This window comes from Calypte anna, chromosome 2 (genome assembly GCF_003957555.1).
Source record: "Calypte anna isolate BGI_N300 chromosome 2, bCalAnn1_v1.p, whole genome shotgun sequence".
In the NCBI taxonomy this organism is placed as follows: Eukaryota; Metazoa; Chordata; class Aves; order Apodiformes; family Trochilidae; genus Calypte; species Calypte anna.
The window spans coordinates 32,792,756-33,054,013 of record NC_044245.1 but is presented as its reverse complement, the minus strand read 5'-3'; the positions used below and the strand labels follow the sequence as shown (position 1 = coordinate 33,054,013).

The 261,258-nt window shown below is 39.3% G+C and overlaps 3 protein-coding genes across 4 annotated transcripts; 2 read left to right on the top strand and 1 right to left on the bottom strand.

The window, feature by feature from the left end:
• The first annotated feature begins 32,946 nt into the window (after window positions 1–32,946).
• OSBPL3 (oxysterol binding protein like 3) lies at window positions 32,947–111,837 on the top strand. The gene is made up of 24 exons (XM_030445112.1): window positions 32,947–33,167; window positions 52,652–52,773; window positions 70,430–70,668; window positions 79,539–79,655; window positions 79,873–79,926; window positions 80,137–80,250; window positions 80,852–81,022; window positions 84,277–84,403; window positions 85,220–85,323; window positions 85,470–85,562; window positions 86,438–86,594; window positions 89,442–89,572; window positions 92,180–92,287; window positions 94,532–94,666; window positions 95,332–95,425; window positions 98,260–98,510; window positions 100,360–100,497; window positions 103,095–103,158; window positions 106,007–106,085; window positions 107,031–107,175; window positions 108,491–108,635; window positions 109,336–109,462; window positions 110,112–110,234; window positions 111,694–111,837. The coding sequence occupies exons 3-24, from the start codon at window positions 70,576–70,578 to the stop codon at window positions 111,788–111,790; spliced, it is 2,667 nt and encodes an 888-aa protein (XP_030300972.1). The 5' UTR covers window positions 32,947–33,167; window positions 52,652–52,773; window positions 70,430–70,575; the 3' UTR covers window positions 111,791–111,837.
• Window positions 111,838–128,004: 16,167 nt separating this feature from the next.
• On the top strand, window positions 128,005–153,541 carry GSDME (gasdermin E). The gene is made up of 12 exons (XM_030445244.1): window positions 128,005–128,249; window positions 130,015–130,129; window positions 131,806–131,923; window positions 132,352–132,582; window positions 133,633–133,825; window positions 142,399–142,570; window positions 143,524–143,644; window positions 148,020–148,208; window positions 150,133–150,260; window positions 150,395–150,581; window positions 152,161–152,234; window positions 153,056–153,541. Exons 4-12 carry the CDS (start codon window positions 132,372–132,374, stop codon window positions 153,296–153,298), a joined length of 1,518 nt encoding a protein of 505 aa, XP_030301104.1. The 5' UTR covers window positions 128,005–128,249; window positions 130,015–130,129; window positions 131,806–131,923; window positions 132,352–132,371; the 3' UTR covers window positions 153,299–153,541.
• A 2,748-nt stretch (window positions 153,542–156,289) lies between these two features.
• MPP6 (membrane palmitoylated protein 6) lies at window positions 156,290–216,081 on the bottom strand. Of its 2 annotated transcripts, none has more exons than XM_030445391.1 (12): window positions 215,848–216,081; window positions 185,865–185,986; window positions 181,495–181,647; window positions 174,490–174,642; window positions 173,688–173,915; window positions 172,849–172,980; window positions 170,864–170,963; window positions 170,259–170,327; window positions 169,116–169,277; window positions 166,668–166,870; window positions 165,189–165,317; window positions 156,290–163,027 (listed from the first exon to the last, which is right to left on the bottom strand). In XM_030445391.1, the coding sequence occupies exons 2-12, from the start codon at window positions 185,979–185,981 to the stop codon at window positions 162,851–162,853; spliced, it is 1,623 nt and encodes a 540-aa protein (XP_030301251.1). In that variant the 5' UTR covers window positions 185,982–185,986; window positions 215,848–216,081; the 3' UTR covers window positions 156,290–162,850. The 2 variants fall into 2 exon arrangements, with proteins under 2 accessions (XP_030301251.1, XP_030301250.1); XM_030445390.1 differs by having other exon boundaries at window positions 185,865–185,983; window positions 215,848–216,048.
• Window positions 216,082–261,258: the final 45,177 nt, after the last annotated feature.

The window sequence follows — 261,258 nt, the reverse complement described above, 5'->3', positions numbered from 1 at the left end:
AGTACTGACACCATTTAATCTGCTTATTGCTTACAACACATGAACAGGAGAGGGAGCCAATGTCCCAAAAAGCTGGAAAAGAAAGTAACATTAACTCGAAGGTAGTTTTGAACAAACCTTGATTAAAAAAGTTCATTTGTACAAAAAGCAGTTTTACTGCAAGTGCTTAGCCAAAGGTGCTGGAAATTATTAGTACAGCTGATTGCACTGAAATATGCTTAGGGTCTTCTGACATCTTAAACTGAATCATGGTTTGGGTTTCATCATGCTAGCTCAAGTTTGAAAGAGCCTGTATTAAATTTCAGCCTGTTCAAATGGTAGAAGATTCGGTTCGAAAGCGTAATGTTTCTTTCTGACTGTTCAAATAATCTTAATGAAAAGTGGCAATCTCTAATGCATGCTCTGGCTTTGTTCCTGCCAGAAATGGGAATACAGATTGTAATACAGTTCCTCCACTAGTAGTTAGGTAGGCACATGATGGCCTTTGTTAGTAAAAATGCACTTTAATTCAATAATTCAATACAGTTTTATGGATGAAGTTTGATGATAGACTCAAATTACTCTGAAAAACATGATAAATTTTATAATAGTATAGCTAAATACTAGCACTGTTACAACTTAAGGTCCCAGGAAAACTAACACTTGTAACATTGAGTCAGAAATTTACTTAACTGGATATTTCTCAGTTATTTGGGATATTATTATTAATTTCATTGTCAGTATCTATTTTCTGGCACGTGTCCTAACATGAAGCCTTTCTTCCTATTAGCCCACAGTCTATGCATGTGTCATAAGCTAGGCTTGTTTTCAGTGCTCAACTCAACCAGGAGCAGTGTGATCAGACCTTACATATTTAGCTCACCTCTGTGTTTGCTGTCACTCTGATTTCTCAGAAAGATGACATCTCTCTATACCAGCATGCAATGACACATCAGAAACAACTCGCCACAGAAAGGAAGCAATCCAGAGGGAGAGCTTTGCAGATGAAAGATACTTCCACGTCAGAAAATCTATCAACATTGAGTCTTCTTCTACAAGTAAACGGGGTCAGAGGATAGAGATGAGGATGACACATAGGAAACAAAGAAAGAGGAAAAAGTAGAGATGAAACAAGGATAGTACAGGGTGAAAATATTACATACTCTCATTACACATTCAGCAGTTCCAAAGACTGTGCCTGTGCTTTCACCTATTGAGTCAGTATTGCAATATGAAAGGAAAAGCAGTGGAAACCCAGAAGCAATAAAAACTAAGCTTGCCTACCTTCAGCAAAAGGTTTGGCAACTCTGTGAAAGTTTGGTGAATATCCCTTTGGTTGGATGACTTGATGACTTTAATTTTGCTTCAGTTGTGTGAAGTCACCCAGCTGAGGCTACCTGGCTCCAGCAGTCTGTACTTTGCTTCCACTGATTTCAGTGATATATGTTCTGTGTTAGCAAACCAACCAGCTGAGAAATGGTGTGATCTTTATTCAGTGCACGTATCAGACAATGTTTTGCAGGGCTGTAAGTTCTGATCCTTCTGTAACACAAGATAGAGCCTCATGTCCCCACTTAAACAACATACCTGGGTTACACTACAGTTGATGGCATAGCTTTAAATTTTGCTCCAGCTCCATACCTTACCTGAATAGTATAGGCCAGTGATCTTCAGGAACTACAGTGAACATAATATAGATAAAAGGGCAAGAAGAATGGCTCTGGCACAGGTGAGAGTAGTCACATCACAGAGTCAGCATGAAAAACAACCTATTCTGTAGCCAGAATATATAAAAAGCATTGATGGGGAGCATGGCCTAAATTACATTTACATTGCAGATTATTTTTCTTAATTTAAGGATGCTATTTCTCTGAGCTGCTCTGTGCCAATCCAGAACTCAGCTGAAAGTCAAATCATCAAGAAAGTAATCAACAAGTGATTATAAAAAGACCCAAAGCCCAGTGAAACCACTTATACTACAGTGCCATCTGTTTGGCTGTAACTACCTTTTTATCACCAGTTTTCAGATAGTGCAGCCTGATGCTCTGGCTGATCAGATTAGCTAAATTTATGTTTCTCTCTCAGAAAATGGTTTTCAATAACCTTTTTTCTTTATGTCAAGATTTAAATATATATTTTTTTCTTTAGCAAAGCATTTGGTTTTATTTTGCTCATATCATCAAATCAGCACTGAGTACAGCACTGACACTATCATGAGGAGAGCAGAACAGGGAAAAATTACACCAAAGACTTTTCCCACTGCCCACAGTGAGCTGGGATATTTTTCTCCAAGAGTTTCACACCATGGCCTGGAGACAGCACTGTCATGAGTTGTGCACCCACAACATTTCATTGCCTAGCAGTAGGAGTGTCTTTTCTACGGCTCTGGGGAGCCTTTCCCAGGCCTTTTTTGTGATTCTGATCGCATCAGATTTATGCCCACTTTACAGCGGTGAAAAAAGAGGATGAAGGAAGAGACAGAAACTGTTACAAGTTTGTGCACTGTGAGCTCAGCCTGGGAGAAATTCCAGTTCGAGTTTTTAAGCTGAAGGGTGTTTTGCCACCCAGAATGATCTTTAATCTTGATCTTCCCACTGCCTGTTACCATTAACATCTCTTCTACCCCTCACCTCCCCTCACTGCAACTCCTTTGCTTGCACAGCTGCAGCAATAACTCCTGGTTACTGCTCCACCAGGTCTTGGGCACATTTGACTTTTTAAAAAAAGAGGACAGTCTCCACTGATCTTTCAGGTGGGTGTGATTTTCTTTCAACTGTGTTGCAGTTTCCAAACATCCTTTCTTTCTAACTGTAGGGTTACCGATTTGGGTTTTTGCTTTAAAGATCAGCACAGGATGCTCTCCAGAACAGTGATTTCTTAGTTCATCTTCTGATTTCTCTGGGTCTTTTTTTGGACAATGAAATCACTCTTCTTTGTTTTACTGAAAGAGTTAGGTTCCTCATTTTCTGTAAGATCTTCTAAGTTTGGGGGTGGTGAGAGTTCTGTATTGGCTTTGCTTATTTGTTTGTTGGTTGTTTCTCTGTTTGTTTGCTTTGCAACCACTGAAAGGGTGTCTGAATGGCCCCAGCCAGCCCTTCCTCATGAGAGAATACTATAATAATATAATCACAAGGGATTTACTTTTTTTACTGTTTCTCTCTGCTTGAAGGTGAATCTGAGGAACTTCAAATACTGGGTAATTACTTGGCAATAATTTCTTATTACTTCATCTGCAGAAGCTCACTTTATTTGCGTTCATCATATACTCACTTTCTCTTCATCTATGGACCTAATGTCATTTGAGAGCTTGTAACTTCACTGAAAATAGTACTAAATATCAAATGTATATTTTATGACAGCGTTCATCATCAAGAGCTTCCAAAGGCAGTTTTATTATCTTAGTAGAACAGGTCCATTAACCCAAACAAAGGCTTTATACTAGCATGATGACAATCTTTAACTTGGGAGCTTTATATTAGGACAAGAAAATATTAATGAAATTCTGGAATGGCTGTCCCTCTGGTGACCCATCCTACTTTCTTTGCTGTTTTCAGCTATTTAGAGCCACACATCTCCTGAGAATCAGATACACGGCTGTAGTGATTGCTGAAACATTCAGCCAGCCAGCAGTTTCTTGCTTTGAATGACTTTTAAAGGAGTTCCTGCATGAACACAATAGTGTGTTCATTTTTCTTTTATTTTTATTTAGCTGAAACCCTTGTCTCACAAATAGAGGGTGGGAGAGGAAAGAGAGGGGTTAGTGAATTCTCACCACCTTGTAGAGCTCTTTTTCCCAGCATATGATTGGGACCTCCTGTTTTTCCTGTGACTTGCTCGTGTGTATCACTTCTTTCCAGTGACAGAGGAGACCTTCTACCATTTGGAAAGCCACCTTTTGAAGGATAGCCTGTTATTTTGTTGCCTAAACCCATCTTTTCCAGTAAAAGTGTGTTTCACTGGGTGGAAGCAGTCTCTATTTGTATTTCTCTCTGAAACAGTTTCAATTTTTAAGAGGTGCAGGGGGTCTACTTGATTAACAGCAGCAGAGTTTTTCTGCTTTCAGGAGTGATACCCACTTACATTTAAAATAAGTTCTTCAAACTTTCAGGCTCAGGGAAAACAAGAATTTGTTTAAAAATTTTAAGTAGCTGAAATTCTTATGTCTGGCCAAGTTCTGCAGCAATTACATAGTGCTACAAGCAATTTCAAAGTACTGAATAGACTTTGGCTAGTTCAAAAATGCTACATTTTTTTTCTCTTCTGCTTTTCTCTATGACTATGAGACTGTAAACCTGCCAATATTGCTTAATCACAGAAAATAAAAGTGCCAGTAAGTCCATGCAGTGCCTACAAAGTGTGCCAGGCGGTGCGAACTGTTATGTTACTGTTATTAAATTAACCCTTTATTTCTTGTCTGTTCCTTCAGTCTCAGCAAATTCAAGGTCTTAAAAACTAAAGAGGTTTTTGGTCTGTTTGGAAAGAGCTTGTCTACAGTGAGTGGACAGTTAATCTCCCCCTTGTGGCTCCTTCTGAGAACAATGTGGGTTTTCTGTTCTCTCTGAACGAAGGCAGCAGGCCCAAGGAAGTGATTCTGCCCCTGTACTCAGCGCTGGTGAGGCCACACCTCGAGTACTGTGTCCAGTTCTGGGCCCCCCAGTTTAGGAAGGCGACTGAGGTCCTGGAGTGGGTACAAAGGAGGGCAACCAGGCTGGTGAAGGGACTCGAGCACAGACCCTATGAGGAGAGGCTGAGGGAGCTGGGGCTGTTCAGCCTGGAGAAGAGGAGGCTCAGGGGAGACCTCATCACTCTCTACAACTCCCTGAAAGGAGGTTGTAGCCAGGTGGGGTTGGTCTCTTTTCCCAGGCAACTCTCAGCAAGACAAGAGGGCACGGTCTTAAGTTGTGCCAGGGGAAGTTTAGGTTAGACATTAGAAAGAATTTCTTTACGGAGAGAGTGATCAGACATTGGAATGGGCTGCCCAGGGAAGTAGTGGATTCTCCGTCCCTGGAGATATTTAAAAAGAGACTGGATGTGGCACTCAGTGCCATGGTCTGGTAACTGCAGCAGTAGTGGATCAAGGGCTGGACTTGATGATCTCTGAGGTCCCTTCCAACCCAGCCAATTCTATGATTCTATGAATCCTCTGCTATTTGTCCATTGATTACTGTCCTAAATATATATTTGTTCTATATTCTCTTACTGCTTCACACTGTACGTACAGATAACTACAGATTAAATGTCTGCACCATATAAGTTACTACAGAACTAATTACAGGCTCAGAGCACTTTTTTTTTTTTTTTTAAACTCAAGTAATGGTCCCTAGCAGCTCAGAACTGATAAATAGGATGTTGTAGAAAGATATCTAGCCCAGAGCAATGTTTTCAGCAATCACATTTTTGCAGCTCCTTTGTTACTGTGCATACACATTTTCTCGATCCGTGTCTGAAGCTCAGGAGAAAAATAATCAGCTTTTGTGGGATTTAGACATTACAGTGCTTCTCTGTTTCTAAGCACTCAAGTAATAAAGATTTTGGTAATCATCTCCAGTATTACTCTCTTTCCAAAGATGTCATTGCTGTTAAGTTTAATGGCTACTCTGCAACTTAGAAGCAGCTGCAAAAATCAGAAAGGATGGCACCTCAGCTATAGACTGAAATCCAGAAAGCTGTGGTTCTTTCTCCAAGAAGAATATTGAATGCATTAGCAGAACATTACTTCATTAACAGCCCTGGGAGTTATCATTTATGAGAAAGCAAGCTCTACTTTGGCACATCTTTCAGTGACTGACAAGAACTTTTTGAATATTTCAACTAGGATGCATTGACAACTAGTATAGGGCAATAGGTCTAAAAGCATTTAAGATTATGGCAGTGTTCTTTAGAAAAATAGAATAATTGTTATTACACTAATTTGTTTTAATTTTAAAATTTCATTTAAAATCTAAAATATATTTTTACATTAATTTTGCAGAATGTTTAATGTATACTAATGTTCATACATAATTAAAACAACAGACATGTCTCCTAGCTAACTATGTGGCCCAGTTTCTCTCTAAAAATATTGGGTTTTATACTTTTCTTTTTTATACATATAGTAGAAAAAGAAACATATTCTAAATTTGGCTCCTTCATGGTTTTTATAGTTTTGTGTAGGACTGATTCAGTTCTGGGACTGGGGGATTGGATTGCTTTCTTCTGCTTCTCCTCCATCCTCACCTCTAAACATAAAATCTCTTTCTTACCAGCCCTTTCTGCAGCCCTGGATGGATTTGTTGGTGATGATCTCTTATTTCTTTCTAGTCAGCAATGAGTCCTCTCTCCTACGTTGCTGTCACTGCTACTGCCATGCTGAGATTAAGCTTTGGTGACATGAACTGTTCTGAGAATAGCAGGACAGATTTCTTGGATTTTTGCACACCACCTGTCTGAATAAGAATATACCACTCTGCAGTGTAAAAACTGCCTTTTTTTCCTGAGTCAGCAAAACAATATTGATAATATTTCTTACCTGTTTTGACAATTCACTTTTTTTTTTTTTTTTTTTTTTTAAACAGTCTCATGTTTGTTATATGAATCATTGCTGTCAGTTTGATTTAGGACAGCGTCATTCAATATTTCAGGAAATCAAGATCAATTTCAATTAGGCTTTTCCAATTGTCTTTTACTTATAGGAAAAAAAATTCAAAGTAGGGTAGGAACTCTGTTGTGTCTCTGGGGATGTCTTGCTTACAATTGTAAGGCTTTGTTCTCTCCTATTTTACAGTGATACAAATCAAGTGTAAATGTAAGGCACAATGTAGATGTATGCTGATGTAAAAGCAGGGTGAAGAGAGGGAAAAGTTTGGGCCTAACATGGGCAAAATGGAGAGTACCTAGAAATGGGTAGAGTGCATGATTTTCAAAGCACAGGGGGCAAAGTCAAAGGTCTAGGAATCTGAAGTGGACCAGGAATCTGAACTCAGGTACTGCAGGAAAGCATGAGAGGCTGCTGGTTTGCTGTCCCTGCCCAGCCTTGCCACAATTAAATATTTTCCTATATCCCTCTTCATGCAGGAGGACATGCAGGTAAGACACCTGACCGACAGAACAAGGCCACGTGCTACAAACCTTCCCTGCATTTCCAGGAACCTGGAAAGCAGGGGAAAAGCAGACAGGCTGTTGCCATGTCCTAAGTGGTTCTGAGTGACTGCAGAGACCAAGCATCTTCCAGCATAGCTTAGAGTACCTGAGGGGTTTCTTGAAACCAGGAGAGCATCTCAGCAGCTGAGGTACCTCAGAGCCACCAGGATCTGCTTTTGTCTGTGCTTGGACCTGGGAGCAGCTGGCACAAGGCAGACTTCTCTCCCCAGCAATCAAAGAAGTCACACAAAGCCTCATTTGCTGTCACCACAGCCTGGCAGAGCCAATAGCCCCTTCTGCAACAGAGCCGGGCACAGTTGCTGTCATTCTAAAAGGCATGAAAAATGGATTTTAAAGAAATGTGAGGGGAAAGCAGGAAAATAAATCAAGTCAAGCTAAAAGCAAGCCTGCTCTTCAGCTCATTGCAGTGAAAAGAGCAGCAACAAGAAATCAGCAAGTCCTTGACGGAAGGAGCACTACCTCAGTTAGCAGTGGGAACTGGAAGTGTATGATTTTTGTGCCTCGAATGTTCACTTGTTGCTCACATCTAATTTTTTACCAGTGTTTTCAACACTAAGGGCCATTAAACAACACCACATATACACACAAAACTTCTATTCTGAAAATTATATTCTCTTCCTCATTCACTACAAATCACCCTGTGACATTACAAAACTGCACATGTAATACAAGAAGCTGTTCCCTCTTGCCACATGCAGGCACTGGATGCACGTATCTGTCCTGGCTGCCAGTTACTGAACACCCTGCTTTGACACCCCTGACTGAGCTGCAACATCAACAAAAAAGCAAAGTTTCCTCAAGTCACTGAAAAATCATTTACATAATTCACATTTGGCAAAGCTGTGAATAGGAAAGAAAGAACAAATCATGAGAGCAGGTGGTGGTCTCCATGTCCAGCATTTAGATGGCAAAATACACCAGTACTGTGGAGGTAAAAACATAAAAATTCAGTATCAGAAAGGAGTGAGAGAAACATGGAAGGGTGGAAGGAGCTGAGGGGAAGGTAAAGAGACTTCATGGGGGAAAGAAGGTGCTCATGACTCCTTTCTTAGAAAGGAAAGAACAAAAGGACTGGAGATTGTTAAGAGGAAGGAAAGCTGGTGAAGTGATCATGTGGAAATTAGAAAGCAGACCTGGTAGTATTTACTGGAGAAACAGCACTGAAGGAAGAAAAAGTTGTAAGGAAAGCACATGACTTTAGGAAGAAAAATAAACGCAATTAAAAAAAACATACTGTATTTTAATTCCAGATGACAACTAAGCACCATGTAACTGCTCATCATTCCCCCCGCCCCAGGCTGAGCTAAAGACAGTGTAATAGGTAAGGTAAGAACCATCCACACATGAAAAGCAAAACAAGGAATTTGTTCACTACCTCCCCTCAGCAGAGAAGGATTAAGCTGTCTCCAGGACAGCAGAGCTCCACCACTTTATAATGGTTACTTGGGAAGACAAGTGCCATCACTCCAAATATATTGTGTCTCCCTTTCATTCATCTTCCTTCAGCTTTATGTACTGAGCTTTATATACTTTCCATGGTAGAGTGTGGAATATCCCTTTGGCCAGCTGGGGTCAGCTGCCCTATGCTCCCTCCCATCTTCTTGTGCCTGAGCACACTAGCAAAGCATGGGAAGTTGAAAAGTCCTGAATTTCCTAGCAACAACTGAAAACATCAGTGTATTATCAACATTCTTCTCATACCACATCCCACACTGCATCCAAAACACAGTGCTATCAAGGCGACTAAGAAGAAAATAAGCTTTGTTCCAGACAAAATCAGGTCAGGACTGAGGAATTTCTGTGTGAGAAACTAAAAATACTACAAAAAATTCACCCTCCAAATAATTGCATGTTTGGCTCTTACAGCATTCTGCCCTTTGTGTGGCTTGTTTCCTTACCTGGATTCTGTTCCTCTGAATACAGTCCATGCAGTAGAATAGTCTGTGCAGGAATACAGTCCCTCTTTTTCTCATTCTGAAAAGCTGACCTTGCACTCATACAGCTGAAAGTCCATAGAAATTCAAAAGAGCAATCTTACAGCAAAAAGCTGTAATTTTGAAATAGCAAAGCACTGTACTTCCACAGGCAGCAGTTACAGGAATGGGATCTGACTTTCATATTGATCAGGTCCTCAGCTGAGCATATGCCTGTGGTCTCATTCTGTAAAATAACAGAAAAGTAACAACTGGAAACTATGGAAAAGCTTCATATTATTAATTATGTTGTTACTTCATTAATAATTAGAATATATATAACAGGAGGACATATTAACACACTGAAACAAGTATACTCAGTTGAAATCACACTTTCAAAAATGCCCATGCAAACTATGCTCTCTTTCTTACCATTTTGAGCTCTATATTTCATTTGTCCATAAAGATGTGGATCCTTTAATTTCTTTAATTTGCTCTCACATAGAAGAATGACAGAAACCCATGATTCCATTTTCTTTGGAGGAATTGCAGAGCCAAGAATATCTCTGGTAGTACTAAACAACTAATTGAGCTGAGTCTTAGTTTCAAACTCATAAAATTATAGCAGTTCGTAGAATCATAGAATCATAGAATCATAGAATTGGCTGGGTTGGAAGGGACCTCAGAGATCATTGAGTCTAACCCCTGAACCACCGTTGCAGTTGCTAGACTATGGCACTGAGTGCCACATCCAGTCTCTCAGTTCTTGGAAGCATCCTTCATTGCCGATATTGGTAGTCCTGTAGGGTCACCCTCTGATTACAGTTGCTTTGGAAATATGGAGTGTGGAAAATTACCACCGGTTTTTATTTGTTTTAATAATACTGACAAACTGTTCAGTTTTAATAACCAAAATATTGTTTACATGTAAGTATATAGAAAGCTCCTATCCTCCGATAAGTATGTATCTAGGAACATCAGAAACACAGGTTTAATTTCAACTAGAAATTATATTTAAAGAAGTTCTTGTGCCTTACAGAGTAGGCACAGCATAAGGTTTTGAGGGTAGCTATTAATTTCTGATCAGCTGTCTCTAGTTCTTGAATTTCTGTTTAGGAGACAGGCTGAGTAAAAGGATATTTCATCAACCAAGTGAAAACTGCTTTAAGTAGAAATGTTTCCATACTTCAAAATGGGAACAGAAATGTGAACTTCTGCTATTCTGTTATGCTCTAGGCTTGCTCTGAATTTTCACTCTAAGAGTTAGGTATACCTGTGCTATACAGTGCAGCACAAGCTAAAGGTTTCCCGGCTACTTCTTACTGGGGTAGCATTGCTATCAAAGAGGTAAGAGCTGCATTAGCAAACACTGCATGACAGCCAAGTTCCCCTGCCAAGACACTAACTTGGGTGCCTCTTCTCATTTGGCACTTGGTCAGGCATCACAGCCAGGTACCACGTTCTGCTGTGGAGACGTGGGCAATATTTCTGAGGGGAAGAGCACTGGCACTGATTGCTTCCCCAGGTGATACAGCTGGGGGTGAGCCTGCCTCTTAGCAAGCCCTGCACAGTGGCTCTGTGGCTTTTCAAAGGACATGGTTGTTCATGAGTTACCCAGAGAGGCCAAGAGACCTTTGCATCTCTGGCTCCTGATCAAACTCCTCTGTGAAAGAAGAGGCAGGCAGATGGCAGCAGCTGGCTGGGAACATGGATCTGGGTATTGATATGTTTCTTTCTGCAGCCTGAGCATGGCAGAATCTCCCCTCTTCTTTTGAAGGAAACGGGCTGCGCAGGGGTCTGAAGCAGAACAGAGTGTATCAAGTGATGGTGGAAATGCCTGGGGAGGCTCTGCAGTCATCACAGCCAATGCTTCACCCAGCACCAAGAGCAGTGCTATTGATTTTGCTCCATTCCCTTGACATCGCAAGATTCAGTTCTTGTAAAAGCTGCATTAGCAAAATGTCAACAGGAGATCCCCCGCACCTCCACTTACCGTTCAGAAAGCTTATGGGATTTTCTAGGCCTAATACAGTAGGACAGTGTATAATCTTTCACTTCAATTGCTGGGAATCTGTTGTTATGCCAGGCTCTGCCTGTCCTGAGAGAAGTATTGTGCCAAATTTTATACGGAATGAGTGAAGTTCTATAAATCAGCATTAATGCTTATTAGAACTACAGGCAAATGAGTGAAGGCTAAATGAGCAATCCAGTGCATTTAACTATGTATGAGGTACGAATCAGACAGCATAAGGGCTGTGTGTTGGATGGATGGTCAGGGGAGTCGGTAATGAAGGTGTTTACTGGCGAGCACTTAGTTTCTTTTAGCCAAATGACAAGAAATCCTTTTTGGCATTGTGCGACTGTGATGCTGCAAGATTTGCAGTGCAGAAATAAATTTGAACATCTAATTTAACACTGAGCAATAGCTTGGTGATCACAGAGCATAACAGTTATCTTAAGGTAAATCACTTTCCTGCAGACAACAGCAATTAATGATTAGACATAGAGGTATAACAAGCAGTTCAAAAAGAGAGTAATATCTTCATCCCTATGTCTCATTGTCTGGACTGTACATAACTCTTCTTAACCTTCATCAAGGCCCTCTGCAGAACTCACTGCAGAACATTTGCTCCTTAAAGGACTATCAAAAATATAATGAGATGAAAATTGTTGTCATTTATTCTTGAAGTTGTTTGTTGCAAGAATCTGACCCAGATTCAGCCTTCCTTAGGGCGGTTTTGCACTGCACTCTGGGCAGAGCGCCCTTGAAAAGGGCAGAGCTGGTGCTGTGTTTGTGGACTACAGTTCAAGGTGTCTTAAGCAGCAGAAGTCGGACTCTGCTCGAATTCTGTTTGCTCTGTGAATTTTTTATGTCAGAAAATATTAGGGGCAAAGAAAGAAAATTATTTAGTCTGTTAAGAATACACTGTCTAAAATGTGTTTTGCAATCATGTTTGGTAAACTGTGCACTAACAAAAAATCAAAGTGATTTCTCCAATAAATCTGAAATCAGCGTCTACTGTCAGAATATAGCAGCTCTACCTAGTACCCTTTGGGTTTGCATTTTGGTACTGATCCTCAAAGTGCCAAGCTGGCACTCAGAGTTCAGCTTTACAACATGACCCTGCTTTTACCTTTTGCTGAAATGCTCTGTCACATAACAGGGCTTTCAATTCCTTTTTCCTGAGATGGATTTTTGTCATCCTGTGAAAAATAAAGAGTCCTAGGAAACATAATAATCTTCGCTGGCTTTTTTAGCATATAACTGAAACCTAATGATTTTTTGTCCAGCCTGTCCTTTCTGCATTCTCCTCCCTCACATCCCATTTTTGTTTTTCTTCTTCACCCTTCTCCCTCTCCTTGAACCGGTAAGACTGCACACCTCCATGGCACATGGATTAGAAAGCTATGCCTTAAAGAAGCTGAATGCTAATGCCAGCTCACCAGATTTCACAGGCTATGGATTTAATCTAGCTTCAAGGGTGCCAGGAGTGCTGCAGCAGCACAAGCCTCATCTGCATCTCCCACACTTTCACTCTGCTCTGTCCACATCGTTTTGTCTTTGCAGAAGCACAGACGGTTTCTCCACAACTCCCCAAGGAAAGACCATGTTGTCTGTTCTTCTTTTCTAGAGACTCTTTTCAGACATATCTCAGCCTCGGGGATGATAAGAGAAGTCCATCAATAAGGATTCCTGCCTCAGTGTTGCCAGACCAGACAGATTTCTCTTGATACAGAGAAAATCAAGTTTATTTTCTTCCCCTCTGTGTTTCTTAAATTCAGACATGCACGCATAGTTTCCTACCTGTTGTTTCTCATTCCTCTGGACTTGATTGTCACACTGTCAGGCTATATCATGGTGGAAGGAAGTTTCCTTTCCTGTATGTTTAGATTTGTCCAGTGACATCCCACATCACGAAAGAGATTCAGGATCTAGAGCATCCCCGACAGTCTGCCATTTGTAGCTGTTAAGACACACTCTGTATTGGGAATATCAAGAATATGTTGTACTCTGCTACCAACAATGAACCTGTTCTTCAATGTTTGACCTGCAATGTCTCACTGTCTGTTCTAGGACTGAACAGGTAGTGGCAGCTGCAATTTACATTTACCTGTTTTTTATTGCACTAGCCCTGCTCATGCACCTGGCCTGTTTCACCACCAGTATTAACCCAGCACTTGCCATGCAGATATCTTGCACTTAGAGGCTATTATATGGAGATATTAGAGCACTGTTGGGACTATTCTGCGTGTATATACCAGAGGAGGTTACTACAACCAATCTACCGAGCCTAATTCTCCAACAGGAGTGAAGCTGAGATGGAAATATCTCCCCACACTTCAGACCATGCAGAAGTCAGAATGGAAAAACCACTTGCTGTAATTGATAGCAGGAGACTGTAGACAATCCCAAACTGCAGGTAACAGCATGTTACAAGATTTTCAAAGACTGATGCAATCTGTATGGATTCTAAGTTTCAAAGTTTGGGCTTTCTTCATTGCAAAATAAATGTGTTTTGTATCTTCCTCAATGGAAGACCTTAAAATGAGAGTGAAGAGGGTGTGCAAGCTTCAGAAATATACCCCATACTCTGCCTGCTGACAGTGTCCTTGGGAGCCAAGATGGGATTGACATTTTCCTCCTTTAATTATGTCAATTTCCATTTTTTGGCTCTTGACAGGGAAGACACTACCCTGGAACAGCTGCTAGGGCTGTGTAAAATTAACCTGAGTCTTGTCCAAGCTGCAGCAGCCGGGTGCTGCTCTGTGCAAGCTGACACATTTGGTGCTAACATTCTGTCTTAAAGCTGAGTGCAGAGGGCTGAAAGGCTGGATATGCCCTGGAGATCAGTATGTCCTGCTTTCATCTGTGCTTATCTTCTTAGAATTTGCAGAGATGGATTTACAGAAGGAAATCAGGGGGAGAGTAATTCTCCTCATCTGTAAGTACCGAAGTGTATTTTCTCTCATGAGATGAGGAACTGGCCATGGCAGACATCACTTTCTCCCCCAAGACTCCATCAAAACTGCTTTATAACTAACCCTGACCTGTGGACACATAGACTAGATAAAAACCCAACCTACCTACTACCTTCCTACTTTACATCTGAAAGAACATGGCAGAGGTTTTTTTAACTAAGGCAAATCTGCTCTGGATGGAAATTTTTACCCCAGATAAACCACAGGGTGATTTCTTTGTTAACAAATGTGGTTTACCTTGGCAACAGCAACTTGTGTGCTGTTGGTCTAGGGAGGCTACCTCTGGGCTTTTGCCTAGCAATTTTTATCTCAGGCCAGGCTTGCTTAGTGCTTTTACCCTGGTTTTACCTGCTCTCTGAATGATACTAAGCAATCTCCAGTGCTCCAAATGCAGAGCTTTGCTGTAGTTTGCCCAAGACTTGTTCAGTTCTGTTATTCTGAATGCCCTTATTTCAAATTAAGGCTGTGTTACGTGAGCAATGTTACAGTGAGTCAAGATGTATGAACTCAGTTGGTGTGACTTAATAAAGGAAAACTTGCATGTTGAAGATTTCCTCCTATAAAATGCCTTAGAATCAATTTGCAGCTCTCTTTCACTGAGGACTAAATACCTAAGGATTAAGGACCACTTTAGTCACATTAGGAGCACTTTAATCCTAAATGAGGACATCCATTTGGGGCTTTAATTCTTCTCGATTTCCCATGGTCAGATGAATTGGCTTAGCTTACTGAGTGTTCCCTTGCAGACAAACTCTGTCTCCTTTGTTTTGCACACTTGCAGTGTCCTACAGCAAAGGATGCTGTGTCACGCCTGCTACCCCGCGTGTCTAAAATCCTCTTTCCTTCTCTAAGTCACTGACTCATCCCATTTGTCAACTCTTGACTCTTTGTAAAGTTTTTACACTGCAAGCTATATAAAGAAACAAATTGCATTAAACTGTATTAGCAAGCAGCCTGGAAGGGGTTTTTTAAATTTTTTTATTTTATTTTATTTTTTTTACAGTGGCAGAAATTAATTTTCCCAAATCTTCAAAGTTTCCGAACCACTTAACTCATGCTTCCAAGTTATCAGGACTGCTTCATGCCTTGAAATTACTGCATATGGTAATTCTCCCTCATTCACTGCGCTCTTTATTCAGACCTGATAATTTTTTCAAAATTATTTAGCATATTTCACATAGAAATTAGAAAGCCCATTTACTCTCTCACTGTAATTAGAGCGAGATGTAACAATTTAAAAATAAATGGCCCAGGCATGAGGTGCTTTTGTGAAACAATACAGAACAAGTGGGTGGACAGGAATGTGGAAGTCATGAGTGGTAAAAATTGGCTCATCTCCCTAAGCTCACTAGAGATACAATAGCCTGAGCTCTCACATTTGGCTATGGGCTATAAAATGATAAAAAAACATAGTATAAGGAGAAACGTGTCCTTCTAAGTTCTTATGATGGAGTTCTGCTGGCAGTAGCACAGCTTCAGAAGCAGTCTAAACTTAGGTTTCTGTAGTTCACTCTTGTCTGTAACCCACATGGAGTTATAGCAGGGGAACTGTGCAGAATGAGGGGAACTCTGTGACAGCTACAATGGCTGGATATGGACAGGAGGTAAATGGAGACTATTCCCCATATTGTAATTATCTGAGTGGCCAGAATATATGATAACTCTGACTGACACTTTAAGATTTGTAATTTTATTGAGAGAAATATTCTAAGATTGCTTCAATTTTTTTCCCTTCTTTTGAGCACAGCAGCTTTTTTCCCTGGTAAAATTCAGGAGTGCTGTTTTTCAAAATGCCAGCATATCTTTTGAAAAATCAAGATACAGGCTCCAAATTCAAGGTGCTGTTGGAAGCTGTAATCCCATCCTGGCAGTCATCTCTCACTTCATATCACCAGTCTCCTACACCACAGCTTCTCTTTATAGTTTCTCTCAGGCAGATTTCTGGTTTGTGTAAATTGATTGGGCTCCCTTGCCATCTTTCCAGGAGATCATGGGCAGTGCTCAATTAAAAGTGAAGTGCCTAAAATCTGCTTTAGCCATCATTTTGTTAGCACTAAGAGGAGAAAATCAGGTCTTCGTGGCCTATCTTCCTGGTGTAGTATCTACTTATAGTGCCTGGAAGCAAGAGCTTACCTACTTGTTTGCTCTAGTTAAGGGAGTCAGGTCATTACATCCAGATATTCATATCAATCTTTACTAGAGAATTTTCTTTGTCTTTTCTATTTTTCAATAAGTCACAAAGATTTTATGACAGCATTGAAAGATCTCATCATAGCTGTGCTATATTTATTAGTCAGAAGTCTGATAAGACATGGCCTTTCCTCCTCATGACTCTCCAAATATATTCTTCCAGTCTCATTTATTTGCTGCTTCTGGCTGACAGCAGTTCTTCAGATGCCTTAATATAGCATGTAAATATCATGAATTTGCAAAACATAGAGCATCAACAAAGAGAATCACGTTATACTGTGTCCTTCCTGATTTCTCATGCTAATATAAAATGTCATATGCTTCTGTTATTGAAATGGAAACAAGTTGTTGCTTTCCTTTACATTTAGGTTATGGTAAAAGGGTAGGAGTACTCCCACATAGTTACATGGAAAAGTTACAAGTATGAATCATATTAATTGTATTTTCTTCCTCTCTGATGCTAGCAGTAGGACTAGTGATCTCTGCCAGCAAGGAGGGAGTCAGCTGTTTCACACTTACATTACTCTCATCCTGAAATTTGCAGGACAAAAGTGTTGGTGCAGAGCTGTTAGCATAAGGGCTGTTATTAGGGTAGTGTTGGGAAGTAAGACTCATTTTTCATTTATTAATGAATTAAGTATCCTGACAAGATTATTCTGTGTAGCTAACTCAGGCTCCCTACAATGAATGATCCAACAGCCGCCTGTATTGGCACTGGTTGTGCAGGGGTAGACCACAAGGATATATTGGTGTACAAGAATTTTGCTCAGAACTGTTAATATTGTCACAGTTGAGATGTCTGTGGCCTTTCAGACAAGATCTGCAGCTCAGGGGATGCTGCATAGGGAAGAGTCAGAGTTACAGTCCAAGAACTTGCATGGTGCCTCCCCTCTCAGACACGATGGGCCTTCTGGGCTCAGTGCCTAGGCAGAGCTGCCAGGAACTGCCATCATCACTTATCTGCAGACAGAAGGACATGAGTAATGCTTTGGATGTCACCCCACACCTCTCTCAGTGTGGAGTGGTGGTGGTGTTGCTGCGGAAGAGCCACAAACACCCCTCGGCATCCAGGGTGGCAGCAGGAATGCTGTCCCACTCACACTTTGCATCTCAGCCAAACCTGTGGTCCTAAGTGACACTTCAGCCTTGGTTAAGAAGAAATATGGAGCTGAACATGAGCATCTTTTCCCTAGGATTCTGGTGGTTCTTCTGTTATTTGAACCACCATGCACCTCCAATCCTTCGCCAGGTTCTCATTTCTGTAGGTTCTTGCTGTTCAGGGTACAAGGATGTGTACAGAGCCTTCTTAGAGGGCTATTCCCCTTGGAGGATGAAAGGGCAGGTTTGTTTGGGTCCCTAACTTTTGTATCTTATGGGAACCTAGTACTTGTCCAAGAGTTTTGAACATATTGGCCAATTTCTGCAAAAGGGATGGCTGAGGAGAAGTTCTGACAGGTGAACGGATGGGGGCAAGAAAGAGGGAGTAGCAGGGGGAACTCAGCTGACATTTCTCTCTGACAGCAGCTGGTTAACCAGTGACTGTGCCTGTGCTCTTCATACTGTGTGCTCACTTGTGCTCTGTGGGAAGCCTAAGTATGTAAACCAGGGACACAAGTAGAACTTTGGATGTTATATGAATAGATCAAGGGACTGCAAGAGGAGCTTGATGGGGAGAAGGATTCAGGAGAAAAAAAAAATTGGGGCATAGTAATGGTAATATGGCAAGAAACATAGGTGGGAGTTGGATTACATATATGGATTAGTGCTCAGGACACAGAAAATACATTTGTAAGATGTCAGGCTTAATTTGCTTTACTGCTGTCCTGGTTTGAGCCAGAACAGAACCAAGTTTCTTTTTAATAATTTTAATTTTTTTGTTAAGTCCCTTTTAAATAATGCACTTTCTGAACTTAACAGCATGTTTTTCAGTCCATGATAATGCTTGATTTTGATAGCTGTTGCTGGAGAATGGTATGCAGAAAGGCTTTTCTTTATAATTATTCCTAGAGAAAACAAGGTCACTTCATGGTTCTACTAAACTTCTTATCTGCTGGAAACAAAAGGGAGGAAAAAATGTCACACCTACAACCCTCCTGTGGGGAGAAGCAGACCAGACAATTGACCCAAAATAGACCAAACTAAATATTCCATCCCATACTCAGTATAAATCTCAGGGATCATGAGCATCAAGCCCTCTTTGTCTTTGGCCAGTGTCCTGGAAAGACACTGCCTATTCTTCTGCCTTTGATCCCAGTCTGTGCATTCCTGAATCCAGCTCCCATCTGCCACTCAGTCCAGGATCCGAGTCCTGGACTTTCCAAGGGCTGCCCTGCAGCTCACACTGCTCAGTGTGAGCATTACTGGGGAGAGCATGATAGTGGTTTTGTATAGATGTGTATATGTTTGTACATATTTCATTACTTTATATTTTTATCTTTATTGTTTTATTAAAGCTGTGTAATTTAGTTTCCAACCCATAAATCTCTCTCCCTTATTTTTTCTCTTTTCTTTTTCTGGGAAGGGAGAAGGGTTAATAGAGAACATTTGTCATTCTTATTATTGGCAGCCCAGCACTAAACCCTGACACCTCCTGACGCAGTGAGATTTTCCCCTGTTCAGTCCTAATTGCCCTAATACCTTTGTATGCATGGGATTTCTCATCAGCAAAAACTAGAAAAGCAGATGCAAACTTCCACAGCAGCTTGAAATTTTAGCATGGCAAAAAATAGTGCTGCCTGGCCAGGGAACAGCTTCTTGATAACCACTGTAAGCAAACAGAAGAGCTCTAAAGCGAGTGTGTGCATCTGTCAGGAGTGGTTTTCTCTTTCAGTGCAGTGATCTGTGTGAATTAGAGGCAGAAGTCACTACAGAGCCAGCTCATGTAAGTAGAGCTTACCCAAAGTGTAGCGTTTAGCACCTTCTCCTACTCTTGGCTTTCTGATGTGTTTAGTGTGGGTGTTCTGCAAAAGTGAATAGGCCTTATCAAACTGTGACCTTGAAGGAGCTGCTGTTATGCAAGAAACCAGGCTCCTCTTGTGTAAAAGTCACTAGCAGCCCACCAGGCTGTTATTTACCACTTAGGAAGTGAATGGAGGTTTTTTTCACTTGGCTGTGTGCCTGGTTCAGAGTTCATGCTAACCAGAGACTGAATCTACATCTGATACATACTTCCAGAAATAGCATTTGCAATAAATCTGATTGCTGTTCTCTCTGTCTAGGTAACACACTTGCAGTTCAGTGTTATGTTCATATGTGCCTTGAGCTGTACTGAAGTTAGAAGGCAAATGGCAACAGCACTATTATTTCTGTGAGCCTCCATGAAAGTGGCAGGATATGACAAAGTCAAAAGACTCAGGATAATTGCCCCCAGACTTCCAGGATCCGTATTATTTATCATGTATGTGATCTGATGTAAAGTATTGTGGAATTTCACAAGGACCTGGAAAAAGAAGTGCTCTGCTTTCTCAGGGAACAAATGGCAGCTGGAAAGCCTGGTTTTACTGAGCAAACCAGAGGCTTTGATGGTAATAATTTCACCAAGCTGAAAGATGCTTCAGTAATATTATTTGCAGACAGGGAATGTACACAGTCTACAAAAATGTTCCAAACCACCCAAAAACCACAAGTTCACTCCACAGAAAATTAAAACCGTTACTTATTGTTGTCCTAAGAAGAAATAGCAGTAAAAAATGAAATGTAAATTACTTTCCAAACCTCCTTTTCTTTCCAAGAGTTACACTGGAGCCAGAGTCCTTGCTACATCATCTTGCTCTCTTCACCAGTGAGCTTCAGAAATTCTCTGAGACAATAAAATTATTTGCAGCTTTTGTGATAACAAATCACTGTCATGTTGTCAGAAGAAAATACTTGCCCTGAGCTGCCACAAGTTATTGGGCTGCCAAAGAAAGTGATTCTTTGTAACCAAGAAACTAGATATCTCTGATGTTTCTCAGTGATATTTAAATGATTTGTTGAAAACAGTGACAAGGCTACATCCATATAGGCAGCCTAACATGCTTATGAAGCACATACTTGACCACCAAAAAGAGTTGCCAATAATTTACTGTGGAGAGAGAAGAGAAAGGAGAAACAGATTGCTAATTCTAGACTAGTGTTTATTATCTAGATGAGCTTAATGCACAATAAGGTGTAAAATGTCATTGCAAATCTTAACACCACAAAAAGAACTTGGGCTTAGTCACTCAAAGGCATGTCACTGTTAGATGTGGGCAATTTGTTTGAAAACAAACATTACTATGACTCAGCTACACACTAATCAATTTTATGGCATCGTAAATCAGTTGTGTACCTGATATATTGGTTTTAATTGCACACATTTTAACAGTTTGCAAACTTCTTAATATCAATGAGTTTCTGTATTAGGTCTTTCTATTACAGAATCACACAATTTTAGGTTGGAAGAGACCTCCAAGATCATCCAGTTCAACCTTTGGCCAACACCATAAACTAACTATAAAAGTCCCTCCCCATGCACAAATATTTAGAATAATAGCAGGTTTGAACCAGACCAATGTTTACCTTTTATACCACCATACTCTGGTTTGGGTGCCTATTTTCAGGGTTAAAAGTGTTAGTGTTCCTCTCCCACTTAAATGTGTGGTCTGCACTGCTTTTATGTCAGCTGAGAAATCTTTGGAGGAAAACTGTATTTATATGGCAATGGTTTTTTAAACCTTTTGTATCACAACAGCAAAGAAATGCACAAAAGTCACACAAGCTGATATTATCTCTTTAAATAGGGCAGTGTTGTGGGTAAGATAGAATAAATTATAACCCCTGGTGTATCTAGGAATGGAGTTTTACTTAAAAACCAGCAAGATTGGAACTCATATCCTTAATTATTTCACACATTCACTCACTCCTGCCACCATCTCAATTGTATGTCCACTAGGTCTTACAGTCCCTTCCCAGAAGGGACATCACTGTCTATCCAGGAAGGCTGTACAGAAACTTGTGTTGGTTCATTCTGCTCAGAGTCACTGGTCTCAGCTGATAGTGTCCAAGGTCCCTGGTCATTCCCTGTCATTCAGCTACGCAGACCCCTCTGGTATCTGTGGTGTCCTCCACTTTCAGGACCTTTCCTCCATCCAAGAGTTTCACCTTCATTTTTCCAGGCCAACTTCTTTTTATTGAGGCCACATCTTTTCTGGAACCCTCTATTTTATCACCAGCTCCTCTTTCCAGAATTCCAGCACTCCGTTTTTCTCAGTCTAAACTGTGCAGAATGCACATGATGAGCCTCGAAATTGGTGTTTCTCTATCATTTCTCTTCATTAATTGCAGGATTCAGGATATGCCACTTCTGTTTAGTCCAGGTATTGCCAAAATTTACTGCCAGCTAGTACCAACTGCAGTTTGCAAGTAGCAGGCTTCTGCCTGGCAGTTCATAAGTTCAGCTCCAGATATTCACCCACATAAAGACAGCTATCTGCCCTGTTAACTTTCACAATTTTATACATTATTTTTGACCTAGGACAGAAGCTTTCCACATTCTTCACCCACTCCATTAGCTGGAACTGGAATTAAAGGTCTTGGGGTGAATACGTGAGGACAACTAGACTTTAAAGTGTATCTGGCTGGAGAAACAGTGCTGAATCTTACCCAGGCTCTATTGGAAGAAAGAATCTAGCTGGGAAAAACTTAGTCATTTCCATCTTCCCTGTCAGAGTCCACAAATAACACTCTTGGTTTGCTGATCCAGAGTCAAGAGCACAGCCCTGCTAAGACAGTTGTGAGGGAGCTGTGAGGATAAACTAAACAAGACAAAAGCATCAAAGCAAAACACGAGTAAAACTTGGCATTAGCATTTACAAAGAGATTTAATACCAGGCAACCCGTCAGTATAAGGCTCTGAAAACTAGCATGAGCTCAATCCAGTAAATCCCTAGAGAACATCTCCATGAGAATATGGGTACATTGCTTCCAGATCCATCCTGGCTCCTATGGAGCCTGTGTGGCTGTCTCAGTACTGGGCACACAGTTACTATGCACAGTTACGTGCTTAAGTCTCCCCCAGATAAACAGATAAACAGATAATTATTTTGGTCTTGGGTTGGGCCAACTAAAACCCACTCGTCTGTATGTCATACAAGCTAAAAAAGGCAAGAATGAGTCGATCTGGTGGCTAGGATGGTAATATTTTACCAGAGGTCTGCTTCATACTTGCAATGCCTCAACCCAGATTTCATTAGAGACTTTTTTTCCTTTTTATTCCTTTCTATTTCCAGGATGTAATTTCCATTTACAAAGCTATTTCAGCTCAATCAAATAGATAGGTTTGACTTCTTTTAAAATTACTGAAAGTTATTTAAAACTGTGAAAAGGCCCCCAGAGTGTTGGGCATTCACAACAGAAAACTATTTTTAGTCTGTTTTCTTAACGAAACAATGCCTGCACAACCAAGCTGTTTCTTCACCCATCTATCAATTTAATGCTAATAACTAGGAACCTGGAAACTGATTTCAGCCAGATTTGGCAAATTTGCAAAGTTCCTGCAAATCATGTAAAAAAGGCTGTGGTTAGATGGAAGAAGCCTATTGTTTCCTCTAGGATGCAGGAAAAGAAGGAAAAATTCAGGCATTGTTCTGGGTGAGAAAAGGCTGGCCCATTAGTCTGTGCTACTAATTGACCAGGTGCAGAGCTTTAATTTAGCTCCTGCACATCTGGCCTCTTCCTGGTAATTAGAGGATCCAGAGTAAGGTGAGACTATTGTAGGAGAGCTTAGGGATATGGAGGCAAACTGGAAAAAATGGGGGGAAAACTGGGGTTATTGTGTGGAGCTTTGTAGAAAACATGTAGAGAAAGAGATCTGTAGGTCAGACTTCATTATTTCTTTTCCCTTTCCCTCTAGAATTTCTTACTCTACCTTTTTTTTTTTTTTTTGGCCATTTCTAGTCAGAAATCTCACCTGAATGACTGAATATCTTTTCAGCCAGCAGTTTGAAGATGTCACTGCCACTCAAACCACATTTGCTGGATAAAAATGACAGTCACCTTTCTGGGTGTCACCCCCCCTGAGCTACTTTGAGAGCACAGAGGCCCAAGTATGACACTCTATTTCCAACACCCCCTCCTCCATTGTCACTGTCACTTTGCTTCTTTTTCTTATTTTTGGAAGTGAATATTGAGTATACACCTCACATTGACATTGGGGAACTTTTATGATAATAATCATAATGTGTGGAAGAGCCAGCTGGTTATGTCTGGACCATTTTCTTTTAAGTGTGAGATTTCAAGAACTGAAAGCATAGAAATTTTTGGCATGTACCTGCTAAACAAGGTGCTCTTGAAATTCAAGTTATTCTCAGTCCCAGATACACAGCAAAGTGACAGGTTGTCAACCTGCGAAGGTGGCAGGAATAGGGGGAAAAAAGGAAAAATAGAGGAATAATAGTAGAGGAAATGTTTGGCTTTGTACTTACGGTACATGTGAGTCTGGTGAACAAATGAAGGAGGAAAATCTAGATTAAACAAAGGAGTGGAAGTGCAAAAAGCTGTACAAAAAAAAGCAATGTGGGGTGTCTTTCGTGTTTCAAACCTTCTCTGTAGCAGCCTTTTGCTTCTGGCAAAGTCAAGACCAGAAGAACACTGCTTGGTGTAATATTTTATTACCTTTCATTTTCTTCTTACAAATGTTAATGCTTTGCTCACTTTTTGACATCTGCTGAGCACTTCGTAAATGTTTTGGATGAGCTGTCAACATACACTTGCCTTTTGAAAAGACAAATTTATTTGACAGCTAAACTAGGCAATTTAAACAAAAACTGGTTACAGTCAAGACTAAAGTCTATCTTCTCCTTGCCAAAACAGATCTCTGAAAAACCCTAGTTCATTTGACACAAGTATTCCATTCAGCCTCAGAGAAAGGCTTTGCTTAGAAGAAACATGGAGGAAAATATTATTTAACCACCCAGCATTACTGTTCCTGTTTCTTCAGTAAGTGCTCACCCATGATGTGGAAGCCCTAAGCATCTGCCTAAAGCATTTTCTGGAAGAGCTGAAAGGAATCAAGGCTTACAAGGCATACGGCTAATTATAAACACTAAATTGGGTGAGGGCATTGAAGCACTGCATCTTCTTGGAAATAGTTTACTCTCAGGGATTCATTCTCTTTTTTCTCTGAGTCAATGAAACCCCTCAACCCACACCCTTTGGCACAGTTTGTGCTCTGACATTCCCCTGTGAGATATGTGCCTTCCTCATAGGGGAGGAAGGGAAACTGGTTCTCCTGAATCTTTGCCAAGTGCTTCAGTTACTACTTCATTTTTTTTTCTTTTTTTTCTTTTTTTTTTAAAATTTGGGCCTCAAAAATGTCTGGGTCTTTTCTGTATGGGTCTTTTCTTGCTGAAATGCTCTGGCAAAGTCAGTTCGTATTTGGAAACAGTCTCAAGATGACAGCAATCACAGTGGCAGTTTTACTGGTGGTTTTTTAATGGTTGCCTTGCCAGTTCTACTTAAAGCTGTCCTTGGAGGTTGCAGTTCATTCAGAGCCCAATGTATACAAGTAGGCTCCAGCCTATGTTCCTCACAGCAAGCTTTATCTTGAACTTCTTTTGCTGATATTTTTGTTTACAATTATATTGCTTCCAAACATTTACAGTAGCTTTATTAGATCCATCTGGTATTCTTCATAATGCTCCCAAACTGCCAAAACCGAATAATCTGTATCACAAGCAAATTATACATCCAGACCATTCATCCTCCCAGACTCTGAACAATATACAGAACACTGGCTCCAGCCAGGGTCCTTCGGGCATCCTGCTATTAACCTTTTTCCATTTTAAGAGGTAGTAATTTATTCTAGCTCTAGAGAGAGCATAAGCTCTCTCTCTCAGCTAGTTTTTAATTCATGACAGAACTTTCACCTCTGATTCTCAAGTTCCTTTACAGCCTCTTTGAAAAAAGACTTCATTGACAGTGTTTCCAAGGTTCTAAATTTATTGCATCCCCTCATTCTTCATTAGCCAATAATTTATTATGTAAATAAATTAATGTCTTAGAAAAGAAATTCTTACCCCACCATTAGGATGTGACTTTATTTTGGATAATCCAAGCCAGTGCATGGGAGGCATAGTTGCTTGGTTTTCTCCCCCTGCTGTTATGATTGTTTCTAGTATGTAATAATCCTGCAGTTACCTCTGAAATGCACCTTCAATTCTTTACTTCAACACTGAGCTTGAACTCTAGAACCTAAAGTCAACCTGAGTTACACTTCAAAGAATAAATATTGTGCTTCTCATTTTCTCCTTGCAAAGTATATGTTCACCATAACACCTTGCCTGAGCTCTTTGAGGTCAGATAAACATCCCATTTAATTCAAAGTATGTTTTTCATTTTGTGGGGTGGGTTTTTCTGAATTCAGATGCTTCTTATTTTAGTTCTCACAAGGTGTTCTTGTATTACCTGCTCCAAGTTATGTAACATGATTTAATTTCATCTTTTCGAAGATGTCTCCAGGAGTCTTTTGCTTTTATTACTTCTAAAACCCAAGAGGAACTCCTGAATTCCTCAGAAGCAGTTACTTACCACCCTTCTAACCTATATACTTTTACTATAAGTATCACTTATAGTGTATATACTATATATAGATATATAGAGATATGTAGTATCACCCTTATACTAACTAGTGTGATAATGAATGTATATAGACAGCTTCATATTTCTGCCCAGTATTTTTCCTCTTTGGTTATGAATGGAGGAGTTTCCCTTTTTAAAGGCTTTAAAATACATTTGTTCACTTGTGATTCCTACAAATTAGCAGGAATCTTCTTCAACATTTTTGCTGTAGTATTTGTGTAACTTTTTTTGTTCCATTTAAAAATAGCAGTTTATTAAAATAAAAATCTTTACAGCTGGTAAATCCATGTCTGTTTGTATTCAAAAGGTGACTTTAAAACTTTATATCCCTTTTCAACACCACTTCTGAAGGGAGGAAGGTGGAACAGCATCTGCACATCTCTGCCATAGTTGAGGGCACTGTTAATAGAATTTGTGCCAAGTGACTACCTGCATGATCAGCAACTGACTGGATTAAGATGATGGTGATGGACTGGCTATATCTGGGCTGCAGGTGAGTAAACTTCCCTTCATGCCTTTTGCTAGTGACCTCTATATTTGTGTTTGCCCAAGGCAGGCTGTGTGGGAGTTTACTTATTCTCTATTTTACTTTGTCAGTTGTGTCAAGCTGTGGCACTAATACCATAAATAGTTTTATTCTTCTCTTTCTCAGCAAACACCTTTGGCTTCAATTGAAGGATTTCATCGCTTTATCATTGTCAAAACTTTCTTAACCACAGAGACAAAATCCTCAGCAGCAAACCTTTAGAAAAAACATGGATGAAAGGATGTATTGAACAATAGACTGGGTAGCCTGTTCTGCCCCACCTACCGTGGGGCAATAGCAAGGGGTAGTGGTTGTCTTCCCAACAGCTTCCCCGATTCTCATCAATGTCTTGAGATGCAAGGAAAAATCCCATCCACCATGCATTTTGATCTGTTAGGCCAGACTTCTGACCCAAAGCTTGTTGAACTTGAAGGATGTTTTTTCCATTGATTTCAACAGCTCTAGATCTTGTCTGACACAGCTGTCTGGAACCGTAATGCTACTTCAAACAAAGGTGAAGGATTAATTTCTTGGACATTCCTTCTGCCTGGAACCATTGCTAGCCTCTGGGGGAAAAAAAAATGTAAATCTATCTGGACTTACTGACTTGTTTTGTGTGGAGTCAGGATTATGATGTCTGGGAAGATGCACTTTTCTGTCAAATAAGGTCTGTTGGCAGCACTGAAAATGGGAAGTAAGCCATACTAGTATGCTTCTGAATTGTTTTAAAGTTTGGACCATGACACTAATGGCTGTGGTACAGAAAGGGCAGAGGCTTCTACTGTGTATCAGCAGAACTCAACCCACCCATCTTAGCTTTTCCCCAGTGCAACTTGGCAGCCACATTGAAATGCTGGAAATCTCCTGATGTGAAATGAAGTTGTTAATTGGCACCAGCAACAAGCATGCTTTCTGTCTCCTCTACTGAAATTCATCTATTTGTACATATATCTAAGAGCTGTGGCAGTGAATACATCTGGTACCTTAACTTTTTACTGACATACAGGTCCGGGGGTTTGAAATATCAGTAGGCACAAACAGGCTGTAACCATGCCCAGTCTGAGAATAGGGAGACTGTCTGATCACTGGAGCAGAAAGGCTCCAGAACAGCTCTTTGGTTGGAGGCCAGGAGCCTAACTTTCAAGTGGGTGTAAAGACAGCTGATTCCCTGCTCTTTCATTCTGATGCCAGTCAGTAATAACTTTTTGCTAACGAGTTTAATGTCTGTAGCTGGACTTGCACACATTGTCAGGGTTGTGCAAATTATTGCCACTATTGACCTTTCCTGAGTATCACATGCACTCAAACGAAGCAACTTTAAGGAGTTCATACAATAGAAAAGATTTCCCATGCTGGTAGGAAATGCACCTTGTAGGTACGAATCACAAGGTTTGAACATTTATTTTTACTTTGAAGTGAAATGCAAAGGCACCTAACCCATGGCCCTCCAGAAAATGCTTTCCAGGTATAAATTCAGTGCCTTAGCTTACCTTTTGCTTTCATGGTCCCAAAAGAATGCAATAACTTGACATCAGCAATTTTTGTTGTCTGTATTCTGAAAGGAATAGCAAAGCTAGCCCTAACAAGAGAAATCCAGACTCTATTCTCACTGGAGAAAATATGACAGTCTTCAAAGATTAAATCTGTGTACTATTCCTCTCAGAAAAGGAGAGAAGGGACCTAACCTCCAAACTTAAAGTGTACCATGCTATGTGCAATAGTCACAGAAAAAGAATAGCACAAGAGGTATGCCTGAGCCTCACCCAGAGCCCAGTGAAGCAAATGTAAACTTTGGTTGCAATGGACAATACATTAAGTCTTCCATCTGCAACTACATAAGACTTTAGAAAGGCAAGAGACCCATGGGTGTGGAGTGTCTCTGCAAATCCTTCGTGCCCCACGGCAGGTTTCTGTTTCTCCTACTCCAGAGAGAACCCCTCACTAGCAGCCCAAATAACCAGGCTTGCATCAGTAGGGAAGGGTAATCTGGCCCACAGCACACTGAATTACACTGTTTCCTAAGAGCTGTATTACCTCTGCCAGCTAAACAGCATTGGGATGCCAGATTCTGCAGAGACCTGGGTCACATCTCTGTTAACATGCTTTCTGAATACAGTAAACTTCCATGTACTCTGACACTTTCTGCCTTAATATGGACAAAATAGGACTATTTTTCCATCTGACTGCATTTTAGAATACTAAATCCCAGCACTTACATACTAAAACCCCATAATACTTGGAAGAATTAGTAATAGTCACCATTGAGGGGGAGGAAGATAAATGTTATAAAACAGCGTCTGTCTTGTATAAAACCAGCACAAGACTGACAAATCCAGAATTTTCAGCTGCTGGTTTGTTTAGCTTTTCTTCATATAGGAAAAAGTCCCATTTTAAACAAATCAGAGTAATTTTCTCTTTAAAACCCTGGAGTTGCCTCTCATTTCCCAGTCCGTATTAAAGTTATTGCTTGAAATATGTCCTTATCTGTGTGAAGCAGAAGCTTAGTGATTCTCAGCTCCCTGTTTTTCCAGTGGTTTGGATATTAGATTTGCTTATTCACCATGTGGTGACCACTTGGCATTCACTAGTTGGCTCTTAGGTGGAGTAGGCCTGGGAGCTCGACCAAATAAAACTGTGCCCTCCCAGCTCCCCTGGAGCTAAATGGGACAGACAAATGCAAGTCAAATCAACAGCAAGAAAAGTACTTTTAGTACCAGCGATGAATGTTACTGTTTGGAATTCAGTTATTTCCAAGTCAACAGATCCTATTGTGGCTGCACAAATGCCCAGACAAATGCACACCCAAAAAAAGACTGTTCTCCAGAGTCTGCATTTTTTGCTTTTTTTGGTTTTTTTTAAAGAACTTACGCTGCATGTCTTCTCTATTTCTTTGGTGTGCACCTTTTGGGATGGATCAATAGTGCTGTGAAAAGAGACTGTAAAGCCATCATGTATCATGTTGCCCAGCAGATATACACTATGCATGGTCATGGCAGCCACAGTAAACCTGTGCATCTTATTAATGTCTGCTGCCTGGTTCATCCTACTACAGCTTTGTAAGATGTGGGCCAGAATGAACTTCTTTCTACTATTTGGTGTGGGGAGTCTCTTGAAGAGCAATGGATTTTGAAACATTTAATGATTTTTGCAACATATGTGAAATGCTTTCACATGGGCATTACAGCATCAGGCACTTCAGAGGTAAACTTGGTACCTCAGAGGTATTCAGAAGGGTTCCAAAGGGAATTTAACAAAGCTAATTATAGCTGGGAAGCTGGACAAGCCATGGAAAAAGACCTAGTGACTATGGGCATGTGAAAAGAGGCCCAGGCAGGTTAGGGAGATAGACAAACATTTAGAATTAACAGTAAAAAGACACGGGAAAGGTAGTGCCAGTACATAATAGCAGCTTGTTGTTACAACAGGACAACAACAACTTTTGCCAAAGCATTGTCAGTGGGATAGAAGGCTTCTCAGAGGTGACTGAGAATAAAATAAATTGTACTGGCATAAGGACAGAAATTACATGATGCAAAGGGCTGGTGGAAAGAGGAAAGCTACCAAGGACAGATTTATTTCGGTGCACAAGGGAAGATGTTGCTGAATTTCAAGACAGATAACTCCTGCTGAGAACTGAAGATATATGTCCATAGTTATCAGAAAAGAGAGATACATAACTTTGTAATGTACACAACTTTGCTGCTGCTGCTCATACTTTCTGAGCCACAGGGATACTGATAAATATATTCCCCTGCTATAAATGTAGAAGCTCTTCATAAATCCTATTTGTCTTAGTTGTTCACCTGAAACCAGAGGACTTTTCTCTGTCTGGTCCATATACATATATGGAAGCTTGTTCACTCAGAGAAGACTAAAATTGCTTAAACATAAAACATTGCATGTTTTTGAGTTCAATAGAGATGTAGCAATTATTTTTACCTAATAATTAAGAAAAAAAAACAATGCTGGAAATCAAAACACAAACCCTTTCGTTGTACCACTGAAAGCAACGTTGTGATTTGTCTTTACAAAACCACAGGAAGGAGCAAGCTAAAAGGACACACATAGTAGTAGAGTTTAATTCGGGCCATGTAATTAAATTCTGAATTATATTAGATCAAAGAGAAACTGAATAAAAAAATAATAAAAAAATAAAATTGAAACAACAACCTGTTGGATTATGAAGAATGGAGTTCATCTTCTTAATAGATCTGGAAAGATTACAGTGTCATAGGGCTCCATTAATCAGAACAGAAAAGCCAAAGAGCAAGAATGAATTGAAGGTTAAGTGCATGGCATAGAGGAACTCCCTAACCACCTTCCTTTTACTATTATAAAGCGGATGGGTTTGTGTAGATGGATCTATTAAGGAGGAAAACCATTAATCTATATTCAGGCAGATATGCTTTCTGTATATACATGTCCCCTGATGTATACAACCATCTTGTATTTTGCCATCACAGAACATCACTGTTTCTCTGAGTGTTGACTTTCTAACAGAAAGAATGATCTTATTCCCAAAGAGCAGCTGCCTATTAATTTAATTCTAAATGTTTTTTTAGTCCAGGAAGAGGAAGCACTCCAATATTTTTTCCTTGTTTCTGTTCAACAGAGGGTAAAACAAAAGGACAGGGAACAAAGCCCTAAATCCAGAGTAAGATCAGTCTCCTCCCTGATGCAATTCCAGTGACAGAGGTGTGCTCAGAACACGTCCTAAATGTTTCAGCAGCCTCAAACAGTGCAATGTGTACATGGCAGAACTCGGGATGGAAATTTTGGACTGGAAGAGATTTTCATGTTTTGCTTTGTTAGTTTCCCATTCATTGTAAGGCCTGGAGACTGTACATCTTCAGGGAGCCACTTAGGTCATTTCTAAATCAAGAGATTGTCTAAATTTGGATTCAGTGGGAGCTGGAACAGCCATACATTGCATAGGAAACATACTGTTAGCTTACAGTATGTTATTATATCATGTGATCCCTGGAAGGGTGTACCTTCAACACATTCCAGTTGCCTATTTTTTCCTTCACTGATTTTCTTCTGCAGGGTATTTGGTGCCATTAGTTCAACAGCTGTGTTCACGATGGTGCTAATTTTGTCCTAAAAGTTGTATTTATAAAACCAAATTTTTATTAAACCTGGAATCTAAGGAATTGCTGTACTTTCTTTTTAAATTTCAGTTGTTTGCAAGTTGGTAAATACCCTCTGGCAATACCTGAATTCCCACACAGGAGCAATTGGAACTTATGTTTAACAACATAATTAAAACTAAAACTGCTTCTGTTTCTTTTCATGGACTTTGTTGCTCAGTGCTGACCAAACCATCATTGTTTGGGTTTTCATTGTGTAGGCAGCATCAACTTGAGGTCATCAGGCTGTATGGCTACAGTCAGCAGTAGAGGCTTGACATGTAGGCCAGCTCTGAAAGTGGCATTCAAAGCATTTGGTCACTTTGGCATCCATGGCTTGGGAAGTTTCTCTTGGACAGTGTTCTTAATAAATGTGATACTCTGTGGTCCCTCTCACACCCTTATAATATTTCATTCAAAGTGCAAGGTTTGTGCAAAGCTCTTCTCCCTGGTTATGCTACTACAGCTCCCCATCCAGGAATACCCCCTCTGCCTTTTGGGAGAGATTGCTTTTCCAAGTGCTTCTGTTCTTTTCTAGTGCAGTATGAACGGCATAAATGAGGAAAAGAGTTTCTGTTTCTTATGACCACTTCAGTTGAGAAAAACAACTTTTGAACGGAATCGAAAAGCAGCTGACCGGTTTGGGGCACATACGGCTGAGGAGGGATATCAGGGTGGTTCTTCCCATTCCCCTCCCCGTCTCCTAAGTGTGGATTAAATCACACTTGGTAAATAAAAAATGCGAATTGTGCCCGTGGTCACATCCCATCTACATCCTCGCAAGCGCTAGTAATTTTGTAACGATTTAGCGCACACACCAGGGGGTTCGTGGAAGCGGTCCAGAGCGCTTCTAACGGCTCGGATCTAATTAGTCATTCGAGTTGTTTCTTTTTAAATAAGACTCAGAGGAACACGCTAATTTTAGGATGCCGGGGTGTGGCGGGGGGAGGCGGAGCGGAGCGTTTCTCTCCCATCGGAGGAGCCCTTCCCGAGGCTGCGGGCACACCCGGGCACGGCGAGGGCTCTCTCCCCCATCCCTGCTGATCCCCTCAGCGTTGTGGATGCGCCGGCCCCCGGAGGAGCCGTCCATGGCGGCGCTCGCACTTGGCCCCGAGGGCGCCCTCGGAACGGGGCAGCTGAGACAGCCATCGCTCCCCCCTCCCCGGCCTCCGAGGCCCCCGCAAGGCCCCTGGGGGATTATCTTCGCGCCTCGCCCCCTCTCCCGGGGACTGCCTGCCCTGCCCTAGATGCTTAAGGGCGGCTTAGCCCGCGGCTCCCGTCCCCGCGTCCCCGGAGGGATCGGATCGGGCCGGGCACCGCCGCGCCCCACCTGTCCGCCGGGAGCCGCCCGTGACGTCATGGAAACACCCCCTTGCCCCGCCCCAACGGCCGAACAACGCCTCCTGGTCACGGCGGGGTGGGGGGGGGGAGGGAACGGATGCTTCCCATTGGTCAGCAGCGCTGCCGATCGAGCGCGGTGGTCCCGCCCCCGCTGCCTCTCCTGGACGTCCCCCAGAAGCGGAGCCGGCGGAGGTGTCGCTCCGCCCGCCCTCACCCTCCCCGCCGGGACCGGCGCAGGTAGAGACGCTCTTTATAGTTAAGGTTGTCGCTCCCCTCCGACTCCTTCTCCTCTCTTTCTTGCTGGCTGCGGGGCGACGCTCCCCGAGGGCCATGGCGGGAGCGGCCGGAGAGCGGTAGCCCGGCCGGCGGCAGGTGAGGAGCTAAGGGGGGCTTGAGCTGCGGCCGCTTGCCTGGTCGCGCCGTAGGGACGGGGCAGCGAGGGGAGGGTGGGGGGAGGTGTGGTGAGGCGCGGCGCCCCGGTAGCCAGACGGGGGTTGCGGCCCCCTTTGCTGGTGGCCCGCGGGGCGGCCGTCGCCGCGTGGTAAAAGTGGCTTTTTTTACCACGCAAAAAAGCCTCTTTCTCGCCCGGCTCACGGCGAGAGCCCCGCGGGCTGTCGGCCGGGGCGCGGGGGGGGCGGTTGCTGGCGCAGCGCCTTAAGCCCCGCGCCTCCCGCCTGCCCCGCCGAGCCCCTCTGCGGTCACCTCCTGCGGCCCTCGGGGCTCCCGGTGCCGCTCTCACAACCTTGCGCGGCTGTTCCCCGGTGTCCGCCAACTCCCAACACCTTTCCCTGCTTCGGGGGGAGCGCCGCGGAGCGCTGCTTTGAGTGCGTTTGACTCCTCCCGCTGTGCTCCCTGTGGCACCCCAGATGGGGCGAATTCCAGAGGAGCTGCGGGTACCCCCTCCCAGGCGGCTGCTTCCCGGCGGAGAGGTGGCAATCGCCGAGGGGTGGGCAGGGGTAGGTGTCCCCGCTCGTTGTGTGCTCTGGGAGCCGGAGCTGGGATATGCAACTTCAGAAATTTCGGGCGTGTTTGCAAAGCCCCCGCTCTTGTCTAGCTCCGTGCTTCTCTGTGCTCGTGTAAAAATAATAATAATAGTAGTGATGATGAGGATGCCACCATTTTTTTACTTCTTCCTTCTTGCCCACATGTTCAAGAAAACAGGTTAATTAAATCCAACCACTTCAGTTTCTAGGCTCATTTAACTTCCATTTGATGACAAATTAGGCAATATGACCATTTAAATACTCCATTACTTGAAAAGTGTTTGGTACAGTTCACTGACAGTGAAGTACTCTTCACTGACATGTGATTTATTTTTACTAGGAGGCTAGATACGGAACGGCTGGAGAAAAGGGCAGTTAAGAAATTGACTTTTTCCTTGAAAGGTAATTTGTCTGCCTTACACCTTTGTTCTGGGCCTGTAATGATGGTAACTATTTTTTTCCTGCTCTGCTTTCTTGAGAAGAGACACAGGGAACAGCTGGTTGTTTCTTCATCCCTCAACTTTAATCGATTAATCATAGAGTTCAAAATGTTCCACTCTACTTAATTTCAGCAGAGCTTGTAAGTCTGGTTTGGGTATTAAAAGCAAGTTTTTTCATGGTCATTTTCTGTAAAGCTCTGGGTAACAACAGTTTTCATTTCCACGAGCTTTGTTTCTTATTGAAAATGTTAAAATAGAGAAATAAATCTGTAGTAATAGTCCCTAGTCTGTACTCCCAATTGATTAAACTAAATGTTTCCCCTGTGTTTCCTAGTTCATTTTCAAAGCGATAGCATTCACAGTTCTTTATTCTGATTCTTTCTTTACTCTGTTATCTCCCTTCCCACACACTCTGTTAGGCCCATTTTTGCCCTCCTTTATTTTGTATGATATCTGCATTTGCATGCTGGAAAGGTGGGAGGGGGATTTTGGGGACTGGAGATGCTCTCTGCGTATGAGTGTGCATGTGTGTGCATGGAACAGTTGTGGCTGGGCTGAAATTACCAGTATGTTCACCAAGGACAGGAAACGATGGTGAGGCTTGTCTGGAGTCTGCTTATTGCAACACTGCATGTGTGGCTAGCTCATTCACTTCTGCAAATGAAAGTATACTGCATTTGAGACAGAAATTTGTGTCTGGGGTTTGTATATTTTTTTTTTTTTTTTGTAGCCGTGTGTGTAATTGTAAAAAATTGGGTCTAGTTCAAACCACAGCTGTGGAAAACAGATGCATGTCAGACTAACAGCCTTTCTTCATGTGTTGCGTTCTGTAGGTTTTGTTACATGCTGTGTAGAAAGGTAGGGTGGAATAATACAACAAAATGAAAGAAAAAAAGCTGTTCTCTTGAAAAGGCAATTCATATATAAATTGCTAATGTGTTTTAGGCTTCACTTTGATTCAATGTAATGTGCATTTAAAATAAAAACACAGTGATGAACAAGGCAGCAGAATGAATATGTGACTGCAGTTATGTTGTACTTTTATATGTCAGAAGCAGCACAGTATCTGTATCCGCATAATTTGATTTTATTGAAGTTGATCTCAATCGCTTTCAGTTTTGTTAAGAATTGACTTGCTAAAGGCACAAAGTTCTGCTGGTTAAAGGGTAGGAGATAGGTACTGTGATACAATGTTACTAATGTAGTAAAGAAACTTCTAGGAGAATCTAATTGCCTTTTCCTGTACCAAGTTCAGAGAATAAGGTGCAGACATTGTGAGATCTGGCTAACAGCTCTCCAAACTGGGACTAATGTATTTCTCCTACCAAGTTTGCCCAGCTCTGCTCTATGACGTGCTGGTTTTCTGTGTCTATCTTTGGCAATTGTGATTGTGTTCAAGCAGTATACTTTATGGGACAAGTATTGTTTTCAGTCTCCTGCAGCTGTCACTTGCAGTACAAATATGTAAATACTTAGAAATTGTGCCTCAGAACACATTTTTTTAATTGCTTTAGCTTCTGATTTATCTGAAGGACAAGGTTTTGTGTATGTAACATTCTGTCCTGTTGTGGGTATTTGTCCTTATTCTGCTAACAAAATATTTCCTTTAGTTAATGGTTGGATTCAATGGTCTTAAGTGTGCTTTCCAACATAAATGATTCTCTGATGTTAATTTCTAATTACCTCAGAGTTTTCTGTCTGCCTTCAAGGCTGAGTGATGTGGGTGTTGATGCTAATGAATATGACAATCTAGGTAAAGTTGGAAACATAATCACTAAGAAAAGCACAGCTGTGGGTCTGATCCTGGGAGGCAGGATATCCATTAACTCCTCCTTTCAATCTGTTTTAGCTTGTTGCTCATGCAAAGTTCTTGAAGCTGCTTGTGACTTTCATGTAGTACATATGTTAAAAAAGAACTGATTTTATTATACAGAGTTATGACATGGATTAACACAGTCTTGGAGTAGTGGTTTTGGAGCTCGGTTAACATGAATCTCATGGCACATTGCTGCAAATTGTTTGAAAGGATTTTTAAAAAATAGTTGACAACAACCTCAGTAGAAGAAAAAATCTGCACTTATTTTTCTGATTTTATGTATTTAGGTGTCTGAACTGAGAATTTTAAGTGATCAGGGTTTTTTCTCTCTGGGTTTGTTGTAGGGCTTTAATTTATTTTTTTTAAAATATGAGTTCAGTGGCAATGTTTGCCTTGTTGGTAAAAGCAGTAAGTGACCTAAAAAGTGCTAGCTGAGACCGAGAAAGTCATTGGGTCAGCTCAGCCTCCAGTGTCCTGCCTGCCTGGTGTGGCAGAACAAGCACTGACTCAGTGCAAGCTCCTTAGGGCAGCAGTCACGCGTTGGTGGGGAGCACTGAGCACGGCAGGGATTAATCCTATTTCAGTGTCTGGGTGCTCCAGGGTGCAAAAAGACAAGAAATAAGAGTTGAGGCTCTTCTGATCTGGAAGGTGCTAAGCAATTTCAGTAATGCCTGTTCACTAACAATTCAGTCTCTGGCTGAAGGTTATTCTAGATATGGCTTTTGAATCTCTTTCTGGGGACAATAAGTACTGATAAGCATGACTTGACAGGAATCCCTGTTATGTTCAACAGAAGGAAGGAAAAAGAGTGAGAACTGACTTTCACTGACCTCTCAGCCCTAAGATAAAGTAGTGCATTGTGAATTGCTGCAAGTTTCTAGCTCTTAGATATCTCCAAACTTACTAATTGTATATCTGGCTGTAAGACAACTTGACATAAAGATAATGGGTGCCTAATAGCATCTGGTAAGTCACTGAAGGAAGGCTGCAGATATTATTCTTTGTGCCTCTGTGCTTTTCAATTTTGTAACAGTAAAAATAGTAAACAGTTTTAAGTTTAAACTGAATTTGTAACATCTTCCCTTTGAAGTTGTTTACTAGCATATCAGCCAAGCTATGCATTCCTTCTCTGACAGAAAAATGTATATATATCTGTGTTTCTAGATCTCTTACTTTCAAGGTCAGTTTTCAAACTACAAGTACTAGAACTTAAGATTCCCTGTTTAGTCTTAAGTTATGGAGTTCTGATGACTGAATCACTTAAGTTGGCAAACACAGCTGCTGCCATGTCAACACTTAATTATTTCCTTTTGGACATTTTCTTTGGCACTTATGTTCAAGATGGTGTCCAAGCAGACCTCCCTTTCTCCTGCCTTTCAATATAATGGGAATTACAAAGATTTTTCTTTTGATTCATATTCCCATAATAGCAACTTTTTAAGGGTTAGCTTCAGATTCTGTCTGCATGTTTGTTGAGCTGAAACCTAAAAACTGTCACAGCAAAAGTACATGGTGCTGCAATTGTCATACAGCACTTATATTTTTGCTGCTGTTCTTAGAATCAAGACAGTAAAAATGCAAAATAGTAAAGGTGAGAAACTACTCCTGTTTTTACCAGTGTTTATGTGAAGATATCTGTTGGATTTCAGTAGTGACTTTTTGTTAGCATGAGGAAAATCGGAAGCACTGGGCTTTCTGGCCATCCATTGTATGATGAATGTTTTTAGGGCAGAAGTCTGAATGTAGTTGTATTCTTCCCTCACTTTAGTTTCTGCCAAATCTGTTGTTATGGCTTGTGATCATGCTGCAAAAAGTCTATCAAATGCCATCTCTTATCTGTTGCAGTGATAACTTAGGTCATTTTTAGGTCCCCTCTCTTTGATCTGACATATGCAACTTTTTCTTATGATTCTGGAGGCTTTTTCTAGACATGATGAATGCATTGTTACTGTCCTGATTTTAGTCTTTTCCTTTTTCATGTACGTTGCTGTTGAAAATGGAAGAAGCTGCTGGTCTTAATGCTTCCAATAAACAACAACTATGTGGTTATACTCCATTTGCCTTACATGTTTACTTCTTTCTGCCTAGAGAGTACCTGAAACCACAGAAGAATTTATGAACAGCTTGTCAATTGCCAGCAGAACCGTGTGTGCAGGGTACTTGATGCTTCTTGGTGCCCAAGCCATCTGTGTCACTATTAATTCTGCTTGCTTCAGAAGGTGAAGTCCTGCCCTCCAGGTTTTCCCATGACTAGAGTAGGCTCTCTGTCTCTGGCAGTATTTCCTTCCATCTCGCCAACTGCTCACTTTAGAAAAAAATCTTTGTTTCAATGTCTCCCTGTTCTCCAAGATAATTGCATTGTCATTGTGTCTAGAAAAATAGCCTTGAGGAGGGATAGCAAGTTTCTTCATACAGTTAGTTCCCCAAGCAAAATGTACAGTTTGTATTTTTACAGAGCTTTTGCTGCCCTATCTGCAGTGACAATAGATACCTTTGAAATCAGCTTTAAGTTTTACTCTTCAAAGGGTTCTGAGGCTGCCTTAGGCTGTGAGACACAATAGCAGTGTCCCCCCTGAACATGATGCAGAACATGTCCTGTTCATACTGGCACCTGGGACTACACTGGCTGCCAACTGCATTACTAGAAAAGAAGCTTGTTTAGCAGTCTTACAAAATAGTGTATTCACTGGGAGTGAATGGTTCTATAATTTCTTGCTATATCCTTGTGATAAATGCAAGTTCTGAGATCCCCTAGGCAAAGCTTTGACATCATAAACTGTGAATTAAAGTGCAACTTATAATTTGTGGGGGAGGAAGGTGTAAATTTTGCTGTGAAAGTGAATTGGTCACTGACATCTCATGTACTTTAAAAAAAAGAAACAGCAAGTGTCTTAATGTTCTGTGGTACTGCTTGAGCACTTGAAAATAATGAAATGTAAATCATCAGGAGCAATAGGGATCCTGAAGTCAGGCTAGTGATTACTGCCTGCATTCTGAAGAGCTGATGAAATGAATTCCAAAGGATGTGGGCTACTGAGCCTTTGCTAGTTTGTTCAGATGACTGTGGTAGGAGTTGGTGATGGCTTCCTCAGATTCCCTCCATTATATCTTGATGCTTGGGGAAGGCAGGCAGGCAAGCTGGTTTTTGCCAAGAGAGACCTTTCTACAGCTTAGTAACTGTGGTGGGTTTCCCCCCCGCAATTGTATGTATACGCATTTGTGCAGCTCAGTGGCACACAACTTCTCATTCTCAGTTCTTGGGAACTATGTAGCTAGCTGTTTAGGTACCAGATGTTCTAAGAACTTGGTAGTCTTCTCTCTCTCTCTCTCTCTCTCTTTTTTTTTTTTTTTTTAGCAATTATTTCACCACTTCAAAAGAAGCAGGCTGCCTAGTGTGCATCAGGCTATTTGGAACTAACACTGTTGCTAAAAAATTTCTTTTAAAATAAGTTAATGGAACATAAAATGGTAAGAAAAAGAGATTTCTCCCTAATTTTTTTTTGCTAGTAAGCAAGAGTGATTAATGAGGCTTTGGTCTACCTTGGTGCTGTAATGTCTTGGATACTTCAAACACCACTCCAAACAGCCATGTTTAGTTTTCTTAGAAGATAACATTCTTATAGGGGCTTTGTGACTTGTAAAATAGGTAACAGGACGGGACCAGAGCTAATGGACACAAACAGAGGAGGTTCCTTCTGAACGCCAGGAAATTTTTTTTTTTTTTGCTGTGAGTGTGATTTGAGAACTGGCACTGGTTGCCCAGCAATATTGTGGTCTTCCTCCTTGGAGGTATTCAAAAGTTGTGTGGACACTGTCCTGGGCAACCAGCTCCAGGTGGCCCTGGTTGAGCAAGGGGTTGGGGATCAGGTGACTTCCAGAGGTCTCTGCCAGCCTCAACCATTCTGCTAATTGCAGTAGCATGTTTTGAACTTTAGTGTAGTGCAGCTCTGCTCTTCAAAATCTGTTATTTTGGAAAAGCCAGTTAGAGTCCTGGTGTTCTTTTCCAATCTTGTCTGGACCTGAACTGAGTCAATAAGCAGCCTTGTGGTTAGGATACAGGTTGTCTTTCATACAGCAGGTTGCAGGTGTTGTTGAAATAGCTCCCTGTGGAGGATTGGTGGTGTCTGACTGAATTTGACTTGTAGAACTAGTGGTGTTTGCTAATTTGTTGATGCTAAGGTCAGATAACAATTTGTACATGAAGAGAGGCGTATATAGGCTAAATGTAGTCCTGTTATTGAACGCTAGGAAAAACCATGTTAGGAAAGAGCCTTGATATTCCTTGTTTGTTTTCTGATTAAGGTCAAACAATGGAAGGAAAAGAATTTAGGTGTTGGTCTAAAGGACTTTGTCATATCTTAGCAAGAAAGCTGTTTTGTTTTTGGTTTTTTTTTTTTAAGAAATGAATTCAGTAGGTGTAGTCTTACAAGCATCAGCAAATACTATGTACTGAATAAAATGATGGACAGCTAATATGTAGCTTTTTTCTCCCACTGTGGTATCTGTACCACTGCTGAATGAAGCAGGCACACAGATGGGTTTTGATTCCTGGGCTGGGTATGAGAGGCTGTTTTACCATGTTACTCTTAGCTTTCTCTCAAAAAAAAAAAAAGATCTAAAGGCAAATTAAATCTGAAATTTCATTGTTGAGCAAAATATTGGGCCAAAAATTAATGATAGATTCTTGTCTTCCCTAGCTGAATGGTATTGGAAATTTTTTTTACTGAGTCATATTTCAAGGAAGTAACGATTTGAAGCTCATATACTATTTTAACAGCTGCTTAAATTCAGGAAGTATAAAACCCATTCATTCTTTCCTGTTGTTTAGTTTTGTTGTGGTTTTGGTTTCATTGTTTCTTTTTTGGTTTTTGTTTGGATTTTAAAGAGTTGTATCACTTAATTCATTTGCAGATTTGCCACTGTTCTTCACACGGAACTGTATCATCTGCAAGGCACTAAAGCCAGAAGCACTCAATATTATGATAACCTTCTTAAACTGAGGCTCAATTATGGAATATCCAGGGATTTGAGAATCTCAGATTGTTGAGGAAGGAGAACTTGCTGAGATCAGGAACTGCTATTGTGAACAAATAAAGTTCTTTGCTTTTTATCTGATGTTCAGTTTGTTTTGTTGAAACAAACTAACATCCCATTTCTTAAAATAAGAATAAAAACACACTGCTGAAATGACATGATTTCATTCAGTTTGCTGAATAAATATGGAACTTCATTATGGAGTTCATTATGGAACTTTGAACATGTTCAAAGATAAAATGTTAGAATTTTCCACCAGCTAGCTGAATCATAGGCATCTCTCCAGACACGCACAGAGTCAATTTCTCATCTTACTTTCCTATCTTTATTGATGTATTGTACTGTACTCTTTGATGTTCAATGGGATCAACATTTCCACTTGAAAATCAACAGCAGAGCCATTGCCAGGATGTCACCTTGGCAGGTAAGACATTGTTTGCTTGGGTTTTTTTGTTGATTTTTGAGGTTTGTTTTTGTTTGTTTGTTTGTTTTGTTTTGCTTTGTTTTGGTTTTTTTTCTTTAGAAGGAAAAAAATCACAAAAGTGACCATCACATGCATGCAATTGCTGGTGTACTTAAGATCTTTTACTGGTGGTAAACTTATACTTTAAAAGATTAAATTTCAATGGTAGGACATCAAAGAGTATTTTTAAATGCATACAAGGTCATTGTTTTTATCAGGCAAGCTTTAATAATCTCCTTTTAGTCCTAGTTGATTAGTGTGATAAGATGAGCAGGGAAGATGCAACTTCTCATTTATTTCTAGTTGTATTGTCAGCCATCTATTTGTAAATATGTGGCTTCCATAATTCCATAGCAATGTAGTGGTAGAACAGTGGCTGTATCTCAGTGTCATAAAGTGACTGAGTGTTCACACTATGGGGAAACATTTGTGGGGTTGTATGTGGTGGTGGCTGCTTCCTTCTGGAAGAGGCTTAGGGAATCTTGGTTTCAAAGGCATGTCTTGGCACTTGAAAACATCGACCTTTTCCTACCTGTGGGTACTGTTTCAGTCATCGTAATCTAAATGTAATGACAGTTTGTGTTGAACAACCAAAAGTTCCTTGCCAAATGAGTTGGCATTATTTACATTAATGTGACTAGGAAGCATGATCAGCATAAACACACTCTATCCAGTGTAGGATGAGAGCTGTTGGGTTTGTTTTTCCCCCGCAAACCATTAAATACCAGTTCTGTGTACAGAGCCCTTTTGCAAAAGGATAACCTTTGCTTGCTGTTGAGTGACTTCTGTGTTCTGAGCCAAAAAATACATATCCCTTGAATATGAGGTAGATATAACACTTTTCTCACTATGGCCTGCCTCCCAGCACTCACATCTTGCAGAGCTTGAATTTTGGAGAGTTTTTAATTTTTAATGGAATTGCCTAAGTCCACAAGGGCATTGCCACTGGATCCACCTTGCAATGGGCTGGTTACTTAAGAAGAGAGAAGGAGTAGGCTGTGCATCTGTTCTGCATTACTTTATCAGTGAAAATCATATCTTTGTATTAGCCAAGCCTAATGCATTTGCAGCTGAGAGGAAGAGTGGTATTTGGTAAGGGAACTAGATTTTTTTTTATATATATTGGTGTATGTAACCTTAATTCTCACTTACTCTGGCTGACCAAACTGGCTTTTTACTTGCCTGTGGTTCTTTTTGGCCCTTTCTCCATTTGAAAATAATGGGAGATGATCTGAGTAAATACAGGCAAATCATCTTATGAAACTTCTTTTCCTCCTCTGTGAATGCCACTTAAATATTTGCATGCAAGAATGTTTTGTGGAATGTAGGTGTGCAAACAAAAATCACAAGGCATATATTGGCTGGGCTTGTGCTTGGATTGGCTTTGTTGAAGAAAGGAATTGAAGAAAAATGTTCTGATGGCCTAATCCCTCTGTGCACTGTGATGTTGAAATGCTTATTTCTGTGTATCTGAGTTCCAGAACTCTGGAAACTGAAGTCCCCTTCAGAAAGGCACAGGCATGCAAAATACTGACATCAAATCAAGAGGAAAATATTGACAAACTTCATTGTTAGAATTGATGGAGTAGAAGCTACATGTGTCTGGTAGGCTAAACATAGGTCCTAAAAAATAGTTTGCTTGATCTGCCAATTTTTGAAAGTAATGTTCCTTTAAAAAAAGCACAAAAGCTTTCTTCACAGAAGAAATATATATGACTGAGTAAAGCTGAAGTAATTTCTTTGTGTTAATGGAAACTTTGAGGCAAAGTTAGTTTGCAGTCCAATAACTAGTGACACTAGTGACACTGAGAAGTGATATATAAAGACTTTCTTGCTGAAAGTGGATGTGCTAACACTTCATGGGACTGAAAGTTTTTCAGATACTGATGTTCATTATTTGTGGCTGTCAATGCATTTGGATGTTCCCTTTTATTAAGTGACCAAACATTATCTTAAAATAGTCTGGACTTCCCTGCTTTGACTAAAATGTCATTCTAGGATTCTGGCTAAGTGTATCTGTGGTAAGTTTGTATGAGCTGGTATAGTTCTGGGTAGAGCTGGTATTTTCCCTCAGTGTTTGTAAGAGCATTCTGCATTCCTTCTGGGCTCTTGTAAAATGGTTAACTTCTTGTTCTGCTCATACCAGGGAGCCTCTCTTTGCCCCAGTCAGTTTAGGAGACTTGCTCATGGTATTCACTTCAGGACAATATTCTGCTTGCTATCAGTCTTCCTTGCATAACCTTACAGTGATCTTGGGTGGATCTTTGGCGGTATTTTTTTTTCCTGACCAGATTAGAGGCTTGCAGTGCCTTGCACAATGAGTTTTTAAAATTTTACCTTGTATGTCTCTGTAAGAAATACCTTACTTTATGTCAATGGGTTGCTTTTTTTGTCTTTTCAGAACTTCAGCAAATTGGTGATGGGGTGAATGTGTAATCAGCTCATGCAAAACTTTCCCCTCCATGGTCACTTCCAGCTATTGGAATAGAACTTATTGTTTTACTTAGCTCCTGACCTTGCCTTCACAACTAATGAACTACACGATCTTCTCCACTTCTATTCATATTATTTCTCTCATTTGGTGTTCTACTTTTTTTGTGTATCAGATGTGCCTTTTTGTCAGGAGCAATTTTTGTTAGACCTCTCAATTTCCTTGTTCTTAGTAGGACTGTTAAAAAAACTAACCCCAAATGTTATAAATTCTCTTACAGTGATCCATATCTAGACTTTTTTTTTATCATCTTCTGTAGCTAGTTACTTAGTCACTTTGCAATTCTACTAAATAAGATGCTTGTCAACTTTATTGATTTTTTTTTTTTATGCCCCTGTTGTCTGGTTCAGATGAGATCTACATATTTCTGTTGTCTTAAAAAAGAAAAGTCAACCCCGTTACCGTATTTTCTTCTGACTCTTTAACATAATCTGATATCTGGCATACTACTGATTGTAGTAGGGATGATTTCTTCTTCCCTTTTCTCCCATTACTTGTAATTCCTGACATCATGGAGTATCTCCCACTGTTCTTTTTGTCTGCTTAAAAAGGATGGGTTATGGTTTTATGATTATGGTTTTTAAAAGCTGAATCTGAAAGAACAATTTGAGAATCCGCTGAAGTTTTGTTTGCAACTATATGCACAATTTAATCTCCCTTTCTGTTCAGAAGTCTGTAGCAGTATCATCTGGTTTCTTCAACTCATGGGCAGGAAGCTGTTACTTTTGATTCCATGATGGGGGTGTGATAGCCTCCAGGCCTGTTTCACAGTAGACATCCTGTCTTTGTTTCTTTCCTAAGAAATTTTCACTGCCAGGTTACTCTTCACTTAGTTTCAATGTGTTTGTGAAGAACTTTAAAATACTTTTTATTTAACTTTTAACCTTAATCCTGTACTTTAACATGAGGTGCAACTTGTTTTATCAGCTCCTTCCCTGCCTTTTTAGGAGGGGTGGTAAAACTATTTATCTAGTTAGGCCTTTTTCATCTTGCAAGTTACCCACTCCACACTGCATCCCATGAGGCATTCCCAGATTTGTTTCTGCACATTTAATGAAGCAGAAGCTCAGCATTAGGAATTGAGAGAATCTGAATTCATCAGTCTACCTGACTACTTAAACTATTTCCTTTTGCTTGTTACTTTAGTCAAAGATAACCTCCTGTAATGTCCAGCTGACTGTGATGTATTCTATTCTAATAAAATAACCACCCTTGGTACAGATTTTTCTTGGAATCTACTGTAGACTCACAGCATTCTGAGCAGGACTGTCTTTTTTTTAAAGTGTGGTGTGTTTTTTTGGTTGGTTGGTTTTGTGTTTGTTTTGTTTTTGCTTTAAATGGATTCTGTTCATTCTTGTGTAGTGGTGTGTTTGTTTTTAATTTATCGTTGTTTTAAGTGGTGTAGTGGTGTACTATTCCCATCTCTACTGGCTTTTTTGAATAGTCTGTGTTTTGGTATGTGTTTTGGCCATTATGACTCTGCTTTCCCTGTAGTTTCAAGCCTTGTGTTAATATCTAATTCAAGTTCATCAGTTCTGTAGTATTGGCTTCTTTTTTTTTTTCTTTGAAAACACTTCAAAACCTTTTACCTGGGCATGCCTGTTGACCTGGGCAAACTACTTGTCTGCTTGACCCCTGGTCTCATGTGTTTCAGGACTTTCAGTCCCTTATCAATCAATCAATCAATCCAATCAATCAATCAGAGATAAGAGTCTTTCTTGGCCACAGCCTCATTTCCCTTCCCTAGTGCAGTGAGGGTTGATGTGGAGATTGCATGGGTGCCAAACAACTTTCACCTCTCACTTTCAGATGTAAATGCCTCTTTGGGTGTGTCACTTTGTTTTAGAGGGTCAAGGTCCTTGTCTAATGAATATGACTGAATAGTGTTTCACTCACCTTTGTCCATCCTTGTTATTTTAATGTCTCTATCAAATCCCTTGAGATACAGCTGGATCAGTTTGAAGCCCTGCAATATAAATAATCTGTAGATTCTGCACCCTCTCCCTGTTGACTGTAACTTAACCCTGAACACCCAAAAAGAATATAGCTTGAGATAGCAGGGTAATACTTAAAATGTAAAGAAGGGTAAGGTCTGATATATGTGAATCACTTGATTAAATTGTTAAAGCATTTGCTTAAATATGACTTTATATCAAAACATATATAAATATTGCATTTAAGTGAATAATACATTTAATTGAAAATGTTTATATATCATTTTCTTTCCCCATAAAGTCACAGACATAGTAGCTGTTGTTAGTTTTTTTCAGCAGGTATTGCTACAGCTGAGGCAGTTTTGCAGGTCACCAGATGTAGAGAAAAATAAGTAAATGAATAGATTCTGGAATTTGTAAACATCATAACTGGCCACATTTTTTTTTTTTTCCTCTGTGGGAAAAATTCTCTGAATAAACTTAGTGGGGGTAGGTTGCAGCTTCTTCAGGATTTATTTAGTCTGATGGGTCTTGTTTTAACACGATTGCTTTTTAACTAATGCTTCCATGGAAGTTTTGTGACAGGCCTCAACTGTCCTGAACTGAGGCTGTTTATGCTTGCATTTTTGTTGTTGTTGTTGTCTTTTGGGGGGTTTTTTGTTTGTTTGTGGGGTTTTTTGGTTGTTTTTGTGTTTCTGTGTATACATGTCAGGAAAAAAAAAAGGTGTTGTACTTAGATGTTATAATTATGGAAAGAAGAGTAAAATCTCTCCACTATTACTAGTGCCAGGAAAACAAAATTCTGGTATCTTTTCTCTCCTGTTAATCCCTAGATCCAGACTTAGTGGACAGACACATAATGCTACCAGAGCTGCGTGCTTACTTTCCCACATTAATACTGTGGTTGCTTTGTCTGATCTCCACTGTTCTTCCATTTTTTCCTGGGGAGGGGTTCTACTACTTTTGTAAAAAGCAGCATGTGGTATGTCTTTACTCACTGCACCTTACACAATGATTTTAAATGTAAGGAGAGGTTGGTTGGTTCTGGAGACCTTTGCAGCCACACCGGGCTCACACACTCTTTAAAAACCTGCCCATGTCTGGTTGCCACTGTTGAAGAACAGAACAGCTGAGCTGGGAAGGGTTCTAGATTGCTCAGCTCTGATTCTCAACAGTTACCACAAACCATTCGGAGTATACGTATGCATAGCAGATGCATGATGTTGTAGGGGTTTTTTTGTGGTCTGGGGGACTTGGGCTTTTTAATTTTTAAAATTATTTGTTTTTAATAAGCATCTGTTGTGGTTGACAAGGTTTTAAAATACAAATCTCTTCTGTAAGAGTGGGAGATCTAGTATATAAAGTGCCTCTAGTACTCATCCCTCTTCTTGATGCTGTTGTCTTACTCCAGAAGGAAAAATCTGTAATGGCAGTGAGAGTCACGATTTTGTGCTTTATCAAAAGTGAATAAATGGAGTCTGTCTATGCCTTCACTGACAGCAGGGAGCTTTGCTGTTCTGTGGCAGCTCAGCAAGCAGTAGAGCAAGGATCTGCCATTACAATGCACACCTGGAGGCTTGCTTTAGAATGTCTTGAGCAACAGATGGACAGAGTTCCTTTATCCTGTTTTATCCAGCCTGGTCTGCGCCTCAGAAATGGTAGTTCATAGGACAGAAAAAGCTGTGGCATGCTGCCTCTGGTCTTAGTGTAGCAGGAGCTTGCTGGCAGACCTCCAGCTGGCACTGCCACAGCATAAGGATGGGCAAACCTGGAGTCTTAGCTGGCCCATCTCCTCAGGTCTAATGTAGCATTCCATAATTCATATGGTCCTGATGGATACTTTCTTTTCCATAAGTAGCCTTATTTTTTTCCCCACTCACCAGAGAAAAGGATGAAGAAGTCCAGAACTCTTAAGAAAAACTGAGAGGCTGGAACTACAGAGAGGTAGAGTGCACAAGCCCAGCAGGAAAGGGGGAAGAGGGTGTGCAGCTGGGACCTGAGGGGAAGTGGAAGGACTCATTGCAGCAATGGCTATTTTCTTTATTTTTAATTTAACTCCCAGAACTGTATGTAGGAAAAAAATGCAGGCCGGCATCATTACATAATGATCTCTAAAATGCTGAATCTGTAGAACAGATTTCTAGCTGTCAGCCAAATTTTCTGCCTGAAACCCATTATCAGCTCAAAGAGGGGAATCAAAAGCCTGCTACATAAAACTTGTCATTAACACTTTTGGAAATCCCTATGGAGTATCAGAAGGCAGTTGGAGTGCAGCAGTCTCTGCTACCACAGTAGGTTTTGGACCTGATAGTGTATGTTGTGTCACTCCAATGGCTGCACGAAAGGATCATGCTACACATGGGCGCAAGAGACTCATTCCTCTTCTTCCTCCCCTGCCATGCCTAGCTAGGTGGCAGAGGAAGGAGCATGTGGGTACCAGGGCTGATTGCTGGTGAAGGCCAAGTCTTGACTGGAAACCTGGGGCCAACACAGTTCAGCACGGTCTGCTAACGAAGCAATGAAATGGCTTCACTCAAAAAGGAGCTGGTATGCATGCTCCTCTTGCCTGCTGTTACTGGAACCAGGGGAGTGGAGTAGGGATGCAATTGGTCTTGAAAATAGCAGATCTGTATGAGTGCTGGAGACTCTTAACTTAATCATCTTCCCAGATGACTTTCAACAAGACAAGAGGGCATGGTCTTAAGTTGTGCCAGGGGAAGTTTAGGTTAGATATTAGAAAGAATTTCTTTACAGAGAGGGTGATCAGGCATTGGAATGGGCTGCCCAGGGAAGTAGTGGATTCTCTATCCCTGGAGATATTTAAAAAGAGACTGGATGTGGCACTCAGTGCCATGGTCTAGCAACTGCAGCTTTGGTTTAAGGGTTGGACTTGATGATCTCTGAGGTCCCTTCCAACCCAGCCAATTCTATGATTTTAATGGTTTCTTCCTGTGGTAACATCTGACTGTGTATGCCTTTTTTTATGGTAAAGATTTTTCTCTCATTGGAAGACAGAGAAGCTGGGGAGGAGCTGTTAAATTCTGAAAACTGTATTTAGATCAGAGCAGTTAAAGCTAGCACTACATAATGACTTCTGTAACTAGCTTACCCATCATGCAAACTATAAGATTTCTAATGTTTGTTTCAGTCAGACTTGGCATTACTGACTGCTATTGCTCACATACACCAAACTCCAAATTTTAGAAGGCATGTCTATTGCAGGTTGTGTCAAGCAAGCCACTTGCTTTGATACTCTTCCCTGTCACTTTGTTCCCAGTTCCATTTTTGGTATAAACCAGCATAATCCTATTTTGCTTCCAAAAGGGGTAGTTTTGTTCCGTGCTTCTGTGTGCAGCTACCTGATTGTCTCTTTTTCATCTCTTAAATGCTGATAGCACATTCATGCAGTGAACTGGTTTAGCAAACAGTGTGGCTAAAAATCTGGCATTTTCCCTGGTTATTTATTAACTGGATTCATATTCCACTCCATAGTCATGTTGCTACTGGTTTTAGTAGGGGTTGCAGCAGAAGTAAGTGGTTAACTCTGAGAAGGCAGAAAATTGACTAGTTCCTCTTCAAGAATTTACTTCTGCTTGCTGCAGATTGACACCAAATTACATTCTGTTGCCATATTGGGCCTTGTTGCACTCCTGGTAGCCCCTTCGAGAAATATTTAGAAATTAGTAACTTCTTTGTATCTGCTACAGTACAAAAAAATTAATTGTAGAGTTTTTAAGAGATCAATTACTGCATGTTTTGGTTTTTGTTGTTTTTTCCATTGGGTACCGAATAATTAATTTCCTCTGTTCTACATTAAATGAGCATCTCTCTATGATTCTCATGTGAGCTGTAGTCACCCACTGTGGGATGTTTGTTCAGTTTTTCCTTCTATTCCAACAAATTAGGCTCTAGAATTTTTCTGTCTTTGAGTATGTCTGTAGTGTGTACGTGTGGTTACTTTATTTCACTTCACAAAAAAAAGTCCTATATCAATCAATGTAGTAAAGCTGGTCTGCATCTTTTAGATTATTTTGGGAAGTGTGCACTGGTATTGCAAACTATTCAGAAAAAAATCATATGGGTGCCTCTCTGTGCTCACATACCAGACTAGATCACTATGGCATAGTGTTCTGGGGAGCCATTAGGAGTATGGGACATTTTTTTGAACAGCAAGTTGTGGGGGAAACTTTACCTTTGGAGGAGGAAGAATTGCTGTGTGTGCAAAAATGTGAAAAGATTATGGAACAAAGGCATCATTTGGCTTTATGGGGTGGCTAAGTGGTTGGTACAAGCCTCAGGTCCCTGATTGACTTCTCAGATACCCTTAGAAACCATTCAGAGTTGAAGGCCTATGCATTTGGCTTGTCCTAGGTTGCATGGAGTTGATGAAATTTGCAGATGTGCAGACAATGCTAAACTCTTACACCGGGGGCTGCACAGTAAAGTGGGAAATTGTTGCTGTTGTTTTGGGTAACACTTGGTTGCATGAAGACTTTGAGATTGAAGTGGTGGAAATGGCAGCTCCCCTTTCCTGCCCCACAGTCTGTGGAGTTGCTGCATAAGGTCTCAACTTGTGGACTGTCTTGAAAAGCTCCATTACTCTTCTTGACTTTGAAATAGTGATTTCCCCCCATTTTTAAACGTGCCATATGTATTGGAGTTAGCACAGAACTGTTGTTGGCTTCATGTTCCTAGTGTGAGAGAACACTTAGACTGTGTTCCCTTGGATCTGTCACTTCCCTCTGGGGTCCCTACTGTTTCAATATATGTAATATATCTCTGATAACTAACATAATTGTCTCTATCACATTTTTTAACTTATTTCTCTCACATTGTTCGTATAAATAACAAAAAGTATTAAAGGTACAATTTTTCAAAGCTAGGTATTATTTATTTTTTTCAAAGGCTTATCATAAGGTCACTTTGGTTGCCTTAACCATGAGAAGTTTTTAAAAGATGATTAGTTGGAAGTTTTAAATGTAGAACAGCCTAATTTCTGAGTTACTGGGAAAAATGCCAGCCACAGATTTGGGAAAGTCTGAGTAATAAAATTGTAAACCTGGTTCATCATTCAAATATGTTATTATTTCTGTTGCGTCTGCCCGCTGCGTGTTCCTACAGGCTAAAAATGTCAACAGGCTCTTACATATATAGCTCTTTTAGGTCTCTAATCTTAAAAGGCACAAATGAAAGAACCTTACATTAATACAAAATATCAAAGTTAACATATCAAGTGTTCTTTCTTGATTTAGTTTTAAAAATTCCCACCCTTAATATTTGGATTATTATTAAAGATACACACATTCCTACTTAAAAAAAAAAATCTAATCCTAAAATTAGATCACAGATGTTTAGACTCCAAACCAGCTGGGGGTGGTGGCATTTTCAGGAATGTTACAAATAGAAGAGGCAAGGAATTGAACTTAAATATGAAATTAGGAGTTATCAGATGTAGACAACTGATAAGAGAAGGAAAAAGTACTGCTCAAAACTCAGTGAATTGAAAAAAGGGAGATTTCCTTTTTCTTTAGAAAATATGCTGTTACTTGAAGAAGACTACTAAATAAGAGCAGTAATGTCAGTAACTCAAGAAATGCAGTTGAATTTAGTTCCATTATTGAAATGAAGCTGTGTGGTCTACTGACCACATACAAAATTAATAACTAAGCAAAAAAATATAATTTAACTGGTAAAGCTGTTATTTAAAACAAACAAAAAAACAACAAAAAGAACCAAAACCGTAAGCTACACAGTGGGTAACAGTTTTGAATCTAGGATGCAAATAGTTTGAAGAAGGATTATTTCCCACACTGATCGTGAAGAAAGATCAAGAAAGCCTCATAGCATCAGAGGTAACTTTTAATGATGTGCTGTTTTTTATAAACAGTAAATGATATATGGCTCATAGACACTTGTTCATCTGGTCACACTTGATTTCAAACTTCTGGAAAGATTATTGTCAATAATCTTGATATAGGAACTGCCTCTGCAGCAGAAATTCAAATGTAATACCTGCAATAAAGCACCATAGAGTCTATGAATATAGAGGCTAAACTATTGATCCTTTTTAGCTCAAAATGGGCACTTCAAACTTTGTCATAAGCCATTTCTGTTTGGGAGTGTTCCTGTTGTACAGAGAAGTCCTGCAGGCTGCTAAAACTGTAGAATTTTTTTTGTCTTCAGAAAAAGTGCACTTGACTAAATGTCAGAACTGGTTGGTTGTTTCAAAGCAGCAGCTGAGTAGTGGTAGGAGTTTGTCAAAGAGTAGTACCCCTGGCACCTCTTTCTGTCCAGGAGTCATCTTTCTTTGTACTGACAAGATGTTTGAGTGGAATCCCTACACCCTCAGTATAGAATTACACACAGTTCTGGATCCTTGAGGCAAAAAAACATTTCTGCTACAGGGTACATTGCTCTGTTTGTGTGATAGTAAACTAAAACTTAGTTGTGTAGTTATGTAGGAGAATGTTAGTAACCTGAACTTCTAATATATATGTTTCAGGAAAGGAAGATTTAGCTGTGTTTAAGGAAGTATTTTTGGGGGACATGCCAGAACAAAAAAGAAAGGGGGGGGGGAAAATAAATTTCCAGGTATTCATACATTGTACTCCATACCTTCCTCGTGCTTTCCAATTATGAAGGGACAATGTAGGAGGAAGTTTTATTTCTTATCTTATTTTCCGTTTATTTTTCAGATCCAACACCAGAGTCGTGAGCTTACCACATCTTACCTAACTGAGCTGTTCAGACTTTCACTGCTGTAGAAAGAAGAGATCTGGATTCTTCATAGTTGATACTGACACTACACACTCTCACTGTAAGTTAGTCTTCTTTATCTCATGGGTAGGGTTCCCTCCCTATAGGAAAGCAGAAAGCTGGAGAGAAGACATAAACACTGATGTAGCTGATACAAGGGTTGTATCATTGTTAGCTGTGGCTGCTTTAAGCACATTAACATCCGTATGTGTTCAGCTTCTACAAACTAGAAAATGAATCTGAGGAAGAGCGTAAGGAGTGGAAAATACTTCTGCTTGGTTTATTTGTACTGGCAGGTACTCCCATACTGCTACAATGGGCTTTCTCTGGGAGGCACACAGTTTCTGTAGGTTCCTTTTACCAGATAGCACAGTTTATCAAATATTATTACAAAATAGTTACCTGATTATGTTGGAAGTTTTATGTTTAAGTAGTAAAGCAGTGTTTCGTGATAGCCTAATGACTTTTAAAAAATACAGTTGTACTTGGCAGAAGGGAATATAGACCTGCCCCACTCTAGATGAGGCTATTTTATTTACTGAGGGGAACAGGTATGTTCATGACATCAGATGGAGTCATGCAGGAAGCCTGTGAAAAAGGTAAAGCCTCACTTTGCTTATTCTAATCTTTCCAGTGCAAGGATGTTCTCCATTGAAAGACATCTTTGATAGTTGCTAAAGGGAAGGGTGCTAGTTGTACAGGGATACAAAACTAACAGTTTGAGCAGTTGCAATAAGGGAAATTTTCATTCTTCTAATAGCTGTAGCAGAAGGCTGCAATGAGAACTAGTATTTATCTCAACAGTAATATTTTTGTTTTCCTACTGATGTAGTACCTTCCTGTTGGCATATGTTCTTGGAAGCATTAATAATTTGTAATTTATTTTTTTTAGATATATTAAATCTCACTAACACAGTGTAACGTCACTGAATAGCTCTGTCTTTGAAAAAGGAAAGTAACAGTAACAGTATTTGGTGCTCAAAGTGAATTCACCCTACAGTGAAGTTACCTTAAATTCATTTTTACAGAGTTCAAAACTTAATACAACTTAATCTATGGCTATAGAAGTGGTGAGCTTTTAAGGGAATTGTTTACTGCTCTCTTGAATGGAATTCTCATTCCTTAGTCATCATAGATTTCATTTAAAACTTAGCAGAACTCCTGTGTATTCTTTCATTGGTATTTTCTTTCAGTTTTGCCAACCTAAATTCCAAGCTTAGTTCTTCAGTAAAAATATTATCATGTAGGTTGGGTTTTGTTTTTCTCTCACTTAAACCACTGACAGAGTAAGTCCTGTGAAAGGTATTCAGTTTAACTTTGTAAGATGAATATTGGCTGACCTGCTATGCATATTGTTAGCCCAACATTGTCTGCTGGCTCTCTACTAACTGTCTTACATGAGAAACTTACTGTACAAAAGTAGATCCTGCACTAAAACACATCATTTAGTACTTCCTCCGAAGGAATATGTCTTCAGTGTTCATGTAGTAATAAATGAAAAAATAACCAACGTGCACTACCCTACCTCTCCATTATGTGCAAACTCTTTTCTGTAAGTTTAAGATATTATGTCAGGTTAATTCCAAAGTGGTTTTTATGGATTTAGTTATACTTGCACAAACTTGTTCAATGGATAGTAGCATAAGTAGATATTCCCACAAAAAAAAAAAAAAAAGCATGGAGAAGAAGAGAAAAAGGATGTTTGGTAACTTACTGTCTTCTAGTTGCTACTGAAAAATCCATTTTGTGTTACTTTTTAATACTAAGTATATATCTGAGCATCATGGAGGGCATTTATGGAAAGCAGGAGGGAAGAACCAAGATAACTTTACCTCATTAAAGCATAACTTGTAATTTTTAGTTTTTGTTGTAGGTACTTTGGTCTTTAACAGATAATACTGTATTACACAGAAACAGTTTGAAGCAACTGGACTGCTGATTTGGTATGGTTACAGAATACAGTAATTTTTAGAATTTGAGTCAGCAGAAATCAAATGCTCATGAAACTATTAAAAGGTGGATCAAACGTACAGGCACTGTTTCATTAATACAGCATTGTAAACAACTCATAGCTTACATGGATCTTTTTTAGGGCAAGTTGACACTTGAAAATACCAAATGTGTCAAGCAGATGTTGGGCTTTCAGTGGATTGAAAAGGTTGTGAACTCCTCAGTCCAGTGTTGTTAAGGCCACAGACCATCCCTCCTGCAGTAGGAATGCTGTATGGCTCTGACATGAAAATTCAGATGTTTTGAACATTGATTGCTTCCTGCAGCTACTGCAAAGTGTCTGTGTCTGGGTGGCTTTCATAGATCGTAAACTTCTGACAAAATTTAGCATATCATAATGAAATGGAGATGTGAAAATATAAACAAATGAGAGTATGTTCTCTACCCTTAAAGACTAGACATGCTGAATACCTCTGTGGTTATGTAAATTCAAGTATTGCCAGAAAATTATAAAAGTGTCCCTAAATCCAGAAGGTGTTTTTTTTTAGTTGGCTTTAATCTTTTTGTATGCTTTCATTTCATAGGAATATGGAAAGAATGATTCTCATTAAAACCTAACTAACAATATGTGGATATTTGGTATTAAATTTAGCTAGAAAGTACTCCACAGACAGCTGTACATATTTGCTTAATTAAGTAGTAATTTATATAGCATCACATATGTCTAATTCAGTCTTTACAGTTTTTATTAGTGTTGGGAAGAATTAAATAAAAATAAAATTGTATTGTGTTTATGACCTGTAGTAAACTTCATTTCCATGGAAACTGCTTAAAATACTGAAAAGTAGTTTTAAATTAAATTTTAAAATGTGCAACATAAATAAAACTAACTTACTGAACCAGAAATGTCCAATTTTTCCACTTCACTGATTTGTTTCTGGTTATACTTAAGACGTGTAAAAGCTGTTCCCTTGCACAGTTAATTGCTATTTTGTTAATTTATTAGATGAAGAATTAGCAGTCTGTGTGAGCAGTATACACCACAGGCTCAGCAGCATATATTACCTGAGTAAGATGTTGCTATATAAATTTCATGCTAACTTTCCAGAGCAGCCTTGATTCCAAGTGGACAATTCCCAATCTTCTTGATCCCGCAGTTAAGAATCTCCTTGCAACCTTCAATCTCAGCATTTGCTACTTTAATTTCCCTTTTCAATTTAAATAATGTTTAGGAGACTATCATCAGGTAGTGCAATATCTTCAGAAATAAAATTTCAAAATTAAACATTCTTAGAAGATGGTGGGTTGTTTTTTTTTTTATTTGCTAGTCTTTCAGTCTGTCCATAAAGACCATAATTTCTGTTTTTCTGTTGTTCTGTTATCACCTGGGGTGACAGAATTTACCTGTCCTCTGAGAAACTGAGGACACAGCTCTCCTGTCTCCTTTTCTGTTCTTTTAATGGGAAAGCCAACAGATCATAAAATATGCAAAAGCCCTAACTGCCACACTCTAAATGACAAGCTGGCAATTTTCTTGAACCAGTACATTTTATAAGGAGTAACTACCAAAGATTTTTAAATCAGCACTGGTTAAACCCCGAGGTTTATGATCTGCATTGTTATAGTTTGGAAAAGATATGAACAAATACAATGTCTCATTCAATTTTTAAAGCAAATATAAAGGAATTAAAATGTAAATAAAAGAATTGGGTTTTTTTTTTTCACAAACCCTGGAGAATTTTTTGCATATGCTGTTTCTTTGCTGTATGGCCAAATATAGAACTGTGCACATCTGTGTCTGAAATACTTCTAAAGCTTTTTGGTTTGGTGTTCAGCCCTTGGCAGCATGCATTTTTATTTTTATTTTACCCATTGCTGTTGGAGGCTGTATTTGAGTAAAGAAAAGGAAGGTCAGCAGTGAGGGAGGGAGAGGGGAGGACTGTGGCTTTTTGGTTGTAAAGGGGGAGGGATTTACTGTTCTTGACTTTTTGTAGCATGGACTTTTTCTGCAATTTGGTGTATCAAATTTGGAGACAAGGATTCATTTCTTCCTAGACTAAATCCCACTATGAGTTTCCTGAAGAGTGAGAAAGTTCACTTGCCTGCATTTAAAGTCATCCCATGATCAGGAATTCAATTTTTTTAAAAAAGTCTCTTAAGTGCAGAATTATTCTTCCCTCAGGTCATGACTCTTGCTTTCACTTAGACTCTGAACAGATAGAACAACCTTCTGCATTCAAACTGTATTTTGTACTTCACCTTTAAAAAACCCATATGGCTTAAGTTTTGGGTTTGTTGTGTTGGTTTTTTGTTTGTTTTGCAATGCCAAAGAATTTTCAGGGGAATCTAAGGGAAGTTACTAATTCAGAGATGCTGATAGCTAAGTAACAGCTGTGAGGGGCATAATTCAGCATCTTCCCCTGCAAGTTGTGAGATTTCAATCCACCCTGTGTTTGCAAACTCCTTGCTGAAGGAATGCTGGTGACCAGTGTGCAGGGGCTGCCCTGGTGGATGTAGGCTTTGCCTGTCTCTGACATAGTCAATATCAGGTGCTAGAGAAGCAAGTGTGTCAGTCCTTATCTGAAATAATTATAGAATGTTTGACCTTTTGGCAGATCTTTCCTGTATACTTCATCAGAGTGACTTGTGATCTAATGTGAAAAAGGCTGTCTTTATTTTTTCAAGTTTATAGAGATTAGACATCCCAGTCTAATATGTGTATCTCTTGATGGTATACACAAAGCTAAATATTTATTTTATAGAGCTCAACTTTTGATTTGTTTGGCAAAAACGTCCCTCTTCAACGGTGGTATATATTACTTCAAGCAACAATTTCCATGGCCTAATGCATTAACTTGAAAAATGATGTTAATTTCATTTAATTAAGAAAAAATGAATCTACAAAAAAGAAAATCCCAGTACACCAAGCTCAAGAAAGCAATGACTAACATCTGCAGTAACACACAAGTTAAGTTGGCCCTTGAAATGAAAGGGAGGGGAAAAAATAAACTCCTCCCTCCCAGTGAAATAGCTTTACAGGGTATCATTAAATCTCACTTAAAAATATTGAGATGTCTTGCTCAAGACACATGCAGTGAGAAACATAATTTTTCATTTGAATCTTTCTTCCCACCCCCAGAAATGCCCTTAAGTTCTCACTGATTTTGTCTGTTTTCTTTTCAAGTTTTTTTTCCCTGAAGCTGTATTTCTGATGGAAGAATTTTGAACAATATCACACAAGTATCTGTCAAAAGAAGAAACCCATAACATTCCAAATCACTGGGTATCTTTCAGATTGTCAGTAGATCTAAATACTACCACCAAAATGAGCTGTGCTTTAGTAAAAGTGAGTGTGAGAATGGCACCATGCATCTATAGTAATCATCTTAGTAAAGTATGAAGGACAGTAAAGCTCAAAGATATAGGGTACAGGGACTAGAGACTTCAGAGAAATACAAGAGAGGAAAGAAATGAGTGATAAGAATATCATACAACTTTGTAATTCTGTATTTATAATCAGTTTGGGGCTTTGTCTACTTTATGTATCATTCAAAGTAGAAGGACATTTTCAAATGGTGAACAAGTATCAGGGTTCTGTAAAGCACAACCAGGCTAAAATCATATTCCTAAGTGTATTTAATTTTGTTTCTGTCAATGTTTCCTTGCATTTTTTAATATTCTTGAAAAATCAAATTAAAGGTTTTAAAAAACCCTGTAACTTGAAATGCAACTCAGCATACATGACTACCACTTTTTTCTTTTCTTTGAAGTACTAATGGAGGAGAATATAATACCTCTGCAAGGGTCTGTTGGTCAAGCCACAGGTTATTTAGTGTGCATCTGTTTAGGCAGATTTGGGCATTTTGCAATTTATTTTGTTAGCAGATTTCAGATTTAATTCATGATTAGCAGCCCAAAATCTGAGGAACACTTCTAAAGTGGCATCTTGGGTTTGTAATCTGGAGGCCCTTTGAATAGTGGCTTGGAAGGAATAAGGAACCACTAATGCTGTCTTTTGCCTGGGTGTCTGGCTGTGCTGTTAGACTCATCACCTCTGGGGAGACAAATTTTCAGTCTTTCAGTTACATAACTGTGCATCACATTTAACATTTAGCCTGAAAGTCTCACCACAGTGTGCTAGATATCATGTAAGCATTTAAAGTGCAGAGGCCTTGTCATAGAAGAAAAAATTCTGCACATTGACTTGATTTAAAAAGGGAACATGAGCACTTGAACCAGGTGATAGCATCACCAGGTATAGATATAGAAAGCATAAGGCTGTGTGGTCCCCCTGAGTCTCCCAGGCAGGTGGCATACTGAGGGATCTGAGAACACTGGCCAGCTCAGAAAGCACAAGTGATGCAGAGCTTGAGTGAAGTGTCCAGATCTGACCCAGAGCTAGGAGGCTTCTGCCTCAGCTCCCAAATATGAAATATGCAGTTGTGGGGCTTGTGAAATCTGATAGGCAGTGACCTTTTGTTGTCCTTCAGCTCTGCAGCATCAGGCTACAACTGCCATAATTGAGTATAAGTCAGTAAAATTGCTGTCATTAAGCTGGAGTTTGTGAAAAATGGGCTTTCATATATATATATGAATATATATATATGGTTTGGTTTTGCTTTTAAGATAGCTTTATTTGATGTCAAAGTGTCCTTAGTAAGGTCTTTGCTTATTTAGCTGATGTGAAGCAGCAAAACATGTTATAAAGTTCAGGGCAAGAAAGATGTACCATACTTTATAAAGCATATTTTATTGATGTCACAAAAATACTTGTAATTCTCCGTGCTTTTGTAGTTCAGAGTACTCCAAAATGATTGTGAAAACCAGCATTGCTGATTTGTTTTTCACTTATTTCTGTTACCAGTGGTAAACAAGTCCTGATTCAGTATGTTACAGGCAAGAGCAAATGAAAGACTGTTCAGTGGTTTTGGAGAAATTGTGGCAGCAATGTTTGAACAATTTGCTTTCACATGTTTTGTTTAATTTATTACCTGTGAAATACTCCAGTTTTGTGCATGAAGACATGAAGACTGATTACTGTAAGTGGATATTGTTGAAATAATATCTCACTGCTTGCTCAGCTGAAGAAAAGATGGGCCTGCAGTATCCCTGGAATTGGATCCAAGTTAAAAAAAAGACAGTGGTTGATAATGTGCACTCTGCTAATTGTTCTGCTCTGTTCAGACATAAGTAATTGTGTGACTTAATTTAGATCCTCTAGTTGAGAAACATTACATTCACATGGGAAAAAATGCATTTGTCACGTGTGATACTTTATTGTGCCTAATGAATAAAGTCAGCTTGACAATTCCTGAACTTGTTGAGTTAAACCTCTTAAATTTGCTGTATAGGGTGGTTAAGCTGCTGGCTTTCACTTCCAAATGCCTCATGCTTTTCCCACACCCTTGCCCATCTCTAGGAAAGTGTTCCAGGGACAAGAAGTGTGGCAAGGAAGGAGATGGAGAGAGATGGAGCTGTGAATGTGTGAACTGGCAACAGGATCTATAAGCTCTGAGCAGTTAATATAAAGTCAGATCCTTCTGCAGAAGGCAGCAAAACCAGTGAACTGAAGCATTTATTGAAAACTCTACTTTCTTTAAGGCATTGTATTCTGGAACTGTATAAACAACCAACAAAAGGAAATGACAGACTTTTCAAGAAGAGTCACTGGATACCATAGGGAGTAAAGGCAAACTTGCATCCAGTTTGTGGAAATAATACCGAATTTCTAATAGGTTGGTGATAGGTTAGAATTTGTATACTGTGATTTATGAAAGCAAAATATCAAGTGTGAAAGTAATGCAGATTTGGGTAAGTCTAAATGAACTGCACTTCAAGGTGGGTGTTTTGGGAAGCACAAAGATGTGGGCAGATTTCACTGGGTGTTATTCAGAACCTGACATCATTTGTCCCACTTTACAAATCTCAACTGAAAAACCTCCTGGTCCTGAAAGGAGAGAAACACAAGGAGAGAGATCAAAATCTTTTTTCTTCATTAATTAGATGACTTTTTTTGTACCTGACACAAATATGAATTAATTCTTTTTGGATGTGTGGGCAGCTCTACCAGCATTTTTAATTCTATTTTCCCAAAATAAATAGACAGAATACAGTACCAGGTGCTCAGGAAATGTCTTGTGTTGTGCTATACTTTGCATATCTTGACTTACATCTTTTAATCTATTCAGCATGATAAGTGTTCATAAAATCATCTCTCTAGGTGATGCAAATGTTACTGGAGTGTTACAGGAGATCTTCTTTGCTTTATCATTCCATTTTATCATTTGATGTATTGGTCTCCTTCACTGTTGAAGCAATGATCACCTTCACTGTTCATCTGCCTAACTGATCTTGTAAAATCACACAAGGGAACAACCTCTCACTATTGTACTCTGGAAGATCATTATGACAAAAGACATCATCAGGGGGGTTGCAGGTCCTTCAGTCAGAATAGGAACTGTTTGTCCTATTGATTCCCTGTCTGTGCAAGCTTTGAGTGTTTTGTTAGGTAATCAGATATGTGTGGTACTTTTCTTGACATCTTTATGTTGCTGACCACATTACAGATGAAATTCATGATGAGCTGTTAAGAGTTTTTTCGTAGAAGCTCCCTCTTCTAGTCTAGTAAAGTCTAAGGCTTTCCAAAAGGATATTTTTGCACCAATCTCTCCATTATACTTGAAGTGAAAATATGCTCAAACTACTTTGCTCTTTTCCCCAGACACTGATGAGCAGTCTGGTTGAGTTGGCAAGCCTGAGAGTAACAGTATGAAACAGGAGCTGGGGGACTGCAGGCTTCCACAGCTCCTAGGTTGGAAATTTGTTACTTATTTTCTAATATTTGAATACAGAAGTTGGGAAAACTGCAATTTCTGATGATGCAACTTATATATGTAACCCTTCCAACTGCCATTGGTCATTACAAGGTTAATCTTTAATGTTATGTTCCATATAAATTCTTGTCTTCTTGGTATAACAAAAGTAAAAGATTTGATTATTTTTGACATGTTTTATAATGTGCTCTCAAAACCAGTGTAACAGAATGCTTAGGAGAAAAGGTTGGGTGCATTTTAAATTGAAATTTTAAATTATCTTGACAAATTACCATTCACAGTAAAGTTGTATAGTTTTGGTTTGTGTTTGTTTTTTCTTTTTTTTACATTCCTCCTCCAGAGCTTTGCTTTCTACATGCATTTAGTTTTTCTATCTTTTCACAACTAAATGCATAGAACAAAATAATGGAGTTCAGTCAATACTTGTTTTAACTGTCTGTATCACAGTTGTATTTTTCTCAAAGAAAATGTGTGTTATGAAAATATTTTAATGTCTGCAAGCTTCAAGTTTTGGGGTGAAGACTTGGCGAAAACTTTGCAGTTTTCAAAGGCAGAGCCTTTGAAAAGACATTTTTATATCAAAAAAGCAATTTTATGGCATAAGCTTTGTAAAGGTGTTTTCCTTTATGCATTCTGTATTTTACCATGTAAAAATAGGTACTTGAATGAATTTCTCAGACCTTTTATCCTAAAAGTATCACTTGCTGGCAAAATTGTGGAAAATGCAGCCACTAGTAAATGAAAATTAATGAAAGTTAAGGAAAAAATATGTATGTCAGCATGGGTGAAGTGGGCATGACTGCCATCTGTTAAGAAATTAGCTTTCAATATTATGCTTCCTGCAACTTAACATTATTAATTTATGCCTAATTTTATTTAAAATACTGCCCCCCTCTCTTTTAGTTCTTTTCTCTAAAAAATAGGTGCATTATATGAAAAATAATGAAAAATGTTTTGTTTAAATATGTCAGATACACTTTATGCTGCACTACTGATAATTAACCACAGGTTGAATTTATTTTTGTTGAATCCTGATGGTTTAGAAAAGCCAGTACCATATGTCAGCATTTTAGAAACAAACACAAAAATCTGACTGGAAGAGATATCTAGCCAGAAATCTGGCTAGGAAGAGATAGAAGGCGAAGACCAAGAATGGTGGCACTCCTATAATATTAAGCAGATGAAGGGTAATCCACATCACTTAAATGCTTCTGTTTGTTGCTGCTTTTGTAGCCTATAATTAAAATCCAGTTGTTAGTTGCAGTTCAAGTATAACCAACCTCAAAAATGCTCTGATGCAATCAAGACATTAGCCTGCAAACATTACAAAATTCTTCATGTTGTTGTCTGCTGTCTCTATAGCCTATATACAGTGACTGTAACTGGGGTAGAAAAAACAGTGTACTCATTAGAAATAACAAATATGGATTGTGAAGTAATAGCACCCTTTCACTGAGCTTAAACCAAGTTCTTTGTAAATTATTCACTCTGTATTGCTGACCCATCCTAATTAAAACCTTTCATCTTTTATACCTCTAAAAATGTTTGAGAATGGGAGTGTAGCTGAAGCTACCTCAGTCATGAGGAATTTTCTTTTTTTTTTGCATATTAAATTACTTTGAAATAGATACCTGGTGGCTTGCACTAGTGAGAGTCTAAATGTAGAGATTAGAGACAGAGTATCTTTTTGACATCTGTCTGGATAAGTTGAAAATAGCACTGCTTCTATTTTGTTACTGACAAGCTGGTAATGATCATCCCTGCATTTTGGCCAAAATAAACTATGTGAACTATCCCCTGTGACAAAGGATCTCTGCTGAAGTGAGGTGGGGAGGGCTCCTCTGATTACTATTTTTAATTTATTTTTGGCAGGAGGACTACTAGGCTCCAGAAGAGGGGCACTAACAAATTGCTAGGGAACAAGAATTTTATTAACTGCATTGGCAGTTTTAAAAGTGAATATGAATTTGAGCTCTAACATTTTAGTGAAGGCACTGAGCAGATAATGAGACCCATAAAAGTTCTCAGCAGCTTTGTATTAACTCTGAGCTCTGTTGTTGGAGGCAGATCATGTTTTTCCATTGAGATGTGATGCTTGTATAAACAAGCATGTATAGTGTACTTGTATAAACAAATGTGCATTAAAACCCTGTACATATTCCTTGTTCTGGGATGTCTGTAATAGTGATAAATTATTCAGAGTCTTAATTGGAGCTTTCCTCTTTTGACCAACTTCCTAACTTGATCTTAGTCTGTGTTCTATTGGAGCTAGACAGTGGCAGGACAAGACCTGATGTGAAAGCCCTGACTCTGAAATGGACCTTCTGTTCTTCCTGAGATTGGTTGCTGCTTCTGCAGCTTTGTGTTCGTTTTCTTCCTTTCTCAAGGTCAAAGCTTCTCTTACTATTTCTATCCAAGAAGAGCCTCTATGGTGACCCTTGCTGGATGTGTGTTCTCCTCCAGCATTTCAGAAATTGAGAAGGTGATGATGAGGTTTGATCATTTGAGGTGGGGAGAAGGATCCCTTTTATTGCTGTCCTGTTAACATAGTTGGAGGCCCTCATCTCTAGCCTGCATCTTCTTTGGCTGACCCAGCTATTCTGATTGATACTTTCCAATTTCATATTACTTGGCAAAACATTTCATTTACACATTCAGATTTATAATCTAGCTTCCCACATCGTGCATCTCCTAGATCGCTTTCAGTGGATCTTTTATCCGATGGTGTGAGGATGAAATTGCAGAAAACCTGATCTGTAGAACCTCTCTCCTGGCCCTCATTGTCAAGGTGTTTGTTACAATCATAAATATGAATGGATTTACGAGCAACTGTGATGTAGAATCTTCCAAGATCATGGTTCACTGCATCTGCTTTTCACAGTTCTTGTCACCTGCATATGTACATGATGCATGTTTCCAAGCAAAAATGACAGTTGCAGGCATTGTCCTGTCTGTCCTTGAAGACCACCAGCTCAAGCCTGAACACTTTTAATTTTTATTGAAAGGAAGCACATTTCTTGGTACATTTTTGCTTTGTATTTGCTTTTTCTTTTTTTTTTCCCTCCATTGAAAGCTTGGAGTTAATGTACTCTTACCTTCTGACATTAATAATAACAAAAATACTTAGCTCTAGTAGTACTAATTGTCCTCAGTATACTTCATACACATTGTTTCCCACAACAGCACAAGGTTGGGAAATTAGTGGCTCCTTTCCAAAGATTATGCTAGAAAGGGTTAACACTGCTGTGCTATCAACTGCCTGGCCTTGAGCAGGAGACTGTACACCTGTATTGATATTTCAAGCTCCCTTAATATGACAGATGTTCTGTGAAGACATAATATTTAAAAGAAAGCTGTAGTTCTGCATTTATAAGTACTAATGTTGTAAAGTACACTGAAAAAGATGTACTGGAATGGGCTTAAAGACAGAAGCCTCTAAAGATAGTGTAAGTCGAGCAAGAAGAAAACTAACATTTTCCTAACTCGTGATCATTATACTTTATAAAACACAGAAATTCATTTACATGCATCTTAGGAAGAACTACGTCTTGTTACCATCATTAAAGTTAATGAGATTTGAATTTTGAGCTAATGAGCCTGCTTAGAAAGGAGAAGCCCTTAGTATTCTCAAAGGGAATTTTGTTTCCTTTGTAACTTTTTTCTTTTAGAAGTGACATACACGAGACATATGTGACGCTTCCAGTGTTTTGTGGAAAAACAGATTTCTAGGAATGGGACCCTAGTTTTTTAGTTGGTTTGGTTTTGGGTTTGCTTTGTTTTTTTCAGAAAGTAATGATGCCAAGGTGTGCAAAGTAAAACACCACATCTAAGAGAACAACGCAGATCTGTGTGTTTTCTGGTCAGATATACACAATAATATTTTGCTTCAGACTTGAGTGAGGATTATTCCTGTACTACCAAATCTCTTCCAGTAGTCCTATTTACTCTTTTTTGTAAAACCCTAGGGTTTCTATCTCCATAGTTAAACCAACTATTTCAGCTGGTTTAATAAAATCTGTTGTTTGATATCAGCTTTGATAAGTTTATGCATCTCGCAGCATTATGCAGCTTATTAGGTCAGTCACAAAGTGACCATCTGATGTGGTGTTACATGGATGCTGTAAATGACTTGAAAGGGAGGTGATGTCTTTTTCTTGATGTGCAGGCATTGCTGTTTTAAGATTTTGGATTACTACACACTGGCAGAGTGACAGATATTTTCACAGGAGACCCAGAACTAATATTGTGCCTATCAAAACTGGATCTAGAAAAACAGTTTGTATTTCAGCAGTGTTTTAGCAATGAATGAAATTTTAAAAAGAAGCCTTAGGGCATAGTGGAGGATCTTTGTTTTAGTTAATAAAGCAAAGCTATAAATAGTAACAGTGGAAAAGGGAAAGGTGACCAAGCATGTGCCAAAGCTCTGATGGCAGTGTTTCCACTCCTACCAGCTCTGGGACATTACCACTAACAGATGGGTCTTTCCAAGGTTTTTAGTACAGACTGTAAAATGATACCACGTGCCTGCTACTTTCCTCACTGAAAATGATAATAAACCTCTCTTCTATTGCAGGATCATCCTTTGCCTTTCCACTTGTAAAGTCTTCTCGAGATGAATAGCACTTCCAGTGTAAACAGACCCTCTGCTTCTTTATTAATTAAGCACAGTGGGGGCTGTTTGCATCCATAGCACTGCTGTATGCAGTGGGTGTGCTGCCAGTGCAGCGTTTGATCACAGCTTGGTAGCTGTTATTTTCTGCTGTGTCCTCTTGACAGGCAGACTGTGCACCTCTCTGTTACTGGGTCACAAACCAAACCAGTTCCTGCGGTCCCCCAGCCTCTGGCTTCTCAGCCAAGTCTAGGAGAGCCGTGCTGAGAGCCAGAGGGGGCATATGGGAACCCACTCAGTTTGTTAGCTCCTGTTAGAGAGCCATGAGCTGGCAAGCTGTCCCTGGGCAAGTCTCCTTCCAATAAGAGGAGGGGGGGGTGGGGAAGGAAGGATTAATTATTTAGAACCAGATTGAGAGCTAGGTCAGTCCTATTATTTACAATTCTCGACAATGATTAAATGTTGAGTGGAAAAGGTGGTATGACAGCTGGCTAATTACCATATTAATACAGCCATTTCTCCATGTATTTTCTGTATTGCTAAGGCACCAAGATTTTTTAGCGTATCTTTCTAGAATATACACACCCAGCAAGTTTTTTTTAATACAAGTTTTATATATTGTAGGTCTTCTGAAAGGTGGAAAAGTGTCAAGATTGTACAGTTAAAGTGAATCGTGTTGCGTGCAGTATGATAGTCTATTTCTATGGTGGATGTAAATGAGATGTGGTGGTTTTATATATACTTATGTCCCAGGATGATAAGTGACCTATTTCTGAATTTATGTAGGATTTTTCTAATAGGAAGATTGAATAATTTTCCCAAAGCATTAGTGAAACTGCTATTTGTTTTGAGGAGAGTCTGACTAGACTTGACATTGTAGCATGTTTGTCTTAGATGTTTTTATTGGGATGTAGTCTACTGATTTGTTTCTGTAATTTTTTTGTATTCTTATGTTTGTTTTTCTTTCCATATACTGGAACATCCAAGATTTTCTTTCACCAAGTGATGAACATTACACAGGAAACATAATCTGGTGTTAAATGCATTATTTGTTGTTTGTCTAGCTCCTTCTCTTTCCCATTTTATCTGTATCTCTTGATTAAACAATTAGAAGTTTTTTTGAACTAAATTTTCCTCTTTTGGGTTACTGAAACACATAATTTAATTACTACAAAAGCCTCCTTAAGGAGGTGGTCTAGATGGAAGTGCCAGATTCTTTGCATCGTGAACTATTTCAGAGAGTAGTATGTGCCTATGGTTAATGAAAGCATCTGCTTGAGAGGTTGTGATTTGATTGATGTCTAGAGACAGCACTTACCTGATGGAAAGCAGTTCTAAAATAATTCCAGTAATAGTCTCCTGAAGTTGTTTGAACTTTTCCTTTCAAAGTTAGTTTCAATAGCTTAGTACTTTTAAACCATTTTGTTTGCTATTAAAGTTTTCTTCTGTAAAGAGAGTAGCTAGCAACAGTACAGTAATTGTGTAGTGACTGTGTGATTCAACAGTATGTATCTTATGGTAATTCAGGAACAGCTAACACCCTTCTTGAAATACATCTTCAGAAGTTATACATAGTGGTCTGTAGTCTATATATAATTTGTTCCCTTTTTGTGCCAGATGAGACACTGGGATAGATAAAAGCTGACAATTAGAACTAAACAGAGAAAGCCTTGAAAAACATAACTTGGAAACGATTGTTGCTTTCTTTATCCAGATGGATATCCATGAATGTAACTTAATAATTTAATAATAGCTACAGAGCAAAGCTTTCAGCACTGTTTTCAGTAGGCTTTCTGTTGTTCCTGTTCTTCTTTCCACAAAACCTGAATTGACTGCAGTTACAGAATGAGATACATATTTTCAGTTTTGCTGCTCATAATCTCTCTTCAGTGTTCTTTCACTGCTGAATCAGCTCAGAGGCAGCTGTTAAAGCTTTAGTTTTCATCCAGAGCCGTAACAAAAATAATTGCATAATGTTGATTCTTTTACTGCAGTTTGCCATATTTTTTTTTAATTTCTGCCTTTCTTCTGTGAGACATGAAAAAACTTGGATATTGCTGTCAGCCTTGAGAGTTTTGAGGGATTGAGAAGTTGCTTTGAATCTATGCAATTTTAAAGGTTTGTAGGCAACCTGGGATGGTACTTTAAAAAAAAAAAATAGGTATTTCTGTAGTATACATTATCGTATATTTACATTAGCTTTAATTGAGGTAGAATAATAATGCTTTTAGTAAGACATGATAAGTAGAGGTAAGTGCTGTCTATGGGCTTAGCTATAAATAATATTGGATACTCAGGTATTCTTAATTCTTAAAAATAAACCTGTCGAGGTCATCTGCAAAAGTACTCTTGGCCTACTTTTGCTGCTGTTGAATTGATAGAGAAGAATTAGGCCAATGCTTGGCATTTGTGAAATTCCTGTCCTCAATTTATTTGGATTTGTCTCAGCCTCACGCCTTTGATTTGTCTTTTTGGAATACACCAAAGTAAGTGGTACTCTGTGCTTTGGAGGAGAAGTGGGAACAAACACCATTCGGAGGCTGTCCTGTGGCATGGGGATGACCCAAATGTATTGAACCTGAAGCATATGTCCCCAATTAGAAATCTGCATGAGATAAATCTGTACCTATTAAAGATTCCAGTCCTTAATGAAATGCCACACAGGTTTGTCTTCCAGATAGGAAGTGAGTCTGCCTTCTCCAAATCACAATTTTCCTGATCTCAGTTGTAATTTCAGTATGAAACTCATGCCCTACTCCTGAATCAGACCTTGACAGCACATTGCTGAGCTGCTCTATTTTTCTTCATCTCTTGCATTATGTTTTCTGGCTTTGTACCTGTCTGCTGGTACCTGAAAATAGTTGCCAAGCTGACTCACCAGTGAAAGAGCCCCAGCAGATCTGGTTTTCTCCCCTGACTTTTGTAGACTGAGGCTGTTTCATTGCTGATGCTGAGCATTAGATTTGCTTGAGGGGTAATTGAGTATTTCTAACCAGGATAAGATGAATGTCATGAAGGGAGATTTTGTTGAAAAAAGGGCATGTTGGTTGGAGTAGTACAGCAAACTATATTGCCAGAGAGGCACTGTATACTGGGAAGGGTTTTTGGAATTTGGATGCTTCAGACTGCAACAGCAGGGATAGATGTTTTCTGCAGCATACTGTTACCTTACTCTTAAATATAGCACCTGGTTTTGTAGTTTGTTTTGGTTTGTTTTTGTTTTCTTGTTTGTTTTCTTGTTTTATCTAAGGAGACTAACTCCTAAAATTCTCTCTTTAAAAAAAAAAAAAAAAAAAAAAGAAAAGGCAAACTTCAATTACCAGTGAGCCCAGTTCAGGAGTGTTCTTGCAGTGCAAGTGAGGTGAATGTGAAATCCTGCCTCCCTTGTTTCCTCAATTAAATTTCTCATCTCATTTTGGAAACTTCCTTGCATTCTTCAGTGCAGGTTATTGTACTCTTCCAAGCCTGCAAGTTCCTTGCCTAAGACAACAAATTCTGAAGTGGCACACAGTTCAAAAAGCTCATCCACTACCCCAAGTTTTGGAAAGCATCACCCTTTTGTTATTTCCTCTGTTTGGTTAAAAAAAAATCAGTTACCATGACAACTCTTGCCCACACTGGAAATCCTTTATTGGGAGTTCCTGGCATAGTTTTTATTTGCATATTCTGAGAACAGCACTGTTATTAAACAGACTGTTAATTATTCTTCCAGTCACTGACTGAGACAAATGATGTGATAATAGTTACAACTTCCTTATTCCAGGTAAGCGTGGTCACACACAGCTCTATGCAGCTAAGTTTGCACATTCACTACTTCTATTTATTTCTCTTTATATATAAAGGTTTCGGTGTTTTTTTTCCCCCCTTACATCCTGAAACTATGCTTATTTGTTTAAACTATCAAGGAACTGGAAAAAAATAGTTTATTTTTGGTTACTCACCATCCTTTTGTGAGACATTTTATCAGATGCTTTCCTCACATTTTGAGGATATTTTTGTTCTTTTTATAGATACATTTATTACATTCTGTGTGCATAGTAATCTTTGTCCTTTGTCCTCTGAATAAATTGTGGCAATTAAATAATGCATTTAGGACCCAAAATTCTTATTTTTCCTCTTTAAATTAGTACCTTAAATTTATCTTAACATGATTGTTGAATTAATTTCTAGCAGTTTACATTAAGCAGTAAGCTTGTATTACCAAAGGTAATTTATTTATTACAATTTATTTATTACTTTATTAGAATGTCATGATTCATGTTACAGGATGTCAGTAAGAGATGGCATCTGATAACTTGGCTTTTTGTTTTTCTTTTTCCTTTTAGGACTTCTTGGGGGATGCAGATCATGCCACTGGTCTGCATTTGTGTGAAGGATGAGTTCTGTGCTTCTCTCAGAAATCTTCATGGTTTTTGAATTACCTTTTAATAGTGTCCTAAGTAAGCTCATGTAAAATAAATGGTATTGGATCATGAGTGAAGAAAAAAGCTTTGGGGTATCCCAGAAAATGTTGTCACCTTCAAGAAGTACTAGCAGCTGCTCCTCCAAGCAGGGAAGTCGACAGGTAATACAAACTTTTTCAGTCAGACATTGCTAAGATCAGCTGTTACTTTGCTCTTGAATATTTGTGACTCTCTTGAACTCTGTTTTTCTGTGGCTGGCTTGTTTTATTCACCACTTCTCTCTTTTCCTTACTCAGTTGTTTTCATGTGTTTGTTTTGTCGGTAGCATCTTGTTTTGAGTTAAATGCAGTAAACACACATTACAGAATAGCAGGGACTTGTAAAACTGGAATGCTAACAGTGATTTTGAATTTTTATCACGTTGGATGTATGGTGTCTTCATAGTGAAATATTGCTGCTTTTGCAGCTGGGTCTCAGTGCTTTGACCCTGAAATTCTAAACCTTCCCTGCAAGGTATATGGTGCTACTGCTCTGCTTGTTTAAGGTTCCAGGGAAAGATATGTATACATGTGCAAAAGAGAATGAATTTTGCTGAAAGTTGGCATAACACTTCTTTGACAATGGAAAAGTGCCTATGAATGCCAGTGTGTGCTGTTTGTTGCTGTGGAAACATAGTTAAGAAAACAGGAATTTGTGTATCATGATGCATCTGGATGCCTAATGCAAAAGATTTTTTGTTTTCTGCAGAGATAATGCTATTCTTTAAGCCTTAAAATTTAAAAAGACATATCTGTGAGTGTGTGCACCTCATGAGTGAAACTCTTGAAGACAGCTCTTGTTTGTAAGCATGAAATATTAACTTGCAGCCACAATGAGAATTAACTAAGCATGTAATCCATGCTTGCAAATTAATGAGCAATATGCATAAAATAAACTTTTATTAGTATGGATGCTGACTTACTGAAGCTTTTGAGGCTTCGGGTTGAAATTTTAGTTGGAATTGAGCATCCGAGTCCCCAAAAAGCTTTGGGGACCTCAGCTGTGTTTGAACTACCACTTGCTTTTTTTTTTTTTTTTTGACTTTTGGCCCTATATGTGGAATTGGCAAGGCAAATATCTGAACAATTTATGCTTTTTAAAGTGCTGTGCTTGCAATAAATGCTCTACATTTCTAGTACATAGTGCAAACATATTCTTGCTTTCAAGATGCCTTTTTTTCTTTTCCTGCAACATTATTTTTAACATTCTTGTTACAAGATTATATTTTAAAAAGTGCAATTTAAAACATTTGGTACATTCTGTTTTAGTAGTTCAGATTTAACAAGTGTTATCACATAGTATTTAAACAAAAAGTTTCACATGAATATGACGAAACCCACTGGTGTGTTATATAGCAATAATATGTAGAAGCAATTTCTGCAAAAACCTCTCTATTATTGCTGTTTCACATGGTCTAGCTCTGGCTAGCTCAGGCTTTTGATACTATTATTAGGGGGTCTCGTCTCTTATCCATCACCATTTCTTATCCATCACCTGCTCTCTGTGAAGAAAAGGAATAGTTTGTAAGGTTTAATACTATCTTGTCAGCCCCCAAAACTTTTAGTCTTTGATCCTCGCACAAAAATGCAAGATATACTTGATCAAGGTGAGAGGTGCAACTTGGGGTTTTGTTTGTATTCCTGGTACATCCATGCTCATTCATTATAGTCAGGCAGATGATAAATTGCCTCATGCACCTATCAAGCCAAGCTAAATGGAAGAATAAGTAGTAGTTTCCCAATGTCCATTGAAGGACAATACAGTCAGTGTTTTTTTGTAAGAATATGGAGCACTGTGGTAAGTATCTCCAATTTGATCCAGCTTTCAGTATTAATCTTTTCACGGTCAGTTGTTGCAATGTCAAGTAAGTAACAATATACTTTCACACCTAGGAAGCCTACACCAGTTGACTGTGTTTTCAGGGGGTGTTATGATCGAGGACAAGCCCACAGAAATTGGGGAGACTGTGTGATTTGCTATATTCTGGGAAGTGATCACTAAGCAGGGCTAAAAACCCTGTTTGCTTGCTTTCTCTATGCAGTCTGAACTTTTACAAACATCTTTTTCAGAAAGTATATGTGCTTTTTAGGGTACCTCTGTTCTTTCTTGTATTTTTACTTTTAATAGGGTTTTCTATATTTATAAGGAATACTTTAATACTTTCTCTATTTCCTTGTTTACGTAGCACAATGACTTTATAGTTTATCCTATAACTATTTGCATCTACTGAAGTGGTTTAAAGATATTTTTTCAAAGCAGCAAAATTTAGGTAGAAGAAAAAAAATTCCAATTCCAATTTCTTTCAGCATTGTCAGTGTTTATTTATATGACTGTGCATTGCTGTTCCTGCTTTTATTCAACGAGGCTTTCGGTGTTTTTCACATGACTGTTCACTGCAAAGTTGTCTTGCAGTTTACAGAGCAAACTATTTTGCTTGAGAATATTTTAATACCCTGTGCAGCATACACTGGATATTATAACTTCCTTGGGTCATTTATGGCTTTTGTTTATATTGTTAATTGTTTCTTTTCTCACTCAGCTTCTTGTATTGGTAAACTTGAGCTTCACAGTCAATCCCTACTAATATCCACCTATTCAAGGCTGACAAGACTGGGGATGACTGATGCCACCATCTCAGAGTTAACTAGTTTGCCCTTTTCACCTGCATGTTATTTTAAATGACAGCACTTCAGGTGTTCTGTTAAGAAAACAGCAACAATGTAAAGTTCTAGAAATCTGTTAGAAATCCTCCACTTGACAAAATCCCTGCAGATTTTATTGGGGTGTAGTTTGGTGATTTGGACTTTTGTTCTTGGTTTGCTTTTTTTGCTTGGTTTTGTTTTTTCAAAGCCCTGGCAGAAGACTGTCAGGTAATACTGTTCCTGATACTTGCTTCAACTTCTTGCTTCATGGAGGGCTCCTTATTCTTCTTTCAAATACTTGTGCCTCTTTCAGGGACTGTCCTCTTGTCTCGCAGGTTAATGACAGATTTGTCTGACAGCTGCATTTATCTGTGTTGCTGATCTGACACAGCAGTTCTTGAAATCTGATTAAGTGTAAACCAATTCTGAAATCCACAGGGGAAAGGACCTGAACAGGTGATTTGTTTCCCCTCCCCCACATAGTGGGGGAAGTATAGTACCCACCTAGTAAGCTACATAAGACTGGGATATGGAACCCCTGTAGTACAAGGCTGCCGTGCCCACTCAAGTTTAGTTATTGCTCCCTGCAGAGCAATGTGTGTCAGTGATGTACAGCAGAACTAGAGTCCTGTGATGCAGAAGATGGGCCACTGTGCCAAAAAAGAGTTGACTTAAGCAGGGCTGCAGGACTTTGAGAGACTTCCTCCTTCCTTTGCTAAATTCGGTGCTCTTTTTCTGCCAGATAAAACATATTTGCCTTGTGAACTGAAGAAATTAAGTTCACCTTCACCTTGAAGCCCCAAAGCATCCCACCTCTCTGCTTCTCTCCTTTTCTCTGACCCTCTTCTTCAGTCATGGAAATAGATCTTTTCCACAAAGTCACAACTCAAACTGTGTTTTGTGAGGAAAGAAAATTGGTGTTGATCTTTAAATTTAAATTGACCTGCAATCAAAGGTAGATAAATTGTGGTAGCTATTTTTAAGTCTAATATGTTATCTAACTTCTTAAATAAATTCAGTAAAGAAAAGCTTTATGTTGGCTTTATGTTAAAAAAAACTCTTGTTCTAGAAAAGAAAAATAATTTCTGCCAGTTTTATCAACCATAACAAATGCTTTAGTTGCAGCTGATGCCAACCCTTATCCTCCACAAAGCAAGCTTCTATTTTTGGAGCTTTAAATATTTGGTACAACTGACTGCATTTGATACAGGAGGAAAGTCTGGCACTGTCATCTGTTTCATTCAGGAAGCTTCAAGTGCAAGCATTGGTCTGAGAGCCATTCAAACCTATTACTTTATTCCATCTCCTGAAATGATTCACCTTGAGGACTCGTGGTACAGAATGTTGGAAAAGAGAAGGGTTTGAATTTATTGAATAAAGAGAATTGCTACAGTTGCTTAATGACAGACTTATCTCTGAAAACCAAAGTGGTATGTGCTCTTTTTTTCCCAGTCACAGAGCAGGCTTAAGCCAAGTATGAACTACAGGGTGAATTTTCAGGGGTGATCTGAAATAAGTGCCTCTGGACATAAGAAAAGTAAAGAGTATGTTCCTTCTTTGGTCTCAAGCTAAATTTCTGCTGGGAAGCAAATGCAGTATCAATCACCTTGTGCAGATACTGGCCCATAATGGTACAAAATATTTTGTAGTATCAGAACCTTAAGACACTACTAATCTGGGCATCAGACTATGCTAGAATTGTTAATGCAGTTCATCTGGGAGTTTGGGGTTTTTGGGGGGTTTTAATTTATTTATTTTTTAACTTAGTGCCATGTTTTGTATTATCTCTCTGCATTCTCTCTATTGTGGGATAGGAATCTGCAAAACTGAGCATAATGTGAATGCTTCCACTGCTCTCAGGAAATCCTAAATCTCCATTTTGTTCTTCTCCTGTTTCAGACAGATGAGAACAGATGATAACTGACCAGTCTGATCTATTTGGCTTCATTTTAGAGAGTAAGCAGTTTTCTTTCTCTTCTGCAGCTGCTCCCAGCAACAGCCTACTGACACTTCCTCCTCATTAAATGATGTGTCAGATCCCTTGCAAAACAAAATACTGATCCTTTAGGGCCTGGGCCAAGAGCAAAAGGATCCAAAATGAGTCACAGGATCAGTGTTCTGAAAAATGTGGGAATTTGGGGATTCAAGTGGGAAAATGTGGACTCTTCTGGACAGATATATGTGCGAGAGGATTAGGTGCTGTCACTGCAGTGCTGTACCATGTACATATCCAACAGTTCCCCAAGCTGTTAATTCTCTGAACTATTCCTTGCCTTTCCTTGGTTAACTTGGTTAATTAGTCTCGTGCTTTTAGAAGGATCCATTTCTAATTCAACTAAAGCTACCTATATGTAAAGCTTGCAACTGAAGTGTTACCTTTACCCACAGTTTGGCAGGCCATTGGGCCTACTCGATGGAAGAAATGCTTCCACTTCAGACTTTCCTCCCATTTTTACATTTTTTAATTGTGGAAGCACTTTCTTGGCCTGTGAGAAATAGGACTTTGGGATGTGGGAGACACCTTGTTCCTGGGCTGGGTGAGACAGTTCCTGGGACAGTTCCACTGTTCCTGGGAGAGGTGCAGACAAAATTTGAGTTGTAATACAGGTAAGGATGTGCTCTGTACTTAAAAAAATAATTCAGAATTATTTGACACTATGTATATTCTAGATGGGTGCAACTGGATGAGCAATTTCTGAGCTGCTTCCTTCTCTTCATCTTGTGTAGCCCAGTGTAGCATGGGTCAGTTTCACTTCAGGAGTCCCTTGCTTTCTAAGCTTGTGGAAAAGTTAATCTGAAATCTTGTTTGTCTGGATTGTTATCAATTTCCTGTTTGTCTCCTGCAAGCAGACCACTCTATCAATCATATATCATGTTTAAGCTTGACCAAAGTCTGTGAAAACTTTATCTAAAGTTCAAGTAAGTGTAACACTGGAATACTGAAAGTTATCTGCTGTTCACTAGTCTTGACTGCTGTCAGGTTAATTCTTAGTGGAAAAGTTGAGTACTGCAGTTTAATGTATTTTGGCTAAGACAAGGGAATTATCTGGTTTAGTAATCAGGCACAACAGCTTTTAAGTTCTTCTGGCTAATTCCAAGAGAAAACAAACAGAAATGTAAACACAGCGTTTTTCTTACTCTTTCAGGTGCTCCTGGTAGTTTTTAATTAGAATTATCTTTCACTAGTTCCATCAGGTCTCTCCCTTGTTTAACTGTTTAGCTTTTCCCAGCTCTGCAATTAGAAATTGGCAAGTGTCAAGATTAATTTTTATGTTGACTTATTGATCAATATATATTGATCTTATTTAGTAGATCATATTTTCTGAGGAAATGAAACTTTATCCACATATGGGCATTCAAGAAGCAGTAAGCTCAGATGTTTTTTGTTAATGTAAATTGTAGAATTACACTGTATTTGATATCTAATGAGGCTGCACTGTCATCAGAACAGTCAGAATCATTTTTTATTATATAATGGTTAATAAATAATCTTAACTAGGAGAGAGAAATCCAAGACAACTACAGAAAGTATTTGGTGTGGTAATATACCTATGGCAAAAGAGGTGCGAAGCATCATTTCCTTTTGACTTTCAAGGTTGTAGACTGGAAGGTTCTGTCAAAAAAACCAAAAAACAAAACAGCTGGGGAGGGGAGGCAAAAGGGGAGGCTTAGAGCTGTATTTGTACTTGAGTGTATGTCAAACTGCAGCACAGTCTGGCTCTTTGCTTCATCGTCTGCCAACTTCACCCTGTGAAGGACCAGTGCTCTTCATCCGTAGCAGCAAAGAGTGAGCTGCTGCAGCTGGCGTTAGGCTGCTCTGCCTGAGACAGCCCAGAAGACCTTCTGCTGTCCCTTCAGCCCACTAACTCATGGTATCCATGAGTAACTTCTCTGTTCTGTGGTCTTTTATCTTAGCACTTTACCCTGAAGCAGGAAAAGGTTTGTGATTATTGTGAATTTTGAGTCCCAAAGTAGTAAGAATAATTTAAAAAAAATTAAAAATACAGACTGGAGCTTCTGGTTTTCAGTAGGAAAAATATGATTTCATGATGGTTAGAGATACTGGTATATAACTAGCTGAAAAACCATCTCTCAAACTGGAGGGAGTAAAGAAGATACCTGTTGCAGAACTAACCAGGTTATAATCCAGACCTGTAGTGGCATCAAATATATGCCATGAAAATAATTTCACTTAAGGCAATTGCAGTTTTGACTTACCTTCAGGTAGCAGAGCTTCACTGGGTGGTTTGTAGGGTGTTGAATCAGGAGCTGCTCAGCCTCACATTTCTACTGCTCTCAGCCTGTTGTGCAATGCTGGCATTCATTTTGAATTTTGCTGGGCTGTGCAAGCTTTCCCATTTATTCTATGAAATGTGGTTCAAGGAAAATAATAACAAAACAGTGGAGTGCTGCCAGTAACACAGTGAAATAGATCACATTCTTTAAGTTGTTTATTGATCATCTTTTCAAAGCCAGTTTGCCATTATGCCTTGTTATTCCATTAATGAGCATGTTAACTGATGGAGCTTTTTTTCTAGATTTCCAGGGGTGAATTTTAAGGATTCTGGAGGTGGATAAATGAGCACATGTGGTGGGTTAACTCTGGCTGGATGCCAGGTGCCTGCCAAAGCCCTTCTATCGGTCCCTTCCTCAGCTGGACAGGGGAGAGAAAGTAATATTAAGGGCCCATGGGTCCAGATAAGGACAAGGAGAGTTCACTCGCCTGTTATCATTGTGGGCAAAACAGACTGGACTTGGGGGAAAATTAATTTCATTTATTACCAATCAAATTAGAGTAGGATTGTGAGAAATAAAAAGAAATCTTAAAAGTACCTTTCCCCCACCCCACCCTTCTTTTTCTGGCTCAACTTTACTCCTGATTTCTCTACCTTCTTTCCCCACAGTGGCACAAGGGGACAGGGAATAGGGTTGCAGTCAGTTCATCATATGTTGTCTCTGCTGCTCCTTCCTCCTCACACTCTTCCCTGCTCCAGCGTGGGGTCCCTCCTACAGGAGACATTCCTCACAAAAGGCTGCAGTGGGTACTTTCCACAAGGTACAGTCCTTCAGGAACAGATTGCTCTAGCCTAGCTCCCCCATGGGGTCATAAGTCTTGGCAGAAAAACTGCTCCAGCATGGGCTCCTTTCTCCACAGGTCTACAGGTCCTGCCATGAACCATGGGCTTCCTATGGGGTCCTGGCCTCCTTCAGTTGCATCAACCTGCTCTGGCTTGGGGTCCTCCATGGGCTGCAGGTGGACAATCTATCTTACCAAGGTCTTCACCATGAGCTGCAGAGGAATCCCTGCTGTGGCTCCTGGAGCACCTCTTTCCCCCCATTCGTCACTGACCTGCGTGTCTGCAGAGCTGTTCCTCTCATATTCTCACTCTTCACTCCAGCTGCAGTTACACTTTTTTGTGCTTTATTTTTGTCCCCTCCCTGATGATGGATACACCACCAGTGCTGGTGGCCTTCATCAGCAGTGAGTCCATCTTGGAATTTGGTCAATCAGAAATGGGAGAAGCTTACAGCAGTTTCTCACAGAAGCCAACCTTGTAGCTCCTCTGCTACCAAGACCTTGCCACAGAAATCAAACAGAGCACAGCTAGCATGCTTACTGATTTCTGTTTTGGTTTTGTTTTAAAGTTTTCTTGAGTCAGGCAGGATTTTTTGTGAGACTACTACCCTATATATCTTGCAGGATGGACTGCAGGTACTTGCCTACCTGGTACAGTTCTGTTTTCCCCAAAGTGTTTCACACTGGTCCTTTTTTGTCCAGTTGTTCATAATATTGATGATTCATTCATGAGATCTCTAATCAGAAATGCTGAAACTCATGTTACTTTGTCATTAGCAGTCGTTCAATAAATAAGAACTGCAAAAATACTATGAAATTTAGTCTCATCTGTTATGTTGCTGCAGGGTCTTTCATTTAAGAGTTCCTGACAGTGATAAAAGGGAAATCCTCTTTTAATTAGACGTGTATCTTGTGAAAGATGTTTTTTATTTTTCATGTACTCTGTCATATTCCCCATAGTACTTGAATTACGTCCCTGGCTATTTTATTTTATTTTATTTTATTTATTATTTTTACTTTACACCAAACACTTGAGTTTACTCAATATGGGCAAAAGAGTTTTACAGACAAGATCCTAATTTTCAATGTCTTTTACTTCTGCTTCATAAAGTACAAAACATATCTTTTTAGTATGAGATGTTTCTACCTGTGATGGCAGAAGGCTCTGGGTTGCTTTATTTTTACCTGGAATATTCATCCTCTTGAATCTTTCTTAACAGTTCTGTTCTTTGGAAGAAATAAGATCTGGATTTGGATTTTTTTGTTTAAGCAGGACAGCTGGGAAATTGTAGAAGGACTCCGGGGAGCAATGAACTGTACCCAGGAGCCACAGAAGCAGGAGGGCTGCTTGCTGAAAAAGAGGAAATGGCCTTTGAAGGGCTGGCACAAGGTAGGAAAAGAATGAGTATCCAAAAGCCTGATGCCATGTGGGTGGGACCTGCTTGGTGTGGTTTTGTGGCAGAAGGTTATTTAAGAGCAGAGAGAGTGTTCTCCAAAGAAATACGGGGAGTGATTGTGGTAGGTGTTGTTTTTAGGGTTTTGTTTATTTGGGGGTGTGTGTGTTTTGTTTGGTTGGTTGTTTTAATTCTCTGCATTTCTGATTACAGAGATACTTCTTTTTAGACAGAGGGATTTTGAAGTACTCTAAATGCCAAGCTGATGTAAGTAATCTGAAACCTTTTAAGGTTATTATAAAGTGACAACACTATTTTATCCAAAATAACAGTAATTCTATATTGTTGGCAATGGGAAACAGGGTTTGAGTAGTTGTAAACAGTAGGTGGAAGGGGGTAAAATTGTGGTTTCAGCAGATAATATCTATCCTTTTGCTTTATTCTAGAGTGATTGTGTACTTTTTAATTTTTTTGCAGATAGAGAGAGGGAAGCTTCATGGCTGTATTGATGTTGGACTTTCTGTCATGTCCGTAAAGAAATCAACAAAATGTATAGATTTGGATACAGAAGAGCAGATATACCATCTGAAGGTATATAGATTGTTATAACCTTGCTCCCAATATAGCAACATTAACTGTGCATGGTGAAGACCTTATTTATTTTTTTTTTAATCTTAGGAGGTCTGCTTGTTGCATTTATAATTTCCTTTTTAGTGTTGGCAGACTAGTTTACAGCTTACAATTTGAGAGACCTTACTGAACTATCCTAACTCTGTCCTAAATAGGAACTTCAAAGATCTCATGTTAAGCAGAGCTTTTTTCAGCCAGCACATTTCTGTTTGTGATTAGTTAAACCTTGGCTAAACCTTAAAAATGGCAATTAAGAAAAGACAAATTAAGTTTGGTTCTTCCAACTTCCATCTAGAAGTTACTAAGTATTTGTGTTCTCTACTGGTAGTCGTGACTATACTAACTGAAGTTTCTCTTTTTCTCAGCTTTATCCTGTGATTAATTTTCTGTCATTCTTAAGCTCATAGAATATGCATTTCAGTAAGAGCTCTGTTAGAAAAAAATTCCTGGTATTTTGCTAATGAAGGTCAGCCAGCCTAGCTGCCTAATGAGCACAAAATAGTTTAATTTCTTTGTTAGTGATTTTGAATATGCATGTTATAAACCCTGAAATTTTGTGTAGGTGAAATCTCAGGAGCTGTTTGATGAATGGGTAGCCAAACTTCGTCATCACAGGATGTACCGTCAGAACGAAATCTCCATGTTTCCTCACGATGTCAATAATCTTTTCTTCCCTGTGTCTACTACTGCGGACTCTGTCTCTGGTTTCTGTGATTCTACTCCGGGTAGAAAGGTAATAGATTTGATTTATAAATAATGAGATTTCATCAGGGATGAAATTAACCTGAATTGTGTTTATCAAGTAAAGACTGTAATGGATGTTTGTGGTGGGTTTTCAGTTATCATATAAAATGTCAAGAGGAAAATTATATCATTTGCTCCCAAGCAGTTTGATCTGTGATGCTGTTAAATTTTATAATAGTGTCTCATTGTTTTAATGCAGTAAATTATACTTTCACGATGACTTTGTAAACTGGATATTGAGTATGTATCCTCATAATATTTGAGACACCTATCAGTATTTGTGTGATATTTGCTGGTGAAAGCCAGTCTGGATCATATAAGAGCACTCAGATGTTCTTTTGTTTTGTTGTTTTTTTTTCCTTTAGCATTTTTTCATTTATCCTTTAGCTAATAAAACCTCTTCTCTTTTACAATAATGAATCTAACTGTGTGTACCTGAGAAGTATATAGTAATTATCCAAGAGGTAGAAGAATTACTCAGAGTAATCCAAGGACTGTAATCGTAGGTGGGTACAGGGTCTGGATGGGTCCAGTTGACAGTGTACTTTTCTTTACTTAAAGTTGGTGTTAATTTTACAAGTGACCTGACAAGTGCTTACACACCATAAATGACCTTTTTCATGCACTTGCATGGAAGAGTGATTGTGTCTGGGCCTGAGCAAAACCTCTGTGCCTTCAGCAGTCTGCACACTGGATGGCTGATGTTCCCCCAAAGAAGCTCCCCTGGTCCAGTATACAACCAGTCATCTCTTTTGAAAATACTGGGGATTTTAAGCAATACTGTGTTACTTACTATAACAGAAATGGCTGTTTCTGTCAGCTCCAGAGGTGTCTCCTAAGCAGCAATTGCCTCTTTGTTACCCTCCTATCTGAAGTTTTCTTTCCCCTGGCTATATTGCTGTGTGATCTTAGTGGGCTTGTTCTCCAGTGCCTGCAGCTTATTACTTTGGTAGAGCAACTGAGTATGAGTTTACCAAGCTCATACATGTCCCTGAACATCTTTAGTGTCTGAGAGAGAGGGGATCTGAGTGAGCAGTAGCTCACCCTGCAGTAATGGGGCTGTTTTGTGAAGCTGATGTCCCCATACTTTGTGCATTGCCAGCAGCTCTGTGGCTCTGACACCCTGATCCTCTGAGGCTGGGTCTGCAAGGAAATGATGAACCTTTTTCAGCCACTTACTTCTTTCTCCCAGAAGTCAGCAGGGATAGAGGGGGAGAAAAATATTGAGGGCAAGTGGAACATTGTAAATCCCATGATATCTCTATGCCAGTGTTCTCAGGAAAAAAAAAATAATTAAAAAAATCCCTTTCAAAAGCATAGCTAAAATCTGTTCTCACTGTCAGGAAACTAACCAAAACTAACAATTTCTTCTCTGGCATGAAAAGCTATAATTCACTTCTAAGTTATTAATCCAGATTTGGACTGCAAAGAAGCCCTACTTATTTTCATGGGAAAAATAGAAGGGGATAGTTCTTAAGCTGCAGTTAATCACCTTAGCTCTGATGAAGCTAAATGGAAATTTGCCAAATTACACCAGCCCTAGCTTGGTTTTAGTTGATATCAATCCAGCAGTTAGGTTACTTTAACAAAAATATATCCATTGAAATTTACATTGAGTTTTATTTGCTTGTGGAAATGCTTCATCAGTTTTTCCATCTCTCTTGTTGTTGTTGTGAGCTAGGTTTATGTAGCTACATATGTTTATGTGGAATAGTTGGATCCAAAAAGCTTATCCATGCTGATTTAACCCCAAACTACACTGCTAACTGGAGCAATGCAAACTCTCTCTTGTATGTTCCTTGGTAATGCCTACTTCCATTTTCCCTCCTGTGTTTGCCCCTCATGTATATTAATTCTGCAAAACTTGGTCATATGAGAGAGATTTCTGAAGAGGTAAATGTGGAATTTGTTCATAAAATGCCAATATCATTGCTTATCTTAAATTCGGTTAATTGTGCTTTTAACTGTACTTTTAATATATAGATGTATAGATTAGTACAGCTAATATACATATATATACATATATACATGTACATATACACATATACATATATAGATAAGTACAGCTCATACAGGCTTATGTAAGAATAAAACAGCTCAGGTACATAGATTTATTTTAAAATAAGCATGCATGTTGATGCTTACTACTATTGCATATTGATGATATAAACTGACATAGTCCTGGATGACATCACACAGATAATGCATTTTGCTTTAATCTGCCACTCAAGTTGGATCTTATATTATAAATTTTAAAAGACTAACTAAGAAAATGGCAACTAACTGAAATGCAGATGATGTTTGCTATTAAAAGATATATCAAAACTCAAGTAGGACTAATTTTATAAGCTGAGCAAAAGGTAATGAAGTTTGTAAAGTGTATGCTTTAGAGAAGAGCAAAACATTTTAGATAGCTTCTCATAGCCATTGAAGTGATCATGCAGTGGCACTTAAGAGAAAACATTTTAAAACTTATTTTAAACACTATGTTAACAAGGCATGTAATTTGTGCAACTTCCTGACATAGATAGTTTCAGCAAGGTCTAAAACTAATAGCCATTTTAGTGGCTATTATTTGTAGTCATGTTAGAGAAGTAAACAGCATTCTAGGCCAGAAATAACTGGTAGTACTAACGGGTAGACATTTACATCCCACTGGAATCTACTTAATTGTACTGCTCAATTAGCTCTTATACAGAATTGCCAGCATCTCTTCAAGCATCTGATAGTTGGCACTGCTGAAAATGAGAAGTTTGAAAGTAGTTGCTGAGATGTTGTGAAATCCTAGTATTTACCTAGATGAGGTGTCATCATGTGTACTGATGCTTGTCAAGCCAAGCCCATGCTAAAATCATACAACCTTGAGTAAAATTTTTGAATAACATTTATTGCATCTTGCTTTCTTCACTGAAAAATAGGTTTAACAAATATGTACATGTTCCATATAATTTTTTGGGGGGGTTCTCTGGAGAGCATGGAGAAGGAGCAGAATGTCCAACTTTAGTCTTCTTCAGACTGAATTTCTTTAAGTGTATCAGCCTGGTGTAGCTGATGCAGAGCTTTGCCCTTCCTCAGGGTTTAGTTCAGAGCAGATTTTTTTGGTTCCTTTAGTGTTTCCATTGCTTGTGGACATAAGTTCTGCTAGAGATTCTGACAACATGCTTGAGGACTCTAGTATAAAATTTGTGCATACAATAATAAATTATTGTTTGTTAATTATTCACTTGTTGTTCTTTGTAACAGGCAAGCAGCTTGACCAAACAGAATTCGATGTCAGCTGGAGGTAATTTGTCATATTCCTTTTCAAGTAATGAGTCCAGGATTTCATCTTGGTTACAGTCTTCTGAAGACATGGAAAAATGCTCGAGAGGTAATTGAGGAGGAAGTTGACAGCAGCCTAGTATTTCTCTTAGCTTTTCTTTTGTTAGGAGTACTACACTGTTAAGCAGTCATTACAGGTAGTTTTCTCTGAAACTGGAGGGAAGAATGGGGTTGTTGATTAACTGGCTACTTGGTTTTAAAACCAAGTGATTTTGGACATTGGGGTATAAATTGTGGGCACCTCTTCACAGAACTTACATATTTCAGTACACTTTTATATATAATCATCACCTTCAGTAGTAAAATTTAAACTTTCAAAAAAAAAAAAATAGAGACATGAAAAATCTAGTAATTCCAGGAGCACTAAATATTCACACTTCAAAGTCACCTTCTGCTTTTATGCTTTCCTAAGAACATGAAGATCGTTTTTGTGGTGGTGGTCTCTGTGTGTTACAGATTTGTTGAAGTTCTACCAGTAAGCTTCAGCTCTAACATAGAGGAGCCTCATTTCTAGCTCTGATGGTGCAATTCAGTCTTGCTGCCTATGGCATTGCTGCCTTCACCTTGAGAAGCTCTGACTAGTCCCAAACTGCAGTGCTTATCACATTCTTCTCATTTTCCTGCAGACAACTAGAATAAAATGTCATGATCATTAGACACACCATAGAGATATGTTTCAATATTTTTAATTTGAATTTAAGTATAGAAGGATGTAAGCTTTCTATTCGGTCATCTAATAATGTGCTTTCAGTCAATCAATGTGCCTTAGCTGACTATAATCAATATACAAGTAACCTGCAAAGAAAAAACTTTTAGTGTGTCTGTTACTTCAGGGCAACTGAAAATATTCTCTTGTTCAAAACAGAGCTCTCCAACTGTCACACATATTTACTGGAAATGAACCAACTGCTACAGAGCATGGATGTTCTTCACAGGACATACTCAGCGCCTGCTATAAATGCTATGCAGGTTTGTTTAAAAAACAAAACAAAAAAAGTTTTCAATTTTCAATCCAAAAAACACCTTGATCTTTTAGGATTTGGGGTTATTTCTTCTTAGCTTGTCTGGTTTTGTGGCAATCTGTATTATTTTTTATCCTATGTGTTGTTAAAAAGGCTGGACCTTTTGAAAGCCCAAAGAAGGAGAAGAGAACACACAGGAGGTGGCGATCCAGAGTTGTTGGGAAAGAGGCTAAAGGAATGTTACAGGTAAATTCAGTCCTCTCAATGCCCATCTTACTCCAAATCTTGGTGATCGATCACTTCTTGGAGTAACCAGTTTAGGAAATACGAATCCTTTCTAAGTAGTGTTTTGTACTAGTTCATTTTAAGTGGTAATATAAGAGAGAAAACACAAGTAAGTTGCCATTGATATCTGCAATAGAGTCTGCACTGTTACCCTCAGGAGACTGGCTGTGGTTTTAACTCGTGTTTTTGATCTGCCTCCAATTTAGGGCTCTGTGTGTTGATTTTTTTTTTTTCATCAGTACAGATTTTTGTACTGATAATTCTTCAGATAATTTTCTACACATTTGCATCTATCTTGCCAAGTGATTACATGCTTAGTAGTGAAAAATAGTATACCATGTGCTACAACTCTCAATGAGCTTGTTTCTTGGATTTTTGCCAAATCTCCAATTATGGTATCCTGGGCAAAGTAGTATCAACAGTTTCATAGAATCATAGAATCTTTCAGGTTGGAAAAGACTCTTGCAATCATCAAGTCCAACCATCATCTCTACTCTAAAAGTTCTCCCCTAAACCATATCCCCCAACACCTTTGGGGGGATAAACAACTAAACAACCTTTGAACACATTCAGGGATGCTGACTCAACCACCTCCCTGGGCAGCCTACTCCAATGTCTGACCACTCTTTCTGTGAAAATTCTTTTTCTAATGTCCAGTCTAAACCTACTCTGTTGCAGTTTAATTTAGCAAGTGTCATTGATTCAAAGCCTATTGTTAATTAACAGTAGTTTTCCCATTTTTTTGTTGTCTGCAGCATGTAATCCAGGTGGGTGCAGTAAAACAAAATTTTCTTTACGGATTGGAAAAGCATCATAAATGGCTATTGTCCTTACAGGTGCCTTCAGTATTTTCTGCCCCTATGAGACTACATGCTTCCAATCCCAACTTATCTACAATAGATTTTGTAGAGGAGAAAAATTACTCTGATGGCTCTGAAACATCATCAGAATTTACTAAAATGCAAGAGGACTTGTTTCACATTGCACATAAAGGTAAATGAAATTGTGCTGCATATGTGGTTTTATATAATCAGATTTTAAATAATTATGTGACTTCTGAGAATGCTTCCTGTGCAATGTTTAGAAAACAGAAAACATCCTCCCTTCCTTCAGTTCTCTTCAGGAATTGCAAATGTTGAGATCTTGAATAATTTGAAAGAAGTGGCTTTATCATTACTCTTTATTTTTTAAAATTTATTAAAGGACATCCTTTTGTTTTCTGTACGAAAAATGTTGATTGCATTGTTTTGACAAAAGGTATAAATCCTAAAATCATTTGCTATAAGCACAACAGATTCATAACTCTTGAGTTTGCATGCAACTGTGCATAAGCACATGTATGTTTGTATATTCTGTGTGCTTCACTGTATTTCAGAGTCAACATTTGTTGGTGATGCAAGGGTTGCTATGGTAGTAACCTATTTTTAGTGAATACAAAAGAGTAAAGTCATGTAAAGCAGCCAGAGGGGCAGCACTGACTGAAAATGCTTCTTCTCAAAATAATTTTTCATTAGCAGTCCCTTGTTCCATTACCCTCACATCAGAAACAATAAAAATGTTTGAGTGATCCTGATGAGGAAGGCACTTAAGCATTTATATCTGAAAGACTTTGAGGAGTATTGACTTTGTCCATTTTTGCACAAGATAATGGCTGGTGTTATCCATAAGCATTCTAGGCTTGCATTTCCCCTCCAGTGCTGATGTATCTTGATTCTGTTATGTAAGAAATGTAGTAAACCTTATCAAGCCAGCTACAGTCAGAACTGATGTGTGTTTTCCAAAAAGAGAAAAAAAGTGGGGGTGGGATGCAACTGGAAAAGTTGCTAGGAAGTGGAGCAAAGAAAGCACCTACTCATGGTCATCTTACCTGAAATTTCCATGTTGGAATGTTGGGTTGGATTGACCTATGTATAATTGACTTGTGGACAATTTTGTACAGTATTATTTCACTAACAGTATGAAGAATTTTTTTCCAAATTTGCTTTTTTCCACGTCCTTTTCAAAAGAGGATAATGAAGACAACTTTTGTTTTAGCAATAATTTTAAAAATTAAATAAAATGTACCATGCATACTTCAGTGAAAATTTAAGTTAGTATACAACTTATTAAATACCATTTAAGGTTATTGAAGATTCTGGCCATGTCATCAACATGTGAAAGGCTAAGATGAAATGGATCATACTGACACTTTCCATGCCCTGTGATACTCCTAAAGTTTTCTTCAAATACATTAAAATCTGAGAATTAGCTTTGGTAATGGATTGCAGTATTTTCTTAGAAGAGTAAATTAGTTTACATCAAATACTCAATGAAGAGATGATGATTCAGGTTAACTCTGAGTGCATGATTGAAAGACAGAGGTATCAGAAATTTCTTGTTTTCTGCCCTATCCATACATTCACGCTCAGGTTTTTGTATCTTCGTTTCCCTATAAAGGGATAAATTTTAGATTGTCAGTTCTCATGACTGTATTACAGGGCTTGATTAGGCCCTCATAAATCCTCTATTTCTCCAGTTAGATGCATAAACAAATATTACTTGAATAAATTTGTATTCCTTAAAAGTTTAAAAGTAAGAAAAATTCATTTCCCCTTTATGTAGTGTAACAAGGCAACCAGGTGCCCCTAATTGCCAGGTAGTGAGCATGAGCTTGTGTCAAGCCCACCTGTGCCTAATTAGGGTGGGCCCCCACTGCCCATGAGCAGGACCAGGGGGCCAATAAAAGGTGAGGCCTGAGACACAGGCTCAGCTCAGTCCTGAGCACGTGTGCAGAGAGGTCAGTCGCTTTTGGAGCACTGTATCACCTTCATTGCACCACTAGCGCTCATCGCCCTCAGGGTGAGGCTCTGAGGAGTCTTGAACCCGGGGCCTCGGCCTTGCAGTACAGCGGCTTAGCCGGCTGCACCACTCAAGCCTCCCCCTGAGGGTGAAGAGCGCTAGTGGTGCAGTGAAGGTAATACAGTGCTCCAAGAGCAACTGACCTCTGCAGGCGTGCTCAGGACTGAGCAGAGCCTGTGCTTCAAGCCTCACCTTTTATTGGCCCCCTGGTCCTGCTCATGCGCAGTGGGGGCCCACCCTAATTAGGCACAGGTGGGCTTAACACAAGCTCCTGCCCACTCCCTGGCAATTAGTGGCACCTGGTTGCCTTGTTACACTACACCTTTAAAAATCTAGGTATCTTAAAATGGCATGGTCTGTTGTCTGATTTGAATGTTTCAGTCTGGTACTTCTACTCAGGAAAGAGTAGAAGAAGCAGCATAAAGTTCACAAGGTTCAGGATCTGACTCTTTGAGTCACTCAAACACCTAACAAATTGAAGCTTCTTTGTCCCAGAAACATAAAACTCAACACCACAGCTCGCTTGTGGGGACACTACTAAACCTATAGCTGTGGCACAGTATATGTTATAGCTACTTTTTTGATTTAATTTTTTTTCTATTTCATTTTTTCCCCCTGCATTCTCTTCTTCTCCCCCACATTAAAGGAATGTGGAATAAAGTTATGACCATCTGAAGATTCAAGCTAATTGGGGAACAAAAGCAAGTGAAGAGCAAATGTGGTTAGTTAGCTTTGTTGCCATCTGTCACAAATGATCAGAGTGATTTTGACTGTGGCTAATATAGTCAACACAGTAGCATTCACCATAAACATTTTTCCTACTAAAAAATCCACCCTATAACCTTGATTAATATTACTTGGTTTTAGTAACCTACCCTCGATCTCTCAACCTAAATTCTTATTTCTGTCACCATAAGTGATGTTTCATTGAAGTTTTACATAATTGATATGTGTACATTTAGTATGAGGTTTTAACTGTCGCTTTTAACGAAATGGTTCCAGTTTACTTCACCTTGAGGTCAGCTTTCAGCACCTTATCTTCAGAGAGAGAAAAGATGAAGCAGATGCTGGAGCACGATGCATCCTCATCTCCATCTGCACAAATAGTTGGCTTGAAGAATGCCTTAACATCCGTAAGTGGGTTGCTGGAATTCAGCAAGCTTCATTGCCATCAAATACTACTTTTAAATTTTATAATAGTTAAATTTTGTTTCTGCAGTGTCAGTTCTGTGCTAGAATTTGCAGCACTGTATATTACTGTTCCATAGCGTATTATTATATATTGTGTTTTTCAAAGAGTCTTTCCTAAATATAATGTTGTTATGAAATCACTGAAGTTTAATAGATTGGTATAGGTATATAGTGTAATTTATATCATTTGATGTTAAGAATCAGAGGGCTGTTCTGTGACAATGAGTATACTTTCTCTCAGAACATATACTGTTTAATCACCCAGTTCTGGTAGGCTGTGGGTTTCTTTTTCTTTTCCTAAACAGTTCTGAAGTATCCACTGTATGTCTTAGCAAAAAATAAAGGTGAGAGTGGCTAAAAGTAATTGGCTCTTCCTTCTAATGCACCAGAGCTTTATCATGCTGCACCAAGACACTGCAAAGCAAATTCAAGTACAATTTGTTTATATGGACTTCTAACCTTAATTATTTAATTAGAATTATCTAAAAGCAGTAATGGATGCAGAATTCTAAACATGAGACTGCTCTTTAAAAAGGTGTGGGTTTTGTTTGTGTGCTTTGTGTAATTGATTCAGACCAGAACTTTCAGGTCAGTCAACATGTCAACTAAACAGTGATCTGAATTCAAAAAGCAATGAGAGCCATCATTACCATTGTCTTAAAATTTCAGTGTTTATTGCAAAATCCTAATCAGAGGCAGGGGACACTCTCTGGCATTGACATAGATAATTTTATAATTGTTTCAGTGTGAAAAATTCCTTTGCTTTTCAAAAGTTGCATATGATTAGAGTTCTTCAAGCATACAAAATACCTCTTTGCCTAGATCTTTAAAGGTCATGATGTCTTCAAAGCATTTAGAGAAAGCTGACGCCTGTTGTATAATACTTATGCTTGCTCACCTGATTTTTTTTGTTTTTGGCTTTCAGATGTTCCACTTTTGTTATTTGAATAGGTGACTTATTTTTGGAGTGTTGCTTGCCTACCATTTAATGTAAAAAATATGTTTTAAGATGTCTGAACTCAGTGAAGACTCAGCTTAACATGAATTTTTCGTGTCCAAATTCTGTTGACCATCTTCATCCTCTAAATGTCTTTCAAAAGTCATGCTTTTAGCTCTTATCTGATACTTAAGCCTTTTTTAGCCCATTCAGAAGCCATCTGTGAACCTTGGCAGCTTCAGCAGAGGTTAACACCTGTGAGAGCTATTCTTAGCCTGCAGATTTGTAAAGCCATGATGCCAACAGAAGTTTCCTTACCCCTCTCAGCAGAGATCCTGTTAGAGATAGGAATAAGCTTCCTTCGAAGATGTATGGAAGCACAGATACTATAAACTTGACATATTTCTAAGACTTTCTTTCAAAAGAGTCCCGTGTTGATGACTTTGACTTAGTGTTTGTTGCTGTTCATTTCAGTTTGTTTTCTGTACGCTAGGAACAAAAAATCAAACTCACAGGTTGAGAGCATAAGACTTTTACTCTCACAAGCCTGGCATGAGAAGAAAGGTGAATAGATTTAAAGTGGATAAAACACCACAAAATTAGCATCTCTGCCTCTGGTTCTCCCTCATTAAGAAAGCATCCTTGACTAACATGCAGTCTAAGAAAAGAAATACTGAATGGGTAAAAGTACAATATTTTTATTTGGGGGGGAGGAAGAAGGCAATAGATGGAAGAAAACACTTCGTAGTAAACAATGAAAACTGGGAGATGCTATTACAGGAAAGCTGCTTAAATCCTTTTTCAACTTATTTGATATTGTGGTTATAACACAATGCTGGCTGCTTTAATGCTTGACAGAGGAGTGATAGGTGTCTTATGGCAAAATCAGACTACACATATATAAAGCCAGAAATTACTTTCTTCCTTCCATGAACACTATTTTTTAATTCTTTTTTTTAATACCCAGAGATATTTTCATTTCAGGCAGGGTTGCATTCTCTTCCTATAAGTCTACTCTATCTGACACCCATCCATCAGATGCACCCAGCATGAGTAAATAACATGTAACAAAAGTCAGTCTGCAATACAGGCTTCTTATTCTGATCATTGCCATTATAAGCTGATAGGACTGAATTTAAATCTCATTTCTCTGTCAGTGGAAGGCAAGGGGAGTTGTCAGTACACCAGGCTGATGGGAAAATAAAGCATTTCTGGATGTGACTAGAGTAAGAATTAATATTGAAAGAGGCTATATTGGAGGGATGAGGAAAAGGAGCTTAAAAAGAAAAAAAACCACAAAAAATTAATTTATAACATTCAATCAACTCGCAAAACCTGGTAGTTCAATATATCCCTGCCATCTTTGTGGGGTCTTTTTCCATTTATATGTCTTTTTCCCCATAGTGAACAAAAATAGTTTTAATTTGAGAGATTAGGAGCAAGGTTTGAAGCATTTATAATAAATTATTTGCTGAACTAGTTAAAAAAATCACGTGGTCATGGTGTTTTATCTTGCACTTTAAATACTCTTCACCCCTTTTTACACTACAAAGCCACATTCAAGTTAGTTGAGAGAACTTCATATCCCCAATATTTTTATTAAATATTCCAGGCAATAGCTCAAAACACAGATCTTAAAGACCGGTTACGCAGAATACATGCCGAATCTATGATCCTTGATTCAGCATCTAATGCAAAATCAAGTCCAGATTTGGTGAAGGTGGGTATGGATTTCCTCTTTCAGTGATGTCTGTTCCTCAAGCCCCTATATTTAAACACTGCTGCATAGCTGTATTGTGTCCCGTTCTTTATGTCCTCCTTGTGGTGTGGTGTGCCAGTAAAACGAGTATACTTCTGTGGTTGAGTTGTTGATGATGTGTAGACTCCTCCTGAGCAGTTTCCCTGAGCACACTTCCATTGCTTTTTGCTCCTGCTTCCTAGGGTTCCCCTTCCCATCCTGCCTGCTTCCCACTCAGCATGAACACCACTGCCACCTTCTTACCCTCATGCTGCTGTTTCTCACCTCCTGATTCCCTTGGTAACTCTCAGGTTCTGTGGTCTTTCTGGTGCCTGTCTAAGTATTGTCAGCCCAGAACATTGGCTACCAGTGTAGCTCATGGAAGGTTTAGAGCAGCTATCAGACATTTTGACCAAAGGATCAGGGAAATGAGATGTACAAGAGCCCTTTCAGCCACTGAGTTTTCTTTGTGAGAAACTGGAGAGACTTTTGCATAGTCAGCCAGTTTGAGACATACTGATGTTCAGAGAGGTTTTTTTTGGCTTGCTGCACAATGTGTGCCAATATGGTATATTTATAGGTCATAGGATCTAGGTGTTAATAGTGTTATTTCTGATGGTTTTTTTCCTAAGTACTAAGTCATCCAGAATCTTCTGCTTTGCCTGTTGTGTAAATCTCTCATTAAAACTTGAATGGATGTGATGTTGGGGGATTTATATAACTTATTATTTCCTTTTATTTCTAAAGACAGTTTAGTCATTCCATCTGTTCATTTCTGGTTTAGATCATATTTAGCAGAGATGTCTTTTGATCATATTTAGCTGTTCAGTTTTGATCTTGGTTTTTGTTGTTTGTTTTTTCATTTTTGTTTTTCTTTAGGGTATTCAGTCATTCTAATGCCTTTTGCTTTTAATCCTTTGAGAATTTGAACAGCACTTAAATTGCTATCCAGACAGGCATTAATGCACTGCTTTTTAATTCCAGGAGTGTTGATTTGGGGGAGGGGGGAGATTTTTCTTGTTTAGTGGAGGTCCTTGCAATGACAGTGAATTATTTTTAAAAGTTGTTCTACACTCTCTATATATACACACACACCAAAAATAGCTTTCAAATGGTCCTTTAGTGGTTTCATTCACAAATTCCCTCTGGCATGGTTTGAGATGAAACATAAGGTTGAAATCACTTATTCTGGGGAAGTTTCATTTGAGATTTGTCTGAGGACTCTGATACCATAGTGCTGCTGTGAGGCAGACAGGGCCGCTGCACAAACTCCTCTCTCAATGATGCATCAGCTGCTGTGATAGATCTGAGGAAACTGAAGCAGTGTAAGCTTTTATCTCAAGCCTTTCTATGAGGTAGAAGTTCAGTTTGTCTGTTGGGCAGTTGGTTTGTGGTTTTTAATGCCAGAGAGGGAACATGACAGATGACAACATGAACCTGTCACGTGATAGGTAGAAAAATCTGCTGTTCTTTTCCTCTCCTGCTCGCTTTCCTTCTCAGACTTAAACTAGTATTGGAAACAATCCCAGTAGCAATGTTCACGTGTGTAGAATTTTGATTTTTTTTAACTCGTAGGCTATTGTAACTGCCTTCCTATAGAAGAGCCAGTGTGAGGGTTTCCTCTTGTCTCGATGTTTAATCAGAAGTAGGTATAGAAGTGTGTGTGTGTATGTATATATATATATGAAGTGAAAGCTTTCCAAAACACAGCATAGAAAATTAACTGGTGAAGAAAGAGGGCAACAAAAGTATTCCTATTATACAGAAAGGAGCTTTGCCCCTCTGAATTTTGTCTGCCACTGCACTGCAGGCTTTCACTAAGCAAGACTCGGGAGGAAAAAACAAATTCATTGCTAATATAAGAAGGGAATGAGAATCTAGGATGTAATAAAAAGGGATGGGAGTTTGGGGGCTTTTTGATGTACTTCTGCATATCAGGCTAAATGACTCAAATATAATACTTTTTTTTTTTTCTGTTTTTTTTTTAAATACCCATACAATGCCATGACTGATTTACTGATTTTTTTTTTTTCTTTTTCTCTTTGGTCTATTTTACTTTGGTTTTAAATCCCTCTTTGAATTACATAGTACCTTTCACTAAATTGAGAAGCATGTGCAGTCTTCTCCCAGAGTTTTACAGCCCTTTATGTTCTGTGACTGGAAGTGCATGCATGAGTGCTATTTGTGGCACCACTCTTCTCAAAACATTTTATGTTTTTTAAACAGGAAAATTCAAGAGAAGAAAGCAGAGGTCTGGTTCACCAGGTCTCCAATGAAAGCAGATTGTCTATAGCTGACTCTCTCACAGAATTTTTTGATGCACAGGAAGTCCTACTGTCAGCTAGCTCTTCAGAAAATGAGGTTTGAGCATTACAATTTACGTTGTTCTGATGTGGCTTCTTGTCTGCTACTTGATGTGTGTAGTCTGAGTGCTAACTTCACATCAGATCACTGCCAGAAAATAAAAATTTTCAAAGCATTAAGGAATTAATAAACTGTGTGTATTTATTTGCTGTCACTGTAAAACACAACTAATATGGAAAAATCTTACCTGAATACTGAGGCATATAGCAATTAGGTAGCTGGTATGCAGATGCTGCATTTCTTATACTGTCTGCCTTCTTGAGTCATTTTACAGGTGCTTAAGAAACTGTCATAGAACTATGTATTCATACCTGTTCTTGTGGTACCTGTACTACCTTGGGGCTGATGTTGTGCATATTGAAACTTCATAGCGAATTTTGTCACCTCTCTCACACTCCACAAAATCCTTGGGTTTTGCTATGAGGGAAGCCTTCTTAATTGTGTGGCCGAGGAGAAAGAATAGTGAAATTTTCAGTGATTGCTCCTAAACTCAGTTGTGTCTTCTTAGAACTTCTTAATACTTTGCTGTAATACTGAAACACAGCTTAAGCGTCTCAAATCTATTAAAACAGTAATTGCAGTGGAAAGTAACAACTTTCATGCACCTATGGGCTTATTTTACTGAGTGACTTATCTTGCTTACTTCCACACCCCACACTCAGGTATCAGACGATGACTCATATGTAAGTGATATCAGCGATAATGTCTCAGAAGACAACCTAAGCAATGACATGGACAATGAAAGACAGACTTTAGGTAAGTTTAGTGGTTTATTATACACATGGTTTTGAGAATTTTCTTTGTTTCTTTTTGTTTGGGATTTTTTTTCCCCATCTTTTACCACAAATAATTTGATGTTACACATTTTAACATGAAAACGGCCTGTACTTTTTCTCTTACAGCCTCAGATTGGTTTTGAACAGCACATTCTAGCTAATCTGATCAACAGGGCCCAGGCACTGTTGATTAAGTAGAATGGTGATTCTGTATCAGCACAGAAACACCTTTTTTCTTGGCTTTTTTGGTACAGTTCCCTCTCCTTTTAATTTCCTTTATGCCACAGGTCTTTTCAAAGTTACAAGGCCTAGCTGCTTGCTTTATTATAAAAAGTAATATTCTCCTTGTCACTCTTGTTTTTTTCAGTCTGCAGTTTAACAACCATGCTCAGAGTTCTGTTGCTTTTAGCAGAACTCAGTGTCGAAAGGAACATGAGTAATTACATGCTGGCAGGCCTGGCATATGACAAAAAGGATTTATTTCTTGCATGTTTTTTAATCATGATAGTCTTGTTAGTACATATGCTTATTTAACTGACTGGCTAATTAGAGATGGAATCAAAGACAAATAGAAGAGCAAGAATTGGTCGTAATAAATTGGCTTTGTGCTTTCAACCCCTTTCAGCAGACCACAGTGTTCTTCCTAGTCTTATCAATGTATTTTTATCTTCAAAAATGCTGAACAGTGCTTTCTTACTGGCAGCTTTTTTCTGGTCATCACCAAAAATTACTGGTTCATTATGAACCTGAGTAGTCTGAGAAGCCTGGAGTTCTGCTGTATTCTGTAACTGTTAAAAAACAAAGATACTTTTTTCCTTTGAAGTATAGGAAAAATAGAGATTGATTTATCTCTTGATCTGCACCTTAGGAAATTGTACTAGTGTGTCTGTACATCATCTTGTAAAAAAGACTATCACCTCCATGTGCTTCTGATGCCTGCTATTGCTATTTCTGTGCTTTGGGCAGCCTGCCACTCCCATTAACAGCAAACTGGATGTCTTTTGCCTACAGAGCTTTAGCTGAACCATAAATTTTGGGATTGTGATAAAAACCTCTGGCCACTGTTATGTACAAGGTCAGACCACATTATTATAATGGTCCAGTCTGGACTTAAAAGTCCCTGAGTCTAGCTGGAGGTGAGATGTCTTCATCTTGTTCAGTGTTGTTGCTGGCTATTTGCCACAGCTCTTTTCATGGGGAAGTTGGACAAACTTCCCAGTATAGAGACTTTGGTATCTGAATATCTTAATTGTGTCTCTATTCTGTTTTAGCACCACTTTACCCCAGTTAATGGCTTGGTCCAGAATATGTAGTTCAGTCTATTAGTATTCTGCTTTTTAATTGGAAGTCTTCAAAGGACACAGCCAAACAGCATTTCAGAGAGGTCTTTTGAACTCAGATAAATTTTTAGCATTTGCCTCTTTTCTCTCCAAATATCCCATAATTCCTGTGGCATCTAAGGGAACTTCCTTTTTTTTTTTTTTGGCTCCTTCTGATGTTAAATATATATGAAATTATATATACAATGTAATCATAGATTAAATATATAAAGTTTATATTTGTGGCTGCTGTTTAAACCTGAGGCATGGACTAGCATACACAGCAGTGATGGAGAAGTTAACCCTTGTGGTTATTTGGACTTTGACACTGTTTTGAGCACTGATGCCTGCTTATGTCAGTGGGCCAGCAGAGGACATGGTGTTTGAAATCATGTATCTAAGAGCAGTGATTCTTTGAACATGTGCAGCAACAGGAAAGATTGTGCTGCCCACTCCTGTTTTAATCTGCCAAGAGAAAGCTGTGTGAGGAAAGCCAGATGAGGGATTGACAGCCTGGGGCTGTCTCCAAATGGTAACTGAATCTAGGCCAGAAGCTTCCTAGGTGCTTCTAAGGATATGTAAAAATAAAATGCATCCTTGTAGTGGCAAATGTATTCCTCTCTGAAATGAGACTGGTGTGCAGTTAAGCAATGTCACCACTTCAGACTAGTGCTTGTTGAAGAAGCTGGTAGCTCTGTTTTGGTCCTTCCACAAAATATGTCATGTCACACTTAAAACTATTTATCCTATTTTGATTGTTTTGACATAGCAACATAGACAGATATTCATGTCAAGGTCTCTTGACATGAGCCCTTTTTCTTAAAGCTTCAGCAAACTCATCACTTGACAGTTGCTTCATCTTTTCTACCTTTAAAAGAGACCATTTTTCCACCAACATGTAGGCCTGTCAAAGGACTAACATTGCTCGTATTCTTTAAATGCTAAGCATTGCAGGGAGCAGTGTGGGAAAGCCTGCATGTAAGTCATTGGTACAGTAGATTTCCCTGGTGGGAGTACTCAAAAAGCAGTAAAAGAAAGCTAGAAGTGGTTATTATGGTTGGTTCCGTAAGTAACGCCTTGCCTTCTGAAAAGTGTCAGCTTAATTGAAGCTCTTGTCAAGGAAGGAGGTTTTATGTCACTTAAACAGATAGCAATCTATCTCTGTTACAAATAAAAGATTTATAATATTTACTCTCAAATCCAGTGGAGTGCCTGGATCTTTTTTACTGTTTTTAAGGGGAAGGAAAGTAATTTTTTTATTTTGTACCTGGTATTTGCCTCATTTAGCACTCAGAAATTAAAAACTTGTTCTGAATTTTATCATTTTTATATCAGGCTATCTTCAAACCACAAGTGAAATATTTGAATGAATTGTGAGGGTAGAAGGACATTTTGACAGAAAAAAGATGTTTGTATTTCAATGTATGTTTGCAAAGTGGGTGAAACTAAATATAAACAATGAATTGATTTTTTCTGCCACTTCCTTCCTTTTCAGACTGTATTTCTGAAAGTGCAATTGGATGCAATTCTAAACGGAGAACATGTTTACCAGCTCCATGTCCTAATACAAGTAACATCAGCCTGTGGAATATCCTGAGAAATAACATAGGAAAGGACCTCTCCAAAGTAGCCATGCCTGTTGAATTAAATGAGCCACTTAACACCCTTCAGCGTCTCTGTGAGGAGCTGGAGTACAGTGAACTGCTAGATAAAGCAGCACGTACACCTAACCCATTTGAACGGATGGTAAATATATTACTCCAAATACTTAGTCACATTAAAGATAATTAAAGTAGATGTGGAAGCAATCTGCCAAAGAAATGAAGTTGTTCTGTTCTATTTTTCTCCCAGCTGAGAGTCTGACTCTCTAACTGTGTGTCTGCATATAGTTACATACACACTATTTTTAACTCTTCTGCATAATTTCTGTTGCATTGTCAGGAGGACTCTCTGCTCAAGTATGTTGCTGTCCTTCAAGGTTAAACATAGAAGTAGTTTAATCCTGTTTTGCAGCTCTTAGTCTGTAAGATTAGAAGTTGATAGCAAAAAGGTGGAGGAGAGGTTGAAGTAATAACTTCCCTATAAAAGTATGAACGCCATATATTTCTTAAGGGTGTCCACTCTGGTAAAACATTTGTACAAAGAGCATACTGGATATTCCAGCCTTACACTAATCTGATATCCTTATATTAACTAAATGAGCTCCATTTTTTTTATATTAACTGGTTTTGTAGAGATTCAGGGTTGATCAAAAATGTTCATAATCTCATAACTGGGCAATATGAATGTATGTATGTATGTTGGGTCCAGTAGTTGTGTTGTCCTTTGCCAGTATAGAACCCTGAATTCAGCATTTGGCAAAAGAACAAAAGAAAAATGCATTTCATGTATTCTGAGCTACTTAATATGGAAACCTGCAAATAAAGGATTAAAAACTTTTAAAATTCTCTTAAATGAAAGTCACAGATTGGCTCTGAACTAAACTGAACTAAACTTTGCAACTCAGTATGTGTTATCTTAAAATGAGGTTATTTATTAATATGAATAGTAGTGTTATAAATATTGTTTGAAAAGCCTCTTGCTTCATTCTGACAGTGTTCAAGGGTTACAACTGAGCTTCTGTTCTAAAGAGAGAGGGTGTGGCTTTATCTGGGTTTTCTGGTGCATAGCTTTTTTGTTCTCTTGAGAACATATATTAAAAAGGAAAAGGAAATGAGCAGTAGTTGTTCACATGGGAGTGAAAAGTAGCCTTTTCCCTTCTTCCCACATCCAAGCATCTGGAAATGAGCTCAGAATGGAGGATTCTTTGTCTTTGAGAAATTCCTGAGGCAACATTGATGCTAGCTATGGCACAGTAATTGCAATAGTTCATGAAAGAGCCATTCTGAAGTGGATTCTGTTTCTGAAACTGTGAAAGGAAAGCATCTAAGTTTTCACAAGATGAAGGAAAGGGAATGAAAGGGGAGAAGAATGGTACAAAAGACACCTGCATCAAACAACTTTGAGTTCTAATTCCTCAGGGTTAGGAGGAATTATGCTTGAGTTGACTGCAAAAATTTGGAAGGGTTACCCGTGTCTCCATCATAATGAAGACCTGGTTAGGTAATAGGACACAGCAGATAAAAGGCAATTTAATTCACACTGCATTAGAAATAGCAAACTTGGTGAAAAGTCATCCAATATTTCCTGTGCCACGTTAAAAAAAAAGATAGCCGGTAGAGCCATACAATCACAGACCAGAGCTAGAAAAGCCAGTTATAATACACATTCTAATAGTAAATTTTAAGGTTATTGCTTTGAACTGCAGAATGCTAAGCTATTTCAAACAGTTTTCAAAATGCTGTCCTGAAATTCTCAATGTTTTACCCCAATAACTCCAATCCTTGATCACTGGAAACTGTCACGTGTGAACTGGTGCTTAACTTGCAGGAGGCATGCATGTCTGTAGCCTGCAAATTATGGAAAAATAAAGAACCTGATGTCAGGAAAAGACCTTAATTATTTTTTTTTCTGCTGCTAAATCAGAATGTATAGCAAATATAATGCATAGTTGTGTTAAATTAACTTATCCACATTTCACATATGTTATTCCCAGGTGTATGTAGCTGCCTTTGCAGTTTCTGCATATGCATCCAGTTACTACCGAGCTGGAAGTAAGCCATTTAATCCTGTGCTTGGAGAAACCTATGAATGTATTCGTGAAGATAAAGGTTTCAAGTTCTTTGCAGAACAGGTACTGTGTGCTGCAACCCTTAGATTTGCTGCTCGATACGTTCAATGTTTAATTCTAAATGCATGGCTGGGATCCTCTAGGATTAAACAAAATACAAAACTACTTTATGTAACGTGAGCCCAGCAAAATTCAAGAGACTCTACAGAATTATAAATTAAGGAAATAGTTTGGGGGAAAGGTCTGCTAACTCTGGGATGGAACATGACAACCAGCATCTGACACTTGAGAAGCAAAGGCTGGCAAGGCTGCCAACCACAGTAACTAGATAACTGTTAAGTAGAGTGCAATTCCCTAGGCTGAAATTTGATCATAATTGTAACAAGCATTCACATTCTTATAATTTTCTTTTTTCCATGTGATCTTTTTAAAAACTGTGCCTTCAACTGTTTAATGTCTTCTTTTATTACAAATATTACCCTTTTGTGAGTCATTCAACCAATAATATTTTCTATGGCACCATGAATATTTCTGCTTCCTGTCTATATGCTTTGTGGGCAAAGCCTTTCAGGTCTGGTATCACAGCATAGTAGGTGAAGTCTGTACACAACACATCAAGGTCTGAGTATTTATGATAATAATTCCCCAAAAGGAGAATTAAGTGTGTGTTAAAAAATTTAAATTTAAACCATTGAAGTTACCAAAATTGCAAAGCTTGAGACATTTGTTAAAAAGATATAAAGGTTAAATAATCTGGTTCCTAGCAGAGTTAGAATGATTGGAAGCTGTCTTATTCAGTCTAGACATAAGAAAACAAAACAAAACAAAACAAAATACAACCCCCACAAACTACAGAAAGTGCAGTGGGCAAAGGTGTACTATGTGGATATTCGATCAGAGAAAGCAAGATGCTTCCTTTAGGAAACAAAGTGGGTTTGGCCACCTCAAGAAAACACATTTTGCATGTTATGTTATAGAACTGACAAAAAAGAGTGAAATGTGACCTTCCTTAGTCTCAGGGAATGTCACAGGCAAGAGAAATTTAAATTTTTAGTAAGATACCTGGTTCTTCAGCTACTTCAGCTCTAAGCTGGTGTGTATAGACCACTTCAGTGATGAATGGAGACTGGTACTGAGCTTAGTGTTAAATTGAATTAAAGGAAGTGATTCTGAATATTGGATAAATCACTACAAAGGCTATTTTTTCTAAAATTTTAAGACAAGAGAGGGTTTGGGCTCTTAATAGCTATTGTTCTAATATGTGAGATGAGTGGCATGAGTTTATAGAGCAGTAAAGTTACTGAAATAGTATGGGATGGAGGAATGTTAGGAAGGGAGGAAAGCTATTTCATGCAGTTTGCAAGCATTACATACTTCCCTCTGCATCAGGAGTTGTTGCTTATTGCTTGTTTGTGCAAGGATTTTGATGCTTACTCGTGATAACTTGTTAGTATGGATAGTATGCAACCCAAGGAATAGGCATAATGTATAACATAACTGAGATCCTGTTCTATTACTAGAGTGAGTTTAGAGTAACTCCATTTAGTTCCATGACCTTACTCTGGAATTATAAGAGCTAAATTTAACCCATGAATTATAGTGACATCTGGGGTTAATCTCTGCAGTATGTGAGAAGGAGAGTGTTGGATTAAGGCATAGCTGAGAGTAATTAGTACTTTGACTTTTTTTAAATTTACTTATTTTTAAACCAAGTAGATGATGTTCAGTAGATAACTGGGTGGTTGCAGAAAAAATGCCTGACAATAGATATGCAAAATGAGAAACAATGAAAATAAAACTTCCTCTGAGCCATATAGGTGGTTAAGAAATTGAATCCATAGTAGGAAATAGCAATTTCATCTAATAAAAAAATAAGTTGTTGCCTGTCAAGAGAACAGTAGGCATTACACATAAAGAGTTGGTCCTGGTCAATTCTTACTTGTGTTCCCCCAGAAGGGAGAATTTACAGCCAAGGAGGAGTGACCGATTTCCCTTTTTGAACTTAATTTTTACCATTCCAGTTTAATATTCTGCACTTGTGTATCTATTTCCTTACAGTCCTTGCTTTGCTATTTTGGTGGTTGCCCTAAATCACATACAAGCTATTACCCAAAGCTGGTAAAATGCAGTGTATGTGGTTAAGAGTTTCATGCTAGAAACACCTGAGGTGTCACTACTGCAGTAGTAGGGGTTGCTGGATGAAATTTCGTGGCTTGATTTCTCCACTTGTGCCCCCCCCCAGAGATGCTGATCACTCTCTCCTCCTTCATAGCCTTTGGTGGGTATTTACTGTACAGAAGAATTTGTCTGTGTGCTTAAAAAGTAACATCTGTTAACATTAAAGGGGCATAAGGGTAAATGTATTATCACATGAGAGACAATGTATGAAATATATTGTTAAATTTTCACTCATGAGCAAAATTCACAGGCCTTTTAAAATATGTGCTTCCCATTTATTTCAAGTCCTCTTAGGTGTCAGTATCTTGAATTTCACTGACTCCCCCTTCAGGACACCACTGCAAGAGGAAAGTAAATGTTCAGTTTGTAGATGTCATATATGAAGGAAAGAGGTAGAAAAAACCAAACCAAAACCAAACTAAAATGACTTCAAGTGTTAATATGTCCATTTTTTGTTTTCTCCTTTCATGTCTTGCTTTTAGGTCAGTCACCATCCACCTATTTCTGCATGCCATGCTGAATCTATGAACTTTGCTTTTTGGCAAGGTAACTCATCAGTCTGTCATACAGTTTTACAGTGTTCATAATATTTTCATTGTTTGTTTAACATGAAATATGAAAAAATCAGGAAAAGGTTTAATTCTCTGCTTAAGTTATATTAGAATGGTTTTAAGTAATGCTAGCCTATACTTACATGCATTATGTTCTTACTTGGATGTTCTGCCATAAGATGTTCAAGGGTTTTTTTAGTAGGATAAATGAATTCTTATTTTCATATGAAAATATCTGCACTTCTTTAAAATCACATTTGTTTGGGATAGGGACCATTCTTTAGTACACAATAGTTGTACCTCAAGCTATTTATAAAACAAGCTAGAACACAGCTTGAAAAACAACAAGTTAAATCCTGAGTCTTGGCAGATCTTGTAAACCTGTTCTGAAAATAATTTCAAAAACTGAGCATAACAGCAAGGATAAATATTATTTACCATATCTTTTTCTGCTGTCACTATTACAGTGTGCAGGTTCTGTGCTAGGTGACTATTAACATTGTGTTTGCAAAGGCATGTGTTGGAACTTTGCTTGCTGTGTAGGGCTGATGAAGATGTCAGCCAGTCACAGTACCTGTGTGGTTAGATATTTCTGGAGTGTACAGAGAACATAACCATGCCTTTTAACTCAAATATAATCCTTCACCAGCAGGTTTGTCAGTTCACAGTGTAGCTATATTGAAACCTTTAATTCTGTTATGAGTGACTCTGCTGACTTAATTGTAGTTATTACAGACAGAACCATACTGAACAGAAATTGGAATTCTGTCATTAGTCTGTGTTTTCCTAGTCAGTTATAATTCTTTGCAAACAAATGCAAGGACAGGACTACTTTTTTTCTTAGCCAAAAAGCAGAGATGACCAAAAATGTATTTAATAATTGGCAACTGTACAAATAAGAGCGGGTAGCAGCCTGTCTTAATAAAAACTGATGAGACTAATTTGTTTAACAGATCTTGAAAATGTTATCATTTAAATATTGCATTTGGAGAGCACAGCTGTCGTGTTAAGATGAGATCTGAGAATTTGATCTATGAGAAAGTCTAAGATTTGGTCTTGATGAGCACAGGAGACTCAGAGGTTTGTTTGGTTTTAATCATTGGACAATGATTTTTTTCCAATGCAAAGGCAGTTTGTAAATATTGTGGCTTCTTGTTATGGGGCTATATTAACTTATGAAGAAAGATTAATATCAAATTAATAATAAAGGTAGCTTGTCAATGAGTTCTTTCTGTTTGCAGAGATCTTTTCACTTACCATATTATCTCTGCAGTTGAAAAGGAGACAGCCATCAGCAACATTGCCAGAGTAATGCTGTCATCCCACCAGACACTGACTTTAGTTCATCTGTTTCAACATCAGAAAATCTCTTGATCATCTCTAGTGAGCCAGAATACTGGATTCTGACAGGGACAGTTATTTTGGAAATCATTTTCCCTGACTTATGAGGCTGACTCTGCCTTTGCAAAGGAGTGTGGACACCTAAGTGATGGAAACACAAAGTTCCAACTATTACAGTATCTCTGCCTGAATTAGTCTGAGCATAGCTTTGAAATAACACTTGACTTTTCTTTGCTGTCCTAAAATTTTGTCATAATCAAGTTGCACATGGTGGTTCCCAAGATGTTTTCCACATACTGATCTTTGTGTGACAGCTTTGCCACCTATAAGAACATAGAATACAACACAGTTGGATAATACATTTTAACTGTTAAACTGAGCAGGGTGTGCCCTTACCCTTTCTATTCTGTCCCACTGCAGAGAAGGGAAAGCTAGTACAGAATATGGCTCAACATCAACAGATTCAAGGTAGTTTTGGACTTGTTGTGCAGTATAGGAATCACAGCAGAAATGCTGTTGCTGAAGATATTGACACAGCATCAAACTGAAAAAAAAAAAAAAAAAAAAAATATCCCAAAAGGTCCTTCTCAAGAAAAGGATCATTTTTTTCCATACCAGCTCTGCCTTATGTCCCACTCCAGCCTGTGCAATGGTAGGCAGTGTGGTGTGGCTCAGTCCTATCACTTCCATGTAGTGTGAGCATGTCTCACAGCCTGCATAACAAAATTGCATAGGAGACAATGGTTTAATTTTCCTTGTTTTAATACTAGCATCTTTCTGAGACCATGAGATTATTTTTTCCCTCTTTTTCAGACTGGGCAGAGAATGCAGTTCCTACTGTCTAATAGAGCAAGAGTACTATTGCCCTGAGCTCTGAGGTTACTCTGAAAGTTACTGCCTGACCATCTAGCCCAATTTAACTCTACCACCCTTCTGCCACGCTTCTCTATCTGTTTCTTTCTCTTTCAGGTGGTTTTGCTCAAAAGATTTGGCTAAACTTGCACTGATGTTTCTCATTTTATTGGAGAAATCACATGAAACTTGGACATCTCTATAATTCAGACCAGATTTTTAAAAGACCAGTTAGACTTACAGAGGAATTTGTACTAAATCCCTCTGCAATTTGTTTGACCTTTGAAATATTATCTTTCTTTGTTATGGGTGTTCTTAATTGCTATATTTTTGTATTCAAAATTCTGCTTTGGTTTTGGAAATGTCTGAATTCATTCACTAGCAACTGAATTGCAGAGAAATGTATACTGTCTATAGCTTAGTCACATTCCTCTCTTTTGAAAACATTTTTGAAAGAGGACTTATAAACCTCTCTTACTTTGCTAATAAAAAACAATAAGGTCCACAGCATTCTTGAACTTTTATTATATTGTACTTTGTTGGCCTTCATTACTTGAAAATAAAGTAGACCCCACATATAGTTGATTCACCCATGCCTATGACTAAACCTGACTTTTTTTTTTTTTTTTTTTTTTTTTTGCCTGTTTCAGATATAAGATGGAAAAATAAATTCTGGGGAAAGTCCATGGAAATTGTTCCAGTTGGTACAACACATGTAACTCTTCCAGTGTAAGTGCAGAGTCATACACTGCTGTTCATGCATGGGCACAGACAGGTTTGCACATGCTGGAGCCACCTTTATCCAGATGAGAACAAGTTGTTTGGTGCCATATGGTGATTAGGATTTAGTTAAAAAAGGAGAGGAAGAAGGGAGAGGGGCAGAAAAAAACCCGTCAAAGCAAAGCCAGAAGAATAAAACAGACACACTAACTCTCTTGAAGGTCATAAAAAACAAAAAATAAAATAAAAAACCATCACTCTTGTGTTTCTTGAAAAAACAAGTTTGGTATTTTCATACTTCAGTGAAAAATTTAAAATCACATGGAAAAACTTGTATGGTAGAGAAATGTATGAGATTTTTGCTTGAATGTGGGTTTAGGTCTTATTGCCTTTCCTGTCTTTGGTACATATATATGTACAGACCCTAATGCCATGAGGTCTCGGTCTGTAGGTGAGGCTGATTGCTATCATCACTGCATAAATAATTTTTGTTAGTGATGAACAGAACCAGTGGCAAATCTGCTATTCATTATCCAAGGAACTATGCAGCCACTCTAGTTAAGTGCTGAGTATGGTAAATTATGTTTTAAAGAAAACTTTGCAGCATTCCTACTCTGGATTGTGAGAGTGCCCATTATAAATCCTTTAAAATTTGGTCTATATTCATCGTGTTTGCAGAACCAGAGGTCTAACAAATGAGTAGTGTTCCAATTAAATCTGTTTTCCTAGGAGAGTCTACAAAGTACTTATTCTGCAACATGGAAAAAGAAAAATAACTCGAGGTTTATGGAAGGTGTAGAAAAAGAAGATAAGGCATTCCAGAAAAAAAATTGGTTTGTGGGGCTTTTGTAATCAAGTTCTGTGCAGTTTGTTTTTTGGGGGTTTTTTTTCAAAAACTGTAGGAACTTGTTTGAATATGGCATGCAGTTTTTCTTATGTGTATTTTTCTTGCAGTTTTAAAGACCATTTTGCATGGAACAAGGTGACATCTTGCATTCATAATATCTTAAGTGGGCAAAGATGGATTGAACACTATGGAGAGATCATCATCAAAAATCTTAATGACGACACTTGCCACTGCAAATTGAATTTCATAAAGGTAACCACAGCAATGTTGGCAGTGCCTTTTCTAACAGACACAGCAGTGAGTGGATGCTCTCTGCTGATGCTCAGTGCAACTGCTTACAAGCTGTATTTTCCTATAGTTCTGTTGTAATTACCTGTGATTCTTTGAGAAACTTGAACTCTGAAGGAAGTGCCACTCAGTAGGCAGAGCCAGACAAGAGAGAAGTAGCAGTTTTCTCAGGTGATTCCAATGGAGATGCAGGAAAGCAAGAAGTATGATGAAAAACCTGCTCTGTGTTTGATGAGAGAGGTAGGCACAAGGTGTCTGCTGCCAGTTGTTTAGCACGTGCTTCCTGCTAACCCATTGGCATATGCTGTGGTTGCACTCATCCAGCATCTCTAGGACCAGTGCTTCTGTGGAGTGTTTCACCAGATGCTCTTTTCTAGCCCTTTGCAGGTACTTGGAGGAGTTTAAGTAAGAGGTTGTGGTGTTACTCAAAGCTTTTGCATCAGTACAAGACATCAATACAATACTTCCTCAGGAAACACCCTTGTAACTGAAATGAAAATTAGTTTTTGTCAATGGATGACCTCTTCCTAGTCAAGGAAAATCAATGAAAACCTAAAATTATGCCTGAATTTCTGAGACACTTTAGCAAAGCATGCAAAGACAACTTACCTCAACCTGCATTTTCTGTGTCTGATTGCTGGAGAAAAGGCTGTGCTGTACACAGAAACAGACCATACAGATACAAGTGAAGTACTACAGCTTATTTATGCAGCATGGCATGCTCAGCAGCAGAAGGAAAGTTTCCTTTTCTTATTTGTTTTCCTGAATACTTTGTGCTTTGTAAGAAGCATTAGGTTGATTATTTTTTTTCTGAATACTTACTTAAAAGTACTGTAATGTATTTGCATAATTGCAGTAGGTATTTGGAGTCCAGTTTTTCAGTACTGAGAGCCTGAAAATCTTACACATGAAATGTAAATAGTCTAAACTGAAGATTACTGTATCAGTTCCTTGTCTTCCTATTGTGTGAATTTGGGGAAGATTCAGGTAACTGTCAGGAGTCAGTGTTACCTGTCATGGGGCAAAATTCAGGATCACCTATGCTTCTCACCTAGTACTGCCTGAAAAAAGCCAATTAAATACTATTCTCAACATTAGTATTTAATCAGACAATTAATAGTACTAACAGCAGTTGTTTCCATATGATGTTGTAATGCACACCTAAATGAATAGTTGTAATTCCAGAAAACCACTCTACAGCATGGTGCTACTGACATGACAAAATTGCTCACACTTGATCTCTTATGCACCTTTTCTCCCTTGGTCCTTTTAATTCTAGGCAAAATATTGGAATCCAAGTGCCCATGAGATTGAAGGGAGTGTCATGGATAAAGCTGGGAAAGTTGTGCATCGACTTTTTGGGAAGTGGCATGAGAGTTTATACTGTGGGACAACTTCATCTTCAAACTGCGTATGGAGAGCAAGTTAGTGATCAGAATGTCTAATTTACAGAATTTAAGATCTGCTTGAGAATAAGCTTGCAATTTTCATCTCCTTATTAGGCCTCAACTTCTTATTATTTCTGTGTGGAGTACTAGATTTTTATCATGCATTTAAGATTTAGATGAGAATACATGACTTAACTTCAGTAATATGGAGAACTTAATCCCATGGCTTTCTCCATTTTTCTCTTTTTCCCTCATTTTCATATTTGAGCATGAAATGGCTATTGAGGACTCTAAAAATGAAGTAAAAAAAAAAAAACAGAGAGAGAGAGAGCAAAAACTCTCCTCACTTCTTATGTAGAGAAGTGTTGTGTATTTCATGTATTAAACCGTAGAGGATAGTTCACAAAGCTGAACCCTCTAATGACAGCCATATCTGAACTTCTCCCAAACCTGTGGAGTTTTGTCTACTGTACTTTGGAAAAGGCACTGTGATAATGGCATCATCTCTATAACAGCTGTGTTTCAATTCAGCTGAGAGAAGATAAATCCATTTTGTTACAGTGCAATTGTCAAGGGGGGGTGTTGGCTTTTGTCACATTTTTAAAAACCTTTTATTCTCCCCGAAGTGAGACTGTGGTTCGGAGATGATCAGAAATGACTGAGGGGAGCCTGGAAATTTCCTTTTAAATGTAAGAGTATTTAACTGGAATTCTGAATGTACTCCTTTCTTCTTTAGATCCAATGCCAAAAGGTTATGAACAGTGGTACGGATTTACTCAGTTTGCACTGGAGTTAAATGAACTGGACTTGCAAACTAGGTCATTACTCCCATCCACTGATACACGGTTGAGGCCAGATCAAAGGTAAGAAGTTTTAATTCTTAAATATCTTCTTCAAGTAGTTCTTAATCATCTCTATGCTCACTTTACCCTAAGCTCAGACTATTTTTGCAGATGCCTACAGTGTGGTTTTATTCCATGTGCATATGAAACAGATGTTTTAATCACTCACCAAAATCTTGTCTAGTCATTATCATAGAGTTATAGAATAATATGGGCTGGAAGGGACGTCTAAATATTATCTAATTCAACCCCTCCCCAGGTATGGACCAGTGTTTCCTAGAATTGGCTCTTGCATGCTTCTAGATAAATGTCTTTCCAAAGATTTTAAAACCTTGGTACTTGAGGTTCCGGATGTGGAGCATATACCATGTTTGAATAGCCAGCACCTGAGACACTTAGAATTTCCTTCTGTGGTGAACGTTAGCAACAGTAGAAACTCCAAGTGCAAGAATGTAATATAATGATGACCCTGAGCTTGTTATAGGAATTACTTTTTATTAAGTGCTTTTTGATAGTGCAGTTGTCTGCAGATGTAGCTGTATGTAGCTGTTTACCTTCCAAATGCTGCAAACTGCTTACTGTAGAGATTAGATTCTGCACCTCTTGAGGACCTGGCAAAGATGGGGGACTGAAGCATCAAGTGTCTCTCTTATCAATGCTGGTGCTATAGGTTTCTAGAAGAAGGGAATATTGAAGGAGCTGAAATGCAAAAGCAGAGGATTGAGCAGCTACAGAGAGAACGACGAAAGGTGCTGGAAGAAAACAATCTAGAGCATCAGCCTAGATTTTTCAGGTACTATTTAGTAATCCGGATATAATTAATTGCAATTCTTAATGAAGATCTGTTTCTAAACTGCCAGAAAGCAGGCTCATTTTTTCCAGGTTTCTTCTTTATTCTTGATTTTTATACTTTGCAATGCATAGCACTCCAGACTTAGTTAAAACTCAGAATTATATATTGCTTTTTCATTAGTGCATCCCTGAGCTTAATTCTAGGTCTTTTTGCCTTGATGGCAAATGATATTTAGTAGTCTACATTTGAATTTGCCTGAGTGAATGTAGCAGCTTTGATTCTTTCAAGAAAGGTGAAGACATTGAGTTGGCATTGTTATCTTACTGAACTTCTGAAGTCAGAAATGTGCAGTTAGAGCCTTCAGTTTCCATAGCTGTTTCCTCTATTTCATGGGGAAATTATTATTATTCAAAGGGCACTTTATTTCTCCATTTTGTAAATCAATTAACAGAAGACTTTAGCCATAGAAAGACACAAATTATTCTAGTGAAGACATGGCCTACATCTTCTCTGTTCTCCTCCAGTGAAAGAGTTTGAGACAAGGTGAATGTTGTTTGGGCCTACATATTACAGCCATCAGATCTGGGATCCTAATTTTTTTCCTGATAAGAGACTGTACTTCTGAGGAACACAGAAATATTTTAAAATAGGTGCATAGAGGAAATAGATTAGGCTGTGACATATCTGGTATGCTTGTGAGCTAACTCATCCCATGTCAATTCCATCTACTAAAGAGAAGCAAATGTTGCTTCCAGCAGGATAGAGGCAAAATCTAATACTTCCTAATTGTATATTCACAATGAGAATTATGAATAAGGAAGAGGATATGAATCCGAACAATGAGGATTTGAAAACTGAGATTTGTGCTATAGATTTAAGTAACAGAATTAATTACTATATATAGCAAAAAAGTTACCTAGTCTTAAAATAGATACGAATTATATATTTGGATTTTCAAATAGTGATTTCTATCGCAAGCCTTGATTTACTTAAAAGAATAATTTGCTGTTGTGCCAAAAATGTTGTACATTAGATTAAAGGTGGCCTGATTCCACCAGGGTATGGTACTTAATGTCTTGCCTAAGAGCTATAGACTCTCTTTATGTAATAACCATGGTGAGCCATCTTTGGAGAGGTAAATAGGAAAGTTTCCACTTTCCACTCAAAGCCACCTTTGAGACCACAAAATAAACCTGGACTGTAGCTTTAAGTGCTAAGCACTGGCATATGACAGTCAAATAAGTGTATTCATCTCAGCTGAACACCAGGCTACTGAGATGCCCAGTGCAGACCTAACAGTTCAGCTCTCCAAGCTGTATTGCTGTGTTTGAAGGCTGTACTGCACTGCACGTGGTTCATGGGCTGGATTGGGTATCTGCATAGTGCTAGATTGCATTACACAACGTATATAGGGAAAACATAAGCTTAACATTTTGGGTATTTGGTTAATCTTTGACAGGAAATCTGATGATGACTCCTGGGTGAGCAATGGAACCTACTTGGATCTTAGAAGAGAACCTGGTTTCTCCAAACTGGACAATCCTGTACTCTGGTGAAAAAGGAGCTCAGTGAAGATACTCTATGCTGTATTCTCAGATCTGATTTAAAAGAAGAATAATATATAAAATATATCTATATATATAGAGACCTATATATATATATGTACACACACATATATAATATATGTGTGTGGCATGTGTACATGTGCAAGTGTGCATATCTCCAGAATTGTACTTAATTTAGAATCTGATAATTTGTTTCCTTCTCTCTGACTATTGCAGTGATGGTTTGAATGTATAAATACCCTGACTTCTTTTTATAACAATATTTAATAAATAGTTCTGAATGTTACCAGTGAGAGGACAAAGAGGAGCTTTCACACTCCTTTTCCAATGTGTAGCAATGTCAGTTCTGAGTTAACTTATGCCTTATTGCATTGCATTGGAGACAGCAGCATCAGCATCTCCTAGAAGTGCTGAGCAGTGAGAGTGCAAGCCTTAGGAACTCAGTAGGCTTCCACAGTGCAGTGAGTAGTTCAGCTATCTCTGAGATGGTATAAATTGCTAAAACAGATTATCAGCCAGTGCTGGGATCTGAGTTTGATCTTTTGCTGCCTGTTGAAGAGATTTAAATAAGCTTTTTTTTTTTTTTTTTTTTTTTTTTTTTTTTTTTTTTTTTTATCAGCGTTATGGACGAGGTAGTTCTGAGCTCACGTCAGTGGTTCTGCTGCCTCATACATAAATTGTACCTGGCTAAATGTACTGCTAGAAGTTCAGGAATCGCCAAAATTTTCCACTGGGAATCTTCAGATTTGTCACCACAACAGGGCAAGAGGAGGAGATCCTTTGTATATACTGCTTGAGCACTGACTAAATGAAAAAGCTCTTTTTCCAGTAAGCAAAATCTATACAGAGCACGAAATCCTGTGCTTCCATATCTTTCTTTGTTTTTATTAACCTAAAAATTGCAACAGTAAGACTTTTTAAAAGTAAGCAAGCTGATTGTTTCAAGCTAGAATTTTTTTCTTAGTATTTTGATATTTTCTACCTCTTAAGAAATAGTATATTTAAGATCTGATATTTAAAAATTACCATCTGCCTTATGGAGACATGTATGGAGTCTTTGATCTTCCTCTGTTTGTTTGTTATGTTCAGATAAATGTTCAAGTGTCTTGCACTAAATCAATTGCATCTCTTTCCTGTAATTTTATAACTATGGCTAGATTTGTGAATATATTGAACTCTGGGTCAGAAATATAGCAGGAAACAAATGTAGCAGAAGTTGCACTTTTGAATTAAGATTATAGCAATGGGCAGTATTTTTGTTGGTTTGGGTTTTTTTCCATCCAGTCACAATGCCACTGTAATTAACAGAATAATTTGCATTTTCTACCTATCTGCAATTCAAGACTGAGCTGTGATTCTTCAGGTCTGTTCTATGTGTCTGACTCCCTGGCAACAATGCAGTTTCCAAGTTTAGATCTATACCCTGTCACCACTGTCACCACTACCACTACCTCTTTTTTTTTTTCCTTACATGCCACTCTAGTGAGAGAAAATAAACCCAAAACTTGTTGGCATGTTTAACTGGCTTATGACTGGAAAGATTGGACAGGGCATGGATAAGGAAGACTCCTAGGGGGAACTAACAGCATAGAAAATCCTGCACTTTACTGTGTGCTGTGTTGTTCTTAAAGAAAAAACAAAACAGCAAAAGAACAGAAAAAACACAAACTAAAAAATGGATCCATGATTGATGAATACTTTCATTTTAAACCAAATCTGCAATGTTAGACTTATATTTGAATTTTGCTCTCTGATACCTGGAAGCCCCATTGTCTTAGAGACAGATGAGTGCTTTCTCACCATTTTTCACTTTGCCCATGAATTCTGCCTCACTACACTTTCTGTAATCTATTACCAAAGAAGTTAGCATAATTCTTTCTATTTAATGTGTCTTTCCAAGTCTTAACTACAATGCCAGCAGCTTACAACAAGGCAGCATTTGTGTCAGTATGAAGGCAAAATGTAGGCATTGATTACAAAGGAAATCCTAACCTTTGGGAGTTGTTTGGCTTTTCAAGGAAAGTGAGGATCTGTTCATGACTCGTTCCCTTCTTGTGCTTTACTCTTCTATGAACTGCCAAAACTTGGCACAGAAATGAGTTGCTGTTATTATTGTTGTAATTATCTTGCTGTTGGTAATGGCCATTTGTACTAAAAATAACATATATTTTACAACAAAAGAGGAAAGGGGAAATTTAAAAAAAACTATCAAAAAGGAGCAAAATTTGTGGAGGATGCATTAAAATTGCTCATCATCATATTTGGCAGCTACTGTGACTACTGTCTGATCTGACTGATGGGTTTGTATTTTTTGTGTATGGAGGGGATTTCCCCAGAGTTTGTCAAATGACCTAATAGTTGATAGCATCTGAAATGAAAGGACTAGAGGACAAAAGGCAAAGTTAAAGCATTGTAATGCATTAAAATTAGCAGGTGTTACATGAAAGTAATCTCATATTCGGTGTCTGAGTCGTGATTTTTGAGATATCAGACTGGCATTCTTTATCATACAATCTAAAGTATCTAAAATATATTTGATTAATGACCAGAGATATTGGGCTGAGTAGTGCCTTATATAATATTTTCTTCAACAAAATCCCTGTATCTGGAAGGTAAGCTTCAGAGTTTTACTACTATCTCAAGAAAAATAATCCCTGGTGATAATCCAGGACATTTCTTAAATACATGAAGCAAAATCATTGCACAAGTAATAGCTCCTTCTGTAAATCAAACAGACATCTGCAAACACGGTGTAGCCAGTTGTGAGTGATCTTCTGACCTCATGTTTCCAACTACAGTAGAGTTGTCCCTGCTTACTTTTGTATGAAATACCTGGGTTTAGTTGTTAAACTTCTCACTTCTGTATAGGAGGAAATTGAAGGAGATTGTCTCAATGTTACTTCTGTTTATTTCTGCATAAAAATATATTAACCATTCACAAAACTTATATACCCTATACGGTTATTTGTGGTAAGAGGTGAAATTTTGTTTCATTTTTGTTTCCCCAATCTTCAGCATGCAAAATGGCTGCAAAGTTCACATCAGCTTTCTGCAACATGTCTAAGATAGCTCTTATTTTAATAACTGACACTGAGAGACCTTTTCCCCCCCATTTATACCCTGAAGCATAAAAGGATTATTTTGCTGCCTTTAATACAAAGCAGTGACCCTCAAGCTGTTTAGGTCAATGGATCAATTTTAAATTTTCTAATGACTGTTGCCTGCTGTTAAAGCACCCTTATTTAATAACTTTATAAATGTTACTTAATATGATTTTGAAGGTCAGTTAGAGAGGCACTCATCTAGTGCTGCTTCTCATTGTACACCCACTCACAAAGCAGAGAACTCACTGTGAATTTACATCAGGATGATGGAGCAGCTCAGGCCTTTGGGTTTTAGAACACTGGCTCAGTTTTCAAAGTACACAGCAAAGAAGGAAGGAAAAAATCCAAGGAAACAGTGTTCACAAACTAGTTCCAGTTTTGCAGACTTGACACTTGGTTTCTGACTTTTGGTTTATAGTAAGCTTGGAATTAAGAAACAGCAGCATAATTTATTTAGGAGACTACCCTTGACAGCATAAGGTGCCCTTTAGACCCTTAATCATTGCATTCCTTTCTTATCTCTGTTCTCTGAGATGCATTTTATCTATTAATTTGTCAACAGTGATCTACCTTTATTTGCTGCTTGATATACAGATCGAGTAGAGTACTTAGGTTCTTTATACAAGGCTTGGAAAACTAGATGTGTGGAAGGAAGAGCAAAAACAGCCACAATTTTGAGAAGGAAGCATCCTAGAGATCCATTCCACCACCACCAAGATTTTGAAGGAACTGAAGTAGAATTGCTGGTTTCTCTTAAAACCTGGCCCCTGAAGGAGGTGGTGGTTGCAAGCACAGTCATCTTATTAGTTGGCAGTTTAGTACTGAAGCCAGACCACAGTACAAAAGGAACATGAATTTGTGGGGCTGGAACATCCAACCAAGGGCAGCTTTGGGATCCTTCGGGACTGCCCAGAAATCCTCACCTCTTTCCATGGCCCCACTTTTCCTCAGCTGTTACCCAGCCCTTTTTTAGGTTTTCTCTGTGCATCCTCGTATCTAAAAGACTTATTCAGTGTCCCATTTTCTCCTTATTAAAAAAAATAATCCAAAAAACAGGAAAACAGTTCGTCCTAACAAGCTTTTAAATGAGAAATGTTGCCTAAAAGCTGGGGTTAAAAACTTTCCCATTGTGGCCTACTCCTGCATCTTTTCTTAATTGTGAATGAGACTTTCTTCTCACTTGCATTCTGGAGTCAGACCACAGCATGGTAAGGGTGACATGCTATAGAGAGGTGCAGCTACATCTGCTCAAGCATACTCCTAATTCATGTCTTTCCATCTGCTTTTGTGTAAATCTCTTCTGTTGTCTCTTCAGATGACCAGCTTTGCAGAGCAAGACTTTTTCAGCATATCTCTTTTCAATACAGCTTGGTGTGTCTGTGTACAACTTAAACAGAAGGGGCAAGCTGAAGAGTGCAAAACCTGATCCACAGTACATATAGAATAGACAGAAGGGTGAAATCCAACTTCTCCACAGAACTGAATCCATCTTGCAAGGGCTACAGTCAGATGGTGCTATTCAAAGGAGTGAGGTTAAAATGAAAGTGTTTGCTTTTTGGTTGGTTTTTTGGTTTGGGTTTTTTTTTGTGTGTGTATGTGGGGGGTGTTTTGTTTTGGTTGAGTGTGTGTTCATTCATGGATTATGCCTATTATAAATAAAATTCACAGTATTCACTAACTCAGCTTTTCTGTTTTCTAGCTGCTGGTGGGTGCATCTTACTCCAGCAGGTGTGGGTCCATAAGAGACTGCACATGTTATCTGATCTATCTGTTGAAACTTAGTAAATGCTTATCACCAAATGTATTATTGTACTGCTCAGTTCTTTTACTTGCTGCAGCTTTTGAAAGCAATAAGAGAAATTTTCCACGTAAATAGTGGCCATGTGCTAAACAATTATTTTAAGCAGCTCCTTTTTTATATAAATTGTGGATTTGGTATTTTTGTTGTATAAAACAAAACTGTATTAAAGCTTATAAGAATGTTTAGGAGGTTGGTCCACAAGAGGTAGACTACAGCTTTGAGGTAGTTGGTATCCCTGAGAATCGGGCAGTCTTGTATTTATGCTAACAGTAGTTCCAGTACTGGAAAAACATACCACATGGATGAGGTATTACATATGAAAGCTGCTACATGCTATATTTTTTGTCTGTTTTGATAGAGCATTTGGGATTTCAGAATGAAGAATGGTATCTTACGTGTTAGAATTATAACCGACTGCCAGATTTTTGAGAACTTCTGTAGTCGGGATTATTCCTGTTTTCTGCTTCACTTACTCCAGAAATTTGTAATGATGTTGGAGCACCTTGATGCACAATTGGATTTACTGGTTTTGTCTCTGTAACCAATTTAGTTGGATGTTAATAAATCATACTTGCAAAAGGTCATAGAGCACCCTGACTTTATCCCAGGGGTTGTAAGCATCTTTCTTGAAAGGTTGCTGGTGAGAGCTGAGCTAAGTCTAGTGATCTGCTGTAGAGATCTGTGCTTTTTGGCAAAAAGGCAAGTATGAAAGAGCTTCCATTTGCCAGTAGCATTATTTATCACTCTTAAAATCTGTCTGGTAAGTGTGCAATGTTCCTGTTGTTGTTTACCATTTACCAGCACGGACTGTACAGCACTGTCACGTGGCTGTGGCACCAGACTCTGAGCAGGGAAAGCTGATGGAATTAATTTACAGCTGGAAGCTGAGTGTTGAAAGCAGTTTTTAGTAGACAGATGTGTAGCGTGAATACTATGTCTTAGCATGAATGTGGGAACTACAAACCACATGTTCTCCATCAAACAACATATAAACCCAAGAAAATGCATTACTTACTTGATAAAATGAATAACTGGAAGGAAATGGGATCAGTGTGATGTTTCTTCCCCTAGACATGGTGAGGGCAGGACAGGTGTGCCAATCAGATCTCACTATGTTTCACAGTCCCACCATATGTGTGTAAGATGCAACCTGTAATTCCTGGCTGCAGCTCTGCAGCACTTCTCAGACTCTGTGTGTACAAAGATGAAATGGAGCATCAAGGTTCCAGTAAGAGCTGGGAAAACTGGATCAATAAATCCATAACCATACAAAATATCCTCAGCTTTACTTAGCTGAATAAGGATAGAGGCAAAAAGAAAAGCATCTTTTATAGTGGGAAGAATCAGCTCCTGTTTTTTGAAATCCATCCATTTTGGTTCTGTATTGGATTAAGAACTTTGTAGCTTGGTGATCATGTCAGTGCTGATTAATTTCCTCAAGATCTAATATGCTTTAATTAGTGCCTGAATAACTAGCATTTAGTTCAAGTTGCCTGGCCAAATAGCAATTTACAGAAGCAGTAATACTTTCTTATAATTATGGATGGGAGAGGAAGATGGGAAGATATCCTCATTATTGGTGCCCTGAGCATGAACCACCTCGGGCAGCAGGAACTTTTCATGCAGAGAAATGGACTTGGGGTGAATTCCTTATGATTGCCTCTGGAGATAGTATCATGCCAAGCTACCCACATGTGGTCAGTAGAACCCAAACAAACCAGGCTGTTCTGCCTTCCAGAAGTGTGAGGTAAAGTTGGCTCCTATAGACCTTGCATCCAATTTATGCTGAAGCTCAGTTGTCTGTTCATTTACAGTAATCTCTATTTTAAAGTCAATTTGCTTACTGCAAAATGATTCAAACCTCCACAGCGTAAGGAAGAACACTGACAGCTGAGGAAAGCTTCCTCTGTGTAGCAACTGACACATCTTAGATTATTTTTCCTTTTTTAAAAAAAAATTTAATACCCCTGTTACATTTCTATCAGCTTGCAAACATTGCTCTCCATGCTCAGTTTTTAACTTAGACCCCCTCCAGTGCACTGGATGCATAAGAATTTGTGGTGTTACTCTGAGTTTTTAAATTAAGCTAGAAGCTGGCCAGATACCAAATTCTCCTGTATATTTATGAGTTTGTATCTTTGCTTGCTCTGTACCAAGGGGAATATTTAAAATTGCTATGTGCAAACCCTCATTTGAGGTAAATCAACATTGCTTTACTGAACTGAGTATAACTGAGGCTTAAGTTAACAAAGAATTTGACTCTCTGGGTTCACTGAAGTAAGTTTTCACAGACTCTTGAAACCAACACTGAATTCCTAGCAGGCAAAATGTTGTGTATGAGTATCAGCTGATGTCTGTTCCTGTAATTTCACAGACTTGAGGAAGTATTGACCTTCTCTAATGTGCTAGGCTATATTTCTCTCTGAGGATTTATTGAGCTAATATTCTACTTTCTATTTTACCAAGAGCAGCTGTCAGAATTTGATATTTTTTTTTCATAGATAATTGATTTTATTAAAATTCCTTTAATAAAAACTTGCTTTTGTAAATTACAAATATCTTGTGTTTAAAAAACATTTTAAAAAAAGCCATAATAGAGGCTGCAGTAAATCTAGTTTGAATTTCTGCAGTACCTGCCTTCAAAAATCCTTTCCTTCATAGATTTTATGAGGATGTGTCTGCAATGCCTAGATTGCTGCTGAGAGCAAGGAAGATTATGTAGATTTATCAGTGGGTGAGGACCTAATAGCTGAGAGAGATTTACTGTTTTATTTACTCTTGGGTCTGTTTTCAGTTCAGCCATTGACAGATTGAAGATGAAGTCAAGAGATCATCCTGCTTGTATTCCTTGTTTGCTACTTGGACTTCAGTCAATGAAACAAATCTTATAGCAGTAACTGGAGATATATAATAGCTATATAGAGGTTTTTGATGGAAAATCAATTTTCTTATGAAGTTTGAAAATTGTGCACCAAAATCTTAAAGCGTTTCATAGGAAAAATTTTTACTGAGGACTTTGCCTGAGGAAGAGCACGCTACAAGTAGGTCAGTTAGGGCAAGCTTGGCTTTTTCTATCTCAGTTCTCTAGGTACCAAAGAGTGGTGAGGAAACCCTGTCTTTAATGTGTTCCCTCTCCTCATTTTGGACATGGAGAAAAATTTCAACCAGAGACAATGGAGAGCAGAGAACTCAAGGATATTATATTCTCTCCTTTTGTCCATATCAGAAATGGGAAAAGAGAACTGGATGTGCCATGTTGCGAGAAAGGCCTTAGGAGCAGTTCAGCTGTATTTTATCTGTCATAAAATCCTACAATCAAAGAATGGTTTGGGTCGGAAGTGACCTTTAAGATCACCTGCTTCCACCTGCATGGGCAGGGACACCTTCCACCAGACCAGGTTCCTCCAAGCCCCATCCAGCCTGGCCTTGAGCACTTCAGGGATGAGACATTCACAACCTCCCTGGGCAACCTGTGCCAGTGTCTCACCATCCTCACACTAAAGAATTTCTTCCTTATGTCTAACCTAAATCTACCCTCTTTCAGCTTAAAACCATCATCCTTTGTCTGATCACTACATGCCCTTGTAAAAAGTCCCTCCCCAGCTTTCCTGTCTGTAAGGTCTTCTTGGACCTTTCTCTTCTCCAGGCTGAACAAGCCTAGATTTCTCAGCCTGTCCTCACAGGAGAGGCACTGCAGCACTGATCATCTTCATGACCCTTCTCTGGACTCAGTCCAAGAGCTCCACATTCTTCCTCTGCTGGGGGTTCCAGCAATCTACCTTCAAAGCTTCCTAAAGTTAATGCTCATGTGAATGCTTTTTGGTCTGGATACCAACAGAAATTGTTTTAAATGATAGGTGAAAGGAATGAGAGGAAAGAGTGTATATTGTTGAAATAAGAGTCTCTGCACTGCAGTGGAGTCACAAGGCCCCAGCAAAAGACTGCAGTTCCTAGTAGTGGCTGCTCATTATTTTGTTTCATACCAACAGTTTTTTCCAGGGCACAGCTGGTCTTCCTTCTCTTGTAGAAACTGCATTGCTCACACTGTGGTGCATTGGCATTGAGGTGCATTTGTGAGGCTGGATGATAACTGCAGAAGAACCAAATAAACCCTAGCTCAAGGTGAAACAAACCAACCCTGGCTGAAGCTGACTGCGGCCAGTTCTGTAGGAGGAAGTTCAGTCCCATCTCCCTGTACTGGCAATAAGAAAACCATCCACCCAGGGCTACTTGCATCACCCTTTACTCACTCAAATCAATGTCATTCACACAAACAAGAGCAGTACAAGCAGCAAGGACACCACTTTCAATCCTGTGATAGAGAAATAAAATACATTTTTGTGTCAGAGAACAGGCTAGCACTTGGTTTCAGATGTCTGATTCTTTGGGGTTTTGTTGGTTTTGTTTTGTTTTTCTAGCATAGTGAATACCTTGATCTGTATGTGTAACTGCAAAATAACAAAGTGGTGTTATTGGTGTGGCTCTAGCCTTAGCCATCACCTGTACAAATCTGCAGGACATTGCTCCTGTGTGCTGATTCCCTCTCTGTTCAGGGCAGCTGCAGCCTTGTACACCTGGATCTGTTTGACCTTCTGCAGCCCGGTTTCGGGTACCTCGCTGTCTTTTTGGGCAACACTGTTGGCATCATACAAAAAGAACTCTCCTACTTCAGCTGCCCACAGTTAAGAGCTGCCTGCCAACCCCTGCTCCCGGTTTCCAAAAGAAATTATTCTTTCCCCCTGCTTCCCTCTAGCGGAGAAAACCCAGGTATGTTCTTCCCCCAGTGTCCGCAAGATGTCGAAATGCACACCCTAAGCATGCTACTACTATAAAATAAAAATGTAAAATACAGTGGCTTTAAAGGGAAACCTTAGTCTTGGTACCCAGCCGGCATGAATTATCAGCCCTGTGCAAAATGGGATGAGTTTTCTTCCTTTTGTTCACCCTGTGTGTTTCCACAGCAGAAGGTGCAGACAGCTGCTGGCAGCTCCTTCTGCAGGGATCGGGGGGAGCCCCAGGAGCCCTCACTCCCCCTCTAGTGGCCATGTGGCCTCACAGCTTCTCGGGACCCTCTGGAGCCAATGGCTCCTTTGCCATTGCCAGAATCTCTATTTCTATCTTTGAGGATACTTAGAAATGCATTTACTTTGATCTCCTGAAGAAACTCTTTTCAGATTGCCCTGGAACAGGAATTCCACTTGTTTTGTTCTGAGAGATTGAGCTGACATGTAACAGGTACTGAGAATGGGGGTTGAGGAGTTGTAAAATAATTGGGAGATAGAACAAAGGAGGCACACACAAAAAAATAAACAAAAAAAACAGGTGAGAATCAACATTTGTTTTAAATCATAATAAAGCTATTGCTACAAATGTTTTAGTAGTTGAAAACAGGTGTCTGGTGTTATTTAACGAAATATTGATTGTAGCTTCTGAACATGTTGCCAGGCTTGGCTACAGCTGTGCTCCAGTTCTGTGTCAGTGTAACACAAACACCATCCCTGGCTGTCCCGTGAGGAACTGCAGTTGCACACTGTGCATCTTTCAGAAAATTCTGCCCAAAGCAGTTGCTCCCCTTTTTGGACAGTGAGGGTTTTTCAGGGCACTTGTGTGTACACATCCATTCAGAGGATGCAGGAGGAGCTGTGTGAGCCATGACACAGCTGTGGAACAGAAGAAAAGCAGCTTTCCTTGGCCACAGCCTCTTCCCAAAGGCCATTGAACTCCTTTCTCCAGTTCTTGTGCTAAGCTTTCTATGTATGCTTTAGATGTGCTTTCCTTAGTTCCTCCATTTGCTGTGACTTTAAGGTTGTCTTATAGATAACAAAATCAATATGAACTACACTAATTTTAGGATCACATTATTTTTTATCGATTCCAAAATGTAGCAGTAGAGCAATTATGAGTGGAAGAATGATTTATTAAATCAATGCATGTTTTGTAATCATTTACATTTGTAATCACATACCTAGCTGCCCATAGTACTTGGCACCATATAACTATGCTTTGAATAGTGCTGCCATGTGCTGCTCAGTTGTATTCTGGAAGAACCCTGCCAGAGTGTTTACAGTGTGAAAATGTGTGTGCGCAGAGATACAAAGGTGAAGGACCTCATTTTTGGAGGCTCTGTTTAGTGTTTTATTGACAAAAAAAAAATCCTAATCTTTGTTATTTTAATACAGTTCATCATTTGATTTTGTAGGTTCCTGTTCCAAAATTCTGAAGCATAGGAAATAAGCTTAATTTCAAATTTTGTTACTGATACTTTTTCTAGACTTCTATAGTTTAATGTGGAATAATATGCTTTTAAAATAACTTTATATGGGACTAACATAAATGTTTAGGGCACCTACAATAGTTTGATAGCCAGTCTTTTTGCTAATTTCTGAGGAAGTCCTACTACTGAGTAGCTTGAACAATATAGCAGCCAGATGGGTTTTCATAAAGCATTAATGAGACCAGATGGTTTGTAATAAACTATTATGGAAGAAGATTTTTTGAGACATGCAAGGAATGTTACCTATTCCTAAGTCTTCATATCATTACTGTAAAAGCAATAAAGTTCTGTGGCTGCCATCTCATCTACAATTTAAAGTTAGAAGCACTTAGTTCATAGAGCTTCATGCAAACTGTCCTCCATGTTATTGTTACAGACATCACTGGGCGACCCTTTAGGTAACCACAATCTATTAGACATGATCCTAGCCAACCCTTTCTAACATTTTTCTTAAAATCATGGCAAAATACAAGGTTTTCATAGGCAGATCTTTAGAAAGTTACAGCCACCCTAAAACACAGTCCCCACAGGGACAAGAGGGCTTTTACGGTGCCACAACCCCTGTGCTGCAGAAAGGTGGATATAGCACTATTTCCCCCCATGCCAACATCAGTACCTGAGACACCAAGATCTGACTGCATTACAGCAAACAGACTACACAGCGTTGTAGTGAAATGAGGCAACCAGGTACCACTAATTGCCAGGGAGTTGGCATGAGCTTGTGTTAAGCCCACCTGGGCCTTTTATTGGCCCCCTAATCCTGCTCATGCACAGTGGGGGCCCACCTTAATCAGGCACAGGTGGGCTTAACACAAGCTCATGTCCACTACCTGGCAATTAGTGGCACCTGGTTGCCTCATTTCACTACACAGCGTTGTACAGAACACGTCTGCCTCCTCTTGCATCTCAGCCTGGAACTTCTTATTTGTTCTTCCAAGGGATTAGAAGATCCAGAAGTGAATTCTTGGGTCCCTGGACAGAGCAGAGCCGAACCTGACAATAAAACAGCCAGGCTATTGATTAAGAGTGGCCAAACTCCTCTCAGGGGCAAAAGAAAATAATCTTCAGGTGGTTAAAGATGCCACCTCCCCATCACCACCATCAAGGGCTGAATGGGCAGACGTTCACACCAACAGCTATGAAATGCAGTCTATGAACATCTTTATGGCTACTTAGGACTCACAGGGTCCCTCCTGGCTTACCCTGCCCTCCCACTCCTCCCCCCTGAGCAGGACACAGGAACTTGCTGTTAGCTGAACCTGTGGGTAGCTCCTGGCTCTGCAGGAGGAGGAGAGGGAGAAAGCTGCTGTTTGCAGTTTTGGTGGACTGAATGGTACAGGTGAAAACTACACAGCATCCCACTGAAGCAGGAGATGAATTTTAATGTGAAACACAAATAAGGTTTGTTAGCTGGTTTGAAAGAAAGAAGAGAAAGAAGAGAAAGGAAGATGAGAAAGAGGAAAAGGAAAGGAAAGGAAAGGAAAGGAAAGGAAAGGAAAGGAAAGGAAAGGAAAGGAAAGGAAAGGAAAGGAAAAAGGAAAGGGAAAAGGAAAGGAAAGGGAAAAGGAAAGGAAAGGAAAGGAAAGGAAAGGAAAGGAAAGGAAAGGAAAGGAAAGGAAAGGAAAGGAAAGGAAAGGAAAGGAAAGGAAAGGAAAGGAAAGGAAAGGAAAGGAAAGGAAAGGAAAGGAAAGGAAAGGAAAGGAAAGGAAAGGCAACCTGGTCACATCTTTTATTCTTACAAAAATAAATAGGGGAAAAAGAAGTTCATTCTCTTGTTGGGGATTTGGCTTATGTGGTGCTGGATGCCCTTAAAAAGCCTTGCAAGCATCCTTCTTTTCCAAATGAGAGCCCAAAATAGTTTTAGTCTTTCTTTCCATTTCTTCCAGAGAACTGAAACCAGCAGACCCTTCTTCAGCCAGTGTGAGGCATGCAGCAACACAGAGCTTTAGGCAACCACTTGATCAATCAATATATAGGCTGAATTTCTGTGAGTGGCTTCTAGCCAAGCTGGATGCAGCCTGAAACAACTCACAGATGGCTACGAGGCATTACATGTCATTAAGACTGCTGTTAATACTGATCCCATGAAAGCACTAAAAAAATGTTTTTATGGTACAAAAATCTGAGACAACCACTCTCCCTCCCAAAAAAAGCCATTTAAGAAATTCCCCTTTATAGCCAAAGGGGAATTAGACGCAGATCCTAAGGGCAATGGTTGGAAGAAACCGAGACAGATGATGCCACCACACACACGGCACTCAAATTGAAATGCCAAACGCTTACAGGATGCAAAGCCCTTTTCTGTACCTGGCAAGAATAACCATTCGGCAATGCTGACACCTCGTGGTGGCCTGCTCAATGACTTCTTTGGTATCACGCCTGAGGAATTTCACACAGAGGTGTCAGAAGAGCATACAACTACTGTGTTGGGTTCTTCTCTTTCCTTTGAGACTGTGTTGTTAATCACTTATTATGTGCATTACTTATTTTTTAAATCGTGGCTGTGAATTTTTCATATCGACTGCCTCATTTATTTAAATGAGGTGGCCAAATCTTGTCCTACCCCCAAAGCTGAAGGATCTTCTAGTCCAGAAGTATGCACTTTGTGCTTCAGCTCAGGAGATGGAGCGCATGGCAGACAGATCCCAATGCAGACTGCACTCACAACCTGTTTTTCTCTCATGTTCTCCCTGTGTGCTGCAAGTTCTGACTGTACAGTACACCCGAACAGCATTGTCACAAAGACTGATGGCTAAAGGTGGGTATTCAGCCCTAAATGTCTCCTGTTTGCAGGCAGTCTTGATACTAGTCTTCTGAGGTCTCTAAGTTAACTGCTGTACAGCCCACAAGCTGTTTGCTGATACCCAGGCCTATGCTTCTGTCTCTTCTCATTAGTGAAAAGAATCTTAAAACCATTCTATGCTGGCTTGTGTTTTTCAAGCAGATAGAAGACTCCTGCCTGAAGACTTTTCTTTAAAAGATTTACATATCCTGGGTGCAGGCAACCCTTGTTTGGTGTACACCCAACCACCAGCAACATCCTTAAAACCATGAGCAAGTTTCACTGTTTCTGTGTCCTCCCTCCCTAGCAAATATTTCCATGGTAATGTGGTTCAGTGCAACTTCCTGGCTTGATTTCTCAAATTGTGCCTTAGCAGACAGTTGCATTTGAAATGAATCACACATTGCCACTCCCTGGAAAAACACATGGTAGCTGATGAAATGTGTGCTATTACTGGCCACTGTGGGGGATTATTACTGGAGTGATTCTGCAGCTCTCTGAAAAAGAGACCTCCCTAGGATGTGTGGGTGCTTTTTCTCAGGATGAGGCTGTAAGAATAGAGATAGCCCCTAAAAAGTAAATTATCACACATGCAAATACTTAGTTCCGTTCAAGCTATTTGTTCAAATTTCTGAATGCAGGTGCAACCACAGAAGGGAATCTCTTTATCACTGATTCACTAAGGATGTCACTTGGGGGAATCAGAGTGAATTAAAATCTGCTGAAACTAATTGGAAGCTCTGGATACCATACATAGTTAAGCAACAGAAGAAATGGCTGATCCTTTAGCTATAGGCATCAACCACTACCTGCCACCTGGGACCACTCATTTAAGGACATGCAACTTTCAACTTCCCTGTGATCCAAAATCCAGGTGTTAATCCATGAAGATCTGATGACCCCAGTCTCAGATGTTCTCTCTTCAAACCAGAAGGGAAACCTAGCCTGTGGCATAGTTCACTTGAAGATTTCTTTGGTGTTTACTACCTTGAAAACTCACTTCTTTGGTTTCTGCAGATTTATTTATTTCACACTGGATCATTCCTTTGATATCATAAACAACCAGGTTGTTTTATGCTGGTGTTGCATATGCTGAGTTGTTATGCTGAGATACAGTGATGGAACTCAGAATCTCATACTGCGGTTCACAAACTGTCCTTGTGCTCCATTTACCACATTTCTCATTTTCCACAGTGATGCTTGGCTTGAAAGCTCCCATCTGAAGCACTGCATAGCCAAAATACAAGCACCACACAGCTGCACCCTCACTCTCCTCCAGTGGGAGGACAGTAACAGTGAAAAAACTTATGGGTTTTAGTTAAAGTTTCTATATCGTTTAAGATGGTTTAATAGGTAAACAATAGGTAAAGCAAAAGCCACGCACACAAGCAAAGCAAAATGAGGAATTTATTTACTACTTCCCTTCAGCAGATGGGTTCAGCCACCTCCAGGAGAGCAAGGCTTCAGCACCCAAAACGGCTACTTGGGAAGACAAGTGTCATCACTTCAACTGTCCCTTTCTTGTTCCTCCAGCTTTATATATCAAGCATGCTCATTTCAAGGTGCAGACACCCCTTTGTTCAGCTGTCCTGGTTGTGCTTCCTCCCAGCTTCTTGCACACCTCCACACTTAGCAGAGCAGGAAAAGTTGGCAAGGTCTTTATTTCTTACCAATAACCAAAAAAAAATCCGTATTTATACATAATTGTGGTAACAAATCCCATCCTGAATCCAAAACACAGCACCATTTTAGCTGCTATGAAGAATTAGCTCTACCTTCCCTGAACCCAACTTTGCAAGGCCATCAGCACCGACCCTAAAGCTGCAAACCTGCAGCCAGACACACACCAGGGCTGCTGCTTCGGGATTTCCCTCACAGACTGCTGACTCTCTGTGCTTCTGACCACGGCCAACCAAGCCACGTTTGAAAGGACGCCACAAAGACTTCCTTTTAAAATTGTGTCGCAGAGTATCACTGCCAGACACCTACCCCGAAGGAAAAGCAGCCGTGATGCCCCAGCCCTGGCTGGGCCCCACCTCAGCCCCTGGCATGGCCGCGTCCCTGGGACCCCGACACTGTCTGCCACGCTGCTCAAGCCCTGCGCACGATGAGGCAGCCGGGCAGGGACAGGCAGGCGGGAGGGAGGGCGAGAGGGAGCGGGGTACAAGGAGCCCCGGGGTTCCGCAGTTCTGACAGGGGCAGGTCCGGGCCCGCTGCCTCCATGTGCTGCGGCGGCGGCGCCTCCTCCCGCCTGGGCCCGCGCTCCCGGGAGCCGCCACCGCGCTCTCCCCGCAGGGCCCGAGCACCCGGGCGGGGCTTGCGCTACCCCCGCCTCGCCCCTCGCCGCGCCATAGCGCCGGGAGGAGAACCCGCTGTCCCCCTTTCTCCTTGTTATTCGTCTCCTCGCTGAGCTTCGCCATCATCACCTCGCCCCGGGGCGGGGCCCGCCTCACCCTTGAGGCCCGGCGGCTGGGAGCGCCGGGAGAGCTGTGAGTACAGCAGCGGGCCCGGGCAACCGGAGAGGGCCGGGCATGCCCGCCTACCCACCGCCTGTTGAGCGACCCGTGCCCTTCTGCTCCGCCATTCCCAGCGGGCCGAACCCCCGGTGTCCTCCCAGCCGGCTGCCCGGAACCGGCGGGGCGCGGCCTCATCTGCCGTGTGCCTCCTGCTGCCCCGCCCGGCCCTGTCAGATGCTCGGAGGGAGCCGCTGCGGCCTTCTCGGGATGTGCCGCGGTCCAGCTGCCCTTCCCTGCGGCTTCCAGAGGGGGAGAGGAGGGCTGGGTGGCTGCAGGTCACCCCTGGCGGTTCCGAGGGGGGCTGTGAGTAGGGTGCAGCATTTTCCGAGGGGGATCTGTGTGCTCGGACTCCTTCGTGAGTCCCCTCAGCGTGGGTTCGGGTGTGGTGGCAGGTTCGGCCCGACAAGAACCAGGGCGGGTTGTCCCGTCCAAGAGTATGGCTCCCACCACAGGCCTCGCAGGACAGCACCTGCCAGCCCAGGATAAGAGCGAACCTCCTGGGTGCATCCATCCGCTCTGGTTCTGTGTGGCACCAGCCCTAATCGGGACACACGCCTTGAGGTCTTCAAGGCACAGAAGAAAACTACGCCCAGGGCTAAAAATTATTGGATGTGGTTTTGGGGACCGCGTGGGTTCAGGGGGCGAAGTTCGTTGTGAGAACATCCCTGCTAAGGCTTTGTGTAATAGCTTTTATGGCTGTTTTAAAATTTAAATTCTCTGGAAAGGGGGGGGAAATAACTCTTAAGTCTTTGTAATAAAACACACGTCCTGTTTGTCATCACTTTTGTGCCTCGGTTGCCTTTCGGCGAACTCCCAGCTTCATTAAGATTCCAGGGCTATTACCGCTGCTGCACAGCAGAGTCAAAGTTAATGGCTCTCCTGACACTGTGGCTCCTGCATGTTCGTCTTTGCCGTTCAGGAGGTGTCTTTCCTTACGATTTGGGATTGGCAAGGGAGGTGCTGACATTTGGCGACCGGTTTGTCACCCTTCTCCCAAATTCCCTGTGATCTGTGTTCTGAGTAATATGTTGAATGGAGAAAACTGCTTTTTTATGTCCTTTGTAAAAGTCAGTGTAAGTATATACAGACTGTAAGAAACACCAGGCAACTGTTGAGAACTTGCTTTTGTTCTGACAAAAGTGAACACTGATTATTCGTAAAACATTTCTTTAGATCTAATGCCCCATAATATTGAGTTAGGTAGCTGTGATAAAGAGGCTTAAGATTTGTTTGCTAAAGTAAAAAATGAAGTTGCTGTTAATATCTTCATGTGATCTCACCCCCCTCATTGAATAATTCTACCATAGCCCAGGTTCAGGCTAATTTTACATTTGTCATTGGCAAGGAGGGTAATCCTCCTTCCCTTTCTGCTTTCACATCTACCTGTTAATTTGCAATTCACTTGACATTTTTTTTCTATCAACTTCGCTGCCTTCCCTTTTACATCTGCCCAAGACAAGCAGAGCTCTAATAAAATTTCCAGAGAAAGAAACTGCAAAGGCAGAATTTTCTGAATGTTATGTCTGTAACCACTCCATGTCCATTCAGTCAGGACACCATCAGTCCTGGTAGCTGTATTAGCTCCCTGATGTTGGCTAAGGGCATATTCAGTTGCTCTTACTTTGTTCTGTGAAATAATGAAATAAGGTATTTGGGTGCATTTTAGAATTTGTATTAATGGCACTATATCCAAAGAGATGTAAAAAGGAATTCAGGTAGAAATACTCTTGCTTTGTAGGTACAAGTTTCACTGCCAAATATGCTCCTTGCAAAGACGTTTCCAGCACAGCGAAGTGTGGGAGAGACTGACACTGTCACTCTGGGGCTGAAGAGAGTCACATCTCTCCTGTCTGGTGAGTCTCAGCAGCCCTTGTAAGCAGTTTGTTGATTTTCCTAGATGACATTTTTGCTAGTCAAGAGCATGGTGACTGAGAAGAGAAACCACCCAGGAATCAGAATTTTTATGGAACAAAGTTAATGTGAGATTTTAGAGAGTTTATAACAATACCAAATCATAGGAACTGGGTTTTGCAATTTGTTTTATTGTAAACTCCTCAGAAATTGGTGGGCCTTTCTCTTTTCAGAGACTATGCCTATGTGAGTTGATTATGTAGGAATGGGATCAGAATGAATGAACAGTCTGTACAGCACAGAAATGTTTGAAGAAGTTTATGTTGTGTAAAAGCATCTAATGCAGGCAGTGAGATTTTTGTAATGGTCTCCTCCTTTGCACATCAGTCATCTGGTTGGTTGTGAAATACAGCATGATGAAAAAGCAGTCCTAGAGAAAAAAGGGGTTTGGGCTTTTGGGCTGGTTAGCGTGTGTGGAGGATGTATTTTTCTCCTGCTGCATTGCTTGTTCTGTTAAAGTGTTTTCACTGAATTTAAAACTGGGAAATTAAGGAGGAGAAATTTAAGAATGCAAAAAATTAATCTTGGTTCAGAGTTTAGGAAGAGCTCAGAGAACAAGAAAATCAGTTGAATCAGTGGAGATGTTCTCAGTGGATATAGCTGGGGCTGTTCTGTGGTTTGTTGCAGCCACAATTACAATGGAAGTTCAGAAGACCTTTCAGTAATGTGAGTTTGACATGGTTCAAATTCCTTCCATGCAGGTGTAAAGGGAACACCCTTGTTCACATAGAAAACTTAAGAGTAGGCCATAGGGCTTCCATGAGAAGGTAGATGCCTTAACATGGTATCATAAGTAATGTGTGAAATATTATCTGAAATGGGATTTGGGAAAAGCTAACGGAAAGGTAAGTCCCCTTCTGCAAAAAAGTGGGGTTTTTTTCTGTCTTCCATCAGATACTAAAATATGGAGGCTGTGGTCCAACCAGTTTTGCATGTTCTCTAAGTGATCTTCAGTGCCCTCTGCAATATCCTGTGCTGTCAGAACTTCCCAGTTAGGGACAGCTGGGGAATTCAAAGGAATATTGCCAACTTTAAAAAAAATTGATTCAGTTCAGAAAATATAATTAGCTCAAGAGTTCAAAAACTAAAAAATATTATTCAGAAAAATCAAAAAATAGTTTATTAGAACTCTGTCTGTAGCAGTTGTGAATGGTCACTTTCACCATTTCTCCTGTGAATTTAGCCAGTTTCCATTACGGAAAATGTTCCTCGTAAATAAAGCAAAATGAAAGTAAGGCAACCTTACACAACAGGAGATGTGAATATTGTTTCAATGTAAGATCTCTACAAGCAAGGATAGGATGATGTATGTAGCTGTTTAGCTGATATGAATAAAAGTTGTAAATAGCATGTTCAATTTAGCTGTAGTTATACTAATGGGAAGTAGAAAATTTGAAAATATTCAAGGTAAAATGGGTAGGAAAGTAAAAAATAGGGAATTTTCTGGGGTGTAGTTCAGAAAGAAAACTTGGTCACAAAGATAACACAAATGTTTGTTGCTTTTTATAGAGCAGTATTTATTACCCCTACATATATTTACTTGTTATTAAAAGGATGAAGATAATTTGTATGACTAACACCCGATTACCTTATATGGAGTAAGATACTTTTATGTTAGGTAATAAAAGAAGAACTCTGTGGAGGCAGAACTCCTCTGCCGTTGCACCAGTGCTCTCCTCATCCCAGATGGTCTCCATGGGGTGCTCATTTGTTGGTGCCTTTTCTTACAACTTCAGGTAAGCAGTTTTATTTTCTTGCCCAACAGATTAATTACCCGCGAGCATTCCTGGAAGGAGCTTTGCAGCTGTAGATGGGAATATTCGTTTGCTCACACATTTATTCTCTTCCTTCATTATTTGCATGGTCATAAATCTCATGCATTACTGTTGTAATGTTTAAGCCTTGCATGTTGTTTGCACTGCACTGTTCTTGGCTGATTCACTGTTGCTTATTTAAAATTTTAACTAAAATTCTTTTATCTTCCACTGTGATAATCTTTTTACTTTGGAGTAAGTGGCTTCAACTGTCATGACTCCCAGCTCAGAGGGAGAAGAGGGGTGAATAACCATTCCTGCATTTACACCAGCACTATGAATAACTTCTTATACTGATAATATATTTATACTTTCCAGCTGTAGTTATTGAAAAACAGGTATTCTTACAGGCTTTAATTGATTCCTCGAGATGTTTGCAAAAGCAACAAAGAATTTTGTGAGAGAAACTGACAGTGGAGGTGACTTGATCCCTGTCTCCCACCTGAATGCCTCAGACAAGCTGCAGCTTCTAAGCTTAGTTACCAAGAGGAAGAAATTGTGGTGCTGGCAGAAGCCCAAGTATCATTTCTTGACAGTCACCCTGAGTGATGTGCTTACTGAAGACAAACCTATAAAGCCAGGTAAAGCCATATTCAGACAGCACTGTTACTGCAGATGAGAAGAATGTAAAGCCTAATCTTTATTGTTGTTATTCTCAATTATGTTAAAAGAGAGCTCCTTTCAGAGGAATGCTCTGAAGTATTCTCCATCCATGGAAATGAGATGGCTGGATCTTTTCTCACTTGGCTGTTCATTTAACTAAAACCTGTAGTAATAAATGTTTGTTTTAAAAAAGCGTAAATATGTTTTGCCTGGATAGATTACCAAAATGAAGCATTGAAGGTTGCCTAGCCCATATAGTCCTAATGTTTAATAACAGTGATGTCTGTAGCTACCAGAACTTCCCTAGAACATTTTTGGGGGGTTACAGTATGTGATAGTAGCATGAAACTGTACTGTGCTCCAGGTCAAAAAGCACTGGATAAACAGTGCTCTTCTTGGTGACAGTGGCCCAGGAAATGCTTGCACAGGCAAGGGTTAATGATCTAGAATTATTATTTTTTTTATTTATTTTAATTTTTTAATTTTATTTTATTTATGGGCATGTCACAGTTCCATACAGGAAAACAGGTAATATTTGGATTTTAATTATAGCTGACTTAGAAGATTATCTGATTCTGTGCCAATTCTTTGATTTATAGATGTGTAAGATTCAGAGTTTATTTAAGCCAGGTAGGTCCTTCCATTGTTTTTCAGTGAGCTTTTGGACAAGCCTGTAAGGAGATATATTAAGATAATGGCAGAATATTAATGCAGTTTTACAAGTCTGTTTTGTAGTGTTCTATTCTTGTAGCTGGAATAAGCTTCTATTATTCTTCCTAGATCTTGTATAGCACTTCAGTTTAGCATTTCAGTCACCTTCTGGTTTCCTTAAATGTCAAAACATAAAAGGTAGGGGGCAAAGACGGTGACATTATGGAGGAAGTTAGAGTTGCAGAGATGTAAATTTCATTATTTACCTGCTCAGTACTGTCCATCAGTACTGTTTTTCCATCAGTTACTGTTTTTCCAATCACTTTGTGACCATTTCAGCGCTTCATAGGTAGAAATTATTTTTATTGTTTTCCTAGTAATTGTGGAATCTGACTTTGCAAAATATACGGGGAAGTTTGAAGATCTTGTTCAAGGAAGTATTGAGACTTCATTTGGAAAGATTAGCCTGGGAGCTGGAGGAAGGGGCTATGTGCAAAACCAGTCCTCATTTGGAAACCTGAGGAAGCAGGAGGTTGACTTGCAGCAGCTTATGAAGGACGTCAAGGACAGGTATGTCTCTAATGTGGGCATTCCAATGGCCAGGAATGGTTACTGAGCTGAAAAGACTTGGGGCAGCTGTGATCGCTGGGTCATTGATTCTGTAGTGTTGTCACAGTTTGAGGATTATTTTTACTGTGAGCTCTCATTTTCCATGTGATAAATCATATATGCTAAAATTAAAAATTCTGGATTTTGAAAGCTTGTTGGTCAAACTGTTCCCTTTCACTTTTAAAACGTATCTCTGCAATTTCAATTTACATATTTGCATGAATTACCACATGAAATAAGAGACAAATCCTCCTGTTTCTGGAGGACTGTATTTGAGATAACAATCTGTGGAAAAAAAAAAAAAAAAAGATTGGTTTCTCTCTGTTACTGGGGCAAATGCCATAGAAACTAAATTCAAACCTACCAATATTCTTGTAAGCAGGATATAATTTTTATGTGTAACTTGGATTAGAAAATAGGGTTATTTGAAGTAGTAAAGGTGACCAAGCATGGTCAATACATGTTGAACAGAATGTGGTTTATTGATCTGTTGCTCAGTCTGATACACAATCTAATAATTTAGGGAGGAACCCCCAGATTTTCTAAACTCTAATCTTCATTTTGCAAGATAATCAATGCTCCTTGTCCTGCTCTGCAATCAAATTGTTTTAATCTTGCACTACTGACAGTCATGGACCAAAACCTTCTAGGCAAGCAGCTGACAGGTCAGGGGGTCTCCTGTGTTTTGCAGGTCCTGACTCATGGGAGATAAGAGTGGTTCATTTGTGGCAGCATTGTAACCTGGATTTGTGGTGCAATGCATTTTTATCAGCCTTTGCTTGATACTCTGAAGATAAAGATGATAGGGTTTTATTACTGGTGCAATCACTGGAAGCAGTGTAAATTTTCTACAAATACACTGATGCTCTAGAAATAATCAGTTCTCCTTGTTCACAGGAACAAGTGCCTGCTGTTGAATTTGTCTGCATTCACAAGTCAACAGACTTGTTCCAATAAGGCACCTTGCTGTCTTTGTACCAAAGAAAGACAAAAATACTGGCTTTAATGTGTACCAGGCCTGTGAAATTAGTATGCATCTAGTATCAGAAAAATAGCATCAGTCAAGATCTCAAGATCTAGTATCTTGTTTCTAACAACAGATAAAATCTTATAGAAAAGCCAACTGGAGTAACTTCTGTTCAGATCAGTAAGCTTTTATGTAGTTTTCTGTAGTGTTACCTACTCTGTTCAAACAAATAAATCTCCCATAGCAGATTAAATCTACATTAGCAGATCTTGGAGGTTATAATCATGAATTGTAACACAGTACTTAAAAATATATTCTCTTCTTTTGATTGTGGAAAATCAGAAGCTCTACATTGATCTGAATATAACTATAAATGAGGTAAATGTGTTTGCCCCTTTGTACAAGGAGGTAGTTCTTGGTTCATAGAGAAGATGCTCATAGAGTATTGAGGCTAAAGATGTAAAATACATAATTGATATCCAGACAGTGGCTTCTGGCAGGTCACTGAAAATTATGAAGATAGCATAGCATGTTTTTTTTTTTTTCTTCAGCATACTGTTGAGGCTCACTGGTAATTGTGGCAGTGCCTTCCCAATGAAATTCCAGTTACTCATTCATAAGTATTCTATGATTTATGACTGCTTGTGTCCAAGCTTTGAGCTTTTGTCTCCTTGATTGAGCATGGTACAAAGTTCAGGAATTCAGCATTCAGGAGTTCTGGTGCCTAGGAGTTAGTGATTTTTGGAGACAAAGCATGACCGTACTAAGAGGATGTTTACCCATCAGTCCTTGCAGGATGCAAGTCAGCTAAATGTTCTGTGGTTTCATCCAATGACTTAGCGTTGCTTGTGCTAGTTTATTCAGTTCTTGGTTAGTTTATTGTGTCTGCATATATGGACTAATTAAGCTGCATTTTAAAATGGTATTGTTGTAGTAGGCTGTTTAAGTCAAAGTAGCAGATAAATAGCAGAAGAGTCCTTAAAGTCAAAGCTCATATGGCTTCTTGACTAAGTCATGTGAGTCTTCAAGGTTCAGCAAGTGTCAAGTACTGAGGAGCTGCAAATCGGTTTCCTGTCACTTCTTAGGTGAACCTTCTGAAGGAGAATCCTACTGATCTTTTAATTAGATTTCAGAGGCCTCGTAGGAATCCTTTTCTGAAAAGGGAGGGCAGCTGAAGGATGCGGAAGCAGATCCCTTCTTTGCAGAAGCACCTGGATATATATTCTTTAAATATAGGACACAATTAACATATTATGCAATATAAAAATGAAGTTAAACAGTACTTTTAGGTATATAGACCTGGCAGATTTTATGGTACATAATTCTTGCTTTTCATATTATATTGTGCTTGCTAATTCACAGAGTACTCTAACATACTGATTTTTAGGTCAGACTCCTATGCCTTTACCTCAGTGTGATTGCTGTGTATTTAAGAGTATATTCCATCTTCTATTTTAAGCCTTTCAATACTGTCGCCGTAAAATCCTCATAGAGAAGCTGATTAAGTATGGGCTGGATGAGCTGACAGTGAGATGGACTGAAAGCTGTCTGACTAGCAGGGCCCAGGGGTTATTGATCAATGTTGCAGAGTCTGGTTGGAGGCAAGTGACTGATGGTGTACCCCAGGGGACAATACTAGGTCCAGTTCTGTTCAACAGCTTTGTTAGTCTTCTCTAGGTGATGGTGTTGATGAGTGTCCCCTCAGCAAGTTTGCTGGCAGCACAAAACTGGGATGAGTGGCTGGTACTTCCAGAAGGTCATGCTTCCATCCGGAGGGACCTCAACAGTCTGGGCTGGTGGGAACCTCATGCAGTTCAACGAAGGGAAGTGCAAAATTCTTCACATGGAATAATCTCAAGCACCAGTGTATACTGGGGGCTGACCAGCTGGAAAGCAGCTTTGCAAAAAAGGACCCTAGGATCCTGGTGGATGCCAGGTTGGACATGAGCCATCCCTGTGTCCTTCTTTGAAAGAAAGCCAGTGGTGTGTATCCTGGACTGCACAAGGAGGTGTATAGGCAGTACACTATGGGAGGTGATCCTTCCCCTGTACTCAGCACTGATGAAGCCACACCTGGTGTACTGTGTCCAGTGTGGGGCTCTCCAGTACAAGGGAGAGATGGAGCTACTGGAGAGAGTCCAATGAGGGGCCACAATGATGATGAAGCAACTGGAGCATACTTGAGGAAAGACTGAGAGACATGGGACTGCTCAGCCTGGAGAAGAGAAGGCTCCTGGGGTGTCTTATTAAGGGATATAAATACCTGAAGGATGGGTGATTTAAATACCTAGAGGACAGAGCCAGGCTCTTCTCAGTGGTGCCCAGTGACAAAAGAGGAGGCAGCAGGCACAGCCAAAGACAGGAGGCTCTTAACATCAGGAGTTAATCACTTTGAGAGTGACTGAGGACTGGCACAGGTTGCCCTGAGAGGTTGTGGAGTCTGCCACCCTGAAGACATGATCCCAGGCAGCCTGTGTTAGACAGGTTGGGCCAGATGACCTCCCAACCTCAACCATTCTGTATTTTTCACTCCAGTGAAGAGGTTTTAATCCCTGTAGATCTTGTGGATTAACAAATGAATTTGTTTTTACCGTTTCACTGAATTGTGTTGGGCAATTGAAATAGAAGTTCTGAGAGGACGGTGGCAGTGGAGGGAAAGAAAGGACAATTTGGCAGCAGTTATTCAGTCCACATTTGCTGCAGAAAGGTTTGCCCTGTCACACTTCCAGCATTTTTTGTGAATGTTTGCTATGCCTATGATTAGCATATCAAAAACCCAAGGTGCTACTAGCAGTATACTCTGGCATGACCAAAATACATTTTTACACTCTTACAGATTGCATTTAAGGTGCACTTTCATTAGTTCAGTTACTGTCCATCCTGAGACAAAAAAAAGGTGCTTATGTCAACCTGAGTACAGTAGAAATTCAGCCCATTTTGTTATTCCTTTTTTCTTTGAAACATCTTGAACGTTTGCACATATGTGAAAATCACTCCGTTTTCTACCAAAGGTGTTACATGGGTAATGTGAAGTCACAGAGTGTTATAAGACAAGATTGAATAAAATGAGTTGTGTGTGTCTGATCTAAAAAAATAAAGAGGGTGCCAAACAGAAAATAGAGGATCTATCTGTCACTTGCACTCTTGAAGTCTTTAGCATTCTTGGGGAAGATGTTCTATGAAGTAATTGCCAGGGTATTCAATAGGGAAAACTTCTATCAATAAACTGACTATAGTAGGTACTGTGTTCCAGTGTGACTGTGAGAAGTAGGTCAGAAAGATTATATTTGAAAAGGATTAATGAAAGAAATGCTTTCTACCGCTTTTTGGAAAGTGGCAGAAGGAGGTCTGCTGGATTTTACTCCATGACACTTATTTGGAGGTCTGTGTTAGAGAGGGAACAAATTTGGGTGAAGGCTCTTGCTGTAGAGCAAGCAGCATTTATGTGGAAGATGTCAGGCTACTGCACATTTTAAATGGAGAAATTCTGGCAAGATCAGTGAGAGAGGTTTTGAAGCTTATCATGTGGGTGTTATGGACGAAGCTGCATTTGGGCCAGACTGTGAAAGTGGGCCACCCATGTCTCTGCAGCTGGAACAGAGGCTGTGTTGAGGTGGTGCTGCCCAGTGCAGGATTAAAAAGGTTTTTCACCCTTGGGTAGTTTGGAATGATGAAAATTTGTGCAGGCAGACAACAGTGCTGACTTCAATGTGAGGATGGGAGAGTACTCACAGCAGTAACTGTTCTTTTTGGTATTCGTAGTAAATAGGCAAGCACCTTGCTTTGGGGATTTGTGTGGGTTACTGAAAAGACTAGACAGGATTTGATGGGAAAAGGGTCTTAGCTACTTCTTTTTTGGACATTCTGGTCAGATATTCTGCACCTGAAAGAAAGACCCTCAGTCTCAGCTGTGGGGTTTGGAGCAGGCTGCTGCCTGCCAGGTGTTGTGTTGTTTTCTTTTTTTCCTTCCATTGGTTTCTGCTTTTCTCCCTTCTTTTTCTGCTTCCAGTCTGCAGCAAATTGCCTTTGTTCCTCTCTGTTCTCCACCACTTTTCTCACACAAGAAGAAAAAGGTTGAACAAAAGTGAAGGAAATCTTTGCATTATAGAAGAGTAGAAATTTAATCTGATTAAATACAGAGCAAGACCAAAACTCAAATTCCTTTTTGTCCATGTTTAATTTATAGAGCTTCCTGCACAGTAAATCATTGACCTCAGGAAGGTTATTTAAGAAGAACAAACAATCAAGCAAAACCCATAATCCTTATCTTTGACATGATCTTTATTTATCCAGGCTCATACCTTGTGTGTTGGTGGGTGGGACTTAGCAAACCAGCATCTCATTGGATTTTATGTAGTGTTACTTTTGAGTACTGTAACTCAGATTCTCAAGGTGAGAAGGAGTAGTGATGTAGTAGAGGAGGTACAAGGTCAGTGAGTCTCTTTCAGTCGTTGTTGAAAGAGATTATAAGAGAGGTGGTTGCAGGACAGAAGTAAAAGCTCTGAATTGAGACCTGGGAAGTAAAAATAATGCAATGCATTTCATTTGCCTGCATACGTGTATTCTCATGGGTTTAAATCAACCATCTCTTGTTACTCAGGTATGTTCTTGATGTTCAGAGGAGTTTTATGCTAGCAAGTGGGTTCAGCTTTTGCAAAAATACACTCAGATTCAGCAGCCATTGCCGTGCAATACTTGAAGCCCTGCTATGGTTGTCAAACTTTAACCTTGTTGCATTTTGCTCCTGATATCTATTTTCAATGATAATTTAGATAAGCTTGGTATTTGCTTACCTCATGTTGTCTCCTCTTTGAGTCACTGAGAAGAGCATAATGTTTGTACCCCAGTGATAACCTGTGATGTGCTCACACAGAACACTAGGATTAATCTGTATTTTTCTGCCTGTGATTGTTTTGTTTCTTTTGCTGTAACTTCTGAGGATATCTGGTGAGCTTTTCATCCTCTAAAGCAGGAAAAAAATGCATCATGTGAAAGCAAATGACAAATTGCTTTTGTGCTCCTTCATTGTATTTCTTTGCCTGTGGCTTCTCCTAAGAATGTTAAAATTGCAAGTTCTTAGTGCCTTAATTTGTATTCTCAAGATGCTTAGTGCACCTCTTCAGAATCATAAATAATTCTTGTGAAGTATACGATAGGCTTGAGGATCTCTTATTTTGATAACTAATAGCTCAGCTTTGGCAGACACTTTTAAGAGCAGTGTTGTTTATGATTGCTCGACATTTCTTCCAATTTTTGCTTAATCCAAAAATTCATTGCATTCCAAGCATAAAGCGTGGCTTTCACTGAAAGAGAAGAAGTTATATAAATAATCACAGGAATGTTTGGTGGTGCTTTTCTAGTGGCTGCTGCATTGCTTTCTTGTTTGAACAGTCAACTTTAAGGTTTTCAGACAGTTCATTCCAACTGATTGAACTTTCATATAAGCATGTAACTCTCCAAAGATCAAAAATTGCCTCAGGATATTTTTAATAAAGAACCAAGATGACTTCAGACTTATACAGACTGCATAAATCCAAAACTACAGAACCTAATAAATCTAAAACTTTTTAATTAAGAGTGGAGATACATCGATTTAAATAAGGCAGTCAGACATGTCTTTCTGTCATATTTTGGGGGAATTGCCATTCAGCCCCCTGAATAGCAATTTAGAGTAAAGGGGAGGAGAAAAGACTGAATAAGTTGAGCCAGGGACAGCAGTTTTTTAATCTTCTGGCTGTCTTGCCAGAGTTATCTGTTCACAGGATATAATACATCTCATCTGGGAACACCCAATGGATTCTTTGCAAAAGTTTATTATAAATGACATATCTTAATCAAATAGAGTTAAGGAGTTGCTTTAACTGTTACTAGAAAGTCTGTTAATACCCCAGGAGAAAGGATGGTGAATTTTGTCATCTTTTCTTAGAAAATAATCCTCTTGTATTGTTTCTGGAGTTTATTTTCTTCAGCTTGTTCTAAGAAAGACTCAACTTTAAAAATACCTCCAGCAGCATTTAAATACATGCTGAGTTATGTTGTGGAGTAGAGATGACTTGTTAAATTGGAGGTTTGGGCCAGAGATTCGGGGTCCATCCCACAGTCCCTCTTTTACCTGTGGCAGTCCTGGTCATTAATAGAACATTGTGAGGTTATATTGATGAAGAACAATGGGATTTCCAGTTCTGAAATCCATGAAAACCTTTTGTGTATTTTCCAGTCCAGCCCTTTGAAGTACTTGGTCAATGCTGATGCCACTAAGCCAGGTCAGGATTTAAGGGAACATCACAGCAGATCCATAGCCATCTGTGAGGGTGCAGTGAGGTGTTGCTGTTTTATCTCTCAAGGAGGAATTCTGGTGACTGGGCAGCAGTGTGTCAGAGTGCTCCTCGGCACTCACGTGGATCCTTGGAGGCCAGACCAGCATTCCTAATGGTGGCTGCTTCAAGTTCCTACTCCAGCATGGGTCTGGACATTGGCACTTGGTTGGAAAGGAGCCCATGTCACCTCCTCTGTTGAGAAGGACCTGATAGCACACCTGTGGCATACAAAGGCAGGAGTGACTGGAGTGAATGGTGAGAAGGAGATAAATGGTACTGAGTTTGGCCAAATGGCTGGAAACTGGTGACAATAAACTGAGGAGAAAGGGAGACAGAGGCTGAGAGCCATGGGCAACTGATGTCAGCTAAGGGTAGAAGATAGCAGAGTAGGATGAGTGAGCTGGCTGGCTGTGGGACAAAGCTGAGATGAATGAGAAGCAGCAGAAAGAAATGGAACTTGATCTGGCAGGCAAGAGAGGAAGAACTGAGAACTACCATAAGGAAAAACGGGAGCTGATAGGAAAGGGGAAAACTAAGCAGACTGGAATGTTGCTTGCTGTGTATTTCCTGTCCTCCAGTAGCTTGACTACAACTTCAGTCTTTCTAAGCAGAGCTTTGTGATTAGTGGTTACTACTATTACAGTGCATGCTTATTATGTATTAGGCTATGAAATGTATGCAGTAGTGTGCTAGGCTACAGGGAGTTCATAAAATGAATGGTGAGCACAGGTCTCTTGTTTGTACTCCTGGTCACTTTTTCAGTTGATGTAATTCTTTCCAGTAAAGGCTGCAGGGTGTGTGACCCAGTGACTTCCTGACACTTTGTGCTAACCTGAGACTCTGAAGAGGATGGTGAGCTGGCATCCCAGTGTCAGAGGGAGCTCACAGTACCAGAGGGTTTAATCTAGTGTCCACAAGCCTGGTTGTTTTCATAATACACTGGAAGCTTAAAGTTGCCTTTAATTCTCCTTTGCTTTTTTGTTTGTTTGTTTGTTTTGCTTACAGAGCAGCCAGACAGCTGCCATTTTTTGCTCAAATTAAGGACTTGAGAATTCAATACTTGTGTTTGGACTTCACTGTAATACAGATATTTACTGCTAGCCAATAACAAAAGAGGACATAATAATTTTGAGGTCACAGCTCACACAGAAACCACTGTTATTTTTCACAATTGCTTCATCAAGCAATTAAGAAAATGTTTTATTTCAGTTCTGGTACTTACATTGTTAATGGCATCTTTTCTTTTTCAGAACAATAAATCTTAACAATAGTTTACTGCAGCAAGTGATGGAAAGAAAACGGGAAGTGCTGTGCATCTTGACAGAAAAGATAGTAACAACTCAAAAGTGTACCATACATGAACATACCCAGACAGAAGAAAAAATCAGTGGACTGATGGGATGGAGTACAAAAATAGTAAAGGTAAAAGTTACTAAAAAATATGCAAGGAATAGAATGTTTGAAATCTATGTGCTGAACTCTACTACTTGCCAGACGTTGCTGCACTGCTTAGTTGTGAAAATTCAGAAAGGTGAAATGTTTTTCTTTTGCCTTCCTAACAAAAGGCACCCTCTTTTAGTGTGAGCCAGGAATGTGATTTCCATCAGTACTGTCAAATTGCAATTCATGTTCTATATAGATTCCTGCCTACAAGAAGAATATAAACCAAAAGTAACAATTCAGAGCAAAAAGCATTGCAGAGGCAGATTCATTTGAAAAGCTAAGTAGCCATTCATCAAAAATGTTTGCAGTGTCTGCTGAGTTTTAGTATTTATTGGGAAGCAGCATTTTTTTGATCATGGGCGTAGAGATTAACAGCATTATGAGGATATCTGAAAAATTGCCTGTGAATTGAGAATAAATTACCAAAGTCAGAAGATGTACTCATTCATTTTAAGTTGTTTGTTCTATTTTTTATCAAAGCTGTGGGTGAATCAGTTCTCTGTACAGGGTGTCTCCAGTAGCAGAAACCTGGCAGTTGCAGTTCAATAACCCTTTGTGCAAGTGCCCCCCTTCCTGGTGCCTGTTCCTGAAGGGGAAAAGGGGTGTCAGGATAGAAGAGGCCAGGGCAGGATACTGTAATGGGTGCCCATTTCCCAGTGGCACAGTATGTCATATGTTGCAAACGCTGCACCTGGAGCTCAACCTTTGTCTTAAGACAGGGTAGGTAGGTGTTTGAGAGATTCTCTTGGCATTGTGCTTCTACATCACTGCTCATCTAATTCCTGTTTTAGCTGTCAAATGTAACACGGCTTCAGTTAGACATCATGGAGCATAAAATGCATTCTTTCTCTGTATTTTTCCCTATAATTAATTCTGAGTTTAAGCTACACGATAGCTGGATCTGATAAACACTGAATAAATCTGTCCTCTAGGTTTCAGTGAGTGAAAATGGAAGTATGATGAAGGATTCCAGTGTAATCCTTGAAATTCCTCCTGCAACCACTATTGCCTACGGTGTAATTGAACTGTTTATAAAGCAGAGTGGCCACTTTGGTAAGTATAAAACCCATTTTCTGTGGCACACAGTTCAGCTGTGGGTAGAGCTGCCTGTTAGGCAGTGATTTTTGCATTTCGCTGTGTACGAAGATGATGTAGTATGATCTCTGTTGCCTTGATAGTTATTTGTGCTGTGAAACTCTTGTTTTTCTGATTGAGTAATGCTTTTTCACTTTTTTGAATAAATCATAAACTCAGAATTAACTTTGGTTTCAGGGCACCACAAGAGGTCATCTAACTCAAGCTCCAGGTGAAGGCAGGGTCAACTTTTGAAGTTTGGTCTAAGTTCAGAGTAAGATCAGATTGCTCTTATCCTTGTCTGTTCAATTTTTTATTCTCTCCAGAGACAGAGATTCCATCTCCCCTCTGGGCATCCTATTCTCATGTCTGACCACCATCATAGTGAACTTTTTTTATTACTCCTTTATATCTAATGAGAACTGCTCTTTCTTTGTGCCTCTTACCTTTTGTTCTATCATCATACAGAAGAGTCTGGCTCTGTCTTCCCTTCATGGTTCTTGTGAGTCCTTGTAGATAGGAGTAAGATTCTCTCTTAGCAACATTTTCTCCAGGCTGGGCACACCCAGTCTCTCAGCCTCTTCTCATACATCATGTTCTCCAGTCCCCAGTGATCTTGGTGGCTGTTTGCTGGACTGCTGCAGTATGTGGTTTTCTGTCTTCTGTTTGGGACATGGCAGTCTGGGTGCTGTCTGCCAAATTGAAAAATCACTTCCATTGATCTGCTAGCTACACTCTTGGGTATGCAGCAAACTTCAATAACTGCAAGGGCACACTGCTGATCCTTTCAGATTTGTTGTCCAGGTCTTTTTCAGCAATTTTGCTTGTAGCTAGCTGGCCCCCAGCCCGTGCTGTTGCCTTCACCTGTTTGCAAGGAGAGTGAATTGAATATAAATTGATGCTCAACTAGGAGAGTTTAGACAACAGTCATGCTAAGAAAAAGAATTATTCATGAAGTATAGGAGTAGAATTGAAACTTTGTCTTACACTTCCACATATAGATTGTTCTCAGAATGGTTGCAGGAGTGTCCTTGTCATGTTGTCTGGTCATGCTTTAGTTACTTCAGGTTGGATATTTTCAGGTGTCAAGTTAAAAAAAATGTTGAAATTGGCTTCTGGGAGCAGTAATAACTCTGCTCTGCAAAATCACTCAGGTTTTTCTTTCTTGTATATCCTCAGTTAAACTCCTTGACCTAAAGGAGGTTTCAGGGGATGTTATGCAAGAAGGAAGGAAATCAGATGGACTGTAAGGCTGGAAGTTGGAAAGGACTGATGTGGACTGGAACAAGAGATGGGTTGAAGAAATAATGGAAATGCAGTTGAGATTTAAATCCAGGGTGCAATTTTTGGGGGTAAGAAATGCAGAAAATATTCTCCCATCATTCTCTTCCAACTGACTCCTGATATTAAGGAAGTCAGTAGGTTCAGGAGTATAAGTAAATGTCATGTAAACTGTAAAAAATTTCTGACATGTAGAATTTCTCTGACAGAAAGACTGAACACAGAGATACAGCAGAGGGCATTGACTTCGAGGTCATAATAGAAGTGTATTTCAGAGTAATCAAGTGCAATTAAGGCTGATTATGTAAGTTGATAGCTGATAGCCTAACTACGGGATTTCATGGAAATTCCAGTGTCCTGACAGATGATAATACATGAGTTTTGCTAATGATCTGTATTTCTCTGCTCTTTTTCCACTTACACTTCTTTTCCAACCTATTTTTCCCCGTAGATTTATTCAAAACCAGAACAGCTTTTTTCATGTTTTATCTTAAACAACCTATGTCTTGCAGCTCTTTTGTTTTTTCTTCTTTGTTTAAATTTGTGCTCTTTGTGCTTCCTTGACTGTCATTTAGAAGGTAGAGTGGAAGAACTAAGTACAACATCAGGGATTTACCAGCAAGAATAAGTATGCATGAGCCTAACCTTCAATTTCTTAATGTCTGAGCAGTGATCAGTGTCTGTTTATGGAAACAAAAATAACCTTTGAAGTTAGATACAGAGACTGATGTAGTCCTTTCACATGAATCTGAAAGTGGTCAGTAGAAGATGTAACATAATGGGATTCTTTTCCTGGATAATTATGGAATGAAGTGCATGGAAGTTGTTTTTGTTGTTGTTTCTTTTTCTTTGCCACTGGTTGGGCTCGAGTTACTCTCTAAGGAAGAATGGTATGGAAACAAACTTTAAAATGTTGTTTTAATGGCTGGAAATGCTTGGGCATTTTTATAAATAAATTAGAAAATAAAGAAACAGTTGTTATTCTTTTCTGGTCCTTTACCATAAAGTTTTCCTGTAATCATTCTGTTTGATTTCTACAGGCTAATTTTCCACTCCAAGTAAAAGCTGTTCCTGCTAAAGGCTTTGCAGTTTTGTGTCTCTAAAGTTTCCCTGCAAGTCCTCTTGTTCTTGCTTTACAAAACAGGAGGTACAGTAGCACCTGGCTGATTTGCTTTGTTCTGTTCATTGCTATGTATGTGTGACTTGCTTCCTCTTAAATGTCTGTAAACTGAGCAGACCTAATCTTTTCAGCTTCTGCACACAAAGAAGTCTCTTGGGCTTTGCTTTCATTGATCATCTCTGATTACTGTTTCTCAATAACCATCAAGATCTAACTGCACTATTGGAGATTTGTCATTGATGAATGTGATAATATTCAGTAGAGAAATTATCACAGTATTATGTGTATTCTTTCATTCACTTTTTTTCTTTTTAAAGAAGATGACAAAATTACTGGGATACAAAATTAACAGTCCTTTTGATACAAAGCTTTCAGAGTCCTGGATTTTCCTCTGAATCAAGCCCTTTTACAAGATTGAACAGCAGGGTCTGTATCTCTAAAAACTTTTCACATGATGCTGTGTATTGATTTCCCTTGTTAGCATCATCCTGCCTTAGGAGGGCAGGTAGTTTATTACTACTTTCTTCCTCCTTCAGGGTTCCAGTGAAAGGGTTTTTATTATCAATGGAAGTAACATGAGTGTGTTGGCCTTGTGGTGCCTTGTCTGCTGTGTGGAGTCTTGTTGCTTTGGGAAGTTCTCTAATTTGTGTTAATCAGTTTCTGCTCCTTTGTAGCTCACCCTTCTCTGTGAAGGGTTATGCAGGCATAAAGGTCTCTGTCATCTTTCTTCCTCTGTGGCAGAGATTTCTTTGTCTGCTTCCCCTTTGAAAAACCTTTTTGCTGATAGAGTTCTCTCAGTGCTTTCTCATCTGCTTTGAATGTCCTTAATCTGGTGAGACAGACTCTTAAAACTGCAGGAAGGTTATATTTAGGCTTTGTGCCTGGTGCATGTGAGCACTGTACTTGATTAGTTGCTTTTTTTTTTTTTTCCCTCTTTGCTGACAAGTATTACTTTAAAATTGAGTTCCTCTTGCTAGCCTGCCAGAATTCTCCTCAGACCTGCTGCAGAGTGCCAGGGGTGCAGTTACAGATCTTCCACTTGAGCCAATTAGAAGATGATCCAAATAATGTGTTGGGCTTTGATTATATTCTGCCTCTTTGGGGCACAATTTTGGGAACATGAGCACAGAACTTGATATTCCAGATTTCTGAGCGTAATTTATGGGCTCCTTGTGTACCTTCCAGAAGTCCCTTAGCTATATCAAGTTGGGGCGGGGGATTGAGATGGCAGCAAGTCCACAGTCCTGTTTGGGTGAGGCAGGCCAGTGCTTGTCATGAAGTTGAGGCAGAAGGGGTTAATCCAGCCAGAATGAGTTATATTCTCCATGAAGATATTGCAGAGACACAGTATATAGTGCAGACTGAATCTATAAGTGAGCATGGCTGGGTAAAGTCCCTTGGGAGACTTTGAAAAGCCTCCTGTTTTCTACTTATATGGAGAACTTGAGGATGGACCTGTGGCGTGGCTCAGAAAGAGTGCCATGACCAAAAGAAGTTCTGTAAGGGGTTCTCTGAGTTCTTACAACTCTCAGAAAGAGCTTGCATGTGTCTCCACCAGGAGTGAATCCTGCAGCACCCCCATGACAGCATATCTCTTAGTTGGTAGAAAATGTGAAGAATTCTTTCCTGCAACTGCAGCATTCAGGTTTATGGTGTCAGTGAGAAGTTTTCATGTCATTTGCTTTCTCCATTACTTTAATTCACAGGAGCACAGAAGCTGGTGTAACATTCTGTAGTTGGCAGCTGCACCACAGGACTGTGCACGCTGTACCAAACATCAGGGCTGCAGCAGTGCTCTGTAAGTCACATACATTGCAACCACTGGCATTCTTCCCATCTGGAAGAGATGAGACATGGAGGAATCACATGGGAGAAAACTCTATAATACAAGCTAATATTTAATTCAGTAATTGCTTTTTTATTAAGATTTTTTAATTTAATTTCTAATTACAGAATTCTGTCTGCTAGATGAACAGCAAGGAGGTTTTGAAAAAGAAAGCACTGAAGGTTCAACTTCTCCCCACTCAGCAGTATTCAGAGATGCTTCATTTCTGTATCAGCCAGATGCTGTTGATCATGAGATGTACTCTGGGGCTAAAAACTTCATTCCCAGTGATGCTTCTTTAAGTGTATTGAAACAAGGTATTACCAGAAATGCTTTATGTGATTACATTGCAGTAAGTAAAGCAACATGATAGGAGAAAGTAATCTGGTACAGTAGAATATAAGAAATTATGTTCATTCATTTTAATAGCCCTGGTCAAGGACTCTTAAGGGAATGTACAAAAAAAAAAAAATTTACTTCTGCAGTAATGCAGTGGACTGTTCCCTAGAAACATTCTGAATCCCTTTGTCATAAATGTGATCTCACAAAATCAGGGGTTTGTGCCACTTCTATTACATTCGAGGTAAGCTCCATGAGATTAGTGATAATTTGTGCTTTTCATTCAGAGTCACCCAAAATATCTTTTCATGATTTGGAGAAAAGCTCAGTAAAGCTTCACAGTTAAACATTAAGTCTCAGAAATTACAAAGGCTTCTCCCCCACCTTCAGTTAGCCTCATCATTTTCTGAGAATCTTTCCAGAAATCTTAAATATCAACGAAGCTTACAAAATCAAAATGTGATTTAAATGGCAGCTTACAAATTGATATAATGAGCCAATTACAACTTAATAGTTTTAGGGATATGAAGGAAGGGGCAGAATTGTCACGAGGAATGTAGAAGGGGAAAACAAATCAAGGCCTCAGAACACATTTGTCATCAGTTCTTGGTAGAGTTCCAACAACATGTTCTAAAAACTTCTGCTATCTCTAAATTTCAGCCTTTATTCATGGCTGTTGAATAGACCTAACTCTAGGTATTTGTTGCCCTGAAATAAATTCTGTCATTCTCCAATGTAGACTTGCTTAAAAGGTACAACTAGAGAAAAAAACCACTTATTTGTGAAATAATGGTATACCACTGTTTTGGTTTTTATTTCAGCTTGATACACCTTTGTGCCTTTCTTGCTTAAAAGATTTGGAGGTTTGGGGTTTTTTTGTTTGTTTGGGTTTTTAAAATTAATTAAGCTGAACTGTCTCTTGGAAAAAACCTAAAAAATTGTTTCTACTAAAGCAATTTAAAGTAGGTTTCCTTTTCTGTTATTAGTCATATATGATAGGCATTCATAGGGTGGCATGAGCTACAAAAAACAAGTGACTGTGGCTGGACTTCCTCCCCCTCCCAGTGAAGTAATTTCTAGGTATAAAAGGCATCTTTAAAAGAGAGCAGATTTCCTGACTTGAATGACACGAAGGGAAAATTCTTCTAAAACACTTGCATGCCCATATTTTTGGAATGTAAGTAAACACATTCCAACCTTCCAGTTGGCATTATTGATGAGAAAACTTACTTTTTTTCAGCAAAGTTCTAATTTGATGTCATAAAATATTTCCGTTTAGTGTCACAGTTGAACTGTGGAGAAAGAAATGCAATGCTCTTGTGCTTCTGTTGGATGGATTGTAATGGATTCAGTATTTCAAGTCAAGAAGAGATTCTTCTGATTTTTTTAATAAGTCTTTTGAGGTTGGAGTGAAGAGTCTTTGCTCTTGATGAAATATGAGGGCAATAACAATTTAGCATCACAATTGGAACTTTTAATTCTGCATGTGGAGCTATACCACTAATATCATTCCTGTTAACTTACAGATTCAGAAGTAGGATTTTGAGCAGAGCTCTTCATTCTACTTTATAAATGAATGTTCTCTGGAGATAACTTTCAAGTGAGAAACTTGCTACATGGTTAGTTGAGTTAACATTAAAATACTGACTTCTAAAATACTAAAAATATTGGAACACTGAATGTTGATCCTTGGTACCTGTTCTTTCTTAGAATTTTCATTGATGCTTCATTGGCTCATTAGGGAAATACAATTAGATGTATCCCAGCCTTGCATTATCTTTGTGCTGGTGGAAATCAGGATGATAAATGAGCTTATGAAACACATAGCAAAAATGTTAACTATTTTTACTGACATTTGTGTAGAAATACTTAGTTTTACTTTTTATTGCTTTCTTGGGAAAGATCTGTCACAGTTGAAGACTCAGTTCCAGCCCTTTGTGAAGCTTCCAGAATACAGGCAAAGAGCTTTATATAAAGCCCTTTGTGAACTCTTGCTCCATGAAGAAATGGTAACTGCCCTGGAGGACATGGTAAGATTAAGAAACTTCTGCTTGCTTCCTAAAAGCAATTTCAGCATAGAGCTAACATTATCTTTGGCTTGAACTCTCTCTTTTAATTTTTTTTTCCTCTTTTCAAGAAGTTTTATGTATTCCTTTGCTTCCAGTTAGATGATACCTGCACAGGAGACAAACCAGATCTGAAGGAGTTAAAACCTGCACAACAAGGAGACCTTGTTGACTTCTTGCAGCTCTTGGGGTGCAGTTTACAGGATGAGCTGTTGTTACAGAAATACCAGCCTCAGGATGAGGAACTCTTCACAGCTGCTCACCTCCTCGTCAGTGCTATCTCTGGTATGTTGCCAATGAGAAGAAGAAGAGTCCCTTCTTTTTATTTTCCTTTTAGAAGCTCCCTCTGTGTTGAAGCATTTATGGCTCTTCTTGAGCAGCTGGTGAGCTGAATGACCATAATTTGTTCTGTTCATTCTTATGGCTTTTGTGCTTGCCATTCCTAGCTCTGAATGAAATTCAGCCCTCAATCACTGACAGATTTTGCTTGTAAAATACATGTTTCCCCCAAGATTACTCAGCTTTACTTTCTGCTGAGTGTGGAAACTTCCAGTTTTGTGAGCTAATTTCTGTCCTTACTCCGTACCAGACCCCTTCCCATCTAAGCACTGAGAATTACAAATTAGGTGTTGTCTTCAGTGTAACAGTATTTATTGTCAAGGTGCAAACTATATTTAGTGAAAATGAATTTAACATAGGACATGGCAATTAGAGGGTTTTGCAGCTGCTGCAAAAGGAGATTAAATACAAATGTCAAACAAATGCCATGCTCTCAATCTAGTTGGCACCACACTGTTAATTAAAAGCTACCTGCAAAGTCCAGGACAGACTCCTTCCTGGTTTTTTCTCCTTGCTCATATATAAAGAATTTCCTGACATTAAGATAACAAAGAGAAGTCCAGTGTGGTATGAGTTATATGTGGCACTGTGCAGGAAAATGTCAGTGTGCATCCATATACACAGAGTACCCAGGCAGGAAAGCTTAACTCGTCTGCAGAGGCAGAAAAGAAATAGAAAACATAAACCTGCTGATGTGGTAACACTTGTCAGATGGTATTAACTGCAGGGTGCAGTTAATTGGGTGTGTTGCATTATCACCTGGCTTTGGACATGTCTGCTGCTGATGTCCAGGTTTTGGGGGCATTTGATGGTTGGAAGTGATGATCTTAGAGGTCTTTTCCATCCATGATAATTCTGTGATTCTGTAAATGTAGCTGGATCAAGAAACAAAAGCTGGTTTATGTCTCTTGCTTCTATTAGGAATTACAGCCTTGAGTTACAGAGCTGATGGGCACCACAGGGACAACTTAGTCCATCTTCCTGCCTCCAAGGTGTCCTCCACTATGTCATTCCTCTCAAATTGTGTTTTCGCTGAAGTTAGCATCTCATACAGATTCTGAGGGCAGAGGTTCTTGTTTTGTTCAAGGCCTGAATCATTCATCTAGCCCGCAGACTTGGCATGAAACCCTGGGTAGGTAGCTGTGGAGGAGACAAAATGATGGGGAAAACATCTCCTTTCCTATGAGCTGCCTTTTTTCACAGGTAGGGATAGTTAGTGTGGGGCTTGTACCCATTGACATTTTATTCTGCACTCTGTGAAGCAGGCAGGAAAGGGCTCAATCAACCTCTTCCAAATGTCCAGCAGAGCACTTGTGACACCTGTGACCTCAGCACTAAACTGCTTTGGTCTCCAGTGTCCATTTCACAAGGTGCTGTACCTGCAGGTGGGCCTCAAAAATGGAGCTCCTCCACCTTTGCTCTGTAGGAGAGCCCCATAACAGAGCTCATTGTTCAGTCCCTTTCCCAGCAGCCAGCCCTGCACAGCATTCCCTGGAAACAATCCCTTTTAATGTTTCCTTCACAGAGCTTCCTGATTACACTCGTGTCCTGCTGCGTGCCTGCTGTGATCTTCAGGTTGTTCCTGCATTGTGTGGCTTGGTGAGTAATCAAAATGTGACTGTGTAGCATGTGGGTCCCAGCAGCAGTAATGACTGTGTTCTCTGCTTTATTGTGTTTCTCACCCAATAAAGAAGATGTCAAGCTCCAGTGTGAGTTTCAGCTGTAGAAAATGGCCTAGGCAGGGCCAGACCGACAGTGGCAAACAATGCGGGTCATTTACAGCAGGTGGATACCTCATTTCTGAAAGATATCTGTATTTGGGAGAGTTCCTGGGCTGTGAACAAGGGAAAATTGTAATTTAAGCTCAAATTTTGCTTTAATAATAGTCTTGTTAGCCCATTTTAAAGTCTCAGTAACATTTGTCACCTGCCCTTGGGAAACAGACATTTCACTTGGATAGCAGCAGTGCTTGGGCCTTGGCAAATTCTGAAGTTCCAGAACTCTGAGGCCATTCACTAAAAGCAGCAAAGAAAGGCATGGGACAAGACTTTTCAGAAGCTTGTAGAGTTCACTGACAAAAAATAATAGTAAAAACCTTTAAACAAATAGAGGCAAGAGGGGTGCTGCTGTTCAGAGTAAGAGTGAGAGTTTGTGATCTGCAATGAGAGGTTGGTTTGGGGGAAAGGCTGCAGCAGGAAAGATGTTTCTCCTTTAAGGGTGCCCCAGAGCTGTGGTTCTGGAGGAGTACAACATATGTGTCAAGGCTAAGTGGTACAGGGAGTGCTGCCCTTTTGCAGCTGCCTTGTAAGGTCCCCGGTGGTTTTGTAAGAAGGAACTGAGCTCTGTGATGGCAGGAACAGCACTGCTTGGAAAAACTTTAATCTCTGGTTTGTTTTCTTTGCTCTCTACCCAAAATCCAGCCTGACATGGCTTCAGCCGATGGCACGGTGGCGCTGAGCAGTCCTTTGGTGGCTGCTCTCACTGACAGAGGAAGATTTGATGTTGTGCAAAGGCTGTTTGCATCATCCAACATTATTTTGGAAATGAAAGAGTCTTCTGTAAAAGCTGTAACTATGAAGGAACCCAGGTTCTTCCCCCTTGTTCTTTATGTCGCGTTGCATGGATTTGGCGCTTTAGGTGGGAAGATAGAGGAGCTCTGCTGAGCACCCAGGTGTTGTTCTTTCTCCTGTAGCTCTGCAGGGTAGCATCTGTGTGTTGGAGTTGGCAGTAGGGCCTCTCTGTTGAGTACTTGCCCCAGTCCAGCCCCAGGGGTTGTGGAGGTCAGGGTGGACTGAGCATGCCTGGGGTGAGCACTCTGCAGTACCACCAGGTCTGCTGCTGCTTTGGGGTTTTGCTGAGGTCTGTCTGCAGTGGAAAAGACATAAATAAGCCATGAAGGGGAAAAAGGGAAAAAAAAAAGCCAAACCAACAAGCCTGGAACAGAACTTGAACGTAGCAGTAGGAGCCTGATTGCTTGCATTAATGTGCGTGGGAGAGAACTGCAAAGTACAAACTGCTTTCTTTAAGCAAGCAAACAGACAGGCTGTGGAAATCCAGGGTTCTGCAAGGCAGTAAATGTTTTGCTTGGTTTAATCCTTGTGCAGAATGCCTCTGCTCTGTAGCAAGTGGAACAGAGGGCTCTCAAAGTGGTACATGATTGGGTTTGCGTTTATTAAGTGTTGTTTGGCTTTGGATGTGAACTGCACACTGCAGGAAATAAATTAATAACTTTCTCAAAAGCTAAAGACCACCTTAGGGATTTATGTCTCTCTACTGCAGCACTGTTCTGTTTTCTAGTCAGTTTTTACTCACCTTAGCAAGTTCCAGATGTTTAAATTGCATTCTGAACTTTCTCTTAGAGGTACAGTGATGCCTTTTTGTGTGTGCATGTGAAATGCCCCTGCTGCACTCTACAGAAATGATTATTTTACAGGTATGACAATTAAGCACAGATGGTTTGCTTGTTTCTTTGACTAACAGCAAGGTGTCAGTAAAGCACTTTGTGCTTTGAACTACTTTGCCTTTTTTTTCTTTAATTGGAATTTTTTGTAATTATGTGGTACCTTTCTCTACCCTGAGAGCACAGGGTGGCCTTGCAGGCTCACCTGCTGCCGTTCCTGTGTCTCATCTGCTAGAAGAAGCTGATCATGTTGCCTGAACCTTGCCTGGGTGGGAATGGGAATGCCCATTAGGAGGATGGAAGCACATTGCTCTGCTTCTGTGGGTGATGTGTGCTTGTAAATGGGAAGGTCTTTTGCCAGTCAAGACTCAAAAGTTGCCTCTGTAACTAATTTACCAAAACTTTCTATTAAATTTTATATCAGACAATAGAATCACTTACAGCTTTGTGCATATTATTTCCACTGGTGGTTTGTTTTGCTTTGTGTTGTGTTTTGGGTTTGTTTTTGGTTTGTTTTTTTTTTGAGGGGGTGGAATTCCAGTCTTTCCCTTGAAAGGTGGTGGGTCTGTGGGCATCCATGTAGTGCTCTGACAGTCCCCACAGAGTTCTGGTGTGAGCTGTATGTGGCCTACATCACATAAATGCTCCCAGGGTAATTGTGCTGTGTCGTGTATGTAGGAGATGGGATTTGTTTAAAGGGGGGAGGCAAACAACAAACTGTAGGTGTTCTGCAGAAACATCATTTAAAAAAAAAAGTTTGTTTCCTGACGTTTTGCTTTCAGCCCTAGATACCACTCTTGTTCTTTTGTAAAATCCACTGAGCAGCTTCAGGCTGAGGAGTACAGAGGTTGCTGACAAAGCCAAGGTGAGGGCAGCAGAGGGGCTGGCAGTGGTTATCAGAGACATTGGTTGAGCATTAGTCTTGGCTTTGTCCTTTTGTGTGCACTTTGTGGAGGGTTTTCCCAGCTTTCCTCTGTTTGGCAGTGCTTCTTTTGCCACAGAAGCACCTCTAGACCTGAGCAGCACAGCTGGGGAAGAAAAGAAACACTAAGGAAAGTTTGTGTTTGTTTTCCATTCCAGTTCCTTCTTCCATACTTTTGGAAGTGGGATCCTTATGCACAGTCATATCAAAAATATTTCAGACTGGGGATATGAAGATCCAAGGCAGCAGCAGAAGACACATCTCTCACTATGTAACTCCTCTCCTTCTCTAAGCTGAGTGAGAACACACTCTTTGGGACCACAGCTTAAGATGCCCTGAGCCAAATGAATTCAGAATCCGCTTTAGAGGAGGTGGAGGTGCACCCACTGCATTTTAGATAAAACAGCAGTTCCTTGTGACAGGCTGGCCTCATGCAGAAAATGCTTTTTTTTTTTTTTTCAAGGTTAGACAGGGTCTTCCCTGGAAACTGGAGGTGGTAGAAGAGCTGCAGAGAAGAATGGTGCTTGTCTCATTAAAGGTTTGATTTCATACCCTGGCTTCCCTCCCAAAAATGTCTCTTCCCTTTTGCTGTACATCCCCATTCTCCTGGGGGAAGGAGGAATAAGCCACACATGGCAGTTCAGAATCAGATGGGGACCAGGGAGGATGAGGTCAAGCAGCCTCTTTTCAAAGAGCAGGTGCTGTCACCAGGGCTGAGGGGCTCAGCCTGACTGTCAGTACCTACCCCTCTTGCCTCAGAAGCTGCAGTCCCAAGACCCTTGGGTTTTTGTACCTTGGCTAATTACACTGTGGGCCTGGGAGCACAACTCCCTCAATGCTGCAGCACTCAGAAAACAAGCAGCCAAAATTCAGCAATGAGATGGAGTTGAAGAGGCCCCAAGAGCTCTACACATTGAAAGGGGATTTGACACGTTCAGGAACATCAAGCTGAACAAGACCCACTCGAACGCTGCTTCTCTGAACTGTGAGCACTAAATGAGGCCTGAACACTACACCTGCAGCACAGGTGTGCCCCTGATGCCAGCTACACTAAAAGCCACACAACCAACCCAACAAAACAGCAGCACTGAGAGCAAAGCTGGGTCTGTGCAGAGAAGTCAGTGTAACATTTGGTACCAGCACATGGACATATGGGTATATGAGGAGAGAGTGCTCTGTGTATGGTAATGTGGAGCAAGTGTTGAGCAGGAAAGGATCACTTCAGAGGCAGATGTGCACATGTTGCTTGATAACTTCCTTATTTATCTAAAATTTAACAGTATGATCCAAAAAGAAAAAAAAGGAAAAAAAAAAAGAGAAAAGCCAATTACATTTGTTTTTTCAATATTAAATCTTTATTATATACAAAAATATTTTGTTGGGAATTAACAGAATTTCACAATTTATACATTAACATTTTTATGTTTGGCTGTGTTTACTGTGAAAATATTAGCTGTGAAAAAGACAACAGGGGTTTTAGAAAACAAGTCACAATTTAAAAATGTCCCATGTATTAGCTGACTTTTATCAATATGAAATCAAAATGCTAACAAGTCCCATCTCCTAGGCCTGCTCTACAGGATTGTATTCAAACAACACCTAGGTACTAAATCATCTTCATGTTTACATTAGAAAGTTTAGCTAATAGTTAAGATTTTTTGTAGGATGTTTTCAGCTAAAGAAAGTGTTTTTACAGGAGAGCAGTTTTTAAAGTTTTACAAATGTCAAATCCAGTTTAATTTAATATGCTGTAGAATAAAAAAAGAAAAACAAAAGTCCCACAAGAGCTTCCAACAGGCAAAAGCATTTGTGAGAACAAGCAAGGTAAGAAATGCACGGTGAGAGACTTCCAATACACATTGATATCCGAACACTTCACCAAGATTTTACAGTTCTTAGCCCAGTCTGGAGTGGGAAAGTCGCAAAATTGATTGTATTTTAAAACCTAAGGAAGTGATTCCCCTCCTCACACCACAGTACGCAAGTGTTTCACACAGGCAAAATAATGCATGATGAGGGGGAAGGAATGTGCAGCATGCATTTTTAAAGAAGGAAAAATACATTTCAATGTTATCGTCTCCGTATCTAATAGTGTACAAAATCTAAACCAAGGAAAAAAAACCTAAAAAAATGTTTGCAGCCCAGAATTTCCCCACCAGCCCTCCCCAGAACTGTAGAAAGAAGCAGTGTTCACTTTTCTCTACACTATGTATCATGTCAGAGGTCAATAACAGAGAAGTTACGTGGGGTTTTTGGAAGAGGTTTTATTGTATTCTAGGTAAGTGTTGACTATTTATGGAGTAATACTTGGATTAGCTGTGAGAAGGGCCAGCCTTGCAAGGAGAAGCATTAGCATGGAGCTAATGACATTAAAAGGAAAAGGATAAATGGAATAAAGTGTTTCCAGGACCATTTAATTACATTAGCCTGGCAGGCTGGTCATTAAGTATCCCACATCCAACCACACTGCCTTGGCAGCAGAAGGATCTCCGTACCCAAGTAGCACGAGGAAGAGTTACAAATACTAAGAACCAAGTTCACATTTACATTAAGTGTAATTTATTCTATAAAATACAAATAATGCTGAAACTTTGCTTTAAAAAAAGAAAACCTGAACAGTTATTTGGAGGTGAAACTGCTTAACAGCCTTCACCAAGCTGGAGCTTGTTATAAATCTACAGGTAAATTAAAGCTGCAGAGCCAGCAACTTAACTGAGAATGCAGCAGTACAACACGTGGAAGTTTGTGGCATAATGTCCCACTGTGAAGCCTTCAGGTAAATTACCAGATGCCATCTGAATTACTTAGAGTACTTTTATGTATTTATATGTGTGTGCACATGAGCACACTGTACATATGTTTGGAAGCCAAAGCTGCCTTTGAAAATTGGTTATTTTACAAGTGTTTTCACTTCCTCCCTGCCCCCAGCATCTTCCTGGTCTTGGGACTGGTAACAGGTAAGTTCTACCAATTTAAATACCGATGTTTACATTGACAACCTGTTCCTCTACACGACACAAGCTGAGAATCCCAGATAATTCCTATCAGTAGGCTTGTAAAAAAACCACAAAAACCAAGGGTAGGCAAAAAAAACAAACAAAAAAAAAGGAATGAAAAAAACAATTGGACTTTACCACCTTCAGTAGTGACAGCCCATCACGGAAAGCAATTTAAAATACCTTAACTATGGAAATCCTTTTAATGGCTCGGGAGATGCAGGGACTGACAGCCAGAGGGGTATTTAAGGCAAGAGGCCTGCAGACTACAACTCTTTCTATCCAATAACCACTACCCAGACATCAGTAAACTGCTTTCTCACCACTTTCACAAAAGCAGTACCAGAAGTTTGGCAATAACACTGCAGTACTTCAGCTCTTCAGAATGTGGGTGAGGGAGGAAGCCCTACGTGAAGCAAAGGGGCCACAAACAGTTGCATGGCAGATGCAGCAGACTTCCACCTGTAGTTTGTTTTACAGCTGTACCTACAGGCTCAGTGAGTGTTGGGGAATCCATCTACTGCAGTAGGCACAATCAGTGTAGAAAGAAACAGCATCAGCGTCAAAATTCAGTCTGGAGAAAACAGCAGTAGCCACGAAAACTGGATAGGAAACCAAAGCAGACCTAGCCAGGAATTTTCTGTGCTTAAAAGAAAAAAAAAAGTTCCCTATTTCTCCCTAGTTTCCTATTTCTGAATCTTTCCCTTCAAAACAAAGAACAAGTGACTTTAAACACTGAGCTGCAGGCAGTTTGTACTGCAAGTCATTTCCATGTGAACCGAAGGAGCTGCAATGGGTTAAAATTGTACAGAGGACTGGGGAAAAAAAAAACGTGTCACATTTTGAGCCTATCCAAGATGTGACAGATTATATAAACACCAATTCAGAAGTGATGAGCTGATCTGCCACCCTGCTCCACAAAAGCTTTGCATGGCTGAGCACACAGAGCTGATCTCAGAACACAGCCCGGGTTGCAGATACTGCCTTGGTTATAAATTCCATTTCCCTCAGCTAGCACAGTCTTGTCATTCTGCTCCAATTTTGCCAGCATTTTATTTTGGCAGAACATGTTGAAAGAACTTTATAGATCTATGCATGATGACATATCTCATTACAATTATCCTCTTAAATTTTAAATGACTGCCTCTTGCCACATGATGTAGAACCTAAAGTAGACCTGCTAGTGTAGCATCTAGAGACAGCAAGGTAATCACTTGGGTACACATGCACCAAAGTATTTACATTAACGTTGAGTCTGGTGCACACTTAAAGGAATTTTTGATGCATTTAAGTAAATAACTTACGGGTCTTGGCATACTGACTGTACTTTTACGTATTACTTTTCATTCACAGGGCAACTACAGCGTTTCTTCTATAAGTCTCTATGTACAGAATTTTACAGCACCTCATGCACTGTCCAAACCAGATAGAAATTACAGATAAATATAGAATTTTTAGATTGAAATATCTGTATATTTAGAAAAATATACATTAGTAAACACAATAAACCAGGTAGAGAAGTGTACCAGTTCTAAAGTCTCACATGCAGGTACATTTCTGGACTAAGTCATGGTAGCTTTGTAATGTAATAGCAGACATGAGCATTTTTTTGTTTTACCACCCACATACATACATACATATACACAGACAACTATTTGATAATTTACTTTTCTAAACTACTTAAATATTTATCTTGTGATACATACCACATTTCTTAAACATTTAGCAGCATCTTCACCTCGCTCAGACACACCTATTATCATTAACAGTCAATGTAAAGTTTTCCTGTTAGTATCTGGAAAATGAATGAAACACATTAAATTTTAGTTATTTTAACCGTCCCTCCCCCTAAATACTCAAATGATTTCCCCTTGCTCAAAGCCAGCCTTTCATTGTCTCTTTCTCCCCTAATTGCACAACGTACAGGTCTCTCAGAACTGATGTAACATGGCCAAACAGGTCAGGGTTGTCACCACTGTGTATATGACCAAAATGGCACCACCATCCTAACAACTTCCTAGAATGTTCTTTGTTTCTTTTGAAAAAAGTAACACTCATATTAGTCATCCTAACAGGAAGTGACAAGCTAAGCAGAATATCTGATGAAAATCAGATTTTGCTAAAACGCAAAACGAAACCCACCACCACTAAACCAACCCAACCCCTTCTCCCCACTCCAACATTATATACCTGCCAACCTGAACTCTGTTTTCAAGATTTAATTCATCTATGCAAGGTGTGTCGTGTTTTGGGTTGCTTTTTCCCTTACAACCTGCATGTGGACATCCAGTTAAAACCCACAGACACTTTAATATGCTCTTTGCATGCAACCTGAGCAAGCCATCTCCTATTGCTTCAAAATTGTCCTTCTCACTACATAAACACCACCAAAAGGTCAGCCCCTGGGCTCCCTTATGCTAACTGCCTGATTTAAAAACACTGTGTGCTGAAAGGCATGGCTATGTGGAGACTGCTTGCAAGGGAGGCTCTTATCACAGGATTTTCTCTGGGATGGAATAGGAGGAGCATAAAGGTTTTCCTAGCTGAACCTTGGTGCCTGTGTTTCATGTGTTTCATTTGGTTAAGTACATTTACAGGGGAAAAAAAAATAAATGTAATTGCAATATGAAGTAGGATGGTGTGGAAACTGAAGAATCTTCTCATTCCATTCATTGAGGAAGAGTGAGCTCAGCCCACTTTTGGCATCACAAATAGAGTCTTTTCTAACTCAGTGAAAAGGCATCAGATAGCACATCTTATTTACAGCTTGTGTAGGTCTCCTATTACACAGCATACAAACACAGTTTAGTCACCTTCAGCATAGAATGCCAATAGTAAATCATTAGAAGGCTCTGCTATGATTGCTCCTACATAAAACACTCAATCCATTTCTCAAAGCAGCCTCTGAGCAATAGAATCTCAGAACATGTCTCCTGGGTAAGGAAAACAGAAGCCTCATGCTGGTGCCAGTGTTAAAAACCCTGACTAACTTAAAGCAGAACAGTTTAACAATGAAACAAAGTAGTGGTACAAACTTTCCTCAGAGAATTTCAGGCTCCTTTCAAGACTGAAATATCAGTCTTAAGAGCCACAAAGATTACTTGTGTTAGTCACAGTTTAGACTTTTTCCACATACACTGGGATCTTAAGCCTCCCCTGCTCCTATTCCCCCCAACAACCAACTTTATAGGCTTTTTAAAATCATCTGTATTATACTGGTGATTAAGGTTTTTTTGAGACTTACATTTTTCCTATACTCCATTCTTTTTTTCCTTGTGCACATAGAAGTCTTTAAAGCCCCAGGAAAAAATACTCTTTTACAGTGTCTAAGCCTCTTTTCTTTCAGAAACAGTTCTGAGGAAGTTGCCTTATGATAGCATTCCGTGTCACACTTTGGTGATGAAAAACAATTAAGAAGTCAGGTGCCTGTCAAATGGAAGAGCAATTAAACAAATAGATGACTTCAGTTTAGACACCCAGCCTGGTGAGTGATGGTGAATGTTGCTATATACAACAGCTGACACTGTAATATAAAATAGGATCACAAGCCACAAGCTAAGCTTTGTTCTTATTAAGCAGAAATTTACATTAATATGTTTTGATCGATGAACCTAAAAGGTTTAGCCTCTAAAGGTTGGGCCAGATGATCCCTGAGGTCCCTTCCAACCTGGTGTTCAATTATATGATTCTAACATGAATTCTATCAATGAACCTACAAAGGGGAAAACTGTCACTAAAAGAAAGTAAATAAATATGCTGCAAAGCAAAAGGTATAAACAACATTGCTTTTTAGCAGTAAGCTTTGAGTTCACAAGCTACCTATTGAAAAATGCAAACAAAAAGCTCAGAAATTCCATTGCATCAGACTCTTAAAAATACAGCAGTTGATCACATACAAATATTCAAAAAGATAATATAGAACCCAGCTAGATCTCACAGGAAATTAAGCCACAGATCACTATACAAATATAAAACAATGTCCTAAGAAAGGAAAACGTGCCTTTTTTTTTTTTTTTTTAAGCAATGTGTTTTCACAAGTGTGAATAAATAATCCTAAACTTTAAGCGTCACTCTACAAGGTTCCACCCCATTATCAGGTTCCCTCTCTACTTCACCATTATTCAAATTGCACTGAATTACCCCATGTAAAAGCTTTCCAATGTCAGAACTTCAACAATAATGGGTTAACAGGTTGGCTCCCAAGAACAGCCTAAGAAACAGCTTGCAAAGTATTCAAGAGACACATGTAAGGGAACCCACACCACAGCTGTCTAAATCAAGAGACATCAGGAATTTATGAAACATCCAGAATGCACCAACATTAAGCCAAAAGACACTGGAGCAATAGAGCTGTGTCTTGGTTGCTGCTTTAAATATTTAATATTCTGCTCCCATGAAATAGTTATTTCTTTAAGGAAGAAAAAAAAAAAACAAACCCATGAAATTAGCGTTCTTTCCTCATAAGAGCTATAGATGTTTGACCAGTTAAATACTGACGTTAACAGGTTTTACAAAAGTTGTTTCAAGTATCCTTTTTTCAAATCACAGTGAAAATGTAAGACTAAGATGTAAATGTTGAAGTGAATGATCAAAGGTTTCTTAGATGAAAAAGGCAAAGGTACTAAATCAAAACATATAAAAATGCTTAAACGCATTTCCTTCGTGTGATATGAATAGAAAGGTTATCTGTAAAAAGTTAGAAAAATTAAAATAAATTACATATTTAAGTACACTTTCACTTCAACATTTTTATAAAAATTCAGAACAGTGTACTTTCGAATATACACAGAGTAAAAATGCACAGGTGCCATAGGTTATTGTTGGTATCTACACAACATTGTAATAGCGTGTTTGCTGCAGTGATGTGATTTGTTACTTAAGCTCCTCTTGGAAATTCTCAATATACCCAACTAATTGGGACCCACTGTGGCTCCAGCCTCAGTCTCTCAATAGCTGTCTGTAGCTTCTCAAAGGCTTTGTCCAGGTTGTCATTTACAATGGTCAGATCAAAATAGTGGTTGTATGCTCGTTGGATCCGTGCACTTTCATCCACTGTTTTTTTCAAATCAGTGTCCTGTCAAAGAGATTTTCAAGAACATTTTTTCAGAACAGAAGACTTGACAAATCCTTCCAAATGTCCCTTCAGTACATACTGCAACTAGTTCTTTAAAGATATATACTGAGAATATTTTAAAAATAATGAAAGTTTTCATTTATAGTAAATCAGCTAAGCTAAACTGCATTGCATGGGCTGAAAATGCTACGAGTGGTGCCAATAATGTTCAACATGGCAGCCAAATGCTTCCAGGTCTTGCAGTTTCTAAGGAAGTCAAAAGAAGCACATGGGTGCACAACAGGCAGATAATAATTATGTATGTGAACTGATGATTCAATCAGAATAAAATTAATGCTTTAGGAGTGGCTGAGTCAATCAGTTATGCAACTGCAGTTATGCCCTTTTTTTGTTCCACAAAAAGCACTAAAAAATCCAAGAATTAAATTGGTATAAAATGAAGGACAACTGTACATTTCTAGTAGAATAAAGCTCTAAAATACCTTACTGTTTTTAAAGGCTCCATTTCAGCCTTGCTCACCTGACATCAGTTTCTCATTTGTAAACTACAAATGCTGCATTATTTTAGTTCTGACATGAGATGCAAAACGTGCAGGAAATTTATATTCCTACATTGTGAAGTCTTCATGAAGTGCATTCATTTTCTTTTAATTTATAAAGTTGCTCCACTTTTGGACAAAAGCAATATTTTTTAGGCAGTTATGAGATTTGTCCCCTTGATAATATTTATTTTAGTATTTTCAAGTCCTGATACAGTTGTAAATACAAAACCAAAATGAAAAAGTTTATGAATAGCCTTTCCTTCACAGTAATGGTAGACAAGCCAAGGTAGCAAAAAAAACCCAGAATTTTTGCAACTGAGTGGTTTTATATGCTAGAAATGCTGTAGACAGACCCACTTGCAAGCAGAAAGTAATACTTTCAATGACAGTTGTTTTTCATTTGTTCAGGAAGTTCAAGAATATGAAATGGAAAATCATACTCTTTATATTGCAATTTAGAACCTGTAACAATATATAAATGCATATTTTAAATATAACCATTCTCTTTATTATTCAAAAGGACAAATGAAACAAAGGCAAGGATGTCCCTTGGGGAATCAAATATGAGAAAGTGAAGGAAATTAATTTTATACTGGTCTGGACAGTTTTAACTTTTCCTTCTAGTATGTGCATCACAAAACACAGAGTTCATTTGGGGCAGGAAGGAAGAAAGGCAAAGTGCCAAAAAAGATCCCTGAATCTATAATAAACAGAACCCATGGCTAAGACTGGGCAGTATCTCATGTGGTTAAAAAGATCTCACGTTTGAAAAAAAAATCCCCCCCCCACAAAAAACCCAAAAAACCCCCACAAAAAACCCCACAACCTAAAAATGCCATATTCATTTGGTGGACAGTAACCCACCTCGTTTTATTGTTGTGAATGCCCCATCAGCATTGCACAAGATACTGCTACTATCTCAGCTTTAGTTGCCTTAGTCCTGCAGCTGGGAAAGTTCATGCCCTTACAGAATATTTATGATTTGCTGCATGTCTCAGAGAAGGAGAGAAGAACTGCTGAATAAAATGTGCCACTTGGCTTTACATGACAAATCCAAGGAAGGTAGGGGGAAGAGGAGTTATTTCACATTTCTTCTTCTGGCAGCTCTCAGCCATTCTCAGTGCAGCATGTGGGAATGAGACCTACCTGCACTCTGCATTCTGATAGTGGTGGTTTTTTAATCAGACTGCAGTATCTTTCCTAAGCATTACAGATTCCATTTTTAAAGCACACCTATGTTACAGGACAAACCTGAACAAATGTTTTGGGGGAGAGAGATGAGGAAAGTGAAGGAAAATTTACATAGAAGAGCAATTCCCACCATCAGCTATCTACCATTTGCTTCAAATAATCAAAGGTGACACTTCCCAAAGAACACATTTCAAATAGTTTCTGTAATCAACACTTTTCTGTAAGGAATCTGTTTTTCAGAAAGAAGCAATCTGTCTTATATAGAGAATTTTATTAGCTTCTCCTAAATAATCAGCAAAAGTCTTCCATGTTTCTTAGAGACATTACCTTCAGAACAAGTTCCATTTAAAATAAAATGTAAAAAAAAAAGTGAAAAAATCTAAAAACATTCAGTTCAAAGCAAACTAAATTTAAAATAATCTGCTTACAGTGAGAAGTTTGGTTGTAATTCCAGCATCTACCACAGCCTTGTGCATCGCACGCAAAGTCTCCAGCTCTGGAGCAGCAATAAACACCACATAGGGCATGAATTCTGAAGTCCTCAGTATTTTCAGGGCCTAGAAGCAAAGAAAAAGAAAAAAAAAAAACCAAGGTATGAGAATGACTCACTGTATGTTGCCACTACTTAAGGGGCACCCCAGAACACTAACAGTCTGTTACAATCACCAGAAACACATCGTAAAGATTCATATTTCTGTTTTAAAAACTCGTACACTACCTTTTGAAATGCTCAGTATCATTCTTTCCTTGGCTAAAAAGATTATTTACTATTCTGCAAGACTCCACAAGCTGTTTTTTTTCCCAGCTAAGTCATTCCATTTGAGTGCCACAAAAGCTAGAATTCAGTTGATACAATAAACTTTAAACCTGTAAATTTAAAGGCCCACCTCTTCAACTTTATACTTGTACTGGATTTGTGTGTCAAGGTTTTGGTGGTGGTGGGGCTACAGGAGTGGCTTCTGTGCAAAACTGCTAGAAGCTTTCCCCATGTCTGATAGAGCCAATACCAGCTGGCTCCAAGACATACCTACTGCTGACCAAGGATAAGCCCATCAGTGATGGTGGCAGGACCTCTGTCATAACATATTTAGAGAAGGGGAGAAGGGAAAACTGCACAACAGCAACTGTGGTGGAGCAGGTATCCACCTGCAGCCCATGGAGGATCCCACGCCGGAGCAGACATACGCCCAAAGGAGGCTGTGATCCCATGGGAAAAGAGTGCTGGAGCAGGCTGCTGGCAGGATTTTGCAGACCCATGGAGAAAGAAGCCCACTCAGGAGCAGGTTTTCTGGCAGGACTTGTGACCCCCATGGGGGGTCTGCTTCTGAAGAACTGCAACTCCCTGGATGGGATCCACATTGGAGCAGTTCATGAAGAACTGCAGCTCATAGGAAGACCCATTTGGAAAAGCTCATGGAGGTCTGTCTCCCATTGGAAGGACCCCACACTGGAGTAGAGGAAGAGTGTGAGGAGTCCTCACACTAGGAGGAAAGTCCACACCTTAGGAGGAAGGAGCAGTACAGATGACCTGTGATGAACTGACCACAACTCCCATTCCCCATACCCCGGTACAGCTGAAGGGAAAGGAGGTAGAGAATTCCGGAGTGAAGTTGAGCTGGGGAAGAAAGGAGTGGTGGGGAGAAGGTGTTTTAAGATTTGGCTTAACTCTCATTACCCTACTTTGATTGGGTTGGCAATAAATTAAACTGATTTCCCCAGCTCGGGTCTGTTTTGCCTGTGACAGTAACTGGTGAGTGATCTCTACACATGAGCCTTTCATTGTATTTCCTCTCCCCTGTCCATTTGAGAAGGTTTGTGACAGAGCAGCTTTGGTGGGCACCCAGTGTCCAGCCAGTGAACCCACAATACCCCTACACTTGTCATGTAACATTACAAATCATATATACCTGTGGATTCACATCCAAGATGCAGGTCCTTCCTGTCTGAACAACTTCAAGGATGGAATCAATTTTGGTTCCATAAAGATTTCCTTCATATTCTCCATGTTCTAGGTATCTGCCAGCTTTAATATCCATTTCCATTTCAGCTCGTGACACAAATCTGTATGCTTGTCCATCCTTTTCATCATCCCTTGGCTTTCGGGAAGTAACTACACAAAAAAATTAATACATAAACTTCTTTTCTTTTTATATTTGGAATACAAATATGAAACCAGACTATTACATTAGGGAGAGTATAATAAACATTAATATACAATTGTACCATAGACAACAGTGAATTTTTCTAGTGTATGTTTCAAAGCTGGACACAGCCCCTCCCGTGCCCTTTATTTCTATTCTTCCCTATATGTTGCTTACCCACCCATTTGCTTATTTCCTTTGGTTTACTCCTTTCCACCATATAAAATACTCATTAATAGAATATTTTTATTCACTTAATAAAATAATTAGTTAAGTGACTTGAAAATCAAATGGAAACTTAACTCAATTCCCAAATATACTGCTGGGAACACACCAAAATCTGCCCCACCCCCCCTGCCAAACCCGAGCAGATGCTTTGCTCACTGTATTTGCTGTTATTCAGGGTAGAATTACCCAAATGAGCTATAAAGAAAGCTTAAGTATCAGAAGAAGCCCAGAACTGTAGCAGAACCTCAGTGGAGAACAGCTAATGCTGCTTTCCAGGACAACTTACCCTCCTTTAAAGCAAGCTAATTTTTCTGCAGAGAGATTAAATCCAGTATTTAAGTAAAACAGCAACTATCTTGGGTTGTGGCTACGCCACGCAGTACAGACATTATTTAAGAAAGAAAATAAAAATAAAATAAAAAATAAAATAAAGCAGCATCATACACAATAAAATATCAGATTATTATCAGTTTTGCTGCCCTTTCACCCTATTATCTGCCCACTACCTTTATTTAACTAAATTTGAACTCTAGAAATATTAAACATAACAGTGACTGGATCTCTTTGGTATTAATACTTGGATCACAACTTGGTGCCACATCAGCACTTGGTGCAGCCCTCCAGGAATTCTTCTCAGTTTCATTATTACAGAAAACTCAAATCCTGAAGAAATTATCTTCTGAAGCTGTTAGCAATAAACATGTTTCTAGAACATCTAGTTTAAGCTAAAATTCTACAGAAAGATTAAAACTATAATGGTTAATACCACAAAAATTATAATATCAGTTTGAAATGAATTTTAGAGAATGAGCTTTAACACAGTCAGAAGATGACTCTCTCAGATTGCTAGGCTGGAAAGGTTAACTTCATGCCTTTGAAGGGCATTCAAGAGCTCTAAGTAAAGGCATTTTAACACTGTGTAGCATTACTTATATGTATTTAAGCACACACATTCCATTTCAGAGAAGCCAGTAATTTGAAGGGTTTTTTTAAAAGGTAATAAAAATTTTTAGATGTTATAAAAACTCTTATAATTTTGCCAACATAAAATAATGAGATTACCAGTGAAAGATTTCTTTTAAAAAGGACCACTGAGAAGTCAACCTTGTTATCAGTCACACATACCTATTCTTGGTGCCCTGGCCAGTTTAGGTGTCAGAGATTCAGTTTCTTTCATGTTCCACAATTTATCTTTAAGACCTGTCCCTCCTCTCCTATTACCATATCTAATTCTTGCTCACTGAAAACAGTGAGGGAACACAATAGGGAACACACTGTTCTTGAAATTCTGAAAAGCAGGTGGCAGGAATATAATGCAGCTAGGGTAGACTTCTCTGGTCAGCAGTCAAATAGGAGGGGGCAGTTGAAAAAGCATAAAAATCTTAAGAATGAGCAAAATAGCTCTCAGGAATGAAGGCAAGAAAATACTTCAGAAAGGGGTGACTGTTTTTCTGAAGTTGATAAGGAGAAAAAAAGAATCGATGGGTTTGAGGACAGGGGTATTAAAACATCAGATTATTGTGCAAATTTTTGAGATCATAAAACACTTCAGCTTGAATGGAAGTTTGCTGCTTTTCCCTACACTTCTAGTACTAAAGTGCATGCTTCTACAGATGGAAAATTAAACAGGAGACCTGAGAAACTCCATTGGCTGTTCATTACAGAAGGCTATTAGGAGCTTGTCGAATGCCCTCACTAACTGATGGCTACTGATAATGAAGAAATCTATCAGACTGAAATACTGCACATACAGTAATTGTTTTTGTGCAGTATTAGCAACATTTAACTGCTAGTTTCAAATATTTTCACTGTCATCATAGGTTAGTCCAGTTGTCTAAGAAGACAAAGAACATTTCTTTTCCCACTCTACCATTTTTGTACTTTGACTAGATTACTCCCATCTTGAGTCACTGGGATAATCATCATGTATTTTTCTGATAATGAGACTCAAAGTACGATACTGCAGTAGAAATGCTGACAACTTACATGGCACTGTAGTTCCAAACCTAGTGGGATTCAGTACTATAAACCTGTTCTTCAAACTTCTTCGCCCCACTCCTTGGGCCCCAATTAAGACCAGTGTTTTCCTCTGAAAAGGAGGCATTTTGGCTACTTCCTCATAGATCTGGATTTCATGACGATCAAATTCTACATTGAGAAGTGTACAAAAACTAATTAATACACAGTCAATACTCTAGGAAAAAAAATTAAGCAGTCCTCCTATGTATCAACAGACCACATACGGATATAAATGGTTCTCAAAGAGCATTAAATCTGATACAAGCTTTCTTGTTTTAAATTGGCATGGGAGAAAATGGACAGCATAAACTCAGATTATTACCTTTCCTTCTAAGCAGAAAACTCAAGATTGGTCAGAATGGAAGCACTGTGATTAACAATTTGTGATTTTTCACAGCATCACAGAATAGTTGAGGTCAGAACACACCTCTGGACATCATCTGATTCAACCCCCCACTCAACCAGAACCTCTGGAGGTTCTGAGGACCTACTGAGGACCACGCCCAGATGGCTGTTGAGTATCTTCAAGGAGGGAGTTTTCACAACCTCTCTGGGAAAACTGTGCCAGTGCTCAGTCACCAGCACAGTGGAGAAATTGTTTCTTGATAATGCCTTTAGTCCTGCCACTGGGCTCCCCCAAAAGGAGCAACCCTACTTTCAGGTGTTTATACATATTGATAAGATAACAAGATCCCCCTGAGCCTTCTTTTCTTGAGGCTGAGCAGTCCCAGCTTTCTCAGCCTTGAGTCATAGCAGAGATGCTCCAGCCCCTTCACCATTGTATGCCCATGTCTCTCCTGCACACTGCAGCTCTGGCCTCCCCTGTGCTGAGGAGAGATAAAAGGATCACATCCCTCAACAGGCTGGCAACAAACCTTTCACTATTTTATTTCTTTTAATATGAAGTTCTTCTGTGACTTCAAGCTACTGAAAGAGGTACTCAGCACTACCATAACTTCAATAGTCACTATTACTTTTAAACCACAAAAACTATCTGATCTATCAAATTTATAAAATATTTTGCTGCAAATCTTTCAGATTTGGATTTATTGGAGTCTGCAAGTTTGGATAGCTGGAAAACTCTTGTTCATAAGTAATATTAAGACACACCTGCATTTCTTGTAGTGAGATACATCATCTTCTTCTTTTTTTTGCTGCTTATTGTTCCACAGAAGGGCCCTAGGAATAAAAATTGAGATGAATTGGGTTTTTCTGTTAAATGTATTTTCCTGAAGTTTATTTACATGAACATAGACAAATCTAGATTAATTAAATTTACAAGGACTATTTTAGATTTTTATATATTCTAAGGTAAGAGATCACATCTATTTTCATATGCATCAGATGGTATAGTAAGAACTGAATATGGAGGAAAAAAACCTATTTTCCTGGAAAGATTTGTACAAAGCAGCAGAAAAATCCAAAATGCTGAATTTACTAAGATTCAGCACACACTATAAAACATAATAATGAGAATAATTCTTATACCTTTCCCAGCTCACTTAGTATTTCAATAGCAGATGCAAAAATTATTTGTATATCATGAAAACTAAGCATAGACTTGAGCTTTTTTTGTCCTTCAGTCAAATAATAATTAACATTTTGCAATACTCTACATATTGCCATACAGCAGTTTTCTAGTATCCAAGGAGGCAGGAAAGGCAAAACAAATGGAGTCAGAGGAAAATCTAGTCCTGAAATTCATCAAATCTCACCTGAGTTGTCCCAATCCCTCCTAACAAAGGCCTTCCTCTTCTCTTCCAGGAACTGGCTAGGAATAAGCCCTGCACTTCCTCCTTCTTTGACATGACTAGCCTGGGGAAAAAAAAAAATTAAAAATCATAAGTAACTTGTGAGAAATGTTTTTCTCATCAACATGGTGTTTCATATTGTCACAGAGTTCCTCAGTGGTAAGTATTGATAGATTTACTACTGAGACTTGGAAATTCAGACTCAAGATGTGGGTATCAAAATTGTGTCTTGCCATTAAGTGTTAATATTCAGGAAACTTAAATAAAATAGAAGTTTCATTAATGGTTACTAGTAACTTTGTAAGTCCCTATAGTCATACAGTTTTGGCATCAAAATCCTTAATGGAACTCTATAGCTCCAGACATTGAGCTCTCATGTGACAAAGCTTTCTAGTACACAGTACACTTATTTTGTATCCTTGAGCCACTCCAAACAGGTTCCAGTGCAGCTTATTTACTCCCATTTCACAAAGAGTGAATGCCACTAATACATGCCTAATCATGCCTTCAAGCTTTTTCCACTAAGAAACCACAGATTTATAATCTCAGTAACTTAAGTATTTCTGGTAAGGAAAGTTTGGCTAAGATTCTCTATAAAATTATTTCATGGCAAGCTCAATTCTCAGCAGCTGAACACATAAAAACATACAGCTACAAAACGTTGTACTTCTCCACAACTGGTTGGCCTGTCTCTTGCTGACAGAAATGGTCTGCTTTTCAACTTCTAAGTTTTTACTTATGACTAGCTGATTTTTCACAGTTAGTAAGTTTTCAGAAACAATCTAGCATTTCTAGAAAAGACAAGGAAAACCTAACTTTTTTTCTACATAGCACCGTTTTCATCACACTATACTGGTTTCATTTTTGCCACTGATTGAGTGTTTCAGATTTGTGTCTCTTGGACTCCCACAATTTACAAGCTGAAGAATTTGAAAGGCAATACAGAAGGCAGCATGTAAGCTAAGTGCCAGACTACTCTAGAGTTCTGAAGTGTCGGACTTCTAAAATTAATTAACTTGAAGTAATAAAGCTTCTGCCTTCCTTCCCACTTTATATGTTCTTTCTTTCTGTTATTACTGTCACTTATGAGCAAAGGAATTCAGCAACAGTTGTTGATGTATATTCAAGTATTTTTATTGCTTTTGAAGTAGTCATATATATACTGCTTTCAAGTAATGTCTGGCTTACTATTGCTTGTTATCTAACAAAGAATGAGCAACTTAGGGGTGGAAAAGGAAATTAATAATGCTAAACTCTTTGCACAGATTGCCACTGTCACTTGAAATTTTTATTATCTCAGTTGTTTAGTGTCTTAAAGGTTCACTGATCCCACTTTCAAAGGCACTGATGATGCTTATTGTGTGTATAGTGTCTTGAAAAATAAAAATAGCATAAGCACTGGATTACATTTCTACTAAATGACTGAATGTAGCAATTCAACTTTAAAGCAATAGGAACTGTTAATAATTGAATAGTGCCAAATAATTTGATTATGAACATGCAAGTAACAGTTCACAGACATCGACCACCACTGTGGAAATAAAAGATACAGCTTCTCAAATAGCTATTCTCACCCCTCTTCAAATCCACCCTCAGGAAGGGGTCCACTTCTCCCACAGTTGCTGTCAGGGAAGGCTTACCACAGTTAACATAGTCAACCTAAGACTTTCTGCTAGAAATTGTCCACTTTAACTGATTTCAGAACATCTAGGCTTATGATACAAGAACAAAAACAAGTAAGTAGTAGTAATATCAAAATGAGTGTTACATATACAATTTAAACATTATATTTTCTCTAATATTTCAATTGTCATGTCTTGATATTAGCTTGAAATCAGATTGCAGTATAAATATTTTTTTCTTATGTTTACTGTTAAATGGAAGTAGGTGATAATTTAAAGAGGCAACTATTGGAGATCTTTGTTTTGGTTTAAAATCTCTTTACCAACCTGCCACCAGTTTGGATCTTCCCGGTTTACAATCTGAAGAATTTCTCCTTTAGAAAATTTCAAACCTGCTTCTTTGCATGGGATGAGGTTATCATTGTATGGATTATAATCAAAATGACACTTCACAAAAACCTGGAATGTGTAAAAATTTACAAAGGTTAAGCATTATAAAATAAATTTTTACTAATTTATCTGTCAAACTGAAGTAATGTCTTTACCTGCAGCATAAAAAGCTTTTTGTGTAAAGTTTGACAACTTGAATTTGGCAAGTAAAATTAAAAAAACTGATGTGTGCCAGCTTAGAGAGTAGAAATAATCAGCAGATCAAACCTTGGCTGAAGTAGCCTCATGATAGAAATACAAAGCCAACTGTTCTTTTTGGACAAAACACTAATTCTTGCCTTTCACTGTCTACAGCTTGGTATTCTGATTTTAAATAACTTTAAAACATTGACAAGTTCTCAGAATGCGAGCCCTGTCTTCAAGGCTTGTGGAATCTTGTGAAGCATATTTGCCAGAAACTCAGTGTTTTAAAACAAGATACGTGACTGCTCAAGACTCAGATTTGATGCAGGGGAAGAAACAGTAAGTTGAATCAGTAGATTGGAAACATCTTTGACTTTTTTCTACCAGGCTGAGGAGCAAAGGAAAGAGTGCATCTGCCTCAAATACAGCACATTCCCTCAACACATAATCAATGTAAGTATAATCTATCTAAATTCTACTAGTACTAAACACATAAAATAATCAGAATATATCTAATGCAAAATCTTAATTTTATGCAATAAGATACCAAGCAGAAGTTCTTTTTACAGAATTGTTAGAAATGTGCTACTGACCTGTTGAGGAATAACAGTGTCTCTGTAGCTGGGAAGAATCTTCAGAGTGACACTGCCACTAATATTTTTCAGCAGTTCCTGCAATTCTTTTGGGTTATTTCCAACCTCATGGCCATTCACCTCTTTGATAATGTCACCTACATGCAGCAGACCTTGCCGATCTATCATTCCACCATGAAGAATTCGTGCTATTACCAGGTCATTGTTCTCAACTCTAAATGTAACACCCTGAAAGAGGAACATGACATCTAGTTTACCATTGTTTGAATTCCAATTTTATTTTACCATTATCTCAGGCAAAAAAAATTCATATATTGAAAATACATAGGAACATATATATATATATGTTTTATATAATCTATAAAAATATGTATATTTTTTATGCATCCCAATGAAAACAGAAATAATAGTTACTACACTTTAAAGGTTTCTAATACAAAGATAAGCTCCAGGTGATACAAACTGCTTTCAGACAAGGTTGTCATAAGACTGAACAATGACTGTATGTTCTTAATTACATGCAATTCTGTATTTTGTATCAGGACCACACAGATGTTGTGTTAGTCAGTTACACCAGCAATCATTCAGCCTAGTGACTGCCTATTCACTATCCCATAATTTCTTAAAGACAACAAGATGGAGAATATACAAATATCTTATTTCAACCTCTCCTTACTGATCCTATCTCCCATTAAATTACACAACATAGCAATGGAAATAATAAAAATGTAATCCAAGAAACCAGGCACATGCAAATGTTCTCAGTCAGACTTTAAAGAAACATTTATCTACAATTATTTACCAGTGGTTCTCCTGCTCTTTTGTGAATTCCAAGGATACGAATAGCATCTACTGGAATAACTTGGTTGTTCACTGAAGAATTATTGACTTCTGGGCTAGAAGGAGGGGAATCGTAGCATTTTGAAGCCACAATATCATGTGCCTCCAAGAGTGACTGCAAAGGAACAGAAAAAACCTTTTTTTAATAACAAAGTAACCACTTACAAAAAGATTTAGTGTTGAATAACCACTGCATCTACCCTTTTGGGACCAGATCATAAAAGTCCACGTGGAATGGAGCTAAAATTGACATACATGACCCACATATCCTGATAAGCTTACTGTCTTGGCAAATGTGCCCTCTTTTGTAAATACAAATGCTTCTTTTTAAGGTAGTATGTGAGAAATGTAATTAATCTGGAAGGAATATGTGATTTTTGTAGGGAAGAAGAAGGTAAAAGGAGTAACCAAAACAGTCTTCCAGCTAATGAGACAGTATTTGAGCAAATGGCTAAAGTAAATGAACAACCCACTGCAAAATAATAAAATAAAAAATGAAGATAACTTGTCATTTGATACTTGTGTTTAATGTAACAGATTTTTCCTCCATAGTAATTTTGATAATTACAGGTATGAAAGGATTTCTAGCATTCTACAGAATTAATGCTTTCTGTCTGCATAAAGCCAAGGCAGAACTCTAGCACCAAATGAATGCTATTTGACAGAATTCACCTTGTGGAACAGAAGAGCTCACACAACTTATGGTGTTTTCACCAGTCCACATACACAGTGAGGAAAAGGAGGAGATTTAAATAAATATATTTATCTTTGGAAGACATGACAATTTAGACTTCATTTTCTTGCAAAATATAAGATCTAAATGAAAGATTTATAAGACAATACATACAGGTAAAACAAGATCAGACGTGTGAAATTAGCAGAGGCTTTCTGTTTTGAAGGAGAAAAGGGACACCCTACAGCCACCATAGAAAGTATCACAGAGAGTCTCACTGACAGATAAGAGAAGAAAAAGTAAGCAAGCAGAGGAGATACCTACGAGGCCTCAGACAACAAAGCTTTGTTTCAACAGTGACCTGATGAGATAAGGTCTTATGCTAGATCACTGACTGGTGGCAAATAAGTAGCTAAAGAGAGGACACCAAGGACAGGGTCCGTATAGGGGCTGTCACTGATAGTGACATGCACATATCAGGAGAAGACAGAAAACTACTAGAAAGCAGAGCAGGTGAGCAGGCAACATTTAAGCAAGTTGAACAATTTTGGTATGCAGCTACAGCTACATCTGTAAGCGACCTCTCATCTAAGAGCTGTGCAATCATATTATTTACTGCTAAGCTCCACACACAGCCCTCAAAGTGTCACAAACCTGAACAATCATTTTAATCTGCACACTACACCATGATCCTGCTGTTATTTCAACTTAGTATTAAAAGCAGGTACTGATTCATCATTTCTGCCCATGCCATTTTAGGCAGCTTTTATTGTGGCTGCTCTGATACTGTGGACAGAGACCAAATCAAATTAAATAGGAAAAAACCCAATAATTTATTTAAATCAAGCAGCTCTCGCATGGTAGGAAAGTCTAATTCTTCATTATCCAAGACACATCCAAACCAGAAACCAAGAGAACAGAACTCTGTTTGCAAGCAACATTTTTTGATTTTTAGATTTCCAAAATGAAACTAATTAGCATCAAATGCACGTTTTAATACATTACCAGTGACAAAAAACAAGTATGCTTCCAGTATACATCCGTTTTTTATCTTTTGCTTGCATACTAGAACGAATTGTTTCCAAACTTTCTGCCACAAATCACTAGATTTCTGATGGACCCGTGTGCATAACCATGCTTGTACAGATCAGTGCCCTTAACTGTAACAAAATTTATGGATTATACTCTACTCGGCTGTCAAAAAAAGACTACTAGGCAAACAGTCTGTGTCATCCTTTTCAAAATAATAGGCTCTGTAGGATTCTTTAATTCTTAAGTCTGATACCTTTCCACAGTCTGCTCCTATCTATTCACTCAGTTTTATGGATAAGCATTAATTCTTTCAGTTACTACTTAACAATCCAATCACAAGATTTTTTTCCCTTCTATTTACAAGGACTGTAGTCTTTTTAATAAATTCTAGTATTTAAACATACATAGAGCATAAAAGAGGAATGGAAACATTTTAAGTACTTCTGAGGTCTAAAGTGTTAGGAAAGGAGTCCCGAATTCAAGACCACAGAGTTGTTCTGCTATGGTGTATTTCCCCCAACCCCCAGTTTGTAATTTAATTGTTCTGTTAGATCATAGTTGGGGAAACAGTTACCATATAGGGCAAACAATGCTTCATAATGTTTATAGATTACACTATAAAACCAAATTTTGAATTTTAACTTGGATTCAGCACTGTAGAGAGCCTTGAATGTTTAATGCTTTTTTTGTTTACTGAACTTCTAATTTTTATTTTAATTTATTTAGTTATTTATTAATTTATTATTTCTTTTTTTTACCTCTCAAAGTTAAGTTCAGCCACAGCATGAAGAAGTCAATGTATTCTAAGTTTCTGGAACCATGGAACATACTGCCTGCCATAGAACTGTATGTCTGTTGTGCATTCAATCTTGTGATGCACAGAGAGAATCTCTTTGCCTTATTCCAGCAACATTGCCATTTTTTCCATGAGAACCTTAATGCAGTTAGCCAGTTGTGGACAGTCAGCTGATCCTGGATATCTATGCTGTATGGAGGAAGCTTTGAACTGTTCATAGCTGCTGACTATACAGTCCCTGTTGTTCTGTAGACTTTGATAGTGGTTTTACAAGTGCTCTAGTGCCAGCATGGGAACAGTCAGATTCCACAGGTTATCACTTTTTCTAAACTATAAGAAACAAGTGACATTCATGCAACTCTATTTCTCAGATCACTCAACCACAATACTGAAATATGAAAGTAACTGTTGGAGGGTAGTCTGACAGTGGATACAGGCACATGGCCCCTCTTGCCAGGAGGCTTTAAGTGTTATTCAGGAGTTTATACTGTCACCTAGCTGGCTGGAAACAGTCTTATAAAACTGGTACAGATTCTCAAGTTTCAGGATTAAGAGTTTGGTATGGGAAGGTAATGAGTTAACTGGTTTGTTTTCAGGAAACCAATAAAGTAATTTTCTCAAAGAAACCATTTTATATTTGTGGGCAGCTGTGCATAGACCCTGATAATCCTTTTGTGTACATACACATGAAAAGAAGACATTTTTAAAGGCTGTTCTGGATAAATGAGGAAGTAATTTAAGACCTTAGAAAAATCAGGGGGCCTGGTAAGGAGGCATTAATGTATGGGGGGAAACCCTATAAATTATGATTTGTCTAGGAGACAACTTGAGATCTCTTTTCTAAATGAAACATATTAAAGGGCTAATTGGCCATTACAAAGCAAACTATTAGAAGAAAATATTGGCTGCTTTTCAGATTAAGTATTTTATTGCCAGCAGAGTCTACTATTTAAGATGAACAGCTTGCATAATTCTTGGAAAGGTGAAAGGAAATTAACAAGTCCTCCTATAAGTGTCAGAAGTGATTCTTCAGAATGTTCACTGCTCCAACAGAGCGGTACTTTCAACTCCTCCCTTTTCTCTTGAGGCAACCTAACCTCTCTTACCACTCCTCTACTCTGCTCTCCAGCTACTCTCTGGCAACACAAGCTACAGCCTTATTTATGCTCTGCATGTGTATAGAGACACACCCTGGTCTGATGGCCAGCCATCAATACCATGAAACTCTTTAAGAACTTAATATCTTCCACACTTTGACTCCTGGAAAGTTTGGTTAAAACTAGAATGGTTTAAAAGTGGAAGGGCAAGGAATAAGAGAAGAGAAAAGGGAGAGGACAAGCAGTCTACCTCAATAGTATCACCATACTCCCATAAGCCAGTCCCTCCCCACTGTATATTCTGTAAAAAATTTGTACAAGAAATTAAGCTCTGTAATTTGGTAATTTCATCACTACATGACTCAATCAGATAATATAATGCACTAGTGACTTGTATGCCACATTTGATACTTATGCGAGGAGGTAGGTTACAGCTCTAAGATGACACCACAATAAAGTGACACCATTCATTTGTAAATTACAGAATCAGCCTCTAAAACAGTCACACATTGGTGTCCATGCAACTTTAAAGGAGCCAAGTCACATTTCTTGAACTCGAAAAAGGATACAAATTGTATTTGCTATAATTACAAATGACAGTGTGTTCTTGTTTTGCAAGGTCCCCCCTTGCAAAATTTGTAATATACCTTCTTGCACCCAATGAAGCAGAATGGATAGCACAATTCCAAAGTTGTTAATTTTCTGTTTCCTTTTCAGAAACATATAGCCTCCTCCCCAGGACTTAGAAAGAATGTTCTATCCACATTTTAGTCTAAAAGCCTCACAAGAGGGACTTAGAATATAATAGAAAACCCACAAGCTAAAACTGATTCAGACTTTTTTTTTTTTTTTTAATGACTTAGAATGAACAGAGTGAAGGACAGGTTAGTTCTTCAGGGCAGCATTAAACTATCTTAACCATCAAATAAGCTTTTGCTTTCATATCTAATTCTTTCTATACCATCCAGGTTTTGCAGCAAATGGAGTAGAGAGCTCTAGAAATAGCTTATTGATCTTACGTACCCATGACTCAACAGTACTGTGAAAGAAGCAGCATGCAATCTTGTTCATAGCATGCAATATTCAGGACATGATTTTTAAACTGGGTTCCAAGGAAGAATAAACAAACTGTGAACCACTAAGTCTGATGTTGATAGATAACACATTAGAAGAAGTTTCCATAAAAAACCAGAATGATTGGAGGAAACAAATCATGGGAAAGCATCAACACGCTGTAATAAAGTGAAGTCATGCTTCTCAAATCTATTTAAGTTCCTTTAGAGAGTCACAAAGCATGGCAGTGAAGCACTTAGAGTTGACAATATAGATCCATTTCCAAATGGCAGAGTCCTTTATCCAAGTCTTTGAAAGAACCAAAGCTACTATAGGATTAACAGTAAGGCTCTCAATTGGATGAAAATATTTGGTATAAGACAGAATAATTAGGGCTATGAATATAGTATTAGTTTCCACAGTTCATGTCACCAGGGAATTTCCCACAGGCATCTGGTCTCAGTTCTACACCTGCCAACAAAGTGACAAGTCAGGTAAATGTTCTAGGAAAGGAGGGTGAGAAGTAAATGACAGGGTTTGCTGGTACTGCTTAGATGTTCAAGGAATTGACAAATCAAGTTCAAGTCAACATTCAAGTACCAGCTGCTGGGGACAGGGAAGGAAAACAAAAGAGGTATTTGTTACACAGACCTTTAATGTGCAATTAGGATGCACTAACAGAAGATCAGAGCAAAACTGTAAAGTTAATGTAGCACATATTTCAAGTCTGCTCTTTATAAAATAAATAACAAAGATGTACAAGAAATGATGTAAACACTGGCCTTTTTGTTCACCAGATACTTTGGAACTACTAAATTAAATGTATAAATTGCTTAAGTCTGAAGTAATGCAGTAACTAACACCAGTTACGTTGTGCTTCTCTGTAAATATGACCACTGAACAGGAATGAATGTTGAGTTTGCCTTAGCATTGGCTATTCACCCCAATTAAAATTCTTATTTTATGGAAGTCTCCTACAAGCCATTTTCAGTCTCCACCACACAGATTCTTTGCCCAGCTGGTCTCTGGTCCTTGTTGTCTCTCTTAGAGACCATTGTGAAAGGGTCTTTCAGACTACAGCTGAAGTTCTTCACTTATTAAGTCCTTTTCATCCTTTGACTCACTCTCTTTGACTTGTCAGTGTTAGTTTCACTATCAACTCTTTGTCAGGTTTGTCACTGCACCAGGTACCCCCAGTTCCAATCTTTCTGGATTGTAACTACCAATTCCTCCAAACTCATCCTCCCCTTTTCCAGTACCAATTTCTGCTAAGGGATCAAAGACTGATTTCAAGTTTTATTCACCAGTAAGTCTCCAAATTATAGTCTTTGACCCCTTAGTTATGGTGTCCTTCTGGACAAATAATAGCAGAAGCTAACATACTGCTCCTCAGAAGAGGCAAAGTCTGCCTTCAGAATAGTTACTACCTCAAAAGCTGAGCTCTTGACATGTCCCTTCTTCCAGTACGTCACAGTATGACAGCATTTTCAGCATTTATCTATGTTAAATGGTAACTTACTTCACTGCTGTGTTTGTACAACTGAAAATTTAGAAAAAACATACCCAAAAATATCTATGACTATACCTGTCTGGCAAAAGATGCACATTTATACCAATTCAAAAGGTTTGCTATGCTATTCTACAGGGTACCTGTTGCTAAGTACTGAAGTCAACTGGAGCTTGCCTGGAAGTTCAGAATCTACTAAGGATTTACAAGTTCTTTCTTCAAGGATCAGTATGGAAGCCAGTGATAGAAGAACAGCTGCTATGGGAAAATATCTGCCTTTATCAAATGTATGTTAAAATTTCACTTATGCTAAGTACAGCAACAGTGAGAGGGATGCAAAGGCTCAAGCTTCAGTGCATATCTCCAAACAGAAGAATCACATTCCTTCACTCTACAAACTGTGTATCTTACACATAACTATGGATGCCAATAGGTGAACCAGAGTGCAGAATGGAACTGAGACCACCTGGAAATGCTAAGGATGAAGCCTTGAGGGGATCGTTATGGAAATTCCAGTCATACAGGAAGTAAATGTTTGTCCAAGATTTATAACACAAACTCAAGTGGATTTTAAAACGAGTGAAGAGATTCTTGAGATTATAAGAACGTGTTTGCTCTTAAGACATGGCTTCTGCTTTACCTTTCATATGGAGTAAAATCCTACATATTTTTGCTACATATGTTTGCCTACATATGTTTACTACAGTTAAGGTTTTGTTTCAGTATTATTCTTAGACCCATATGTGGATATTGATACAGTAAATTGGTAGACAGTAAAAAGTTGGCAATACACAGTAAAAAGTAGGCACCTGAAAATGAGGCTCCTTCAGTATTCCAACCAATTCTGCAATATTTTCGTCTTTATTTATTAAGGGACTGATGTCTTCAAGAATTTCATTCACCAGCTCCAGGTTATTGTCACTGACAGCCTCAAGTTTGGAATCTTCCAGTCGCTCATGAGCCTGTAAGATTAAATATATGAGACTATACTGTAAATAAGTTTCATGCAGCTCCAACCTATAAACCTTTAAGCTCATTTCTTGGAGCAACCTTTAGCAGGAAAGTCAGAAAAATTACATAAAGTATAATCTATATATTTTACCTCTATAAATGCTGTATAATTTTTGCATGCTTAACTACGTGACTAACAGGTGCTCCTATGTCCTTATTTCATATAACCTCTATGCTATATACTCTAAGCAGTCCTCCCTCTGAGCAGCATAGTGCCTCAGATCTTTTGTGATTGAGAATCCAGTACAAGTATACCTTCTAGAAGGACAAAAAAAAAAGGATTTATGGGATATGCTCAGAAAACAACTGAAGTCTGCAAAAGAAACATTTACTTCAGGCTCCTCTCATTCAAACACCTTCAGAAGAGCAAATTCTATAGGGAAGTCTGCATAACTAAAGCAAACTCTGAAGAAGTATCCTGGGCATTCAGCATTGCCAGAAAGCTGAGCTAAAATTTATCACTGATGATACCACATCTGGAGTACTGTGTCCAGTTCTGGACGTACTGGAGGATGGGCCACTAAGATGTTGAAGGGCCTAGAGCACCTCACATTTGAGGACAGTCTGAGAGGAATGTTCAGCCTCACAAGGAGAAGGTTCAGCACGGATCCCATCAAGGTGTATAAATACCTGAAGAGAGGAGACCAAGAGAGCAAATCCAGGCTCTTTTCAGGTGCCAAAACCAGAGGCAATGGTCATAAACTGAAACACAGGAGGGAGGCTCTGTCTGAACACCAGGAAACACTTTTTAATTGTTCTGGCACACTATCCAAAGAGGCTGCAGTCTCTCTCCTTAGAGATATTCAAAAGCCATCTGGACATGGTCCTCAGCAACCATCTCCAGGTGCTCCTGATTGGGAGGGGAGCTGAATCAGATGACCTCCACAGGTTTGTTCAAACCTCAACCATTCTGTGATTCTGTAATAACTTCTCTCCTCTCTCCTCTCTCTCTCTGCTTGCAGACATAGCCCTTTCCTAAACACCACAGATAACTAAATTCTAACTGAAAGGTTAGAGCTTTCAGTGCCAAGAGAAACATTTCATACACCCATATGCTTCACTTACTACAGGCAGTGCTGTATTATAAAATCAGGGAATAAGAGAAGGTCAAAAAACCCCAAACTCTCTATATACAAAGTTATCTACAGCATGACAGCAACAAAAAAATCCAAAAAAGAGCACTTGCTATGGAATAAAAAGACAAATATTTGGCAGTCATCTATATATACTTCCCACATACATAGCCTGAAGGTATGCACAACATATTTACTTTCTGATTAGAACTTTAAAACAGGGTTTTAAATGAAACTTTGCTAGAACCTGAATACTTTGTTTCCAGAAATCATGTGAGTATTAAATTCTACTTCATATCTATAAAATTGTATTTCTGCAAGACCAATGATCAAACACTGGAAAGGCTAACTTCACATAAAGAAAGACATTTCTAACATTCCCCAGCACCAACACACACAAATCAAAAGACCACAATTACAATGTCATAGGAAGCTTGGTACCTACACACATTCTCCATAACAAGAGAATACTATTTGTTATGTAACAGATTACAGTAAACAATATCCTTCTTTTAAAGTGTACTTCTTTTACAGCAAATTAAGCAAGAAATTATTGTTTTTTAAATATACTCCAACTGCAAAACCTTTGTAAGATTAGAAAATATGGGTTACCTTCTTCCTAACTCATTTTCCTTAAAATGATATTGCTACCACAAAGTATAATCTAAATACAAATATTCTCACATTTCCCTTCAAAATCAAGGTTGTGTATATATTGAGAAACAGAAAGTGTATCAGTCAACAACCTCTGATCCTGTAATATGGTAGGGGAGTAGCAGGACATGGAATGGTATGAGTAATTAAAAAAACTCCAATATTTAATGTAGATACTGTAATCAGACTTTTTGACAGTTTAGTTCACAATTTTGGAAATAGTTACACTGAACTGAGTCTTTTGATTCATTTGATATTTATTATAATTGCCAAATGTTGAAATAGTAAAATAGTGGTGGCTTCCAGCAACCTGACATCCTAAATAGTGGACTCAATTTTTATAGATTACTTCTAAAATGTTTTCTTGGGCTGAGTTAGGCATTCACCTGGTATGCTTTAGGTTTCATTTGCAGTTCAGTAGCAAAACCAAGTAAAACTTAAGCATGTTCCAAATTCAACAACTGCTTTCAAAAAAGCATAACCACTCTAAAGGCTAGTTAATACTGAGCATAATGCTGGTAAATGACAGGAAAATTCATTTTACAGTGATGACACTTCCATTTTTCCCTGCCACTTTTTCCACCCCCCCTGCATAATGGAAAGGTACAGTAAAAGAATCCCTTCTGAAGTAAGATCTGTAATTTATACCTGATGCCTTTATTCTTCACAGAAAAACTGTGAAAGAACACAATTTTAAAATATTAGGCAAAATCTGAATTGCAAAATTGTATAAAATAACTACTATGCTTATTGCTTGCCTTATCTTTTTTTTAAGGACTGAAAACTAAAAATCAGCTTGAACCACTCATGGCACATTTCCCTAAGTTTCTTTTTCATCCTTTTGGGATACTTTGCATAATTATGAGTCTTAACAACTAATTAAAAAATGAAAATTGCAAAATCTATATGTTACTGGCCTTGTCTGAAATGAAATAATCTGTCCATCTCAGGGTTCTGACAATTGCCTATTCTGTTAAAACTGGCTCTTCTAAGAGGAAAACAAGATTTATATAATTTTTATATAATTTTAGAGATAAATGGACTATATATACATCTTGAAATCTGTTGTCATTTAGATCTCATCCTTATTTAGTTCTGCTGGCTAGGACTGACTTTTCAGGTTTAAACCTGAGTAACTGCAAAAGAAAATATGACTGAGGTCATGCCATATGAGCATAATTAAAACTTTCCAGCATTCAAGATAAAGCAAATTTAGAGTTAGGAGTTTGTTTCCATTACAAGCACTTTTTTACAACTGCTAGTCATTAAATTCCACATAATTGTAAATGGCTGCTAAAGTACAGATTCTTGATAAGAAAAAAATGATTTGCAATGAACATTTTCTTAATGATAAATATTAAAGATGACACAGGCAGCAGACACTGAAGGTGGAAACAACCTTAAGTAAGAAAATGCTTTTACTTTAGTAAATTGAGTACACAAATCTACCCCTCTGTAATCATCTTACTAGCAGATGAGACACAGTCATTATCTCTAAATTTATTACTACACAGTTTCTCCACTTATAGCAATTTTTTTAACAGCTAAATAGAAGTAAATTCTTATATGAATTCTTATTAAAAGTTTTCCTTTCCACATTTGTATACTAAAACGAAATCCCTGCACAACAATCCTTTAGCTTTACAGAGTATTTTATGGCTGCCCAGAGGGCAAAGCTTCCAGATGTCTGTTCATATTAAAGAGACAGCTACATTTAAGTTAGCTGTTTTTTCTTCAGGAAAGGAGCTTATTTTCAGGTTGTAAGATTAACAAAGAATATTAAGTGCTGTGCAATACTGACTGCAACTCTTACTACATTTTAATTTAAAAGTCCAAAGATTTTTTTTAACAAATATCACCTTACTTACTCATAGATAGGTACCATCCATCTATAAAGAAAAGATTTTCAAAATGTAAGAGCAAAACTAAGGACAGTCCATGTCCCGGAGGGCTGACAATCAAAAGTTCCAGTACCACTCCAAGATCCAGGAAAGGGCATAGAGAGAGTTATTACTGGGATGATCAGAAAGTTGCTTCGAGCCAAACATGAAAAGAAAACTTGTTTATGCCATGGGGAAAAAAGTCATTGCTCTCACTCTTCATCTTTGTAAAGAGTCAGAAGGCATACAGGTTTTGCACACAACAGTGGTCATGAGACTATATTTAAACCAACTGCTTCTAATTTCAAGTATTTTGATGCTTTCTTCATAAATAATTCTACCACATTACTTCTGAAGTCTCTGATTTTGTCTTCTTCCTGTTGATTCTTCCATATAATAATGTCATGCACATAAATTATACCAAATCTTCTTCAATTCTTGTAGTAAGATCCACTGTACATAAAAGCCTCTAGTAACACCTCAAGTCATACTCCATGTTCACACAACAACTTAAGACTTAAAATATTGCAAGATTCTATTTAGAGTAGCAAGTTTAAATACCTTAGCAAGTGATCTTACAATAGGGTTTTCCATTATTCCTTTAAGAAAAATCAGGTCTATTTCTTCAGCGCCTGTAGATGTAGGCAGATCAGTAAGGTTATCCAGGACCTGCTGCATGGCTGCTGACAAAACAAAAACAAAAGGTAAGTACTGACCAAAATAGGCTTGCATAAACAGCAAAAGCTCTGGGAAACACCACAGTATTAACTTTAGAGACGTTAAGCAGCCAACTACATCTACTGAGAGCAAGAGCAGAAGGGAAAAAGAACTTATTTTGTTGCTGCTTGAAAGGTGAAAATAAAAGTTCTATCCAAATCTTAAAGGCCACAATCAACTTAAATCCACACCCAGAATATTGCATTCAAGATCCATTACTGTTTAAAGACTGAAGAAAACAAACCAGTATAAACTCTGTATAAGGTGTGTATGATCTTGCAAATACAATGCAAGCAACTAATTCAGGACTCTCTTAATTTAATCTCTCTTTCAGAGGAAGTTTTCAGCTCATATATAAAGCAACCAACTACAATTTTACAATGCTTGTAGAAGCAGACATCACTGTTTTTAAAATGAAAGCTAAGTTCTAAACCAGTTTTTTTAAAAAACAAAACAAAACAAAACCAAAACAAACAGAAAAAATCACTTCTCAGGCAGTTTTTACATTGGGGACACTTCAAACAGTGCTTTACAACCACTTCTGCTTTACTGTACCCCAGCAGTAAGTGCAGATGTTATCAACCTGGCAGCACAACATATTGCAATGGAAAGTATATCCTACAACACAAAATGTATGTCTGCCCAGTATCTTCAGAGAAGATTTTCCTGGCTATCTACACATCCATAGAGAGAACTACAGCAACTTGGGTGAGAGTGAGCAACACTGCTCAAGAATAAATCAGAAAATCCCACCATTCCAGCTGTCCTGTCCTGCAAAGTCACTGAGGTGAGTGATGAGAATTTCATTTCTGTGTGCTTCAACCTTCCATTTTAAGAAAAAGTTGAACAAACCAGACCTTTTATGTTGGACAACAGGTTCAGTATGTTCACATATTAGAGTTCTAGTGTGTGCAGCAGCCCTTAGCAGGAATCACATTAGCTTGACCCAAGCCAGCTCAGCCTAGCTTAGGCTGAGCTCAAAAGGGGGCACCCCTGGAGAGAGTTGTTATGCCCTTCTCAAGACAGTAATTTTTTTCCTGTTTTCCAACTACTATTATCTTAGTCATGAACCAACCACCTATACCGTTCTTGCTTTTAACTATAATCTTCTAAATTTTTGCTACATTATACGTGTATGCTCAGATACATACACAAATATACTAAGAAAGTTTTCTGTTGAGATCCCCAACAAACTAAAAAGCATTAAAGAAACCACTGTGTACTGCAAAGCTCTACATGTTGCATAGCAGCACAGATCAAGAGAATTAAGAAGCCTATATGCCCCTTCTCCCACACAGGAATTCACCCTTAACTTTCCTCATTGCTTTATAATGAAAGCTATTATGAAACACTGTACATCAACAGAACAAACAGCATTTCTCAACACCTACTTTCTAATTTCAATGCTTCCTAGAAAATTCCATCCCAAGAAGAAATTTTCTGGCCATTCTTTCTGTCAAGTGGAACTGACTTTTTAACAATCGAATCGTCTTGTGTGTCACATTTTAACTATAGCAGTGTTATGTCAAAAGACTCTTTTAAAAAAATGTTTTAAACATACTTCTAGCTTTCACAAAGCAAATCTTCTGTGAAACCATGAGTAGGAGGGGAAATGACACTTACTTTAGGCTTTTAGATTTTGAAGAAACACGATTTATACTCTTTTTAATAGACAAAGTGCTGTTAGTAATCACATTACATAAAGCCACCAAATCAAGCAGTACACAGAATCATAGGATGGTTTGAGTTGGAAAGGACCTTAAAGATAATTTAATTCAAACTCCCCACTGTGGACAGGGATACCTTCCACCAGACCAGGTTGCTCAAAGCCCCATCCAATCTGGCCTTGAACACTTCCAGGGATGGGGCATCCACAACTTCCCTGGGCAACCTGTTCCAGTGCCTCACCATCCTCACTCTAAAGAATTTTTTTCTTTATGTCTAACCTAAATATACCCCTTTCCAGTTTAAAGCCATTGCCCAGGCCCCTTTCAGCTACTGGAAGGCTGCTAAAAGGTCTTCTGGAGCCTCCTCATCCCAAGGTGAACAACCACAACACTCTCAGCTTGTCAAACAGTCCACATCTTCCTCAGACGAGGTACGTCCTGAATCTCAACTAGTTCAGCTGCAAATGCAACTGCCTCGTTTCATGTTTTCTCTGCTGACATTTATAGATTCATGACTCTTAATACAGTCTTAATAGTTTATTATTAATAATAAATACTTAATATAGTATTTGCAGAAGTAGACATGTTTCTAGCCAATTTAAATATCGTACTAGGTGCTGCATAAATACTGCAAGTATTTATATAATTTTATAAAAATAAGCTTTCTTTAGATGTTTATATTTTTAACAGTTATGTAAATTGTTTTTAAGGGACTTCAGGTTAGTGCTTTAGTTCTACAAATACTCTGAGAAAAAAATATAAAGCTTTCCTGAAGTCAAAGTATGCATCCCAACTACCAGTTGCAATTCCAACACTTCATGCTGACAGAAGCATGACATTCCTTAGACATTCCTTATACAGCTCCATGCTAATAAGCTGTTTCTTACATAACCCTCTAAGAAATCTTAGAATGATCAAATTAAAAAGTAAAATCCCTACGTTAAAACTTCATTAAATCACCAAGGAGAGACTGTTAAGAGCAATATTAAGCTTCAAAAGAATGACTTTCAAGCTTTTTGCTTGCAAGTTTTGCTGAAAAGTTTCAGAGTTTCTGGAATCAAAACTGCTTAAATATATTTTTTCACTCTTGGGAAGCAGTAACCACCTTTATCAACATACAGAGTTAAAAAAAATTCACAAAAAACAGACTTGCATTCCAGGTTATCAAAACCAAATCCAGCTGTTTTCCAAAACAGCTTTTCTACTGATGTTGATCTGATGGTTGCCTTCTCTCATGGTATGGTCCTCAGGGCAAGAGTCTTCTTAGCTCTAGTGTTGCCTCAATATTAGCAAGAAAAACAAAAAGGCTCTCAGTTTAGACAAGGTGTTTTCTAAGGTTTTCTTAAGAAAAGGTGACAATGGAACTGAGCCTGTGCTGTGACTTCTGAGAAAAAATTATATTACAATGGGACACCCTCTATGCCAGTCCCTGGCTTTGGTAGCAGAGAATATAGACACACACAGAATTAATTTCCACCGTCAACTTTCAAAGAATGGCTTCATAACTATAGAAAGCCTAAAGCCTCAAGCAAGATTCAGCAGGAACATACAAGTCTGATCTGTACATGCACTGAACAATTTAATCCTACTATGCACATGACCCAAACTCAGAGAAACTTGTTTGTCAGTTGAACCCCGTATCAAAAAGGAAAAGGGGGAAGGATATATGTTAATATCGGTGCCAAACATCATGCATCCTGAGGCATAATAATACAGAAATGCAAAATTTAATAATCAGAATTAACTCAATCAGATGCTTAAGAGGTTTTATCTACATACTGTACCTTACAAAAGTAAATTCAAAGCGAGTAAAGAGTAAAACATACTATGGTAACTCTTCTCTTCTTGTCTTTGGAAAAAAAAATAAATCACAGGTTCTCACCAACCTCTCAACTGGCACTCTCCCATCAAATTTGATTTTGCTCTTTCTTTCATTGACTAAATCTTGTCTGCATTAATTCTATGTAAAGGAAAGAAGAAGCATACATTTAAATAAATTTTCCAGATTTGCAGACAGAAGATAAATGTGTCACTCACTGGGGAAAATTAAAGCTTTCCAGAGCAAGTACCTTGCACAGATTTTTTTTTTTTTTTTTTTTAAAAATCTCAATTTCATTTTATTAGCCTCCAAGCTCACAGCCAACCAGGAATTTAAAGAAAATTAGGCATAACATATTTAAATAAATGTATATATTTTTATTTCCACATGACCTACTCATCTGGATAGGAAGGTATAACAAATACCTCAAGGACCATTGGTGAAGCTAGTGCTTCACACACAGTCAAGAAAGTTAGTTCAATTCTCACTACATATATAAATTTTGGAAACTATTTCTTGTTATTTAAAACCTTTGCAGGAGGGATATAGCCAGAAGAAAAATTTCACAAGACATCCTATACATATAGACAGAAGAAGATTTATTTCTAACTCGTACAGCTTTTAATCAATGACAGCTGTCTTAATGTTTTCCTTTTGTGTTCATGGTTTTAAAAATGTTGATTTATGCATTAAAATACTATAGGCAAACAAAAAGTTATTTTGCAATTGCCACTTCCCTCCCCAGTTACAACACTTTTGGCAATGGTCTGAGACAATGAGTACCTGTGAACAAGTTAACATTTTGGGCTAGTTCAACCAAGTTCATTCACAAAAATAATATTGACCAACAATACCAGAAAAACTGACAAAGCCCTCTGTCACTACCACTGGGGTAAGTTTCAGAAACCAGTTTTTAAGATAAAAAGTCTCTGGGAAACCATTATGCAGTGAGTACACAGAACATTATCTTTGCATTACCAGAGCTAGCAGCTGTATTCACTGAGCATACATCACATTTAGAAATACCTCCAGAGAATCACTACAGAAGTGATGTACAACTGCATTTTACCTGCTCTGCTCCTCTATGCTAGGCTACAAATCAGTCACAGTCCCAGAGAAGTTATGCCTATGCTGGTTGTTTCAGTAGGGTACAATGGTAATTGGGCTCTCAGGCATCCACAGATTTTGCAACTACATCAGCATGAGGTTTTATCCAAGCTACTTGATAAATAATTACCAATCAGGAAGTGTTGGGCCAGTGTGGTTATAACCCATTGATAGCCCCCTTAGCTCCTGTATTTCTGGGCAGCAGTTCACTGTATAATCATACAGGCACATTTTCTAAACAGGAACCATTCTTCATTAGTAAACACAGTGGACCTCCTCTAGAAAGATGGTAAGGCTGCTTAGTGGAGGAAGCTGCTGTCTAAAGCATGCAGATCTTGCTGACTGCATAAAATAGTAAGTATATATGGCAGTGAATTAGTAAAGAAGGAAGGAAAAGTCCAACTGATAAGAATGAAAGCTCCCCTGCACATACAAATTCTACTCACATGATTTTTGCATGTTGAAAACAAAACAGATATGCTTAATTTCTGACAATTATTTTTTTATTTCATTTTTCCCAAGACTACTGGCAAGTCGATTCAGCTATTTTAGCATTACTAAAAATAGAAGTTAAAGCAGTCCCTACCCTTTCCAAACCTAGCTCAACTTCATCTTACTTGCCCATTTTAATTCATGACTCTTAAGGTCAAAAAAGCTAAAGGGAAGAGCAAACAATCCCTTCCCATCCCAAACACTGCATCCCTTCATCTTTCAGGCTGTAAAGTCTGTCTGCAAAGAAGATGAAGGGCAAATTTTCTGCAGAACAGATGGACTTCACAGCTGCATCTTTTGCCAAGGAAAGCACAATTTTAAAAAATTTCAGTTAAGACAAAAAATATTTCCGTCAAGATAGAAAGGCAACAAAGCATCACACGTCCAAAAATTCAACTAGCTGAATTAAAAGGTTAAGATATACATCATGACCAATACTAAAGGATTCACTAAAATCCAGCACTTAGGAAATTGTTAGACTTCTATTTTTTAAAAGACTGTAAAGAAAGAGATCTCAGTTGTGAAGTACAAAGGCAATTAGCTTTACTAGATGCTCACTAACTAGTGCCTAGTGCTCTGAAGATGAGCCTATACAGATGTTTAAAAAAAAGTCATAAAAATTGGTAATATTTATTAGAGAAAACCCGATGCAAGCTTCTGGAACAGATTAACTGAGGATGCATACACATGGACACACAAATATTCTGAATATGTCTTCTCTGACAGGGAGAAGTATAATGGTTTAAATTGTACAGGTCTAACCACACAGAAATTTCTCTGCAGCAGAAAAACAGGACAGCAGAAGCTTGCATGGTGATTCTTCTGTTGCAGTCTGAACCACCTCGTGAATTGGCTTCTTCATTGTGGCATTTTTGCCACTCTGGAAGAGGCAGGAAGGCTTAAGATGCCTTCTGGAAGGTTCAAGAGATGCAATTATTTAATTTACTTTCCCATTTTTCTGCTTAAGTAGTTACCATGCTCCACTTAAAAAGTAATATTTCTTTCTGAATTGCAGCATATGCAACTGTTTGCGAGTAATCAGTTAAAACTCATGATTATTAAAAAATGAACACTTCGTTCCCAGGGGTAAATTCAGAAAAATAATTGGGTCAAATTATGAAAGCTTAATTTAAACAGGAAGGGTCCCCACAGGATGTCTAATCCAACCTCATGCTCTAAGAAGTCACAGCTGTGAGAGCACACCACATTGCTCTGAGCTTTACCCAGTCAAGTCTTGAAACCCTCCCAGGATGGAAACTTCTTAAATTCTCCTGTCAACCATTTCCACTGATTTTTAATGATGTAAAAGGTTTTCCTTACCTACAGCCTGCATTCTTCTTGCTTCATTAATATCATTTGTCTCTCACCCTCACTGGAACAAGTTTCTCACATAAGATGTCGAGTCTGCATCCCTAGGGATATTCAAAACCAAATGGACACATTCCTTGAAAACCTGCTCCAGTTGATCCTGTTTGAGCAGATATCTGAAGAAGTTCCTTCCAATGGTTCTGTGATTCTGTTCCTAGCATTCTTTATTCAGGTGGAAAGCTTTGCTCATTATTACTCTTCTTGAACTTTGCTATGTACTCCATCACACCATGGAAATACTACCTTTATACAAATACTGGAAACTCATATTGATACTATACTGAAAGGCAGAAGTCTCCAGCCCTCTTGTAATATGAAAAGACCCCAGCTGAAACCCATTAACAGCTCAGTTATATATGCCTGCACTTCTCCAAGGAAACTCAGGCAATACTGAAAATGCTATGTCATCAGTGATCACTTGGGAGCTAAATATAAGAATTTTTACACCATTAAAAAAAAGAGAAAAAAGCAGACCTATGTCTCCAATTAATTGCTTTTTGAACTGATATTAAATTGCTAATATGCTGGTTTACAGCTTCTAAACACTGTTCATTAAAAACTTAACAACTACAGTAAATCTTTGCTGAACATCTGAATTTCACCACTGCTGGCTGCCAACAAATAAATCAACTTACTTCCACAGTTTCAGAAAACCTCATATATTGCTCTAAATATACAAAGCTTTAGCTATATCTGATTATTTGCATTAATCTTCCTAAAAGATAGAACTAAGGAACCAAATTTGAAATCAGTTCCATTTCCTTTCTAAATTGTGTATTCTACAGTTATGATGAGGCATAGCTTAAACTACTTTTCTTCTTTCTATTACAGATGTTCATATGTTGCCATTTGCAAGAAACAATCTTTAAGAAGATCTTTGGAAAAAAACTTCAAAACATAAGCATTTCTCTGTACCTGAAAAGTTGTACAAATAGGAAATATTCCAGACATTTAAGAAATTATTAAAGGCATTTAAGTAATCAAAAATTCTAAATCTGTTGGAGGCAGTGGAGATCAGTGGGGAAAGCAGATATTCTACACTTCTGAAAGCCTCTACCAATAGCCTGGAAGAGTAGGGATGTATACGTAAAAGCTTCCATTGTAGGAAAAAAAGTAAATGTTCCAAGAGGAGAGAAAATAAAAACAGTATTGCACCTAAAATTACAAGCAGCAGTTGCATTTGAAATAAAATACAGGATAAATTTAAAGTAAAACTTCAGCCACCATACAGCACAAACTGGAGTGTGTATAAGCAAGTCAACTAAAAGGTCTTTTAAAAGGCCAAATTAAATTACTCTATTTTTTGTAGCATTCTTACTTTTCAGCTACGGATGTTAGGAGAGTATGTATTGATATCACACAAAGACAACCATACTTAAATAGCATATGCCCCAGAAGAAATTTCCATTTTGGTGAACTAAGATTGTACTCCCTTAGTTCTTCAACTAAGGATCTTTTAAAACTGTTTTTTTAAATTAAAGCAAACTGCATTCAGCAAAATATATCCCGGTACTATTTCATACGCAAAGTTTCAGTACAAATTCAACAAGTTGCAGGATGTATCCTGAACTCTACCCAACTTATACAGCAGTCTGAATTTAATGAATCACATCAGACATCTCCCCTGGAATTTTGCAAGCAGAAGCTGGATGAAGAAAACCGTATTCTCTGCAGTCACACAGGCAATTAATGCCAGTAGTTATGAAGTCCAAAATGTCAGAGTAACAGCAGCAACAAAGTAAGTACAGCTTTTGATGTATGCCTTTCTCTGTGCCTTTATTTTCCAGCTTTACTGTGCACCCTTCCAAATGAATCAAAGCTTTGTATCTCTATTTCTGTCATAGGACTAAAAAATATTTTAATCTCTTGCTGGGTGACAAGAGCCTGAAGACAGTGTAACTGACTGATGAAATACTAACAACATAAGTAGAAACCACAGTTACATACCCAAGAGCAAGTTATGCATTATTTTAAAAAATAAAAAAAATAAATAAAAAAGTTTTGAAAATCCTGTTTATTGTACAGCCTTTCTTGGCAGAAAAGTGGAGATGAAGTCATGCAGAGACATCTATGCAATTTTATCCTATTGATAACTTTAACCAAAGGTCTACTGGATATCAGTTAAGAGATCTTCCCAAGCCAGATCCCTTCTAAACAAAAGTACTAAATTTAGGCCTGAAAATAGTCAATATCTTCCCAAAGGGAGTATTACACACTTTCATCTTGTTGGTTGGTCTCCAGCCAACATCGTCACAGCAGATAAAGGGAAGCTGTGAAACTTCTGAGTTGTATGTTCTTTCCCCATTTCAAGCCAGGCACTCCAGCAGCAATAAAACAGGAGGTTCGGGTTTTGCTATGAACATGTTTCTTCCACCACTCACACTTCCATGTAGGCACACTATATAAGCACATTTTCAAAGAAGGAAGCTAAAATTCTTGATTGTGTAGTTTCTGTCAGTGTAAGCATCATGGCTCACAACAACACTTAGCTATTTTGTAACATGGTTTGGGTATGTCTGCAAATAAGACAAGGTACTTCTAATACATGAAATTGGATATTCTACTACATAGCAAAGTAACAACACCATGCACCTCCCATGATGACTCTGATCACCAGAGATCTTGTTGGTTCCACTTCAGTTTGTATCTCAGTGGAGCTTGCATCCTTCCACCTGAAAACACCTGATTACTCAACAGAATACTAGTAGGAAATAAAAAAAAATTCCACATTTCAGATGCCTGATCTTTTCTTTAAATTTGAATAATATGAAAATTTACCTTCACCTTTTCTTTTTGTTCCCTGTTCTTATCCCAAATTATTTACAGCCAGCAAACAATCCCTAAGTTTTCATTCTTCTGACCTAAAGAGGGCAATTTCTCCTCACATATATAACAAGGTGATTGGGAAAGAGGAAACTTTGGGATAATTCCTGTGTATCTCTTCCAGTCTGCACATTTTTTTCAGTATAGATAGTCAGAATTCTGCATAGTGTATCAGACAAGAGTCTCATGAGTGCCTTGCACAATGTTATTAACACTTCCCTTTCTACTGAAAGGGATGGATCATGAGCTCTATTTTCACTTTCTCACAGTTACATCATACTGTCAGCTCAATCAACTGGTCTGTCACAAAAAAAATGTAAAAGACCAGTCTGAACCTTTTTCCCTACAAACCTTAAATCTGCAGATGAACAAATTATCCCCTTCCTTAAGTTCAAAACACCATGTGTGTTTTGTACCACTCCTATTACTCTAGGCTTCAAATCAGTTTTCGGAACTTAGGTTTTGATGATGAAAACCTAGTCAAACCTAGTCAAAATTCTGATACAATTACTTTCACCAGAAAACACTCTTCCTCCAGATATCACTGCTTTTAACACTATTACCTCCTTCTACAGGTCTAAGTGTAGGAGACACTGAGGAATTTTAACCTTTGGGAACTTTATGATTTTGATATTGAGTGAAGTAATGCTGTATCAACACATTTATCAGATTTATTCATAATGCTTTTTAAGTTAAAGCATCCAAACACAGCACTTTCAAATTCAGAATGTCTCATTGTGATGCAGCCACTCCAAGAACTACATTTACACCCACTACTACATCACACCCATATATTAACATTTCATGCATGCTCCGTTTCTGTTATATGAAGTATTTCATTCTAACTTCCAACCTAAAATATTGGAGTATTTAAATTAGATCTGAACCAATGGAGACTTGAAAATATTTTTATTTGAGGTTCTACTACAGATGCTGCACATGCATTTAAAAATTTCTCAGTTCTTATACTGAAAACAAACATAAGACAGCTTTTCAGAGTGCAAAATAAAGCACTTAAGAAAAGATTCAGACTGTCTCAGCGCATTATTTAATTAAAAATTAATTATTCTAATTTAGAATAAGAAAGATATTTTACTATTATATTACTATATTTACCCTATTTTTACAGAAGGAAAAAACTACACCATGGAAACCTTCTAGAGGAAGGTTAATTTCACTTAATTTCACTGGAAGTCTTCCTCTGCATCACAACTTGCAAGTGAAAAATTTAAAGGCAGGAGTAAAGGTTCTCAAATTATAAAACTTAAATTATATTCTCTCTGGCCTGGGACCTCAGTTTTCAATTTTACATGATCACCTAGAGTATTTTTCAGAAGTTTTATTTGAAGTTCACTTCTAACGTCAAAAACTCCCGCTTCCACTAAACTAATCCCTCTTATGCCAGGACTCCTCTTCTCTGCCTAAACAAAACTGAAAATATAAGTTATTATTTAAAGTTACTGTTAAATTAATAATGTTCAAGGTGACTTGCAGCAGAAAACTTTTTCTACTGCCTTAGTCATATGACACGGTTCTTGTTTACTCCAAGGCCACAAGGTAAAGCCTTACCTACAAAGAAAATCTACCAAAACACAGGTAGAATGTTAGTAGTGGTGTAAGTAGATAGAAAATCGCTTTTCCAAACTTGTTTTCAGAATAACATTGGTGATGTTTTTAAAAGGTGAAAGATGCTATATAGAATTTTGAACTTCAATACTAAGATGGCACAATATGGTGGAATGTTAAATGCTTACTTGTCCTGCATGAATGCCGAAAATGCAGCTCAGCCACTTCCCTAGTAAGAAAGACTAATCTAAACTTTTCTTTTCATTTAATGCAGTCAAGATTTACACAATTCCCTGTTCAATTATCCTCAACAATTATCTTCCTTTAGTGCTTTGAAGTGCATATTCAAGAACACTGGAAAAGGAATAGAAAGATAACCATGATACTCAGATTTTGAAGTTGATTGAAAAATTCCATCCAGAAAATACAATGCATTTGGTCACGAGTTTTTACCTCCCAGACTACTTCCCTGCAATATGTTGTCAGGATCTATTTAGTATCGCCCCTGCTTAATTAAAGTCTGAAATTTAATTTCGATTTAAGAATATCTGTGTACAATGACAGGGAAAAGAGGTTATTTTTAGACATCTTAGGTCTGCTTGTATTAAGAACTACATATTTTAAATACAATTACCACTTTGAATGTTCATTTTGAGTGTTCCCCGCCTCCACTCTCACGTCAGCTTCAAACTTTCTGCTGAGCACTGAATGACAGTGCTATGTGCTTTATAACATGGACACAGACACAAAGTGTGAAGGGTATCTTATAAATGGTATTTTGCATTTGCACCATAATGAAAAGTTTGAAATTTCTGCTCTGCTTTCCCAGAACACCAAGTTTGGCTTTGTTAAGTTTTGCCTAAGAACTTTAGAATTTTCAGAAATGTACACTATTATCCCAACTGAAGCAAAACCAGAGAACTTTTAAAATAAAGGCTTAAAGTGAATAACCTGTGCACAAATAGTCACAAGATTTCTAACTACACTGTGAGTTTTAAACACCTTTCCATTCAATATTGCTTTTGAAAAGTGGGATAAGTTCAAGGACATAACTGAAACTTCAGGGTAGTGGAAGGACTGTAGTGAAAGACAAGGGAATATAGTTAATGCTCAGAAATGAAACTATCAGTTTCAGATATAAACAAAAACTGTGCTTCAAACAGCTATTGATGGCTGCATTCACAGTGTCCAAAGAGTGTGATTAAATGAACTATGGCTTACTACAAGTACTAAAGGTTAAGTGTCAAATTAGAAACATTATATTGCCAGATATAATGTGCTGCTATTGTACTAAGCCAATACCAGATGACATGAAAGCACCCAGAGCTCAGTAACTGGTATAGAGGAAGGTAGTTTATTTCTTGTCTTTGATAGCAGTAACTGTTCAAGTACATACCTTCAGACACTCACATTACACAAATCACTCTCTCAATTACTGGGCCAAGTTCTGCATATCTTCAATTACTTCCCCCCCCAAAAAAGAAAAAAAAATCTGGAAAATGCAGAGACAGCTGAACTTTTCTTTATGGACAGTTTATAGCATTGCAAAACTTAACAAAAGAATACAGCCTATCAGGCTTTTGGCTTTTTTCTGAGACAGGTAAGTTGCTATAATATCTAACAGATAAATGTTTAGAAATACTTTTACTTCTGTTTCAATATATCCTTTATAATATATGTTCTTGTAAATATTGACCATGATGGAACTTAGCCTTTTGAGTGCATCTGAAACATGAGAAAGTCTACATAGGGGAAATACTAAAGACATTTTCAAATAATATATTTACAGATTTCAAACTTCAGTTGACGTTTTTTAAAAGCAGTTCATACATCTCATACTCTAATACTCTTCAATCTCATTTATGGTGAAAAAACCAAAGCCACAGTCTCTCGGTTGTGACCTAAATCCATTGCTCTATTCTTTCTCTCACTGCCTGGGGGTCTCAGAGAAAGGAGTGAGAGGAGAGAAGAGAGAAAGATGTTAGCACAAGCAGTACCAGACTGAGCCAAGTACCAGATTGAGCCAAGAACCTCACTGGTTTTTGACAATGGAATCTCTCAGATTCACACAAGCTTCTAGGCCCAGTTAGTTACTCAGTATTTCTTAAGAATATAATGCCATCAACAGAAAAGAAGTGGAGAAGACTAAAAATAGTCTATTAAAAGTCCTCTTCTGTACAACTAAAAATGGCAGGTTACAGATCATGGTCCTGCCTCAGCTCCAGTTTTGGGATCCCAGTGCAATAGATAAATAATTCCATGTTTCAGCTTTCACACAAAAAGATTTTATCAGCTCTAGGTCCTGACCTGGAAAAGAGTGATTGCTTTGACAACCATCTTCAGTGTGGCAGTTAGAAGGACTGCCTCATCACAGTAAAGGAGTTCTTAAGAGTCGTCAGTCCCACTATAGTAGTTTCTGCTTATTATACTCCCCATTAAACTCCTCTTTACCCAATGAGTACTGGGCCTGAGAGACACGTAAAAAAGGAGCAATGTACTCTCCCTATGGATAAATTGGTTCTTTGGATACAACTAGCTTTAAGACAGCAGAATAATTTAACACAAGATGCCCACAAGTTACCCTCAAGTTCCCAAGTGAACTTGAAACTTCAGAAAACGATGTTTTTTTCTGAAATGACAAGATATCCAACATTTTCTGTGTTACAAGGTCAAAAAAAAACCATTCATGACACTCACTACTAGTGGAAACAGAAAAAACAAGTGCTATCTCAGCAAATAAGTCATACAGCACACACAAGGTAGTAAGACTCAAATAGACAGGTAGTCACTGGCTCATGCTAACTCAGCAGTGAATTTAAACTGCCCCATTCTTCCCCATAATTTTGAAAGGTCTGAAACAAAACACAGGCTAAGAATGCATTTTCAGAAAATGTAAATTCCTCTTGATAAAAAGGGAATCAATGAGTTCAGTTGTCCTTCCAAATAATAAGCTAAATTTCTTTCCTTTTCCAGTACATTGTTCCTGCAGACATGCACAAAACCCATGTGAAATCTTGATTCTGCTCTGACTTTTTGGATACCCTGCCTGTCAACGTGGCTCCCAGCATATCTGGACCCATTCCACTTGTCACGTGGTGTGAGCACAAGTCTTAGGACAGAATCTGGTGGGATGGCTCTCCTCAAAGAGCCACTGAGATTTTGATGCAGCCCAAGTTTGCACTTTCTTACATTAACAGAGACTGACAAATCAGCTACATGACAGCCACATGCACATGCAAAGCTGCAAGGTAGCATGCTGGACCTCAGCTTGCCCTTTGCTGCACCTGAGAGGAGAAAAAAGCTTGAGGAAACAGATCTAAAGTAAACCATGTGCAGGTAGACTGTCAAAACATCTGTCCCTGGACGGATCCAACAGAACACTAAAAAGTCACAAGCCAAGCAGCCTGTTCATGACTGAAGCAGTTGAAACATGAAAGAAGCTTTCTTAATTGCAGAAACTCTGGCAGAGTTTGTTTTTCTAAATACAGTGTCAGGATTTAAACACCCCATCACTTCTGAGCATAAGTTTTCAGAACCAGACAAGGCAGCTTTCACAAAGAAGGAATCAACACTTGCTTATTAATACCAGAGAGACTGGTTTGAATGAGCTCCAGCCAGAAGTTCAAAAAAGACACAAAGTCTCTGTATTTAAGAATTCATTTCACAAATTAATTACCATCCCCTTGTCCAGAACAATGCACATCAAGGGCTATGAAGGAAAAAGATACAGTCAAGCGTGCATCATGTTGATAAAACAAAGGATTAAATTGTGGCTGAGAGGGTAGGGAATTAAAGTAGTCTAATAACAATTTTTTATTTATATTCTAGGTACTTTAAATTCACAATGCAATTATATAAATTTCACATGTGCTTAAAACTGCAGTTTTCCTGTGTTTAATAAATGAATTGCTAGCATACTGAACATCTTTAAGCAGAGTACATAAAAGAGTGTTCTTATTTCCTGGTCTCATACACCTATTACACTTTTATTGCTCTGGGAATAGCTGTAAACCCCTGCTCTGTCTCCATGACTCCTCTTGACCTATATTATACATACATACTTGACTACAAGAAGGAAAAGAAGTATAGGAAGCAAATGGACATCTATATACCCAAACTTAACCTGTTGCACAGGTGAACTATGATTCAGAAACAGACATTCAGATTTTCATTAAAATAAACTGAGTTTTGTACCAATGGATATTACAGCTCTTTAAACTTATGAGGTGTCCATCTATCTATTCCCACAGGGATAATTAAGCAGTAACAAATCTACTGATTGCCTAAACACATATAACACAGTTAAATTACCCACATACTATTGCTCTGTATGACAAATGTCAAATGTGAGTCCCAAGACAGTTATATGATCTTGAAACCAAAAGTAGTTAATGTCCCATATTCGGTAGTGTAACACATGGAAAGAGTCACAACTCAAGCACAAACCAAAAAATATTTTCATCCATTCTGAAGACAACACTGACTAACAGCAGGAAACTGTAGAGCCATTCCCCTAAAGGATTTTCAACAAATACTTAGAGAAAAAGCACTCTCTGTCAGTTTTCCTAATTCTTCTCTAACCAAGTCCATCACTCAGGAGACAGTTCCTGTTCCAGACAGATACCTGAACTTAACAGGTTTATTTTTGTGAAAAAGAAACATTCATACAATGTTGTATGAGCACATATGTCAGACTTCCCTTGATTTAAAGAACCAGGAAGACTATCTTAAGTTCCAGACTTCATAAAATAAATAAATCAGTAAAGTAATTCTACCAGTCTCGTTCTTCCATTATGGCGCTTCCAAAGAACAGGTGGATATAGGTTATCTGGTATGACAGATAAAACCAATACAAACTGACAAGAAGAGAAGTGCATAGTGCAGCACAAATTGTTAGTTGAGTAGAGCATCAAGACTCTGCCATAAATCTGAAACGCTGAAATATCACTGCAAAATACATCTGAGACATCGTTGCTTTCCTGACAGTTTTTCACTTCAATCTACAGACCTAACAACAAAGCTGATGCAACACACAGTGTTCTATGACTTTTGAGGAAAGGAAATGGATTAGATAAAAGACACACACTACAACAAAAGCAGCCCACACAAACTTACAGACATAGCATTTCTGATACTTTGTACAAGATGCCTGTAGTAAAAGAACTAGCTGATTTTAGTCCTTTGAAGATCTTTTTTCTATTATATTTTTGGGACAAGTGGAAAGGATATTTTAATGAGTTTAATCACCACCGAGATGCAGAAATTCAAGATCACCTTAGTGTCAGATTCTCTCTCATGACTTTTTTCAGTCACCTGTTTTGTAACTTTCCAAATCATACAAGCCATTGTAACACAGGTGCGTGTACATACACCACAAGCAACAGTTAACCTAAATTTAAACAGTACCATAGACAGAAAAGCTGGTCACCTCTCCAAACAGGAACAAGAGTAGAAATTAGAGGCACAAAAGTCCTGAGAAACTAGGTAATAGCGAATTTTTTTTAAATGTCCTGATAAAAGGAAAAAAAATGGTAGGCAACACATTACGGTGAAGTAAGAAAAATTAGACATAGCAAAAGGAGAGAGGTACAGATGGAAAACAAAAAAATGCCAGATGTCTTACAGCATGCTCCAGTTAATGGCCCACACCTTGCCTGTCTCTTACGCACACTTTCTAGCACTAAAACTCTTCCATGCTTGAAGAGGCAACGTTTAAAAGGGACTGCCACCTGCTACACCTGTTTTCATGTATACAGCCTGTCACTTCCACCTGGAAGATGACATGATGCTTACTACTGCCCTCCCTTGACAGGAAAAAGAGGGAGGTCCCAAAGCTGAGTGGGTTCAACTTGCCCCTCATTGTGCTCCTTTTTCAGCCAACTGCCTTAAAAATTCTGTTAGACAATATTACAGAGAAGTGGGATTTGATAAAGTTTTACTTAAGTGATTTAGCCATATGCTCAGCTGCAAGCAGGTAAGTAGTCCAAGTGACTTCAAAGTTAAGTATCTATTAAAGTAGCTTTTGGGAAGAAGACCAAAAAAAAGCTAAAAAGGAAGTGACCTACTTGAATGAAAGTCTTATTCTGAAACCTCATTCTGAGGTTTGTATGTTCAGATTCCCTCAAAAGAAGCTGACAAGTTGTACTTGCATATATTTCCTTAAGTACAAACAGTAAAATGCCACAGTCTAACTCTTGATAAACCCTTTTGTTCACAAATGGTTATTCATAGTCCTATATACTCTATGATTCTATACTCAAGACTTTTTCCAATGTGCTTCCATTCACTGCCTATTTCTGTTTACACAAGAAAATTATTCCTCCTGTTTCCAAACTGCTTGAAAAGCAGAGTAGAGATTAAAACCAAAATGGTGGCTTAGTTACATTAAAAGGATGATTAATTTGATCAAAAACGATCTGTGGTAAAGACATTTACAGATCCTTCTTGTATGCTTAAATTCTATTTAAAAGATGGTCTGAATCTAGCATCCTGATGACACTCCACTTCCTTTGCCTTTCTTCAGCTTATTAACTCAGTAAAAATCTGCCAATGAGCACTAAGAGCTATGTAATAAAAGCTTTAGCAGGATTCTAATTTTGGTCACAGATAACCAAGTACAGTAATTCTAGATAATATTATCTGAAATTTATGATGCTTTCAACATCTTCACATGCACAAGAGTATTTTGGGGCATCATTTAAACAAATAATATCAAATTTACCGTTGGTAAATTTCACTCTTGTTTCTATACAAGTATACACACGTTGCACTTCTTCTTCCAAAGGATTTTCTTCCATAGGATTTATTTCTTCAGCAAGAGAAAAGTCTATTCAAGCACCACTTTCAAGACATCAGAAGATCAAAGTATACCTATTTTTTGAGAACAGAAGTCAGATATACCATCATTACTTCTCTTAGCAATACATACCTGTCATTAGAGGAAGACCTGCTCTCTTGGTGCAATTTGAGACAAGTTGGTCAATTCTTCCTGAACTCTAGCACTGTTTTATTTCTAAACTACAAAACAAACAAACAAACAAAAAAAAACCACAACCAAATTATTTGCTTTGCCTACCACTATCAGAATCTCTTATCCCAAGAAGAAAGACCACTCCAAAAAGTCAAAATCAAGTTCTTGGTAATGGCACTGCTTACTTTCATATACTTCCCAACTTAGGTCAAGCCTGAGAAATTCTACATTCCACCTATTCCAAGCCAGGGGTTTACTAGCAACTACCCTTTTTATTCAAAGGTAGTAAGAAAGTCTTGTAAGAAACGTTGAAAAAAAATATTTTTAAACATTTTTAGAAAAATATATTTGGACACTGCTCTTTATCACCTCTTCAACTTACTGATGAAGAGATCAATCACAAGAACCTCTTACCAAGAAGTGTGAAAAGATGAAATACTGAAACGCTAAAAGGAAAAAGCTCTTCACACTTCTCTGGGTCCTTGTCATCATGCTTCCAATAGGTCACAGAAACTCTTCTATAGGGCAATAGCTACTTGAATGTTAAAAGTCTCCTATCAAGCTGATTTCACTGAGCAAAATACATCTCCTGTTCACTTTTGATACAATGATCTAGAAGTCCTAACTCCATCATTCTAACTTGCACCAGGAGGATTGAACCAAGAAACTGAAAGGTCACTGGGTATTACTGTAAACTCAGAAGTGTTTTCCAAGTGATACAGAATAAAACAAACCGCTATCCACAGAATGACTGAAGTAAGTGAAAGGTGAGTTAATTGCTACAGTTTGTTCCCACTTCTAAGTACACATATAGGACAATGTGAAGAGGGATTAATGTTTTTTAATCATAGAATTTTAAGACAGATCACCGTTTCCTTATTATGTGTATTTTCACAGATTAACAAGATCTGTTTCTAAGCACAGGTTACCATACTGTCAGTCTGACTTGAAATGAATATTTCTATTGCCAGTCTAGAAGCCCCTCCTTTAGTTTCGGATGATCATTTTTTTCACCACAGACATTTGCGTTCAAAGAACTTTATGATCAACCAACACAAAATTCAAGTCATTTAAATGTTCTTCATTTAAATGTTCTTCCCACCACTGTATCTTTCTGTGTTTATTAAAACACAAAGCCAAGGGCAAAAGAACCTTTAAAGCCAGACCACGATCTTGGCCAAGGCTAGGTCCACCCTACACTGTGTCTGTGTGGAAAATGGGATCAGATGGAACATGTCACACAGCAGAAGTCAGATTTCTGGAGAGCTTGGGAGGTAAACATCTATTTCTGCTCTCTGTCATTACGCAGTAGGGAACAGTAGCCAATCAAACAGCAGTCTGTGGATAACCTGCTCATTTTGACATGCTTCCTCAAGTACATACATGGATAATTGTTAATCTGCTGCAAACTTAACACCAGCTCTACTTATTACCAAAGCAAGAGCTAGTACTGGCTCAATCTTCACAGAAGGCTACAATGACACACAGATCGCATCTGGGTTATCAAGTGCTCCAGAGAAAATCCACGTCAATTATTTAAAGAAACTAAAGACTAATCCAGTCAAAGGATAAGAGTTTCTCATGTCTCATCAAACAGCTCTTCAGTGCACAGTAGCAATTTATATATCTATATGAACACTGGTACATGAATAAATGGAGACCAGTTTTAAATTAGAAGCAGCTTGAATAGTAAAAGCACACAATACAAATTACATAAACGACCCACAAACCTAATTTGGTTCAAAACGTCTTCAAGAGAAACAATATCTGGATTCTGGGAGATTACTTGAGGAAATTATCATATATGGTTTCTTTGGTTTTATGCTTTCTTAGACACTTTATGGTTGCTGGTGTTTTTGCTTACAGGTGTTACATTTTTTAAGATACATATATATGTGTATATATATAAACACATCCACTCAACACATAAAATACTGAAATTCATTACAAATGCTTTTTATCTATATGTTCATGTATGCATATATGTACACAGTCACAGGCACTTTAAAAAAAATTATTTTTTTTTAAGAGTATTTAGTGGATTGACTTCCGGCTCTAACCCATTAGTGGTAACAACTCTACTCGGTTCAAATGGGTTTTATCTTGACATTAAGCAACATAACATCCAACAACAGAAAGGTCCTGATGCAGGATCTTTCTTCAGTGCAGTATTAGGAGGTAGAAATTGTTTTCTTGCAGGTAACCATACCCAAAACTGCTTACCTGTACCTGTTTTTTTAAAGCATTCTCTCACATTTATATTGGTTCCTTAATGACTTGTAGAAAAGCAGAGAAATATAAAGGGTGGCAAATCTTTGTTGTCTACAAACAGACTTCCTGTGGACCTTCAATCTTATGCCTTTCAGTCATTCTACTTAGTTTTCAATCTCTGCAAAGCAATCAGATCTTTTTGGAAGCTGTTAATGTGCAGGCCCAGGGCAATTACATAAGATGCTATTTTAGATGAGAATACCACATTAAATTTTTGATTCTGCTACTGTTGCAGACGAGAACAACGGAATTCTTCACCATTTTTCTTTACTAATCATGCCTAAGCACTTAGGGACCATGATAGCCTTCTTGAAATAAGGCTATCCAGACACTGCATTTTCCAACCCCAGCATGTTCTCATCAAGAGACATCCATCTCTTTTGTCTTCTTGAAAATCTGCTCAGACATAATGTTAATAAGAGCTCCTGATATAATCTTAACAGTTTCAGAAGTTGCATTGCATGTTTGAAAGAGGATATGGAGCTAGATGGACCTTTGGTCTAACCCAATGACAATTCTTATTATTTGAAAATTAACAATATTAAAGATAGACTCAAGTGCTATGTAGCCAGGCTGCAGGACTTCGCTGACAACGCAAGAAAGAAATTTTACCTATTAGCGTTGCATTTAACAAAGAAATCTCACAGTAGTATATAATCTTGCTCAGTGATAAAAGATGCCAACTGCAGAATTAAAATGAACTGTCTCAACAGACACTCTGGCTAGTCTTATATTCAATACAAACAAGAAGTCATATCCTGATACCTCACAACACCAAAGGTTTCCTCCTGTCCATTTCAAAACAATACTATATTCCTAAACAATGAGGTTCAGTTACAAATCCATCTTTGTATATTTCTCCAATCTAATGCTTAAGTGCATAGATACTATTTAAAATAAAAGTAAAAATTAAAATCCAAATAGAAACAGGCCATTTATATGAAAGTATTTGCATTTTGGAATTGGTGTTCCACCATGGTTCACAGAGAATTGCTCTTCCTGATGAAGTTAATGCAGAAAAATGGGAAAAACATTTTCTTGATTGTTGTATCTCCCAAGGTATCTCCCAAGACTACCTCTGCTCCTGTTTATTTCTGTCTGATTGCCTTTCTGTCCCAAAAATTTTAAACAGAGGTAAAATGTAGTAATTTGTTTTACTCACGCAGAACTCTGGAAATAGAGATTTAACAAAAGCATTGCTCTAGCTAGACTTACTTAAATGTCACAACTGAAAGATTTAGTGTGTTTACTCTCTGTTTATTAAGTAAATATTTCCAGTATTTCCATATTAAGAAACTCTACAACTGAGACTAAGTGAATCCAACATAAACTCTAGGAGTAGAGCAGATATCTACCTGAAGAAAATAAAAGTTACAGGATAAAAAGCATGACTGTTAACCTTTAAAATGTAACTATTCTTAGTAATCATTGAAAGTTATCTGAATTTTGAAGTAATTACAGAAAAATAAAATTCAATGTATTAACTCACCCTGGAGGAAAAAACAGAGTAATCTAATTCAAACTAGTCTATGGCTGTCCAGAGAGATTACCTTCTGGAAGTACAGTAATTATATTTGTAAAGTAAAATCACTTATGCCTGGGGTAAAGAGGCCCATGGGATGATTTTTTAATTTTTTTTTTAATGCATAAAAGTTTCATAACTAGATGAATACAGAGAAAATAGTTTTGCATACAAAAGTACAAATTCTTTTTAGTAGCCTTTTCTGGTGGTGGTAAACATATGTGCACATATCTGAGACTAAAACACCAGGTGGCAAGCATGAATGGACATAAAGTCCCACTTTTCTATATAGCGTCCACCCATTTTAAGTCAAGTAGCTTAAGAGCATTTTGGAACTTCTTGCGAAAGTGCTTAACAATCTGTAATTAGACTAATCCCTATAACTCCAAAAACTCCTACTTGGTTTCACTTGAAGTTTATATATAAATATATAGGGTTTTTACAAGTATCTTACAAATGAGATTACTTTACAAAAATAAAACTATATTATCAGCTCTAACTTACTTAACAGTCCACATAAGGTGTTTTAATGTAACATCTCCAATGAACAACAAGACCGAGCAGCACCATTCTATCAGTCTCACCATGATACAAAACTTTCTCAAAGCAGTTTTGGTGGCTTCATTAGTAAATGAGACGTGTGGTCAAACAAGGCCTAACCTTATGTCCTGTCTACAAAAAAGAACTTTACTGGGAGCCAGAGCTCAACAGAAACAACAGCACGACCTTGGAATCAGGTATGGAGCATTCACTTCTGGAAATTTCAAACAACTTACAACAACACATCTTGAGAAATTCCACTTTATTATGAGTCCTGCTGCTGTACAGTCCACCTTCTTATTTTGCACTTCATATTCATTAGTACCAATTAAGTACCTTCTTCTGAAGACTCCAGTTCAACAGTTTTTATGTTGCTGCTTACAGCTTTCCTCAGCTGTAACTGCATGAAATCCAAGACTGACACCTGAATGGTAAGCTTGGTACCTGTTTAATTCTGCTGCTGTTTAGTTAGCCTGTGCTGTTTGCAGTTCAATGTGTACACTTAAATTCATAGCTAAGAAAGTCTTTTCAAGAGCAAACATGCATTCTTCCAGGCACAAAAAGTCCCAGCAAGTAGACTGCAATGACTTCCCCAAGCAACAGACTATTGGATGAGAGATTCACTTTTTATTCAATTGCTAGACCAAAATTTATAAATGTATCAAGTTTTGGCTACAGTGGATTTCTTTCTAATGCATTCAGCTACTTACTTATTAAGTGACACCAGCTTATTTATTACTGTCCACAGCTAAGTGAGCAGGCACTCATACAAAACGTTCCTGTCTCTCATCCAAAGCAGAATTTGCGGCTTCCCCAAGCACTTCCCCAGTCGATGTCACTGTGTAACCACGAGAGGGAGCGTTCGAGCTACGTTTCTACTGAGAACAGGAGGGGCTCTGCTGCACGCTTCTGTAGCTGACACTCGGAACTTGACAACAGTAAAATAAACACAACTCTACACATTTTAACAACACCCAAAGGCTCTTACCCTTCTCTTCAGTGTACACATCCACTTACTCTCGCATCCCAACAGAAAGATTTCTAACAATGTCTTGAACCCTAAGACCTACATCTTGGGAGCTGAGGGGGCTGAACAGACATATAGATGGATTTTTTTCTGTCTATTTATGTGTAAAGCTTAATAGACAATTAAATTGCTAGTTCTTCAGTGCTCTCATACCCCTTTTCTAACGTCTCTTCTAACGTATTTATTGTGTGCCCTTGAAACTGCCCAAACATTTCTTCCTCCTGGCAATGGTAACACGAAATGGATGCGATCCCTGCAGGCAGCAGCAAAAGGATGAGTGTTCTTAACCACCAGCCAAAGCAACTCAAGAATAGTCACTACATCTATGTGACCAGCTAATGTTACAGCAGTGCTGGTAAAACTCAGTAACACTGGTTACCAGCTTATCTTGCTTTCTAAAGAACAGTGACTCAAACACAGTGTGTCCATTTCATCATTCTTGAGCCAAGACATCTATGAGACTAACTATGAGAGGTGATGGACACCTCTCATGCAACAGGTTCATGTCAAGGTTAAATTTTATCTACACAGGACATGGGCCACTCAGGAGAAAGGTATGAAAGAATGAAATCAAAATCACACAGCCAGCCCAAATATCACTAGTGTTTCACATGATAAATAAGTTTCACTTGAATGCTGCTTGAAATATCCCATAGCACTGTACACAAAGAATTTGTCCTCAGAGGAAAGATCACGCATGACAAATGCCAACTACATCAAGCAACAAGTTGATCTAATACTACATAGATTAAATCCAGAAGAGCTTCACTGATCAGGACTGACCAAATCAAATACTGCTCATCCTATTTTGCTATTGCTTACAAAATTTGGTAAACAGCAAAACTGTACCAGCAGATGTGGTAATAGTGACAGAATATCTATGCTATTTGCATTCAGGCATTGTTTCACTTAGTGAAACATTATTTCACTTAGCAACTTCTCCTTGTCTACATGTTCTTTACCAAGGAATGTATAAACTGAATTTTCAACTGTTAATTACACCTCTTCCTTCTGTAGTTCCAGTGACCTGGAAAATACGAGTGAAGCTGTAAGAACAGTTTGACCATGGTAAACTTAGTATCATTCAAGCAGTTTCTGTCCAGCAACATTGTGCTTTGCTGCAACACAATAGTTCACAATACAGAGAGCTGGAATTGCTGGGAAAGGCAAAATAAACTTTTCACTCATTTCATTCACTAGACTGCAGTTTGCCTTCCTAGTTTCAGAACTTCTGCTGTGTAAGCAGTTTCATCTTGCCAAAAAGACTTCTGTAAACTTCAACAGTGGATCAGGAAAGGCACTGGGTTGAATTTTAATAAGAAGATATATAAAGGCTGACTTGTTTAAAAAATTAATTGTCACATAAGAAGATGTTGAGATGTTTTACATACAAAACCTCTCACATGATAGCTGCATGCATATCTCTAAACAGAGTATTGGTAACTAAAGAATTAACATAGAATCCAGATATTTTTGTTCATGTATCAAGGAATGTAGTAACAGAGTTGCTGATACATTTTTCTTTCACTCTCCTACAAATTGATTTACTTGACTGCTACACTACATTGTGTTACTCATCTTAAGAAAAAGCTCTACCCTTTCTACCCTGAGTGTACTTACTCCATGTACCCTCAATCTACTTTTCTCCATCCCGTGTTATCAGAGACATAAAATTATCACTTTAACTTTTCATTAATATACATTGGACCAGTGCTTTTGGACAAGGCTTTTAATAAGAAAACTAAACCAAAACTGTCTGAGTGGCTACTCTAACTACAGAGGTAACATTTGAATGAAGACATTATTTTACCAAGAGAGGCTTAAATGAACCTGACAAAATGTCTGGAATCAAAGTGTAAAGGCTTAAGCTTATTTAAAACCAACAGGTGTGTCTCTACATCCTGGAAAAGTGAATTTAACTAGAACAGTAATTTGATCCTTTGAGATGTGGATACAAACAAACTGTAACAACAATTTTTCTGTAAGTTGCAAAGAATTGTTTTCCTCCACAACCCAAAAAACCTTTATGGAACCACACTGACATTTGTCAGCACAGATTTCAAGACGTTCCAACTCTCAGAGTTGCTTGTCAGAATGCAAAATTGACTAAGTATTGACTAAATACTCTTAAAACAATACACCCAAGTAATTTTTAAAATTATATGTTGCCAGAAGATCTGAAATATCCAATTTCAATATCTTGCTAATTTACACCATGCTTTAATGAGACCTGAATGCTAGCAGTAGTTCTTTAAATAACTACCTCATAAAACCTAATATGAAGCATTCCCAATATATAACACTTTTGCTCTTAAGCAAAAAGACCTTGAAAATAATTAAACATAAGAGAATAACCTCTCATTTTTAAAATCTTATATTTAATGCAGGTTGTGAAATTACTCACCATCATTTTAAAGACTCTCATTAACCCAAAATAGGAATGCAAATGTTTTGATATGGAAAAATACCTCTCCTAGCCTCTCTTTTTCTCTTTTTTGTACCATTATTCTTGTAGAAATTACATGAGAAGTAACTAAATAATTCAGGTTTGCTTTATTATGAAAAATAGTAATTTTTAATTCACAAGATAGGAAATGAACATCACAATGTTTTGTTTATCCAACTGAAACAGACAACAGTTTTGCTGCAGCATAACCTGAGATACAACTGCACATGGTTATACCAATCCATGGAATCAGACAATACCTTAACTTAAAAATTATCTTAACTTCTTCTCCCCAAATGTTCCTCTAATAGTACTTGTGACTGGCACACCTGTACTTCAGCCTGCCTCTCACATGTCAACCTGAACTAAACTTACTTTTCTCCAGGACCCTTTATGAGCTGCTCCTATTGCTGAGGGCAGTAAAACCACTTTTCCCTCTCATAGACTCCCACTTAAACCTGACATCATATTCTACTTCATACTTCCACACAACTAGCTCCAATAAGTGTCTGTGCCACTCCAAATGCAGGATATTTCTAAAAAGTCAGTCTTTTACCACATGTGCAAGGTAAAACCCATTCCAGTTTACCTCAGCACTGAATTCAAAGAACTTACACTGCGTAATTTGTACCATTACAGTAACTTGTCTGACTTGTTAAGTAGAGTTTCTCCCTACACTTCAATGCCTCTACTACCTCACTTTTCCTCAAAAGAACAAACATTAATATCTCTTCAAGCAAGTTCAGATGAACGAAGTGTCAAGAATCCACCTGCCCATTCTATGGTATTCTTTCTGCAGCAAATACTCTTTCCTCATCTAGTAACTGGATCACTATCTCATCCAGTTCACTCAAACCAGGATGAGTCAATTATTATCTATTTTAACCTCAAACACAGAATACAACAGGACATTTTATTTAAACTTGTGTGATTTTTTTTATCCTGTCAAATCTTAGGACAGTATAATTCATTCAACATCTGATGGAGACTGCAACACCTCAAGTACTACCAGAAACATTATAATTCTAAATGCATACCTGCCTCCCAAACAGATTCCTTTCCCTCTTCTACATCATAAGGAAAGATTCAGTGATCTACAGATCCGTGTCCTGCACAGTGGATCAAAGGGCACTCAGAAAAGCCTCAGACAGACACATCACGTCAAAACTTTAACTCACTTTTAACTCTAGCAGAAAGCATGGCTTTAAAGCAGAACACTAAACTTCTACAAAAGTGCATTCAAACTCTAAGTAATTTCTACAGATAAATAAAACAATTCAGGGACTGTACACAGAGGCTCATGCTAAAGACTCTTTTGTCTTTACAGTACTAAAGTTTTCCCCAGATCACTGACCTTAGTTTTTGCATGTAGAAATATCCAACACAAGGACCTGGAGCTTGATTCTAACTCAGAAGCTGAGTGTTTGACGACAATGCCAGATCGCATACCTAGCAACTCAAAATAAAGCCTGCCAAATTATTTGGGTTTCCTGCTTTTATTGTGGTTAAACATCAACTAAAAATGCCAAAAGTAGTAAGTTTTACTGCCTAGATTTCTGTTCCTTCCTATTTCCCCGAGGCTTGCATACGCAGTAACTGAGAAAAAAAAAAATCAGATTAAAATTTTATGCTTTAAATAAATATCCCAGAAGTTTGGGTTCTTGCAGACATGCATGCTCTCTATTAGCTTTCATTAACTCTCCTTCACATTCACTGGTCAAGCTTTTTCTACTTCCTTTCTTATTATTCTTTAAAAAACAAAACATATGTGATTAAGCCATGATTTAACTTAATAGCTTCCATTATTTAAAGAAAAAAAAAAGCATTGAGAGGTAGTTCAAGAAAAGTCCAACTGCACATATGTTGCAACAGCTTTTCAATTATTTTAGAGACTTTTAGTATGCACAGTTAGCCCACTAATATAGCATCAGAACAGACACCATTCCACATAGTTGGTACAGTATATTTGTCAATACGTTCCATATTAAGCAGTTTTTTGAGACAGGCTGAAACAGCATTCATCCATAGGAACTGAAATAAATGCAAGCTTCCAGAATTCAAAGCAGCAGTCTATACACCCTTTTGGTTAAACCTTAATGGAACCTTGAGGTTCCACTAAAAAAACAAACCAGCAGCAAAGAGAGTAGGAAAGTGTCTCATCTAAAAAGGCAAGTAAATAAAAAAATTAACAATGGCCTCAGAATTATAACACCGTGCCTCAGTACTGCAGATTTTTCCCAGCAACATGGATCTCAGGTAATCTATATAATGCAGTACTTCAAAAACAAAATGAGAGCCAGAACATAAATCAAAGCATTTCAAGGGATGGAAGAAGAACTTAAAGATTTCTCTGAAGAACTCCTTAAAAATGACATCAAAATGAGCTCAAGCCAGACTACAATTATCAGCCCTTTACTTAAAGAAGAATTTTCTCTATGGCATTTTTAAGAAGAACTTTGTGACCGATGTTGCATGATCCGGTCAAATGCCAAAGTGTTAAAATCCAACCACCTCAGCAGAAATAAAATGAAACATCATGATGCTAGTGTCAACCCTAACAGTTTAACAGACATTATCTGTTCAGAAGCAGCATGCTAAGATTTGTTCGAAGCCTTCTCTAGTCTGACATCTATTTATAGCTGTCCAGCCTCTCTACAATTTCTCACAACCCCTCCTCCTCTCAAAGCCAAGTAGAGAAAGTTTAATGGATAAAATCATGGGCCTTGTGCCACACGATGGTCAAAAGATCTTCAACTCTCCTCCAGCAATCTTATGTTCATTAAGACCAGAAATAACGAGAATAGTCTAACCTATAGAAGAGCCAAATAGATGGGATAAACCTTATCTATCCTCTTTAAGAACAAACTCATTTTTAATTTGCCAGCATGTTGATGGTAATGAACCACATAAGAACCAGCACCTAAGCAAAATATTCCGACCTCCTTACGCTTCAGCACAGAGCAATAGCCTAAGCCAACTGCCTTGAAAGCCAAGTCAGAAGCTATCCAAGTCAGCTTTGACCCCTGGAGAGCAGCAATGTCATCCATGCACCTTCTCACTTATATTATGCTACTACTACTCTGTGTTGTACTTTCCTCAAAGAAACTAGGAGTCTGTTGGCTTTTTTTTATTATTTTGGTGTAGTTTCTGCTTAACGTGGTATCCATCTCCCAGCCATGCATGTGAGTGTCTTTCCAAAGCACTGATCCAGATGGGCTCTCCTTTACCAGCATCTCCACCAACAGCTGTAACATTGCAGAAAGGGTGCAGATATTTTCCTCCACATGGAGCACACCACCGCAAGATGAACTCTACCACAAGCTTTCTACATCCTTGGTGCTTCTCCTACCATCTACATCCACTTGTCTGTAGTACTACTACAGAGACCACGGAGATGACAGCACTACTGGAAACTCCAGCCCACCCAATTGCACCCACATTTTCCCCCCTTTCCCCAGTCAAAGGCAGACGGAAGGGGAGGGATGATTTCCTCGGGAGGAAAAGAAGCAGGGAAAGGCCAGGGCAGAGATCAAGAGAGGAGGAATCACTCCAAAGGGAGAACAGATAATCCCCGAGATGCGAAGCTGCGGAGGGGCATAACCGGGGAGGGAGGGGCAGGGACAGCAAACCGTAGGGGGATAATCCGGCAGAGAACGGGGGGAGATAATCCCCTCGGAGCAGGGGGGAAGCGGAGGATCCCGAAGAGGGAGGGGCGGGAAATCTGATAATCTCCAGGAGGAGAGAAAATACCGGGAAGGGGGTGGGGGAAAAGAGGGTGGGCGGGTAGATAATCCGAAACGGCAGATGAAGAGCTTGTCTCCCGGGGACGCATCTGGAGGCGGGAGGAGGAGGGTTAATCCTCGCTATGGGGGCAAAAATCCCTCTTTCCCGACTCCGGCGCTGCCATGTTCGCCTTTCCGCAGGCCCGCCCGGCACCGGTACCTGCGGGCTGGCGACTCTTCCCCCCTCCCTCCCTCCCTCCCTCCCTCTTCCTCACGCCACACGCACACGGGGCGCCTCAGCTCCAACCACCGGGCAGCGCGCCCCGCTCCGGCGGCCCGGGCCCGGGGCAAGGAGCTCGGCCGGGCTGGCTGTAGGATCCCGCCTCCCACCATTTCCCCGCCGGCTTGAAGGGAGGAAGAAGCGGGCGGACGGAACCCTTCCCCCCTGCACCAAACACGCGACCTCCTCGCCGGTACCGCAACTCACCGGCTGGTACCGGCTCCCTCTCCTTGTTCCCCTCCTCAGCGGCCGCCGCTCAGCCCCATCTACGAACCCGGGCGCGCGAGCTGCCGGTTGGCGGAGGGAAAGCGCGAGCCGGAGCAGCTGCCGCCGCTTCCCCCGCGAGCTCCGCCGCTCCTGCCGCTCGGCGCGCGCCGCCGGCCTGCCTGCCCGTAGCACGCGCTCGCGCTCCGCCTCCTCCTCCTTCCCCCCTCCCCGGTTCCCCACGCCCCCGCCCTCCGTCCCCCCTTCAGCTCCCTCCCTCCCTCCCTCCCTCCCTCCCTCCGCCTCCCCGGCGCGCGCGCGCGGCCTCCGCGGCGAGGGATGGCGCGCGAGTACCTCCCCCGCCTCCCGGAGCAAACGGCTCAAGCCTCAGGGGGCGCGCGCGGCGCTGCCTGTTCCCCCCTCCTCTCCCTGTGTCCCCCCCCCAGCCTGTCACCCCACCCCTCGCCTGTCCCGTCCCCCTGCCTGTCACCCTCCCCCTGCCTGTCACCCTCCCCCTCCGTCCGCCCCCCCCCCGCCTGTTTCCCCGTCCCTCTACCCGTTCCCCCTCCCGCCTGTCCCACCCTCCGCCCATCCTCCCCACCTATCCCCCCCGTCTGTCCTCCCCCTGCATGTCGTCCCCCTGCTTGACCTCTATCTGTCGCCCCCCGTCCCTCCCGCCTGTGTCGTTTCCCCCACCTGCCCGCCCTCCTGCCTGCCCGGCCGCTGAGGTGCCCCGGGAGTGCTGTGCGAGTTCGGGCTGTGAGTGCGTGTGTGAGGGAGTCGGGGCATGTGCCTGCGGGAGAGCCTGCGGGGGTCACCTACGCTTGCGACCGACCGCGCCCGTGAGGGGAAGGGCGCGTATGGGGGGGTGTGTGCGTGAGAGGTCACCCGTGTGTCTGCGGGAAGGCAAGGGCGTGTGTGTAAGGGTGTGAGGAAGGGCGCTGGGGTGTGTGAGGGTGAGCGGCTGGGCCCTCCCGTGTTAGGTGGAGCAGGGAGCTCACGCACTCCCTGGATAGATTTGGGGTCTGGGTTTGCCAGGGCGGTTCGTGACACTTCCCGGTCCCGTGTCAGGAGGGCACACGCCAGCGTTTCACTTGGCGGTGTCTGCTCAGTCACCAAGTGTGAGAAACACTGGTGAAGGATAAGCCAAGTATTTCGAAGGGCCTGTGTGTGTGTGTGTGTGTGTGTCTAGGGGGGGGGGGGGGGGTAATTCACCTTAGTACTAATTACATCCAAAACTAAGATGAAAACAGCACTGAAAAACTGTCTTTCTGCGTTTCTCATCCCTGTGTATGTTAGACATTTTGTCTCTTTTGCATAGTGATAATAAACTAGCTTTCACGTTTTGGTTGAATTTGCAAAGCCTCTCAATTTTGGATACTGCCGGACTTACTGAAAATATGAATTGCAAGTTGGTCTTGCATGAACAATTCTCGCTGAAGCTGGAGTGTGTATCTAAGGGTAAAATTTGCCTCGGAAAAGAAAATGTGCATATATAAACCGAGACGTCATTCCTCAGCTTGTTTTTATTCACATTTTCCTTCTCTTACTGGCTTTCCAAAACTTTTAAATCAAAGTCTACAGTTTTCCTGTAATCTACTTAATTGTGCTGTTTTAAGAACACACGATAGCCTGGTGTGACGTGTGATAACCCTTAGTAATGAGCTGTCTGCAGTTTGCATTGGCTTTTGCTTTGGGAGCCATTAAGAAAAGGGAAAAGCCAGGACTATGTGAGGATAGAGTTAGAAAAGAAAATCCATGAAGTGTCAATTTTATTTTAACAGGTTCAGATTGTGCTTTTTTATAAAATAAACAAATACAGATTTTTAACAAATAAACAGATTTTTATTCAATGAAAAATATTGAAAGAAGCAGCTTAACTAAATAAACTGTGGAACTGCAGCCAAGCAGGTGAGAAACCTCTCTGAGATTGACCAATAAAGATGCATCAAGTATGATCTTGATGTCTTCACTTTAGGAAACCAGCATGTAAAATTCCTTTAGGAATTATTTCGAATTACAGTGGGTACCAAAGGCTGTGCTCAGAAAATAGTCGCTGTGCTGAGAGCTTTACAAGCATGTGGAATTAGGCATCCCTGGGTCCAAAGAGCTTACAGCCCGTCTGCAATTTCTTAGTAAAAAAGTCGAAATGAGCATATTTTTGGTAATTTTCTTCACAAGCAGCTATCTTTTCCTTATTAAACTGAAAGAAAACCTAAAGTGTCTTGAGGGACTCTAAGCTATGTAATAACCTAGCACTCTTTCCATTTTTGAACCCCTGGAGCAACCATGAAAAAAATGACAGGTATAGAAAATCCTCACATTCTGAAGAGTAACTCCAGAGCTTTCTCTCTCCTTTTCTCCATATTTTTTTTTGTGTGTGTGATGTTTCAATGGAAAATCTTTTGAACCAGAGCCACAAAACCCATAACTGTCGTCTCATCCTGTATTTCATAACTCAACATCTTGTTGACTTCTCTCACAGTCCCTGCATTTGAAGCTGAACATGATGCTGTTAAGAAGAAATGCTGGCATCTTTCATTACCTTAGTGGGCAATGAAAGAAAATCACTTCACTGCAGAACTTAAGTTTAACTCAAAAGTTTGAATCCAAACCTGTGAAACATGAGAGTCTGGTTTTGCCTGTAATAGAAATGTCTGATCTCCAAGTACTTCGACTGCCCCACAGCCTTTTGACTGTCTTCCATGCTGGCCTCTGCAGCTGCTATTTGGCTCTTAAAGCGCTTTAGGGAATGTGTCCCAAGTGCTCACACACGATTTCTTGCACACTACTTAATCCATTTGACCTGTGAGGGTCAAGGAAGAAACAGATATGTATTGTTTTAGAGAAGAATTTAGAAATTGCTCTTTACCCTCTAGCAGGAATTATCATATCCTTTCAGCTTTTTATTACTTAGGTGTGCATGCTGCTCATAACAAATCGGCCTTCCCAGGATGGTCATTAGGTCCCTGATGGGTCTGATCACTTTGCACCATTCCTGCAGTGCAAAAAGGCTTTAAATCTCTCTTACCCATTTAGCAGGCAATTACTGCACTGCAGCCAAGCCTCACCCTGTTCTCAGCGTAGGGCAGAGGAGATGGGGACCTGGCCAGGGCTGACTTATGCCCCAGCAATTTCTAGCTAGTGATCATGGTCAGCCAGGCATAAATTAGAATACTGCCAAAACCAAGTTGCTTTCTGCCAGGGATTATCTCAGTCTCTGTCTAGCCACAGGACTCAGGGAACACAAAGACTCTATGGTAGGACAGCCCCAGCCCTCATACTTTTGGGCTGATTGATTATTATTCACTTGAACTGGAGTTTATGACTCTACAGAGCTTTGAACTCTGCCTTTGATGATACAGATCTCACTCAAGCAAAAAGTTTCTTTTACCACGAAGTCTGATCCTCCTCTCTATAAAACTGCAGAGCCTGGGATTGCTAATGTTGTGATGGTTCTCTTCTGTTGTTGCAAGAAGCATCACAGAGATCTTTCTCCAGGTTCTTTTAGTTTTGCTTGGGCCCCTTCCCCTGGTTGTAGTGGGGTTAGAGGAGCAGACACACACGCAATGGTGGAATAATGTGGTTTTCAGTTCCCTTACAGTTCTAGGTATACAAATGGAAAACAAAACCTGTGATCACCACCAGCATGACCACATTTGCTTATTACTGGATGAGAGATCTACTGTCTGATGTCAACCATGCCAAATTTTTCTCTGTGTTATGGTCTGCAGAATTCTGGGTCTGAATTCTCTGTCACTGATGAGGATTTTAATGACAAAATAAACAGATACACCCACAGAAGAGATGCTTCTTTGAGTTAGTTCACCTTTTTGTATTTAATTGTTGTAGGGAGCTGGTGTTGAGCACTTAGAGGACTTGAGATGGTACATTTTTAAAAATCATATTGTAATCTGACTTCTGGCATGCTCTTCAAGTCCAGTGTTCTGTGTACTGTAGTTTACCAATGCCTATCTTGGATAATCAGTTGTTATGATCAGTCTTCAGACAACTGGAATTGTATATTACTTCTTTATTTGATAACCCCTAAAATACACACTTTTTTCATCACCTGATAAATGACAGACAATAAAGTGTCATCTTCTTTGCTATATTTATCATTATTTGAGAATCTCATAATGGTAACTCGTTTATGTATCCACTGGCATACCATCCCAAGACCACCATCATCAAAACAGGGGTTTTTGGGTGTTTCTTTTTTCTTTTGTTTTGAGGGTTTGTTTGTTTGTTTGTTTGTTTTGTGGTTAGTTTTGGGGTTTTTTTGTCTTTTTTTTTTTTTTAATGAAGTTCCTTGTACCAAAGAGATGAGCTGGGGTTTTTTTGCTATGCAGTATGATTTAATGTCTGTAAATAAAATGTCATTGAAGAGTTCCAAAAAGGATCCATCAACAACAGCAAAATCTGTAAGAAACTATGATTTTCTAAACTGTCCCAGAGGAACTCATTAAAGGATCATGGATGATTACAAATATTGAAGGTAAAATAAAACTAGTTTTCTTTTGGTAGGGCTAACCAAAAATACAACAATTAGGAGAATGTGGATTTACACAGAAAGGCAATATTAACAAATGAGACAGCACCTACAGACTTAAAAGGCTGTCTGTCTAATTCCTATGCTATTTTCATCACTGAAGTCTGTTTGCATGTGAAATTCAGCTTCACAGGAGGAGATATTCAAGACAAATACTATGGCTTTATTTTTAAAAGGGGCGGATAATTTCATGGCAGCTTACAACATTGGTAACTGGGCAAGCTAAGATAATAAGGCTAATCAAATCTCATGCTTCACAGCACTAGTTCCCTGCGGGGTCAGGAAAAATCTTTCCACTATATACAACACCATACAATTAGCAAGGTTATTACTGGGGAGCAGAAGTACAGCCTTCTAAAACAACAAGCTTTTACCATTATCAAAGAACAGAGGCTGTATTTGGCCAGAGAGAAAAAGTTTTGTTTTCTTATGCCACTTCTGCTCCTCTCCCCTGACAGAGTTTTAGAGTTGCAATACTTGGCTTTGTTAAAATCTATATATACATCTCCTGAACATGTTTACTTAAGCACATCGCTGTCTGAAAACTGTCAAAACCCCTCACCTGTGACTGACAGCCCAGTTCAGAAATAGCTGTCACTGTCTGGACACAGGAATGGTACTACTGATTAAGCCATTGCAGGTTGCAAATACACGTTGCCCTCTGGTTAGGTCAGTGATGATACAGAATTTGCTTCTCAGTAATGGTTTAGGCAGAAAGACATAGTCCTAAATGATGATCAGGTCTTAGTTAGGAACTGAAATGACATGTGTTTGGAATATTTAGTTTTGGAAGTACTGTTCATTTTCTTTAATTGCCTGAACATATTGTTGTAGGTGTTCTGTGTGTATACTTGAATTTTATTTTCCATCAGTGTGTGCATCAGAGAAATTATATTAGCTGCTATTGAAAATAGCTAGCTATTTTTTTTCTGGAATGTGAAAATGTAGGTCTGTTCCTGAATAGGGTAGGTGATTTAATGAAAACAGACACAGCTATGTTTTAGGTACTCAATGTCTTCCTTCCTTCATTCTTCACCAACAAGGTCTAGCACATCTCTGTGCAAAGAGGAGGGGAAATACCAGCAGTGGATGAAAATCCTGTCAGGAATTACTTGTGAGAACTCATCTCAAGCAAATCCATAGAACCAGATGGGCTGCCTCTGACAGAGCTGGCTGATGTCCTTACCAGGCTGCTCACTACCAGCCTTGGGAAGTCATAGAGATCAAGGAAGGTCCCTTACAACTGAAGAAAGGAAAATATGACACCCATCTTCAGAAAATGACAACATGATTATTTGGGAAACTACAGGAGGGACAACCTCACAGAGGTTCCTGGGAAAATCATCGAGCAAGTCCTCTTGGAACACATTTCCAGGCATATGAAAAAGTCAGCACAGAGTAAAACATGCCTTACCAAATGGAAAGCATTTCTATGTCAAAATGACTGGGTTTGTGGATGAGAGGAGATCTGTGGATGTTAAAACTTTATTAAGGCTTAAAAAGCTTAATAAGCTACAGCCAGGTTTTTTAGCACTGACTCTGATCATGTCCTTTTACTTGGGTTCACACCTTTCAGCCCGGATGAGCAGACAACTAGATGCATTGGATGGCCAGGCCTAGAGATCATGCTCTTCCCAGAGGCCAGTTGCAAGAATAACAGATGGAGTACCAAAGGGTCTGTCCTGGAACCTGTCTCATTCAGTGTCTTTAACAATGACACAGAAGAAGTCACAGAGTGGCCATTGCTCAATGGATTTGCAGAGGAGACCAGGTTGAGGGTACACTTAACATGCTGATGATCAGAGCTACCACCCAGAAGGACCTTGACTTGCTGGAGGAATGGACCAACAGAAACCTCATGTCCTCAGCAAGGACAAATGCTGAATCCTGCACCAGAGATGATCTAACCCCTTACACTGATACAGGCTGGAGGAAAATGTTTCTGCCTGGTTGGGCAGCAGCTGTTCTGAAAAGGCCCAGGGCAGTATTAGTAAACAGTGAGCTGAACATGACCCAGGGGTGTCCTCTGGCAGCAAAGAAGATCAACAGCAACCCAGGCCCTATTAATATAGGGGGAAGTCAGTGTATTACTGCTCCCCGTTACTTGGCACTTGTTAGACCAGACTGAAATACTGCCTCTCATTTTGGGACTCTCAATACATGAAAAATACTGAATAAACTGAAGCAGGTTCAGCAGAGGGCCACCAAGATGGTTTGGGGCTGGAGTATTTGTTCAGTGAGGAGAGGGAATAGGGTTTGTTCAGTCCAGAGCAGAGATGGCATTGAGGGTGACATAACAGTAATCTGGCAGTGCCTACAATGAAGTTATTGAGAAGATGGAGCCAGGCTCCTCAGTGGACATGACTGAAGGATAAGAAGTAAAAGACATAGAGGGAACCAAGAGAAATTCAGGTGGTGCATAAATAAAACCCTTTTCATCACTCAGATTCAGTGGAAGTTTGCCAAGTTGTACAGTCTCCATCCTAGGAGATTTTCAAGACTCAGCTGGGTAAAGCCCTGAGCAATGTGGTCTGCTCCCATAGCTGTCCTTTCTTGGTTCATAAGGTTAGACTAGAGACCTCCTGGGGTCCCTTTCTGTCTGAATCACTCAGTGAGTCAATGTCTCAATGAGTTCATAATTTGTATACAAAACATGGAGAAAAGGAACTATAGCTACAGGGAGATAAGATATTTCTGGCATATATGGTTTATCCAATGAAATGGATTATCCAAGCTACAACTGCCCAGCTGTGCTGTAATAAGTTGGCTGTGGTTTCATACTCCTCTTTGTTTCCTCTCCTTTTGGCCTCAGCAACCTTGCATTCTTGGCTGCACAGCTTTAGGAGGAAGGCTTGCATGTTTTAAAGTCTTTTTTGGCTACCAGAACAAGTCTTAGGTTTTTTTCTTTTCTATAGACTCCTTCCCAGAGAAGGAGGTCCCCAGAGTGAAATAGAAGCCATGGCAAAGCTCTGAAAAAATGCTTGCCAGATCTCTTGGCAAGGTATGTATATCTGAAAATCACTTCTTGAAAGATAATGCAGAAATTCCCCTATTTCACTATTTTGTCTTCAGTCCAGGCACACAAAGATGAAATTCCATAAAACCAAAACACATTCTCACTTTCCCTAAAGTTTCCCTTATGTTGTTAAAATGGTGTAATTTACTCCCACTTCAAAATCCTACTGTAGAGGGACCCTATCTTAAACAAAAATCAAGTCCAAACAAATCTCTATCAGATTGAATATAAACAATAGGTAATTTTAAATTTAAACTTCCAATAAACTCAAAGGAATAAAGTAATTTGTGAACTTAAGCCTATGAGAAAAGCCATGGTTCAGAGGCCTACATGAGTAGCCTCAGCTCATTTCCTAAGCGTTCTCCACCTTACAAAAAGTGTTGCCAGAATTCCCATGCTTCAAGGCAGAAGTAATAGTTAGCTAAGGTCAGGGAGAACCTTAAAACAGAAAAATTAGTAGGTTTAGCAGCTTTGGACTACAAGGACCTCTTACCTAAGCTGCTGTTGTAGTTCTAGCTAAAAAAGACAGCTCGTTTCCTGAACTTTTTGGATGCAAATCTTTTCAAAACAAAATACATTTCCACCAATGGAAGCAAATGCCAGCAAAAAATTGTGTCTCCAGTGGAAATCTAGCAGAAGATAATAATTGTAAGTAGCAAACATTGCTGCCTGTTCCCTGCTACTGCCATGGCAAATTCATTTAAAGAAACCCTCAAGTCAGTCAGGCAAAGGTGACAGTGGCATCAGAGGAGGCTTTTCTCAAAGACAAAATATGAGGTGATTTGAGAAGGTAAATGGATTGGAAAGGGAAATGAAGGAAATAATAAGAGCTGATTAGGTACTTTACTTTTTAGAAAGGACTCATTTTACTTGCAATCACATCTAGGGATAAAATTCTTATTTCAGACAAATATCATAGGAAGAATAGTTAAGAAATTATTCCACCAATATTGATCTTATGTAACTTCTGATTCCTTTTTGCTTTAATTTTCAAATGCTTTTAAGACTACAATGTACAACTTTAAGGCTTGGGCCCATTTGTCCTGAAACTATTTGAAAGAAGTCCAATTATGGCCACTACAGCAGACCTGGCTTGAAAAAAAAATTTAAAATCAGTGTAGGCACATTAACACAGTGTTTCCTTTTAAAGTCTAATTACTAAGACTGCATGATCTAGACAGACCCAAAATGTTCTTTTTTGCTACTGAAGTTAGTTTCTTTCACAAATTTGCTTGTCCTTTGAGTAACTTGGCTTGTAGGACTATTGGTATCCTTTTGTTCTTGAGTTTTACATCCAGTCAAACCACCACTTTTGCTGTGGAGCACAGTTTGAAAAGCCAGGGAAAAATGGCTCTCCTGAACCTATTTATGCAATTTCTTCTGAGGCAAGGGGGTGATTACAAACCAGATGTATGGAGCTGTACAACACAGATCTATCTGTGGGAGCTAAAGATAAAGCTCTCATTTCCTTTGCCTCAGACAAATTTCTGGCAGAGGAGGCAACTGAGAGCAAAGCTGACTAAATGTGGGGTGGCACCTGCCAAAGGGGAGGTAGAGCCTGGTTACTTTATGTTTCTCACAGGACAAAGGCTGTTGGCAGGGCTGAATTTCTGGTTATGGGTTCAACTCTCCTGTGCAAGATTTATTTTTTTTTAACTAGGAAATGTGGCATAATTTCCATTATTAGTTTTTCAGAACCTTTGGAGTATTACAGGTATGGTTCATCCTGCTTTGAGACAGGGACAGAGACTGTTTGACTTTTGAGGTCCTTTGCATTCCCAGTTACCTGTCATTTATAGAGAATAATTCATAAATTAAATTGAAATTATATTCATCCAGTATTTTACATTGCACTGGAGTATTAAAACATCATCTATGATCTTTTGCACAAAAGAAGCTGTAATATATGAAGGAACTGTTCTTTTATACTGCATTTATCAATTATATACCTTTTTTCTTATGTTTTTTCAGGCATGTTTATTTAGATTTAAGGCCCATAAGGCAAGGTTTATCTTCATTCTCTGTCTGAACAGTGTCTAATCTTTAAAACTCCACTTCTTGTTAGTCCCCAGACTCCACTTCTCTTTAGTCCCCAGGCACTCCTATGAATAAAACTACTAAAAATAGTAAATTATGTTTCTTAGTTTTCAGCAACATTATTATATACAGGGTCTGCCTTACAAAAGCTGTGTACTTACCACAGTGCTTCTTGTCAACATCCTAAAGATTTTACTAAAAATCAAATGATGGGAAACTTAGGATTTCTTTTTAAAGCAAAATTTAGAAGCAGCAATGCCTCAGCAGCAAGCTGAGTTAGTGGTATCAGAAAAGGGTATTTTTTTTTTTAGCAGGCTGCCAGCAGTTTTTAATAGCACTTCCTTCCTACCTGACTTTTCATTTCTTATTGAAAAAAATTATATTAAATGCATCTATCAAAATTGAAAGTTGGCAGCAATAGTTTCCCAGGCATAAGACTACTCAAAGCAAAGCTAGATAATAGTGGTGATTACCTACAGCCTAGTTTTGTATTGGACATCAGCCTAGGAGAGACCAAATTACTTTAAAAACTCACAAAAATGTTATGCAGAGATACTTTTTTTGTCTATCAGTCAAATACTGGAATTTGGAAGGGGTAAAGGAGAAAGAGGACATGCCACTGATATTTAACAGTGCAGAGCTGTTTCAGGAAAAAAAAAAATAAAAAAATAAAAATACAAGGAGCGAAAGAAGTATTCACCTGCAGGTTGGATTTATGAAAGTGTTGCACGAAATTTGTCCAGGTCACAATCATGTGATATCTCCTAATCGCAACCAGGGTTCAGGTTTCTGAATTTGTATCTTATCTGGGATTCCTATCTGTGCCTGAAGAATGCACAGAATGGCTTAAAGGTGGGGCAAAAATGACTTATGGCAAGGCCAGGTGCAGCCACTCTATAGCTGCAAAGGCATTCATAGCCTCCTGCTGCTTCCACATCATCAAACCCCAGAAGCACACTGGACCCCCTGGTACTGTTGCAGAGGCTGCAGCTGCACTGTTTCTGGTTATCTACAATGACTTTGTGGCTGTTTGAGCTGAGCACAACAGCACTTGTCCCAGTACAGGACAGAGTACAACCCACAGGGTGTATGCTCCAGGACAGGATGTTGAGCTCATTGCTGCTCCTGAGGGAGATGCATCCATTCTCAAAACATCAGTGCTGTTCCTCAACTTTCCAGGTGTGTTTTCAGAGCTCCTGTTTCCAGGTATAGCCCATACCACTAGTGGTGAGGCCAAACACCAAATGCAGGTATTAGCTGTTAAAAAACTTGAAGTTAAGTGGATAGAAGTTAGGGTCTGAGGTTCCCATTCTTTCCCCACTGGCTTACCTCTACTGCTCTACCTCTACCTCTACAGGAGAGCCCCTGACAGCAACAGTCTCAGGAGAAAGACCCACCTTAAAAAAAAAAAAAAAAAAAAAAAAAAAAGGGAATATCAAATAATCAGGAGATTTGGTATGAATTAGTCCTAGTTAGATGAGTGTTTCTGTGTTGCACTGGAAAGCCAACACAGAATTGGCAGTCCCAGCTGGGGATCCATCTTGTTGCTGGGATGTGCAGCTGTCTGCCCTCTCCCACTCACTGAAACAGAAGGGAACATACAGTTCTATACATCTACCATCTATGGCAGGACCTTTTTTCCTCTGCATACGGGAAGCAGGGCATGAAATATTCTACCTTTTTTAGTGAAGCACTAATTACCAAGAGCAAATTTGCAATCATCGAAACTAAACACTTGAGTCTGATTTTTATTTGCAAGAAATCTTAGCCCAACAGATATGATTTATGATTATCACATTTCCAGTGTACTAGATTAAAATGACAGCTTAAAAAAATCATCATAGAGTGCACTAGAAGCCCTCTTCTTTTATGACAATCTATATTTCCCTAAATAGGAATATTTACTAATCTAAATATATTTCATTAGAGTTGAGGGTTTTAATAAATACTAGGGAATCATATTATTATAGGAATAGCACACAGTAAGGCATGCATTAATTGAGCATTAGTACAGTTCTTGGGTAGCTGAAGTTGTGCAACCTTGACCTTCTTGAAGCACATGAGGGTCATTTTAATAGACCATTAAAATGTGGTATGTTGAATCTGACTGCAACTTATTACAGAGTGAAACAAACTGCATTTCTCTGCAAACATAGCGACTACTTTTAACCTGGAAAATGGATGTGAACACTGTGTTCCATACATGTTGGGAGAACCAGACAGTTGTGACATTTCTCTCCAGTGACACAGAACTTCATGGAAAGACGTGAGTCGTGCTGGGTAGGAATCTGTTGCCTAAACTAAGACATTTTTGACACTGCAGGCAGCCTGCATGGTGTCCAGCTGTCTCTCCAGAAGGTGTTAGCCTCTTCTAGATCTCCATTTTCACTGTCATTTCTAGTGCAGATGTCTTAGATACTTTGTACCATCTGAAGACTTTAAATGCCTACTTGTTGGATGACTGTCGTTGCAACCCCTAACTCCCATAATAAACCTGCTATTCCAGTATATAAATACTTCAGCCAGGAGCTGTGGATGAAGAGATGTATTGATAGACAGGTGGGTAGGTAAGCTCTCTGCAGCACAGCTTTCCAGACTTTCTGTGGAGCTTTGTTGAGTCCTTCAGGTTCTTCTAAGGCAATAGGAAATACATAGCAGGGCTGATTTCAGTGTTATCTCAGCTGAGACAGCTGATGCTTTTCTTTCCAAGAGATTTTACTGCCACAAAGTTTAGTTCCTGCAAAGTCTTCTCCATGAGCTTTTTGGCTTTTCCTCAGACAGGGGTGAGCTAAGGAAAACTGCCATTTAACACCTCATGAAGCTTCTCAAGCATCTGTGTCCTCCCTGTGAATATCTAACAAGGACAGGAGTTTCAATCCAATGTGTTGAAATTTCCTCTCCCTGTCTCAATTCAGGCAGCATTACCAGAGCTCACAATGAGCTGTCACTTCTGCTGCAGGTACTGGAAATGAGGGGGGGAAAAGAACCTAATCCAGAACAGATTAATTTAGAAATGTTCTAAATTTACCTACTGTTCTAGTGGTCTGGGTACACTTTTTTTTCTTTGAGTGTATAAACCTTTACAGGATATTTGTGCCTAGTACTTTATCAGATTTTAATATACACATAATAATAATTATCCCATGTAGTGGAACAAAACAATCAGACGCCTCTGATTACCGAGAAGTGGGTGTGAGCCGGTATCAAATCCACTTGTGCCCAGTTAGGGCAGGCCCCCTATTGAGCATGTGCAAGACCAGGGGGCCAATAAAAGGTGAGGCTCACACCCACTGAGTAGCTCACTTCTGAGCTAGTCAAGAGAGTGTGCTGGTAGCTCACTGAGTGGCAGACCAATCTTTCTAGTTTCACTTTGTGGGCAATAGACTTAGAGCATGGCTCATGAGTCTATATCACGACACCGAGAAGGCCTTGAGGCAACAATCCCTGAAGAAAGATTTGTCTTGCTACACGTCTTGCTGCATTTGGTGGAGAATGTGGGCAACTTGAAAGAAGAACAACTTCTGAAAGGCAGCAGTACAAGGAGCTGGCAACAGGAACATTCTCCCTGATTTCAAAAAGTGCCTGGGCTAACACTCTCCCTGAAAGGTATGACCAGCAAGCTCTTTGGACTGGAAACCCCTGAGCAGAGGGAAGCCAAGATAAGGATTCTCTCTCTGGAAACCCCTGAGCAGAGGGAAGCCAGGAGGATGGAATCCCATGAGGAAGGGTTAAAACCCATGTATGGAATCCCCTGAGGAAGGGTTAAATCCCGTAATCCCATGAGGAACCAGCAACCCATGAGGAACCAGCAAGCTCTTTGAAAACCCCTGAGCAGAGGGAAGCCAAGATAAGGATTCTCTCTTTGGAAACCCCTGAGCAGAGGGAAGCCAAGAGAAGAGCAGATACAGGAGGGAGAAGAACAACTCAAGTTGGAAAGGCAGAGACTTTGTGAAAAGTGCCTGGGCTGACATTGAACGGTTTAGCCTGGGCTGCAGCAGTGTATGTTTGTGTCAGTAGAAGCTAGGGTTAAATCCTGTAAGCTATAAGTGTATGTTTGTGTATGTTTGTAAGCTAGGGTTAAATCCTGTAAGCTATAAGTGTATGTTTATAAATCCTGTATGCTTATAAATCCTGTAATCAGTGTTATGTATGTTTGTAAGCTATGACAAAGGGTTAAATCCTGTAAGTAAAAAAAAAAAAGGGGGGGGGGGGAAATGTAGAGAAACAAGATAAACCAGGTGCCTTGAGTTGCCAAAGAGTGGGTGTGAGTCCACCTGTGCCTGGTTAGGGCAGGCCCCCTATTACCAGGGTGCCAATAATGGTGGTACACACACCCACAGAGAGGAAGCTCACTCTGGTGCGAGGCATGGAGAGGTCAGCAGCTCGTCGAGCCTCAGGAGCAAGAAAGGCTCCTCCCGCTACAATCCCAAACTGGTATGCTGCAATAACTTAGAAATATGGCAATGCTTTTGTGTTTTCTAGTGCCTTAAAAGAAGATAACTTTAGTGCTTTGAAAAGAGAGTGAAGTGAATAAGCTATGACAGTAAAAGTAAATGTTCGAGAAAATGGAATCAGGTTGGTAAAAGAGTTTTTCTGTTTACTCAGAACAGAGTTTGATGTGCTAACTATTAAACATTAACGTATTGTCTTGATGGATTTTGTACCTATACACTTTAATGTCTGAGATGAAAAAACTTTAAAAATAGTGCATTGTAATATATGCTTCATTTATTAAAAATGTATGAGAAAAATAGATTGTATTTTTCATCCTCTTCCCATTCTTGCCACTGTTCTCCCTGAAAATCATAAATTATGTTATGAAGCTGAAAATGAATTGCAGTTGTCATTAAATATGGGTGTTTACAGATGTTATTAATCGAGAAAGTAGTACAGTGTTCTCAACAAGAGAAAACTTAATTTATACTCTGTAGAGCTGAAAGCTACCCTAGAAGGAAAGAAGAGCACTCAGCAGCTTTTGTGACATAAAGAACATGACACATGAAGATTCTCTCTCTTACCTTTTTTTAATAACCTAAAGTAATTTTTACTGTTTCAATGTCTTTTTTTAAATAAAATTTCACCAGTAACTTTTAGAGCCAAATCAAGGATCTTAACCATCCCAGTTTTTAATAACTCTTACAAAGTGTTGTAATCTACCTCAGATATTTCCTGTTTTCAGAGTGGCCAGCATCCAAACACTTCTAAATCTTGTATCCCCCTTCTAGTTCAACTAATGGCCTAACTACACCAGCTCTCATCAGCTTCAGTAAGAGATTCAAACTCCACCTCTTGGCATCAGGAAATATATTTCCAGCAGAAATGTCTTATGTAAAATATATCTGTTCCTATAAAAAAAATAATTAAGTCTTTCCTATTAAAAAAGTGTTTTGGTCCAGATCTTTTTGTTTTAACTGCTTTGTATCTATGGAAATCAGAATCAGCACTTTTAAGTTATGATAGGAAACTGGAGGCAGGATTGGCCTGTAATTATCTTGCTCATTCCAAAATAATCTGAATTTTAATAACATACAATTGACTCTGCTCTTTCAGGAATCAAAATACAGGCTATTAAGACAGAAGTTCCATTAAAGCAAGTATGTGTGTAGATTTTGGCAGGTAAAAGAGAATGAGCAAAGTACAGAATCAGCAATGCCCATACTTAATTTTCAAATTAGCTTGTTAAAGTTTTTTGAAACATTTTTGCTGGTTTGTTTGGAAAATATCAAATTATTCTTGTGATCAAAATATTATCTTTTAATTCCCTAGTGTGGTATCCTAGCACATTTGAATAGTAACTGTATTTATCCTTATACATATCAGGAGCACCGACTAGTATTACTATGACTAAAGCATATACCAAGATGTCCCTTACATTTTTTTCTAATATGTGTTTTTACTTTTATCTTAGTACTTCATGAAAGACAAATATAAAACCCAGAAGTGACCTACATAAAAATAACCAAATGAGTAAAAAAATGACACTGAGCTGAGTAGTTAACATCTGCACTGCTTCACACTTTACAAAACCACTTTCTAACATCATGGTGTCTTATAAAGAAGTGTTTGACAGCTGAATGGAGAAGTGTATTCCCACTTTGGATGGAACACAGCTATTCTCTGGGATGTTGATCCATTGTGAATTTCTCCAGTTGGTGAGTTAATTAATGCCAATCAATGAGAAGAGTTAAAAATATCCTCATACACCACACTCTTCCCTTTGCTTCTTCAGCTCTGCTACGTATGATAGTTTTGACCTGAACATGATCATTAGGAATTGTGTCTTGCTTAAGCTGATCATTTAGATGCTTAACCCTTTTTCAGGGTGTCAGCTGGTTTCTAAAGACAATCTTTTGTGGTTCAGCAGGGGATTGCAAGCAGACGGTGGATGCTTCTGTGCTGGAAAATGCTGGGAAATGCACACATCACAATGCTTAGACTAAGATTCCACCTTAGTCATGTCATATTTCTTTCTGGTTTCTTCAGCAATGTTTCCACAACTGGGAACTTGATTAACCTTGTCAGGAAATGTCTCTACTGGATTTACAAAGTATTGGAAAAAATGTGACTGCACCAAATTAGAGTGTTGTCAGATGAGATGACAGTGTCTCAATGTTTGTAGGGATGGAGAGGGAGAAGCACTTCAATCAGTGCAGTAGCACTGGAAGTATCTTTTATTTATTTACAACAGTTTGCAGGTCACTGGTCATAGAATGGTTTGGGATGGAAGGAAGCTTGAAGCAATTCCAACCCCCCTGCTATGGACTGGGACAACTTTCACTAGATCAGCTTGAACAAAGCCCCATTCAACCTAATCTTGAACACTTCCAGGGAGGGGACAGCCACAACTTCCCTGGTCAACCTGTTCCACTGTCTTACCACCCTCACTTTAAAGAATTTCTTCCTAATATCTAATCTAAATCTACCCTCTTCCAGCTTAAAACCATCACCCCTTGTCCTATCTCTACATGCCCTCATGAAAAGTCCCTCCCCAGCTTTCCTGTATGCTACCTTTGGGTGCTGGAAGGACGCTATAGGGTCTCTCCCTGGACCCTTCTCTTCTCCAGGCTGAACAACCCCAACTCTCCATCTGTCTTCATAGGAGAGGTGCTCCAGCCCCCTGATCATTTTTTTGGCCCTTCTCTGGACTCACTCCAAGAGCCTTATGTCCTTTCTGTGTTGGAGGCTCTAAAACTGGACACAATACTCCAGGTGGGGTCTGGTGAGAGCAGAACAGGGGAGGAGAATCGCCTCCCTCCACCAACTGGCCACGTTTCTTTTGGTGCAGACCAGGATACAGTTGGCTTTCACTTGGGCTACAACTGCACATTGCTGGCTTGTGTTGTGCTTCTCCTTGACCCATATCCCTAAGTCCTTCTCCTCAAGGCTGTTCTCAACCTATTCTCCACTCAGCCTATATCTTGCGATTGCCCTGACCCAGGTGCAGGACTTTACACTTGGTCTTCTTTAATTTCATGAGGTTGGCAGGAGCCCACCTCTCATGCCTATCAAGGTCCCTCTGGATGGCATCCCTTCTGTCCAATGTTCCAACTACTCAGTCATCAGCAAACTTGCTAAGCTGCACTTGATCCCGTTGTCCATGTTACTGACAAAGACATTAAACAGTGCTGGTCCCCAAACCAACCCTTCAGGACCACCACTCACCACTGATCTCCAGCTGGACATCAATCCATTGGCCCCAAGTCCATAAAACATCTGCAGACAGCATGTATAGCAGCTCTCATTCTGTGCCTCCGAGGGACTGGGTGCCCTCTAGCAGCTCTAGGACAGGACCCCTGAACTCAGCCAAACTTGCACTTAAATTCAGCAAGGCTAAAATTGGCCATGTAAGTCTTCCTACAAACTGTCTGAGAACTCAGATCAACAACAGTTTTAGTGACTGTTTCTAGCTGCACTCTTTCAACTGAGACTTTCCTTTCAACAAGCTAGTTTCTTCCTGGTGCCTCTCTCTTATTTTAATGAAAAATACTTAGCACTCTTCATGTCTCTTACAGCAGACCTGGGCAAGTGATGTAAGCATTGTGGTGCAAGACTTAAGCATGGTCAGAGATTTATATCCAGCCCCAGGTGCCTGGGTGATGTTCACTGCTGCAAATCCTTTCTGAGCAAGCCCCCTGCTCCCACACTGAGTGGAGGAGCTCAGGTTCTTACCACAGAGCACAGCCTCCCATTCTGTGGGCCAAGTTCTGAAAAGACAGGCATTTGAATGCCTCATTTTAATTTCCCATATTATTTATTTGCTCCCACATCTTCCCATTGATTGTGCGTCAGAACCTAATTTAACAGTAGTGAAGTGAAAGGGAACAAAGAGCACCCAGAGACTTAAGGCCTTTACATTGTTTTCCTAAAATATTGTGATTTGTGCTGTTGTTTATTTTTCTCTCTAAGGAATGGGAGAATATAAATTTAAATCAGAACTAAACATTTTGACACATGAAGTCAAGGAGAGTTTTGCCATTAGCTTTAGTGGAGCATGATTGAACTGTAGCTGACCAGCTGCTAGCAAGGGAAAAACTTATTCATGTGTTAACACATTTTCATGGCATCCAGATGTGTACATTTACAAGTCCAGGAAAGAGTAACCTTGTTAATCTGAATTACAGTGTGTCTTCTCTAAGTTGACAGGGGTGCTATTCCTGCTTGCTACCCTTTACTATGGGGCAGATCCTGTCACCAACCAGGAGGAAATCTATTCCCCTATTCCCTTGCTTATTTGAAAAATTTATAGTGCATAGTAAGTAGGGAAGATCTTCGTCAGGGTTAAAAAACCAAACAGAAACATGCAAGTCTAAAGATGCACATTCTAGGGAAAACTCTAACTTTCCTCTGGAGAGAGGTTTACAGAACAGCTGAAGTCAAATTATTAGATAGTTGAATGAAAGAAGAGTTTCTCTCACTAAACTAGAGGTTGCTCTGGTCCTGCAAGCCAGACAGCATCTGATGGGGTAACAGATGCATAACCCTCCCACAGGAAAGAAGTTATATTCCTTCATGTTCTGGTTAGGATTCTTTCATTTGTTTATAGGCTTTCGTCTCACTTTTTTGGTGCCTTACAGGAAGATGTGTCATTAGGAGAAACTTGAGCATAAAGAAGGCCTGACACTCTGTGATGGGAAGGATAGGAATAATAAAAATAATGAATGTAAGTGAGGAAATGGGAGGAGAAGACAGAAGAGATGACTTGAGTATTGATATTGCCTACAACAGATAGTCACAGGAAAACTAATTAAGGCTGAGGAAGCTGATGAATTCCATATGAGAGAGTGGAGCTTGACTATTAATAGGCTCTGCCCCATTATTGTCCAATTTTAAATCCATTAAATTTGAAAGGGTTTAAAGTTTGAGAAAACACATTTTCTCATTCGTGTGACATGATGAATAATGCAAGAAGTAGGACCCTTTTTGGAAGGGTCCAAACCCATGTGTGTACTTGGGGTTAGCACACAGATAATGCACAACTGAAATTCAACCTGAATGATTTATTTTTTAATGGTTTTCATCAAACCTTAACAGTGAACTGGGCTCCATTTCTGCATAAGCTTGGCAGTGTCACTCAGTATTTGTAGTCATACAAGGAAAAAGTGCCGCACAGTGTGTTTTTCATTTGTTTTGCTATTATGCTGTTTAAGAATAATGATTTGCCATTGCTTGTCTCTGTGATTCATTTGATTATTTTCTCTCATTTCAAGATGAATTGTAGTTTTTAATCTGTTTGCTGTCATCTCTCATTTAGCTGAAGCACACATATTACTCTTACTGCCATGCAAATAGGTGCCATATAAATAAAATGCATTATTATGATCATCAAAGTAAAAGAACCCAAAGTCATCTCTAACACAGTATGCTCTTTGCCAGTCTTGATGCCTGTGCCCTCAGTCCCCTTCCCTTCTGCTGGCAGTGCTCCAGAGAGGTGGTGTTTCTGAGCCATACTGACTGAGAAGCACCAGGGCAAAAGTCTAAATGGAAGTAACGGGGCAGATTTATCACCAATACTTCCAGACAATTACAACTGACTTTCCTCAGGCAGAAAACAGAGATAAGAATGCAGCTGTAAGTTTTGAGCTCATCATACCTCAGAGGAATGGAGACCAGCAGATTAGCACCTGGCTGTGAAGCCTCTCAGGAATACCTGTAGCCACAGTCTGGCAACTGTATTCCCATGCCTCTCTCCTGCACTTACCTGATGGATGCTCTCCTGCCTCAGCTGCTTCCCAGAGGAGTAAAAGCAGCAAGTGCAGAGGCACAGAAGCATCCCCTCATCTGCCTTTACCCAGCTTTCCTGCAGTCAGACGTGCATGAAGGGGAATGTGTGGGGCTATGGGAAGCAGTTCTGGGGTGGGTACAGGTTGAAAAGTCTATAGGTCCTCCTATTTTCATTGCCAGTATTGCCCTAATGTAGTGAGGATTTTTGCTTGGGTGTTTGAATTGTAAGCTGAACTCCTGGAGATATAAATGCCAGCTATCTCTTGCTTTGCTCAGATGGATGAGGATGCCTGACATGTTCACTCCACAGTGACATCTGTTTGAAGATAAGAAATCTCTAGGAATATATTTTGGAGTGCTGCATGGGTGAGTTGGGAGGGAGGAGGCAAAGATCTCAGTTATATCCTGTTCATTAAATGGTTCTGCTATAAAACAGAATACATATTGTGCTAAATTAGACCAAAAAAATTAAATGGTGCTTCTTGGATGCTTGGGTTAAAGCAACTGATATATATATATATATATTTTCCAAACACATGGTGATTCATTGTATTCTCTGGACCCTGAGAGAGGCTGGTTAGCCTGCATTGGTCACATCTTGCTGCTGCTACTTTCTGTGTTGGCACGTCATGTACCTCCAGGCTCTAGGTTTCCTAATTACTTGTGTTCTTACTGCAAGCCAAGACTAGCCATATTTTACAATGTTCCTGAGGGAATAAATATATTCATACAGTTAAAGCTGAATGCTCTCTCACTTCTTGCAGGTTTTCTTGTTATTTATCCCAGTTACCAGCTGGGGTATAGAGGGATCTGCTTCTACTGGACCTCTGCTGAGTATCCTGGGGACACCTGGATTCTGGATCTTCAGCAGGGAGGCTGCACACATGTTACAGGTTGTATCTCAGAGTAGGAATAAAAGCCTGACTGGGTGTTGGGTATAGGGATAAGGAAACTGCCAAACTGCCAGTCTGGGTCAGAGGTTCAACTGCAATAGCTCTGAGTGAAAGGGAACTGTTCTTTTAAGGTTTAGGACAGGATATGGAGGGATTTTAAAGTATATGTTGTCCTGGGCAGGGGAGCATGGAAGGGAGGACAGCTGCTTTACAGGATATGGTAGCAGGAGAATGGTTGACTCTGAAAGAGGAATTACGAGCAACAGGAGCAAGATGTGATTGAGGTATCCAGAAAAAAAGCAATGCTTGAGACCAGAGAGAGGACAATGTATGTGCATTCAGTGTCCTTTAACAACAACCTATAACAGGCACTATACCAGTTTCCTCTTTCCTTGATAGGGCCCTGGTGGCTGCTGGTGGCACAATCAAACACGGAGAAAACTCTTCTGAGTCCTGGCTGTGCTGTCACACATCATGTCAGGGGCAGTACAAACAGCAACATGCAGTGTGTTTGCAGAACGAATGCAATGTGGAGTGTATTTGAGTGTATTTGAGGCTGATAGGACATGTATGGTACAGATAAACCAGGTAACAAATGTCATCATCTACTTTTGTGGTAAGGCAAAGGGGCACAGGCAGATGCAGAGCTTGAGCTGCTGCGTGGACACCTTTGATGTGGGCCTGAACAAGCACTGCAGTGCAGTGTGGATGCAGCTCTTTGAATCCAATTGGCAAGGGGAATCAGAGCCTTAATTTTCACTCCAAAGCAGCCTGACTGAGTCACTCCTCACTGAACTGCCTTCCCCACTAAAGCTAGAGGACACTCATTCTGGGGGTTGGGTGGAAAACAACCCAGCTTCTTCAGGGCTTCCTAATCATATCTCCATCCTAACACTATTTCACTCAAGTATGGCAAATTATGGATATTGAGATCCAGCTCAGAGATAAACCTCTGCTTTTCTGGTGTGTTTCTGTTCTGGCATCTGCTTTTTTACCTAGCTGGCAGTCCATCTTAAACCACCTCTGGATTTGTGTGGAAGGTTCAGAAGCAAAATCTGCCAATTGACTTCCTTGACAGCCCTGTTCTTAATTAACATATCCTACTGTTCGCCAACATCAGCCTTCTCCCAGTTTTTACAAGTGATCCTCTTTTTAATCCATGTGGGCCTTTTTGGTGTTTTTTTTTTGTGGACAACCTCAGGCATTGTTGTAACTCCAGCAGTCAACAGATATCAGCTCCACAGCAGCTGTTGCACCTTCTACCTTTTCTGCCCCCATGCTCTGCCTCCCAGTGATCACAGGGTAGTGACTTTTTGCCAGCAATCCCTGCTCGGTAAGAAAGGGTCATCCCTAGGGCTGCCACTTTAAGGAGAGGAACTCCAAGGCGCCTACCTTGCTGGTGTGGATATTGATTCATGCCAGGAGCATTCTGCAAATTTGCTGGATTTCATTGATCTGTTGTAGGAAAACATCAGAAAAAAGCATGGCTTTTCTCACCCTAACAAGGAACTTTTCCCTCATAAGTAAAATAGCAGGTCTTTTCTGTGAGCAATAGCTCTGCTCATTTAGGGGAAACCTTTAAATACAACCAGACTACATTTGATGCAAGGTTAAAAAAGATCAGAGAAGAAAAAAAATGGCTCCAAATGTATTGCCACTGCTGACTCATTGCCAGTTCATGCAGAATGTAATAAAAAAAATTTACAATTTTAGCCATTTCCTGGTTAAGTACAAAAACTGAAAGACTTTTATGTGTGGTGTACAATGTCAAGGGACAGATCAGCACAGCTCCCAGCTGCTGAGCACATTCAAGGCATTTATGCTGGGCTGAAGTAACACTTCATATCTCAAGAAAACCATCTTACATGCTGTAGGAATTGTCTGGGGACTCACTTTCTGACTTGGACTGGTTTTGTTTTTTATAAAACCTAGTATTTTTCTTTTTGGTTATCAAGGAATTGAAACAAACAACAACAAGAAATATTGAGGTAGAATCAGGAACAGCCTACAAGGATGAAAGCTGAGCAAGGAAGATTTGTGGTAAAAGGGAAGTTATCTGACACAGGCAATCCAAACACCCCTGTGAAAGGCTCTGCTGCTTCAGAGCTGGGTCTCCAGAGCCAAGTGGCTTGAGCTGGATGCATCCATGTAGACTGTGAGAGCAAAGCTCAGGCTTGCCTCTACACTTGGATTTTCCTGCTGGGAAACTAGGATGTTTCTTCCCAGCTGGAGGCAGAGCATGAGACAAAACTGTAGACAGCTGTAGACAAACTGGGAATGTGGGAATGGGGTGAACTGCAACATGAAGCCAGATGAAGATGACAGCGTGGGTCCACCCTCTGACTACCTCAACCACTATGAAACCTGGGACTTGCTGCAAAGGGAAGGAAAGTTTAGGCAAGGGAAACAGCTAGCTAGCTCTGGATTGAACAAGGGGGACTGTTCACTGTTCACTGTTCCTCTGTCACTTCACAGATAATCCTGTTGCTTGATGAAAGTGCTTATTTGACAGTGTGAAGTCCCTTCCAAAATTTCCATTCATAACAAATTATCATCAGTATGGCTGAGGATCCTTTCTTGCTGCAAATGTGGAAGAAAAAGGGAAAAGTTTATCTGAAGTTGTTAAACTTTTACTTATCGCTGAAATTTAAAGACAACTTCAAAACCACCGTGTTCTGAATTCCATGACAGCTTGCTCAAGAACAAGGATATCCATCATTAAATAGATGCTCTAAAAAAATCCCTCTTCAGAACTTCAGCTCCTTCAGCTGAGCATTTCATACTATCTATATCTCAGTAACATCTGGTATATGTGTTTGTTGCTCCGCTTTGGTTTGTAAATATGTTTGCTCTTAGCGACATGTGTTAATATAATTTTCCTTGTATGGGTGGATTATTTTTCACTGTGTGGCACAGTTAAGAATTTCACATTTGTAACAACACAGCAGTTTTGTTAAAATATACACAATCATTAAAAGCTAATAGGGAACTGGTATTAAATCCCACTGAACGTTGTCATGTTCTAAATATAAGTAACCCTGAGTAGAGGCTATTGATTTAACTAGGGTATGAATGTTTAGCACTTCTGAGACCTGGGTCCATAAAGTGGTGTTGCTTTTATAATTGTCAAAGCTAATAGCCTTAATATCTTAGAAGTGTCCTTTCCTCTCTTGAAAAATAATGATCATGTTTTTATTGTGACTCCTACACTCCCTATGGATCTGTTTGCCAAGAGACCAGGGCAAATGACTACAATCTCTAGTATACTAACATTTAAAAATATCATGACAACACTAGCCTGTACATGTTCTGTCTTCATCACATCAGAGACTGGAACTTCCTGGCAATTGAAGAAAAAGCCATTAATACTCATAGCCTTTTATTAGCCAAGGCAGATTTGTTTTAATTTTCCTTTGGCAACAGCAGTAGCTCCTTCAGACTGCACAAGCAGCTACACCTGAGCAGAATCCAAAAAGGAAGCCCTGCTTCCACTGCAGAAATGTTAACTCTTGCACAGTGGCTGTGAAAAGCTCCTGTTACTTCTCAGAGTCTCAGAATTATTCTGGTTGGAAAAGACTTTTAAGATCATCAAGTCCAAACATTAACCTAACTTTAATGAGTCCAATGCTAAACTATGTCTGTAAGTACCACATCTCCACCTCTTTTAAACACCTTCAGAGATGGTGACTCAACCACTTCTCTGGGCAGCCTGTTCCAGTGTTTGGTAACCTTTTCATTAAAGAAGTTGCTTCTAATATTCAATTTAAATATCATATCCACTGGCACAGCTTGAGGCAATTTCCTCTTGTTCTGTCTCTAGTTACCTGGGAGAAGAGACCAACACCCACCTCCTAACCACCTCCTTTCAGGTAGCTGTAGACAGTGATAAGGTCTCCCCTCAGCCTCCTTTTCTTCAGTCTAAACAACCCCAGTTCCCTCAGCTGCTCCCCATAAGACTTGTCCTTGAGACTCTTCACCAGCTTCATTGCCTTCTCTGGACTCACTTCAGCACCTCAATCTCTTTCTTGTAGTGAGGGGCGCAGAACTGAACACAGACGTGCAACCTTGCCAGTACTTAGCGCAAGGAGACAATAATTTCCCTCATCCTGCTGTTCTGCTACAAGCCAGGATTCTGCTGGCTGCTTGGGCACGCTGCTCCCTAATATTCAGCCAGGTGCTGACCAACACCCTCAAGTCCCTTTCCCTTTTCACAGGGTAACTTTCCAGTCACTCCTTCCAGAGGCTGCAGCATTGCATGGGGTTGTTGTGCCGCAATTGCAAGACCTGGCACTGGGTCATGTTGAATTTCATACAGTTGGCCTTGGCCACATTGATCCAGCCAGTCCGGTTCACCCTGTAGAACTTTTCTGCCCTCAAGCAGATCACAGAGCTAAAACTGACTTTCTTCAGTGACAGGGGAGTCTTCCTGACAGTCAGACAGCTAAAATTGACTGTAACTCATAATACAACCATTTTTTTTTTAGCAATTGTGACTGTATGTGTGAAGAGCCATCTAACCCGCACTGCACACCACTGCTGAAAATCTCCTGGTGCTTTTCTTGAGGCTGAAGCAGTGCTAGTTTATTCCACTCAGGAGAGAAGACAACACAATCTCCAAACACAAAATTTACTGTTGGTATGAAGTCAGGCAGTTGTAGAGAAACAAGTAATATCATGAGGTAATAATTTAGTTCTGATTAAGCCCATTTCTAGGCAATTGATTTTTACAGTCTGAAGTGTCTCTCCCAGAACATGATTTTTGTGCTACTTGTCAAGGCTGTGAGTTTGCAAAATTGTTCAGACCCTCCCTCTTGTAGTCAGTTCACCTGAACTGTTGGGTGATAGTGGCTCCCCTGATATTTCCCTTCTGAGGGTGATGGCAGAGCTACCTTTAACCAGTCATTCCCCCAACCAACACCACCTATTTTTGTATTCTGTTCTCATCTCAATTCTAGTGAGAATCGTGCTTTGCAAACTAAATGGGGGGAAAAATGCAGTACTGTCTGCATTCGGATTATATTCTGCATTTGCTATTATTATCAGTTCATACTCCAACTACACATCTTTAAAACTTTGAGCTTTTCATTTTCTTTGAAGCCAGCACATTAAAGTTCATTTATACTTACAAAAATGTAGATGTTGAAGTTGTTGTCTTTGAAAGTATCTAATTGTTATTCCTTGACAGAGCTGTCACTAGAGGGTCCATTTTGAGCTCATTCATTGAAAGCCGTGGCAGCAACAGCAGCCAGCCTTAACTCTGTTCTGCCTCCAGAGATTTGCAGAGAAGCTATTTGGAGTTTATCACACAGTTTTGTAAAACACTACAGCCTCGGCAAGCTGTCATAAAGAGCCTCTCATTCCAACTGGGCCCCTTTACAAGTAGCATTTTATTACTCTCTTCTCTGTCTTACCCTGCACCTTGCAAAATCTTTCTTTGCCTCTTCTACTCTGTTGATAGATTAAAAAATTTTGAAATACGACTCTGAAAAATGCTTGGTATTTTTAATGCATTTATAATTCAAGAGCTATCCAGCTTCACTCAGAGCAGAGCTCTTTGATGCTAAGCTGCTCCACATCTTGAGCCCTCTGGCTGGGCCTGCAGCTGGAAGCCTTACCCTGAGCAGAGTCACTTCCCAAAGCTCCTCCACAGCCCTGTGATTAATTCCCACCCATGACTGTGCTGTTTGCTGACCATCAGCCACTCCCATCTGCTCTTTTTGTTAGAGAAATTTTCACTTGAGCACCAAAACCCACCCGTGTCTGAAAAGCAAGGTGCTTTTCATCCCATAAGGGAAATACCAGAGCAAATAAAAAAGTCCACCAGGACAGTTTCACCCCTGTACCTTGCCCTGTATATGTTGGCTCTGATACAAACCTGCCTCCCATGGGAACTCCCTTAGAAGCCAGCACAGCAGCTCTGTGCCACCCTTTCCTTGGCATAGCTTGACAAGGGATTTGAGAGTGTTCCAGGTAAGAAGTTCAAATTTGGGGTTGTATCAGACTTGTCATCTTAAGTAACTAATCTGCGTCAATAGAAACCTAGGTGTGTTCTCCCCACCAGCTCCTGGCCCTCCAAGCAGCAGTGCTGCCAAATCTCACAATTTTATCTGAAGGCATATAAGCATTTGGTGCTTTTCCCAAAGTCTTAGCTCCTCAAGTCAAGTGATTATGTGCATACACCAGCTTGCAAAGGTGAAGAGCCAAGTTCTTGCCACCACTCTGCCCTTTCCAGCAGAGCTAAAATGTCATGGGAAAAGAAGTTTGACAGGTAAAATGTAGTGAATGATACATTCGTGCAAGCCAGGCACACAGCACAAGCTCATGGCTGAAACTCTGAGCCACATCCATCAGGAGCAAGGATATAAATGAAGGAGCAGGGTTTAGGCAGCTGCCCAGCCCCCTGAGAATGCTCTTGATTATAGATCCACATTTGATGCAAACCCATCCCACAATGCTGGGTTTCTTCTGACTCCAAGAGTAAAGCAGCTGCCACCTTAAAGCTGCTGTTTTGCACATGCCTGCCTGCTGAGCTTCCCTCCCTTCCAGTGCTTGTGGTTAACTCCTGCTCTGTTTTCCTGTGTCTCCTAATCCTCAGAGGTGGTGTGTCCTCACATATTTTTCTATTTAAGAAGAAACTGTCTTCTCCCTACACATCAGTTTCATCAGTCATCTGAATTCCATATGAGACTTAAAAATCATCGGCCTGCCTGGGATTGTTGTACCTGTTTAGTGGTAGTAATTCAGGTGATTTTTCTCTTCCATTCCTTGCTCATCTACGTTAGAGGGTAACAGCCTGTATCAAATGCATTCGTACCTAGCAGGTAGTGTTTATTAGCATAAATTCCTGCTCCTTCATGAGGTAATTAATACCAAACATTCCTATCATTTCATAAGATCATAATTCTGAAAAACATTTTTTTAACCCATGTAAACAATGATGATTTACAGTTCTGCAGATATGTGATTGAAACCAGCTCTTATTGAGGGTTTTTTTTTTTCCTCAGAAAGCTCTGTTTGTTGTAAAATGAAGTTTTCTCAAGATCTGGTCTATAAAGCAGAGGCAGCTCACATTCATTTATTTTCCCTGAAAGACTTGTTCATACTTAAAATAGTAGCTCCTTTTAAAACCATGTATTTGTTTCTGTGACGTCTGTTGATTCAGCAGCCATTTCATGGTTTCCAGCAGTTAGTTTTCTGGGTGACCACACCAGGAGTCTCACCCCTCTCTTGATTAGAGAAACTCACTTTCCTTCTCCAGCCCAACCTGGTCCTTCAAACTTTAGCATTCTCTTACTAAGATAAACTTTGTTTCCACACAGCTTGAAGAAACTAGCAGGTAGGTCTGCTCTTTCAAATTGCTTTTCTGACAGAAATAATAATAAAAAACAAATAATAAACCATATTAAGAGTATTGTATCCAGTATAGAAAATGTTGCATACCCTCTGAAACCTAATATCTCATCCAAAAACTCTGCTACTGAGGAGTGACAGAAGTTTGGCTATAGTTGCACCTAGCCCTGGCATTAACCAGAAAGTTTGTGTTTCCTCTCCTTCCCTCCTCTATTAGCAATTTCTGCCTAATGAGAAGCAAAGCTGATGGTATTGCTGGCACTTGTGAGAGGCAGGACAACCTTCTGCACCTTGCTGCCTGAAGCCACATCTATCCGGACCCATATTTCTGGATCTTTTTCCTTGTGCCCTTACCAGACACAAGGTTTGGGAGCCATGCAGTGAGGTGATACCCACCCTCTTCTGGCACCTCCACTGCCATGAACCCAGGGGGGTGCAGCTCCCTTCTGTCGGGATGCACAAATCTTTAGTGGAGAGGTGTTGGGGACAGGCACCTCAGGCCCCTTCTAGGGACCCTGATCATAGAATCATAGAATCAGTTGGGTTAGAAGGGACCTCAGAGATCATCAAGTCCAACCTTTGGTCCACTACTGCTGCAGTTACCAGACCATGGCACTGAGTGCCACATCCAGTCTCTTTTTAAATATCTCCAGGGATAGAGAATCCACTACTTCCCTGGGCAGCCCATTCCAATGCCTGATCACCCTCTCCGTAAAGAAATTCTTTCTAATATCCAACCTAAACTTCCCCTGGCACAACTTAAGACCGTGCCCTCTTGTCTTGCTGAGAGTTGCCTGGGAAAAGAGACCAACCTCCCCCTGGCTACACCCTCCTTTCAGGGAGTTGTAGAGAGTGATGAGGTCTCCTCTGAGCCTCCTCTTCTCCAGGCTGAACACCCCCAGCTCCCTCAGCCTCTCCCCATAGGATCTGTGCTCAAGTCCTTTCACCAGCCTGGTTGCCCTCCTTTGGACCCGCTCCAGGACCTCAATATCCTTCCTGAGCTGAGGAGCCCAGAACTGGACACAGTACTCAAGGTGTGGCCTCACCAGGGCTGAGTACAGGGGCAGAATCACTTCCTTGGACCTGCTGGCCATGGTGTTCCTGATACAGGCCAGGATGCCAGTGGCCTTCTTGGCCACCTGGGCACACTGCTGGCTCATGTTCAGCTTCTTGTCAATCCAATGTCACAAGTGTGAAGGCTGGCAGGGGTCTCAGCTGAGGGCTGTGGGTGTAGGAAGGCAGGCACAAGACCCTCTGCCTGTTTCACATGGAGTATTGAAGGGCTCATCATACTGTGGCTTTTGATCACTACCCTCTTTGGACGAGAGCCAGAAGCAGTGACGTAGAGATGAAAGCTTCTGTATCCCAAAAGCAATCCTCTAAGCCATCCAAGTCCCTCTAAAGCTCTGACTGTTTACTAGCTGAAGGCTTTTAGGTTGGTTTTGTAGCAAGGATAAGAGTGAAAGTGTTCCTGTGAAGAACACCAGCTATCTTTTTATTTTGGATGCTCAATATGTTACCTTTCCAAGTATTTGTTTGTTTGTTTATTTTTGCCTACCACGGCCCTTTGAGAGATTCATGCCCACTCTGTAGTAAAGGGTATGTGGCTGGCTTAAGTTCTAAAATAGTGCTACCTTAGGCACCTCTTTTGTTAGATCAAACAGAGAAGTCTTACTAGTATAGACTTTTCTATTCCATTCAAATTAAGTGTTTATCTGGCTTGGATTTCTGGTCTTGAATTAGCTTTAATTCTTACACTGAAAGAAGCAGTAAAAAAGCTGAAAAACATGCAGTGCTGCCAGGGTCACATTTTTCAGCTGAACTGCTGAAGAGGTATAAAGTGTGCTTTTTTTTTTTTTTTTTTTTTTTAAAATACACTGTGATTTTTCCTTCTCACAAAGTCAACTGAGGAATAATTAGGTGTTTGTTTCTTTCACCTTTTTGTGAAACTCACTGTGATTTTTCCTTTGGTGCAGAGGGCCTAAGTCTGCAAAACATTTACACACGCACACGGAAAAAATCGTCGAAACAGCTCCTGAAAGCAGCTGATTAAAATCAATCTGATTTAAGAGACAGAGAATGTTACAATCTGCCTGATTTCAATCAGCCTGTTTCAGGAGATGGTCCCGATGCTATGTGTTATTTTCAAATCCTTGATCCCTGTGCTACATGAATTTGCTATTACAGCAGGGTCAGTAAAGTGCTATCACTGCTGAGATCGATGGGAGTTTGCTACTGACTCCAGTGGAGTCATGATTCACCAGTGATATAACTGGGGCTTATCTACTTTTGGTTTGACTGCAGCAGCATTTCCCTGTTTCTCATAGGCACTGAACATGGATATTTACACATATTTGCCATCTGTGAACATCACTGGCTTTCACCAGATAACCCCAGTGCAAACACTGAGTTTAACCGTTTGATCATTACAGACACTACGTTAAAAATGATTCCGCTAGTGAGGGCGTCACATGCAAATACCTGTTACCAGCATTTGATTTTTGAGCAGATGACTCTTTTTGAAGAAGTCTGATGATCCGTATGAAGGCTGTTAAAAAAATCACTGTGCAGGATTTGAGTGAAACAGAGCAGCTTGCAGATCTGGACTCTCATGCAGTGAATTAAGTTTGCAGAGCAAAAGCTACCCAGGAGCTTGCTATCAGATTTTCAGATGTGCTTTTTTCCTAATCACAGAAATACTTCTTAAAAACGGCATTCTTTGGCACTTTTGCCACCAGATTGAAATGTTTAAAAGATGCCTCTTTCAATGCATGCCTAGAAACATGCAGATTCACTGCTTGCTGGGGAAAGGAACCACTGCATCTTGCTGCTAAACATAATTCTCTCATCTGAGCTGCTTCCCAGTGGAATCAGGCTGGTGTTGCAGACTGTGTGGCTGGTAGAAGTGGTCTAATTCCCTGGTGTGATAGTTCAGGGAGTTTAAAGAAATAATCCTCTACAGGAAAGTGTACAAATATATAAATTATTTAATTTATGATTGATGCATACAAGAATCATAAACAGAATTAAATGCATTCACTTATTTGGCTACCTACATAGAAATGTGCAAATGCATTAAAAGCTTCAAGTCAAAATCTAAATAGAAAGTTGAGGGTGTCTCTTCATTTAATATAAAAGCATTTTTTTTTTAACTAAGAGACTACTGTGTTCTGTGCTGTGGGCGGTGTGCTCCTAGTGCTGAATAATATCTGAACGTCAGAGCCCTGAGCATTTAAAAAATGGTGGGCAGCTCCTCAAAGAACATATTCTAACTCTGGCAAACAAGAGAATTTTGATCACTTAATGTTATTGAAAAACAAATTTCCAGTAAACATTAAGCATGCTAATGAAATTCATTCTACTCTGTTTATTATTTTTTATTCAAACAACTGCAATTACCTAAAGAGAAATGGAGATTCATACACGAGTCATTTGTTTGCATTGTTAAAAAAAGCAAAACAACAACCCTTAAGAACTCTATAAATCTCTTTGAAATTTCCTTTAGCTTAAGATTCCTGTTAAGGAAAGTGTTTTAATGAGGAAATGGAAGTATAATTATGTCATATTTGAAGTTTTCATAGAGTTTGTTGATGATACTCTAAAAGCAGCAGCAGTGTGCAAGCAAGGACTTTGAAACAAAGGCAGTGAGCCAGCCAGTGGCTGAATGGCAGCTTGTATGCAATGACTTATATAATCATGTAGAATATTTTGTCCTAGCTTCCATTAACAAGAAAGTGGGTGGCAGGGAGTGTGTGTGTGTGTGTGTGTGTGTGTGTGTGCGTTTGCAGGCTGAGACCTGCAATCCACAGCTGAACAAATCTGGATGTGGGTATGGTCCCACTTCAGCTCTTGCTTGAGTTTACTTTTCAAGAGTCATGGTACACAAAATGTTGTTTAATTCAAGCTGCACCTATGGAGATGGTAGGATGTTGGTGGGGAGATGGCAACTGGATGTGCTTCAGTGGCTAAAGAGCAGTTTCTTCAGGCAGACACCCACATTGCCACACTTGCACTCATCTGCACCATACCCTGAGGTCAGGGGATGCTTTTGACAGTGTTTGATGTAACTGTGTTTGTTCAGGATTGTTTTTTTTTCACATTTGTCAATTAAGGGAGTACATTAGCTAGCACTCAGATCATCTGCTGGCTGAATATGATGTCAGTGGAGTAAGGTACACAACTGAAAGCGCTGTTCAAAAGGGCAGATGTGGACATGTTCTTCCCACCACCCAGAGGAAAGAAATCTGAAAAACATAGCACATCATCTCTGAACATCACCAGGGGTACTTCTCACACACACACAGCCAGGATCAAAAAAAAATTACTGGAAATATTAAACCATTTACAAATATAAATGCTACTAACCAGTTGGTTTACAGCTCAAAGAGGAGCCATGGTTTTCTCATGATTCCAAGTCTCATGTAAAATATCAGCTGCTTCTAGCTTCAGAGTAAATATATGCTTTTGTTAACAGGCCTCTGACATTTACAGGATGAATCCTGTGTGAATTTTAAAATAGAGAATGAAAGTGAAAATCCCTTTCATTTGATGAAAGGTAAACTGAGTAATTCCTGGGAAGATTACAATTTTCTGCTCCTGAACAGAAGCGCCTGGGTATTGTCAAGGCAACTTCATTGCCCATTTCCAGCAGATAACAAGAAACCAAAACTACAAAGCTCTGTTTGTGTCACCAATGCAGATCACAGATCTTTTTCCATAGAATTTGGCATTGCTGAGATTATTTAGAAACAGATGTTAATGTAAGAGAAAATAAGATCTCTTTGAAAGATTACATTTAAAGCTTCCAGGCATACACAACAAGATACCTGAGAGGGAATGAAAATTAGCAATTTCCCTATTGATTTAATTTTTAAATCAGAGCTGCAATGCTTATTTCAACCCTTGTGTATTCCTCCCTTGAGAGATAGGAAACGTTTCTGGGTAAACAGGTAGGATGAGAACTGGATAGAATTTAAATCCTGTTTCAAAGACCTCATGAATCTTCTCTTTATGGCCATCATGGGTTTCAAACCTTTGCTCCTTCTTGGCACAGCAGAAGGAACAAGAGATTGAAATTGCATTTCTGTGGGATGGGGGAGATCATGATTTACAGAGGAAAAACATAAGCAGTTCCCTGATGATGTGACTCCACTGGAGTTAAGCCAGCAGAGAATGTGGACATTTTTCATTGGAAAAATTATATTTTCCTGTAGAAGAATTCTTACCACACACAAGACACTGTGTTTTTAGAAGACAGGGGAACTCAGATTTACATAAGTAAAATTAGTGTTAGAAATGGTATTTTGGTACTGTGGAAGTTCACTTCTTGTCATTTCAGTTCCATACCCAACCAGAATTAAGCAGAAACAGATCCTGTTTTGCAGTAAAATTAGCAATGTATTAATGCAAAACCTGTGCATTGCAAAAACTTCAGTCCTAGTGACCTGAGATTAATATTCATGTATTTATATTGTTGTCAGGATTTTAGAAACGCTTGAGATTTAACAGGGTGGTTAGAATAATCATAAAATGCTGCTGTTAGAAATGCTGGATTGAGCTGGAGCTGTCAATCATTTCTAAAAGTAATGTACATATATAAACAAGGTTATCAGGTGACCATGAAATGTCTTTTGCCATCAGCTAGCGAAAGCTTCAAGAGCTACAGGCTCTTGAAGTGGCACAACTGGAGGCTGGGTCAGAGAAAGGGCTTGGAGAGCCCTGCAGCTTCCCCAGCACAGATTGAAGGGAAACGTCTATACTCTTGTCTGTTTCTGCAGCAAACACTGTTTGTGTTTTATTTTGGTTTTGGTCTTTTTCAGCTGGAATAGTTCTTTAGAAATGTCTGTGTTAACTGAAGAGGGAATTGTGGTAGGAAATCCAAGCTGGTTCTTTCATAGGAGAAATGTTAATGCAGCCATCATCAAACTTTAATAATATATTTCTGCTTATACAGTACCAGGTAGAAAGCTTCATAGAGAGAAAGTTTCTGTTCTGATTGGCTCATACATCAATATATTAATAATGGTGAAAAAAACCCCAACAAAAAACCACAAAGGAATATTAGAAGAAATACAGAAATACGTGGAGGAAAAAAAAAACCACCTCGGATTTCTTTTGCTGAAGTACTGTACTACAAGCCACAGCATCAAACTGTTCTCTCTTATTTTGAGTGGGAGGGATGAAAATGCAAAATAAGCTGGGGCAATGGCAGGGACCATAATTCCTCCGGGGCACTGTCCCTTCTTCTGCTGGGTACAAAGTAAGATGCCTTGAGGTATTTCAGTGGGCCTGGGGTAATCAGTGAGGCGGGAGAGAGAGATCAGGAGACCGACTCCTGTGTATAGCACTGTCCTCAGCTGACCCCAGGGATTTCTGTCAGGAAATCACAGCTATGGCTAATGCTGCTTGACACAGAACTAACTCTCCCAGGGCCTCCTCTCTGCTTCTGCAGAGCTGCCATGGAAAAAAAATATCTGAGTTGGATTGTGCATTCCCCAGAGAGTCATGCTGCAAGGAAGACTGGAAAGATGGAGGAGAAGTGTGCAAGGGGAATCCCTTAAAATATCTGTCCATAACCCCTATGGGGTACAGTCTGAGGGTGAGCCCGTAGTTTAAACACGTATAAATATCATATATCTCCCATATTTCACCCACAGGAATAACAATGGTCTGCAGTAAAAAGCAGCAGGAGTTCTGTATTGCCTTTCATACTGGTGTATTTGGATAGGAACTAGAAAAAAATCTTTGAGTTTCACCACCTTTTCAGACTCCAGACATATATATAGCACTTCTTTCTCTCTCCTATAATTGCAAGCAGAAGAAAGTGATTTATCTGTTATAGCCAATTTAGCACCACTCAAGACTGTAACAATGATTTCCTCTTCAACCATTTTATCATCTTACTTTTTAGGTGCATTTCATTGTTTCTTAGATTTCCTAATTTAACATGCATATATCTACCCCTTGGAGAATGGTAACAGGAACCTTTACATGTCGAATTATGCAAAACTGCTCCAAACTTTGTACACATCTTGGGACCCATGGTGTGAAACCCCTGGGATTCCCTCGGATAACCTCTGCAGCATCACCTAGTCCCAGACCCCTCCCAGGGAGGGAGACAGAGCCCACATCACAGGATGCAACCCAACCTCCCACGAGGACCTCCTCCCAGGCAAGAGCATCTGGTCCTACGGTGTCTGTCATCAAGAAAAGAGCAGGCAGACAAGCATTTCTTGGGGTTGGAAAAAGGAGCCCTTCCCAGAAACTGAGAGATGTCAAGAAACCTCAGACAGCAGACCCCATAGCTGTACATTTTCTGTCCTTTGCAGAGAGACTGGTTTGGGTTTTTTTTTTCTTTTTTTTCCTGCTCTTTGAACAAGCTGACAGCTGTTTACCAGGAGCTTGGTACAGTGCTGCACCTCCAGTACAGCTGCTTCAGCAGTTACAGGGCGATAAACTTTGCCCATTGAGTCTCAGTTCAAAGTTGTAAAAATTACCAATTAGTAATGTCATAGCACAAATTCTTTCACTGATGAAGAATGACAAACTTCCAAGGGATGCTGAGCAAATCATGGGTGTAGACATTGCCCTGGAAACACCCCTGGAGCTCTCTTCATACACCGCATGTTTTTCCCCGCTGAAAATGAGATATTTGCAAGCCATACAAATGAGTGAATCCAGCATGTGATTTCAGAGCAGTATGCAGGTCTTCTTTTGCTTCAGACACTGTTTTTAGTGCCCATCATCACGCAGTGATTAATGACAACATGGCATTTAGTCTAGGGAACACATCCAGCTTAAATATGAAAACCCACATTGACTCAGATGGACAGACAGGCACATAAACTTCATTTATTTTGTCAGCCAAGTAAGCAAACTGTAAAAATAAGAATACAAAAATATGCTCTGATGTTTGCTTTACTCAGGAATAAAGTGTTTTAACAAAATTATCAACCATGGGTTTTTCTGAATAGGGTTACACATACCAGCCTGTTACTGCTGCTGCAGCTAAGCTGTTCTCGGCAGAGTAACAGATGCAGCAGAGAGAAAAGAAAGAGGGACTTTCCCCCACCTTTTAATTCCTTTCTTTTAGTGTTCTCAGGGGATACCATAATGATATTGGCCTCAGGAATGATCTCAGTTATGGTCAAACCTAAGGGGCTGTTGCAACAGCAAGGGGTCACTGGCCTGTAGTAGCATTTACATTGGTGCTGCCTCCTCCTCGCCTGGCTGCTCAGTGGTGAGAGCTGTCACTCAGGGTCCTGCTGGGATGGAAATGCTCCTCAGGGGACCAGTTAAGTTGCTTTATGGCCCTTTCTGTTATGTTGGAGTTGCAGAAGTGCTATATATATTGTGAGACTAATGCTCTGGTATGATATTTGTATTCCATATATATTTCATCTTTCATGGCCATCAGAGACTCTCAGTTGACGAAGTGGCTCTCCAAATGTTAAAGGTTTGTGCCACTGATTCAAATAAATGAAAAGGACAAAGGTTTGCCCTATAAATACGAAACACTGAGTGTGATTGTAATAGGTTATTTTTACATCTTAGATTAAAATGGCCCCCTCCCTTTAAATTTTCCGATTTTAGCTTAAATTTTTCAAGGTCAGTGGTCCTCTGGGGTAGTTTTGTGTTATCTGATATGCCCTTTCCTGATTTTCTCAATGGTGTTCCTCAAAAGGATTTTCTCCTTACCTTTTCTTCTTATTTAATACAAGAATTTTTCTTCCAGAAAACATTTCAGGAAAAGGATATAAATCCCTTTTAATAAGTAGTGCTTTTTTTTTTTTTTAAGAGAAAGGTTGCTGAATCATTCCATTTAGCATGGCATTATAATTCAGTTTTGCTAGGTAGCTACAAAAGGAAGCATTTGTGATTAGGGTTGAAAGGACAAGAGGATTGAAGTCAGAAACTTAATGCCATTCAAGCACACTACTCTGCATAACACTTTTGTGATCATTTTCCCCTACTCTGTTGAACTAGATGGCAGCCTATAAAACAGAATATAGAATATTTAAAAACAATATTTGTATGCTTAAAGCATAAATCTTAGTTATATCCCTTTTGATGGAACACAAAATCCTCCACTTATTTATTTTCCATTAGTCTAAACGAGCATGTAAAAAAGAACAAAATATACAACCTACAAACTTCATGCCAGAGGGGGGGGAATCCTTCCTTTTCATCACCAGAAATACTTTTAAATAGCTGCCTCTCAATGGCTCAGTTTCAAAATCTCAGAAATCCAAAGGAGCTGAAGAGAAATGTAAAACCCCTTACATGACTTCAGTACGTCCTTGCCTTGATCTATGATTCATGTGTCTATCTTGGATAATTTTGCTGGTTCAGTATTTTAAATCAAGACCATGTAGAAAAGTAAGGCTTACCAAATTGTCACACCATGCTCCCTTTCGTCACAAAAACACTGGCAGAATTTTTAGCAATGAATCCCAGATAATAGGAAACAATGAACTCTTTTAAAATATAGACCCCACATTCTGTGCAAACTGCAATATTATCAGGAAACCAAATTTCTCACAGATACATTATGGACTTCTCAGCTATTTGCATGCAGCGAGGGTATTAGAATGATAGTATTTTAAAAATAGACTCACATAACATTTTTTAGTTTAATCAACCATGGATGAAGCCCATCTGTCATATCTAGTCTGTATGACTAATTGTCAGTGGTCCCTAATTGAAATTTAGATTTATTAAATAAGCAGAGATGCCATTATACATGCACTAATTCAATATGTGGAGGGGGGAGGGCAGGATATGAAGCTGGGCAGTAGCTTTTGAGCATTGTTTATATTTATAAATATTCAGATTAGTATGTTCCCATCTACCATTAGAGCAATCCCTTTGCAAGGCACATCGGAGCAGGCTGGCAGTTGTCTAAATCATGGCAAACATTCTCCTCCTCATTTTTCCTTACTGCAAATATGGTTGTGAATGCAAGATGGGCTTAGGGTTGGTTATTCTGGAGGGAGGTTATATTTTCTAGAAGATCCTAGAAAAAAAAGTGTTCATTGTTATCATTATAAAATATGGTAAGTTCCAAAAGTTGGCCTGTGGTTTCCTATACACATTAAGAGTGGCCAAGACAAGCAGTGTGTCAAAGAATCTGTATGCAGAGAGCAGACAGATCAGTTTTATAGACCTAAGATGAAATTCTAGCCAGATTGATGGCAAAACTCCCATTAACTTTTCAAAAGAGTCAGGATTTCACTTCTTGAAAGTGAAATGCATCTCTGTGATGTGCTAAACATCCTCAGCTGGCATCAGGTAAGCTCATTGAGGAAGGTCACTCAACCTCTGCAAAATTGAGTTATTCATCCCTAGAAAGCAAAGCAACTTGTTCATACCCTAGGAGAAAGGGGTTTCATAGTAACTGTATGGCTAATTTTTCTTCAGTGGAATAAATAACTGCTGAACATACACAGATGCCATCACCAGGTGCAATTTCTCAATTTGTGTCACTGAAGAAGCTGGAAGCAGAAAAATAACCAGTGAGCTCTGGTTTGCTTTATTTTTGCTTTACATTGCCACTTATTTAAGAAACTCCCTATTTTCCCCACTAATCTATTTTATATTGGGGTGTTTTAGCTTTCTGTTTGGAAAATAAGGCTGAGCACTAGACCAAATCCCAAGATCATGCCTTCTGTGAGAGCCTGTAATTCTTTAATGACTGCAGCATCAGCATGTGGGGTATGTGCATGGGCAAAAAGTGGGGGATATTTTTTAGAAGCCAGTAGCTTGATCCTGCAGTCTCCAGGGCAGCTTTAAATTGCAAGCACTGTCCTGAGAACTGAGGGCACTTGGTGCCCTGCAGGAACTGCCAAGGATTTCACAGAACTGGCACTTCCAAAAGAGTGCAGCTCTGTGTGTTTTCAGAGATGAATTTCGGGACTTCTGCCACACAGAGGTTTTTTCCTGAGTTTTTTCTTGTTGTTTTGAAAGAGCTCTTTTTTTTTTTTTTTCCTTTTTTCATAAGAACTAAACCCAATCCACTCCAAGTTAAAAAAATGCTCTTCTCAATAGATTACCAGTTACAGCAGATGTACCAGAGAGCAGTGTCAGAAAAAAGGCTGGAAATGCTAAGGCTATGTATATAAGAGATCAAATTAGACACTGCTTTTGAATTCAATAGAGCCTCCAAAAACAGTTTATCACCAGCAAGGACTCCCTTTCACTTGGGTGTATTGCTTTTGCTTCTTGGCTCTGTCTTGATGCTGTTTATGTTGGCTGTGGCAGAGCTTCTTTTCAGAGCACACTTACAATTAGGGTAGGAAATTTTCTGTGGCTTTTAGGAGACTGTAAGTGGTGCTCACACAGAAATGAGCAAGACCAAGGGCAATGTTTTGGAAAAAAAATAGTACATGAGTATGGATGTCATGGTTGCTTAGTTGAGAAAAATGAGGAGCTACTGTGGAAAGAGAAATCAGACTCTATCTTTGTCTAAAACATTAATGCTCAATTCTGATGGCTAAACATAGAGTGGGATCCACAGTCATTCCATTACCCATAATTATAATGATCATGCCTGTGTGGTTGCAGCTTGAAATGATATTTTATATTCCATTAAACATTTCTGCCATTCTTCTTCAAGTGTGAGAAACATTGTCCCTGAAGCTCAGCTATTTCATTAAGTGAAACTTAGGATAAATCTTCTGCTTGTTCCTACCTAAGCATGTAACTAGAGAAGGAAAGAGCAGCACAGGCTTTTTGCTGAGGAGGAAGCACATCAAGCAACTTCATTTTCCTGCTCATACCATTCAAGCCTGCAGCAACTGTTTGTTTTATGGTATAGCAGGCATTTCCCCCACTTTGCAGCATGCAGCCTTCCTTTCAGTGCAGAGCTGACACAAGGCGTTGCTCTTACCCAGCACTGCTGAACTGTCACATTTGTTATTCTGGCTGGGAAAGAGAAACTCTACATTTCCAAGTATCCTTTGTATATCCTTCTCTCTACGCTTCTTGTTGGTTTTGTACTTTATACAGTTGATAATACTTTTTCTATGTAAGCCAGAGTCACAACTGTTAGAAGTCGAGGTCTGGTCTTCATTAATCTTTTGTCTCTTTTCCAAAAAACTATTTTCTCTCTTTGGCACTTTATCACATTTATGGGGACTTGCTCATATTTTGAACCCTAGGATTTTGCTTACTTTATGCTGACAATCTCCTCTTGTGGCTTGCAGTAAATTGCAAACTATAAAAACAACCTTGTATTTCAGAAAAGTGTGAGAGACAAGCAGAGGGAAGGAAAGATCTTGTCTTTGTGAAGGAAAGATCTTTGTTTAAAGTCCCAGTCTCCTGACTGCTCTCGCTGCCTCACTCTTCCTACCCAGCTTCCTTAAGCCTTTTTTTTTTTTTTTTTTTGATATGTCTAAAAAACCTTCCAAGTGACACAGGAGCAAAACTTAAGGAACTTGAGAAACCTGAGCTGCTAATTTACAACAATGTTTGGAAATGTTACTGTCAGCCTCAAAGAACCTGCTACCTCAGCTGCTGTCCCAGTGTCTGCTCATGGGATCCCCCGCAGCGGGTGCCTGCTGATGCCTTTCATTTCCCTGAGCTGCATGCCACAAAATCCACTCTCCTCTGCCTGCCTTCTCTGTAGGATCCATTCCCTCTCACCAATCCCCAGGCCAAGGCCAAATTCTTCTTCCTAATTTTGTAGATGAGATGCTCAGCTATGTAAAATGGCATCACAGTGCTGACTCAAAATCATAAAAGGCAGAAAAAAAGCTCAATGCTTTAGATGGAATGATTGTGCAATATTGATGTAGTGCTCAAGGTTGGAATGGGTCTTTCCCCTTAGGCTTCAGCCCCTGAAATGTAACTGAGATCTGTTGCATCAATAAGTTAGGAATGAACTTCCTGATACTTTTTGTAGCTATTTTAAGTCCTTTTTTCCCTACAGCCCAAGCCTGGTTTGCTCTGACCAAGCCACCTGCTGGGAAGTTGTATGCCCTGCAGCTCATCAGCTTTGCAGCCTGTCAGTCAGTGTTTGCTGTCATAGGATATCAACATCTTGATATCTGGTAAATAAAAATGAGGTCAAGCCCATATCGTTTTCCACTGAGTGAAAAATACATAAAAGTTGCCACTGTGATTAAGCACTCGCTTTTCTCCACTTGTCTTAGGGATTTACTGCTTATACACAAGCTTATCAGAATCATAACTCCTTCAGTTTTGCATTTATGCCTCCTAGTTTTTATCCAATTATTACAGCTCTCTGGTTTTGTAAACTTTTATTCTCAGGCTGTGCCTCTTCCCATCGGGAAATGTCTTCCAAGGTCAGTTTTGAAAGCACTGCACTATGATTTAGACTCACGCCTGCCATTAATGTCAGTGGGAACCAGGCTGCTAAACCTCTGAACACTGTCTTCAAAATGTACCCCACAGTATTTTAGCTCTCGTTGCATTTACAAGCAATTCTTAATAAGATATCTAACATCAGGAACATACATGATGGGGCAGACCAGTCAAAGAAAATACACTTTTTTTCCCCTTTCTTAATTGAACTGGCAGAGGAGATGAATGAAAGCCTGGGAGGAGTGGAAATAAAAGGGTGAGGATCACAGAAAGAAGGTTAATGCTTTCTGAGGAATCTCATCACAGAACTTAGTACTGCTATGGCACAACTTCAGAGGACATTACGTGGCTTGGTCAGCAGTGTACACAAGACAACAACAACATCAGCACCGAGCTAATTGAATAAACACAAATTGCAACAGCTGTCAGGATCAACAATTCACCCTGTAGCACATGTTTAAAACTGATTTTAGAAGCTACCGGAATGAGCAGCTTCATGTAAGATGAAATATGAGATGTTTACAGAGCTGCCTACTGTTTCCTTACACTTCTCCTCCACCAGTCTACACAGAGATTGCATATAAAAATTTACATAAAGGATTCAATTGTCCTTACTAATGCTTCTGTAATGATCTGCCTGTCCAGCCATCATGTCCCTCTGCCAGGGAAAACTGAATGAGGAAAAAATACTGAATCAGATAAATATCTTAAAAACCTCACATGGCATTTACTAACATCCCAATAATCAGCTCTGTAACTGTGCATTTTGTTAAAATCCCACGTGTTTATTTGAGCTGCTGGAGTCATTCTGCTTAATCAAAAAAAAAAAAAAAAAAAAAAAAAAAGGGAGGCAAAATCCTGTAGATTCCTGTGTATTCACTTAATTTTATACACCTAAATAACCACTCTGGTAGAAGAGCTACCCAGTTGTGTCCTTACAGACTGGTATTCCACTGTCAGAGATTCACACTGAAGTATCTGCAGGCTCTTGAAAGTTCCCCAGGTGCATCTAAATTCCCAACTTGAGTATGCAGCTTGGCACCTCTTGTATTTCTGCAGCTTTTGCAGTCCTGGCATGAATGTGTTCCCTCCAGCAGCACCTGCAGTCATGGGAGGTACACACCATGCTTGGACAGAGCCAGGGAAAGAAATTAAGGTCAGCAGGATCACTCAGACAAGAAAGCCTATTTAGGGAGCCACAGCGTCCACGTGGAAACAGCATCCAGCAGAAGGGGGGGAAGATTTCATTAGGAGTCTTGATCTGCTCCTAGGAATTGCTGGGGAGGACCAGATGGCTGCTGTCCGTGTGGAGAGCAGTATTGTAGGAAAGGCAAGGCAAGGAAAGAGGAGAGTGGGAGAGAGGTGATGCAAAGTGCTGGAGGCAAAGCTGAAACTCTGAGGTGATGACAATCGGGATTTTTAAAGCAGTTGTCCCTGAAACACTCGTGGTACCCATGCATTGCCAGGGAAAGAGGCAGAAAGGCAGAATGTTTAATGCTTGGCTAAGAAAAAAGATAAAGAAGCAGGTGTGTCTAGTCGAAGTTGAAGGCATCAACATAACAGACATCAGAAATGCAACAGCTAGAGGACAGTAAGTGAGACACCGTAATACCAAATATTCAGCAAGTTTAGAGTAGGCCATAGAATCATAGAATCAGCTAGGTTGGAAGGGATCTCTGAGATCATCAAGTCCAACCCTTGAACCACTATTGCTGCAGTCTCTTTTTAAATATCTCCAGGGACAGAGAATCCACTACTTCCTGGGGCAGCCCATTCCAATGCCTGATCACCCTCTCTGTAAAGAATTTTTCCTAATATCTAACCTAAACCTCCCTTTGCAGAGCTTAAGTCCATGCCCTCTTGTCTTGCTGAGAGTTGCCTGGGAAAAGAGACCAATCCCCACCTGGCTACAGCCTCCTTTCAGGGAGTTGTATAGAGCAATGAGGTCTCCTCGGAGCCTCCTCTTCTCCAGGCTGAACACCCCCAGCTCCCTCAGCCTCTCCTCATAGGGTCTGTGCTTGAGTCCCTTCACCAGCCTGGTTGCCCTCCTTGGGACCCGCTCCAGGACCTCAATATCCTTCCTAAACTGAGGGGCCCAGAACTGGACACAGTACTCGAGGTGTGGCCTCACCAGGGCTGAGTACAGGGGCAGAATCACTTCCTTGGACCTGCTGGCCATGGTGTTCCTGATACAGGCCAGGATGCCATTGGCCTTCTTGGCCACCTGGGCACACTGCTGGCTCATGTTCAGCTTCCTGTCAATCCAAACTCCAAGGTCCCTTTCTGCCTGGCTGCTCTCCAACCACTCTGTCCCCAGCCTGGAGCTCGCCATGGGGTTGTTGTGGCCAAAGTGCAGGACCCGGCACTTGGCTGTGTTGAACTTCATCCCGTTGGAATCAGCCCAACTCTCCAGTCTGTCCAGGTCCCTCTGCAGAGCCCTCCTGCCTTCCAGCTGATTGACACTCCCCCCCAGCTTAGTGTCATCTGCAGATTTGCTGATGATGGACTCAATCCCCTCATCTAAATCATCAATAAAGATATTGAACAGAACTGGGCCCAACACTGATCCCTGGGGGACACCACTAGTGACCGGCCGCCAACTGGATGCAGCCCCATTCAGCACCACTCTCTCGGCCCGGCCCTCCAGCCAGTTCCTAACTGTTATTTATTCTGTTAATATTATTTATTCTCACTGTTATTTATTCCTAACTGATTATAGCAGTTCCATGCTATAATCAATAAAATTAATCATATCAGTATGAAACATAAAATCTGTGTGAACTGAAATTCCAGGCCTAAATAGGAAGAATATTGTGGTTTTGCTAGAGCATAAGAATGTTGTGCATGATACTGCCTCCACAGCCAGGGTGTCAACAGCAGCAGAGTATGTGGGGGAATTCTGAGATGCCAGAGAGGCAGGAAAGTCAATATCAAACATCAGACTTCAATTATTTCCATGCAAATTGACCAGATATTGTGCAAGGATCTAAAGTGAAACAGTCAATAACTATTTCAGGGAGGAACTGGTTGGGGATATTGATCAGAAAGTAGGCAATTCTGGGATTGGCTAGGAGAAGAAACATATATAAATGAGGAATTGTGTTTAAAAGAAGCAAAATGGGACAACAAAGAAAATTAATTTTTTCCTGCAGGCAAGGAGTTTGCTACAGAACACTGTGCTGCACAAGGCCAGTGCACATTATTCATCAAGTAGGTTTGAAAATGGTACATGGTAGCTTCTCAAGACAGCAAGATAAGGGAGGTTATTAGAAGAATAACTGCAAATCCTTCAAACAGCTGAAGTTGGAGCCAAATGAATAAGTAAGAGACTAACAGACACTCTGGAAGATTACATGTACAAAAACAATTAGGCAGCCAAAAAGGATTTTGATGAGTTTCTAGCAAAAGGAATCAAAACTAGCAATAAATCTTTTTTCCTGCACATCAGGAGCAGGAAGCCTGCCAGAAAATCTGTTGAGTCCGTTGATTACCAGAGTCTGAAGGAAGCACTCAGAGAAAATAAAGCTATTAGAGAAACTAAATGATTCCTTTGCATCACTTTGTTCACTGCAGAAGAGCTGATTCCCCCATCAGAAACCTTCCTGGAATGGGATGACCCTCATCAGCAAGTATGTCCAAAGTAGCGACGCCCAGGAACCAGGGCTGAGAGCAGTGTAACCAAATGAAAAGTAGTTGGTTGGTAAAACCTTATAATATCAGCCAGAACTTTCAATGGACATCAAGGATGAAATCACTAAATGACTAATAGTAGATTATAACTCAGTGCTTAAAAGTCTAAGGAGACTTGATATCCAAGGAGAGCTATCTCTATCAATTATCAAATGCTAGGCCAACATCTTTAGAAAGATTCCAGGACAGATGTGAAAACCAGCAGACTTGAAAGTCTGAAATCTGAACCAGGAAAATGAGTAGAAAACATAGTGAAGAAGAAACTTCATTGAGACTTTAATAAACTTTATTTACTTGGAAAGTGTCAGCATGACCTTTGCCACTTTGCCACT

What these genes read in the sequence shown, in the direction of transcription:
- MPP6 (XM_030445391.1), bottom strand. Translation starts at nt 185,981, where the DNA reads ATGCAGCAGGTCCTGGATAACCTTACTGATCTGCCTACATCTACAGGC. An exon ending in TGAAGGAGCCTCATTTTCAG is followed by an intron (nt 174,643 to 181,494) that starts GTGCCTACTTTT and finishes GTTCCTTTGCAG; the next exon opens with TCACTCTTGGAGGCACATGA. An exon ending in TCTCACTACAAGAAATGCAG is followed by an intron (nt 169,278 to 170,258) that starts GTGTGTCTTAAT and finishes TTCTCAATGTAG; the next exon opens with AATTTGATCGTCATGAAATC.
- GSDME (XM_030445244.1), top strand. Translation starts at nt 132,372, where the DNA reads ATGTTTGCAAAAGCAACAAAGAATTTTGTGAGAGAAACTGACAGTGGA. An exon ending in AGACAAACCTATAAAGCCAG is followed by an intron (nt 132,583 to 133,632) that starts GTAAAGCCATAT and finishes TTGTTTTCCTAG; the next exon opens with TAATTGTGGAATCTGACTTT. An exon ending in ATGAAGGACGTCAAGGACAG is followed by an intron (nt 133,826 to 142,398) that starts GTATGTCTCTAA and finishes TTTCTTTTTCAG; the next exon opens with AACAATAAATCTTAACAATA.
- OSBPL3 (XM_030445112.1), top strand. Translation starts at nt 70,576, where the DNA reads ATGAGTGAAGAAAAAAGCTTTGGGGTATCCCAGAAAATGTTGTCACCT. An exon ending in CTTTGAAGGGCTGGCACAAG is followed by an intron (nt 79,656 to 79,872) that starts GTAGGAAAAGAA and finishes TTCTGATTACAG; the next exon opens with AGATACTTCTTTTTAGACAG. An exon ending in AGCAGATATACCATCTGAAG is followed by an intron (nt 80,251 to 80,851) that starts GTATATAGATTG and finishes AATTTTGTGTAG; the next exon opens with GTGAAATCTCAGGAGCTGTT.